Genomic DNA, 288,358 nt, shown 5'->3' with positions numbered 1-288,358 from the left:
GATTATCACTGAACAAGTGAGACATTTAAGGATGACATAACTCTTGAAATACTAGATTAGTTGAAAGGATTTATTCCATTAATTCTTAGATAGTTAACATTTCATAAAGAAAAAACGATAATTAGCACCAAAATTGTCTTCAATCCCACGAGAAGTTTTTGGCCTTAATACATCCTAACGCTGTGCTGCACAAAGGTTAGTGTTATTTATTGCCATGCTTTCTATGTTTAATAGGAGTCTATTCAATAAAAATTACCAAGAAGACTTCTGCTGCTTTCTTTAACATCCCAAAATCAATGACTTGAAATTGAAAAGTCCATCTTTTAAAGGCTAAAATGTCTTTTTCACAGATATACTTTTACTCAAGATACAAATTGCCTTTTTTTTTTCAAGAAAGAACAGTTGTGAATAATGATTTCATTTAAAGGGAAAAAATTGTTTAAGGACTAAGGATGGAATAATTATAGTGAGTTTAACCCATTTGTAGTAGAAATAATATATATTTAAACAAAACAGAGTTAGAATTTTTAATATGCTGTAAGCTTTGTGACCAAATATAATAAAAATTTATTTAGCAGTACAATTTTCATTTGTATGCCTAGAACCCCAGAAGTAAATATTCAAATTTAAATTATACTGTATTAAGTAATTATGCCTATGTCATCCCCCCATTTATGTTGAAATACTCAAAGATAGAAGTTCATTTGCCATTGTACTTCTAGCTCTATTATTCTACAAATTACTCATTAATTTATTAACTCTACAAATTATTTGTGAGTACCTGCCATGTGCTACTTCAGGCATATGCCACAGTAAAAAAAAAAATAATAGTTTTTACTTCCGTAAGTTTTTAATGTGGTACATAGACAAAAATTAAAATCCAGTTAAAAATAGATAAGAAATATGTAATGCTGCTCACAATAAAAGACTTTGTACAGGCTTTTTTAGAAAATGAGTATATCAAATTCTCCCATGAAAAACCAAAGTTGTGTAATTTTGTTTCTGATATTTAAAAAGGAAATGCAGTGCAAATATGATGACCAACTACATTACAAATACCAGCGTGACAGTTTTTGCTCTTCAATAATTTTATGTAATTTGCAGCTTTTTAGACTACGTTATGTAATATTTTATTTTTTTAGTTTTTGGATAACCTCAGAAGAAATGGTAATTATGTTCCTAAAAGGAGAATTTAATTTTAACTGAAAAACTTAAATTACAATAAATGATTGCAACATATTTAGATTTCTTTCTGACATAGGTCTTCCCTGTTACAGTGTGCTCATTCTTTTCTATTCAACACAAGTAAGGACAATGATCCATTGCCATCTCTAATAGGCAATAGTCATTCAATAATCACAGGCTGAATTTAAAGCATATACTGTTATCAAGAAAAAGACAGGTGATTTATTGAATATTATAGTGGGAGATACTTTATACATTATTAACTAAAATCCTTCCTTTGTTCAGATTATTACATTGCAGACCTAAAGGCTTATAAGATTTGCTCATGGTCACCCCTAAGGAGGCCTCTTCCCCTTTGCACAATGTTTCTTAGACTAATCAATATTTTCAATGCATCCCTTGCTCATTCCTCTTGTTGAATAGTATTCCACTGTAATGGAAATAACACAGTTTCTTTATCCTTTCAGTTGTGGATGAGCATTTTGATTGTTTCCAGTGCCTAGCTCTGTGCATAAATTTGATGTATTAGTTTACCAGGGCTGCCATAACAAAGTATCACAAACTGTGTGGCTTAAAACCACAGAAATTAGAGTTCAGAAGTCTAAAATCAAGATGTTGGCTGGGCCATGCTCTCTCTGCATTAATCTCATTATTTTCATTCCAACTCAAGATATCTACATTTTGTTCTTCCTTCAAACGTCATTGTTTCCCCTAATTCTTTTAATATCTGTTCATTAAAAGTCTATGACATTATTCATCACAAGTAAATATATTTTCCTGTTAAAAATTTCTCTACAGCAAAATAATAAATTATTACGAACATCAAGTAGTTAATAATTATGTTCAAAATATAATATCCAACCTCTCTATGATGAGTGGTGCCTTATGATTCTGTATAACTGATATGGCCCCATAACTTTCAATCACTTCAATTTCTTTGACATGAAGCTTAATTCTAAACCTTCTAATCCCTTTCCAATTCCTTTAAAAGAGAGCTTAAAAGAAATATTAGTACCATAGTTATCTATTCAGTTTCTTATATTTGACATTTTGACTAGTAGACAAAAACTTGTGAAAGGTTTGATTTTTCTCACTTTTTAAAACTTTCATTTGCTATTCATTACTTAAATAAAAAGATTTTTAAAAAATCAAAATCAGTAAATTATAAAAGATGTTTTTAGTGTATAAAAGAGGAATGTTTACATCTTTTCAGTTTTAGGTCAGTTTTTATATTACATAAAATTTTTGCTAAAGGCGTCTCCATCTATATCTAAAAACAAATTAATAACTTATCCTGCTTGTCAGCTTTTTTTAATAGTTACATTATGAAACACATAGCAAAAATTATTTAATTCTGGTTACTAATGCTAAATATTAAGCCATTTTTCTAAAATTATATGACAAATCATCATGCTATCATGAAATGCATAAATTTCTGAAATCAGTTTTATATATACCTTCTGAAGAGACTCAACATTTATATTTGAATTATATGTCCCTTTGTTCTTGTTTTTCTAACCCCAAAGAAATGCAGCTGTTACATTGTTCCTTTTTTATTCAGTCCTTTTCCTGAAATAAAGTTATCTAGAAGCCACAAAGATCGTTCCCCAGATTGTAACTTTTCCCCAGTCCCCAACAGCATAGAAAATGGTAATATCTGCATTTAAATTACTTATTTATTCAACTCATTCATATAAAAGTGTACTAAACCTAAAATTCAGTTCTGGAACACTGCTCTGAACCTAGAGGACATTCCATTTTATGTAGTTTCTCCCACAACTGGTCTCTAGTAACTGTCAAGCCAACAATCTATAGTGTTGCCTTGCAGCATCATTCAAATGCAGCATCTTGTAAAGTCTAATAAGAAACTAGACCGTAAAGAAGGCTTTTCTAAAATGGAAAAAAAAAATCCTATTACTATGTGATACTATCTGCCATCCTTTCAAAACATCTTAGCTAAACTGGTTCCCTCTGGCTCCAACGATTATTTCACACCATCTGTTCTTCAAAACGGGTGCTAATCATTAACATGTAGTAGCCACTTTGGAAACAATTTCAAAATATATTTTCTATAATTTCAAGCACGTTAAATCACACTTATTCAGTTGGCCAGCCTCTGTAATAAATATATATTTTCACATATAAAAAATCACTAATTACTAATTTAATTACATTAAGCAAATATCGAGAAGCTATTATATGTGCAGAATTCTGCTATAGTGTAAGAGGTACAAAAACAATTAAGATTTGGATCTTTATTAAAGAAACTTTCAAGGCATAGATTATGAGACAGAATTGTAATCAAGAAGAAAGAATGTCCTAACTGACTAGTCCAGAATATTGTTATTGCTATATTCAAGGCAGCTTTGTTGCTATTTAGGGAATCAAAGCAAACTTCATAGAGGAGAGAGTATTTCAGCTGACATGGAACTGGAAGTATGTTAATAGTTTAGTTTATAAAAAACAGATATTTAAATTTTAGATGACAGCAATGGTGTGAAAATGGGTGTAGAAAAAAATGAGTTCAGAAAATAAAAATCATCACTGTTTGTGAGTGAAGAATTTTTGGAACAATGTTGTGGAAGAGGTTGTTTGTGTGAGACTATAGAGGGATATGAAAGCTATACTAAAAAGACACTTGTATTCTGTGGAAAATGTGTAAACACCACAGGTTACTGAGATTATCCAACCCTTATTTTAAAATACAACTTTCAGTAGGTGAGAGAAGAAATGGATATAAAAGATAACTGAGGCAAGAAGACCATAGTGCTAGTGAGATAAAGTGAAAGTCTGCACCAAGATGGTGATGACATTACAAATACATATTATAGGCATTCTGTGTGTGTGTGTGTGTGTGTAAATGAAAATGGTAATTATTGCTCGAAGTATCTATATACACCCTAAATACCCCATTTAACCAAAAGTATTACAGGAATACTAAGGAAATGCTTTTTTTTTTAATCTGCAGGAAGTTTACCTTCTTTTGTGTCTAAAAGCCATGAAATAGAGTGTTTTGTGTCTTTATGACTCTCTGTATGAATGGGTCCCATATAGTCATACCCCTTGCCACTAAAAAGTCCATAGTTCCAGAATTGTAATTATATCTCCCTTACGCAACTATATCAAGAGCTGTATATTTCATAATCATATACTCATCCCTTCCTCTTCCTCTCCCATTCACTTAATCTTTTCAGTTTGTTGCAAAGTCCTATAAATGTTTCCTTAAAAATATCTCACAAATAGAATACCACTTTTTTTCATGTTACCATATTAATCTTCCAAAGAGGCAAGTGTGTGTGGAGGGGGAAGTAGGAGGCAATGTGGCATTGTGAGTGACATCCATAAAGTTTGGTGTCAGGGAAGGGAAAGAAACCTAGTTCCAAGTCCAAGTTCTGCTCCTTTCTAACTGCAACACTGATCTCGATTAACCTCTTTTACCTCGGTTTCTTCTTTATTAGCAGGAAAATAATAATATTCTGTCTCTGCAGCAGTCAATGTCCGACTGCCATTAAAAATGCTATGTAACAAATGATACTAATACTCAGTGTTATACCTCCTATGCAGATATTTCTTACTCATTTGTCCCCAAAAGAGCAACATTTCAGCTATCTTAGACTGAAAGTGCCTGCAAACTGCACAGTTGGTCCAGACCTGCTTTGTGTGTCTTTTGTATTTTTTTCCTATCATAACAATTTCAACAAACTTAGAGACTTAAAACAACACAGTTATTATCTTCAGTTCCGTAGGTTAAAAGTAATGGCAGCCTCTGTGTTTCTCTATGGGAGAGTATGATTCTCGACCATTCAGATCGTTGGCAGCTTTTTCAAAGATACAAAGAATGATTGAGGTAATTCAAACCAAATTTTGTCTTGGAAACAATTCACAGACAGGTACCAAGCAAAATGCGGAGGCTTAATGTCAAGGTTTTACAAGTTGGTATGTTTTACCCTGCTGTTAGGACATTCCACAATGGGCATTTTGCACTCCTACAAACCTTGCTTAGTGCACCCAAATAACAGGGGCTGTATCATTTTTTTCCCCATCCAGAACAGGATCATTTTATGCTGCTGGACATTATGAAAATAAGATAATTATGCAAAAAAGGTTGTAAGGGTTCCTGTCTGCCTCTGATTGCCCTCCTGGCAATAAAGAAGGTATTCTTAAGGCTTGTTATAGAATGCAAATTCCTTAAGCTTTTTGTTCTTCAGCTGTGATACTTCCCTCTGCATATGTAGCATCCATCTAGATTCATCACATCGCCACGTGGGATCGGGGAATCGAGTACAAATATTTTGATGCTCCTGCTGCTTGTGCTGTGATTAATACATTTTTATTTCTGACACAGGAATCTCTTGTTTATTGCCAGCGTCCATGGAGTTGTGGTAGGTTAACTTAGAATGCAAGGTTATTTCGCTGAGTGTTCTACTGCTTCTAGAATACCTCTGTATTGTCAAATTTATATGAGTAACATCCCCACAGCAGGTCACATAGATGACACATTGTTATATAATTTTTTTTTTCGGCCACGCCACACAGGATTGTGGGATCTTAGTTCCCTGACCACAGATTGAACCAGGGCCAACAGGCAATGAAGGCACCGAGTCCTAACCACTGGACCACCAGGGAATTCCCTGTTTTTTAATATTTTTAAAAAATTAATCAACTTTGTTTTCTAGAATAGTACAGGGAACTGAACAAAATGTTAGACTGAGGATGAAAGAACCAGAGTTCTTGTCTCTGCTTTGTCAATAATTAGCTATTAGATCTTGAGTAAAAGTAAATGTGGTTAATATTCACTGAGTATTTACTATGTGTATGTCATCCTGCTAAGTTAATGTATCATTGAATACTCATAAGTTATACCCAAATGGAAGATACGGAAACTGAGGCAGGGAGTGTTAAGTAGTTCACCCTAGTTTAGAAAGCTGGTAGAAATCAGATGAAATATTTGTATTCAGGCAGTTTGAATCCACAGCTATACTCTTGACCAATGTTTTTTGTATAATGAAAAGATTATGAATGTTGGAAACAGACACACCTGTGTTAATATCTGGGCTTACCACTATCCTACTTGTGGATCTAGGCAAATTATGTAAATTTCTAAGCCTCATTTCCTACAATGGTGGAATATTTAACCTACTTCACTTCACTGTTCACCCAGAAAAGTTTCTATATTTTTAGCATGTTTTCTTAGACTAAATTTATTAGCATATGATACCTATCAAAATTGTATCACTGTTACTCTCCTTCATTTTGACTGCTCTAAATGTATCCTCAAAGAAACTTTAAAATTAAGAAAAGAACAAATTAAATGTTAAATATCTGTGGATATTTGAGATATTTGATATCTCAATATCAAATATTTGAGAAAAGGGATCCTTTTAATTGAACAAATATGAGAAGATGCTATAAAGCCCGAGTACTTTTAAAACAGGTATCCTGGTATATTCTTTCATTATTATTTAAATACATTGACTTAAAGTAACATATAGTTACATAGTAATTGGCTATCTATTTATTTATTTTAAAAATTAAGCGATCCCTAAAAATTAAGTATTATTTGAGCTTATCCAAATACCTCATGAATAATTATAACAAAGTTTCTTATTGAGCTAAATTGCTATTTTATATATGTAACATTTATTTAATTTCTTCCATTAACATGTTTGAATCTATAGGACGTTTTACCAGAATATTATTTATGAACATTTGAAATGCCTACATTTGTTTGTTCTCCTTTTACTTATAACTATATTTAAATATACTTATCTGGATATTAAGAGGGCACATATTAGTCTCCAGCTGACAACTGTCATTATTAAAAGGAAAAAATAAAAACTGATTGTGCTCATGAATATTGTGCTTGACTCAATTTTGAATTAATTATGAATCCACTGTGAAATGTGCAGAGAACACAAGGAAACTCTATACATTAAATAAAGAGAATTTTCCTATTCCCTTCCAAGTTCATAAGAACAACATCCATTAGGCATTAATTTAAAAAAGAATATATCTGCCTTACAGTGTCTTTGAAACAATTAGTGTGACATCCAGTAGAATTACTTGTTATTCAAAGTTTTAAGATATCCGAATTTGGAAACAAACTTTTAGTTTTGAATTACGTTACTATACCAAGAATTACACTGCTACTTAGCTAAACATTTTAAAATTTATTCTTAAATGATAAAATTCTAAACTTTGTATAATAATCCTAGAATATAAGATCTTATCTTTTTATAAGTGTGAACTGTGAATAGTTTCCTTAGAAGAATTTAATTGGTTAAACAAATTTGAGCAAAGACAGGTAAACCTCAGGTTTAATTGGCATACATTCATCTAAGCCCTCCAAATTCTGTAGTCATTACACAGAGATAGTCTAAACATGAATGTACCTAACTGGTAGAAATCTCTTAATGGAAGTTTGGGCTCAAACAGATGCAAACACAAAGGTCAGTGTGGGTGAACAATTTTAATCTATGATATTGCCAAATGCAAAGTGCAAGAGAATTAAAGTCCTAGAGACGGATGTGTCGAAGGAAAAGGCAGGGTCTGAAATCATGATTTAAAAGTGTGCTCAGGGCTTCCCTGGTGGCGCAGTGGTTGAGAATCTGCCTGCCAATGCAGGGGACACGGGTTCAAGCCCTGGTCTGGGAGGATCCCACATGCCGCGGAGCGGCTGGGCCCGTGAGCCACAACTGCTGGGCCTGCGCGACTGGAGCCTGTGCTCCGCAACAAGAGAGGCCGCGATAGTGAGAGGCCCGCGCACCGTGGTGGAGAGTGGCCCCCGCTTGCCGCAACTGGAGAAAGCCCTCGCACAGAAACGAAGACCCAACACAGCCAAAAATAAATAAATAAATAAATAAAAAAGTGTGCTCAGGGTGTCCTAGAAGCTTTTCCATGATGATGCAAGAATGCAAATGGCATGCTTTTTTTTTTTTTTTTTTTTTTTTTTTTAAATATATATTTCCTACATCAGCTTAATATATTGTGAACTTTTTTTTTTAATGATTATTCTATGTTTATTTTTATTTTTATTTTTATGGCTGTGTTGGGTCTTCGTTTCTGTCCGAGGGCTTTCTCTAGTTGTGGCAAGTGGGGGCCACTCTTCATCACGGTGCGCGGGCCTCTCACTATCGCGGCCTCTCTTGTAGCGGAGCACAGGCTCCAGACGCGCAGGCTCAGTAATTGTGGCTCACGGGCCCAGCCGCTCCACGGCATGTGGGATCTTCCCAGACCAGGGCTCGAACTCGTGTCCCCTGCATTGGCAGGCAGATTCTCAACCACTGCGCCACCAGGGAAGCCCCAAATGGCATGCTTTTAAAAAGTGACAATAAAATGTCAGGAAGACTAGATAAGATTTGTTGGTGTCAAAATACACCTTTGTTAATGGGATCTAGATATTTATGGTGAGAAAGTTTCCTAAGTTAAGCTAAGAAAAGTTCTGTGATTAGGCATGTTTGAAATGCATTAAAAGATATTCAAATTATGATCCTTAAGAGGAGCAAAACTGCTCACACACACACACACACACACACACACACACACACAGTCACCTCTATGATAACGTGCATGGTATTTAAAGAAGAAGCCTTTATTTTTATACAGAAATAGTAGAAAACAGTAAAATTAAATGAATAATACACAAATAGAACCTGATAGGAATATTTAATTTTGTAGATTCTGATAATGAGATATATTTATTTTTTCTAAACTGTACCAAACTAAACTTTGACTTTGGAGAGAAGTATATATTATTCAATTGAATACTATACATTATTCAATTGAAGGCTTACAACTTAGAAGTTTCTAGGTCAAACTTCTATTTATTTATTTATTTATTTAGTTGCACCGGGTCTTAGTTGCAGCTTGCAGGATCCTTAGTTGCAGCTTGCCCGCTCCTTAGTTGTGGCATGTGGACTCTTAGTTGCTGCATGCATGTGGAATCTAGTTCCCTGACCAGGGATTGAACCTGGGCCCCCTGAATTGTAAGCGTGGAGTCTTATCCACTGCGCCACCAGGGAAGTTCAACTTCTTTTTGATTTAATGTAAGAGGTGAATCAAGGGGAATAGTACTTGAAGAACAGTAACTGTGCAGTCTCATCTTCCTGTGGACTTGGTTTACTTATATGACAAGATCCTGGGCTTCACACCAATGAAATAACAGGATGACTCTTTTTCAAGGTTTTGGAGAGGATGAGTATACTTTACATGGGGAAATAACATAATTAATTTGTGGCCAGAGAGTAAACCGTGGCAGATTAAAGATTGCCATATATATATATATATATATATATATATATATATATATATATATATATATATATATATATATTTGCTACTTTCCTCATTGAGTTTTAGAACCAAATTCTACAAATCTTGAACGTAGGGTAGCCTGAGTGACTTGTCTGAACAACAGAATGGTGTAGAGTGATATATGGGACTTCTGAACCTAAGTGATAAGAAGATTTTAGCTTTCACCCAGGCCTTTTGGAATGTTCATCATTAGAACTAGTTTTCATTCCGCTGGAGGAAGCCCAAGCCCATGCATCTGTGTGCAAAGCTCCAGAGGAAGGGACAACAATCTTCAAGCTAGTGCCTCTAGCTGAGACATCAGTCAACCACCAGCATCAAGTGCCATGTGTGAGCTTCATGGACAGTGGATACTGCAGCTGCATTTGGGCCATTTCTGCTGTTGTTCTGTGGAGGTGAGAATGGCTGCCACCTGAGTCCTTCCCAAGTTGCAGATTTGTGGGCAGAATAAATAAGTAATGTTCTTTTAATTTATTACTTTGCAAAGGAGAAGCCACAATGAGCCACAATGTGGTAGGAGGGGCGCAATCACAATAAAATCAAATCCCATAACTGCTGGGTGGGTGACTCACAAACTGGAGAACAATTATACCACAGAAGTGCACCAACTGGAGGGAACGTCCTGAGGCGCAAGTCAGGCTTTCCAACCTGAGGGTTTGGCAACGGGATGAGGAATTCCCAAAGAATGAGTCTTTGAAGGGTAGCAGGATTTGACTGCAGGACTTCAACAGGACTGGGGGAAACAGAGACTCCACTCTTGGAGGGCACACACAAAGTAGTGTGTGCATCAGGACCCAGGAGAAGGAGCAGTGACCCCATAGGAGACTGAACCAGACCTACCTGCTAGTGTTGGAGAGTCTCCTGTGGGGGGGGCACGGCTGTGGCTCACCAAGGGGACAAACACACTGGCAGCAGAAGTTCTGGGAAGTACTCTTTGGCGTGAGCCCTCCCAGAGTCCACCATTTGTCCCACCAAAGAGCTGGGTAGGCTCCAGTGCTGGGTTGCCTCAGGCCAAACAACTAACAGGGAGGGAACCCAGCCCCACCCATCAGCAGACAAGTGGATTAAAGTTTTACTGAGCTCTGTCCACCAGAGCAACACCCAGCTCTACACACCACCAGTCCCTCCCATCGGGAAACCTGCACAAGCCTCTTAGATAGCCTCATCCACCAGAGGACAGACAGCAGAAGCAAGAAGAACTACAAATCTGCAGCCTGTGGACCTAAAACCACATTCACAGAAAGAAAGACAAAATGAAAAGGCAGAGGACTATATACCAGATGAAGTAACAAGATAAAACCACAGAAAAACAACTAAATGAAGTGGAGATAGGCAACCTTCCAGAAAAACAATTCAGAATAATGATAGGGAAGATGATCCAGGACCTCAGAAAAAGAATGGAGGCAAAGATCAAGAAGATGCAAGAAATGTTTAACAAAGATCTAGAAGAATTAAAGAACAAACACTTAGAAGAATTAAAGAACAAACAAACAGAGATGAACAATACAATAAGTAAAATGAAAAATACACTAGAAGAAATCAATAGCAGAATAACTGAGGCAGAAGAACGGATAAGTGACCTGGAAGACAGAATGGTGGAATTCACTACTGCAGAACAGAATAAAGAAAAAAAGAATGAAAAGAAATGAGGACAGCATAAGAGAGCTCTGGAACAACATTAAACACACCAACATTCTCATTATAGGGGTCCCAGAAAGAGAAGAGTGAGAGAAAGGACCTGAGACAATATTTGAAGAGATTATAGTCGAAAACTTCCCTAACATGGGAAAGGAAACAGCCATCCAAGTCCAGGAATTGCAGAGTCCCAGGTAGGATAAACCCAAGGAGAAACATGCTGAGACACATAGTAATCAAATTGACAAAAATTAAAACAAAGAAAAATTATTAAAAACAACAGAGGAAAAATGAAAAATAACATACAAGGGAACTCCCATAAGGTTAAGAGCTGATTTCTCAGCAGAAAATCTACAAGCCAAAAGGGAGTGGCACAATATATTTAAAGTGATGAACGGGATGAACCTACAACAAAGATTACTCTACCCAGCAAGGATCTCACTCAGATTCAATGGAGAAATTAAAACCTTTACAGACAAGCAAAAGCTAACAGAATTCAGCACCACCAAACCAGCTTTACAACAAATGCTAAAGGAACTTCTCTAGGCAGGAAACACAAGAGAAGGAAATGAGCTACAATAACAAACCCAAAACAATTAAGAAAATGGTAATAGGAACATACATATCAATGACTACCTTAAATGTAAGTGGATTAAATGCTCCAACCAAAAGACATAGACTGGCTGAATGAATACAAAAACAAACCCGTATATATGCTGTCTACAAGAGACCCACTTCAGAACTAGAAACAGATATTCCATGCAACTGGAAATCAAAAGAAAGTTGGAGTAGCAATACTCATATCAGATAAAATAGACTTTAAAATAAAGAATGTTACAAGAGACAAGGAAGGACACTACATAATGATCAAGGGATCAATCCAAGAAGATATAACAATTATAAATATATATGCACTGAACATAGGAGTACCTCAATACATAGACAAATGCTAACAGCTATAAAAGAGGAAATCGACAGTAACACAATACTAATGGGAGACTTTAACACCTTACTTACACCAATGGACAGATCATTCAGACAGAAAATTAATAAGGAAACACAAGCTTTAAATGACACAATAGACCAGATAGATTTAATTGATATTTATAGGACATTCCATCAGAAAACAGCAGATAACACTTTCTTCTCAAGTGCAAAAGGAACATTATCCAGGATCACATCTTGGGTCAAAAATCAAGCCTCAGTAAATTTAAGAAAACTCAAATTGTGTCAGACATCTTTTCCAACCACAGCACTATGAGATTAGAAATAAATTACAGGAAAAAAAACGTAAAAACACAAACAAATGGAGGCGAAACAATATGTTACTAAATAAACAAGAGATCACTGAAGAAATCAAAGAGGAAATCACAAACTCCAGAGACAAATGACAACAAAAACACGATGATCCAAAACCTATGGGATGCAGCAAAAGAGGTTCTAAGAGGGAAGTACATAGCAATAGAATCCTACCTAAAGAAACAAAAACAGTCTCATAAACAATCTAACCTTACACCAAAAGGAACTAGAGAAAGAAGAACAAACAAAACCCAAAGTTAGTAGAAGGAAAGGAATCATAAAGTTCAAAGCAGAAATAAATGAAATGGAAACAAAGAAAACAATAGCAAAGATCAATAAAACTAAAAGCTGGTTCTTTGAGAAGATAACCAAAATTGATAAACCTTTAACAAGACTCATCAAGAAAAAAGTGAGAGGACTCAAATCAATAAAATTAGAAATGGAAAAGTAGATGTTACAATGGACACCGCAAAAATACAAAGCATCATAAGAGACTACTACAAGCATCTCTATGCCAATAAAATGGACAACCTGGAAGAAATGAACAAATTCTTAGAAAGGTATAACCTTCCAAGACTGAACCAGGAAGAAATAGAAAATATGAACAGACCAATCACAAGTAATGAAATTGAAACTGTGATTAAAAATCTTCCAACAAACAAATGTCCAGGGACCAGATGGCTTCACAGGTGAATTCTATCAAACATTTAAAGAAGAGATAGCACCCATCCTTCTCAAACTCTTCCAAAAAATTGCAGAGGAAGGAGCACTCCCAAACTCATTCTACCAGGCCACCGTCAACCAGAAAGAGATATTACAAAAAACGAAAATTACAGACCAATATCCCTGAATAGAGATGCAAAAATCCTCAACAAACTACTAGCAAACAGAATCCAACAACACATTAAAAGGATCATACACCATGATCAAGTGGGATTTATCCCAGGGATGCAAGGATTCTTCAATATACACAAATCAATCAATGTGATACACCATATTAGCAAATTGAAGAATAAAAACCATATGATTATCTCAATACATGCAGAAAAAACTTTGACATAATTCAACACCAATTTACGATTAAAACTCTCCAGAAAGTGGGCATAGAGGGAACCTACCTCAGCATAATAAAGGCCATATATGAAAAACCCAAAGCCAAATCATTCTCAATGGTGAAAAACTGAAAGCATTTCCTCTAAGATTAGGAACGAGACAAGGATGTCTACTCTCGCCACTATTATGCAACATAGTTTTGGAAGTCCTAGCCACGGCAATCAGAGAAGAAAAAAAACAAAAGGAATACAAACTGGAAAAGAAGAAGTAAAATTGTCACCATTTGCAGGTGACATGATACTATACATAGATAATCCTAAAGATGCCACCAGAAAACCACTAGAGCTAATCAATGAATTTGGTAATGTTGCAGAATACAAAAGTAATGCACAGAAATCTCTTGCATCCTTATACACTAACAACGAAAGATCAGCAAGAGAAATTTCAGAAACAATCCCATTCACCATTGCAACAAAAAGAATAAAATACTTAGGAGGTAAAAGACATGTACTCAGAAAACTATAAGACACTGATGAAAGAAATCAAAGATGACAGAAACAGATGGAGAGATATACCATGTTCTTGGATTGGAAGAATCAATATTGTGAAAATGACTATACTACTCAAAGCAATCTACAGATTCATTGCAATCCCTATCAAACTACCAATGGCATTTTTCACAGAACTAGAACAAAAAATTTCACAATTTGTATGGAAACACAGAAGACCCCGAATACACAAAGCAATCTTGAGGGGAAAAAATGGAGCTGGAGAAATCAGACTCCCTGACTTCAGACAACATTACAAAGCTACAGTAATCAAGACAATATGGTACTGGCACGAAAACAGAAATAAAGATCAATGGAACAGGATAGAAAGCCCAGAGATAAACCCACACACATATGGTCAACTAATCTATGACAAAGGAGGCAAGGATATACAATCGAGAAAAGACAGTTCTCTTCAATAAGTGGTGCTGGGAAAACTGGACAGCCACATGCAAAAAAAAGAAATTAGAACAATCCTTAACACCATACACAAAAATAAACTCAAAATGGATTAATGACCTAAATGTAAGGCCAGACACTATAAAACTCTTAGAGGAAAACATAGCAGAACACTCTTTTACATAAATCACAGCAAGAGCTTTTTTAACCCACCTCCTAGAATAATGGAAATAAAAAGAAAAATAAACAAATGGAACCTAATGAAACTTCAAAGCTTTTGCACAGCAAAGGAAACCATAAACAAGACGTAAAGACAACCCTCAGAATGGGAGAAAATATTTGCAAACGAATCAAAGGACAAAGGATTAATCTCCAAAATATATAAACAGCTCATGCAGCTCAAAATAAAAAAACAAACAACCCAATCAAAAAATGGGCAGAAGACCTAAATAGACATCTTTCCAAAGAAGACATACAGATGGCCAAGAGGCACATGGAAAGCTACTCAACATCACTATTAGAGAAATATAAATCAAAACTACAGTGAGGTATCACCTCACACTGGTTAGAATGGGCATCATCAGAAAATCTACAAACAACAAATACTGGAGAGGGTGTGGAGAAAAGGGAATCCTCTTGCACTGTGGGTTGGAATGTAAATTGATACAGCCACTATGGAGAACAGTATGGAGGTTCCTTAGAAAACTAAGAATAGAACTACCATATGACCCAGCAATCACACTCCTGGACATATATCTGGAGAAAACCATAATTCAAAAAGACACATGCATCCCAATGTTCATTGCAGCACTATTTACAATAGCCAGGTCATGGAAGCAACCTAAATGCCCATCGACAGACGAATGGATAAAGAAGATGTGGCACATATATACAATGGAATATCACTCAGCCATAAAAAGGGACGAAACTGGGTCATTTGTAGAGACGTGGATGGACCTAGAGACTGTCATACAGAGTGAAGTAAGTCAGAAGGAGAAAAACAAATATCATATATTAACGCATATATGTGGAATCTAGAAAAATGTTGCAGATGAACCAGTTTGCAAAGCAGAAATAGAGACACAGATGTAGAGAACAAACGTATGGACACCAAGGGGGGAAAGTGAGGGGTGGGCGGTGGTGGTGGGATGAATTGGGAGATTGGGATTGACATATATACGCTAATATGTATAAAATTGATAACTAATAAGAACCTGCTGTATAAAAATAAAATAAAATTCAAAACGAAAAAGTTAATACTTTGCCAAACACAGTACATAAAAGTAACTTCTCACGTTGCATCTGCACTGAAATATGCATGTATCCTTCTATTCTGAGGCCTCATATCCCAAGCATTCCCCTGATTTTCTCCTAATCTTGTCTCCAAAGCTTATTCAGGTCTATTGGCACATTTGCAGATAGGTTTACATTCCTACTGAGAGTTCAGGAAATTTTCAGAGCCCCTCAGGCCCGTTATTTAGAGTCTCAGCTCAGTCACTGCTGTTTTGAGGCATGTGGATCTCCTGGCAATCTTCCTGGAGGCTGCCTTTAGGAGCTAGTCGATAATTCCTCTATTCTGAGATTCCCAAACATAAACGGAGGTTGGTTTTTTTTGTTGTTGTTTTTTGTTTTCCATTCTCCTAGATTCAAGGGCTACAAACTTCATACCCACATTTCAGTTCAGGTTAAGCCTTCTCCAATTCTCATTGGCTGGATGAGATTTAACCCTCTTTTAGGAAGGGGTTTCTTTCCAAACATCATTCTGCACTACCCCTTTTTCTATGTTCTGAATTTCTTTGTACAGTTTCCAAAATTCTCAGCCCATGGGACTGAAAAAAATTATGTGATAAAATTATATCTTATATCTTAAAATTATACCCCTCCACAGGTAGAGTTTTTTTTTTTTGTTTTTTTAATGCATGGCAAGAGTCTCTTTTAGAACTCAGCATTAGAAAGTAGATCATTTATTTTCAACTACTTCATTCTTCACTAGACAGTATATATACAAAATCTTGCTTACTGAATCAATAGTGGGAGCAGTGTCATGGGCACAGGGAAGTAAAGGTAGATCAACTTTGATTTTCACTCAAAATAGTTTTAATAGAAACAATAATAATAGTAATAATAGAGCCTGGCTGCCCTTATAGACAAGTTTATAATAGAACCGCTTTTTTTTTTTAAACCAGGAACCAGTGTCTTGCTTTAATGTTATCAGCCTAATAATCAAATCACCAGGAATACTTAGAGCCTCAAAAATGTTTTATCTATTTAATTCTCACCCTTACCCCCAAATGTCACTAGCTGTTTGTACAAGTGCAATTACAGGAAATTGCTATAACAGAAAGATTTTTGGCAATCACTGTAAAATATGATCAATAGTACATCAGGCTGATGGTGGTGTAAACTTTAATGGAAGGAATGAACGTTTGCTATAAATGCTTCTCACCAGACATATTGGCAATTATACAAAATATTTAAACCTCAGTAGGTTGTGAGAAGTAAGCCTAATATTTTGAACTCCCAGAACCTAAGTATAGTAATATTCAGAATGATATTATGTGAAAATAAACTACATAGTTTATATATTCTATAAAATCTCTCCTTTCTATATTTTATGAAGAGGCTCTTTGCCTCAGTGAATAGGAACATTAAAGCCTAAATTTTCTCCCATCAATTGGGAGGCCTTTGACAAATGGAGGCAGTACTTCTGGAGTTCTTCCAACAATAATGATTAACCAAGACAAGTAAGCAGAAGGTCACCTGGAAGGTGAGAGCTCATCTACATAGACATTTCTAATTTCCTTTGGTGTCTCCTATCTCTGCTCTGACATCCCTAATGCTTATACTTTCTGTACTCCCTTTAAGATATCTAATCTCTGGCACTGATATGACTAGACCTTTTTTTTAAATTTGACATCGCAAATAACCAATGGACTAGTATCCTAAGGTAAATTAGTTTCTAAAAAAAGCAACTCTAATATATGTGATGCATTGAAGACACAATTGTGTTTTGGTGAATTTTCTGCTTCTCCTTGACAACTGATGGTCACTATCGAAGAAAAAAAAAAAGAAAATATATGAATGACCCGTGTTCCAGTATTGGCTGATAATCAGATGTTTGAAATTTAGAACACATGTTCTTACAGAAATTATATTATCCATAGACTTTTGAAAACCTGTAGGTTATTAGTTTGCCAGGATCAATGTTCAGTGTTGCAGTTTGACCAGTGATTTCTAAGTGCCAAATAGAAGGGAGCCTTTGAATCAATGGACACTTAGCTATAACAGATTGAAGTTTCTAACTCACAAGAAATACAAGGATATTTTCATGAAACTTTTAAAAATACATATTTTCAAATTCATATTTCAAACAGCTAACATGATGTTCACTGATAGTTTTTCTCTTAAAACAAGCATTTATAAATATAATTTCCATTACTTTTAAAACCCTGATTATTTCAATAAATTGGAAAGAGATATAATATTCATTTATTCAAGAAAATTTACCGCAGGCTCCGACTTCGGAGGTCAAATCCCAGTGAGAGGACTGGGGTTGGCTGCATGAACACAGCCTGAAGGGGGCTAGTGCACCACAGCTAGCTGAGAGGGAGTCCAGGAAAAAGCCTGAAACTGCCTAAGAGGCAAGAGACCATTGTTTCAGGGTACGCGAGGAGAGGGGATTCAGAGCACCACCTAAACGACCTCCAGAGATGGGCGTGAGCCCCGCTATCAGCACAGATCCCAGAGACGGGCATAAAATGCTAAGACTGCTGCAGCCACCAAGAAGCCTGTGTGCAAGCACAGGTCACTATCCACACCTCCCCTCCCAGGAGCCTGCCCAACCCACCACTACCAGGGTCCCGTGATCCAGGGACAACTTCCCTGAGAGAACACACGGCGCACCTCAGACGGGTGCAATGTCATGCTGATCTCTGCCGCCGCAGGCTCACCCCTCATTCTGTACCCCTCTCTCCCCCCGGCCTGAGTGAGCCAGAGCCCCCGAAGCAGCTGCTCCTTTAACCCCATCCTGTCTGAGCAAAGAACAGATGTCCTCAGGCAACCTACATGAAGAGGCGGGGCCAAATCCAAAGCTGAACACTGGCAGCTGTGCAAACAAAGAAGAGAAAGGGAAATCTCTCCCAGCAGCCTCAGGAGCAGATTAAATCTGCACAATCAACTTGATGTACCCTGCATCTCCGAAATACCTGAATAGACAACGAATCATCCCAAAATTGAGGCGGTGGACGTTAGGAGCAAATGTAGACTTGGGGTTTGCTTTCGGCATCTAATTTGTTTCTGGTTTTATGTTTATCTTAATTTAGTGTTTAGAGTTTATTATTACTGGTAGATGTGTTTACTGATTTGGTTGCTCTCTTCCTTTTTTTATTTTATATATAGATATATATTTTTTTCTTTTTTCTTTTTTGTGACTGTGTATGTGTATGCTTCTTTGTGTGATATTTCTGTATAGCTTTGATTTTGCCATTTATCCTAGGACTCTGTCATTTTTTTTTTTTTTTTTTTTTTTTAGTATACTGTTTAGCACTTGTTATCATTGGTGGATTTGATTTTTGGTTTGGTTGCTCTCTTGTTTATTTCTCTCTTTTTTTTAAATTACTTTTTAATTTTTTTTATTTTTCATAATGTTTTAATTTATTTTAATAACTTTATTTTATTTTATTTTTTTTCTTTCTTTCTTTCCTTTTTCCTCCCTTTTCTTCTGAGCCATGTGGCTGTAAGGTATTGTGCTCCGGCCAGGTGTCAGGCCTGTGCCTATGAGGTGGGAGAGCTTAGTACAGCACATTGGTACACCAGAGACATCCCAGCTCCACGTAATATCAAATGTGAAAGATCTCCCAGAGATCTCCATCTCAACGCTAAGACCCAGCTCCACTCAACGACCAGCAAGCTGCAGTGATGGACACCCTATGTCAAACAACTAGCAAGACAGGAACATAACCACACCCATTAGCTGAGAGGTTGCCTAAAATCATAATAAGGTCACAGACACCCCAAAACACACCACCAGACGTTCTGCCCACCAGAAAGACAAGATCCAGCCTCATCCACCAGAAAACAGGCACCAGTCCACTCCACCAGGAAGGCTACACAACCCACCGAACAAACCTTAGCCACTAGGGGCAGACACCAAAAACAACAGAACTACAAACCTGCAACCTGCAAAAAGGAGACCCCAAACACAGTAAGTTAAGCAAGATAAGAAGACAGAGAAACACACAGCAGATGAAGGAGCAAGGCAAAAACTCAACAAACCAAACAAATTAAGAGGAAATAGGCAGTCTACCTGAAAAAGAATTCAGATTAATGATACTAAAGATGATCCAAAATCTTGGAAACAGAATGGAGAAAATACAAGAAAAGTTTAAGAAGGACCTAGAAGAACTAAAGAGGAAACAAACAATGATGAACAGCACAATAAATGAAATTAAAAATTCTCCACAAGGAATCAATAGCAGGATAACTGAGGCAGAAGAACAGATAAGTGACCTGGAAGATAAAATAGTGGAAATAACTACCACAGAGCAGAATAAAGAAAAAAGAACGAAAAGAATTGAGGACAGTCTCAGAGACCTCTGGGACAACATTAAATGCACCAACGTTCAAATTATAGGGGTCCCAGAAGAAGAAGAGAAAAAGAAAGGGACTGAGAAAATATTTGAAGAGATTATAGTTGAAAACTTCCCTAATATGAGAAAGCAAATAGTGAATCAAGCTTAGGAAGCACAGTCTCATACAGGATAAAACCAAGGAGAAATATGCCAAGACACATATTAATCAAACTATCAAAAATTAAATACAAAGAAAAAATATTGAAAGCAGCAAGGGAAAAGCAAAAAATAACATACAAGGGAATCCCCATAAGGTTAGCAGCTGATCTTTCAACAGAAACTCTGCAAGCCAGAAGGGTGTGGCAGGACATATTTAAAGTGATGAAAGGGAAAAACCTACAACCAAGATTACTCTACCCAGCAAGGATCTCATTCAGATTCTACAGAGAAATCAAAGCCTTTACAGACAAACGAAAGCTAAGAAAATTCAGCACCACCAAACCAGCTTTACAACAAATGCTAAAGGAATTTCTCTAGGCAAGAAACACAAGAGAAGGTAAACACCTACAATAACAAACCCAAAACAATTAACAAAATGGTAATAGGAACATACATATCGATAACTACTTTAAATGTTAATGGATTAAATGCTCCAACCAAAAGACATAGACTGGCTCAATGGATACAAAAACAAGACCCGTATATATGCTGTCTACAAGAGACCTACTTCAGACCTGGGAAACATACAGACTGTAAGTGAGGGGATGGAAAAAGATATTCCATGCAAATGGAACTGAAAAGAAAGCTGGAGTAGCAATTCTCATATCACACAAAATAGACTTTAAAATAAAGACTATTACAAGAGACAAAGAAGGACACTACATAATGATCAAGGGATCAATCCAAGAAGAAGATATAACAGTTGTAAATATTTAGGCACCCAACATAGGAGCACCTCAATACATAAGGCAAATGCTAACAGCTATCAAAGGGGAAATTGACAGTAACTCAATCATAGTTGGGGACTTTAACACCCCACTTTCACCAATGGACAGATCATCCAAAATGAAAATAAATAAGGAAACACAAGCTTTAAATGATACATTAAACAAGATGGACTTAATTGATATCTATAGGACATTCCATCCAAAAACAACAGAATACACTTTCTTATCAAGTGCTCATGGAACATTCCCCAGGATAGATCATATCGTGGGTCACAAATCAAGTGTTGGTAAATTTAAGAAAATTGAAATCGTATCAAGTATCCTTTCTGACCACAACACTATGAGACTACGTATCAATTAAAGGAAAACATCTGTAAAAACTACAAACACATGGACGCTAAACAATACACTACTAAATAACAAGGAGCTCACTGAAGAAATCAAAGAGGAAATCAAAAAATATGTAGAAACAAATGACAATGAAAACACAACAACCCAAAACCTATGGGATGCAGCAAAAGCAGTTCTAAGAGGGAAGTATATAGCAACACAATCCTACCTCAAGAAACATCTCAAATAAACAACCTAACCTTACACATAAAGCAATTAGAGAAAGAAGAACAAAAAAACCCCAAGGTTAGCATAAGGAAAGAAATCTTAAAGATCAGATCAGAAATAAATGAAAAAGGAATGAAGGAAACGATAGCAAAGATCAATAAAACTAAAAGCTAGTTCTTTCAGAAGATAAACAAAATTGATAAACCATTAGCTAGACTCATCAGGAAAAAAAGGGAGAAGACTCAAATCAGTAGAATTAGAAATGAAAAAAGAGAAGTAACAATACGCTGCAGAAATACAAAGCATCCTAAGGGACTAATACCAGCAACGCTATGCCAATAAAATGGACAACTTGGAAAAAATGGAAAAACTCTTAGAAAGGTATAACCTTCCAAGACTGAACCAGGAAGAAATAGAAAATATAAACAGACCAATCACAAGCACTGAAATTGAAACTGTGATTAAAATCTTCCAACAAACAAAAGTCAAGGACCAGATGGCTTCACAGGCAAATTCTATCAAACATTTAGAGAAGAGCTAACACCTATCCTTCTCAAACTCTTCCAAAATATAGCAGAGGGAGGAATACTCCCAAACTCATTCTATGAGACCACTATCACCTTGATACCAAAACCAGACAAAGATGTCACAAAGAAAGAAAACTACAGGCCATGTCCTTGAACTTTATATAGATGGAATCATACAGTGGTTCTCTTTGGGTTGAGATTCACCCATGTAGTTGCTTCAGTAGTTCCAATAGCTTGCATCGATAGTTGATTATTTTTTCATTTCTGTGTATTGTTCTTAATGGACACTTGGGTTTCAAGTCTAGGGCTATTTTGAATAAAGCTGCTGTGAACATTCTCAGATTTGCCTTTTGATAGACATAAGCACTCACTTCTCTTGAACATATATCCATGAGTGGAATTTCTGTGTCACAGAGTATTATTACCTTTAGCAGACATTTTTTCTGAACTGATCATATCAATTTACATTCCCACTGGCAATGTAAGAGAATTTAAATACAGATTCTGGATTGTTTTATAGGTTTCAGTAAAGTTTATTCAAAATGTAAAAAAAAGAAAAGAAAAGAAAAGAAAACTACAGACCGATATCACTGATGAACACAGATGCAAGAATCCTCAAGAAAATCCTAGCAAACAGAATCCAACAGCACATTAAAAGGATCATACACCATGATCAAGTGGGATTTATCCCAGGGATGCAAGGATTCTTCAATATACACAAATCAATCAATGTGATATACCATATAAACAAATTGAAGGAGAAAAATCACATGATCGTTTCAATAGATGCAGAAAAAGCTTTCGACAAAATTCAACACCCATTCATGATAAAAACTCTCCAGAAAGTAGGCATGGAGGGAACTTACCTCAACATAATAAAGGCCATATATGACAAACCCACAGCCAACATCGTTCTCAATGGTGAAAAACTGAAAGCATTTCCTCTAAGATCAGGAAAAGACAAAGTTGTCCACTCTCACCACTATTATTCAACATAGTTTTGGAAGTAGTAGCCACAGCAATCAGAGAAGAAAAAGAAATAAAAGGAATCCAAATCAGAAAAGAAATAAAGCTGTCACTATTTGCAGATGACATGATACTATACACAGAGACCCTAAAGATGCTACCAGAAAACTACTAGAGCTAATCAATGAATTTGATAAAGTAGCAGGATACAAAATTAATGCACAGAAATCTCTTGCATTCCTATACACTAATGATGAAAAACCTGAAAGAAAAATGAAGGAAACACTCCCATTTACCATTGCAACAAATAGAATAAAATAACTAGGAATAAACCTATCTAAAGGGACAAAAGACCTGTATGCAGAAAACTATAAGGCACTGATGAAAGAAATTAAAGATGATACAAATAGATGGAGAGATACACCATGTTCCTGGATTGGAAGAATCAACATTGTGAAAATGACTAGACTATCCAAAGCAATCTACAGATTCAATTAAATCCTTATGAAACTACCAGTAGCATTTTTCACAGAACTAGAACAAAGAATTTCACATTTTGTATGGAAACACAAAGGACCCGAATGGCCAAAGCAATCTTGAGAAAGTAAAACGGAGCTGGAGTAATCAAGCCCCCGGACTTCAGACTATACTACAAAGCTACAGCAATCAAGACAGTATAGTACTGGCACAAAAACAGAAATATAGATCAACGGAACAGGATAGAAAGCCCAGAGATAAACCCACGCACATATGGTCACCTTATCTTTGATAAAGGAGGCAAGAATATACAGTGGAGAAAAGACAGCCTCTTCAATAAGTGGTGCTGGGAAAATTGGACAGGTACATGTAAAAGTATGAAATTAGAACACTTCCTGACACCATACACAAAAATAAACTCAAAATGGATTAAAGACCTAAGTGTAAGGCCAGACACTATCAAACTCTTAGAGGAAACATAGGCAGAACACTCTATGACATAAATCACAGCAAGATCCTTTTTGACCCAGCTCCTAGAGAAATGGAAATAAAAACAAAAATAAACAAATGGGACCTAATGAAACTTAAAAGCTTTTGCACAGCAAAGGAAACCATACACAAGACAAAAAGGCAACCCTCAGCATGGGAGAAAATATTTGCAGATGAGGCAACTGACAAAGGATTAATCTCCAAATTTTTCAAGCAGCTCATGCAGCTCAATATCAAAAAAACAAACAACCCAATCCAAAAATGGGCAGAAGACCTAAATAGACATTTTTCCAAAGAAGATATACAGATTGCCAACAGACACATGAAAGAATGCACAACATCATTAATCATTAGAGAAATGCAAATCAAAACTACAATGAGATATCATCTCACACCAGTCAGAATGGCCATGATTAAAAAATCTAGAAACAATAAATGCTGGAGAGTGTGTGGAGAAAAGGGAACCCTCTTGCACTGTTGGTGGGAATTTAAATTGATACAGCCACTATGGAGAACAGTATGGAGGTTCCTTAAAAAACTAAAAATAGAACTACCATATGACCCAGCAATCCCACTACTGGGCATATACCCTGAGAAAACCATAATTCAAAAAGAGTCACGTACCACAATGTTCATTGCAGCTCTATTTACAATAGCCAGGACATGGAAGCAACCTAAGTGTCCATCGACAGATAAATGGATAAAGAAGATGTGGCACAAATATACAATGGAATATTACTCTGCCATAAAAAGAAACAAAATTGAGTTATTTGTAGTGAGGTGGATGGACCTAGAATCTGTCATCCATAGTGAAGTAAGTCAGAAAGAGAAAAACAAATACTGTATGCTAACACGTATATATGGAATTTTAAAAAAAGTGGCTCTGAAGAACCTGAGGGCAGGACAGGAATAAAGATGCAGACGTAGAGAATGTACTTGAGGACACGGTGAGGGGGAAGGGTAAGCTGGGACGAAGAGAGTGGTATGGACATATATATACTACCAAATGTAAAATAGATAGCTAGTGGGAAGCAGCCGCATAGCACAGGGAGATCAGCTAGGTGCTTTGTGACCACCCAGAGGGGTGGGATAGGGAGGGTGGGAGGGAGACGCAAGAGGGAGGAGATATGCGAATATATGTATATGTATAGCTGATTCACTTTGTTATACAGCAGAAACTAACACACCATTGTAAAGCAATTATACTCCAATAAAGATGTTAAAAAAATAAATAATATACATAAGTATTAAAAAAAAAAAAAGAATATTTACTGATAACCTGCCATGTGTCGGGACTGGGACTTATTCTAGAAACCAGAAATGCAACTATGAATGGTGCAGGAAAGGCATCTGCCCTCGTGCACTTACATTTTATTTGGTAACCAACAATAAAGACAGGTGATTTCAGAAAATGTTTCCCTGGGAAGTGATATTTAAGTTAGACATTTAATCCTGAGAAGGTACCATCCACGTGAATATACTGAAAATAATGTTCTGGAAAGAATGAATATCTTGCTTGTGTAAAGGTACTCATTTGTGAATGAAGTTCGTATATCCAGTGATAGAAAAGAAAGTATTATTGGAACACCACAAAAAAGAGTATATAAGGTACAAGATGACATTAGTAGGAAGAGTCTAAATCATTTAGGGTTTTGAGGGTCATTGTAAGCAGTTTGCGGTTTCATCTAAATACAGTCATTCGAGAGGTTTTATAAGATTCCCTTTATAACAAAGCAAGACATTTAAATAGGAATTAGTTGCAATAAATGTAAGGACTATGAAAAAAGGAAAATAAAAGGCAACTACCTCTAAATGCACAGCATTTTATATATATATATATATATATATATATATATATATATATATATATATATATATATGTGTGTGTATATATATATATATATGTTAAATGATTTTGAGAAAAAAATTCCATTCAAAATGCAACAATAACATCAGACTTCTTATGAAATAGAAAAACGAGAGACATCATTTGCAAGAATATAGAATATCTGCTATTTACGGCCTCATTCACCATGAATAGCTTTATACTGAAACAGAATGAAAAAAAAGAAAAAATGTCAAGCCTTGTAGTAATTATTAAAAACAGGAATTATTAAAAACAGGAATATGATCCTGAGTTAGAATAAAAAAAAATTCAATAATTTTTTCACATAATTGGATATATTACAGTGGACTGCTTATTGGTGTCTCATTCTTGGGGTAGTGAGGGCTATTTTGTTTCTTTTGTTTTACAGTTGATGAATGAAATGAACCTATTTGTGTCATTCAAGAAAAAATTCCCACGTCTGTTCACAGGTGGACACTTTTGTGATTGAAATCATGGCTCGTTTAAATTGTTGAATATTTTCACATGAGAAAAAAATTATGATTGTAATAATTCATACCAGTAAAACAGATTTAAGGAAACTCATTCTATTGGTGTCGTCCTTCTATGCTTAAACAACCTTCCAGAAATCAAATTGATGGCCTGATCCACTTTTGCAAAATGTGGATGATTAAAGAAAATCATCTAATTTCAACCTTTATGACCTAACATTTTTCAGTTCATTTTTCTCAATTATTATGGAGTGTGAATGAAAAACTGCTAGAGGAAACTATTAAAATGCAGTACAAAAGAATATTAAAAATTACAAGATTTCAGTTTCTGTTCTGAGACAGAGAGCTAGAAAGATGTCATTCTCACCCTTACAAAAAAAGAAGCTGGAAAGACTTCAAGTTATAGATTTGTTGTGAACCCATAGGAACACTGATACCGAAGGGCAAATGTCCATGGCAAATTCTGGATCTGGATCTGAGACTTCAGTGAGACACAAAAATTGAGCATTTGCTTCCCTGTGTAAAAGCACCAAAGGCCCTGTAAAGCCTGGAGGGATGCTGCAGAAAATGTGACTAGAAGTTTTGACAAATTGCTGGAGGGAGAGTGTGGGCAAGCATGAGAGTGTGACACTCCTAGGGAACACAGCATAGAGAAGTTCCCGTCCCCTTGTTGTATTTGCCTCCAGGAACCTCGTCAGGCTCTCAGTGGGCTGATCCTGAAGAATCAGGAGAAGTCCCGCCACCCCACTCTGCCCTACCCCAAATGGTATCAATGCAAACTGGTGCATGAGAAGAACAGCCACTGCTAAAACCACCCAGACACGTTGACCCTATATCCTTAGGCCACTTTTTTAAAGGCAGCAAATTTAAACAAAAATAATTATAAATATATGTTCTCCTAATGGAATTAAACTTTAATAATTGAAAGATATCTAGACAATCTGTAAATATTTGGAAATTAAGAGAAATCCCCTTCAAACAACTATGGGACAAAGAGAAAGTGTCAGGGTAAATTAAAAACAAAAACAAACTTTTGAACTAAATTAAAATAAGGATACAATGTATCAAAATTTGTAAATACAGCTAAAGCAATGTTTAAAGGGAATTATTTTTCACCAGTGCACATAATAGAAAAGAAGAAAGACCTAAAATGAATAACCTAAGCTCCCACTTTAGGAGAGTAATGGAGAAAAATGCATATTAAACCTAAGGGCAGCTGAAGGATTAAAATAATAAAAATTAGAGGAGAAAACAATGAAATTGAAAACAGGAAAATAGTAGAGAGAATGAGGGAAAGAGAAAGCTAGTTCTTTAAATATATAAATGAAACTGATTAAAAACATGAACCACAACACATATCTTACACCACACAGAAAAATTATCTCAAAATCAATCCTAGACTTAAATGCAAAATATAAAATTATAACATTTCTGGAAGAAAATATAGAATATCTATGTGGCCTTAAGTTGGAAATATTAACATGCAAGAAATTATGGAAGTGCACAAAAATAGAAGGATAGGGATGGGTCAAAGGGACAAAGGAATCCCTAATGGCTAAATGTGGAAGTATTTTAGCAAAAAAATAAATAACATAATGCCAGATTATAATCCAAAGTATAAAATAAACATACTTAAATCTCTACTGATATAAATAAATGAGCAAAGAATGAATAAATATGGAAGGAGACAAATCCTACAGAAGTATCCCAAATAACATTATACATACTCCCATTTCAGGAGGTAGAAGTTAGCTCTCCACATCCACTGTGTGAAATGGATTTATTTGTAGAGCACAGAAAGGGAAGATTCATACCTTTCCAGTGGAGAAGTCTGGGTCCCACTATTCTAACCACGTGACCAAGTTGAAGTCACCAACCTTGCAGCCTCTCATGAGATGTGGTGAAAAGGGCAAATCACTTCTGTGGTATTCCTTCCAAAGACCCTTAACACTAATCTGATCATGAGTTAGAAACTTTAGAAAAACTCAAATTGAGTAAAATTGAGGGACGTTCTACAAAATATTTGCCAAGTACTCCTCAAAACTGTCAAAGTAAATCAAAAACAGGGAAAGATTCAGAAACTGTCATAAACCTCATGAGGCTAAGTGGACATGATCACTACATGCAATGTTGTATTCTGGATTAGAACCTGGAATTTGGAAGAGTACATTCATGGAAAAAATGATGAATCTAAATAAAGTCCGGAGGCTATGTAATAGTAATGTAACAGCGTTGGTTTCTTAGATTTGACAAAGGTATCATGGTAACGTAAGATGACAACATTAGGGGAAACAAATTCTGTGTGGGGTATACTGAAATTCTCTGTACCATCCTGCACTTTTCTGTAAGTCTAAAATTATTTTTTAAAAAAGTTTATTAGAAAAACAACTATGGCTCTATATTTCCACACTTTAAGTATTAAAACATCTGGAATTGTTCTTATTTTCTATTGATATTGGTATGATAAAACTGAACAAAGTTAAATGACAAATGGCAAGGTTAATATCTAAATTTCATATTGTACAATGCAACATTAGACATAAGAACTAAGATTGATCTAGTCCTGTAGAAGAGAGGTGCTGGGTTTCCTGTTACAAATCAGAGAAGTTACAATTATATATGCTGATTTATTATTTATCGCTTTCTTAAATTTTGAACTTAAAAACTTTATTGGTCAAAATCAAACATATTTGCATTACAGCACATAATATTTGTATGTGTGATACTGTGATTTATAAGAAGAAATATATATTTGGTCTTTATACCCTTTCCCCCAACAGAGCTCCTAAAACCTTGGAACTTAAGTGAAGAGAGTGATAAAGGTATCTTGCGTTATGTTAATGAAGTGAATTTGGGATCCACCTAAGGATGGAGCTGGTTGCTAGAAGAATGAACCTTGTGATTAGAGAGTTGGAACTTTCAGTCCCACCCACCCTGACATCCAGGAAGTGGGGAGGGGCTGGAGGTTGAATCAGTAACCAATGGTCAATGGTTTAATTAATCATGCCTATGTAATGAAGCCTCCATAAAAGCCAAGAAGGACAGGGTTTGGAGAGCTTCCAGATTGATGAACACGTGGAGATTTGGGGAGAGTGGTGATTTGGAGAGGGCAAAGAAGCTCTGTGTCCTTTCCCCATACCTCCTTCTGTGCATCTCTTCCACCTGGCTGTTGAGTTATATCCTTATATAACACACCAGTGACTTAATAAGTAAAATATTTCTCTGAGTTCTATAAGCTGCTCTACCAAATTAAATCAACCCAAGGAGAAGGGTGTTGGAATCTCCAATATATAGCTAGTGGGTAAGAAGCTTACATCATAACCTGGGCTTGCAACTGGCATCTGAAGTGTGTGTGTGTGTGTGTGTGTGTGTGTGTGTGTTGGGGGTTTGGGAGGAGTCTTGTAAGACTGAGCCCTTAAACTGGAATCTGATGCTATCTATGGGTAGCTAGTGCCGGAATTGAGTTGAACTGAGCTGGCCACATAATCAGAGAAGTTAGCAGCCACCTCAAGTGGCCAAAAGAGGGGGCAGCTGAACAGACCTGGCACTGGGGCTCCCCAAACTGGTAAATGTCTTTTAGTATAATGTGTATCAAAGAAACACTGGAGTTGCCCCCATGAAAACAAAGGTGAGAGAGAAGATCACTCCATCTGAGAAGGGCAGAGGGGATTGAATCGAGCACAGTGCAAAAATTGAAGAAATTTTATTCCCCTAATTTTTTTTTCTTACTATAAATCAAGAAATGAGATCATTAGTGAGAATGAGATATGTAGTTAGGAGTTTAGGATCTTGGGAGAGTAAAGCTAAGTAGAAGTATCTTTTGTGCTATTTAGAAGAGAAAACGATTTTTTTTTAACCTAATAATATGGTAATAGAGAAACAGATAATTCTCAGTCCTGGAAATAAGTGAGAGGTATAAAATGTGAGCATAACTTCTTATAGGTCTGCTTACTTTGCACCTTAGGAATCTCAGTTTTGCTTTATTTTATTTTTTTTAACATCTTTATTGGAGTATAATTGCTTTACAATGTCATGTTAGTTTCTGCTATATAACAAAGTGAATCAGCTATATGTATACATATATCCCCATATCCCCTCCCTCTTGCATTTCCCTCCCACCCTCCCTTATCCCACCCCTCTAGGTGGTCACAAAGCACCAAGCTGATCTCCCCGTGCGATGCAGCTGCTTCCCACTAGCTATTTTACATTTGGTAGTGTATATATGTAAGTGCTACTCTCTCACTTCGTCCCAGCTTACCCTTCCCCCTTCCCGTGTCCTCAAGTCCATTCTCTACGTCTGCGTCTTTATTCCTGTCCTGCCCCTAGGTTCATCAGAACCTTTTTTTTTTTTTTTTTTTAGATTCTATATATATGTGTTAGCATACGGTATTTGTTTTTCTCTTTCTGACTTACTTCACTCTGTATGACAGACTCTAGGTCCATCCACCTCACTACAAATAACTCAATTTCATTTCTTTTTATTGTTTTACATTTTTATTTGTTTTCTGTCCTTCTAAGTTCCCACAGTAACCACCAAACTTTTTTCTTTTAAGTCTCTCATCCATAGTAATGGGTAAGAGACTATGGAAACCAAACACCAAAGTCAAAGCAGAAATTGCCACTCCATAATCATTTACTTTTCAAAGGCTTAGCCAAGCAGTCCTGCACCACAATCAGCAATAAAAATGTTCAAGATTGATGGTCTTAATTGTGAAAGCAGTACAAAGGTCCTTGGAGCAATGAAAAATGCCATAGTGTTTTTCAAGTAAAACAAAAGGGTACTTTCAAATCAAATTCCATGCAACTCATTTAAGAAGTTTCCTCCAAGAAAAGTACCAGAAACAAAAATCACAGGATACCTTTCTAATTTCTCATATACCTAATAAATATAATTTAAAATATTTTTATGAGATAGTCTTGATATTTTACTGCATGAAGTGTGTTTATGGGACAGTACCAAAATGTCTAATAATGAACTATCGTAGTGGTATTTGACTTTGAATAGCTCAAATAGTGGCCATTTAAATCAATGCTTTCTGAAGTGTTGTGCACACACCTATAGGAAGATACAAAACCATGATTGAGGTACAGAAAGGAGATATTATAAGCTTTATACCTGTATACATATATATGTTTTATATTTATACAGGTAAATATATATAATCTACAAAGAAAAAATAGGTTTTTGTAATGTATGATATATAGATTCCATCTCATACTATCATTTGGTCCTAATGTATCAGTGTCCTGATGGAAATACCATGGTGCAGAGAGGATGAGCATGGCCTTTGAGGGGATTTTTCAATGTAAGTGTTTTGAGATATATTTTAATTAATTATATCTTATTAAATAGAATATTATCTAATTTAAGTTGAGTTAACCATGAAAAAGGGATGAGTTTTATGAGGGAAAAATAAGTATTACTAGAAAACCTTGGACTGGAACAAGTATTAAAAGTATAAATGAGAAAGTATATGTCAGAGTTGACATGCTTCTACTTTGACTATGTACCTGTACCTTTAAAATATTTGTGTGCAGAATATTAAATATTTTATATAAAATCACAGATGTTGTATAATTTTAACCTTCATGTTCCTCTATACATTTCCAAGAGAGGTATATTTTTATACAGACAGAATGCAATTATCATATTTAACTAAAAATAATTTATTGATATCATGTAATCTCCCACTGATGATCAAACTCCACTGATTTTCTCAAAATTACATTTTTATACGTAGTTATTCAAGTCTGTATCTAAAACAATTCCACACGTGACTTTTTAAGTCAGTTTTATATAGAGCTTAGTATTTGTAAGTTTCCTGAACTATGGTTTAATATTTTTTTATCATTTTTAATGAAAAATTCTTGGCAAGTATTCTTCAAATGTGGCACCTTCCCCATTCTCTCTTCCCTCTCCATCTTGAAACCCGATTACAAATGTATGCAACATTTCCTCTATGTCTTTTTTTTTTCTTTCTCTTTTGTATTTATCCTTTTGTCTTGCTGTGCTTCAACCTACATTTTCTGATCAGTCTTTCAGTTCTCTAATCCTTTGTTTTGTTGTTCCTAAACTACTGTTAAACCCATCTATTTAATTCTTAATTTTACTTCCAAAAGTTCTGTTGTATTCATTTTTATACTTCATTTTTATACTGTTTATATTTTGAAACTCTCTTTATACATATTAATCGTATTTGTTTTAAAGTCCCTAATAAATGCAATATATTAGTCTCTTTGTTTTGCATCTATCTTCTATGCTTTCTAAGCTTATTTTCTGAGACCCTGTGACAAAAGACATTCTAGAAAAACACCTATATTTTATCACTGCGAAAGCATCATTCTGAGTGAAAAAAGGAACTGATTTTTTTCTATTCTATTCACATTGTTTGAAAGATTCATATGGACAATTCTAGGAATGTTTGATGCCTATTTAATGATGCATGTATATCCCATTCTTTCACCTAACAGTTTAGTTTCTATTATGTTACTTCAATTCTAAAGTATTTTACCCATATTTTATAATTAAATTTATTCAATGATCAACATCAGACATTTTACTACAGATACTCCATCATCATATTGTTGCTTAGAACTTTTCCACAAGTTTTTTTGTTTGTTTTTTTGATTGTTTTTTCCCCCAAGATGAGAACAAGGATACAATATTACCTGAGTTTCTACATGGTGGGAAAACACTTTTAAAATAGATTTTCCCAATGTTTACTTTCCATATTTTAAGCAATTATTCTTTTTGTATGTTTAGGGATGTTTTTACAATTATAACCATTTCTATTTTTAATCTCTCCTTTCATTGTTGTCTGGTGACTTCCTTATTTTTAGTTGAAGCTTTGTTCTACAGTCCTATGACAGCTACTGTCTCATTATTATTTATTTTTGAAAGGAAGCTCTCTTTCTAAGAGTAGACAAATATTAATGGAGAATATTAGGAAATGTTAGGAAAGTGAATATTGGAATATAAGACTGATTGAACCATGTCTACTGTCTGTCCTTTGCACCATCACTTTGCCCTGTGGATATGGCTCTCAAAGGACTAGCAAGAGAAATATGCGGATAGTAGTGAAACTGCACATGGTCCAAGTATTACATCTGCAATTTGGGGTTTAATTTTATTTAGCTGACCGAGAGTAGCAGTTGCAAAGTTGATTGCTTACTCAACTTACCTTCTCTATCCAGTTAAACTGAGTTCTCCCCAAAGCAGACCCTGGGGCAAGTATATGGGTGCAATTAGTTAATTAGGCAGATTATCTCTGGAATCATCTATAGAGGAGTGAGCATGTGAGAGAGGAAGAGAAAGAGGCCATTATAGACCACGTGGTCAACAGAAGCTCCTGCAGGCAACTCTGAGGGACAGTGTAGAAAATACCTCAGAGTTATCTCAACAGAGGGGCAAGTCAGCTAAGACGTCACACCAAATCCCTTCTTTCACTGGTTGCTCTTAGGAAGCATTAACTTTGTAGTATTGATAATTCCAGCTTATACCAAGCATGCTGGGCGAAGACCCTTGGACACTCACATTTGGCAGCCATTGGGTCTGGAAATAGTAAAAACTGAGGGGAAATGGTGTGGTATTAACAGCATATGCTACAGGGTAATATCTACCATCTTGTAAAAATTGTTTTTCTGTTGATTATCTTGGACCCTTTCCCCCCTATCTTTCACAAGCATAAACAGAGCTCTAAACCATCACTATAATGTTGCAGATCTGGAACCTGTGGTTTTAGTCAAGGTAGGCATTAGTTTGGTCCATAACAATGTGCACCTATTCTAGAAGGCCATTCAGCAATGGCTGAGAATTTAATAGGCTTTCTAGGAAATTGAAGCTATTTTGCTTTTTGTTATATCAAAGACGAAATGTTCTTCCCATCTAAAAATGTATTTGGTGTTAATCAAATGTATTGAAATACAGAAACCTATTTTATCATCATTAATAAGAAGCCTCTTACTTTAGCATTGGAAAGAAAGTATATGCTTCCTTTTGAGGTTTGTTTTCAATGCCTTAGAAATGGAATACATTGAAACACTTGAAAAATGAAATTGCTGATGAAAAATATTTCTGAAAAGTATTTGGGTATTCTATTCTCCACAATCTGATAATTAAACTGATAATTCAGATCAGAGAGTATACTGAAGCTAATATAAGGTTTTCTGAATGCATCTACCTAGCTATAATTTTCATAATGAGACATATGATAGTGGTTAGTGTTTAGTCATGATTTAACAGGAAATTTTATGGTTCGTGACTTATATATCTCCTTTTTAGAGAAACCCAAAGGAAAAGGATTTGCTCCAAGAACCCTTAAAACAGTTGCATACCAAGCAAAAGTAAATGACAGGTGTGCATATGTGGCCTTGAACATTTGAAATCTTAAAAGATTTATTCTTCTGAGCCTGAAAAAGTATTGCTTATGGGATTCTGGTAATTTATATCTAGCATAGTTCATAAAGGATAGCATGATATCTAAACTTCTCACATTCTTTTTATTTGAAAACAATTATATTTCTTAACAGTTTTTCCTTATCTTCTCAGTCTCATAAAACATACATATTGGCTGGTACAATCTTTCAGCAAATTACAGGAAAAAAAAAAGTGTTCTTATAATAATGGCTAAATTTCACTGAATACTTTATATTTTCCAAGTTCTAAATCTTGCAGGTATATTAATTTATTCAATTCCTAAAAAAACCTTTGGAATTAAGGACTAATATATCATCCCTAATTCTTAGATGAAAAAACTGAAGTACAGAGACATTTCACAACTAATAAGAGTCGGTTATGACTCCAACTGTGGCCCCAGGGTACAAGCTCTTAGCCATTATAGTGCCCTGTCCCCAAAGACATTAAAATATCAAAAAATACAGTTTTATATTTAAGTACCTAAGAGTAGTAGGCTGATTTTGAGAACAAATAGTAGACTTTTCCATCTTCACGTCTTTTTTTCTTTGAATAATAAGCTTGAAAATAGTTTTCAAAGACAAGGAGGAGACTTTCTGAATTAATCATCTTATTTCACAAAGTCTATCAAATTTAGCATTTGATAGTAATTGTTTTTGAAGAAAAGAAAACATCAAACCTGAGAACAAGGAGAGTAATAAGTAACTATCAATTTGATGAACATTTGCCAACCCTTAGTATATTTTGAATATTCTGAGTATATCTTGAGTATAGGCATTCAAGTGAGATTGATTATGGCACCAACCTAACTTTACAAAGTTAAAATAATATATGCAAAAATCTAGAAAAAGATATGATTTATCATTATAATATAAAATAGTTAATGTTGAGTTATGATACAGACAAGATTTATCCAGTAGACTTTTCTATGGCAAAGGAAATATCCTATGTACCTGGGCTGTCCAATATGGTAGCCATCAGCCATAAATTGCTTTGAGCAACTGAACTATGACTAGTGCAACTAAAGTCCTGGATTTCATGATTTCATAGAATACACTTAATAGTAAAGATATGCTTAATAAATATTTAATTAACTGAGATTTGTATTCAGCAACAATATATTATCAAAATGTAAAAATATAGTTACAAGTGTTCAAAATCATAGCAGCAAATGGCTAGAAATCACAAGGTTATCTAATATAACTTAGAACACTAAAGTTCAATTTATATTTCTTGTGAACAATATGTTCATAATATATTATGATAATGTGAGGACAACATCAAACAGTAATGTGTGCTATAATCCTATTTGTTTAAAAAAAATGAAAGGAAGGAAGGAAAGAAAAGAGAGAGTTGACTTCTCTGGATATTTTATGCAGCTGGCAGATTAATTTTCTATTGCTGTGTAACAAATTACAACAAACTTAGACTCTTAAAACAACACCCATTTACTGTCTTACAGATCTCGATTTCTTGTTGGCTGTCACTGGGCACTGCTCTCAGCTCCTGGAGGCCGTCACATAACATGATAATATATTTCTCCAAAGCCAGCAGAAAACTTTCTCTCTAAATTCCTCTCAGTCGCGGTCAAAGACAATGTGTCAGTGGCTGATGAGCCAGGCATCCCTAAAGCTAAGAGAGTATAATGACTCAGTATAATGACTTGAGTGGACTGAAACATTTAAACTTTGCTTAATTGAGTCAAAGCTGGCCACTGTGACCAATGAAAACAAAAGTAAGTAAAACATTAGGCAATGGTGCATGTCTGCCCTCTCCCTCTGCACCCACCCCTAATCCTTTCTTCCCTCTCCATCACTACCTGATCTACTTTTTAACAAAAATGGTCATTAGTTGTGGGATTGAGGTCTTCCTGCCCCAAAGCATGACTGAAGGTCATATGTACACATCAAAGTATGCTGGGGATTTTCAAAAGGGGTAGGAACACAAACTGTTATGGTTGTGTTGAGTATGGGTGCCCAAATCTCTATCCTAGCCATGGAAGAAATCCATGGAAGAAATATTATTTTTTTAATTGAGTCTATTTTTCCAAAATACTTAATGCTCCTCAAACATATGCTGTCAATGACAAGAAAATATTCAATTTCTCTAATCGATTTCATTATGCTCTGTCTAATTTCATAAGGATAGATCCAGAGTCTGTAATATAATTTTTAACTTTATTTCATATTTTAAATTTTTGGGTCATCAATTTAAATTTCTTAGGGGCAGTTGTACAAAATCAGGATATTAAATTTACTATGTAATTTGTAGTATCAAATCTTTATATTTTGCCCAGTGAAGAAAAATTAGTCATATATGTTGTAAAAGCATGCACAAAAGCATGTAAAAGCAGAATTACCCTGAATAAAATAGCACAGTAAGAGATTTATGTTTCAATTTCAAAGTGGTATAGAAAGAATAAGAACATAAATTTAGACTAAAGTTTCTCTACTGTTATTCATGAGTATTTGACCAAAACAAATCAAATCAAATAAAAAAGAAATAAAATTACCAGAAAAATTATCTTTATTTACACACAACTATATGTAATATTATGTATTGCATCTTCTATTCTCTGGAATGTTTCCCATTCAAACCGCAGAGCTTTAAATTGGTAATGATTAAAACTTTTCTCTTTGCAAGATTTGTAAACACAATTTTATAATCATTCTAACGATGGCTTAAAAGAATTATTTGCTTTCTAGAAGTGACAATAGCATAATGTTTTCACAGCACATAGTACTTTCTATAATGATCCTGTAGGAATGTAGAAAACAATTTTACTTTGCTGTTATGTATAATCAAAGTTGGTGCAATTTACTTCTACACCATTCTGCTATAATTATCTTTCTGGGTAATATCAACTCTTAAATTTAAAGAGTTTGTTTTTTTTTTTTTTTTAGTGAAAGAGGATGAGATAAATAAAAAAATAAAATTATTCCATAGCAGCATGTCATCAAACATCCAGAAAAATTATAAATCATTTGAATTACCTACGGGTTTTTAACTATTCAATCCTTGACTCAGGTTAAGCTCTTAATAGATGTTTTTTAAAGATTTGAAATAGTTTGATCAAATTTGAAGACATTTGATGAAGTTTTAAATTATTTTATACAGATATTTATGTAGAATTTATAAAGTCATCACATTTGGCCTTTGTTTACTTTTTTAATTTTTATTATGAGATGACTTCAGATTTGTAAGAAAACTGCAAACATAGTACAAAGAATTTCCATTCACTCTTCATTTAGATTTTACAAATGTTACCGTTTAATCACATTTACTTTATCATTATCCATGTACATATGTATGTATGTATTGATATGTATGTATATAAATATGTATGTATATATCTGTCTATAGCTTTATATACACATATTTATATTTATACAACATATTATACACATATATGTATTTTTTCTGAAACTCTGGAGAATCACCAATGTAATGTCCCTTTTCTTCTGATTTCTTTAGGATATATTTCCCTAAAACAAAGGAATTCTCTCATGTAACCACAGTACAATTATCAATATGAGGAAATTAATACTGATCTATACAATTATCTCATCTACACAGTATGCTATAATTTCATGGGTATATCTGGTTCATTTTGTTAATTTGGGGCAGGGATATAACAAAAGTGATGTTATGTTCTTCTCAGCACATCAAAAGGTACAGATGCCTATTTGTCTATTACATGAGATGCTAATTTGGATCACTCAGTCAAAGTGGTGCCTGCCAGTTTTCTCCACTGGCCAATTTACTCCACTGCAAACTTATGGTTTCCCACTCTGTTACTATATACACAAGTTTGAGACCTTGTAAATATCCTGATTCTTGTCTTTTTTTTTATCCTCTAGTTTTAATATCCATTGATGACTTTTGCCTGAAACTATGAGTCCTATGGAGGATTGCTAAATGGTGATTTCTACTTCCATTAACATTCTATTAATTATGGGCTAGAATTCTACTGTAAGGTAGAACTTTCCCTTACCCAATTTACTTATGTATTTATACACTTATGTATATTAAAATTATTTTATACATATAACTTATGTAGAATTTATAAAGCATCACATTTTTAATTTATCACTTTTCAAATTTTTATTATGAGATGATTTCAGGTGTATAGGAAACCAGAAACAGAGTATAAAAATTTCCATATATTCTTTATACTCCACATATTCATTTATGTATACCTGTGGTATTCACAATTTCCAATTTTAATCAACGTGCTTAATCAATTACTCTCATCATTCGCTCAGTTTGTTGCACAGTTGGTCAACAAGAGTACCTTCACGTTGACTCCTTTGACATTCCCTCAATATTCTTGGAATATTATTATTTTCCCAACATGATGCCCAAGGCCAGTTTCCCTCCCCAAGCTTTGGGATCAGATATTTCTCTAAGGAACTCTGTTGATTATTGCAGAGTAGTATTTGGAAGCTAAGGTGTGGGTGCTATGCGTGCTCGTTTCTACTGGGAACAACTGTTTCCGGCCCACTTAGCTTAGAGAGAAAAGGGAGTGTATCTTTATCTATAGAGATGGATAGACATATGTGTGTGTATATATATATATATATATATATATATATACATTAAAAAAGGCAGAAATGTATAACACACTCACTAATACACATCTCTGTTTCTACAACAATCTAAGTATGTATATTAAACCCTATGGGTTCTATTATTCCAGTCCAACACCACAGGATTTATTCTATCCTCTCCCCTTTCAATATTGGTAATTCCCTTTTCTGCCATTGAGAAACCTGGCTTTTATTATCAACAATATATTTATTGATTTGCTCAAGTTTAGAATATAAAGAGTTGCAAACTCTTTATATCATATCACTATGAAAAAAAAAGCTCTTTAACCATAATATAATACTGTTTATAGTTCTTTTTGTCTTTAATTCAGATTATATTTTCAACATAGTGTGTTCAAAATTACTTGGGTTAGTTCTCCACGTATTTTATCAACACTGTTGTATTTCTCATTTGTAATTCAGTTATTATTTTTCTTATTTTTATTGCTCTTGTGATCCTCCACATCCTTACTGATTTTTATTTACTTACTTATTGAGTATATGAAACAGCATGGTTCCAAAAATAAAAAATATATACGAAAAGGTGTATTCAATGTTATGCCTCGCCTACCAGCCTTTTTATCTTGTTCCTAACGCCTATCCTGTAGCTAAACAAACTTATTAGCTTCTGGTTCATTCTTCCTTTTGTTTTTAGGTGCCCAAATAGGCAGCCATATGAGTAATTTTTATTTCTGTTTTTTAAAACAAAATCTAGCATACCAGAGATGCCATGGAATCTCTCTCATTTCTATTCATAGACATTTTCCTAGTTTTCATAGGTACATAGTACTCCACTGTATGGATGCACCATAGTTTATGCAGCAATTCCCCTAGGTCTGTACATTTATGTTGTATTCAACATTCTGGAACTAAAAACCATACTGCGGTAAATAATATGTTAATTTTATATTGTTGAAGGTTTATCTTCAAAGTAAATTTCTAGATGTGCCCTTGCTGTGTTAAAAGGAAAATGTATGTGTAGTTTTATTAGCTATTTCCACAGTTCTCTTAATAGTAGTTTTAAAATAAATACACAATCCTCTTAGCAGCTGGGTAATCCTCTTATCAATCCTCTTTCTAGAGCACAAAGGCATATTCCATGCTCGCTCTTCATAGAGGCCTGAAATACCTCACCACTTTTTTAAAAAACCTATATATTTTTTCAAATTTTGTGTCACAGCTTCAGTTCCAAGGTGTTCCAAAATGGCAGAAGCTATATGTTATTCATTATTTTTAATACCCCAAATACCTAGCAGCGTGGCTTCAAAATATAGACATTTCTAAATAAATTGATCCAACTTGGAAGGACATTATTCAAATCAGTACATTTTCCTTCAGGCTTCTTGGCCCTCAGGAGAAAAATATATGTCTACCTCTAACTATATCTGAGTTATAATGGAATTAGAAAATATTGTTAAATGAATGAAAACAAGAACACTATCTAAACTTGCAGATGTATGCTGTCCAATTTGAAATCTTACTACAAAGCTACACTAATCAAGACAGTGATACTGCCATGTGGACAAACAGAATAGAGAGGTCAGAAATATAAACTCACACTGATGTCCATTTTTTTACACGTAAGGTGCCAAAGCAATTCATATGGGGGAAGACAGTCTTTTAGAATACACTTGGACAACTGGATATCTCTATGTGTACTTAATTAATTAATTTTTAGAGCTAGATACCACATACCATACCAAAATATAATTTAAAATAGATTATAGACCTAACTGTAATATATTAAAATTCTGGATAAAAACATAGGATAAAATATTTCTAACCTTGATGTAGGCAAAGATTTCCAGATATGACATCAAGAGTAGAATACATATTAGATAAATTAATAAGTTGCACTTTATGAAAATTATATAAGGTGGCCCTTCAAAAGATACCAACTAAATATCTATCTATCTATTTATTTATTTATTTATTTATTTATTTATTTATTTGGCTGCACTGGGTCATTGAAAAGAAAAAGAATAGATGAGAGAAAATATTTGCAAATTATATTAGGTGAAGGTCTTGTTTTCAGAATATGTATAGAACACAAACCGTGTAAAAGTCAAAGAAGACATATAAAAATGCAATAAAGAGTTGAAAAGATATTTTGAAAAACGAAAGATATGAACAGCTACTGAGCAGAAGAAAAGATGCTCAATATTGTCCTGTCATTAGAAATATGCAAATCAGAGCCACAATGAGATTCCCCTGCAGACCTATTATAATGGCTATAGCCAAAAAGTGATACAATACTAAATATGGATGAGAATGTGGAGAAACTGGAACCTTCTTATATTGTTGGTATGAATGTAAAATGGTCCTGCTACCATGGAAACAGTCTGGAAGTTTCTTGAAATAGCAAACATAAATTTAACAATGTATAATTCAAGAATTCTATTCCTTGGTATCTACCCAAGATAAATGAAAACATGATATATCCATACAAAGATTTGCACATTAATGTTTATAGTAGCATTTTCAATAACGTTCAAAAGTGAAAGCGATTTGCACATCCATGAATCCATTAACTAACTGGTTAGAGATAAAATGAGGTACATGTATATGTGTATACTCTACCCAAGTAACTGTAGAGACACAAAGACTCATTTGGGGAACAAGTATTCTTTAAAGGAGGGAGAGAGTGGCCTGAAGGGCAGAGAATCAGGAGAGCTTCTAGTCTGAGACCCCCTAACAACAGGGCTCTGTACACCTGATGCCACACCCCACACAACAGTGTGAGGGGATGATATGATGAACTCCATCCAATGAGGGTGAGCCTGGGCCACAGGCATTTGCGTGTTAAGTGACTGGAGAAAACCCAAAGGCCTCCATCACCCCAGACCTCCCTGAGGAGGCCTCCCTGTGCCGTGAAGCACAGGACTGGCCTGGAATCCACTACGTTGTCACCTTCCTACTGCCAACCTAAGGGGGCCAATGCCTTTTGGCCCCATTATATGATACTCTCTCCCAGGACCTAATCCACTAGTTTGGTTAAAAATTGAGAACATGGTAAAGAGTATGAACTATAGTAACAAAGTGAACCAATAACAAAGAAAGATTCTTAAGAAAGTGAGTGGGTATAAAAGTCATATTACATAAGGAGTGATTAACCTAAACTAAGAAAAAAGCCACCACAAGAAGAAAGAATAAGGGGAGAAAATTGAAACAGTGACAGTACTAGTTTAAACTCCACTTCAAAACTTTGTAAATATTACTTATAAATATGTCAGTTAAAATAGCAAGAAAGAGTGACTAATAATCTAAGCAATTAAAATATTTCCTTCTTTATTTTTGTCACCATACTACTTTCACTTCTTTTAACAACTGTCAACATAGTGCTTAATAAATTGGTATAAATATTTGTAACAGGTGGAAATTAATCAGGCATCATAAAAATTTTTTTAAAATAGAAGCAAGCAACCTAGTTTTACACAAGAAACATAGGAAGATGTAAATAGCATGGTGCCTTTATTTGTAGTAAATGGAGGGCCTTATAAGAAAAAGAGAGGTGTATTTATTTCAATAAAATAATTTGAACAATAATACATTGGTAGTATTAAAAGAAAATCATCTAATTAAAAACTGAAAATGAAAAATTTTTTAATTTACAGAATATTTGGGAATTAATCAACACTCAATGAGAACTTCTAGAACAGAAAGAAATAATCTTAATTGAAGTTAATGGCATTGTTTATAGCTGATATAATGAACTTTTAATATGTTAAACATATCTGGATAACCCTATTTCTATCAAAGCTTAGCTTCTAAAACAGGGGACAGATTATAGTCAGACATTAATGATTTTCCAATCACGATTTCCAATGAATTTCTCTCTCTTCTTTAAAAAAAAAAAAATCCTGTCACAGAATGCAAGTTCACGTGCCCGACGCACAGTGAGGTCCAACAAACCAGAACATCAAACTTAGGAGTAGAGAAAGTTTTATTGCAGGGTCATGCAAGGAGAACAGGTGGCTCATGCCCCCAGAAAACCCCACTCCCCAAAAGGTTTCAGAAAAGCATTTTTAAAGGCCAGAAGAGGGAAGGGGGTCTCAGGGTATGTGATCATCTCGTGCACAATTCTCTGGTTGATGGTGAGGTAACAGGGCAGTTAACATTATCAATCCACAAGCGCCAGAAGGTCTGGGGGGCTACTGCTCATGACATCAAGTAGTTAATTTCTTCCACTTGGTGGTGTTTTTAGCAACAGAAAAGCTCAGGAAATATGCATGAGATACTATTAACTTGGTACTTCAGAGAAGAGCTACAGCAGAGGATATGGGGAAGGGATCTGTCTCAGGAAGGCCCCATAGGGTCCTATTCAGATTACGTGACTATCACCAACTACTGAGATTTCTGAAATTTAAACCAAATTTATTTCTACAGGCAATTACCTATTGTTACTACATGAACTATTTTGATCACTAGAATATCCCCATTGAAATAGTACATTTATAAAATACTTCATGAAAAATTAGCAAATAGATTGAGGGCATTTGCATTATTTCATCCATACCACATAATATGAGACTAAATAGTTTGGGATTATCTAGACTTTGATGTATTTTTCTTAGTTGGCATACTTCTGTAAAATAATATTTAGGATATTTTTGGGTAAAAAATTTAAATATCAGATTAGCAATGCCCAATTTTCTTTTTCTACCTCAAAAAACAAGAGATAGTCTTTTTTTTGAATTGGAAATGCTTTCTTTTTATTAAAATTATTTAATACACTTTAGAATAGTTTCAGATTTACAGAAAAATTTAGATAGTACAGGGAGTTCCCATATGCCCTCTACCCAGTTTCCTCTATTATTAACATTTACATTAATATGGCATTATTTGTCACTATTAGAGATAGTCTTATTTACTATCCTGTACACAAAGTGCTAGATCTTTCTTTTCATTTCCATTATGAAATTTTATCTTAACTATAGTGAATAGCAATATCTTGGGCTAAATTTTATCTTAACTTTAGTGAATAGCAATATCTTGGGCTAAAGCTTGAACCTGTATGTACTTGTTTTAAAAATAAGAAAACAAATGGCAAACTCCCGTAGACAATTCTTCTTTAAAACAAATTCCTGCTGATACAGCACACAAATAACCATTAGATATCAGTGGACCATATTGACACATGGATCTGTTGTGTAAAGCAACAGAAAGCTCTGTACAAGGCAATTTATATAATGGGTTCATGCTATATGATGCCAAGCAAGCCACAGGAACAATTACATTAGGAACTTTTGGTATGATTTTTCAGGCTGGAAAAAATGCATTAAAACGTTTTCTTTAGTCATTTCTGAAAATATATGTCTAATGTATGTGGCAATTCTTATTGAAATGGGTCATAAATATACAGTGAGACTTAAAAGGAATTAATAATTACTTAGCCATCTGTTAATGAATTAGTTTGTGTGAGCTGAAAGAAGAGTAGAAAAGTACAAATGGTTCTTTTCATGACATAAAATTCAGGATATCTTGAAATTCCAGGGATTTTACTGTGAAACAATAGAGGAAACATGAATTTTCCTACCACTGAAAAATAAATATAACTTAAAATGTTCAACGTGGCAATGAGATGTTGTCAGATCTGAATTCTAGTGGTGTACGTTTATACATTGCTATCCATGGACAGTAGTAAACGCAAGTGAGTTAGGTGATTTCTTCAATGGACAATCTGCTGGTAATACAGTTTCTTGTAAAATAATTGAAGAAAAAATAAAAATAAAGCAAAAAATGATCCTACTAAATTATTAACTGAAAAGAGATTTACTTTCTTAAAAAACAAAAAAGACACTAATTTCTTTAAACAAGCTTACAATTAATATGACTTGTTCTAAAGGAAAAATTATTTTACATGACTTTTATTTGTCCTAATTGTTAGGTATATGTGCTTGCGTAATTTATAAAAGGCAGTTGGCCAAATATAACAAGGAGAAGTCCCAGGTCTTTTTGAATTTTTCTCTATCAAAATATTAGGAAAAAACATTTAAGCCTTTGTGTTTCTGTTTTCTTAATAGTAAAATGGACATTAAAGTAAATGATTGATAACCTTCTTTCTCATGTTATTATTGAAATTTCTAAGATTATATTAACCTGATTATTCACAATAATATTAATCCATCGAAAAATATTGGAGATTTTTGTATTTATCTCCTACGGAAATATTTTTTAATTCATTCATTGATTTATTGACTCATTCATTCATCAAATGTAAGTTTAGCACATATTTTTATACTAAATATTGTGTTAACCAATATGGATAGAGAAATTAAAAACAACTTCTCTTCAAGGAGCTAATAAAACAGAAAAATATATGTGGACACTGTGTTTAAGTGCTGACATAGAAATAAGCATGTAGTGGGATGGAAATAGTCCAGAGAAGTAGCTAAAGCTACTTTTTTTTTTTTTTGAAGTTATGGAAGTCTTCTTGAAGGAATGGGTAGAAAAAAGAGTTGGCTTTTTTTTTTCTTAGAAATAATACCTGTTCCTTCATTATATAATATAAAATCTAGAAGTCAATGCTTAACCAAAAACTTCTGTGAACTAGACTTTGAGTATAGTTAACAGTCTTTTAACAGAGTAAAAATAAAATGATTATTCTCCAAATAAAAACAAAATTGCATTTCTTAACATTCTTTTAAATAATAATTTCATTAATCTCAGATTCATTAATAAATCAATGTTAATATTTTATCCCATGTTATATACAGTTTGCAATCTGAAAATAAAAGATTTTTACTAGATGACCTTTATTCATTAAAGCACACTTCAATAAGCTTCAAATATTAATATATTAGAAGGAACATTATTTAACTTTATTTTTATGCCATTTTATATGTTAACTATCTTGTCCTGCTCATATAAAATGATTAAATACATTACTTCCTGATATGCTAATGATTGATACACAAAATGTTAAGAGTATTTCCTTCATTTAACAGAATTGAGCTAAGAAAATTGAACTATGTATGAGATCCAAGTTCCGGCCTAATTATTAGGGTGATAAGATTGTTCTCATTTTTCCTCACATTTTGCCAGGACAATATATTATCATATAAAGTGGTAGAAACTGGCACTTACCCATGTCTTTAAAATTTTGCAATTTGTCAATTTTAGAGTTGAATGTATGTGATGTTGTGTGTATAGTGTTTATAATTCCTTGGGAATTACAACTACGCTGTTTCAACTATGCTGAGTTTAGGTTTTAATTTAACAACATGGTTTCTGTGGCCAATGAATAATATATATAAAACAGAAAGTGTGAGTAGCCAATCTTTCCCCATCATAAATCCTCAAATTCTGCAGTGAATAATATTCCCCAAACTCAAATGTTTTGGTTTCATAAATATATAATTTAGATGGAAATAAACTTTCTAGTTAGAATTTTTATAACTGTATTAAAGTAGAAAATTGAAATTTTCAGTATTTACTTACAAAATTATTTCTTTTTCTTGTTTTAAAAATTGAGCATGGAAGACTTTAAACCAAATCATGGACTATTTCTATTTATAAGGAAAATAAGAAATCTCAAATTACATTTTTATATACACAGTTGAACAAAATTTGTCAATTATATATAGATAATTGATGACTCAATCCATGATTATTAATATTCAAATGGATGAGAAAAATCTCAGTAGTTTTCACTTATAGCAAATATAATATTCAATAGAATGATAGACATGAATTTTTCATCTTCTTCTCGTGGCAACACTTCTCCAGAATGCTGACCTTTTTGAAGTATTCTGTATCATTGAAATATACATGTAGAATATGAAAAGAAACTCTGTTACCAGGTTAACCAATTTAAGTCTTGTTTCTTGGATTAAATAAAAATGTTCATGGAAAGTTTTCCAAATTTGTTTAAAAAAGTGATCCATTACAATATAGTTCATACAAATTTTCTAAAGTATTAGGTTGCAATTATGTCTTAGAGAATTATTGTATTTAGGTTGTTTTTTAGTTTGTCTCATGTAATGTATGAGAGGACGAAGTGCTAGCTACCTTTCCACACAAGTACAACAAAAAGGGCAAAACATCTGCAGATATTGGTCTTCCCTTTTTGTCTTTACTATACTTAACTTTCTTTAATCAAAATTTATTTATAAAATGAAAGTTGGTAACAGTACCAACCAGATATATTTCATGTAACAAGGATCAGAGATAGGATACTGCATTGCACACTTTTAAAATTTGTTCAACTGAATATAATAATAGTAGAAAATGGGTTTTGATTGACTCATTTCAATGCTCAATATTAAAGATTTAACTATTTAAATTGTCATTGAAAAATAATATCTAGATAATCATCTCCATATTTGTATTAGAGGTTTTTTCATTCTTCACTTCCAGTAAAATTTATGGAACATGTGCCTCCTTCTCAGATACACGGTATTTTTATGTTGTAGAGAATCACATTTTAAAAAATGGTTAGAGATTCCTAGATCTCCTCTACTGCAAAAGCATATGGGTGTTGGATGAGACTTCTAGGAAGGTTGAATGATAGCACACATACTCTCTCCAAAAACAAGGATAAAACTAGATAAAATTGTCAAAAGTCAACATTTCTGGGAACTGATTAGAATTACACCTCACACTGCAAAGTCTTTATTCAAAAAGACTGCTGAACCCCCATAAGAATGGAAGTCTATGCCATTTTGGCCTGAAAATGCTCCCATGTCAACTCCATCTCATAACTCTATTGCAGTAATTCTTCCAGGGCAGGGCAGGCTGCTTTAATGTGGAAGTAAAGCACAACCTATAGAAAGTCACATTCAGATACTCTATCAAAAACAAAAAGGGAGAATCCAGAAAGGGAGCAAACTGCTGGAAAAGGCCAGCATGCAGCTACCCTGAGGTGGTGATACTGCTTGAGACAAGCAAAAATCTGGAAGAAAAGCCAGACATTTAGCAAAGACACCTGGAAATGAAATAGTCAAAACAGATCTTACTGAAATTTCACATATCCCTCATGGTCTGGGAGGCAGCTTGGTTTTGCAAACTTGTGAGCAGGCTCAGGAGAAAGCAGAGAGAATCTTAGCTATCTACTCATCCCTAAGGAACATGAGGTCCTGATTCGGCACAGTAGAAGTTACAAAGGACTTGTTAACTGCCCGAATTTTGAAAGTGGCCCCCATACAACAATAATATCCAACAGCAAATAATGAATGCTGATTGGGTCAGAGTGTTTCAGCCTAACCTCTGCACCCATTTTCACTGGAGATCACCTCTAAAGAAATACTAACTCAAAAAAGGTGGAGGAAGATTGGGCCTTCATTATAATAGTAAAGCTAATTTTTCCAATTTGTTTCAATCCACAAGTCCAAAAGAAAATTAGAAACACATACATATCCTAAAATTATTAGTAACATGAATTCAGAGAGTATTCAAAGACTTTTATCTATATATCTATATCTTTATCTATATTTTTTTCTGGACTAAAAAGGAAAGTTTGAACCACAGTCAATTAGCTTGATGACAGCCTTCGATCAAACACCATTCACAGTCGGTTAATTCTTCACCTGGTGACAATTAAAGAAGGTAATTAGGAGACTGATAATATCCTTAGCACAGGGCTCCTTTGACACAAACACTAACCCCTCCATATTGGTCCTGAGGGAAAAGTGCTTGCCAGATTAGTAGTTGGCTAAAGGTATGAAACTTTTTCTCATAATAAATGATGAAATCTACTAAAAAAAGTTAGGTTAACCTACATTCATTAATATAATAGGTGATATAAATAGGACCAAAAAATCAAACAAGTAGTTGTTGGGGAAACTTAGGAAATTCCCTGAAGGTAGTACCATGCTTTGACTGTATTTAACTTTCACCCACTCTCTGCACCCTACAGCATAATAAGTAAAATATAATCTTATATAAATGTTCATTATACAGTATTATGATTTGCTGCACATTCTTTTGTCTGCCTTTCTTTTTTTGTCTGCCAATAAGTTCTCCTATTTTCTTCAAAGAACAGCAGGAGTTCTGTCAAATTTTCATAGGGTGAGACACTGTGAGATGTAGGAATAAAAATAAAGAATTAATCAGAGTGCTTGTAAGATTATTTAAAATGTATCTTATAATTTATTTCAACTTTCTGAATTCACAATTGATCATATTTTTTCATAAAATTTCACTAGGAAACTGTGTGAAGAAATTTATCTGTATTTATTTTAAGACATCTCCTAGCCTTAGAAATAATTAAATAGCAAAATATATCCTAGGTAACTATTTATTCACATTCTTTTAGAATAAGGCTTTTCTCCCATCCTTCCTAATGCAAAAATTCCCTTTGCTCAATGCCATGAAAGCATTAGGGAAAAAATCATGCCTGGTTTGTATCAGTACACATAACTGGGTAAAACAAAAATACTTTCATTCAGTTTAGGGTCTCCTACCCTCTACCAATATGTTTGCATATAAATCTTTAATATCTGAGAAAATTGATTTCTTTCATTCGTAAATTAAGCAAAATAATACCTGCAAATCACTCTCATAAATGTACTGCATTAATCTTCTGAGACAATGAATAAATGAATAATGATACCACTTCATAGATTTCAGGGAGTTTTAGAAATATAGGCTATTTTAATTCTGTGGAAATTAAGGCTAAATTAACTGTTTCCTATCAAAATAAGTAAAATACCTAATGCTGTTTTAAAGCTTACTCTCTGAGAAGACTGCAAAATGTTTCATATAATTTCTCATATTTAGTCCTTTCAACCATCCAATTACATATACACTAAAGTGACCCACATTTGCACATAGAAATACTAAGGATAAAAGAGGCTATTTCCTGCTAAAGATGACACAAATAAAAATTGGAAAAAGTAGGATTCAGGAAGTTTGACTCCACAGAGCATAGTCTTCAGATTTTTAGTAATTACCACCCTGACATATCATTTTAGGGCTAACAAAAATATCAAGACAGAAGAAAACAATTCTCTTCAACAAGAGATTTATTTGAACGCTGTGTCCTGGTTATCGGCAAGGTAGTTAGTGTAAAATTTTATTTGGTCTGAAAGGTGAATAATTTGTGTCTGCTTTATCCATAAATATATATTTTCTATCAATCTCCATGCAAAAATCTCTACAGAAATGTTCATAGCAGGATTTTGACAAAACTCAAACACTAAAGACAACCTAAAGGTCCTACAATTGACGAATGGTTTAACAAACTGTGGTATATCCCTGCATGGAATGCTACTCAGCTATAAAAGGGAGAAACTTATTAATATGTACAACTTCGATAGGTCTCAAAGGAATTGTGCTGAGTAAGCAAATAAACTCTCCGATAGTTACATACTGTATGATTCTGTTTATACAGCATCCTAGAAATAACAATATTATAAAGCTGGAGAGCAGATTAGTGGTTTCCAGGGATGAAGGAAGGATGTGGCTGTGGCTATGGCTATAGAGTGGTACAGCACAAGGGACCATTCTGATGGTGTAATTCTGTACCTTGTGATGAATATGCATAGAACTAAAGGCACACAAACACACACACACACAAGTGCATGTAAAATAAGTGAAATCTGAATAAAATTGATGGATCATATCAAAGTCAATTTTCTAGTTGTGATATTGTACTATAGTTATCATAGCCGTTACCATTGCAGGAAACTCAAAAAAGAGTACATAGGATCCAGAATCTCTCTGCATTATTTCTTACAAGTGCATCTAAATCTACAATTATCTCAAAATGAAAAGTTAAAAAAAAACAAAATGAATTCAGACTTACATAAACCAATTTGTATGAAGAGTTAAATCATTTTAGAAAAGTTTTCTGCAAAAATCATCAGCACTTTATATATTAATATTTATATTTAGAAATAATTTATCAGAAATGTATCAGAAATGTATCACAGCCTATAAGATCAGTACTGTTAATTAGCAGCAATAGTAACAGTGGCAGCAGCAGAAACATTCTCAAAATTAAAAATTGTCAAAAATTATTCATGATCTTGCATTTGCCAAGAATGACTGATGTTCCTTTCAATTATTTTTATTGAAAATGAAGTTGTTATGAATATGAAAGTATATGAAAGAATATGAGGGTTTCCCTGGTGGCGCAGTGGTTGAGAATCTGCCTGCCAATGCAGGGGACACGGCTTCGAGCCCTGGTCTGGGAAGATCCCACATGCCGCGGAGCAACTAAGCCCGTGTGCCACAACTACTGAGCCTGCGCGTCTGGAGCCTGTGCTCCGCAACAAGAGAGGCCGCGATAGTGAGAGGCCCGCGCACTGTGATGAAGAGTGGCCCCCGCTTGCCGCAACTAGAGAAAGCCCTCGCACAGAAACGAAGACCCAACACAGCCATAAATAAATACATAAATTTAAAAAAAAAAAAAAAAAAAAAAAGAATATGAAAGAAATATGTAAAAAATTCAATTGTATTTCTGAAAGAAAGCAATGAGCAACTGGACACTGAAATTAAAAACATTACTAATAATGAAAGCATCAAAATACAAATTAATTAAGAATATATTTAACAAAATATCTGTAGGTGCTGTAAAAAAAACCTGCTAAGACAAATCATAAGAGTCATTATTATTATTATATTAATGCTCTACAAATGGATCTATAGATTCAATATGTTCTGAATCAATAATGAAGACAGTGTGGTTTTGACTCAAAGGATATATACATATACACATATATAACTAAATGGAATAAAAAGTTCAGAAACAGACTCACACATACAGGGCCATTTGATTTTCAACAAAGGTGCTAAGGCCGTTCAATGGGGAATGAATAGTTGTTTAAATAAATGATGCTGAAAGAACAGAATATCTTTTCTTAAAAAAAGACTCCATCATGCACTATAAAATTACCTTGAAATCAATCATAGATGTAAATTTCAGAGGTAAGAGAATAAGTCTTATTAAAAACTATAGCATAAAAACCTCTGACCCCAGGTTAGACAAATATTTCTCCATATACCCAGTGGAAAAAAACATAAATAAAAATTCTAAGTTTGACTTCATAAAAATGTAAAACTTTTGCTAACTTCCAGCTATAAGATAAATAATTTCTGGGGATTTAATGTATAACATGATGACTATAATTAACAATACTGTATTATTTACTTAAAAGTTTTAAGACAGTAGAAAAAGAAGTTCAGCCATTTTGGATTAAGAAAAAAACTTTTGCTAACAGTAAGAAACTGTTAAAATACTAAAAGGTAAGACATAGGCTAGGAGAAAATATTTTCAAAATATATATCTGTCAAAGGTCTTGTATCTATAATGTATGAAGAACTCTCATATGAATTATAAGAAGGCAAATAACTCAATTAAAAATGGGCAGAAGACTGAACAGAAGGGTCATAAAAATAATACAAATCACCCATAAACACATCAAAAACTGCTCATCACCATTTGTCATCAGAAAAATGCAAATTAAAACCTCAATGATATCGATATGGCTAAAATTTAAAAAGCTGGGCAATATCAAGTTTAGCAAGGATGTGGAACAACTAGATTCCCAAACACCCGGTGGAGCACGAAATGTTTCAATCACTTTGGAAATTTTCTTAAAAAGTTAAATAAGTACTTTCTATATTATCATGCCCATCCCATTGCATTTTAAGAAGAGAAATAAAAACATATGTCCACCCAAGACTTACACAAATGTTCATAGAAATTTTATTCATAATAAAACAAACTAGAAAAATCCCTATTGCCCATCATTAATCTACTCAAAGGATAAACAAATTGTAGTATATGCATATAATGGTGAATTACTCAGTAGTAAAAAGAAAAGAACTAAGAATACACAAAATAACTTGGGTGAATCTCATAAGGATTGTGGTACGTAAAAGAAACTGGGAGCTTCCCTGGTGGCGCAGTGGTTGAGAATCTGCCTGCCAGTGCAGGGGACACGGGTTCGAGCCCTGGTCTGGGAAGATCCCACATGCCGCGGAGCAACTGGGCCCGTGAGCCATAATTACTGAGCCTGCGCGTCTGGAGCCTGTGCTCCGCAACAAGAGAAGCCGCGATAATGAGAGGCCCGCGCACCGCGATGAAGAGCGGCCCCCGCTTGCCGTAACTAGAGAAAGTCCTCGCACAGAAACGAAGACCCAACACAGCCAAAAATAAATAAATAAATAAATAAAATGCAAACCTTTAAAAAAAAAGAAAAAAAAGAAACTGGACACAGAAGAATACATCCTATTCAGTTTCATTTTTATAAAATTCCACAAAAAACAAGACTACAGCTATAGGAAAAACTGATCAGTAGTTGCCAAGGTCAGGGTTTGGGGGAGGACCTAGAATCCAAAAATATATGAGGGGACACTTGGCATAAAAGAATTGTTCTATATTATGTTTGTGGTGGTGGTTACCTTCCTGTATATATGTTTCAAATTTATCATATTGTACATTTAAAATTGATGAACACACACACATACACACACACACACACACACACACACACACACACACCCCACATGGTGAGTTTAAAGATAAAATCATTAACTTATCCCAGCCTCTCTAAATGGCAATGATACAAAATTAACATTTGGCTTCCAGGCAGAAATGCATTCTAGGGTGCTCTTAAAAAACACATGGTCTCAAATGCCTTAAGAACTGTGTAGTGTAGGAAAAAAAAGCCTCTAAATATCTTACAGACATGCATCTTAGATCTGTCTATAAAACCATGCCTCAGTTTTTTAACGTTGTTTTCCCTCAGTATTTTTACAGAAATCTCAAGGCAGAGAAGGGCTTATCTCAATGATGTATGTGGGTTTGGCTTTTATCTACAGAAGTGGATATTTCTAATGGAAAAGAAAGGATGCTGACTTTTATCAGTTATTAAATAAATTACCTGCTTGACTCATTAGCACCTCAGCCTGAAACAAGTAACAGAACCATATAATGGGACTCTTTTGGCTTGGAATCAAAAGAATTATTGCTAGAGCTCTCTCTGTCCAAAAGACAAATCTCCTCTGTCCATTTGTTAGGTGTAGCAAGGGATGTATATTAGGAAAGGAATACAAAATAAACACATTAAACTTTTCTGTGTCTGTAAACTAGTAGCTTTTAGAAAAATACTTCTCAAGAGTTTGCTGTGTGAATTCGATAGCAAAAGTAGTGGCTAACCTCTTAGATGCTGTAATCCAAATGACTAGATTCAAATCCTAACTCTGCCACTACCTAGAAGTATATCCTCAGGGTAACTAATTCATCCTGGATAGACCTCTGCCTCTTCATCTATAAAGTGGAGGTAAAAATAGACCTACATCACGGGGTTGCGATACATTTAGGAAATCCTCTCAAAAATTATTAGCACATTACCTGAGAAACAGTAGTCCTTTATAAATATTAGGTGTTATTAATACCTAATATAAATATTAGGTGATATGAATACCATGGAAGACATATCATATAGTAGGCACCCAACAATCTATTTTATTTTATTCAAATAATTTTGAAAATGTGAAGAAAATTATAGAAATAAAATAATAAAATGATATCGGCCAAAATATACATTAAATGAAGGTCCTATATGATATATTACCACCTGTTTTTCATAGCCACATTACTATATTATGATAGTACCAACATTTTCCAGATAGATAGACAGATAGATAAAACAGTTATTGCTAAGGACTTAACATTGAAGAAAAATCAAGTAAAGTAAATAAGAATATTTCAAAGAACTATATAGAAATTGACTTTTTATAGTTTTTCAACTTATATGTAAATATATCTGTAATATAACATTATGTTAAATATTTTGAAACATTTTCTAAAACATTTAATATAAAATGTTAAAATATTAAAGTTAAGAAGATACTAAACCTCTTCACAAAAATTCATCCTATATACTTTGCTTAAACTTCAAACAATCTTTTCTGTAGTTTAGATAGAAAAAAACAATTTGACAGCAACACATGCTGTATATTTTAGAATTTTTACCTAAATTCTTGGGCCCCAGAAGTACTGTGAGATGTGCCAGAGGTAATGATCTGGGCAAATTGAAAACTGTGATACTGATTAGGCAAATAAAGAAAGATATCACTGCTCTGCATGAATCATTACCAAACCATTTGATAATGTTTTCAGGCATTATCCACTGACAGACTTTTATCAATGGGTAATTAGAGCAATACACATAAAGGAATAAACAGAGCTTCTAATTGGACCAACACAATAATCATTTCTTTTCAGAAGAAACCAGATATAAAAATATTTTATGAAATTGGAAATATGTACTTAAATATTTTTAATAATAATGATACATTTTTGGAAATGTTACAAGGACTTAGAAAAGTCTATAAATTCAGGATTTGAAATAAGAACCAACACCATCTGCTCATCCTTTCAGGTATGCCCTTGGTTCTATTTTATTCTTCACAGATGTTCTATGTAACCTGGTTATCATCACTGCATCTACTCTCCAAAGGAAATAAGAGCCAGAGCCTCTTCTCCTAGCCTATTAGTCAATGAGCTAAAAAATAACAGGAGAAATAGGGACCAAAGTATAGCGAGATGGGATTCTTATTTAAATATTTATATTTGATATATTGAACAGATTGATGCTACAAAACAATATGTCTAGACCATCTTTCAGATACCATCTAATATCAACTAAATCTGATTTTTCAAAGTTTACTCTATCAAAACTGTCAAGTTAGTCAGTATGCGTTTGTCATCACAGTTAATTAGGTTTGTGAAAATATCTGACATTATATTTACAACCCGTTTATTTTTCTGCTTCTGATGCGGACAACATAGAGACAAGAATTACTGACAGAACTTTTTAAAAATTCATGACCTGATATTACAAGAGATAAAACAGAAAAATCACAATAGAGAAATAGAGGAAAAATAATAAGTAAGAAAGAAAAATAAAGATGAGAAAGGGGAGACTAAGGTCAATAATAAAACAGAGGTGATAATTAGAAATATTAAAATATTAAAAATATATTAAGAAGCCATTATATAAAACTTTAAGATAATAGTTTCAAAAAGATAGATGACATTGATAAATTTCTCAAAAGACACAAAATGCTACAACTCGTTCAATTAAATAGATAACTTGAAGAGCCCTATACTTATTAAAGATATTAACTTAATAGATAAAAGCCTCCTCACAAAGAAAACTCCAATCTCAAAGATCTTCTTGGTGAATATCTAAGAATTGTGAAGAGATAATACCCATTCTATTCAAATTCTTTGAGTAAATAGAAAAAAATTAAATAGAAAAGTAGAGAAGATGCCGAACTAATTTTATGAGGCCACTAATATCCTGATATAAAATGATATATGTAAAAAAGAGTTTCATTGTCTTTAATGAAAGAGAGAAAACTTCAAGTGTCTATATGCTAGGATATGATATATAAAGAATGATATATCAACATAGTAGAAAACTTTGCATTTATACAAGTAAAATAAGAACCTTTCTATATACTGTATGTCCGCACACTTGTGTGCCGTTTAAACAGCTCCAGGTTTGTTAATGCAAGAAGCAAAGTACAGAACTGTGACTGTAGTATGAAAATATTTGTGTAATAAAATGAAAAAAAAAATCTAAGAATAGGTACCCAATTTTGCTTGTTTTTGATTGCCTTTTTAAAACGAAACACTGGAAGAAATGATGAAAAACTAATAAAATTAGTTTATTCAGTGAAGAAGGGACAAGATGATGTTGGGTTACTCAGAATAAACTTAACTGAGCAAGTGACATTCAAGCTAGGATCTACAGAATTTGTAGAAAATTGTCAATTGGAAAGAAACAAGAATTCTCTCAGGATGAGCCTAAAACATTTGCAAGAGAGTGTGGAGCAGGGAGCTTGGCACACATAAAAGCCCACTACGGCAGGTAGAGATCAGAAGTCAAAAAATGGCCAGGAAATCAGATCTGCTAAACTCTGGCAAACCTGAAATCAGCCTTGGAATATTCATAATTACTTTGCAGAGTGGCATAATTCCTTTCCTGTGTATGAAACTGGCATTATAATTAATCTTATGATCTTATGGCAGATATCTTGATGATTTTTATTAGGCTTTTTGAAGTCTTAAGAAGAGCAAGTGAGCAGTATTCTTATAGGCACTGAAAAGTCCTGAAACTAGGTAGGAATCACTGGCTTCCACGGATACAACAAAATACCTTACCGATTTTTTGCAAACAGGAAAACAAATCTTTGTTTTCACAGAATGCTCAGACTGGCAGGTACCTGAGAGTCCACCTGGCCCTGCAATCTCATCTCATGAGTAAAGATACTAAAACAGGTAAGATTTGCTCAAAGTTTCAGCTTCAGAACTAGAACAAGAACATACAATTCATGATACTAGTCTATTGCTCTTTGTTCTAGAACATTTCAAATTTCAAGAAGTAGTTGGAAATTTAGTAAAACACATGGTCAAAAAATATATAGTCACCATGTAGATCCACATACAAAGTATAAAAAAAATATGTTTTGCCCCCTAAAAATTAACTATCTTAAATTAAATGGAAATCAAATCTGTTTGTGTTTGGATAGAGCTTTATTCTCTAGCAAATGCAAATTGCCTCACCAATGAACACATGGTCAGACACCCACATTCCTTTCCCAGGCATTGAATAATAAGGAGTCATCATTTTTCTAATATAAATAGGTGTCATAAGAATTTCAGAAGTGAAACATTGAGATCTATCTTTCACTAGTAAAAAGAATGTGAAATATGAAAATATTTAGAACAACTTTTAGAAAATACTGGATTTTTAATTAGTGGGGAAATGGTTTGATATTTGAGATTTAACCTGACTTACTTTTTATCACTATTAGAGAAAAAAATAAGAAGAGGACAAAAACCAACTGTGTCTGGATTTGGTTTATAAAGATTTTGTTTTAAAGAGAGTCTTTTTAAAATTCTAAAATCCTTTACAGAGTATTTTCAAAGTTCTTAAAAATATCTCCAGTTTAAAAGTTTTACGAATATGTTTGAACATAATAATGTAGATCTCACTAATTAGTTGAGATGAAAAAAAGTTTTATCAGTAATTATAATGTTGTAGGACAGTTAGTTCACTCTTAAGGGAAGTAATTCAAATATGTGCACAGTATTCCTAATGATACCTGATGATCTGAAAGGTAAAAGCTTTATCTTCAAAATCTTTTCAAACTGATCTTCCAAATTTCCTTCTATGTTTAATAATAAGTAAATGGGGGTAAGAGCACTTACATGATTCCTCTCCATTCCCTTTTTTTCCCCAGTTTTATTGAGCTATAATTGACATATAACAACAACAACAAAAAAATGGGAGTGATGTGGCATGATGGAAGTGTTAGCTAACTTTATTGTGGCAATCATTTTATCATATATAAGTATCAAATCAGCATGCAGTACAGCTCTCCATTCACTTCTCATAAAAATAAGATACTTTTCTGAAATTTAAAATAGTCATTTATATTAATTAAAAACCCTATCTTAACTGTATTAATTATAAAATGAAGCCATTATATTATAATCTCACAAATGGAAGGTGATCCTTTCAATACAATGTAGCTATAAAATTTACCAAAAACACTTTTTTTCATATATCGCCAAATTTATACACGTCATCACGAATTCAGCTTAATTTCAAAGAAAGCATGAAGATATATTGCAAAATCTAAATTACATGCTTTTTTTTCCAAAAACTGAAATATACTACTTAAGATTGATTGTAGTTACTGGAATAACTCTAACCTTAAGTTGTATTTTAATGACTTGAGAAGATGATTTTTATAATTACCACATCAAAGCACAAGCCTAAACCACAGAGAAGTTATTTATTGGAACTTGCAGAACATCACTTGAAGTCAGAACACATTGTCTCCAATGTCATTCAATGTAAACATCTAAATTCGCAAGAGCACCCAACTCTACAATGTACAGGGAACACAGAATCCTCCTTCTTAGTCATCAAGAATCAATTATCGGGCTTCCCTGGTGGCGCAGTGGTTGAGAGTCTGCCTGCCAATGCAGGGGACGCGGGTTCGGGCCCTGGTCTGGGAGGATCCCACATGCCACGGAGCGACTGGGCCCATGAGCCACAATTACTGAGCCTGCGCATCTGGAGCCTGTGCTCCGCAACAGGAGAGGCCGCGATGGTGAGAGGCCCGCGCACGGCGATGAAGAGTGGTCCCCACTTGCCACAACTAGAGAAAGCCCTCGCACAGAAACGAAGACCCAGCACAGTCATAAATAAATAAACAAATAAATAAAAAAGAACGTGAATTTCTTTAAAAAAAAAAAAAGAATCAATTATCATCAGATTTTTTTGTAAAGTGAATGTAATCACAGCTTTTATAAAGACTGTCAATATCAAGCTGGGTTTTATTGGAGTTTTGTTGTTGTTGTTGCTGTTGGTTTGCTGTAGATTGTGTGTGTATGTATTTTAGTGTAACTGAGTTTGTCCTCTCAGAGATTTTGATTCAGAAGATCTCTAAAGAGACGTGGGAAGAGCTGTGTGTTTTTTACAAGTTAATCAAATAATTAACATTGTCAGCCAAGATTAGAAAATTTTCTATAAAATAAAAAGGAAATCAAATGTTCACGGTTAATCGACTTTTATTTGTAAACTTCTTGTGTAAATGAATACATCTAATTTGATGAATAAGCACTTTTTCTTTACAAAAGAAACTTTCTCTTCCTGCCTTGTATACTTGTTCAGTATACCTCCTCTAGCTTGGACAATACAAATTATTCTTTAGTTAATTCAATGCCTGAGTGAAGAAATATTTTGATATGCATGAATAAATTGGTGAGATCTTTTTGTAGGGATTTATCTGCTTTTACGGGAAAACTTTTGAAGCCCTGGAATATAAGTTATACAGGAAACTGTGATTTGTATTTTAAATTGATTACTATAACGTATTTTCATTACAAGAATAAAACCTAGAGAAAACACAGAGTAACTGCCAAAATTAATGGGAGAAGATAATGTGATACACTTATATCATGTTTTGCCATTAAGGACTTGGGCAGACAACCCAACAAAAATACAATTTCTGCTACTTTTATATGCAATCTGACCTTGAAATAGCTAATAGTTGCCTTTAAATTATAAACTTATCATTTAAAAATGACCTAATATGTTTATAATCTTAAAATAGACTAATAAAAATATCCGCCTTATGGATTTATTGTAGAGAATATGAAATAATGTATTTGGAGTGGTTATCACAGTGCCAGGAAAATAGTAAGTCCTCACTAAGTAGTTATTAAGAACCAGGAAATAGTCATTGAATCAAGTGTAATTAAAGATAAATAAAATATAGCTTGTTTTATAACAAAAAAGCTCAAGGACAGAAATTAAAATTTCATTCAAATTGCCATTAATGCCCAGTTATGACTGTTTTTCTATAAGTTATACTGAAGATAAAATATAAACTACAATACCCAAACAGTTCTTCAATTCATCCCTCTTTCATTATTCTAGAAAAAGAAAAAAGAAAATGTCGATATCAGCAAGGCAAAACTAACAAAATTGTTGGTGAGAAAATAAATGTAAGAAAATGGTAACCAAAGCTAATTAGAATATCAGTTGACCAAAAGAAAAAAAGCAACAGCTCAAAAATTTGAGAGATATAAAAGAAAAATATTATTAATTTCCAGTATATAAGTATTAGGGGGGACAAGACAGGGATATAGGGGAAGCAGGGTAGTTATGGTAGCAACAAGGACACTATTAATAAAAGATTTGGCTTTCATGATGGCAAAATGTATATGACATATGCTCCTAGAATGCGGTAATTTGGATTGGAATTTCAACATCTTTTTTTTATATGTCAATTATATTTTATATTATATGTATTTGCATGGCACTCAGGGTATATTCATAAAAATAAAACACATCGTGAACATATTAGTATTATAATTACCCACATAAGGGGATGGACCATGATGCAGCTTCCATGCTCCTATTATACTGTTATCTCTCTTGTGTGCTTTATTTCTCTTTTTGCTGAAGAAAAGATGAAATACTGCTTTTGGCAGGAAATATTTACTCTATCTGCCAAAATTACTCTTGGTAGACTGAAACTCAAGTAGTAAATATATTTTTATGGATAATTAGTTGATTGAATGTCTGTGTGAATTAGAGGCTTTTTAATATTCATGACTAATTTATAATCTATGAATATTTTATTACCTTCTGTTTTGTTTGAAATAATGATGCTACAATAACACAAAACCCAAATACTTAACATTAATAAACTCTAAATAATAAATCAATGACAATTCTGTGATTAAGTATCACCCAAAGCTTCCTCGACATAACAATATAATAAGCAAAATACAACTACTGTGGCTCAGGTATAGAGATATGTAATCCATTATTTTCCTTATAAATTAGAAAATCTAGATGTAGAACCACCTTCATTGTTTTCAACACTTTTTATAGAATCAATTACAGGAAATCGTCTCCTTTTTTTTTTCTTTTTGGTAGCAGAACTCTCATCTGCAGAATGGATTTCAGCACCCATCTGAGAAAGATACACACATTTTTGAGACAGACTTTCATTTATTGGATTTATATATTATCCTGCTTAGATTTGTATTTAAGCACTTATATTGTAATTGTCTACTTTTTTCTTTCACTGATTTGTAAGTTTTAAAGGACAGACATAGTATATTATATTTTGTTTTTGCTTATGTCTTATTTTCCTGGCTCTAACACAATAGAAGTTTTATATGAATAAACAAATAAATTATTTGCTCTGAAATTACAAATGTTCTCCCAAAGAGTCATAGGGGAAAAAAATGTTTAATTCGAAATATCTAAGCATAGGATGATGAACTAGTATCATAATTACCCAATTTATTCTAAAGTCTGCAAAATAATGTTTCCTACTGTGGGCCTCATCTTTCAGATCCTTGCACCTCATATCTGATTATAGTCATAGCTTCTCTGCCTACAACAACTGCAACTTTTTCCACTACTGCCCGAATCTGAAACCACCACAGCAGAAATCCAAGCAGGTGCATGCAGTTGTCCCTCATGGAGACCAAATCTCTAGTCATTCCAGCTAAACAATCAGAAACACATTTTTGAAAGATTTGAGGAGTTGTAAAGGACAGCTCCACTAGAACACTGTCTGTGTATGTAACCTTTCTGACTCACATCTGTATCTATGGAAGGGATATTTCTGTAACAGAAAGCCAGCATTATAAAACCTAAAACAGACCAACCATTTAAATGAATATATTTTAAGTGGTTTTATCAATTTTTGGACCTCACTGAAGCTACAAAAGTTACATATTTCTCAAAAACCTCTTCTTGTATTTCTCCATTTTGGCTTTCTCTATTGACTAAACTCACTTCATTACCACAGAGCAACTGACCTCTAGACAGTCAATCAAAAAGAGAAAACAAGCATGGTGAGCAAATAGTACCATCTTATATTTTGCAAAAAAAAAAAAAAAAAAAAAAAAAGAGTAAACTGTTTTTCGAGATCTGTAAATAATTCTTCAGCTTTTGAAATCATTGTTACTATAAATGTATTGATCAAGAATTGAGAGATGGGGCTTCCCTGGTGGCGCAGTGGTTGAGAATCTGCCTGCCAATGCAGGGGACATGGGTTTGAGCCCTGGTCTGGGAAGATCCCACATGCCACGGAGCAACTGGGCCCATGAGCCACAACTACTGAGCCTGCGCGTCTGGAGCCTGTGCTCCGCAACGAGAGGCAGCGATAGTGAGAGGCCTGCGCACCGCGATGAAGAGTGGCCCCCGCTTGCCGCAACTAGAGAAAGCCCTCGCACAGAAACGAAGACCCAACACAGCCAAAAATAAATATAAAAATAAATTAAAAAAAAAAAAAAGAATTGAGAGATGCCCAGTTACTCAAGTCAAACTCAATACCCATTGTACATGTTTTATGTTTTGGAAAATTTTATATACAAATACAGTAAGTCAGAATAACACAGGACCTCTTATGGTGAGTCTTTATTAATATAGAATTCTGCCTGAATACTATAAAACCTTAGTTATTCAAATTTCTAAAATGTCTTAACAACTAAATTATAGTAAGAATGTTATAATTTAAGAAATGGAAGTATAAAATACTTCAGTTTGATCCCCTGCTATTCCATATATTAGTATGTAAACAAACGCTAGCTATAGTTATCAAAAGAGAATGGCACTGATAAAAACAGACACATAGACCAATGGAACAGAATAAACACCCCAGTAATAAACCCACACATATACAATAAACTAATCTTTGACAAGGGCACCAAGAATACAAACCCGGAAAGCACAGTTTCTTTAATAAATGGTGCTGGTAAAAGTGGATGTCCACATGCAAAAGACTGAAGTTGGACCCTTATCTTACACCATACACAAAAATTAACTCAAAATGGATTAAAGATTTAAATGTAAGACGTGAAATCATAAAATTCCTGGAAGAAAACAAAGAGGAAAAGCTTCTTGCCATTGGTCTTGACAATATGGTTTTGAGGATATGACATCAAAAACACAGGTAACAAAAGCAAACATAAACAAGTGGGACTATGTTAAACTAAAAACATAGGGTTTAACCTTCAAAATTTATAAGGAACTCATACAACTCTTAAGCAAGGAGGCCATTAGACGGTGGCTCTAACGAGGTGGAGGCCTATGTAAGCAAACCAAAACCTAAGCCTGAAATGCCTCAAGGTTGAGAAATCAAAACGCTAAGGACAACCAATCACAAACAGGCGTTCAACTGTAGCCAATCAGCAAAGTCCTTACTTTGCTTCCACACTTCCTCGATGGAAGCCTCTCCTCAGCGCCTGTCGGCGGAGCGCGCCTAACCACTGCCAGTTTGCTCCTGCCTCATTGGCATGGATTTTTGTTCAAATAAACTCTTAAAAACTTGAATATGCCTCAGTTTATCTTGTAACAGTTCTGGTGTCAGAAGAACAAACCAAAGCGACCCCAGCAGCCCCCAGGAGCCCCGAGCAACCAGGCGGAGGTACCTGCCGAGCTCCCTGGAGCCCTGCCCTCTCGCTGCCTCGGGCGGTGTGGGGACGTCCCCTCGGGTCCCGGTCCTCGTTCGGCAGCTTTGCGTCACGAGCTTTCAGACTCTGAGCACTTTTTTTAACCAAACTGGGTCCCGAAACCAACCGGAGTTGGCCTACGTCCGACTTAGAAACCGGACGGGGTCCAGGGTCGGATCCGGTCCAACTTAGAAAGCAGTCCGGGTTCCAGTTCTGACGGAGTCCGGGTCAGACTGGTTCCGACTTAAGCACCGGCCGGGTCCAGCCTCGGACTGGGTCTGACTGAAAGTGGGCTGGGCCCGTGTGAGGCCTCAGCTGAATAAAATTTTATTTTAAGGCTGCCCAGCTGGTAACCTGACCAAGGATGATGTTGAGTTACGGTGGCCACAGCGGAGAACTTTTAACCGAGAAAAGCTCGTCCATTTAGGAGGAGCCCTCGAGGAAAAGGGCCTCAGCTGGTCGCGCTCTACAAACGGTAGAGGGAAAATTACTTTCCTCGCCTACAGTTTCCGGTGACCAAGTGAGACCCTCTGGGATGCCCCGCTCGCTCTGGAGCCTGCAGACAGCAACCCGGGAAAACTGGCGAAGCCGACAAAGGTAAGAATTCTTACCAAAGTCCGCTCTCCCAGCTGTGCATCTGTGTGCCTGCTTGAGACAATGGGAATCTAAAATGGTGCAGCCCCTCTGGATAATATTATGGAGGTTCCTCAAAAGATTGAAAAAAAGAACTAGTATATGATCCAGCAGTCCCACTTCTGGGTATATATTCCAAAGGAAATAAATTCAGTATTTCAAAGAGCTATCTGCACTCCCATAGTCATTGCAGCGTTATTCACGATAGCCAAGATATGGAAACAACCTGAGTGTCTGTCAATAGACGAATGGATAAAATGAAAATGTGAAATATTATATATATATATATATGTGTGTATGTATATATATATTGTTGTCTTCCCTCGTGTGGGTGGAGTGTCGGGGTTCCCAAGAAGGCAAACAAGGTGCATTTGGAGCCCACAGGGCGCACTACGTGACTTGGGGTGTGTAGGGCGAGTCCACGCCGGTCTTGGTGGAGGGGTAGGGGGAGGACATGCTGGGATGCACTGTGCATCGGGGTGGAGTCAACAAAAGGCAGAACGAGGCCCAAGTCATCGCAGCCACAACCAGTCTTTCCCTAAGGAAGCCCCATCTTGTAGAATCTCGCGAGATCCACGGGGGCCGGTAGGCAAGTCCTGGGAGGAGAAACGCCTAGATGCCCCAGCTGCCGCGGGACCCTGGACCTGCCCTCGCCCTTAAGGAGGCTGGCTCACACCACGCATCATGAACCCCAATTCTTGTTACGCACCCCACCCAACTCAGAGTCACACTGCAGTGTCACCTCACCACAAGGCCCTGCCAGGTTCGGGGGTTGGGGAGGGGGTGACATGCTCTGGCCCAAAGACTGTGCAGGAAGGGACCAACTGAGACCAAAGTGGGGGAGTGAACTTTGCACGCATGGGCCACAAACCTGTAGCCTTCCAGGAGTCCAAAGGCCCTGGGGGGGACTTGAGCTTCTGGCACTGAATGATGGGGCCCAAATCTGAGGTCTGCTGAGGTCCAAGGCCACAGCAACCCAAACATGCTCATTCCATGAAATGTATTTTTTGTACGAGTGAAATATTATTCAGCCACACAAAGGAAGGTGATCCTGCTATTTGTGACAATATGGATGAACCACGAACCTAGAGAACAGTATGCTAAGTGAGATAAGTTAGGTGCAGAAAGACAAATACTATATGATCTCACTTCAATGTAGAATCTAACTCACAGAGCCAGAGAGTAGACCAGTGGTTGCTGGGGGCTTGGGGAAAATAGTGAAATGGTTGGTCAAAGTGTACTAACTTTCAGTTATAAGATGAATAAATTCTGGAGCACTAATGAACAGCATGGTGATTATAATTAAGAATAATGTGTTGTATACTTGAATTTTCTGAGAGTATATCATAAGTGTTCTCACCACACACACAAATGTAACTATGTGAGGTGATGGATGTGTTAATTAACTTGATTGTGATAATCATTTAGCAATATATATGCAAATTAAATAATTACATTGAACAACCTAAATATATACAAATTTTAATCATGCTTCAATAAAATTGGAAAAAATAAATACATGGAATATTTGAGTTTGAGTCCCTGCTTTTCTATATATTGGTTTGTAAACAAATAAAAGTTGGTACCTTTGAACTTCAATTTCCTTTTTCAGCCATATATTTATGAATATTAAATATATATTTTGTATCAAGTGTTTAACAGTTGATGCAGATAGAAAGATGAATAGGGGTGATACGTTTCCCATGAGCCTGTAGCCTTAATCAAAACAAAACCCAATGGCAACTATCACTTTATTTTTTTCAAAATATATGACAAAGGTTAACTTTATGGATTGCTAATTACTTCCATTCTAGTTAGAATTACTTAGGTTTTATAAATTTTATTTCATCAAATATGTCATGCTGTTTCTAAAGAGAGTTACACATAGCCAAGGATATAGCTATTTCCCCATTACTTCACTGACAATCAGTGAACACAAGACTTGTTAAAATATTATCATCATCTCTTAAAATTTTCATTACTTGGTCTTCTAATACTTTGCATAACTGGAAGAAAAGCACATGTACTTGGAATTAAAATTTTTAGGCAGAGTAGAAAAATGCTAAAAGATTATTTATAGATGTTTAAATCTTTAGAGAATCTTTACAATCAATATTAGAATTACCTACTCTAGAATTTATGTTTATTGTATAAGTAAAAACTGAAGCTGATACTAATTTTTCATTCACTTCTCTTAACATGGGTAATTCATGGATTTTAAGAACAATTTATTAAAGTTATTTTATAGGCATTTTCCCCCTAGTAATGAGGACTTATATATTCCAAACCAACATTTAACATATATTTTATAAGTGTCTTAAAAGAGACATGTATAAAATTTATAGAGATTCAGAAGAGAAATTGTCTATCTGCACTTGAAAACCAGGGAAAATTTTTATAGCATTAACAACATTTATGAGCTGAGACTTGGAGGGACACGTACTTACCTGATTATCACGGGATTTTAACTATTTGTATTTGCTTCCGGTCGGTTTCTCCTGCCTGTGGTATTGAGGAACCTTATAGCAAGTAGTGGGCATGAGATGACTCTATTGATTTGGATCCAGATTTTCCGTTGTCATTAAGTCAGGCTCAGTGGTATCTCTTAATCTTTGTCCCGCGTGGTCCCAAGCAATTCAAATCAACTTGTTGCCTTTTTTAAAATCAGGCCTTAATCAAAAATTGAAAATTACTTCTCATTTTCTGCCAGCTGGTTCTCAGAGCACAAAATCTTTATAAAAAAGCTAAATCTAATGCTTCATTTTTCTATTTTTATTTGTTATAACATTAATCCATGCAAATACTGGTATTTTGATATGTAAAACTCACCTAAAATTCTGCTTTGTGCAATATTGGAGGTAAAGAATCCTCTTGTTTGGGCAAAAATAAAAGAGCCTCTTCTATATCAAATACTACCTAAGATGTTTGCCTCAGTTTCTCAAAAATCTTTCTCTCTACGTTTGTTTCTTTTTCACCACCAAATACCTCTCAATGAAGCTGCAGTTGAATTTTAAAAGTTTCCAATGGATTTCTTGCTAACTTTAATGTTTATTAAAAGCCTCAGATCAAACCAACCTCAAATGAACTCCAGTAGTATAATTATTTTTGGTACCAGAAGTTATGCTCCACCATAAATTTTATCCCCATCCTCCTATGACACCTATGACCTCTTTGATTTTTACTTGCTAATACAAAGTGAAAATTAGAATCAAAATCTTTTATGTCAAGAGCATGGTTGCTGTAGAGCTTGATAGGGCAATGTCTTATTGATAATATTAGTCAGTATATTTTAGGTAATAGATTCACAGTACTCTTAAAATGTTCTATACTTGTAAACTACAACAGAAAAAAAGTATTTCTGTGGACACATTTACATTGTGTGCATACGTGGCTATTTATGTTGTTATGTACTTGACAGATAACCTAGCCAGGATACTGCTTCCAGAATTATCTTGTTTGTTTCAGGATTACATCAGGAACAATAGATATCTAATAATTATGTTCTGCATCCTTAACGTTTATAATTGGTTTCCTCTGGCAGTTGATTACAGATAGGGAGAAAAAAGAAGGCTACCCCTGTAAATTGTTTTCTTCCTTTGGTTCTGTCAATTGCCGTCAAAAGACATTTTCCTGTATAATAATGATTAGTTAAATATCCTAACACAGATTTCCATGATTGTTTTAGCCAGCATTGAATGTTTTGCTTAGTTCTAATTATTTTAACAAGATTGATTCAGCTAATGTATCCTTGGTTATTTTTTTTTAATTGTTAGGTATTTATTTGAAAATAAAATGCACTGTAGGAAATTGATTTCAGCTTCAAGAGAAGAAAAGTACCTCATATTCAGACTGAGAAAAAGAAAATTAAAAGACCCATCTTGAAGGCAAAGCTCAAGTCTTTAAATTCTCATTCATAATCCATGATTTTTATAACCCTACACCTCTTTAGTGATTTGAGTAGCAGTCTGTGAATTTTGCCTGAAATCAGTTCAAATGCTTTTCACATTTGAGACATATTTTACAACTGTAGGACTCAGTTAAACATATTTAACCACTAATCTATATTACAATGTACACTGACCATTAAATCCTAGATAAAATCTGGGGTTGATTTTACTTTAATCAGAGCCCCTATAAAGCGAGGGATTAAATAAAATAGATTAAACATAACTAGTTATTAATAAGGAATAAGAACAACTAAGAATAAATTATTAAGGTGAGAGAGAGAGACAGACAGAGAGAGAGAAAGAGTTCTTTTACATTCCAAAGAAAGAGTCCAAATTTCAATAAAGGTGAGTAAAGTGTAATGCAGCAAGAATTCTTCACAGACCTTTCAGCATTCAAAGTATAGCATGCATGCTGCATGGTGCAATTTTACAAGCCTGCAAAATAGTAACATTAATGGCCCAAAATCTTTAAAAATCATAAGTCTGCAAAATGATTCACTTGCCATGCACCTTGAATATTAATAATATTCAAGTAGTTGCATTTATTAACCTTTTACGTTAATGGTCAGAAATGAGAACCATTGCATGACAGAAGGGAAAAATGTTTCTGATGGCTATTGGGTTTCATTTGACGTTAATAAAAACCATCAAGTACATATTATGTTAGATTAGCCGAGATCTGGATTCCATATGACAGGTCATTATTATTAAAGGCAAATGGAGGGTATTTTCAAATACACCCTGGAGTGAGGTAGACTAAAATACAATGGTGCACTCTTGAATGTCAAGGACATTTTGTGCAGTGTGTAATGGAAAACTACAAGTAATGTGCAGTTTGGGAACTATTTCATGTTCCTCTGAAGACCTCAAAGCATCACACTGAATATTTTATTGGAATCTGTCACCCTCTGCCATGGGTTCAAGTGCATAACAAATATTTATGGGCAGTCATCGTGTTGATGACAGAGAGAATGTGTCAAAGCGAACCTCATCATTATAGTTAGCATATGAGGAAGTGTATAATGTCTTACTCTTCCTATCTCTCCTTCTTTTTCTTTTACTTAAAAATAATCAGTCAAGTTTTGTATAATCTATAAGTCATCCCCTGTTAGAAAATCAGAGTCATAAATGCCTGAGTGATTTTTCAACAATGTAGTAAGTGATAAGCTGACTAATTATGCCTTCCTAAATGTCAGCTATACTCATTAGGAAGTGTGGAGACCACTGAGAGTAGGAAAATTTTGTTTTAAGAATATTAAACTTTTAAAGTATGCAAATATTGGTAACCTCAGAAATAAGTGCTTTGTCACAATAAGGAAAATCTAAAGTTAGACTAGAAAAAAATATTATTGTTCAGTGTGAGAATTTTTGTATGTAATAAAAGCAAAGAACTTGCAATTAGAAGACCTGAATTAGGCTACGTTCTCTACCTATTATTTAGTAGATCAACCCTAAGTAAATGGCTTAACCCCCCTGAACCTCTGTTTTCTCAGTCTTACTCCAACCCATGTCACAAGGTGTGTCCAGAACTACATATAAATAAAACATTTTGTAAACTATGAAAAAGTTCAGGGAATGAAATGAACTGTTATTAATAATTGCAATTTAAATAGTAACAGCACTGATCATTATTTGCCTGAGGTTGGGGGTGAGGGTTCGGGGGAAGGCGAGTGCAGGAAGAATTACAAAGGGGAATAAAGAAACTTCTGGGGATCATGTACACGTTCATTATCTTGATGTGGTAATGGTTTCATGGCTTTATGCATATGCCAAAGCTCATAGTACATTTTAAATATTTGTAGTTTATCATATGTTGATTATAATAAAACTTTTTAAAAAATACAAGGACTACTACCATTACAAGAAAAAAATGAGTGGGTTTCATAAATATCATATTGGATGAAAGAAGATGGGCACAAAAGAATGTACCATATACTTGATTCATGTAAAGTTCAAAAACAGGCAAAAATTACACAATATTAGAAGTCAGGGTAATGAGTACTATTAAGAAAGAGGGAAGAAGCAATAATTGAGCAGGAACAAAAAGAAAGGTAATAGGTATTGAACATATTCTATGTCCTTACCTGGCTTGTAGTTACATGAATTATGTTTATGATAACTTCTTGAGATGTACACGATAATTTGTACATATTCATTTACATGCATTATACTTCAATTAAAAAGCTCATTTAGGAAAGAGATGATTTGTGAGCAAGAAGTGTCACCTGAGTTGGAACTGCTTGACCACTAGTTGCATACTTTACCAACTAGGAGAACTGAATTATTTACCTGGATAAGGAAAGGTCTGTATCCCCAAAGGAATATATCTAAGAATTTCAGTTCTGCAGCTCTACTAAGCTGTTAACTAACAAAAGACTTCTTGCTCTCACAAGAGCAAATCTTAGACTAAAACAAGATATTATCTAGTAAGCATGTAAGTCTGAGTTCTCCACAGAAAAAGAACCAACACAATACGTATACACAGATTTATTATTAGGGATTGGCTCACACGATTACGGAGGCTGAGAAGTCCCAAGATCTGCAGTTGGCAAGCTGTACATTCAGGAATGTCAGTGCTCTAGTTCCAGTCTGAGCCCAAAGGCCTGTGAACCAGGAGAGGCAATGGTGTAAATTCCAGTCTGAGTCCCAGTCCAAAGTCAGGAGAAGACGGATTTCCCAGCCTGAATTTAAAAATAATCAGTCAAGTTTTACATAATCAACAAGTCATCCCCTGTTAAGATATTCGAATCATTTAAAATCAAATTAGATTTATCAATCTATCTATCTATCTGTCTTTTTACCCAGTCAGGCAGAAGAAGCATTCTCTCTTACTCAGCCGTTTGCTCTATGCAGGCTGTGCGCATTTGATGAGGCTCACCCACACTGGAGAGGGCAACCTGCTTTACACAGTCCACCAATTCCAATGTTAATCTCATCCAGAAAGACCCTCACAGACACACCCAGAAATAATGTTTAACCAAATATCTGAGCACCCAAATATCTGGGCACCAACTATCTGGGCTAAGGACCAGTCAAGTTGACACAAAAAAGTTAACCATCACAATAAGAAAGGGCAAAAGGTCAGAAGAATTTGAGGTACAGCAATGAGAATGGCATAAAGAGAGTTCAGGGGCAAACAAAATGCATCGAATGACCCAAACTGAATCAGATCTACAGGGGTATGATTTAGTGTCTCCAGCTGTGAATTCCAGAGGCCTTGGATCTTTCTTAATTTCTTCTTCGAAATCATACCAGTTTCATCACCAGGCCTGCCCATACTACTTAAATATTGCTGAATTCCTTCTGGTTTTATTTCTGCTACCAACAGTCTAATTCAGTTTGCCATCAGACATTAATTGGACCCAGTGCCTGTGCCTCTGATATAGTTTTCCTGTGTGACTCTTGCTCCTGCAATCCATTTTCTATCAGCCAGATTGATTTTTTGTAACATATATATTGGATCAGTCAGTTAAAGTAATTAATGCCAGTTTTCCATTGTACTTAGAATAACATTCCATAGTCCTCAAATGACCCATAGGGAGGGCCCTGCATGAATTGGTTGGTTCCCACCTTCCTCTCAGACCCTGTATTATACTCAATAACTTGCTCTCTCCATTTCAATATTAGCCTTCTCTTTTTGGGAGGAATTCTGCAAATTAATCTTACTTTTCAGAGCAGTCCACAAACTGTACTCTTTCCATGGAATGCTCTTGCTTTATTCATCCCTAAGCTGACTCCTTCATATCGTTAAAAGCTCAGCTTTAATGTTACCTTTTCAGAGAGAATGTCTATGTCAACCTTTTCTAAAGGGAACATAGCTCACAGTTTTGATTGATCACTATGAGTTAGACACTATTTATAAAGAGTATTAATCATCCCAAATTATCACTTGCTTCCATTGCCAGTTTTTTCTGTATCTGTTTGTAGCCAATTTGGGCAGATAGAAATAGATGGGAAAAAATTAAGGGACACCTGTACTGTCTCTCCTCTCTCTGTACTAAGCTAGCACTAACTGTAGTAGCAAGAGTAATATTTATTTATTATTAATATGAATATTTTGATATAATAACATACTCATGAATAAAATGTTGAATTCCCATTTTCTTTATTGTGTAAGATTTGAAATTTTATAAATATTTTATAGGTCATCAATGTGTATTTATTAATGTCACTTTTATTCCATAATTGAAGAGCATGAATTAACTTTGATATAAAAGCCATTCTAGTAATTTCTCTGATGAAATAAAATCCAAATGGGGGAAATAACTGAAAATGAGTCCAAGTATCTATTTGAATGCATAATTATTATCTATGTGTCTAATGGAGCTATTCATTGAAAGTGCCTCCCTGAAGCTGCTGCTTCAAAAATGTGTAGGAAACAGTACGAGGTAGATATATATTGAGATAAAACTCCTAGTATTAAAAAACTCATCTGTATACCCTGCAAACTCAGGGATTTTCTTAATTCTCTGCACAAAGCCATGCACACCTTTGGGGCTGCCTGGTAAAAACTGTGAATCAGAAACATAAGCAGGTTGATTTATTTAAAAGATATATAAAGACAAAAATAATGTATATGGGAATAATTGTTTTTATGGATCAGCAATTCAATATGAAAGAGAAAAATGACTCAAGAAGAAACAAGTTAGGGTGGAAAAATAAATAGAAATATGCATAGATATAGATATAATTACATGTATAGTGAGACTCATTCTGATACTGATTTATATGTCTACATTGTGGGACATACTTGAGTGATAAAGATCAATTGAATCTTATCTTTTAATTGTGACCAAGGTAATATATAGAAAAGGACAAAGAGTATATTCCAGTTTATAATAACAAAATATAAATGATTACCCCTGAAAGAGGGGAAGAAAGTGAAGGCTAGACTATGTGAATGAATACGAGTACTCTTAAAAAGTAAGTGAAACTTCTTCTGAAGTCTAAGAAGATACGTTGCTTCGTTTCTCCATATCAGAAAAGGACATTTCAATGGTTTAGTTATAAAAACATTCAGTCAATTAGAGGATAACAGCCTTTTATAATATTTATCTCAGTGTGGTAGAGAAATAATTTGAATTTTTGATTTCACAATGCCCATGTATTTTTATATAATGCTGTTACAAGTAATCTATTTTGTAACATTCCATATAAATAATGAGCTGTAACTTTAAATTCATTGTTTCCCATTCTTGAGTTACAAGTTCTTTTAATTTGTTGATGAAAATTGATGGATCAAAATGGAATTTTGACAGTAAAGCCTCAGGTCATAAAATGCTTCATTAACATATGACATAGATTAGCACTTTCAATTTTTGCATTATTCTAAAATGTAACTGAGTTTATAACAACATTATTCTTTGCTGCAATGGAAGTAACACAGTACGTTGATTAGCATGATTGTGGATTGATTAGATTTCATTCTACATTGATGAGTCAAAAGAGACAAGCAAAGGACACTGTGCTGACTGAATTTATGAAATGGCAAGTGAAAGACTCTCTGTTAACCAAGCAGTATTGTAAGTTATTTCCTATTCCCTGAAATCCATTCTAAACTCTATATTATACATACCATAGGACAGTGAACCCCTAGTAAAATAAAACAATAAAACTTGAATATCTCAACTAGAGTAATTTGGGGAGGATTACCACAGAGAAAAATAAAAGTAATTCTCCAAGGGGGAAAAAGAAACGTGTCAGCTTCACCATGAGATATCAGAAACTTTGCCAGGAGTGATATAGAAATCAAAACAGCAAGACTGTATTTGATATTTTGATGATCACCAACAAATCTGTATGAACATAGGGCTACTCTAGTTCACATATGTGCATTCACCAGCAAATTCTTGTACTAAGGTGTTCCAGGCACTCCGTTGGGCTCTGAGGATACAAAAAAGAGCAAGATTTTCTTTCTAGAACATTTTTTTCATAGTCTTGTATGACTTACTTTCTCAGCAACCATTGACAATTTCAGCACATCTTTTTTCTATGCCCTTGTTCTCCTTTGGTTTCAAGGTCATAGCCCTTTGACTTTCTCTCTGACTTTTTTGTTACTACCTCAGTAAATATTTTCTTTTCCACTAATTTTAGAGTTTCCAAAGGTTCTGCCTCAGAATAGCTCCCAACAGTCATATACAGAGAGATGAATCCTGATCTATGTCTCAGGATCTTATTTACTTTTGATATCTTTACCCAGATGCAAGACTTAATGACATTCCAAAAAACTATATTGTTTCCCCACAAAACTTGTCCTTTTTAGTTCTGTAACTGGTACCAATAACTTCCCTTTCACTCAGTTTCAAATCTTTGGAATTAACTTTGAGTCCTTCCCCTCCCTTTATTACTTATAACTAATTATTATGCAGGGTAAATACCATCTAATTTCCATTCTCAGGGACTCTATTCTAATCAGGTCTTAAGTACCTGATTTGTGGGTACCTTATGGATGTATTCAACTCTCTTCATTTATATTACACTTCTGTTTTATAATAAAATGCTGGTGCTGTGCGTGTCCAAGTTTATAGTTCAGTGGATGATATAATATCCCATACATGATTGGCAGTTTAAATGACAGAGTTATTTTTTTTCCATGATCAAATGTTCAGTGTCTGCTAGGGTCTAGTAGCAGACCAAGAATTGCTTTAAAACAGTATTAATCAACAAAGAAGGGGATAGACTTATCCAAAAACCTTGGAATATATTTTGTGACTCTCCTATTGGAACTGCTTGTCAGACTTTATTCTGCATTTCTATCTGCCTCCCACACTATTGAAACTGGTAATTCATAACTTCCAAGTGACAGGGAAGCTCACATCAGTCGAGACCTCTGTAGCGCCTATTCGTATGTTGGTTGCCACTTAAAACTGGCAACTTCACCGATTATCCCGCAAGTGGTTTCTAGAAGCAAGTTCAAATGTGACATATATCGCCTCCCAAATCCAAAGAGATCCACTCAGAGTTGTGCCTTTCATCATGGTAGGTAGATGCAGCAACTTAGCTCTAATTTTAGAGGGGTATGCTAATATTCACCACACCAGTAGACGTTCTAGGTATTTCACTGGGTTTACCTTCTACCTCTGGGCAACATATGTATTGATAAGACCTCTAATGTGCTTGCTACTCTTCGCCTACCAGGTCGAAATAGCACAATGTTATCAAACGTTATGGGCAAATGTGGTATTCTATGACCCATCAAAATGATAGAAGCTCCTATAAATTATATTATCACAGTGAGCAGATTTGACCTAGCACTGGAGTTAAATATTAAAATTATACTCTTGTTCCTGTCATGATAATGCCAACAGTTTTTGATCTTACTGTTTGGGATGGATAATAAAATACAAGGGCAAAGGCTATAGACCAGCTGTAAGGAATTGTGTTGATTTGAACCAGCAAAGGTACCACATCTAGAACCAAAATTGTGATTGGTAATACCACTTGACAAGGTTTACAATAATCTACTGTCATTTTCCATAACCCATCTGAGTTTCCACAGACAAAAAGAGAAAAATTAAATGCAGATGTGGTAGAAATCACTAGTTTTGAATTTTTTAAAGTTTTTTCTCATTTTACTAGCCTTTACAATTAATCCAGTGGTTTGGATTTGCTTTTCATTTTCATTTTCAGGAAATGCTAACTCCCAGGACTTCAACTTGGTCCTTCTTACATTAATAGAGCTCATTTTGGAACCAATACAATGATTCTGGCAGCTACAAAATATATCTATTCCCACCACATATTTGCTACCAAGACAAACAATTACAGAATAGGTCTATAGTCCTGCTACACCTGCTGTTAGATGCACTGGGGTCAGGACACATCCAGACCCCTGACCACCTCCTCAATCACCTGCCTCCATTCATTGTCCCTCCCTCTGAGAGATGAGCTTACAGGTAAAAGTAATTTCAGTATCAATATACAGTTACCCCTAGAAAGTCTGTGTATTTCTGTTTTCTAGGAAAATAATCACCCTTTTGAAAACTTTGGAGGAAATTCATGTTCTATGTCTTTCCCCCAAGGATCCTGGCATTGCAGTCAGTGTAGAGTATGGTGGTCTCCACAGTGCCTCCATCTAAGAACTGAGTAAGAGGCAGTACAGCCCCGTTACAATGACTTTAGTTATGCACTTGCCCAGCAATCTTAGATGTTTTTTCCTTGTAAGCATGCCATGGAAACACTTAGGAAACTATTCAATCATTTATTTTCTAAGTGGCCCACAGATGAATTAGCCAAACTAGCACCCTGTGCATCCAAAGGCTCTGATTGCTGTTTCAATCTTGTGGTTTATTGTGGCGGCCTTGTCTCTGATACTTAAGTACTACCAACTTCTTCCACTGCCATGGGATGGCTTCACTTCCGTGGAGATCAGGGAATCTACTTCCATCATAGCATCCTTCACAACAATCTTTAGCATATAGCATTCAGCCCTAAAAGTACACTTCATGTTGGACACAGCTGAGGATTCATTTTCATTATAATCAGAATCTAGGCTTGCTCTCTCAATCATACTTTTCTTATCACTTCAGAAGACAGGGTCTCATGAAAAACTCTCTTTTTCCTAAACACCTTTCCTTAATAATTCATTTTCCCTGTGTCCGTTCCAGATGTCTCTAAGGAGAAACGTGACTGTTGCCTTAAAAAGATAAAACCACCACCACCTGATGCCACACTGCTTTGCCTTCCAAGCCCTCTTCACTCTATATCATAACCAGTGATATTCTGAAGAATTTTGTTGGTATTGCATGGGATGGATCACATATGTCTTATTTACCAAAGCAAAGTTAATTATTTGCACATTGCACATATGAACATGCCAATTCCAGAATTCCATTTTGAGATTCTGCTTCCTAGTGCCCCAGTACCTAAATATGTATCAGTCCCTATCCCAGAAGGAGGCAGCAAGCTCAAAACAGGATACTCTGAGGATGCTTTATGTACCAAGAGGCTAACTATAAAGTTTTGGACGTGCTGCATTGGAACTACAACTGATAGTGCAAGAACTCAGACTAGAGGAGTAGAGATGTCATCATTCTTTGGTCCAATCAAGATAGAGTCATTGAGGCAGACCACACTGAGAGGTAGAGCAAAGCATAGACAGCACAACCAGCCCAAAGTAACCTTATAGAGAGAGAACCAGGCCTGAAATATTCTCACTCAGCCTCTTTTCATCTGATCTCATGCTGGGAATCCTCGTTGGATGAATGCAACAGGATTCCAGAAAGCAAATAGCTCTTTGACATAATCCATGCAGTTCAGCCTCCTATCACAGAAAACAGGAAAAGAAGAGAGGATTCCCATTAACAAAAAAGTTATTAAGCCCTCTACCCTGTTTGCCCCAAGGCTGTTGAAGAGGAAAAGAAAGGGAGACTTTTGAGTATTTCCCCTCCCCAGGAGGTTCTTAAAATGTTACCTACTCCTGTGTCAGATATTAAGGCTGCAGGTTAGCTGCATCAGATCTGGTTTCTGGAATGAGTCATTTAAATTCCCTCAATTTTATGCAAATGTAGAGCAATAAGGCTACTATTCTACTCAGACTAAGTATAAAAGAATCTTTGACTTAATGCTAATGCCTCTCATGATACTATAGGTATTCAAACCTGGTGAAGAAGGAGCCTGGATGTCAGTAAGGACTGAATATTTCTGGGAGAGAGAAAATTGATCACTTTCTTACCCACATTTCTTCAAGATTTCGTGTTATGAAAATCTCTCAGGATAAACCTGGTTTAGCCCAGCTGAAACTTAGAAGTAGGAAAAGTCAGTGAAGTCTCTGAAATAAAAGTACAGTAAGTCCCCTACATACAAACGAGTTCCATTCCAAGAGTGCATTCATCAAGTCCAATTTGTTCAAAAGTCCAAGTTAGCCTAGGTACCCAACTAACACAATTGGCTATATATTGATAGTACTGTACTGTAATAGGTTTATAATACTTTTCACACAAATAATACATAAAAACTAAACACAAAAAATAAAGAAGACATTTTTAATCTTACAGTATAGTACCTTGAAAAGTAGGGTAGTACAGGACAACAGCTGGCATACAGGGGCTGGCATTGAGTGAACAGGCAAGAAGAGTTACTGACTGAAGGAGGGAGAGGAGGTGGGAGATTGTAGAGCTGAAGGATCATCAACAATAGGAGACGAAAGGCAAGGTGCAATGTCACTCACATCTTAGTTGATTTGACACGACACGTTCGCATCTTTGAAAGTTCACAACTTGAAGGTTCGTATGTCGGGGACTTACTGTACGTTGGAGGAGTTTAGGCTTGGCCCAACACAAGGATCCAAAGTTTTGTGGAAAGTATTGATTAGCATATAATTATTTTGATCAGTAACCCATTTAAGAGCATATATATATTGAAAATAAAAGTCTTAATTCTCCCTGTTGAAAATAAGAAAAAAGACTTTTCCTTTTTTCTTTTCTTAGAGCATTTACTTTAGAAAACTTTTAAGTTCTGTGTCTTTGAAATATATATAAATATTTTAAAAGCTAAATAAACCTTGCCAGAAAGAGAAAAACAAATATCGTATATTAACGCATATATGTGGAATCTAGAAAGATGGTACAGGTGAACTGGTTTGCAAGGCAGAAATAGATACACAGATACAGAGAACAAATGTATGGACACCAAGGGGGGAAAGCGGTGGCGGGGGGTTGGTGGTGGTGGGATGAATTGGGAGATTGGGATTGACATATATACACTAATATGTATAAAATAGATAACTAATAAGAACCTGCTGTGTAAATAAATAAATAAATAAAATTCAAAAACAAAACAAACAAACAAAATAATAAATAAACTTTGCCAGCTCTAAGACCTAGGAATACCTTTCTCAAGGACTTGGGAGTCATCTCTTTGAAAGGTATTTATTGAGGAAGATAATGCAGTCTCTGTCTTCCTATTTCTATGGGAGGAGGGCAGGAACCCAACTTCAAAGAGCCACTTGCTCCAAAACTACCTCCTGTCATAAAAACATGGGATGTTAAATTTTCCTTTGGATAAAGCCAGTTAGCTAACACATATGGTCACTCCAGTTATCATGTAAATGTAGGATAAACTATACATGAAGAATGGTTCTGTTAAATCCTCTTACTTTGGGCTAATTAGTGTTTTTCTTGAGAACATGTATGTAATGAGTTGCATCTGCTTGGCCCTATAAAAAGGGTGGTGATCTCAGGGGGGCCATGGGGTGTGGCAGCTTGATGGGGGATCTTAGTTCCCTGACCGGGAATGGAACCTGGGCCATGGAAGCGAGCATGCCAAATCCTAACCACTAGACTACAAGGGCCAGTGAGCTTGATGCAGGACCTCAATCCTTGTCTTCTTTGAAGAAAGAATTCAGCAAAGAGACAGAAAGTAGTGAAGCAGGTAAATTGTTTTTAGAAGAAAAATAAGTGCAGAAAGACACAGGCAGGCTCAGAGAGAGAGTTGCACACTTTTGGGGTGGCTTAAATTGTTTATATAGGGACAATTTTCTGGGTTCCCTCTGCCCAATCATCTTGCTTCATCTTACTGCCCATATTTGGTCTGACTCACAGACCTCCCCAATGCATCTTTTAGCCAAGATGGATTCCAGCATGAAGGTCTCTGGGAGGTTGGCAGGACATATTATGGGCTGGAGTCCCCTCCCTTTTTTGACCCCTGAGGAGCCTTTTTGTGCATGTTTAGTTGGGAAGGTCTCCTTGACCTCAAGAGTGAAAAATGTGGTCATCTTGATAGGGTTAGAGTAGGATAATCAAATAGTTAGCTCAGAAATCCCACTGGGGGATTATAGATAGAGAGGGAACTTTAGGGGACATTGGGAGACCACAGTAAGTTAATGATCATTCAAGAAAGTAATGGAAAAATCCTGAAACGATGTGGGCTTGCTTGACTCATAAAGCAAAGCAAGTCACTTAGCGTCAAAGCCGGATCGGCTTGCTTAACAACAAAACCATGCAACAGAAGCATGAGACATGCCCCCAAACAATAAAACAATAGTGGAAAATAAGGCCTACAACCTTCCCAGTGATGTCAACAAGGTAATGACCCCTAGGACACGCTGTCTGCACACAAAAAAAACAATTTATGGAAAGGTGATGTTTCAAAGTGAAAGGCCTTCATTGTACTGAGACCTGAAATAATTTTTCCATAGTGCCATTATGGTCCCGGATGCACCATATAGGGTCAAAAACTCCCCCACCCGACATGTAGGAGAAGTTAATGATGGAAGACTCAAAGAATGAAAAAGAAGGTGGTCTTCTCCCCCTCCCCTCTCTTCCTTTGATTATAAAAATGTAACCCACTAAGCACTTGGGGCAGCGCAACACTCACCTGCCCACTTGTAAGCCTCACAAGCATCCTATTCTAATAAACCATTTCTTATCTATCACTGCCTCTCACTGAATTCTTTCTGCACTGAGACATAAAGGACCGGAGCTCCTCGGAGCCCCCGAAACGCCACCTAGTGGTTTCAGTCTTATCTTTTTACTCAAGCAGAGTTCAGCTCCTCTTTGCTCCTGCCTTTATCTTTAACTTGAAGTGCCAGCAGAAGACAAGATCCAGCTGCTCAGCCTGGGGCTCATCTACCTCCTACCTCAGTGAGATTTCTTTCAGTCTTTGCAATCTCATAGCGGATTGCCTGTGATGCATATCACATTCTGATTTAATGCTTATTCAATAATAAAACTGATTTCTTCCTCTTCTACCTTTATGGAAAGGTGTTATAGGTTGGGAGATTTTGTTTTTAATTATGTTTCCGCCACACTTGTTACCAAATAAATCGGGTCTCACTGCCCACCACTTACAAAATCCATACTCAACATATGTCAGTAGAAAGAAAAGTTACCTTTAGTCAGAATGCTGGAAATCTGGGGAGATGATGGACTCAGACCCCCAAAAACCACCTCCAAAGATTCTGCTCAGTCATGAAAGTTTTAAAGGGAAACAGAGGAGTAATCTCAGTTAATCATTGAGATAGGGGGTCAGAGTCGTCACTATCCCCCCACTGTATGCAGGCTTGTGTGCAGGCTTGTGTGCGGGCTTGTCCACTCCTTGTGATCTTCCTCTATATGTTATCTTGGTCACACAATTTGGTCACACAATTTGTTTGGGAGATTACTAAAGGGAAGCTAGGGAAGAGATCTGGTCATCTGTTAATTCCTTATTCTTCATTTCTATTTCTTTGATCTATGAAACGAGCTGACAAGTTGGACAAGGTATTGTGTGATTAAAAGGTTTGAAAGGTGTGATTGGGGCATGGGGGTGCCTTCTTTAAAAGTTTGTTATAATATAGCTTTGCTAAAATGACAAGAAAAGGGGCTTCCTGCTGAGGGTGGTTTCCTGTAAAGAGCTGCTTGCAACTCCTCACTTATCAGAACAGCATTCCATTTCTATGGGATTAGAAAGATCTATCTTCTGTAACTTCTTCATGATGACATGGGTGCCGTATTCTCAGAGTTGAAGATGTAGACGTGAGTCTGTAGCATCTCTTTGCTGACAGTTGTGGTTGCCCATTTACATACACGGGCAGAGCAAGCTACAATCATTTTGATACCCACAAAGATATAGATTATTATGAGCAATAATGTTAATCCCATTCTCTTGAGACCAGTTTTTGGGATTGTGCTAGCCATAGATTCAGTACTGCTCAAGTTGGAGAAACTTATGTCATGGCTACAGTCTGGTCATCATGCAGTCAGCTTTTTTTCCTCTGTTGGCAGTTATAGTATCTGTAAAACAACTCAGGAATGTGCATCAGACACTGAGCCTGTGACTTTATTGTCCTAATCGTTAACTGCTCGGTTCCACACTGTGGTTGTTCTTTGGAGACTAAGTGCTGACAATAATGGTGTAAACTTTGAAATCTAAAGAGGGAAGCACCTTTAGCCAAACTTAACAATTTATTTTTGTGAAGAACTGCTGTGCCTGTAAGCAATCTAAACATAAGATGCTCATCACATCTCTTTCTCTAGGTACAGGTACAGAATTTAACAGTGACAGCATGGTGGTGGTAAATAAACAGACTATGGAATGCTCTGGAAGTAATTATCTCTGGCTTTGGGGCATTAAAAAAAAAAAAAAACGAATTCTGTCAGGCTGGACAAGCCAATTCTTGGGCAATTATAGACTGGGAGGTTTCAAGACAAAGACACTTGACTGTTTCTTAACAATAGGTGGTTGCTCCAGTGAGTAATTGATAATTGAGAAAATGAAAGAAATATGGATTTATTTTGTGCCCAGAGTTATAAAGTGATACATGCTGGCTAAACCTAAAAACTGAGTTTTTTTCATCTTTGGGCCTTTGCTTCTGTTTGTTCTCAACCCGGAATCAGCTTATATCTCCAGCCTTTCATTTATACATTGACATTCTCTTATATATGTCAGTTTAAAATAACTGCAACCCTATGAAGCTTTCTCTGGTTGCACACTTGGATATGATCTTTCTACAAGACCTAATCATACGGTATAAAAATTATCTACATGCTGTTTTTCATAGTCAAATAAAGTTAGTCTTATTTAACTTGTTGTAGCATGGGAGAAGGTACTCTTAGAGGAGCCTTGATAGTGTCATGAAAAGGGTTTGGGTTTGTGCTGGCTGATTCTGAGCAGGGAGTAGGGAAGCAATAGCCAGTTCCGGATTGGACAATGTAAGAAGGGGGAGTAATTTATGACGGTTTATCTTAGTGCTTATTCAGAAGGCAAAGGGATTAAAGTGGAGCTAGAGTTGTTAGTCAGAAGAGGGGCATATTTAATCATTTCTGTGGCATCTGGAGAGCCTTGTCTATACTCTGTTCTGAGCCTTGCTTGTGTTCTGTTGGGAATATCGGCCTGGTATTCAACGAGGCTTATTTTCACTTTCTTTGGTTGTCAAAAGCACCTATTTCACCTCCGTAATTATAAACCTCATTTTTGAAATATGGTAGTAAAGGTCTTAGAAAGGAAATGATGAATTCAAGATCCCACAAGTATAATTAGCAATGTTAGTACAGACTCTGGAGCTCTGGATCCTAACCGTGTGTCCCTTCAGTATGAAATTCTACATTCCTATGTTTCTGTGGGTTTGTTTTACACTTACCTGCTAAGCCAATTGATCTCTGTTTTGACATGGTGCAATTTTCCAGATATTTTCAAAACTCAAGGCTCTGTAAATAAATGTTTTTAATGTATGAAAATCATCCTAACTGTTTGGGTAAAAATCTTACCTTTCTTTGTCATAATTATTCAGGTATTCTACAAGCATAGCATAGGAAGGATTCACTACAGCTGAGATATAATATAGTCATTTCAACTCTCTAATACCTACCGTAGAAAAAAAGATACACGTTCTATTTTTCTACTAGGTATCTCCAACATCTTGATCAGTATAATGGTTCTGGGAGGTTGACAACTTGATTAATCTGAGCAGTCTATGACCATAAACACCCTCAAACTCTTTTTACTCTAAAGGATTTTCTGTCTCCTTTGTAGATAAGATCAATCAAAATCAGGATAAATTAAGTAACTTTATAGTGGAAGAGCCATATCTTGGTACTGAGAAAAGCTCTGTCTTTTCTGGCTCATCTTAGCTTTTCTCAGAGAATGAAAGCTAATAAAATACCCTTTAAAATACCTAAGAATTAGATCTACATTCTGTTATTTTATATAGTTTTCAAAAAATATCTGGAATATGGGCTTCCCTGCTGGTGCAGTGGTTAAGAATCCGCCTGACAAGGCAGGGGACATGGGCTCAAGCCCTGGTCTGGGAAGATCCCACATGCCGCGGAGCAACTAAGCCCGTGCGCCACAACTACTGAGCCTGCGCTCTAGAGCCCGCGAGCTACAACTACTGAGCCCACGTGCCACAACTACCGAAGCCTGCACACCTAGAGCCTAGGCTCCACAACAAGAGAAGCCACTGCAATGAGAAGCCCGCACACCGCAACGAAGAGTAGCCCCCGCTGGCTGCAGCTAAAGATAGACCACGCACAGCAACAAAAACCCAATGCAGACAAAAATAAATAAACAAATTTATTTTTAAAAAATCTGGAATAATTCCTGGTCCGTTTCTTATTAATACTTATATGTCAGAGCCTAGCACAATAAATATTATATACATAATGTAAAAAACAATGATTAACTTAATTTTTCCCTTCAAAGCATTTGTTTTATCTTTTTGGTTCTTCTCTATCTCTTAACCACTACATCCAATAAATGATATACTGCTGATGGTCTATCCCAAATATGTTCTAGAAACCATCATTTTCCTAAACACGTCTCCTTCAGGCATATTCTTCTTACTGATTTAGTCTCTCAGCTTTCTCTTTGCCATGACTCCACATCAATCCACCCTTCTTGTTCCTTCTAAAGAAATGCATTCTCTACATTAAAAAAGCATCCGTATCATTCTACTCCCTTCAGTTTAAAGTCTAGAATTACTTAGGCTCCATAACAGAAAGTGTTATGACCTCAGAGACGTCATCCCCACCTCATATTCAGCCTCTTTTCTTTTTGCACTTCACATTCTAAAGGTACAAAACTGCTCCAGAGTTTCCTGACCACACTATACAATTTCACACCTCTCTATTTATGCCTCTACCTGGAGACCTTTTATTTATTTTTTTTTTCCATTTTTTATCAGCCAACTTCTCATCTTTGTTCAGTCTGGTATTATTCCTTCAGATGCACAGTCCATAAATGCATCTGGAGGTGGCTCTTTTCCTACTGCTATAAATGCATGCATAATATTGCCCTGGTATGTTTTGTTGACATATCTGTTTCTATGCTACATGCCACATAGCATGTCTGATTTATTTAGTTATTTATGTGATCTCTAGGTAGAAGCACGGTACCTAAAAGAAAAGAGGCACTCAGATATTTATTAACTTTACTGAAGTCAGCATTCTCATAGCATACTTTGCATGGATCTTATTGTGTACTTATCCTTTTCACTGTTATTAATATATTTAAATGTATATGGTTCATAATAGAATTTAGTCCTTTCAGGGACAATTTTCCCAGCACAAAACACACATAGCATGTACTTAATGAATATATGTTACATGAACTAATGAGGAAAAGATTCACAATGCTAGAATTATTGAAACTGTGTAATTATATACATGAAGGCTAAATGAACTATTTTAGAAATATGGAGTGAGGAAAGAGACAGTACTTGGAACTAGTGAAGTAATTTACATGGAGAGAATCAGAATAGAGGCACATTCTTGTTTGTTTTTTATATAGTTTTGTTTATAGTTTTTCTATTTCATTCCTTGCTTGTTTTTTTCTTTTGTTTTGTAATAAAATAATGAATCCAGCTGTTTGAACTCAAAAAGGAATTTAGTTCCTGTGGATCTCAGTTTATTCACCAGTTGAATTAAAGAACAAAAATAGATTTTGTCTGAAGTCTCTTGATGGTCAAACCTTTTCTATGTCTTACCTCCATCTCACCTTACCAGTATTAACCTTGTTAACTCCCAAGAGGTTCATTTTTTTATGGGATAAAGAAGAAGAAATAAATAAAACTGTACCAAAAAAGTTTGAAAAAAATAGAGAAAAAAGAGACAAGTATTTGTGTAGGTCTATTTACAATTATTGCATTTAATGATTAGAATCTGCACATTTAACTTGACAATAAAATCCTCAGTAATAGAGTTCAAGCACTTCTTTCACTTAAACTGCCAACTGGGATATCTCTTTTGAACTAATGATTATAAATTATTCTGGTGAACGTTTTTCCTGCGCAAAATAAACTACCCCAGATTTGCATCCAACTGAAAGACACATATTTTGCCCCCAAATCTTGACATGGGTGCTGCAGTAAATATGGTCATTAGCTTTAGCTGCCTTGGCATTATCACATAGTCAAAAATATGGAAAAGAATTTTTTAAATGGCATAATCTTTCAAACATCTTCAGTTTGTTTTACCTAGTTCTTTCAGAGTTCTGCACATAAAGGTAGATCTTATTCACCCACACATCTGTAGTATTACTTAAGGGTATAGAACAAAGTTTTGCCAGACCAAGTGTATTAACGATGCCAAGGACTGTCACTCAACCATCAGCTGTGTGACCTGGTTACAGTGTCCTCTCAGGTTCTGTTTTACTTGGCATGAGAAAGAAAGCAGATGCTTTTCATATTATTTATTTAATTGCCAACACCCATGGCCCCTCAATATAGAAGAGAAAATGGAAATAAAGCATCTCACCAGCATTTTAGGATGGCCAAATGGGAGGGGAATAGGAATTTGTCTCAAAAGCTCACAGCTCCTCCTGAGATGTCTGATTATATTTTCCCTCCAGCCAGGGTAGAGACAGCATTTCAGACAGGTGGTCTCAGAACTGGTAGCTACAAGCTTAACTGAAGACCATGGACTCTGTCATTCCAAGCAGAACTGTACTTCAGTCCTTTTTTTTGGTTATATACTCAACTAGGTTAACTTTTTCATGCCAACCCAATTATCACTTATATTTTTTCAGATTTGAAGTCAACACCAATATTGATTTAACACAAGGAACTGTACTAAATTTGTTAATAATCTTGGTGACTATATAATATGGACTGATAATAGGTAAAGGAAATCAGGCTCTAAAGAGCCGCATCCTCACCGCACCCCAGAATTTTCTGTTTGCACTAAGAAGGACATAGTATATTATCAACAAAACTATGTAGATACCATGGAGACCCCTGAGCCCTTCTCATTAGAAAGAGACTTTAGCCCCCAACCCATACAATATTGGAAATAAAAGGGTACATTTTGGAGAATGAGTGATGGAAATCCCAGCGTTGGATCCAGAAAAATAAAAATGAAAATGAAAATGTACAATATTTAACACAAATGAATTTGGTTTTGACTTTAAAAAAAATTATCTTAGCTGTGGTGTCACTTTTTTTAAATTTAAACACCAGGTCTATGAATATTATATGCTGTGACTGAAGCTCACACAGATTGGAAGGACTGGTATAAGGTAAATGGATACAGTGGTAGAGAGACCTTGATATTTTTTATTCACATACCTTCTTTCAAGTTGAATGATGGCTCTGTTTAGATTGTGGAATGTACAGTGTTCACAAATTGTTAGTTTTCCTGGTCCAATAGATAAAATATGTTCTGTAGTCACTGGTGATTTTCTTGAAAGACAGTGAGGAGTGTATGGGAAAGTCACACATTTTTTAAAAGAAATTCATGAATCTCATCCTTACATAGCTAGTTTTCATTGCTTAATTACTTTACCACAGAATTCTTCCTCTACCCTGGCTCAAAAATATGTGAAAAGATTTTGAGTCATTTGGCAAGAAAAGATTGAAGTATTAGGGTAAAAACATATGCTCTGCCCCTTAAAGAGTAATTCAAGGGGCGTTGAACAATAAATATGCTTACATATCTTGTTTAAAAAGAACTGGATTTTTTTTCTTGCTTATAAACATATTGCTTCCATTGATAGCTATTAATTTAGGGCATTCTATTTATTCTTGAAATATTCAAATATAGCTAATAGACTTTGATTTTTTTTTTAATAAATTTATTTATTTATTTATTTATTTTTGGCTGCGTTGAGTCTTTGTTGCTGCGCGTGGGCTTTCTCTGGTTGTGGCGAGCGGGGCTGCTCTTTGTTGCGGTGCGTGGGCTACTCTTTGTTGCGGTGCGTGGGCTTCTCATTGCGGTGGCTTCTCATAGGGCTTCAGTAGTTGTGGCATGCAGGCTCAGTAGTTGTGGCTCGCGGACTCTAGAGTGCTGGCTCAGTAGTTGTGGCACGTGAGCTTAGTTGCTCTGCAGCATGTGGGATCTTCTGGGACCAGGGCTCAAACCCGTGTCCCCTGCATTAGCAGGCGGATTCTTAACCACTGCGCCACCAGGGAAGTCCCTAGGCTTTGATTTTTGATGCCAAAATTCTTCCACGTATAAATATTAACATACTCTTAAGGTGAAAACTGAAAATTACTCACAGTAAAGATATAAAATAATATCTATATATTAATATTATATAATATATAGAATTCATATTAAATTTTATCATATTAATGCTCATAATTATCACATGCACACTTAATAAATGTCTATAATATTACGAACATTTTGTGGATCAATAAAATACAAGTGAACTTGGTGACATCTACATGGAAATACTTTCTACGAAAATAATTAGAAGCACTGATTTTAATCTGCTCTTTGTAGAAGAGCTTTCTCTTTTCTTTCTTCTTTTTTAATCTACATAGTATTAAAATCTGCTTAGTTACCAGTCAGAAACTATATCAATATATTATTAAGACCATATATAGAATCATATCAATTATATTTTGAAAACCATCAATTTTTGTTAAATTCAGAGACAGCATTGTGTGGCATGGTAGTAGAACAGACAGTTACAAACTTGGGAGAGTAACACTTCCTAAACTTTTACTTCAAATACTCCTCACTACCTTATTTACTTTCACATTTTACTGATTACTTCCATCTTTCTGAAAAATCTATTAAATTCGTATTATTATTTGAGAAGTGACCTTTGTAATAAAATTCTTATAATGAGAAATGTATTTTTATTGTGATTAGTGAGCTTTATCCATTACACTTCAAGTATTATATATCCAAAATACAGGTTATAAAATTAGACTATTAGGTATTGAATGTTACTAAGGTGATAACAATAGGCTTATGAAGGGATAGACAATAGTTTATCTACTTTTTTATAAGTTCAGATACGGAGAATTTCTTGATCCACTCTTTAATAAGTATTATAAATTAAACAATCACTGAAAAGGAAAAGAAAAATGCAATTCAAAATGCGACATATGGTTTACCTAATAAAAAATATAAAAGTAGAGTTTAAGATACTCATCATTATTTGCTTAATATATCTCAAAAGACCCCTCTAAATGGTTATTAAAGTGTATAGTAATAGGTGAGCCAAAGCAGTATATTGCAGATTTTTTTATTGTAAATGTTCTTAGACAGCAACTGATAATATTGTTCTTGCATTTTTTCCATTCTATGAAAAGAACTTTAATCTGAATATTCTGCATACTGCAATCAGTATCTTTAAATAATTTAGGATTTCAAGAATATATAAAATAAAAGAAACCAGCCCCAAGATAATCCAGACTGAGAAGTACCGTTCAAACACTATCTTGTATATTTTTCAAATGGCTATCTTCATGTAACCCAACACTTGTGTTCTGATTATCTAATTTTTCTTAACAAATTAGCCTAATATTTAGTGTCTTAAAGCATTTTATTACATCTCATGGTTTTTGTTTGGTCTTGTTTTTGTTTTTATTTTGTTTTGTTTGATCAGAAATTTGGACAGGTATCACTTGGCCATTCTCTCACTCCATGTGACATCCACTGAAGTCACTTACTGGTATTCAGGGCTGATGGACTATAGAAGGTCCAAATTGGACCTATAGAAGGTCCAAATTGGCTCTCTCCACATCTTGAGTGCCTTGGTAGGGCCAGCTGGAAGGCTAAACTCACCTTGGATTATTGTTTGGAGTGGCTACACATGACCTCTTCATCAAGATGGTCTCAGGGTAGCTGGGCTTCTTAAACAGCAGCTTTTTAACTTTGAGTTACTGTTCTAAGTGACAAAGAAGTTTGCCACATTCTTAAGACCTAGTCCATGAAATTGACAGTGTCACATCTTTAGTGTTTTATTTTATTTGTAAATCAATGATGGAACCAGCCAAATTCATGAAGAGAAAAATTAAACTCTTATCTCTCAATGGGAGAAGTAGCAAAAATATTGTGGCCATTTTAATATACTAGAGTCTTCTCACTGGTTATATATTATTTATATCCCTCCCATACACAAAAGGAACTCAGTCACCTCCAAGGACCCCCAGAGCCTCATTTCATTACATCATTGGTTTGAAGTTCAGGATCTTGTCCTCTAAATCAGTTCTAGGTACAGATGAACTTCCTCAGTTTCAATCCTTAAAGTACCCTTCAACTTGGTCAATTTATTGTAATAAATCAAAAAGTAAATTTTAATTTTGAAGCTTTTTAACTTGTTATACCGAGAAAGTATAGCATATATACTTTCTCTTAAGTCACAAATTCAATACAGCATTGACACAAATTCTAGGATGGTGTTATCTGTAACATTTCTGGGTGTGTGCTAGATCCCTTCTATGTGTTTTCTTAGGTTCACTTCCTTGAATACAGTTTCTCTTGAATTGAGACCTACAAACTACAGAAATGTATCATCTCCCCCCTCAGCCCTGATACATATAATACACAATGATGAGTCATGCATAGAGTAACTATAATAGAGATTTCCATTTAAAGAAAGAAAAAAACACGTAGAATCGTTAATGGTTCATAGTAATTTTGCAATCTACTGGCACATGTTGCCAGTTTCTTGAATAGGATCAAGTTCTGCAGCCTGGAAAATACTCTTTGTGGGTCTTTACTTCACTCTTCTGGCTCTTGATTCTACCCTCTGACTTGGGTTTAAAGCTGAGTAGCTTTCTCAGCCGGCATCCTATTTATAGAAATTTGAAGATACAAAAGCCCCTTTCTAAACTTTTTATAATACATTATACTGTCTCTGTCGTTTTCATGCAAAGTGGTAAAATTTACTTAAACACTTCGTGGCATTTCTGTGAACTGAAATAATTCATTAGACAAAAGTCACACGAATATTTCATCTCAGTCTAGACAATTCTATTTCTTTGTGCTGAGAGTCAGTTTACAATGCGAACAACACACTTAAGATTCTTAGAGGCCCATTTAGGCCTGCCCTTAAATCTGTTTGAAATCTCAGTAAAGTTTCTTTAGTTCTCAGTGTTAAGATCTTAACCTTCAGTATAAGTTTTAGGAAGTATTCTGGATTTCACCTCCACCTTAAAGACATTTTTTTTACTTGAGGAGCTTTTTGAAGGAGAAACTGGTCATAAGAAATGGTTTTAATTAGATTGCAATAATCACTGGCTCCTTTATATTTTTTCTAAAATCTGCTTGAAACTGAATCTTTACTTTTGGGGCACATCTTACTCTGACCATACCTCTGATAACTATTTAGCATTTTCAACATGGAAGTCTCAGCCCACTCCAACAGGCCATTAGCTATATTTTCTTTTACGTGTGATTACAGACAACTGTGTTACCAAGCATCCTGCCCATTTCTCTAGCCTCCAATAACAATTTCCTCCCTGTCAACTCTCCTCAACTTTTCAACTCTCCTCAAGAATTTCCTGAGACCTTGCAGCTTTTACAACAGGGGTCTTCTAGGCTCTTCTAGCTTCTGCTTGCCATGTAGTCCCAAAGCCGGGGATTTATAGTTTAGTTTTAGTTAAAACAGCATTATATTTCCAGGTAAAATATGTTATATTAGTTATCTATTAGTGAATCAGAAATTATTCTAAAATAAAGACTTAAAACAATAGTCATTTTATTATATCTCAAAAATGTGCTTGTTAAAAATTCAAATTGGGCAAGTTTTTGGCTCTAGCAGCATTGACTGACATCACTCTGCTGTTAATCTGGCAGATAGATGGGTTTGGAGACATCTGTAGGGCTTTGCTCCTACATTTGGTACCTTAGTTGGGATGCCTGGAGACTCAGCCATCTTTAATCAGTGAAATCTTAAACAATGTTGATACTAGCATTTGAATTTTGGATATCACTCCATCATAGAACTGGCATAACATATTTTAGCTGTATCTTGTTTGTATCCCTCTTAGACTGTAAACTTTGTGAAACTGGGCCTATATATATTTAGTTAAAAAACATGTCCCCAGAAACTGGTGGACTGTTAGGTCCAAATAATTATGAGTGAATGAATAAGTGAATAAATGACTTTGACTTAAACTGAAATGAATTATAATAATTATTTTTTTATAATTGTTTGCAATATTTACATCACTAATTTATTTTTTAAAGATGTACCTGGATTTTGGAGGAAATATCCATATTTTAAAGATTCACAAATGAAAAATGCAGGTTTTTTTCTAAGAATAAGAATGAGAAAAGAGAATTTGTAAGAAGCACTCAGTGTAGAGGATGCAAACTTTACCTCTATCCATTGTAGGTTTGCAGCTGGGAGCTTTTAACAAAAAGACAGATTAACAAGAGGAAAACAAATAAATTTTTAATACATGGAGTACGCATCACATGAAAGAAACCTAAAAAGAAGATTAACTCAAAGTGATGGCTTAGAACTCTGGCTTTTACAGCATCTTCTACAAAAAATAATATGTCTATAGAATAATGGCAGAACAAAGGAAAGTAGTTTTAGTCTTCTAAGCATGGCAAAGTGTGGGAAGGTAAATATATGGGAGGAAACTAAGAGTAAGGTTTTTAATGTAAATGGGATAAGTGCCTGTCTCCAGTAAAAGGAGAATTTATATCTTGCCTTTAGGCAGAAGAAGAAGAAAATAGAGCTTTTCCTGCCTTTGTTGCTTCTTAGTTACCTTCAGCTGAAAACAATTGTTATGTCAAAGTGGAATATTTTGGGGTGGCATACTCTAATGTGCTTCATTCATTTTAAAACTACATTTGACCCTTGAACAACACAGGTTTGAACTGCACAGATCCAGTTACACATGAATACTTTTCAATAAATATAGTACTTGTATCTTCATTTTACAGATCCTTAAAGTAACTAAGTATGGGAGAAAGTTTTTGTTCAATTAGAGATCACAGTGTGTGGAGTAATAGAACTGGGGTTTGAGTCTTGATGCTATGTAAACTGTTTCAGTGTCCTGCCCTTGGGTGAGTCATTTGTCAGTTCCTTTGGGTTTGAAGCAGAGAGAGCAGTTTGAGGATTTTCATTTGAAAGAGGGGATCAACATTGCTAACCCCCCCCCCATTGTTCAAGGGTCTACTGTAGTCTTAATAGCTCTTACACAAGTAACATCTTTTTAAAACAGGTCTTATCCAAGGAAACAAATGAATCTCTGCCTTGTCTGCTCCAGGCTCATCACCATTTGGAAGGAAGCTGGGATTCTTGTTCTGAAGTTTTGCTTTCAAAGCAAGCCCTGGTATTTTTACTTAGATTATATGTTATATATTTGTATGGCTTTTGGCAGAAGCTAACAGAGATTATGGAAGGGAATGCTAAATAAAAATAGAAAACAAAATATAAAACTGGTACTACACTGCTTGTTTGAACTCTAGGGTACATAACCTACAAGCAATGGCAGGTTTATGCCATTAAGTGGGTATAATATGCATCTTGTGGTTAGAAGTTCTGCATTTGTATATGGCTGGAAGCACAGTTAGGCAAATAATTCAAGTCTCAGTCCTTTTCTTGATAACACATGAATTGAGTTGGAATATGCATAAAAGTTCTCCCCCAGTCATAGACCCTACTGTGCCCTTCTCTCTTACAACGACAGAAGGAAGTCTAAAGCTAAAAGGGAGTGCAGTTGGATTTTATAAATGATAATTAGCATCATCTGTACAGTGCAAGTTATGTATTTTGGAGTTCAAAGGCTACTATGATCTAATAATATGGAGGGCAAAATTAAGCCCTGTTTAAAAAGGAGTTCGGTATGCAAATTGGAGTGCTGCCAGGAGCTTGAACAGATGTTTGAAAATTTAGCTGAGTGTGTTTATTCATTCTAAATATGTTTACATAATGTATTGTATGTTATTTTCTCAAGCACATTTGCGTGGAAATGTATGTATGGTCCTGATTCTGCCATCTTTAATCATGCAAAACTACCACTGGCTTCTGTTGGAATTATGCACATGTCAGTTGTGGCAAAATCAGGCCCATGGAGAAAGTCTTGCAATCAGTGGAGCAAACGCACTTATTACCACCACATGTTCAGTTACACAGCAGCGCCTGCAGGCAAAGATTAGCAAGGACTTCATAGGCCTGGAAAGGAGATTTACAGATAGTGCTCTGAATTACTCAAAGAAATGTATTAATTAATACACACTTGAGTTGTTTCAGGTAATTAATGCCATGCTATTTTTTTTCTAAATCTATTTCTAATGTTAAATTTTTCTCTCACTTTCCTTTTACGTACACCCCACACACATCCTTCTCATACATCTCTGTTAATGACTTGAGTAGTAGAAGAAACACTGATTAACTGTCAAAATACTTAGATGGTTATCTCCCACATATTCTGTATAGAGTGATTATAGCAAATAAATGAAGGAACTGCTTTATTTAGTTATTTCTTCCTCATATTCCAACAGACTCTTAGTTTGGTCGATTGAAAGTTTCTACATCTCCATATACATTATTTTGAAGGCTGGGTAATTTATATTGTTCAATAATGATTTTAAGTACTTGTAATAGATTTTTTAAAATTTTTTGTCAGATTCATTTGCTCAATAAAAAATATTTAGTATCTTCTATGTACTAGACTTTTTTTTTAGGTTTCACGGATACACTGGTGAATGAAGCAGAAAAAAAAAATGTTTGCCTTCAAGAAACTTATGATCTTGTTAAAAAGAGTAAACAAACAGGCATTAAGCAAATTAAGATCAAGCAGTTATTAAAATAAATTCTATGAGGAAATAGTACAGATGACCTTTAAAAGAATCACCAGGAAGACTTAATTTGGATTGGAGCATCAATGTACTCTTCTTTGAGTTAGTGAACTTTAGGCTGAGACCTGAAGGACAAATATAGATTTAGGCCTATGGAGAATAGGTCCAATCTTCCAGGCAGACGGAATGATACATGTAAATGTTTTGAGGTGAAAAGATGCTTGGAGAATTTGGGGGACTAAGGAAGCAAATGTGAATTTTGAGTTCACAGGAATGCTTAGAAAGCTGTCTGTGGATTATGAGACAGGAGCCTGATAATGCACATTTTTATGATCCTGTTTTAGAGTCTGAATTTTGCCTGAAGGCAATGGAAACTGACTAAGAAGCTTTTAAGTAGAAAACTGGCACAATTATATTTTCATTTTGAAAGGATATTTGTGGCTACTGTGTTAAAATCAATTTGTGTTTTACAGGAGTAGAAGTAGGAAAACAAGTTTGGTAGATATTGCTATAATGATGATAACTTAAGCCAGTATAGTGAAAAAGGCCATGAAAAGGAGGGAACTGATTTCAGAAAAATATTGAAATAAAAGCAAGCAGAACACAGAGATGTAATGAATGGGCAGGGTAAAGAATTCAGAAGGGTTTACACTATCAGCCAATATACTGGTTTAAACAACTTGGTAAATAAGTAAAGGCCTTATTTAGTGAGAAGAGGCAAACAAGAATGAAGACCTCAAGTTTGACCATGGTTTGAGAAGTCTGTGCTGACATATCCTTGAAAAAGTATCAAAGAGAAACTGGATATGCAGGTCTGGAGAGTAGTAAGGGTGTTTAGTTGGAGTTGTGAGTTTTAGAGTCTTTGGCACATGACTGGCTACGGATTGGCTATAGTAGTGATTGAAAATTAACTGGAAGGAAAGGACAGAGAAGAATCATGAACTGTTTTGGACTGAATGGTTGTGTCCCCCTAGAATTCATATATTGAAGCCTTAACTCCAAATGTGATAGTGTTTGGAAATGGTGGCTTTGGAGGTAATCAGGTTTAGATGAGATCATGAGGGTGGGGTTCTCACGATGGGATTAGTGTCCTTGAAACAATAAACCAGAGAGGTTTATCTCTCTCTCTTCTCCATGTGAAGATATAACAAGAAGATGGACATCCCCAGGAAGAGGGTCTTCATCAGGAGCCTAATTGGCCAGAACCTTGATTTTGAACTTCCCAGCCTCCAGAACTGTGAGAAATAAATATCTGTTGCTTAAGACACTCAGTTCACAGTATTTTGTTATAGCCACCTCAGCTGACTAAGACATGCACTCAGCACAGATTCCTGGGAACTCCAACTCAAAGTGATGTTTTTCTTTTCATAGAACACTTCTAAGACCAATGGAAATCCCATTAGCCTTATATCAAAATTTTATAAAATGCTCCTACTTTTTATTATTATAATGTACTGTTGTTAAATTTGTCTTTCACTTAAATTATCACATTACTCTTTAGTATAGTGAAGTTCATTTCTTTTCCAAAATACCAATATTCAGTAGTTCTCTTCAGTCTATCTGACAATTATTTTATCATAATGAAGCTTTGGGTGGATATCTGGGACACCATTTTAGCTCTTGCCCTGATTTGTCCTTTTCAGTAAGCATTTAGTGTTGATGTATCTTTTTAGTCACTTTTCTCTCTTTTGTATTTCAGTTGTCTGTATAGATTTTTTTTCCTTTGCCTTCATTTGAAACCTAAATTCTCAGATTCATTTTTCTTTGAAATTCTTATAACATGCTTTTGGGTACATCTTTTTAGTAACAATCCACATGAGGACATTTCATAAGTAACTTTTTATTAAGACTTATGCTATGCAGCCGCAATACAGAGGAAAAAAATGCATTCAAATAAGATAGAAAAAGGAAAAGTTAATCATTTTTAAAGTGTTTGTATGTAGAGGAGTGGATAATATATATGTCTTATCTGGAATTTAAAGCTTTGAAACATAGGACATATATTTTATATTTTTAGGATATTAAAGAAAACATTGAGACTTAATAAAAGAAAAAGATTATTTAGAATAATTAACACACAGAGCTGGAACAATGTCTACCTCTGTCACCATTATCCTTAGGAAATTACATACTCATGCCAGCACAAAAAGAAAAAACATATTTCTAGTTAGTTGGATTTTTTATTGAAGTATAGTTGGTTTACAATATTGCATTAGTTTCAAATGTATGGCAAAGTATTCAGTTATAAATATATATATTTTCATATTCTTCCATTATAGGTTATTACAAGATATTGAATATAGTTCCCTGTGCTATACAATAAATCCTTGTTGCTTACCTATTTTATGTATAACAATTTGTGTCTGTTAATCCCTTACTCCTAATTTATCCTTCCTCCCCCACCTTCCCCTTCAGTAACCATAAATTTGCTTTCTACGTCTGAGAGTCTGTTTCTGTTTTATACATAGATTCATTTGTATTACTTTTTAGACTCCACACATAAGTGATATCATATGATATTTGTCTTTCTTTGACTTCATTTAGTATGATACTCTCTAGTTGTATCCATGTTGCTGCAAATGGCATTATTTTGTTCTTTTTTATGGCTGAGTAGTATTCCATTGTATGTATGTGCCACATCTTCTTTATCCATTCATCTGTCGATGGATATTTAGGTTGTTTACATGTCTTGGCTATTGTGAATAGTGCTACAGTGAACATTGGGGAGCATGTATCTTTTTGAATTAGAGTTTTCTCTGGATATATACCTAGGAGTGGGATTGCAGGATCATGTGGTAACTCTATTTTTAGTTTTTTAAGGAACCTCCATACTGTTCTTCCCACCAACGGTGTAGGAGGATTCCCTTTTCTCCTCACCCTTTCCAGCATTATTTATTATTTTTGGATTTTTTGATGATAACCATTTTGACTGGTATGAGGTGATATCTCATTGTAGTTTTGATTCACATTTCTCTAATAGTTAGTGATGCTGAGCATCTTTTCATGTGACTGTTGGCCATCTGTATGATTTCTCTGGAGAAATGTCTACTTAGATCTTCTGCCCATTTATTTATTGGGTTATGTATTTTTTTGATATTGAGTTGTATGAGTTGTTTGCATATTTTGGAAATTAAGCCCTTTAAGGTGCATCATCTGCAAATATTTTCTCCCATCTTTTTATTTTGTTGATGATTTCCTTTGCTGTGCAAAAGCGTTTAAGTTTGATTAAGTCCCATTTGTTTATTTTTGCTTTCATTTCTTTTGCCTTGGGAGACTGGTCTAAGAAAATATAACTACAATTTATGTCCAAGAATGTTTTGCCTATGTCCTCTTCTAGGAGTGTTACGGTACCATGTCTTATATTCCATACTATGTACAATAAATCATTTAAATGTTTTAGAAAGGAATACTCTGAGATGATCTTTTAGAAAGTTACATTTACCACAATAAAGAAGTTTCCTTATACACCTAGGTCAATTTAGAAGTAAGTGTTGAATTTTATCAAATTGCTTTTCCTGCATCATTTGAAATAATCATACAATTTTTCTCACTCTTTGCCCTGAGGTTGTATACTTATGTCCTGACTTCAACCCTGAAAAAAATAAAAAAGAAAGTCTTCATTTCTCTCTATTAAAAAAGTCACCTGTTAGATAAGCATAGAACCAAGCCATACACACTGACCTAGCAATTCTAAGACCTTCACCCACATCTCAGTTCCCTTCTCTTAACAATAAGAACTATATTCCCCAGTTTTCTCCCAAATTTTACTTCAGCTATATTTATTTATATTTTACTCAAAGACTATTGTGCCTGTGTGTGTTCATGTGTGCGTGTGTGTGTGTACATATGTAAACATACTGCCATGCTGTATACTGGCCTCCTGTCTTCTTTCTTCTATAACCCCTATCTCCTTTTATAATGTTTATGGAGAGTAACCATTATGAATTACTTTGATATCTGTGGTAAGAGTGGGAGGCACACAGATTAAACTATTTGGTCCTATACTTTTATTCCAAATTGATCTGAATTTTTATAAAGAAATGAGGTATTCAAATATTACTGATCTCTAACTTAAAGTATGTAGATGCTAATTTGATTAACTCAAACGCAACTGATTTGAGACCTTAATTACACCTGCACAATCCCTTCAACTCTGTCATATGCTATTGGCTAAAAGCAAGTGACAGGTTCTGTCTACACTTAAATAAGGGGATTACATAAGGTATAGTCACCAGGAATCAGGGACCATGGGGCCATCTTAGAATCTTGACTCCCACATGGGTAAGAATGCTGGGGAGTTGGTGGGGTTACTGCCTGGACCTGCTCATTCCCTGCTTCTCCCCAAGCTTGGCAGTTCTCCCAGGTTAGAATGAGCCATGAAAAATGTGTACCTTTGCCACCAGAAGAGACTACTTGATTTGGAATGGAGCATAGAAAACCCCTTGCCCATAGGCATTGGCAATAAGAGGAGAAATCCCAGTGGGAAAAAAAAAGAAGAAAGCCAGTTGGTCTGTGAACCAATAAGGTTGTAGCTTTGGTTGAGCAAGCAATCATCCAACAGGCTGGAGAGAAATTTAATAGGTAGTGCCAAGCCATGAGGCTGTGATAAGCTCATTGCATACACCTGTTTGAAAGTTGCATGCACAAGGCTGGAGGACACATTGGTCCACTTTATCTACACATCCCAGGTTGATTGTGAGACTATGAACACATGCAGGGAAACAGCAGAAAGTAGAACTGCACAGAACTGAAGACCACCTGATCCTTGAATATGCTCCCCAGTCCCACTCACATAAGCAGGTTTGGAAGGATTACTGTCTTGGATGTTTCAGCACAAACTCTGACCACAAAGATATGCAGGCACAGGGGAGACTCCAGCAAAACATGAATAAATAATAACAAGTATTTTAAAATATTGAGTAATTGCACAAGTGCTTATACCCTGATGGGGGGACACGTTTCACTATGTTAGTCCAGGTAAGTTACTAAATAAGCAAGCAACCCACCAACCAACTAAAAAGAAATGGCAACAACAGTTAAGAAGGAAAAAGAAATCCAGAACCGTGCTCATATAGTACTGTAATATTCAGTTTTCTATCCAAAATTACAAAGTAAACTCTTCAAAGAATTTTTAAAATTTATCAACAATGCTATAGAGTTAAACTTAGTGGTGATCTTTTAAGAGATTTATAGGGTGGTGGTATGATAGTAGGGAAAGACTAACTGAAATGAAATCGTATCATGAATTTTTCTATTAAATGCAATATATATATATATATAGAATAATTTATGTATTAACAGAAAAAGTAAACATTTACATAGAGATTTTAATAAATAAATAGTAATAAATAGAAAATAAATTGTATCATTTTTAACTTATAGAGTAAAAATTATGAAACATGGGACCTTCCATCAATTTAGCCAAAAGCAGGAAGATGAAAAAATGTCATGGTACAATAATGTAAAGAATGGGTCCATATATAAAAGAATGAAATTAGAACACTCTCTAACACCATACACAAAAATAAACTCAAAATGGATTAAAGACCTAAATGTAAGACTGGTCACTATAAAACTCTTAGAGGTAAGTGTCCATCAACAGATGAATGATAAAGAAGATGTGGCACATATACACAATGGAATATTACTCAGCCATAAAAAGAAAGGAAATTGAGTTATTTGTAGTGAGGTGGATGGACCTAGAGTCTGTCACACAGAGTGAAGTAAGTCAGAAAGAGAAAAACAAATACCGTATGCTAACACATATATATGGAATCTAAAAAAAAAAAAAAAAAAATGGTACTGATGAACCTAGGGGCAGGACAGGAGGAGTAAAGATGCAGACGTAAAGAATGGACTTGAGGACACAGGGAGGGGGAAGGGTAAGCTGGGATGAAGTGAGAGAGTAGCATTGACATATATACACTACCAAATGTAAAATAGATAGCTAGTGGGAAACAGTTGCATCACATGGGGAGATCAGCTCGGTGCTTTGTGACCACCTAGAGGGGTGGGATAAGGAGGATGGGAGGGAGACGCAAGAGGGAGGGGATATGGGGATGTATGTATACATATAGCTGATTCATTTTGTTATACAGCAGAAACTAACACAACATTATAAAGCAATTATACTCCAATAAAGATGTTAAGAAAAAAAAATGCTTAGAGGAAAACATAGGAAGAACACTTTTTTTTTTTTTAAACATCTTTATTGAAGTATATGGAAGAACACTTTTTGACTTAAATCACAGCAAGATCTTTTTTGACCCATCTCCTAGAGTAATGGAAATAAAAACAAAAATAAACAAATGGGACTTAATTCAACTTAAAAGGTTTTGCACAGCAAAGGAAACTATAAACAAAACAAAAAGACAACCCTCAGAATGGGAGAAAATATTTGCAAATGAAGCAACTGACAAAGAATTAATCTCCAAAATATATAAACAGCTCATGTAGCTCAATATCAAACAACCCAATCAAAAATGGGCAGAAGACTTAAATAGACATTTCTCCAAAGAAGACATACAGATGGCCAAGAGGCACATGAAAAGGTGCTCAACATCACTAATTATTAGAGAAATGCAGATCAAAACTACAATGAGGTATCACTTCACACCAGTTAGAATGGGCATCATCAGAAAATCTACAAACAACAAATGCTTTAGAGGGTGTGGAGAAAAGGGAACCCTCTTGCACTGTTCGTGGGAATGTAAATTGATACAGCCACTATGGAGAACAGTATGGAGGTTCCTTAAAAAAACTAAAAATAGAATTACCATATGACCCAGCAATCCCACTACTGGGCATATACCCTGAGAAAACCATAATTCAAAAAGACACATGCACCCCAATGTTCACTGTAGCACTGTTTACAGTAGCTATGTCATGGAAGCAACCTAAATGCCCATCGACAGAAAAATGGATAAAGAAGATGTGGTACATATATACAATGGAATATTACTCAGCCATAAAAAGGAACGAAATTGGGTCATTTGTAGAGACTTGGAAGGACCTAGAGACTGTCATACAGAGTGAAATAAGTCAGAAAGAGAAAAACAAACACCATATGATATCATTTATATGTGAAATCTAGAAAAATGCTGCAGATGAACTGGTTTGCAAGGCAGAAATAGAGACACAGATGTAAAGAACAAACGTATGGACCCCAAGGGGGGGAAGCTGGTGGGGGGGTGGGTGTGGTGGTGGTGGGATGAATTGGGAGATTGGGATTGACATACATACACTAATACATATAAAATCGATAACTAATAAGAACCTGCTGTATGAAAATAGATAAAATTTTTTTAAAAAAGAATGGGTCCATATAAATCAATAATTAAAACAAGAATTGATTAAGTTCCAATACAGAATTTTTATACTTAGTTTAAAAATGAAAAGCATGTGTTTTTTTGAGACAAAAAGTATAAATACAAGGACAGGATACCATATATATATCTCTGTACATACATACAGGTATACTTACACCAGGTAAGTAATAAAATAGCATGCTAATTAGCAAGATTAGCATGATTAAAATGTATGACTATAAGCATTAAATAAACTGAGTAATACATAAGATTAATAAAGGCAAATTTCTACTGTTGACTGTTGTCTCCCAAAGGACCACCAATAAAAAAATGTTGATGAAGGTAAAGTTAAGCTTGTCAGACATACTATAATATGGAAGAAAACCTCCTTGACATGGTCCTCAGAGTGTTTCCAAGTGACAAAATTATGGAAAGGTTGTTATAGGATTTAAGGGCCTATGTTGGGTGGTTTTAAGGCAGACCTTGCAAGCGAGGGAGTTTGCTGGGATTGAATAGTTTTTATAACATCATCTTTGGACTCAGAGGAATCTTGAAAGTAAGACTTCTTGGAGTAAGAAAGTAGTTTTTTTTATCCCTAGACCTCACGCAGTTTAACATAAGGACATAAAACTATGTTTGGTCACAATATTGTTTAATAAAGGAATAGGAGATGCTGACTTCATGACTCACTACCAAAAAGCTAATAGGGATTATTAATTTTTTTATCCAACCGATAAGGATTACACGTTTCATTGAAAACTCAAAAATATCCATTTTAATTTAGTTCAGAAGGAAAATGCCCATACATTTTTAAAAAATACAAAGCACATTATTGGACTATGATATAAAGATAAATAAAAGTAAAAATATTTATTTACAAAACATTGAAAACTATAACAAGCGAACCTAGTTATTTTATAACTATTAGTTATAAAATAAATAAGTCACAGGGATATAATGTATAGCACAGGGAATATAGTCAGTATTTTATAATAGCTTTGTACAAGGTCTATAAAAATATTGAATCACTATGTTGTATACCTGAAACTAATATAATATTGTAAGTCAAATATACGTCAATAAATAAATAAATATAGTCTCCCTAAATAAATAGCTCTTTGAGTAAGAGAGAAAATTTTTTGAAAATATATGTGAAAAAGCAGTAAGAACACTGTAAATGGAAATCTGTGAGCTCTGACAATTTTCCTCCCAAAACATGCATATTTTTAAATTAATATGTTAGAAAAAATTTAGAATATTTTCCTCTTCTATTTTAGTTCTTCTAGAAGAGAGTGGGAAGCTGAATTTCAGAACTTTGGATTAATATTATTTAAATAATAGTAAAGATTTGAGATAACTACACAGTGTTTTTAAAGGCATAGATTATCTACGTATCTATCTATCTATCTATCTATCCATCAGTGTACATACCTTTTACTGATCTTCATCTCTCTGGCAATGTCAGCATTTTTGCCATTATAATGTAAATAAGTTCAAAACAATGAAATGTAAAGAGATTTTATAAAGCATTTTAAAAAGCCCATTGACTTAATGAGACTTGATATACTATTATACTCACAGGATAAGAAATAGCAATTGTTTACTAAACCTTTCAAAATAAGAAAGAGCATATGGTTAAATCACAATTAATATTAACACATCTATTAAATGCTTATGAACATTGAATCGAGAATGGTGTTTAGTATTATTTTTATTTCAAATAATTAAATAAAGCAATTGTGTCTAATAACAGCAGTATATTATGTTGAATTTTAACTAAGGAGCAAGTATATTACTAAATTATTTTATGGGTCTATAATTTTATCCCCAAAAAGGTATATTAGGAGACAAAAGACAAGTTAGCTATCCTTGTTAAGAAGAAAAATTATTTTCTTGTTAAGTTGTATAGACAAAATATTAATTTTCAAAGCATGGGTTAGACAGTTAAGTGGTAATAATTGAGAATAACTATATCTACTATTAATGTAGAAGTAGAATGAGAAACATAGATACACCCATTGAATATTGACCCCTTGAATTAACACACGCATGTCCACTCTGTATCTACTATATGCCCTTTATATGCACACTATAGAGTAGATTCGATTAGACTAAAATGGGCAAAATCTAACAATTATCCCCAGGTTTCTTACATACTAAAGATCAAAGCTAAGTACTGCAAAGCAGAGCATTGAGAAGTTGAAAATTACAACAAAACATAAAGTCAAAAGATAGTGCTGAGTCAAATAGACTCAATCCAATTTATTCTTGGTCTTTTTGTAAAGTGAAGTGTTTATAAAAAAATGACTTAATTTAGTCTGTTATCCTTGGCAGCTACTAAACTCCCTGTTGCTCAAGTAAGAGATATTCACTTTAATTTCACTTTCCTCAGCAATTTCATGTGACAACAACATTCTCCTTTTGCTGTCAATAATTTTTGAAAAATCTGTAATGCTGGAGAAGAATGGATACCATTTTAGACATTTTTAGGATTTAGTTTAACAAGGAGCATAGAAAAGCATAGAAAAAGAAAAGAACAAAAATGTGTTGAATTTTAGGGGGTATGGAACAGGATACAGAAAAAAAGTTGAAAAGCTAATACATAAAAGATTACAATGTGAAATGAGATTAAACAAGAAGGGAGATGAATGCACATTATTCTTTCACACTTTCTAACTGTAATGTAACACAATAAAATATGATGTACGTTTCCAAGATTAAACTTGTTTCTCCAAATCGTCAAAATTCTGAAATCTGGTATCTTCTCTGCACATCCCTTTCTCCTCATTTCCTTTTTGTCATTTTTAAAAAGTGGAGTTTTTAAAAAATAACATCAGTTGTTACATTTTGTGAATTTTTAAGTGTGCTCTGGCTGAAGATGACATTGTTGGACTAGATCAACTCTGGCTTATCCCTGATAAAATATTTGGCATACTAACTCAAACTACATGTATGAAAATTTTGCTCTGGGCCCTTTTAGAATTCATCTTTGATATCTACCCTGTGGGCTTTACAGAACAAAATTTTAACAGCACAGAAGCATTGTTACTTTTCTTTCCAAAGTAGTGAAGTTAAATGGCATGCAACAAGTTACAGGTTCCCTAGCTTTGGATTTTATTAACCTTAAATAGGAATCTTGAGAGACATAAGGTTTTCAACTTTTTATTGTTGATAATCAAAGATATTTAACATTATCAACTTCATTTGTTAAAGGAAATGTATTTTTGAAAATTCAAATTTTTAACTGACAAGGATGAAATAGAATTTCAAACTTTGAAGTTAATTCATTTTTATATCCACACTAAAAACTAGGAAAGATAAACTTATAAACTTAAGATTAAGAATAGTTCTTTATATTGAAGAGCACCTAGCTCTATATTGGAGTTAGAAATGCCCGATAAAATATTGGACTCCAGTTAAACATGAATTTGTATTTGATATTTGGAATATATTTATACTAAAAATAATGTTATCTGGGCATTCTCCTTTATTTTTATTTGCTAAACCTGGCAAATGGAGTGTAACTTAGTCATGTACCTACTGACCTTTATTTGTAGTTAAGCATTTGAAAATGATCATCATAGAGCACAAAGCAGAACTGGACATACCAGTAATCAAGGAACTTGTAAAATGACGGACACTTTTTCCTAAAATAGTACCTCATTTCTCCAAATGTCTCTCTTTATACAAATTTCAAAGTTGTTTTTCATATGATTATAGGAATAATTCTTTTGAAGGCAGTAAGTTAAGAGATGATTAGAAATAAGATTTTAGTAATATGACCAGATACAAAATAATTATATAACTATATTTTCAAATTTATCTTAAGAATAAATGTAGACAATTATGAAAGAAGTTGTGAAAACTAATAATAAAGGATGACTTGCCATGCTAGAATTAAAACAATTTGATACTGACTTATAGAGCAGAGAATCAGGGTATGAAAAGATGCTCCACGTCATATATCATCAAGGAAATGTAAATCAAAACAACAACAAAATACCACTACACACCTATTAGAATGGCCCAAACTGACAACACCAAGTACATACAAGGATGAGGAACAACAGGAACTCTCATTCATTGCTGGTGGGAGTGCAAAATGGTGCACTGCATTGGAAGGCAGTTTGATGTTTTCTTACAAAACTAAACATACTCTTACCATACGATCCTACAATCATGCTCCTTGGTACTTAGCTGAAGGAGTTGAAAAATTACATTCACACAAAACCCTGCACACAAATGCTTATAGCAGCTTTATTCATAACTGTCAAAACTTGGAAGCAACCCAGGTGTCCTTCAGTAGGTGAATGGGTAAATACACTGTGGTTCATCCAGAGTGAAATATTAGTCAGTGCTAAAAGAAATCAGCTATCAAGCCATGAAATGATATGGAAGAATTTTAAAAGCATATTACTAAGTGAAAGAAGCCAATCTGTTACTGCTACGTACTGTATGATTCCAACTCTATAACATTCTAGAAAGGAAAGTCTATGGAAAAAGCAAAAAATCAGTGGTTTTTAGGGGTTAAGAGGGAAGGAGAGATGAAATAGGCAGAGTATAGAGAATTTCGTTGAGGGTGGTGAAGCTAACCTGTATGATACTATGGTGTCATATGCATTTATCCAACTCCATAGAAGGTACATAGATCAGAGTGAGAGGAGAAAGGCAAGGTCTTGGAATATGAGCTCAGGGAGGTAACATTGGAGGGGAGAGGGAGCACATCATGATAGACCTTAAAGTTTACCAGAAAGACTGTCATTTTCTCTGTGCAAAAAGAGCAAAGCAGTGACCTGAGCCTACGTATGGTTTAACAGGATCACTGCAGGTGGGGAGAAGAAACTATGCTTTGATAAGACAACAAGGGAAGTTGCAGGCAGCCTAGTGAAGAGGTTATTTACAATAATCCAGCGAATGATGATGACCCATGTCATAGCAATGAGGGAAGTAAGAGGTGATCAGAATTTGAATACATTTTGAAGGAAGAAATAATTTCCACCATATTAAATTTGGAAAGAGAGGGAGGCGGGGAGGAATGTCTTGTCAGGAGCTCAGTTCTACTGTATTAGTTTTGAAATCAATTCTATTTTTATATAAATATGTTTGAATTTCTATGATCACCCCTGTGTTTCACAAACTTGAAAACATACAAAAATGAAATCTGGAGTTTGACGTGGAGTTTAGATGTCTAATTTGTATGCTATAAGTGCAACAGTTGAGGACATTGGAGATATTTAAATGGTTGCTTTAGAAGACAGGGAAGAGTGGTGATAGCACCTTCCAGATTTTGATGACCTGATATTTGGAAAAATCCCATAATTATTTAAAACTGTCTCATAAGACAGACTTAAGAACTATGAGAAGAACGTATAAGGTTAGCAGATTTTGGCTCAAAATAATGAAAAAAAAGAAGGATAACAGTTCCCTGACAATGGAAGAGCTGGCTAGTAAGCTCTCTGATATTAGCAGCAGTTCATGCTGAATGTGAATGATTATCTCCCTGGAATATTCTTGGATAGGAAGAGATGTGAGATCTTTAACAGCCTTTTTACCCTAAGTGAGTATGAGGTAGAAGACACATTTTATTGCCTTCAAGGTTGTTCCCAAATCATTTATGGAACACAGTCAGATCCTTGGCTGTCAATGAATATGGAAAATATATCAAATTATTTTCAGCAATATGTAGCTATAATGGGATCTACTACATGTTAGTATGAGTTCTAGTTTTATTAAATGACTCAGGTTCAATAAACCACATTAATCTATTTTGCTTGATCTTAATGAGTTAACAGAGACTGTTTTTCAGAAATCTGTATAGAAGTATGATAATTTTCACCCAAATACAATTATTGTTGCAGTTCTTTTCCCAGTTGCTGTCGTTAAAAAGGTTATGCCTTCTAGAGTCAGAACTGTCTGAAGAAATCTGTTTTGTTAGTTTTCTCTAGTCAGCATTATTTAGCAATTTTGGTCAAAGATAAATATTATCTAAGGGCATCGTACACTTTGTTCTCCATTTTAAAATGTGCAAATATGAGAAGCTAGTTTCTATTTTTTTGCAATTATTAACTTTTTCTTGAATGAAAAGATGATTACAGCTAAATTCCGTAACACTTGTCAGTTAGGAATTTAAGAATGCCTGAAGCAATCTGAAACTACTTGAGCTGCTTTGGGCTATTTTAGAAAATAATTTGATACATTTTTTGGTGCATTCCAGAGGGGTATGACCCTTTTCCTTAATGGCTGCCACTTGAACTCTTATATGAGCACATTGGTAAAGAGTTTGGTATCAAGTATGGATGAATATATGAGAAATGGGTTATTAATAATCATTGTCATTCTGATTTTCCCTTATTTTCTTTTAATTAAAAGAAATTGTAAAATAGACATAGATTTAAAAAGCTATCGCTTCCTTTATTTTCAGGACTCACTTCATTATATTACTTCCTGAGCATCTTGCTCTGCACTTAGTTTTCCTTCTTTAAAATCAGGACTATAGTTGGCTGATAAGGAGAGACTTCAGGCATTTTTATCAGCTCACACTTTGGCAGGACAGACTGCTGTGACAGGTAAAAAAGATACCCCCTAAATCCTGATTTTCCTTGCACAATTGGTTCATCATTTTGACAGATAAATCAACCCAAAAGGCAAGAAAACTATTTTTGGATGGTGCTTTTTTTTTTTTTTTTTGACAGCACGTACCATCATTGTTGTCAAAGCTGGTCGGAAACAGACACAAACCTATTGTATACTTTTGTTTTATTAGGCAGAGTCAGAATAATTGCTGTTACATGGCAGCGTATTCACCTAGTCTATTCCATTACCAAATTTCTCACAACACACAGGAAGCATTCACATGAATAATAATTCTCCAATTATGAGTCAAAATCTTAACTTTTTCTACAAATACGGAATTCTAAATAAAAAACAGTGACTAAGCATAGATGCTTTTGAAATAGGTGAACAAGGAAATATACCTCTCTTTGCCTCAGCTTTCTCATCTGTAAAATAGGGGTAGTAATAATACCCTCCTTACCCTCTGTCAGTCACAGAGAAGGAACACACAACATACCACGTGTGAAAGTGCTGAATAAATGAACACGTCTTTATGAATGTAAGTTCATTTGCCATTATCATTTATTACTCTATCTTACATCTCTCTCTTCATAAATCCTAGATACAATTCCTCTAAAGACAAGAATCTTTCTCCCTGGGTCAGTCATTGGTCCCACCTTTATTGTGCCAAATACAGTTAATAAAGGGGGTTAAAAAATTAGAGAAATCCAAGAGGACAAGATATTATGCCAAAAACAGCTAATATATGATAAAGAAAGGAGGCTGAATGAGAGAACAAACTCAAGTGGCATTAAAAGGAGAAGTGGTGTGTGTGTGTGTGTGTGTGTGTTTGTAGCATAGTGTGCACCAAGAATAAGAATTTGAAGAGGCTGTCAGCATATGTGTGAGAGAAGAAGTTTGGAGCAACAGAAGAACGAGGACTAGAGGTGACACAAGGGAGGTGAATCGTGCAAGACTGGGTCCCATCCTTATGTAAAATCTCAGTATTTTGTTCATCATGATTTTCCTTGGCATTAACTTTGATTTTTCAATAGTGCATTGAAATAAATACAATTTATGTTTGTTACTGAGATTCTCAGTGCCTACTTAAACTTTATACCTAAGGTTCATACCTCACTTGCCTTACCTCCGTCTCTGCCCTGACTTAGCAACAAAGATGGAGAAAGGACTTTTAGAGGTTTGTTTCTCTTTTAAGATCTGTACAGAAATTCAGTACCTGCTCAGCGTTTTCTCCATAGACTTAGATCAAATAAAAAAATTCTGTTTTGAATAATTTTTGGTCAGACTGCCATTTCTTTGAATGTACCTCCGTTTAAAGGTAGAGTCATAGCCAGCTTGTTTTTTGTTGTTGCTGTTTTGTGTTTTATTCTGTTTGTAAGGAGTTGCATATTTACGGCAAAGGAGGCAAGAACATACAATGGAGAAAAGACAGCCTCTTCAATAAGTGGTGCTGGAAAAACTGGACAGCCTGTGTAAAAGAATGAAATTAGAACATTCCCTAACACCATACACAAAAATAAACTCCAAATTGATTAAAGACTTATATGTAAGACCAGACACTATAAAACTCTTAGAGGAAAACATAGGAAAAACACTCTTTGACATAAACCGCAGCAAGATCTTTTTTTAACCCACCTCCTAGAGAAATGAAATAAAGACAAAAATAAACAAATGGGACTTAATTAAACGTAAAAGCTTTTGCACAGCAAAGGAAACAATAAACAAGATGAAAAGACAACCTTCAGAATGGGAGAAAATATTTGCAAATGAAGCACCTGACAAAGGATTAATCTCCAAAATTTACAAACAGCTCATAGAGCTCAATATCAAAAAAACAAACAATCCAGTTAAAAATTGGGTGGAAGACCTAAATAGACATTTCACCAAGGAAGACATACAGATGGCCAAGAGGCACATGAAGATGCTCAACATCACTAATTATTAGAGACATGCAAATCAAAATTTCAATGAGGTATCACCTCACACCAGTCAGTATGGCCATTATCAAAAAACCTAAAAACAATAAATGCCGGAGAGGGTGTGGTGAAAAGGGAACCCTCCTGTACTGTTGGTGGGAATGTAAATTGATACAACCACTATGGAGAACAGTATGGAGGTTCCTTAAAAAACTAAAAATAGAACTACCATACGACCCAGCAATCCCACTACTGGACATAGACCCTGAGAAAACCATAATTCAAAAAGAGACATGTACCACAATGTTCATTGCAGCTCTATTTACAATAGCCAGGACATGGAAGCAACCTAAATGTCCATCGACAGATGAATGGATAAAGAAGATGTGGCACATATATACAATGGAATATTACTCAGCCATAAAAAGAAACGAAATTGAGTTATTTATAGACTCTAGGATGGACCTAGAGTGTCATACAGAGTGAAGTTAAGTCAGAAAGAGAAAAACAAATACCATATGCTAATGCATATATGTGAAATCCAAAAAAAAAAAAAAAAAAAGGTACTGATGAACCTAGTTGCAGGGCAGGAATAAAGAGGTAGACATAGAAAATGGACTTGAGGACATGGGGTGGGAGGGCGAAGCTGGGGCAAAGTGAGAGTAGCATCAACATATATACACTACTGAATGTAAAATAGTTGGCTGGTGGGAAGCAGAAGCATAGCACAGGGAGATTCGCTCGGTGCTTTGCGATGACCTAGAGGGGTGGGATAAGGAGGATGGGAGGGAGGCTCAAGAGGGAGGGGATAAGGGGACATGTGTATGCATATGGCTGACTCACTTTGTTGTGCAACAGAAACTAACAGAGTATTGTAAAGCAATTATACTCCATTAAAGATCCATTAAAAAAAAAATTTACTAAAAACTCCAACTTAGAAATCAGAGGAAAACCAAATGTAGGCTTTATTTTCAATTTGCATAACATCTTTCAGTTAAAAAAAAAACTAATTGTGTCTTCCTTCGAAAGAAAATAAAAAAGAAGGAAGGAACGAAAGAAGGAAGGAAGGGAGGGAGAGAGGAAGGAAGGAGGCAGAGGAGGGAAGACAGAGAAGGAGGAAAGGAGGGAGAAAATTTCTCTCCACATGCTCATCAAGAGTAGATGTAGAAATTGAAAAGTAGTTGACTCACGTAGTCCTGAATTGAAAGATTTTTGTGTTCACACTTCATGCGATGAGAAAGGGAAATGAAAATGGATGGCAGAATTTGAGCAATTCTGGATCCAAGCTCCACCTCATTTTTGACACAGAGGTTGTAGGTTGAAATAGAAGCAGCTTATAAGTTCAACCCAATTTCTTATTGAGTCAGGTATGTTTCTTTGTGAGATGTTTGATAACATTCAAAGGGAAAGCTGAAATCTACCCACGAAATGATGCTTCTCCAGTTCTTTGCATTTACTCTTTACCTTTCCCCTCGAAAAGAAGGTGAGACTCTTACCCCTATTTTATAGAGCGAGAATTTCAGGTTTGAAAAAGGATTAACTTGTTGGTGGTCCTGGAACTAGAAACTATCAAACCAAACTTTCCGTCTAAACCTTTCTGACCCCAAAGACAGTGCACTTTGCATTGCTCAGCACTGTGCACTGCTACATTTTCATTCCTACACCAAAGGGCCCTTTTGCTTGTTAGCTGACATTAGATTCTGCAGTAGGTGAGTTGGGTGAATCATTTCTTCCTCCTTGAAATCTTCATTTCCCATGATTGACTTGACATCATTCTCTCCTCTGAACCTTTTTTTTCTCCTTTTTTCTACTCCTTTGCCTTCCACCCCCAACCCCTTGGCCTTTGTTTATTGTTGATTTTTTACTGCAACCCGGGATTCTCTTGTAAGCTCTTTCCTTTTCCTCTCTACATACACTATTACTTGGCCAAGGACTTATTCCATCTTATAGAGCATATTGAAGTACAATTACTACTTCTATGCAGAGTCCTGATTGCCTAACCATGGTCTACTTACTAAGTTCTGTGTAACCACCAGTATGCTAAAGTTCTTGAATTTGCTTTTCCAGGCATCTGAAATGCAAATCTCAAACTGAGTTATTCTTCACTCCAACTCTTGTTGTAGCTATATTCCCTATATCAATGATGGCTGTCAGTGCACACGACCAAATGTAGGAATCGGGCATTACTAATTCTGAATCTTTCATCCTAGAAATTTCTTTGGTGATTTTATTCTTTTGTAGCCTTAAAATAAGTGCCTTTTTTGAAAGGCACAGGTACCTTCTCCTACTTCCTGTGAGGACTAAAGGGAGTATTTCCCAAATGTAATATCAATATTTGACCTATATCATCACAGCCAAATGAAGGATACTTTTTTTTTTTCTTTAAGAGGTTTTTGTAAATAAAAGTGAAGCCCAGACTATGAAATAACAGAAGGATCTTTGTGACATCTGGAATACTCAGTAACTCAAGAGAACAGCAGGGACTTCCCTGGTGGCACAGTGGTTAAGAATCTGCCTGACAATGCAGGGGACATGGGTTCGAGCCCTGGTCTGGGAAGATTCCCACATGCCGTGGAGCAACTAAGCCCGTGTGCCACAACTACTGAGCCTGCAATCTAGAGTCTGTGAGCCACAACTACTGAGCCCACGTGCCACAACTACTGAAGCCCACGTGCCTAGAGCCCATGCTCCTCAACAAGAGAAGACACCGCAATGAGAAGCCCGCACACTGCAACGAAGAAAAATCCCCGCTCACGGCAGCCAGAGAAAGCCCACGTGCAGCAACAAAGACCTAACGCAGCCAAAAATATATAAAAATAAAATAAATAAATTATTATATAAAAAAAGAGAGAACAGCTGTCTCACCTCTGATTTCCTCAGGCTGCTGTTTGTTGCTTGGATAGGTATACATCCTTGTTTCTGACTGTGCTCTCTGTGTGGTCTCATGTCTAACACCCAGCATGCATGCAGGAAAGGGCAATGTGACGCTACCATTCCAATGGCAAGCTGATATTTGGAACTAAGGTCTTTGACTTTGGTAACTCCAATTAATTTCTTCATTAAGGGCAGTTATCGATTTTATAGAGCCTGAAAACTGCTATTCAAAAATGTCCCCAAGGCACTTATCCTGAAAATGTGAAGAAAGTCATTCCCCCACCCTCCCTATACATACAATTGCTAGAAAACAAAGAGTGAGTAGTCAAATCAACAGATTTGTCTTCAGGTAGCAGAAATCATCTGGGATTTGCAAGCTGTGTTTTCAATATTGGTTGGTATATTGAGTAGGCATGGGATGTATCTGGGAGTAATATTAGCAAGGAATATATTGTTAATCGTGGGGTGGAATATTTTTATGACTTATTCCAAAATATCTCTCAAGTCTGAGAGTCAGGATTCGTTCCCTAGTCATAAAGGCTTACTCCTCAGGACAGAGCAGAAGACAACATGCCTTTCCAGCAGATGTCTTACTTCTGCAACAAATATGTAGTAAGCTAATGAAATAGACCTTTTGAAGGGACCTTGATGCCGCTGACAGAAGAGACTCTGTTCTGGGAACGTACGTGTCTCCTTTTCCTGTTAGAGTTTAGTGGTCTGGGAAGAGGTGGCTAATATAACCTGCCCACCAATTCATCAGACACTTCTCCATATCACCTATGAGTAAAGCTTAGATTCAAGTGGATTCTCAACTTGATTCCTGGCTGCAGCTCTGGATACAAATAATAGAATGCTTGTCAGTATCTTTCATTAGACCATATGTGCCTTGAAGGCAAGGATTATGCTTAATTAATCTTGGTGTTTTTAGAACCTGTTACAATGCATGAAAAATATTTGGCGTTCAATAAATGTTGCTAATCGAATGGCTTTACTTAAGCTGACATGAACGTATTTTCAAACAAAATTCTGAATTTTGTTTTGGTTATAAATCAATAGTCATAATCCAAATAAATAAGGATTAAAAAAAATAAACTAAGAGGTTAATCCCAACTAAAATACTTAAATACAGCTCTTCCTCTGCTTACAATGGGGTATGTTCCCATAACCCCAGTGTAAACTGAAAATATTGTAAGTTGAAAATGCATGTAATACGCCTAGACTCGCCTACCTTACACGTGCTCAGATCATTTTCATTAGCCTCCAGTTGGACAAAATTACCTAACACAAATCCTGGTTTATAGTGAAGTGTTGCATATCTCATATAATTGATTGACTACTGTACTGAAGGTGAAAAACAGAATGGCTGTAAGCATATTGGTTGTTTACCCTTGGGATCCTGTGGCTGCCTAGAATCTGCAGCTCACTGCCACTGCTCAGCGTCACAAGAGAGGATCATACCACATGTTGCTAGCCTGGGAAAAAAATCAAGTTTCAAAATTCGAAATAGGGTTTCTACTGAATATGTATTGCTTTTGCACCATTGTCCAGTCAAAAAAAATCATTGTAAATCAAGCCATTGTAAGTCAACGACCTTCTATACTGAAAAAAGTTAAATACTGTATTAGTTTGCTAGGGCTGCCAAAACAAAATAGCATAGACTGGTTAGTTTAAACAACAGAAATTTATTTTCTCACAGATCTCAAGGCTGGAAGTGCCGGATCAAGGTGTTGGCAGATTTGATTTCCCCAGGACTTCTGTCTTTGGCTGCAAATGGCCACCTTGTTGTGTCTTCACATGGTCTTTCTTCTGTCTCATACCTCCCTGGTGTCTCTTCCTTTCCTGATAAGGACACCAGTCCTATTGGATTAAGGTCCCACCCTTATGACCTCATTCAGCCTTTACTACCTCTTTAAAGTTCCTGTCTCTAAATCCAGTGGCATTGAGGATTACGGATTCTGCATATAAATTTTGAGAGAACACAATTCAGTCAATTAAAAAAAAAAAAGAATGATACATTGCTCTTAGTTTGTTTCAGATATATTTTTATTCAAGTGTATTCATATTCAGGTATATTCATATTCAGATAATTCAGAAATGAAATATTTTCTACCTCTGTATTTTACAGTATGCTTTATAAACTTTCCAACTAAAGGCGCTGTATCTGCTGAAAGCTTATTGATTGTTTCATAACAAATATTGGTTAAAGAAACAGATTTAAGTCACAATGAATATATGATGTCCTACACTGAATGTAATTTCACAATGTCTCTATTCAGTAGAGGAGCTGGAAACAAAAAGATGTGACATTTTGAATCAAATGTATTTGTTCATTAAAGATGCTCTATATCACTTTCCATAACATACTCTCTTAACCAAAAAGTAATATCTTTGCCTTTGCTCTGAATGTTCCACATTTAAGAGGTGTATGCTTAGGTATCTCTAAATAAGACTCATGCTATTATTTTATGATGTCAATGATATGTGATGTGTTAAATTATATAACATTCAAAGCAAGTTTTTCTTGACATTTTATGAGTAATGACACAGAAAAAGAAGAATAAAACATCTTATTGTTTTGTTTTCTCAGATTTCAGAAACATTAATGGATGCTTCTGAATCAATATAAAACTTGGAAACACAGACATTCAGATGTTGCCAAAGCTAAATGGATTTAGTGTGCTTAACTTTCCAAAACATTTATTGCATCCCAGATCGTATACAAACAAGAAAATTGTGGCTTTTTAAAAAACATACAAGCAAAAAATGTACCCATGGAAGAAGACCCCATAAAAGCTTTAATTTGTGGTAATCTTCAGCATATGTTCAGTAGCAGTGTCTGATTTTAAATGTCATCCAAACACAGCCTTATCTAAGTGTTGACTTGCCAAGTTTTGTATTATGTTTCTTAGTTCATTGGAAGAATTACGATTTTCTTAAAACTAAGTAAAAGTGTCTCTGGTTGAGCCAGTTTGCAAAAGCTACTGAGAACTGACTTTCTCAGCAGCTATATAATTCTCTAGATGTGAATTAGGTTGCTTTGGAAATAATAACTCTTGTGTAGATACATAAAATAAATAGAGCTTACCATAAATCTACCATAAATAGGTTAAACATAAATAACTCTGTAATAAATAAAATCTCAAATCAGTGGAGCAGCTAGTAGGCATACTTTATAGAATCGTTTGCACAAGATGGAAGGAAAGTTGATGTATTTGTTACTGTCCTAGTTAATGTTACTTATATTATTTTCTATCCTTGCAACAGCCCTTTGATGTAGAATGTAATATCCTTATTTTAATGATAAGACATTAGGGTAAATATGTTTCTTAAATGGCAGCTACATAGCTTGTGAAAAAATGAATTGAGATTCAAATTTAGGTCTCTCAGACAGCAAAGGCAGTGCATCTTATATGATATTCATTTTAATATTTTGTTCATGATTTGCACTGGACAGATTGATTCCATAGCAATATGGCATGGCACATGGTATACCTTGGGCCCCATGTTTATTTCAAAGGATCTGACTAAGTCTCTGGGCAAGCACCAACTTCCTAACCAACAGCCCAGCTGCCTGTCCCCAGTTACATAGAAATCAGACTCCCCAGGAGAAAGAAAACAAATGTGTGCAAAACAAACAAAATGTAATAGCAAAGAAACAAATGCTGATTTCTATTGCCTTTGCTTGACTAAATAGTTTAGCCAAAGCGAAATGCTGCTCTCAGTTCAGGGCCCATATTGGGAATAATTAAAGAGTTTATGATCAATACAAACACTACTTCCATTCCTCTGACTTTTTTCCTCTCAAATGTATATGTCTCTTCCTTGCTCTGCCACTCCTTGGTAGCTGAAAAGTATATTTATCAGTATGAGCAGCTGTTTTTTGCTTAAATTAACTGAACCTTCTTGGTTTCTTCTTTCAAGTTTAGAAGACATGATCTTTCTATTAAGTTTGAGCCTTTAATTCAAGGACATTGTATGCTCTTATCTTACTGGCTAAAGAGTATTATGAAATCAGTCACTGAATTATTAGTTTTCATGTATAACAACTATAGAGAACTATCTGTTTTAGAAACATGATTCATAATTATCCTGTTTTATTTTATATTTCACAAAGATGAAGTTGATTCCTGCCATGGTTGAATGGTAAATGTATAATAACCTTCCTGAGAAATCAGGATCCTATTCAGCAAGTGGTCCAGATTTCACATGTTATAGATTTAAGAAATATGCTCAAATTGGCTTTTGCATTTCATTCTGTAAGGAATACTGATTCTTATTTAACTTAAAGTTGATAATTACTGTCTGAACAGGCAAAAAAAATTGCATTTTATTGTTTGTTAGGAGAATTGAGTAGAATGATACTGAAGTTTGGACATGAATGTGGCTATGAGTTTGGAGAAGGTAATATTACTAGGCAAGTAATTCATAAAAGCAGAGCACAATGCAACCTTTGAGGAGACTGGCTGTTGTGAACCAAAACTGAATAGCTCCAATGCTCCCAAGTTGCTGATTTGGAAACATTAGGGGTTTAGATCACAAAAATGGCATTTTGAAACAAATTTGCCTTTATACTCTCTGGTCATAGCCTTGGGCTATGAATCATTTTCCAAGCAACATTACAAAATAAGGGAAATGTTCATCACATGATGGAAAACAAAATATAAAATGAGTGGAATGATAGGAAGATGTGCATGAAAAAAAGCATCAACACATTGCTTATAGCATGTTTTATGGTTACTCTTTTCTATCAGTGTATTATATAAACATATAGATTGGGATATGCCCCCAAATGTTAATAACTCTATGATATTTTAAGGAGAATAATGTAACAAAACTGATGGCTGAGAAATGATGTAGCAAAAGGAAGAAGAAAAGAAATCACAACTGGGGTAAGGTCCTGATGGGGAGGTTTCCCCATGAATTCCCCAAACTGTACGTTTACCATCTCTGAGTTACACCCTCTACTTTTTTCTATCCCTATTAATTGTCCTGGCTGTTCTCCTCTAAATCAGTGCCAAACTTATGTTATCAAATATAGGGGAAAAAAGGCAACATGAAACTGCAGCTAAAGTGGAAAAATGCAAAACTCATAGAGAATAAAATGAAAAACTAGAATAATTTTGGTAGGTTGTCCATATTTACCTACTGACTGTTTGATAGATTAACTCAGAATATAATGGTCTTATTTCTAGTTCTTTTGCCAACTAACTCTTGGACAAATTGTGTAACATCCATCAACTTCAATTTTTTCATATGTTACACTTATGGTCCCTGAATTTCCATCTAGTGAAATATTTTATAAAGTTTTCAAATAACTCTGTGGATTGACATTGATATGAAGTGTGATCCATATTATGGAAAGCAGTACAAATTCTAATCAAAACTAGTAAGGAATCTCTAAAATGATAAACTAGGTGATAAACAGAGATCCCTCTCTTGTTTCCCTTATTTAAATGTTGCTGAGAGGAAAATAGAGGTGAAATCTAAATTATACTCTCAAGATAGTAAATTTTAATCAGAAATGATTTAAGACCTTACAGAGACTAGAGAGGTGGCCTAAGAATAAATAAAAGAGAAGAACAAATAATGCTAGAAAAAATAACCCTGATGCCATACATTTCCCTTATATAACATTTTGCTCACCAGTTACACAGACTGATGGATGGGTTGAGATAAGAATCTCATAAATGATTCTATTGTAAAACTAGACAAATAAAAATGAATACTGCTGACTAAAATTTTTCTGAAAATGAAGAAAAATTTTATTTTTTGTATGCATTAGCTGTGCTTTGATTTCTTGAATGTGACAAATATTTACGGCATATCCAGTCTGGACATATTTTGAACATCATATATATGATAAAATGTTCTATTTTGAAATACTGAGACATTTATAAGGATGTCAGCACCAACTACATGGTCATTAGTTGTTCTCCATGAAATAGTATTCAAATCCTTGAAGAAAATATGTCTGAAAAAATACTTGTTACAGGAAAATAAGCTTGAATATAATAAAAACACAGAAGGTGCTTCATCATAAGCTCAGTTAGCGGTGTAGCTTAAGATTGTCAAAGGCAAGAACAACTGTCACATACTATCCCATTGTCCAGCCCACATACTGCCAAACTGCACTCATTTCTGTATCCAATTCCTGCTCTGAAGTAGGGACTAGAAATCATCATTGTCCTTAGGATACCTTCATATAGGTGGACTCCCAGCTCTTCCATTAAAGTGTCCTTCAATATTGTCTTGACCTCTATGGTAGGGAATGTTTAGGCCCCATCTGCTATCAGATTCTTTAATTTTGAGTAAGCTTTGGTATTATTTTTGACATACCCCAATCTGGGCTGAAAAATCAGATTATTCTCAGTCTCTAACATACCACAATATCTGTGAAGTTGGTGAAATTTGCTACACCTTTTTCAAGGTTAGATTGCATATTTATTTTTCTCCATTGTCATGTATTCCTTATATTTTATTGTTATACCTTTATTCTTATGGCTACACTAATCATGTACTATCTTTACCTCTAATATACTTAGAGTAACATATACAAACAAAAGACACACACATACACATTTTTTTGCTTCCCAAATTAAATTTCTCATGTGTTTATCTTACTTTTCCAAAAGGGCTTCTGATCTCTGAAACTTAACTTGTGAGTTCATCCTCAGAAACATATAGTGAAACACCTTATCTGTACCACTTGCAGAAAAATAATAATAGTCAAGATTCATTGAATGTCAACTTGTGTGAGGATGTCCAGTTGTTGTATGAAGTGAGCGAGGCTTTGGTTAAGTAAGTGGCTGGAGGTCAGATGCCAGCAAAGGCAGAGCGTGGTTTTTTTTAAATTTTATTTATTTATTTATTTATTTATAGCTGTGGTGGGTCTTCGTTTCTGTGTGAGGGCTTTCTCTAGTTGCGGCAAGTGGGGGCCACTCTTCATCGCAGTGCGCGGGCCTCTCACTATCGCGGCCTCTCTTGTTGCGGAGCACAGGCTCCAGACGCGCAGGCTCAGTAATTGTGGCTCACGGGCCTAGTCGCTTCGCGGCATGTGGGATCTTCCCAGACCAGGGCTCGAACCCGTGTTCCCTGCATTGGCAGGCAGATTCTCAACCACTGCGCCACCAGGGAAACCCCCAGAGCGTGGTTTTGAACATGGTCTGTTAGACTTCAAGCCAGTACCTTTCCCTGATTTGCAAGTATAAATCTATCATTTTGTATTATTCTGTGTATAGGTGTTTACTTCAGTTGAGAGAATCAGAAATCTACAATTTATATCAAATTTAACTTTTCAATATTTTGTCTTGTCATTTTTCCTCAATCATTGTGAATGTGTGCTTCAGAATATATGGTTTGTTCAATGTGCTGCATGTATGAACTTGATCAACAGCGGACAACCTGTTGGCTATGTGCGTGGTTATCACCCATGTGTTGCACAGATGAGTGCTGCACTTACCTGCAATGTCCAAGTGTTAGTGAAACTGTCACCAAGGTTTACCTCCAGTCAGATACAGAAGGCTTTGCCCTTCATTTTCCTTAGCATAACATTTCATAACACTGTGTTGGGAAAAGACGGACATTTAGAAGAGGACCTTGGCTTCCGAGAACTCAAATCTAGGAAAGAAAAGACAAAAATATAGGTAGGTTAGGGGATAAAACAAAACAAAAGAACAACAACAAAAATACAGTAGAATAGTATTGTACATGCCCTGGGGAAAAAGGAATCCCAGTGCCACCCTCTTATTCATCACATCTTTGCCTTGAACATCTATCTCAGAAGCATTTGACACTTCTGCTCTGTTCCCCCATAAATCTCCTGATGTATCCTACTCCTGGATATGGAAACTACCGCAGAAGTTCTCAGGAGGTGTTCCTGATTTGCTCGAGGCAATATTTCCAACTATCTACTTCGAACTATCATTTGAGTCCCAAGGTCATCGAAGTTATTATGTTCCACCTATGAACCACCATCCTAAAATAAATACATAAATAAAATTTTAGACTAAACTAAATTGATTAAGCTAACAGTCTGTCTTTGTCAGTCATCTTTGGTTTGGTAAACCATCTGGAAGTGTTTACCTAGCCCTGATCTACCTACAAAGGGCTCTGATTCATGGGCACCAGGCGCCTTCATGTACATCAGATTACATCATCCCGCTCTGATGAGGGCCTCAGCTTCCCCCACTTACTCTTATGAATGTTTTTGTCATAACAGTGCCTAATTTCATTATTATGCCTTAAAACACAGTCACCTTTTTAAAACCTATTTGTATAGCAAAATATTACACAGGGGGTGACCCTCAAAGCTCTCCTACTGGTCTGACATAGTAGATATTCCTCCCACAGGACCCTTTGTGTAAGCCAACTGTGTTATTTACCAAAACATATCAAAATGTTAATTGATCTGAATTTCTTTCCTTTGCAAAGTAGGCTGTTTGAGAACAATGATTAGTTTCATCCATCCTTTTAATTTTAACACCAAGCCCAATGCCTTTCACATACCAAGTACCCTAAAAAGCTTGTACTAACTATACCTGGAATGAATTTAGACCAAATCATCCATCCTACTGGTATTTCAGAGGGTCCTCTCAATTTTAATTTTTGGCTGTGATTTCTATACATTATTTCCAAAATCAGTGACAACTCTGTGCTTTAGTGAGAAAAATTCTACTGTAAAACCCCCAAGTTTTACAGTAAACAGCTGTGCAAAAGGCAGATCTCTGAGCTCAGTGAATGAGCTGCTCCTGGGGCTTTGCTTGCAAAGCTGCCTACCTTTGGTACACCCACCTCCTGTGTTTCCACTCCACTTCTGATTGAGATGTGCCAGCATGAGCTATCTCCTCTTATTGATTCCCAGCAGTTAACAATCACACCACATAGCTTGATCTTGTTTTTCAGTTTTCTGTCCAGCTTGTAGACTTCAGGACAGCACATGCTGAAATTGACTATCAGTGACATAAACATAGCTTGATTCACAAGCAACACCCGTATACATGCTATGCTCTGCCTTCTGAAATTGTGTTTCTTTCTCACCTCGTTTTTAATATCATTGTTCAACTCACTCATTATGGGGAAAAATATGAGCGATTGTAGTGAGTTTATAATGTTTCCTAAAAGATATTGCTTATCTCATATGGTAATGTTTTTTGAGGGAGAAGGGGGAGTTTTCAATGAAGATAATCATTATATTTTTAAGTGTTTTGAATAAAATGACATTGGAAAAGATGTCTCCCTCATAAAGAGTCTGATATCTATTGACAATATAACCTGAGGCTGAGAAAAAAATAAATAATTAATGGGATTTAAAAACAAGCAAGCAAACAAACAAACAAAACAGCCAGAGTTACTCTTTAATGTAGCAAATACTAGCTAACTTTTTCTAATTAGTTGTGCTACTTTGTTAAGTTTGTAGCAGAGATACAGTGCAATCATAGTTGCATTTCATTTTGCAATTTAGGGATAGTGTAAAAGATTCTCATAGGGTACAGAGAAGCCTCCTGGACCCCTGCTAGACTCACTCCCCTATACCCTGCTATTTCCCAGTCCCTGCTAGAGTCCCCTTCCTGAATTATGCATGGTCATACTTCCTAGGACTCTCATAGCTTTCCATTTCCCCCAGTGTCACTCACCTTTCAGACTGGAATTCCTACTATCCTAAAGGACTGAAGTAAATCCAACCTCTATGCCATCTGAAGCATCAACGTTAGTCACCATGAGCATACTTAAAAGTGTGAAACTGTTGTTGAAGTCAGCAATCTTTCTCAGGTGTAAATCCAGAAAATGCTCGTTTTGAACGCTAATATTTCATATAATGAGCAGATTGAAGATACGGCACTCATCAAGGCAAACTAGTGCAACTAATAAGATCAAACAAGTATGGCTTGTGTAATGTAATAAAAATGCAAATTCATTTGTCTCTCATTGTACTTATTTAGGGGAGGAAACATTTATCCTGCCTCAGATGAAATATCGGCAAGCTCTGTGAACTTACAGCCCAATCCAAGATAAACAGGTAAGATGTATTTCCCCCTTTAGTATCTCTGGGTTTTGGTTGGTCAGTTGAAGACAGCATGATTGGAGTTAACTCTCTGTTAATCTCTTCTGCCATTTGTAAACTGCTGTTTCAGACCATACCTGGGTAAAGGCAGGGCGAAGCATGGTGAAAATCCAAATGTTCTTTTCTTCATGTCTGTGGACTGTCAGCTCTAGGAAAGATATTTTAAAATTTAAATCATTAGTTTGTAATTCTCTTTTGAAGTATGTATAATATTTGCTAAAAAAAAATTAAATAGATTATTTCAAAGCATTAATTGTGCCAAACATTTTATTTAAGGAAAAAAAAACCCTATTTTTTCCTTTTACATTTAACAAATCTTTCCCTTATTTTACTGTCCTCCACTCAACCATTTTTTTCCATTTTCTTTCTCTTCATTGAATTCTGTTCCTGGCCTCTGCTGCCTTTGGTGCTCTGGCCTTTGTTCTCTCAACTAAAGAGCACTCATTTTCTCTGAGACTTTTTACCCATGTGTAAAACTTACTGGCAGTGGCCTGTGAGGAGGCTGAGAGATGACTTGTCTGATTGAAGCAACAGACAAGACAAGCAAGTCATAGTCGAGTGGAACTACATCAGGGAGTGTTTCAGAAAAAATGAAAAGAGCTCAGATTTAACAGACAGGCACTGAGAAGCCATTTTATGCATTCTAAAGCAGGAAAAAGTTTAAACTTAGATATTAAACAGAACTCATTTCTGAACACTTATTTCTTTCATACTTATGAAAATTTACTGTCAGTAATGATGTTCAAGTTCTGGTAAAACAAAGATGTTGCAGCATTTAAAAAATACTGAAAAGAAATCAAAGAACTTTTATTAATAATTTGGTATGAGGCCTAATGAAAATTTTAAAAGATACTGTGATATGAAGTAATTTATAGAAGGTAAATGCAATTCCCTGATGTTGACTGTAAAACATGAATTATAAAATCTGATTTTTTCTTTTCTGTTTTACTGACATTTCAAAGATACAGAAGATATATTTATGAGTTATGAGTAATTATGAATCTATTCCTGCAATTAAATAAGCTTCTCCTGTCTCTTCTTTTTCTGTGATGATAAAGTACACAAATTTACATAGCCATTTATTTCACCCAGAAAAACTGACACACACATAGACACATACATCTTTACCTAATTCAGTTTGAAGCAGCTCATGTTGCACTTGTTTTCTTTCCAAAACCTTACCAATGATATGATTAATGCTTTTTCCTGTAATCTTTAGGAAAATTTGAAACAATTTAGTCCTCACAGTTGAGATTATCCCTCATTCTTTCTGTGTCCTGTTAAAAAGAAATACAGTTCTATATTTCAGTAAGAATTCTGAGATCCCGAATAAAATCACATTATTTCAATTTGAGCTTGAATTTTTGTTGTTGTTTATAATACTGGCTACTTGTTTATTTAATTGGTTTTCATTCTTAAAACGTATTGTGATGTAAGTGTTCTAGTAAAAGATAAAGAAAAATTGTAGCTCATTTCTGGAATATTTTTCTCATGTAGGTGAGAATTATTTGAGATCTGTTGCAAAAGTGGAGTGGTTAGCCTTATATATGTAGGACAGGCATTCATTTTTACAAGAGGGCATATGGGTACAGTTATGGGTCCAGGCAGAATGAGACATCTAATGATGGCGAGATGAACCATTTCCTTTGGTTGCTTCTCCTTCCTTAGTGACACAAGTCAAGGGCATCATCTGTGAGTATGAAAGGAAGAGGCTGTGATGGAGATGTAAAGAGACAAATCCTTTTTGAAAAAGGAAGAGTGTTTTTACTAGAGAAAATTAGAAGATTCATTCACCCATAATGAGAAGTTGTGGTGATAAATTTAACTCAGATAAGTCAGAATGGTCAACACTTCATCCTGAAATGCCCAAACACAGACATTGAGTAAGTAGAGGTAGCTTTCAAGAGAAATGTAACAGAGAGAGAGAGACAGACAGACAGACAAGGGAGTTGAAGGTGTGTGCAAAGGAATGATTGATTTTAGAAGTCTTGGAATCCTATATGAAAAAGGAGGATTGAGAATATATGAGAGAATAGATGGGCAGGACCTCAATGGATTGAATGTCCTTGTAGGGGCAAGGAATTTTTAGAAATTTATTTGAATTAACTTTAGCATTCCATTTTAATTTTTATTGACTTTTAGCTATGACTGCATTCACTTTCTTATTTCTATTTCATTTTTTCAGTGATTGCTCTAGGAATTGTATTACACATTATTAACTTATCAGAGTCCTCTTAAAGTTTCTATTATACTATTTCATATAAAATAAAAGAAACTTGAAACAGAGTATTCACTTCTCTCCCAGTATTTGTGTGTGTGTGTGTGTATTAACTGCTGTCATACAGAGTTATAATATTTGCTTTAAACAATTATATGTGTTAAATAAATTAAGACAATAATGTGTATTAAAAATATTTTCCCACATTTTCCCTTTCTGGTGCTCTTTATTCCTTGCTACAAATCTGAGTTTTCTTCTGGTGTCAACACTGCTCATACTGAAGAAATTCTTTTAATGTTTCCTGAAGTACAGGTCTATTGGTAAAAATGTTTCTCAATTTTTATCTCTAAAATGGCATTTTGCCTTATTTTTGAAGAATATTTCTTCTGGATAGTGTTTACTTGATTTCTTTTCAGAACTTTACAAATGTTGTTTCACTGTTTTCTGGTCTTTATTTCTGATGAGAGGGCAGGGATAGTTTATATCATGATGCTCCTGCATGTGATATATCATTTTTTCACTTGCTGATTTCAGGACTTTTTTCTTCATATTTGGCTTTTAGTAGTTTAACTATTATATGTCTGAGAGTAGTTTTCTTTCTATTTATCTTTCTTGAGGTTGGGTTAGAAAGTTTATGGTTTTCATCAAATTTGAGAAAATTTTCAGTCATTAATTCTTGAAAAAATGTTTTGCCCCATTTTCTCTTTTCTGGACCTCCGTTAATACTGTCTGAACGTTCACTGAGGCTCTCCTCACTTTTCTTTTCAAGCTTTTATTTTTCTATCTTTTCTGCAAATTAAATGATGTCCATTATTCTAACTTCATGTTCACTGATCCTACCTTTTGCCATACTTAGCCTGATCTTAAGTCCCTTCAGTGAATTTTATAGTTCAGATGTTGTAAATTTTAGCTCTAAAATGTTCATTTGTTCTTTTTTTTTTTTTTCTATTACTCTGCTGAGATTCCTCATCTGTTCCACAATCATAATTTTTTTTTTAAACTGTTTAGACATTTTTTTAAAAGTTACTGTAAGGTTTTATCTGCTAATTCCAATATCTGGATCATCCTCTGGTTGGCTTCCATTGAAAGTCACTTATCTCACTTCCAGAAACTATAGTGTGTGAAAAATGCTAGAAATATATAACAACCACTCTAAAAATCCTCTGAAAGCAGTGTCCTAGGACATTTGCTGGTAAAGATCATAATTCACACTAATGTTGAAGAGGTGATGAGTTGAAGGGTTTGGGTCATCAGAGAAGAGTAGGATTCTTGAAGGTATGTAAGGAAAGCTTTGATTAGTCCTGATGATACTGGGGAGACAGTTGGATAATCAGGACTAATTATCCTCTCTTTCTTTCAACTGCATTTTTACCCAATATTCCAATATTCCAGAATATGTACTGTTATAATTCCCAATGACTAACTGACTGCATGACATGGAAATTATGATCATACTGTCTGACTAAATAGCTAAAGCATTTTAATCCTTAAGCAACAAAGACCTTACTCTGATGTAATTGCCTTTAGTAGGAAAGAAAAGAAGACTTTGTGGGAGAAGCATTATTTTCAAATAAAACCAAAGTAATTTGCTTTGAGAAAGTTATTTACTGATGTACAAATTGAACAGCTTCAAAAGTACAATTCAGAACATATTTTGATGGAAAAGATTAAATGATTTTTTTGACGTTTTAAATTAGTTTACCTAATTTGTCTGTTGTCATTTTCCTTGGATACTTTGCAATCTTGTCTTTAAAATAGAGAGGGAAATAGGTTTCTATACATTTTTTCTTTCAAGGTCAGCTATTGTAAAAATTGTATGTAAATTTCTATGTGAGAGAGAGATAGCACATTTGATTTAAACTCATGAGTAACATTTTATTATATTTCAAATACTAAATATATTAAATAAAACATACAGTCATAGTTTTATAATCTAGAAGTTAATTTTATGAGGTGGTATATATGCTTAAGTTTGGAGAATATCATTCAAGTTTGATGCATATACATCCAACTTTATATAATATACAAATATGTGTATAGTTGTCAACTTTTAACAAGCCCATGTACTGGTTGATGTAATATGCAAGAACAAAAATAATCTTTCTTACAAATGTATGAAAAGGAAGAAAGTCCCTTACATTAGAGAGTAGAAAACATAAATGAAATTTTAAGCCATAATTGCTTACTTGATGAAAGAAAAATTATTTTTAAAAAATTAACATTATTTCAATTTACCAATGGGCTTTATATCTGTTTCTAATTAGAAATGTGTATGCCTGCAAATAGTATTATCAATGTATGTATTTTTATAACTAAACATTTATGATTTCCCTTATCTGAAAAATGTTGGTCCTATATTTCTCAGTACTTCCCTTGTAAACTGTAGCAAAGAAACAAAATTAAACACTTCGAAACTTTAGATTTTATTTATTTATTTAAAGAAACTACATTAAGTCACTCTGTTTAAATGACTGGAGAAATGGAAGTAGATGCTGTAAAAGTGGGCAAAGTTAATTGTTAACCTTTTAAATGAAACAAAATGAATGGTATTATTAATATCTTTAATGCCCATCGGAACCAAGAGAGGTATTGAAAGTATTTAACAGCTAGCCTGCAATGGCACCAGCCAATAAGAATCAATCTACCATCCAATTAACATGGACACATGAACCAATCAGAGAAGACTGGTAAACAGGCTATGCTGGTGTATGAGGTGGAATATCAGTCCAATAGTTACAATAAAATAGCTACTCTTTAGAAAATAAGTGCAAAAAGACCAGAGAGCGTGCCCAAGAAAGTAACCCCCTTTGAGTAATTATTTTTAAGTGTAGAAAGATAGAAGAAAATATTTAATGGGAATAATCATTCCTAATAGTTCATATTAAAGTTTAAGGTTTTGCTTATTGGATTCTCAGGATTTCCAGGTGCCTTCATTTATACACATATATAATGAATTTTGACTTTTTAAAAATTGCCTTCAGACTTCTCTGGTGGCACAGTGGTTCGGAATCCGCCAGCCAATGCAGGGGTCAAGGGTTCAAGCCCTGGTCGGGGAAGATTCCACATGCAGTGGAACAACTAAGCCCGTGTGCCACAGCTGCTGATCCTGTGCTCTAGAGCCCGCGAGCCACAACTACTGAGCCCACGTGCCACAGCTACTGAAGCCTGCGCACCTAGAGACCCTGCTCCACAGCAAGAGAAGCCACCGCAATGAGAAGCCCATGCACCGCAATGAGGAGTAGCCCCCGCTCGCCACAACTGGAGAAAGCCCACATGCAACAATGAAGACCTAACGCAGCCAAAATAAATAAATAAATTTATTAAAAAAGAATAATATTGCCTTCAACTCTCACCCACCTCAACCTTCTGCCAACCCCAAAGCTAGACCTTCTTATATGACATCGTGCAGAGTACACTTGCTCCCTGATTCTGGAGTGCCACCTTACTCATTTGTTCCCAGTTGGTTTTTCATGTCTTAACCATGTTAAACTTCTGCTTGCATATCACAGTTCAATATTCAAGATCAGAATCTCTTGCTTTATCTCTTTTATATCCTGAAGCATATATCTGTGAAAGAGCAGAGTACATGAGTTGATAGTTTTCATATTCAATGCAAGAATGATTGCGCCTTTCACTCTGAGGAGTTATTTGTAGAAACTGCATATTTCCCCAGTCCTGCATGGGTCATAGAGTAAAGGAACTAGCTTCTGCAGCAAAATAAAGTATTTACCAACACTATTTCTGACATTCTGGTTTAGTGTATGGCTTCTTATAAAACTGATGATTTTGGATTTGATTGAGAATATGTATTTTTTCAGTCTCCTTTTAAAGTGACTACCTTTCTGGAAAAATTCCACTCATTATTCACAATTACTCAAATGTAACTTCCAATCTGAAGCTGTTATTTATCTCCTTAGTGATGCTGAGGTGCTTTTTATTTTGCGTTTGCATGGTACTTTGTAGCTATCTGTTACTTCAATTATCCAATTGTCATAATTGTTCACATGTCTGTCTCTTCCACTGTTCTGTGCTATCCTGGATGGAAGATTATATTGCCTATTTATCCTTGCACACCCCTGTCTGCTGCTGTATGAATTAGGAAAATCAAGACCACTATTCTTCTCTTTAAGACTCACATAAAAGTACATTCTGAGAGGAAAAAGCAAAGACAGATTGTTATTTATATATTTGTGGAAGAAATTTTTAGGGATACATGGAAACCTAAATACTGAATCATTGTGACATGTATAATTGAAGTTTCATGACTATTTCTTATTTCATTGGTATGAAAATTTACAAAGATATTCTTGGGTATCCAAAGAGTGAGCTATTCAGCATTGGAAAAAGACATTCTGGCTAAAGCAAAACAAAAACACCTAGTATGGAAGCCTGAAGAATGTAGAATAATTGGTTGTCTGGATGTCGGTGTAGTTTTATGTGCATGAAACAGCCTGGTCTTTGTTATAATGATACAAGAAACATCAAGCTGCAGTAAGACAATCTCGTGACATGGTTTAGTTACCTGAGGTCATTTATTATTTGGTCCCCAATATTGTTATTGTTTGCTCAGGGGAACTAAAAATTAATTACTCCAAATTCAAATTTAAGGAATAAAGAATAGAAGGCTGAATAGAAATAAAAATGTTTCCAACTACTAATAATGTAGTAGGTATTCATCACATGGGTCATGTTTAACTGGTAGTGTTTTTAAACTATATCATAGAGAGATATTGTCATGTAAGCATTTTATAGCAATCAGATATTTTCTGAATGCTCTTAGTAAGAAAAAAGGAAGGCAGAGAAGTGACAATTTTAACTCATCGTTTTACCATGATGCTTGAGGCTTATTAGTGGTCTGTCAAGATAGTTATGATGTACAATTACTATTTAACATTAAAGAGTGTATTATCAGAAAAATAATAGATACAAAAATGTATTTTTAATAGAGAGATAATAGTACTTAGTATCATGAAAGATATGACAGATAATAAGTAACTAGCATATTTTTGTTTTATTTTAACAGTTGATGTAATGCTGTTTCTTCTTTATGGTAGTGAAATTCACTGTGTTAGTAATCAAGGCCATTATTAAGATTACAACAATGTTATGTAATGACCTTCATTAGTGGATAATATATATCAGATTATACATATACACGCATATATACCTATATAGGTATTACTTTAAAAACATTTACATTTTACTGTCTCTCTTTAGCACTGAATGGCTTCAAAGATTGAAAAGTGTTTCTGGTTTTTTAAGTACTTAACCAGAAAGTAACTTCAGCATTGATGAGAAATAAATGTGCTGTAATCTTCCACAAGAACCTGACTGCATGATGTGAATTCAGTGGATCCATCAAAAGTCTGAGATGTCTAATGGTTGGAAGCACAAGCATAATTAACTGCTAGAAAATCTTGCTAAATTAGGGTAACATGAAATATTTTTCAAAACAGAGAAAACCATATTATATGAAAAATATATTTTGACTTATAAGATATAAATGCATCTTTGGAATAATCCTCATTTTCTTGTTATGCAAAAGAAAATATCTAAAATTATACAGAATAAGAATTAAGCTATCAAGCCATGAGGAGACTTGGAGGAACCCTAAACACATATCACCAAGTGAAAACTTGATCTGAAAAGGCTACATACTGTATGATTCCAACTATATGACATTCTGGAAAAGACAAAACTATAGAGACAGTAAAAGATCAGTAGCTGCTAAGTGTTAAGGGGTAGGGAGGAATGAATAGGTAGAACACAGGATTTTTAGGGCAGTGAAACTACTCTGTATGATATTATAATAGTGGATGCATGTCGTTATACATTTGTCTGAATCTATAGCAGGTACAGCACCAACAGTGAACCTTAATGTAAACTGTGGACTTTGGGTATTAATGATGTGTCAGTATAGGTTCATGGGTTGTAATAAATACACCACTCTGGTGTGGGATGTTGATGATGGAGGAGTCTGGGTGCAGGTGGGCAGGCAGTAGATGGAAACTCTGTACTTCCACTCAATTTTGTTGTGAACATTTTCTTATCAACTAATGACTTAGTGATCAAACTGTGCGGTACTTCGTGCATTCTGGACTTTAAAAGTTTTTTATTACACATTGTGTAAAATCTACCACTGTATGAGTGGAAATTAAGACTTTATGTGCTTTTTATACATTGTAGTATTTCTTCAGATAAACCTCTCCTATAAATTAAAAAAAAGAAGAGGGCAGGGAAAGGCTTCCAGAATGGCAGAATAAGAAGCTTTATCATCCTTCTCTGAGCTCTGCCTCGGTGCTTTATTTTGGGCATGCATGACCAAGAACTTGGGGTCTCATTTTCCTCCAGCTTTCAGTCTGAGACTGGTTTACTTTGCAAAGGACAGGCTACCTACTTTTCTCATCCACCCAGCCCCATGACACAGAACTCTATGGCAGTCAAACATGGTCAGAAAGATTGTATTTCCATTTTTCTTTCAACCTCACAAAATAGACTTTAAAACAAAACTTTTGTTAGAGGCAACAGAGGACATTTCATAATGATAAATGTGTCCATTCATCAAGAAGTAGCAGCAATTATAAACATACATGCACCTAAAAACGGAACCCCAATATGCAGGAATCAAAAAATTCCTGCATATTGAATTTACTTCCTTGAAAGAAGTGAAGGAAGATATACACATTCAACAATCATCATTAGAGACATCAAAGCACCCACTTTTAATAATAAATAAGACAATGTGGTAGAAGATTAACAAGTAAATAAAAGTCTTGACAACATTATAAACAAATAAGACCAAAAAGACATCTATAGGATTCACCATCCAAAACAGCAAAATACTCATTCTTCAGAAGTGCTAACTGAACATTCTCCAATACATACCATATACTAGAACTTAAAAAAAAAAGTATAAATGTATATAAAGGGATTGAATTTCACAAAATATGTTCTCTGGCCAAAATGGAAATAAATTAGCAATAAATAACAGATGAATATTTGGGAAATTCACATATATGTGGAAATTAAACACACTTCTAAATAACCAGCGTGTCAAAGAAGAAATCATAAGGAAAATTAAACAATATTTTGAAGCAAATGGAAATAAAAACACAACATACCAAAAATTATAGCATAAAGGGTATTGGCCTTAAGAGGGATTTATAGCTCTGAACATTACATTAAAAAAGAAGAAAAACTTCAAATCAGTGAATTAACCTTCCAATCTAAGAAAATAGAAAAAACAAAAATCAAACTAAACTCAAAGGAAGCAGAAGGAAGAAAATAAATGAAATAAAGCATAGAAAAGCAATAGAGGAAATGAATTAAACCAAAAGTTCAATCTTTATAAAAATCAACAAATTGAAAATTCCTGGGTAGATTGACCAAGAAAGAAAGAGAGGAGACTCAAATTACTAAAATCAGGAATAAAAGAGGGGAATCACTATGGAACTTACAAAGATACAAAAGGATTATAAGGTAATGGTATGAACAATTTATGCCAGCAAAGCAAAACCAAAGCAGAGAACAGAAAATCAACACATAGAAACAGAGCAAATATTTGGACATTAGAGTTAGGCATACAGATTCTGTTCTTTGTTGCCTATTTCTTATGACTGGTTAGGGAAACTACATGTAAAAATATAATTTTTACTCTTTGATAAATTACACCTCTAATTTTCTACAATGACCAATATCACCACTCTTCTCCCTCTGCAGTTTCATTATTGCCAAACTCACATATACTAGCTGTTGCTAGATGGACTTAAAGTAGGGTAAATATATAATTCGTCCCTGAAGCCACGGCATTTTGGAGTGTGTTACAATAAAAGGGTAACAATGAGAATCCCAACCACACCTATCAGCAATGAGTTTTACGGTAACTTAACTGTATAATCATTGATTGGCAAGGATGATGGAAATGTTTAGGCAGATTTTCTGATGATAAGAATTAATATTCTTGAGTACATTCTGCAGTAGACTTTGAACCAACTTAACCTCTATCTTTCCAACTAGAAGTCAATTACTGGAACAAGCCCGTGCACCAAATTGAGTAAGAAAGCATTACGTTAATCCTATATGAAGCTAACAGGAATTTATATACACACTTGATCATACAAAACCTTAAAATAGCACTTGGTCATCTCTTCTACTTGAAACAGAGTCATGAATTTAGAATCTATCAAACTCATAGACCTTTATGCTGCAAAATTGGTGAAAGCAACAAAGTATTTCTTAGCTTTAGCTTCAAATAAAACTACCTTCTATCTGCTAAATGCCAGGAATCTTTGAAATTCCTAGAAAGGCCAGAAGCTCTTTTAAGACTGCATAGAATAATATTGTTTCTTAAGAGATCATTTTTCACAGTCCTGAATCCCCCAGCTAGATGATGTTTTTTTCAGCTAAAAGCAAGTTTTTTCTTTTCTAATAACATTTTCCAGACCTTAGAATTAGCTCCCTTTAACTAAATTTCCTTTAACTGATTGTACTAAACAAGGCACAATGAGGACAAAACTGGACCATACACAGTCATATATGGCTTGTATTTAACGTAAGACATGTGTAAGATAAATACAGCACACCTTTTCTTTTCTCATACAAAACCGATGCATTTTTCATCCCAGAAGTTCTACAATGTGTTTTAATACCTGGTTGCATCTTTCCAAACACACTTTTGAACTAAGCTACTGCTGCAGAGCTTAAAAAAACAAAAATAAAACAAAACTCTCCTTGAAAATGACAGGTGCCAGGGAATGGGGGGCGGGAATTAGGGGGGAATTAGAGGAAGGTGGTCAAAAAGTACCAATTTTCAGCTGTAAGATAAATAAGTACTTACGGATGTAATGTACAACATTATGATTACAGTTAACACTGCTATATGGTATATATGAATGTTAAGAGAGTAAACCCTAAGAGTTATCATCACAAAAAATTGATTTTCCTTTTTTTTTATTGTATCTATCTTTGTATTTCTCGTATTTTTCTTTTTATTGTATATGAGATGATGGATGCTAGCTAAACTTTTTGTGGTAATCATTTCACAATATATATAAGTCGACCCATTATGTTGTACACCTTAAACTTATACAGTGATATATGTCAATAATAAAACTAGAAAAAAAGAAAAAAGACAGGTACCTATTTATAACCAATTTTTATTTTCCCTTCCCTTTTTGTGTTAGATAGGATATCAATTGTGAAGACTTTTTTGTGAAAATGTGCAAAATTATTGGTGTTTGTAAAGAGATAGACATCTCTTTCCTGTTTGATGTTGTAGTTAGCTGGTGATAACAACGTTTATTGTTGGACTTCATGTAGCACAAGAGTAAACCATCAAAATAAGTCTGCACTAAGTATCTTTTATGAGAGGAATAAATTTAAATATCCTAGTTTCAGAGAAGAGCAGGGTCATGTTAACTACTTTGTGACTGACAAACATACATTGCTGAAATAAGTGAAGTGTGATTAAATATCACTCCGTGCTTAATATTTCATTCATTTATTGCATGCTTACTAGATTCTAGGGACAAAATTTTAGGCACTGGCTATATGAAACCAGCCACAATAAATAACATTTTAATTAGGGAAACAATAAATGTGTATATAAGACTACAGATGTAGACATAGATATAGATAAAGACATAGTGATAGATATAAGTTTAGGATTAGACATAGAATATAGATACAGATGTAGATAGATATAAAATAGACACAGGACTGTAGATAATATTGAGTATGAAGAGCATTAAGTCAGTCTAAGAAGTTGGAGAAACATGGAAGCTAGTTCTATTATGTTGATAATTTTCCTTTTCATAGAAATTTCATAGAAATTTTTTGTTCACTATAAAGCTAGGGTTGCCAAGTTGAATTACCAAAGAGAATTTCTAAGAAAAATTACAGAATCTCAAAGAATAAATGAATCATCTATATAAATATTTGTCATTGTTTTTTCACATGGTTCAAAGAAGGTGTCCCTGCTTACTAAAAGTGGTTGTGTCTTCTTTTGCCTTTCAATTACTTAGGCTTTCTTATACTTTATATTTGTTTATGTGTTACTCCTCTCCCTGCTTCCAAGCCATAGGAACTTTTTCAATTTTACATTTCCTTTGTTTTCAATCCTACCTTATAGCTACTTCAGTACTGGGCAAAAGTTTTATACTCAAGAAATATCTGATGAATATGTAATCAAAATAATTTTAATTCAATCTAAAAATTTCATTACTTGAAATGTAGGGAAAAAGAATTCTAATAAACTTGGAAAATAGCACATATAAAATTGAAGTTTTCAGCAGTTATGGAAAATATTATTCTATGGAAATATTAAGGGTGGTGTAAATTTAGAATTAATTTGGAGCCATCATTTATGTAAGCCCCCAAGTTTCTGAAAATATGCTGACAAATAATGCAATGTCAGAGCCATGCTATAAAATAAGTGGAGAAGCTTGCCCTTTGCTTGTTTATTAACTTTGGATACAGATCCTGGATAGCTCAGTCCAAAGAGCATTGTATGCTTTCTTAGTCAATCTTTAAGATGTGCTGGCACTACAGTGGTGAACCAGAGAAGAAAGCAATATGAGGAATCAAAAAATATTAGGGACAATAGTGTCATTGAAGAGAAAAGCAACTGAATCTTATGTCATTAATTGCATTACTGTTCAGGATTTAAAACATAGCGCCAATTCTTTACCATATCATCCATCAAACACTGGCAGTGGAGAGGTGTAATGTATGAAAACTAAAAATCTGTTTGTTACCGGAAATCTACAGACATGAACAGCATCCATCAAAAGCAGAGAGATGCAGGATAAACTGGGGTTGGCCTGAATAAATATCTGCACAGATTATTAATATTTGTTGTTAAATATGTTAGCAATACTATTTATTTGCTTAATATTTAATTTTTTATGTAGTTGAGAATAGCAAATATAAACAGATAGGAATGTTAATTGAAAATTTGTATTTTAAATATTTTTTTTAGAAAATAAGTTGTTTATAAAACAAGTGTTGGCTAAAAAAAAAAAGAAAGAAAAAGTGTGCCATTAAATAGATATTAATATTTCAGGAAATCATAGAAAGAATAAGTGCCTCTGCTTTTTCTTTTCAAAAAACTGCTCTTGAATTTACTAAACTTAAATTTATATTTCATTGTTGCTTTTATTTTGAGAACTATGACCATAATATTGCTTCGACATCTTGCTCAAGACATTCAACTTTCTCCCGTAAGTGGGGGCAATGAAGGAGCAAAGTGATCTGTGCTGTAAAGCACAGAGGTGTGATCCATGCTGTTTAAGAAACAGTTATTGAACTGTTGAATTGATCATTAATTGAAATTGCTCCTAAGACTGAAAGACATGAAATAATCTGTGCCTTGGGTAATGTTAGAGAAACACTCTAACAAGGAATGCAGTGCCCAAAAGTTCTCTATAAGGAAATGGAAAAGGTGTACGCCGGAATACACTACAGGAGGAAGGCATTGAGGTGCTCAGTGTGTACGAGAGCATGGAATCAGCTGCCTGATCCTATTGCCACGGTTAGTTCTCTATTTTTCAGTATAAGAGAATTTTTCAGGAATTTATTTAACAGTAGAAATGCTAGTATCCTTAACGTGAAATTAAAATATAATTATAAATATACATATATATTTTAAAACCCACAGACTTGACATTATAATATACTGTTCTTTATTGCACTTCAGAAATATGCCTCTCAAAAGACATTTTGTCTTTTCTCATCTTTTATCATCTCCATGTTAACCCTCAATTCTGTCCTTTAATATGGCTTACTACTATATTTCTCTTTAGCTTATGAACAATAATGGGATGCCAGGGAAAACAAAAGACAGTAAGTTTAATATCTTTCAGTGGCGCTTATAATACTACCTGCAGCAATTGATATTCACTTGAAAAATATTTTGATCTATCTCTGGTACCCCGGTGCACTCACTGTACTCATATTCTGTTCCAAAGTGTAACAACTCTCCACCCACCAAAGTAGACAGTCTATAACTTCTTCAGTAGCAATTTGGGGACCTCAGATATATGAAACATCAAGCCATCTATTAACTCATTTATTCATTAAACATTTTCTCTGTTAGGTGTTGGGAAGACTAAGAGGTTAGTAAAAGAAAGAAAACACACATCATTGACCATAAATATTGATGTACTAACTGTTACAAACATAATGTGAATCATAGGCATTAAAATCAGTTTCACCTGCTCGAGTAATCTAGAATTCTATGACGTGAAAAAGTTAATAAATAAGCCATTTATTTTTCTCAAACTACCACATGCACATTGAGAAGTAGCATTTGCTATTATTCATTCTTTTATTGTTTTTATTTTTTTGCACACAGAATATTGAAGGAGATATCAGAGCCTGACCAACAGTTCACTGTTTTGTTCTTTCAAAGGGATAAGACAAAGTAAATAGAGCATTTCTTATAGTTAAGATAATTATAGATCTAACTGCTTTGATGTATAGCTGGTCAGAGAAATAGGGATCCCGCCAGAATTGGGAGAATGTTACAGAGTTTTATTTGCCAGTGATAGTTCAACACATCCTGCTGCACTGAGAAGAGAGGTGTATTTGGGAATAAAGGAATTTCAAATATTAGACAAACTCCTTTAGTTGGGAAACAGCAAACTCATTTTTGTATATATCAATAATATTCATAAACTTTTCCAGAAAAGTTAATAGGACAAATCGATACATTTATTTTACATTTGACAAAAATTTTTTTAAATATATTATTTTACCTGCAAAAGAAATATGCTTCCTTTGTTATGGTTCATTTGGCATAGTAAGCCACTGAATGTAATATAATGTGAAAGTCTTTTTACTCTAAGAACTAAACCTCAGGGCATTAGCTGCAAGAGAGACATTTTCATCTGAGTCTCTGACTCTCTCATATGAATGCTCTTCACAGCACTTAGGAAGCTGATCTATATATCTAGTTCTTTTTATTTATTACATTTTATATTGAAATATTAAAAATTTGCATGAAAATATGAATCTTTAAAGCAGCTGCAATTTGTCTGCTAGTTCACTGCTGTTTTATTGGGGCATGTCTAATATATTTCAGGGAAATATTAATCAATAAAATGGAAAGAGAGTTTTAATGATTTGTCCAAAATATTATGCTTGTATCATACCAAATTTCTAGAAGACAGTTAAAACTTCTAATTAATGCCTGTAAATAATTTAACTAATGATTTGTATAAACTTTTATTTTCCTTCTCATGAATGGTAATTATATTATTAATGTGGATTATATTATATTGTGATTTACACTAATCTAAAATTTATTTTCTGGACTTCTTTTTAAAAAATAATTGGAAATCAAGATTAGAAATATTAATTTAAAAATTAAACTTTTTTCTGGTATATCTTTTTCCATTTACTCTTTTAATTTTTAAAAGAAGACTTTTGGTTAAAGATTGAAAGCAGCTAATAATGTTCTTTTAATAACAGCTTTATTGAGCTATGTTCCAAGCACTGCAGAAGTAACCTATTTAAAGTGACAATTCAAAGTTTTTGTGTGTGTGTGTGCTTTTTGTTTTTGTTTTTCTTTGTAAATTCACAGCGTTGTGCAACCATCATCAAAATATAAATTCAGAATTTTTTCTATACCCCTTAGAGTAAGTCCTCCCTTCCCTATAATCCCAGCCCCAGTCCAAGATGACCACTAAGCTCTATAGATCTGCCTATTCAGAACATTTTATATAAATGTAACCATATGATAAGTGGTCTTATGTGACTTGCTTCTCTCATGTAGCATAATGTTTTCAAGGTTCCTCCATGTTGTGTTTCATTCTTTTTTACTGTAGATGAATATTCCGTTGAATGGAAATGTCACATTTTATTTATTCCTCAGTTTACTATTATGAGAGATGGTACTATTATCATGCCTATACAAGTTTTTGACGGACATATGTCTTCTTTTGGATATATTCCTCAATGTGGAATTGCTGGGTCATGTGGTAACCCTATGTTTAACCCTATCAGTAATCCTATCAATTTTTGAGAAACTGATTAACTATTTCCCAAAGCAGTTGCACCATTTTACATTTCCACCAGCAGTGTAAAAGCGTCCCAGTTTCTCCACATACATTTGCTATCCTCTGTCTTTTCTACTGACACCATCCTGGAGGGTGTGAAGTAATATCTCACTGTGGTTTTGATTTGTACGTCTCTAATGACTAACAATGTTGAGTATCCTTTAATGTGTTTGCTGGCTATTCGCATATCTTATTTGGAGAAATGTCTATTCAAATTCTTTGCCAATTTCTTTAACTGGGTGTCATTATTATTGAACTGTTAAAGTTTTTTTTTTTTAATGTCTTCTGGAAACAAGTCCCTTTTCAAATATGTTATTTGCAAATATTTTCACCATTCTGTGGATTGTCTTCTCACTTTTTTTTTTTTAATTAATTTATTTATTTATTTTTATTTTTGGCTGTGTTGGGTCTTCGTTTCTGCGCGAGGGCTTTCTCTAGTTGTGGCAAGTGGGGGCCACTCCATCGCGGTGCGCGGGCCTCTCACCATCGCGACCTCTCCCGTTGCGGAGCACAGGCTCCAGACGCGCAGGCTCAGTAATTGTGGCTCACGGGCCCAGCCGCTCTGCGGCACGGCATGTGGGATCTTCCCAGACCAGGGCTCGAACCCGTGTCCCCTGCATTGGCAGGCAGATTCTCAACCACTGCGCCACCAGGGAAGCCCCCTCTTTTCACTTTCTTGATGGTGTCCTTTGAAACACAAAAGTTTTGAGTTTTGAAAACTTTTCCTTTTGTTGTTTGTGCTTTTGGTATTGTATCTAAGAAACAATTGCTTACCCTAAATCACAGATATTTATTGTTATATTTTCTTCTTTAGTTTTATCATTTTAGCTCTTACATTGAGACCTTTTATCTATTTTGAAAGAATTTTTATATAGGGTGTTAGATAGGGCTCTCTCTTTGTTCTTTTACACGTGAATATCCAGTTGTCTCAGCACCATTTCTTCAAAAGACTGTTTTCCCCCCATGTTGAACTGTTCAGCAAGCTTGCCAAAAATCAGTTGGCTGGCCATAAATATAAGGGTTTATTTCTGAACTCTCAATTTTATTCCATTGTCTATGCATTTATCTTTATGCCAGTATCACACAGTCTTGATTAATGTACGTCTGTAGTAAACTTGGAAATAGACATGAGTTGTCCATCTATGTTCTTCTTTCCAGGAATGTTTTAACTATTCTGGGTCTTTGCATTTTTGGATGAATTTTAGGATCAGCTTGTATTTCTGCAAAAAACAAACAAACAAACAAAAAAACAACAAAAAAGTCCAGCTAGGATTTTGATAGGTATTGTGTTGAATCTATAGATCAGCATGGAGAATATTGCCATTTTAACAATGTTAAATCTTTTCACCTTAATTATGGCTGTCATTCCACTTACTAAGTTTTCTTTACTATCTTTTGGCAAGTTATAGTTTTCAGTAGACAAGCAATTCTTTTGTTAAATTTATAACTGAGTATTTTATTCTTTTTGATACTATTATAAGTGGAAAAATTTAATTCCATTTTTGGAATATTTATTATTAATACATAGAAGTGAACTATGAAGGGAAGCTTGAGGAGTGCTTTCATATGTGTCCCACATTTGTCTCTGATTGCTCTTGAGTGGTTGGAACCTAGCACATACAGCCCTGCAAACCCCCAGAGTTGTCCATGCTCATAGGAGGGTAATTCTTTGCTGTCATTTTCTCTGTTTCTATTAAACTTAAGGTGCTAGTAGCCTTAGCGTGTATCATGGGGCTACTAACCTCCTAATTGCTCTCCACAGTGGTCTCTGTTTTGTCAACAACACTATTAAGCAAAAAGTTCTTCATGCTCTGTGCAAATAGTCCCCTCAGGCAGAGCTGCAGAGGTCTTAGTCCTCCAGTCCTGCCTTTCCCCCTGCCCTTGCCCAGAGGTAGAGGAGGGGTTAATCCTGAGATAATTGCAACCTGTCCTCTGGATGTACAGGTTCCATCCTTTCAGTGGGGCTAGGAGGTTAAAGGGAGACCTGGTCTTGGCCACACCTGCCTAGAGTGTCTACCACACAGAGCTCAGGGGGATGAAAAACACTAGCAGCCTGCCTTTCTCTGAGTAAAAACATAGCCCCAGAGCAGATGCTGTGGGGCAAAGGACCGCTGCCCCTGCCCGCATCTTCCAGGTTTTCATGTGCCCAGAGGGCAGTGTTCTGGGGAGAGCTATAGCAGCATCAGTGCGGTGTGAGGGTGGTGAAGCAGCATCTGTGACTCAAATGCCACAGATTCTCACTGTTCTTAGCATGGACTTTGGAGATTTTCTTCAATGAATGCTTCCTTATTTGCTGTATGCCATTAGGACAATTTCCAGAGATTTTAAATGATTGATTTTTAAATTGTTATTCCAGGGAGAGTTCCAGTAAGATGTACCAGGCTTCCTACTCCATCATTCCCTAGGTACCAACCTTTTCCCTACTCCCTGTCTGCCTCTTTTAGATAAATGCTAATACATTGACAAAACTGTCAGGGCTCGTCTGCTTATCGCACACCCACATTCCAGTTGGGTTGATTTTCACACAGAGGCCACAGAAAGCACTCTGCTCCTGAGGCCAAAACCTTTATTAGTTTATAATCTTTCTATAAATTTATTGGGAAAAGTTGAAATACAAATTTGCTCATTTTGAATTCATCATACTGAATGAAGTATGTCAGACAGAGAAAGAGAACTATCATATGGTATCGCTTATATGCGGAATCTAAAAAAATGATACAAATGAACTTATTTACAAAACAGAAACTGACTCACAGACTTAGAGAATGAACTTATGGTTACAAGGGGAAGGGGAGGGATAATTAGGGAGTTTGGGATTGACATGTACACACTGCCATATTTAAAATGGATAACCAGCAAGGACCTACTGTATAGCACAAGGAACTTTGCTCAATATTTTGTAACAACCTAAATGGGAAAAGAATGGATACATGTATATGTATAACTGAATCATTCTGCTGTACACCTGAAACTAACACAACATTGTTAATCAACTATACTCCAATATAAAATAAAAATTTTAAAAATAAATGAATAAGAAAATAAAAATAAGTTTAAAAAATGAAGTTCTGCTCTTGAAGTAGCTTAAATTTCTTCAAAATGATAACAAAAAATATTTCAAAAATGTATTATATAATAGAAAATACTGCTGTGTACCATTGTTATTGTACAACATAATATCATTCTGCACTGGATCAAACACACAAATGTAAAAGATTTTAATATTTCTCTAACTCTTCCTTAGATCATGCTTCCTTTTTAAGAAGGAAAAGAAATGCTTTACTTGTTCTTAATTAACTATAAGCAGTTCAAAAGCCAGACCTTAAGATTTTATAATCAATATCTTTCATAATATGTGAATCAAAGGAAAGTAAAAAGATTTGTTGAGAGGTTAGTTTGACGAAATCTGCATTCTGTCTATGAAAGCAGTCACTGTTGGTATTCTGCGCAGTAAGGCCTTATACTGTGTGTGTCCATGTGTGTCTGTACTACGTGTATTGATGTACTAATATGTAGAATAGATATCTTGTTATAACAAGTTGTATGCCTGCATTTATATTGGATATTTACACATATAGTTTAGATGTAGCTATATATCTAAATAGAGATTAAATCATCATATTTGTTATGTTAGTAAGTAGAAAAAGGATTTAGAGTTATTTTTATTCTTTGTTTTAATGAGACATCACACCTGGAAAAGGATAATAATGTCAGTTTAATCTCAGGTCAAAACTTTTATTTATTTACTTGTTTCAGCCTAAATCTATTTTAGTACTAAATAGTATCACTTCTCAGTCATTACAAGTCACATGAGGGTGATAGAAATATCTAGTGCATGCTACAACAGAGAAAGTAAAAGAAAGAGAGATTAAAGATATTAAAGAGTCAGAAGGGTTTTCCCCTTAAAATAAACAAAAAAACTCCCGTCCTGTATGTTGTCATAATATGTCCACGTTCAGTGCTACATGATGAAGGTAAATAGAAACAATGGATTATAATAAATCAAATTAGACAAATTCTCAAGTTGTATGCATGGCTACCCAAAAATGGACTCTATTTTTTGTGTGTTTTCTGAATAATTTTTTTTCATTATCTAGTTATTTTTTTCTTTGTTCCCAGTGTTAGATATTTATCAGCATTTCAAAGCGAAAATTGTAATGAAACAGTAATTAAAACCATCTGTTACTAGCAGAGGAAAAAAACAGATGGAAGGTTGGGACAAAGTAGCCCTGAAAAACACTATTATATAGAAAAATTCACTATGACAAGGAGGGGTAAGATGAAATTATTAAGATAAAGAAGGGTTATTCAATAAACAGGTTTGAGATGTTTGGTTAAAATTAGGGAAATGATAGATTTAGTATAAACCCTTCAGCATATTATAAAATAAAGAGCAGATGAATTAATTAATGTAAAAATATGACATCCATTACCACAAAATGATAAAATGGCCAAACATAAAGCTGAATATAAGTACTCAGAAAAAAGAAAAAATCTAAAATTGAGATAAATACAAGAAAATTTTAAAAAATAGAACAAATAAATCTGGGTCTATAAAAATAAAAGTCCTATTTTTCCTCTAATTTTTCCATGAGAGTAGCAATGACAAAACAGAGGAAAAATCTCAAATATATTCATTTTTCAATAAGCTTATAAGTAACAAGAAAAAAAGAAGACTAGTGAATATATAGGGAGAAAATTACTTAGTTTACTAAGGAAAAATTAGAAATTATACTAAGCATTTAAAATAATTTTGACTCAAAAATATTTCAAGATATTAAAATATAATCAAGGTGAAGTTCCATTTATTTGTTCTATTAACTAAGCAGTTATGTATAGTACAAAAATTATTATACCCAGTATTGATGTCTCTTTTACAATTTTATAAAATTATAGAATGTTTTAGAATATAAATATAGGAACATGCATGGAGTTTTAAAAAATAGTCTTTTCTTTCTGTAGAGTAGTTAATAACATGAAAATTGTTCAAAAGAGGGAAATTATTATGAATATTATTATTGTAGTATTAACTTTAATAATAAAATAATCAGTCATAAAGTAGGCATGTAGCCATTCAAATAAAAATTACAAATACCTATTAATTACATAATGGTAATGGTAATGATGTTAAAATATATAGGTATACTGTAATTAAAAGATACAAAAACCTAGGAAAGAAAAAAATGAAAGTGTGGTCTGGAAAATATTTTAAAATTCCTATTTAATTTAGTGGGTTTGGAAATTCTTGACACATTTTAGCAAATCAAATCCAGTAATATGTTAAAAGTATAATACATGATGACCAAATATGGCTTATTTCCAGAATGCAAGATTGATTTAACAGTCTTAAATTTAATTCAATATAATCTACCATATTGAGACTGAAAATATCTCAGAGATGCTTACACATCTATTTGAATACCTACAATTAAAATGATTGACTAGCAATTGTTTATGAAGATATGGGTCAAATGGAAAACTAATACACTGCTCATAGGAATGTAAAATGGTAAAACCATTTTGGAAAATAGTTTCCCACTTTCTTAAAATGTTAAACATATACCTACCATGTGGTCTAGCCATTACCCTCTAGCTATTTACCCAAAGAGATAAAAAGCACATGTCTGTACCTGCAGACAATGGAATGTTATTCAGTGCTGCAAATAAATGAGCAGTCATACCATGAAAGGAGATGGAGAAAACTTAAATGCATATTACTAACTGAAAGCAGCCAATTTGAAAAGGCTACATATTGTATGATTCCAATTATATGGCATTCTAAAAGAGACAAAACTATGGAGACAGTAAAAAGATCAGCACTTTCAAGGGGTTAGGGGAGAGGTTGGAATGAATTGGAGGAGCACAGAGGATATTTAGGGCAGTGAAACTACAGTGTATGAAATAATAATGTTGGATATATTTCATTGTATATTTGTCAAAATCCATAGACTGCACAACACCATGAGTGAACCCTAAGGTAAGCTGTGGACTTTGGGTGATTATGATGTACCAATGCATCAGTTGTAACTAATATACCACTCTGATGGGGGATGTTGATAATAGGAGAAGCTGTACATGTGTATGGGGAGGGTTTGTATGGGAAATCTATGTACCTTCCTCTCAATTTTGCTATGAACCAAAAACTGCTCTAAAAAAATAAACACACATCTCTACAAAGAGCTGTAGACAAATATTCATAGCAACTTTATTTGTAGTAACCCAAACTGGAAACAACACAAATATCTGTCAATAGGTGAATAGTTCTACGAATCCATAAAATGTAATACTACACAGCAATATGAATTATTGATAGATGCAACCAAATGTATGTATCTCAAAAATTATTCTGAGTGAATGAAGCTAATTGTTCCCCACCACCCCCAAAATAAATCTAATACGATTTTAGTCATATAAAATTCTAAGAAATACAAAAATAACCTGAAGTGAAATAAAGTAAATATTTGCTTGTTTGTGCCTGGGAATTGAGAGCTACTGAGAGGGATTACATTTAGGGCAAAAGGAAACTTGCAAGTGACTGATGATACATCCATTACCTTGATTGTGGTATCGTTCACCCTTGTCTGTGCATGTGTGTGTGTGTGTATACATTGTACATTTTAAATATATACAGTTTATTGCATGTCAATTATACCTTGGTTAAAAATAAAACAGAAGGTGTGGGACTGGGGATGAAATAGGTGAGGTACATTAATAGGTACAAACTTTTAGTTACAAAATAAATGAGTCATGGGGATGAAATGTACAGCATGAGAAATATAGTCAATCATATTTTCACATTTTGTATGGTGACAAATGGTAACTAGCCTCAGCATGGTGAACATTTTTTAATGTATAGAAATATTGAATCACTATGTTGTGCACCTGGAACTAACATAGTGTTGTAGGTCAATTATACTTCAATTAAAAAATATTTTAAATTTTTAACAATAAATAAAACAAAACAAAGCAAAAAGCAGTGAGGGACATAAGGACGTTTCCTTAATGTTCTCCAAGATCCTGAGCTTCCTCTCTGCCTAGAGACAGGTTATGGAGTTTACAATATTCCTCTTTTTCTGGTTCCCAAAATGGAAGTATCACTAGCCTTTGGTTTCACGATCTCAAAGTAAACTTGCTGTGCTCTGCGGAGTGTAAGGCTCTAGAGTTCTCTTGATTTTGCATAAGCCAGGTGACACAGAAGAAGGTTAGTAAATGATGAGAAAGCTTGGGAAAGTCTCACCACTGGCAAACCGAACATTAGTTCTCAAACAGGGGAAAACAAAAAAGTGTGGGAATGAGCCTTGGACTCCTTCCTCTTGCAATCCTATTCCTGCATATGAGGAAACTGCAAGTTGGACACTCATTATTTTAACTAATGTCACAGAAATTCTTAGAAAGGCAGCCGGGACTTGCAAGGAGAATTGGAAGTGGTTCCTTGTTAGTTAGGATGTGTTGCACACATCCTGCCCTGTGCACACTTGCGAGTGTCCTGAGAGAATGACTGCTACTAATTGTGCTGACACTGAAAATGCCATACCATGCCCTTCTACAGACAGGGCTGTAGGTTCTTGCCATCAGTGAAAAGGAATTGATGATGTTGAGTTGCATCAGAAAATAGAAGGGGTTGCAAGTCAGAAAGTGCCCGGAAAAAAGAAGTGAAAAACAAATGAAGGAATAGTTGGAGTTTTCGATACTGTGTCCAGAGGATAAATGAATGCTTCTTTGATGTGTTTGACCAAATGCCCTGAATGACAGTGATCAAGTTGAACCATCTCAAGTTCTGAAATCCTCTGACCCTTCTCTTTAATTTTCTGGCTCTTGAACTGATTCATCAGACTTTGGAAATTATAGATGGCTCTGCCAAGTGGAAATCTATAGACTGTGGTACAGCCCTAGATGTTACTAGAAAAATCACTGCCTTCTGAAGGACAAGCATTTGATGAAAAAGTTTGACATGGCTATCAGAGTCCCAGACTTCCTTTCTCTTTTACTTAATAATAGTTCCTGGGGAAGCATCAAGATCTTGGGAAAGCTATACTTATATTCCAGGGATCCTGCAGTAAAGGGGGCATATACCCACCCTATTCTCCCCCCAAAGCATAGTAAGACTGTGGGTGTAACCCAACTATTTGGCATTCAATATAATTTTATTTAAAATAATTTATTCAGAATCAGTGTTCTGAAAGCATGTGTATTTTTCCATATTTGAAAAAATTGAGCCAAGAAGAAATATTTCATTACATAACTAACAGCAAAAGTCTATTAAAAGTGTCACTTTCTTTGATCTTGTATTTATTATCACTGCACTGATAATTGTGAACTATATGAGATTTTAAAGGTGTAACATGGGAATTCTCACAAATTAGCTTTTGCTGTTATTAGTGGCTCAAGAGCTTTCCAATTGTATTTCTCATACACTCAAAGTGAAATCATTGCTTATTTCAATAACATGATTTAGTAATATCTCATGATTGTTTTATCAATTTTTAAAAAATTGTTCCTGTAAAATTGAATATTGGTCAGACCTTTATGGTTAATTATAAGCTTTAATTTCTTGACAACTTAAAGAATTAAAATAATATCATGCTTTCCTTAAATTCTTTGAAATTGAATTTATCATCTATAAACACATTTGTAGAATGTGTGAATCTCTGACATAAGGATATGTGTAAATAATGTTATGCATACAGTTATATGGTAAAATAACAATAAAAATTAAACATATTTCACACTTAAAGATTGGTTCCAACACATGAATTTTAACATTGATCTACTACAAATTAATAAAGTCCACAGTAGATTTAGATAAAATCTAAATTGTTTTAACTGGACAAAATAATCTAAACTTCATGTAATAAGAAAACATTATTATATGAAATATTTGAAAAATGAATAGAAACATCTGATCATTTTTCCACTTTAGAATATGAATTTCCTGTTTAAATAACTGAATATATTTCTTATTTTGAGAGATTAAGTTTTCATTTTCTTTGTGGATTATGTAGAGAAATTATAAAAGGATACAAGAGGATTTTTCCGTCTTACTGCTATCATAGACCCAACTAGTCAAACATTTAATAGACAGATATAAATAACAACAAAAAGAGACAAAATGTTTTTTTTAATTACCAGAAACAAATAGGCTCTAGGAAGACAATGCAGAACAGTCAAAACCTCAACCACTCAATCACTATGCACCCATGTCCTAGCTGTCCAGGACAACTGCCCATAAGATTCACAGCAAATGGAGCAGCTGGACAGTGTATCTATCATTCCTCTATTATGTAGGTATCCCTCTCTGTTAAGCCAACAAATTGACGACGCTGCATTAAAAAAATCAATCAATAAATAAAAACTAAGAGAACAAGTTTTGGTAAGTCACCAAATTTTTTTTCTGCCTCTTGACATCAGGCTTTCGCTTAAGTACAGGTAAAGTGTCAGCATTTAGCTTCCTACATGTAAATTTAATAACTGTATGTTTGAGTAGAAAAGAGATAATTTGTTATTTAGTATTTAATAAATTCCCATCCTACTATATAGAACACAAATATATATAGGAAAAAAACCTCTGATGTCAGAAGTTTATATAAATGATAATGTAAATAAATCTATTATGAGGCAGAGAGAGAAGAAGAAAGCTGTATAGAAAAGAAGTAGAAATTGTGATAATAAATGAGGAATATGTATACAATGTGTTTATGTATTTATACATATATGAATATGTATAAATATATCTTAAATATATATAATCAATAATGAAAAATTAAAGCTCTGAGAATATATTTCATTCTGTCCACTGATTAGAATAACACCTCTTCTTGTGATTTAAAATATAATTCAAATACACCCTCATGACTATAAATTTATTTTATTTTAAACATTTTTAAAATAAATCACAAAATTATTTTATGAGACAGTATGCCATCCTAAGCCACCATTTAGTGACTTAGCCCTGTGATTTGTATATTTAATATCACAAAATATTGGATGAAAACCTAGCATGGTCTTGAGTGAGTTACCCAGAAATTTAATTTCTATATTCTATTTGAATAGTGTTGCTTGCTGCTTTCGTCTGTAGCAATTCCCTAGAAGAGTTTTTTTTTTTGGAATAAATAAGAATTTTTTTAAAGGATGCTGAAAATTATTTCCAAAGAGGAAAAACAAATATTAAAGGAGTTTAGTTACTCCCATTGAATTTTTAGGCATGAAAAATCCAAGGGGTATTTTGGGAAGACAGCCAATATCTGTAATAAAGAAAATGGGAATAATTAAATAGAAGAAAGACCTATTAAACGATGAATTTTATGAATGACCTACATAAATACACCGTAGCATTCTAAGAGCACAGTTAAATTCTTGGGTTTTATACTATTTCTGATGATCGTCTTCTCTCTTGATAAACAAAAGTTGATAATATAATGTTTAGCTTTTGACAGTGGGATTCCACATAGCTGGATTTCATGTATTATAATAACATGAAAATTTAGCAGAAGCTCATCAATATAACTGCGACTCTGTGATAGAATACATCTTCTTCTTAATTACACTTACCACGAGCTGCGCTTTAAGTCAGCAAAGCAATTGCCGCAAATCTATTTCTAAGGCTGCATTGTTTTGAGCCTCTGTTCCTGTGTTCACGTTGATAACTGTGCCGCCTGAGAACAGGAAGTCCTCCTCCTCTGCTGCTGCTTGGAATTGCTCTAATTTGTTCTGGTAATGGGTGCCAGATGTCAGAGTATAAAAGAAAGCTGGACCAGGCAAAAAGATTGCCGTTCTGACCTTCTATTGAATCCCAGAGCTCTTACCCTCTTTTGTCTTCTGTGAAAATCAAATATTCACAAACATACTGAACGAAGTGGGACAGGCAGCTTCCCTCCTGTGGAAGCTGTCACAGCAGAAGAGAGATGACTGCTTGGCACTACCCTGGAAGGGCAACATCTGCCAAAGTTCTCCAAGCTGTCTTGTGGGGTAGAGGGGGAGGCAGAAGGAAATAGAAAGGAGAGGAAAAAAATGAACCCGTATCATCCACATCCACAGAGGCATCTCCTGTGTAATGACTGCTACTTTTTCAAAATTGCATTCTCCCCAACTGGGTCTTTGGCATCTCCTTTTAGTAAAGATGAAGAATAGGTCTGAGGTTTTGTTTTCCTTTGCCTTTTATTTTTCAGTAACTACAGGGCTAAAATGTCTCTGCTTGTATAATGCATATCTAATTTATTGCATTTGTCACTCCATTTGTCTTGGTCAAAGAGGTTTAAATCTGAAGAAGTCTCTGTAGAGTAAATCAAAGTGAATATAGTCAGATATCTGCTGCCGTTGATAAGAGTATAAACTGGCGATAAAGTCGATCAACTAGTACAGGATTTACATGTCTGAGCATTTAAATCACATTTTTTTAAACTGATTTTCTACAGGTTCACAGGGTTCCATGCGACTCATTTTCTATTTTTAATGAAGTTTATATTCCCCAAATTTTCAAATGGTTGTATTTTTGCTGTAAATGGAGGATTTTTGTTTCCAAGGACTGTTCCTACAGAAGGTGTCTTTGTTTTCTTTTGTAAAAGTGTAGTTGGAGGATAGAAATACCATCCTTTATTGAGGGAAAAGCATTTTGTTTTCTCAGGGAAAGTAGGGAACGATAGAAAAAAAGCAATTAACTATTCTGTTTAACAACTTTGTCATCCAAGCAGCACATAATAAGATTTGAAAATTCAGATAAATATCTAAAATTATTTTAGAATTCTAGTTATTCACTATTCGCCTAACAGAGCTGGGGATGCTAAAGTTTAAAATCAGTAAGAAACGTGACACTTATTCAAGGGTCACTGTACCAATAAAACAACTCTGCTGGCACAGCATACGTCCTTATAATTAAGCTGGTCACAGTTTCTGTTTATCTCCTCCTTAATTTCTTTCCCCCAAAATGTCAGAAGATTCAAGTATATCTTAGTTTTTCTTGAGATTTTTAGTAATTTTATAATGTGTTTTTAATTTTTTCTACAGTAACTTGCTCTATTTAAGATTTTTTGAGAAAAACAGATATTTAAGAATTAAGCTCTAAATAAAGACACCAAAAGCCTCTGGAAAACGCAGTTATACTTTTTGGTATCCCTCATTTCTGATCATTGATAATGTGTTTATAGATGTTAACTTACTTAGTCAGTGTACCCCACAGTATCCAGAAGCATATTCTTTAGTTTGTCCAGAACTATCCCTGTAAAAAACTAAGCCATGTACAGGAGAGCATGATGGGGTGACAGGGCTCTCTCAGGACAGGGGCAGAAGCAAAAGCAGTTCTCAATGGCCAGGGTTCTTCCTTATGCCAGTGTGTAACTTGTTTGACCTCTTTGATACTCATTTTCTCATCTTTAAAAGAGGATTAATATTTCCTATCGTGTAAACATTCAATGTGATATATTTGAGAAAGCACCTGGAGCACATCAGATGCTCTAAAAATTTTTATTGGAAAATATATTGTTGTATTTCAATGAATTAGATTAGCAATCTCAGACCATTAACTGGATTTGTACTATTAATTTTGTAGATTTTATAAAGGTTTTACTGGCTGTAAGTGTTATATATATATAATTACTTATGAAAAATTACACAGTGTTACACCATTTCTTGATTTCTCTTAAGGCATGTTTGATGGACCACACCTAAATGTCCATACCCAGAGCCCACATTGCCTCTTTGGAATGCAATCATGCAACTATGAGAGTCCTTCCAATTTGACAGCAGACAGAGCTTTCTAGACCCAAATATGTTAATCATTCTAGCAATAAGGGAAGATCAGCTGAAATAAAGTAACCCTATGCTGTTTCTTATAGGCTCTGGTTTGGACTAGTCTATTCTTCCTGACTCATCTGCACAAACACCACAGCATTAAGGGACTGACTGTTCCCCATTCCCTGGTCTTCGGGCTTTGGCAGTACTAGGTGTTGATTGAGCACCTGGTGTTCATCACCCTGTATTTTAAATTTATCCATTAACTTGACTCTGAGGAGATAATTACTCTAATCATCCTCTCCCGTCAGAGGCCTTGCTGTTCCAGGTTTCACTAACTGCAACAAAAATGACCCACTTCCAGTAGCCCTAACGTTTGCTTTTATAAAGAGAATATCCATATATTAGTTATGATTTTACTATTTCCCTCCTTTTTCTTTCCCATGAACAATCAGTTCTGCTGGGAACAAGAGAACCAGAGGAAAAGAACTGACTCACTACAATAAATTTATTAGAACTTAATAACTATATTTGGAGACATGACGTAGATCTTTAGGGCTGTTTACACATAATGTCATGCATAGGTTTATACAAATACTCAGGAGAGTAATTTCACTTGATAGTATCCTGGGTAATTTTTTAAATGACATAGGTCATTATGGTAAGGAAGCATTTGGGAGATGGCAGAAGATCTTTCATTTAGAAAGAGTACATTTATTTATTGCCTGCCTTACTCTCCAGGTGCTATTTAACTCAAATAGAAATCCTAAAATGGAAATTCTGACTAGAAAATATCAACCATTATTCCTCTTCCCTCTCTCCTTATAGTCCTTTACCTCTCAGTTAATTGAAAAACAGAGAGTGAATATGGAACATGAGCAGTAAAAATAGCTGATACATGGAATTATGCCTGCATAACACTGACAAACACACAGGAGTTTCTTCTGCTTCAACCTGCTCTGGTGAAGTACAGAAAAATCAACCATTAACATTGATTCCTGAGTTCTAAAAAAAAGATGAGGATACTTTTAAAAGTATAATCACTCAAAACTGAAACATGTACCATATTATGTGTCTAAGAACTGTCTAATTCAGGATTCTTTTCTTATTAATTATGTACATACAAGAAGGCATAGGTACAGATAAATAATGTGATGGAAATTAGCTGTTCATACACAAAATCCTGGGTAGTGGAATGAACAGTGAGCTTTGGATTCTGGGTTCAGCTATAAAAACCACTAAGCATATACTCTTGAACACATTGTTTAAAGTCTCTGGTCAAAATTTCTTCATATGAAAAATGAGAATGTTAATAACCATGCTACCTTTCTCACAGAATTTGTTAGTATCAATGTACACAATTAATGCCAAAACTTTTAAAAATTTTAAAATAATGTGTTTAGTTTCTATGACAATAGTAGTTTTACACAGGGGGATACTTTATTTGTGGATAAGATTGAGATAATGCATCTAATTGTCAACTAATTTACAATTAAAAATGTGATAGGGAAAACTTCTGTCAGATAATCAGTAAATAATGAAAATGTTTTTCTCTATTTTTAGTAGGAAAAATATTCCCCAGCTAATCTACACTAAACAATTACCATGTTTTATTTTACCTAATTAAAAAAAAAAACAAAAATTGTTTCTCATTGCCCTTGAATGTTTTACTGCCATCTTTTCTTTTCTTTCCTGAAGGCAGAAGTATTTTTATGATTTGAGGACTTTCTCTAAACAAACACACCTGCGGAAATCTCTCCCATTGCAGAACAATGATGAAGGAAATTTCCACCAATGTATAAAGGCTTTCACTCCCATCTCAGAAGGCTTTGTTGTAATGTACTTTTATTGTTATGAAAAGTTAGAATCATCTATTAATATTTACTAATATAGTTTTATAATCAACATGGATAAGGCATTAATATACAATCAGAACATAATTCAATACTGCATTTTGGCAACCATTTTTACTCTAAACAAATGCGTGGTTTTGTTGGAAGATGTGAATCATAGGCCTATCGTTATGATTACAAGGTAGGCACATGACATTGGACAGGCTAATAATAACACCTCTCCCTACCCATCACCACTGAAATAAATCCTACCCATCACCACTGAAATAAATCCATCACCACTCAATAAAGAGTTGCATTCCTTTTCTAGAATTTTCTGGCTTGACTTTCCTGTTTAAAAAAGTCATTTTTAACTTTCTTGCAATGAACTTGTAAGGTTAGCATGGGAGTTGTTTGTGATAATATTCGCTAACCCTCTCATACACTCATTTACACAAAAATACACATAAACCTACCCACACAAAAGAAAACGGGCCAATGTCCACGGAAACAGACATTAGAAAGGGAGTTCTAACTTTGATTCCCCAAATAAGGCTAACTTCACCTATTTAGACACTATGTCTAAATGCATAGACAAAATCTGCAAGTCTTTATATAAATATTTATAGTAGTTATTTATGAGTGCTGGGATTTGGGGTTATTAGCACTGTATTCTTCATACTTTCCTGTATAAGGTAAATGTTTACAGTAAATATAAAATATATATTCTTTTCTCAAATCTAGAAATAAAATTATTACTTGATAAACATAATTATAATTAATGCTGTGCTCTTGGGCATCTTGAGTTTGCATTCATCCATAGCTATTTTTTTCCATGAACTTTTGAGTAGGGATTCTCCAGCATCTCATAATAACAATATATCTAAAACTCCAGAATGTTATCTAGCACTTAGCAGGTTCTCAATAAATATCAATTGAATCTAACTCCAAATCAAACTATATTTTCAGATAAAAGAAGTTGCTTTTTCTCCCAATTTTAGGTTCATAGCTTGAAATTGCATAATCAAAATTGATATGTCCAAAATACATGGAGTCCATTTATCTCTCGCGTGTCACTTCACGCAAAATATCCCTCCCCGTTGTCTCTGTAGCAGTGACTAACATCTGGAACAGGCTTTCTCTATCTTTCTGCATCATCAGAGCTGCCGTTTCAAATTCCATCTAAAACCATAGCTTTTTCTTTCTACTTCTGTTATTGCATTCCATAATTGCTTTATTTAACTCTGTCAAATGTATGAGGATACAGTTTTCTATGAAAACGGCTTGCACACAAATACAATGCAGTAGCATACTATTTTGAAATTAATTTCCTAGAAATGATTGCCCCGCAGGTTAGAAATAGTCTTGTGTTTATTGGTATTCAGCAAACCAGCTATATACAACAAAGCAAAGTATTTTTAAAAATGGACAGATTTTTAAAATGCTGGAAGGGTGAGAACAAAAGATACTTTCCTTAATTCTTAAATGCTCTTATATAGTATTATGTCAATGTGTCTGTGCTCTGGCCACATACACCAAAAATTTATTTGGTACTTAAAGAGAGATAATCTAATTCTGGACTGAGAACTCTCAGTTTTGAGAGAAAAACACAGAGAATAATAGAATCTCCTTTTACTCCTTTTATTATTTCTACCACACTATATGAATTTCACCCAAGATAAAGAAAAATTTTTCAAATCATTAAGTTAGTAATGTGGAAGTAAACAAAGCTGATCCAAATGAGAAAAAAATAAAGGCTATTCATTCTGAGCTTGCTATAGCGAGAAAGTCAGCCACCATCACTTGCCTTTGGTAGAGAATCAAAGGCAGGCAGGGAAGTGAATAAACTTTATAGTAAAATCGAGGGAAGCCTCCAGGTATGCTCTGATTGGAAGATGTGGGGAACTGTAGGTGGGCTAATTAGAGGCATTCTCTGTAATTGGCTGAGGGAGCATATCTGGCTTTCTCTGGTTGGTCCTGAGTTGGAAGCAGAGGTAAACATCAGGCAAGCTATCTGTCACTGACCAAGTTCTAACATTCTGGGTAGATCACTGCCAATGATGTTCGGCTTCCTGACCGATTGCTGCAGAGATTGTGGGTTGACGTTTTATCACATATATGGTCTGGCCATTATCTATTAGTATATTTGATCTTTCAGTAAAAAATAATATAATTTAGAACATATCAACTTTTAAAACAAAATACCAAACAATGAATATTAATGTTTAAAGAAAGCTTTTCTTGAGGAAGATGTATCTGAGTTCATATTCGAAGGAAAAGTAAGGACTAGCAAAATTGAGGGAACTGGGTCAGGGGATGGAAAAGAACTTTTGAAATGAAGTGAATAGTGCTTGCACAGACTGTGAAATAAGGAACAGCATAGAACGTGGATAAACAGAAAAGCCTCAGACTTGTATTCACAGCAATTCAAATTTGTTCACAATGAGTTGGCTGAGGTGTGCTGAGACTAGGTCTCACATGGCCTCTTGGTAAGAGGAAGGGTCATGTATGGTCAGGCTGAGAGTGTTTTCCTAAGAATACCCAGGTGCCATTGAACGGATCGGACAAATTAGAGCTTTTCTTTTAACAAAAGAATCATTTCTACTCTTTGAAGAGTGGATAGAGGGAAACATCAGTAGAAAGCACTTAAACTCTTGCAGAACCCTTAAAAAAATATAAAGGACTAAACTATTAGCAGTGGAAAAGTAGAGGGAATAGATGGATTAAAACAGTGCTTCTCAAACACCAGTGTGAATATGAATGCACAGCAGATGTTAAGTACAGATTTAACATCTGTACTGATTGGATGGATCTGCCCCTGGATTATGCATTTCTAACAAGATTCCAAGTGAATGCCAATGCTGTTGGTCCAACTAATAAACATTGACATTTGAACAGCAAAGGATAAGAGAAATACTTCTCCTCTCTATGATGTTCAACTATTTAAACAAAATTTTTGCAACAATATTTTGTATCCTGCAACAGAATTTACTGATAAAATAATCTTTCAAAACATGTGCAAAAATTTAAAGGGGTCAATAAGGTGTCCTAATAGTAACTACAAAAAGGAGAAATAAAAGAAAAGCTAATTATAATAAAATAATATGGCTTTCAATATGAAAGTATTCAACTATGACCATACTAGAAAACATATAATCACTTTGCACCAGTACTTAAACTCAGTGTAAATATCAGTACAAATATAGATGAAAATAAGCATGCTGTTTTTGCAATAATAAAACCTGCAGCGTTGTCATTGTGACACATCTCTGCAAAATGTTTAAAATTTTTTGAAAATATTCTAAATAGAATAAATTATCATCTTGCAGTTTACACAGGATTTGTATTTCTGAAAAGTATATATTTGCATGGTTAAAATCATGCAAAAAATTTGTCTTTGTATACAAAATGGAGTAAAGTTCAAGACTCAAAAAATTATCATCATATATGGCCTGTGGGACATTATACATTTTGTGCAGGGCAGTAGAAAATTCTTCATTCTGTGCATTGCAGACATGGAATATCCATAGGCCTACCCAAATATTCAGTTATTCCCTATTCCATCCATAGCCTTATTTGCAGGTACTTTGTTCCAGGTTTTTTTGCTAACACAAACAATGCTGCAAGGGAAATCGTGAACACATATTTGCTTGTTGCAAAAATTGCTCTCTGAATGTGACAGATACTGTCAAATCATTCCCATGAAATGGTACCAATTTACATTTCCAGTATCAAACACTTTATATTTAGAGGACAGCTTTTATAGTGTTGTTTTTTTTTTATGTTTCCTGCTTTTGTAGCAACCATGACAATCAGGAAGTTGACTCTTGAGAAAAGACTGGGGACAATGGAGACACTAAGCCATGCAAATACACAGAAAAAGGACATTCCAAATGCAAAGGCTCTGAGGTAGAAACATGCTTGGTGTTTGAGTAGCAGCAAGGAGGCAAGGAATGGGGCCAGACTGACCAGTGAGGTGAGAGGGAGCACGGTGGGAGCAGAGGCTGTGAATGAGGCAAGCACCAGATCTCTACCGTCTTTGCAGAGTTTGAAAAGGAATTTGGAGTTTATTCTCCACTGGTAATAGGAACCCAGTGGAGACTTGAGGTTCCACTTTGAATAATCATCATGCGTCTAAGAATCTAGTACCACTCAATATTTTTTTCTAAAGCCATCAAGAGTCTCTTCAGAATTTTCTTCTGATTATGAAGTTATATATCTTTCTTTTCAAATTCATATTGTTTCTTTGTATTTGCAAAATTTCTTAATTTATTATTAAAAAGAAATACATCTTGACAAAATTTTTGTCAACTCGAGGTAACCTACCATTCACCCAGAAAATGTAAGGACTCTCGATAACTTAGTTATATATTTTCAGATTTTTTTTCTTTTTTTCCTTTTAAGAATGTGTGCAATAATGCACTAGGAGCTGACATAAAACTACGCAAACTATTACGAACATTTTTCTTTTATTTTTTAAAAGACAGAATATTTGATACATGCAACAGATTCGTATTTTTTTTGAATTTCTGAAACCAATAATAAAATGAAAATTCATTAGTTTACCACACAAATTAAGAAAGTATATTACTGATATTCACTTCTAATTCTCTTGCTTACCACAATTATTTTCATTCCATGTTTTCCTAATAGTTTTACAACAAATATTTTATCCATGATAAATATACTTTTTATTATAACATATTGAACTTACTGCATCTTGCTTTTTCAACTTACTATTAAATATCTAAGATTCAGCAACATTAATATGTGAAAGGTAGCTTTTGTTCCCTGCTACAAAATATTCCATTGTTTCTCTCCCCACTTCTTATTTACCATTTCTTTTCCATTTTTCATTGCTTTTATAACTAACATACCACATCAGTAATATATTAATTATGTTTATTTTTAAAAGTTTCTGTGCCTTCTTACCAGAATATGTTACCACTAATGCAAGCATTTTTGTTTTGTTTAATGATGTATTTGAGATGTCTAGAATTTTGCTTGATACAGAGTTTGAGCTCAGTAAGTATATTTTGAATGAATTAACAAATATATTAATCTTCTATTCAGAAGAGTTGCATTTATTTCGATGTATGTATATTAATATACGTATATACTGCAGGAATATTACTTACAGAGTTTCTATTAAGATCTGATGATTTTTGGCATGTCTGTGTCTTGTTACATATGCAGGGGTTTTCTGGAGTATATACATTGGTTTATAGTATAAAGAAAAATGATCAGATTCAAGCTGTATATTGAAGGTAAAGGAAACAGACTCACTGACACAATGAATTAGGTGTTTAAGAAACTGAGAGGAAACATGGATGACTTGAACCTTTTGGCCTAAACAATTGGAGAAAGAAGTTGCCATTAATTGAGATAGGGAAGACTGTGGGAAGAACAGTTGGGTGTGATGAAAGGCTCAGTTACTGAAGTGTGATATTTGACATGCCTTTTTGACGTCCACCTAGAAAGGTCAATTAGCTGGTTGTATATAATATTTTGATATCAAGGGAGAAGTTCAGTCTAGACATAAAAATGCTGGAATCTTCAGCATATGCAGTACTTAGAGCAATAAAACTGAGATCAACAACACCCAAGGGGAAGAGGTTTTGAATATTTGAAGAGAAAGGAGAGTGAGAGAGTATATACCTAGAAATAAGGTGTGATTAGTGGGTATCAGGAATAGCCTCCTTGGGATTATAATCATGAAAATGTAATGAGATCAATCAGCATCTTTGAAGATGTTTTCTCCCAATTTGTTCGGACATTTATAGAAACTTGGCATAGAATTAGACTTAAACCAAGTGGGAGTTTGGCAGGTGAGTTTGGATAGAAGGCATTTTGCTGATGCTGAACAGCTTTATTAATAGGTTATAGAAGGGATAGAGGAAATGGGGGTTGACAAACAAAGGGATAAGATCGTGAATGTACAGAGATAGAATGGCACTAAGAGTACAAGAGAAGAAATATAAAACCTGAGTCCTCTTAGGGTTACACAAACAGAAATTAAAGAGGAAGCTGGGGTTCAAATTGTCTCAAATCACAAGGTGGTTTTTAAGGCTCTGAGTAGAGAGTTGGGGAGTCACTCATAAATAATGTTAGTCATTCAACTCACCAAAACCACACTGACTTAGATAAATATGATTATAAATATTGCTTAAATATGTTTAAAATTCTTTCATCTGGCCATCAGGTCCAAAAAATAGGCCCCGTAATTTTGTAGGTCTTTTCCAGTTTGATTTGAAATGTTCTAAACAAGACAAACTCTTCAGAAGTTTAAAGTATTTAAAATTTATGTAATAAAATAAATTACCACTTACTGGTTTATGTCACTTCACCTGGCATTATTCTGTTTTGGAAGTGCAAATAATCTTACTGACATGGGCATAGGTTATCATTCTATACAGAATATTAAAAACAAAAACATAACACTTAAAAAAAAAACCCAGATAACTGGTGTCAGGGTTTGGGTCACATTATGTAGTTTTACTTTAAAATCTAACTTGAAAAAAGTACTCTGGAGAACTAGGTCAGGTCTGATGATAAATTTATCTTTAGTTTTTCTTGATATTGCTGTTAACTTTAGCAGAATTGAAATCCATTAATATTTTGCCAGTTAAGAATCATCTGCCTGTAGAAATCTGAGGAGACTGGAATGTATTTTTGTCTGTCATGGTTATGTTTTAATATCCCTTGAAGAATGGATCATCATGTTTCTCCGTGTCTCCTTCCCATATTAATTTGCCTCTGAGCAGAGAAACTAGTAGTGCTGGAGAAAAGTTGAAGTATATGAACTATACCTTTTTTTTCCCCCTTTTTTTTTTCATGAAGTATAGTTGATTTATCAATACATTTCAGTGTACAACAAAGTGATTCAGATATATATATATATATATATATATATATATTTCTTTTTCAGATTATTTTCCATTATAGGTTATTACAAGATATTGAATGTAGTATGAACTATAACTTGAAGAAAGTGTTACTTGGATTTTTTAAATGTATCTCTGTGAGTGTGGATCAACTCCATGACAAGCATATTTTTAATTTAGATATGAGCCTGATGATTTAGAAAAGAATAAAGTTTTGGAAAATTACATGCAAATTTAAATTTCCATCTACTTACCATTTCTTATGTAGTTGCATAAGTTTGATCCATATTTTTATGCAACCAACAGCAATAATTTTACTTAAATAGCAGTGAGAAGCATCCCATTGCATTTATTAAAAACAAAAACAGAATAATTGCAATTTACAAAAATAGTTTACAAATCACCCAGTCATGTCAAACATATTAACATGCCATAATAACTTGTGTTGGGAAAGGAAAAACATTTTTTCTCTACCCTTCTGGGTTCTTCTGTCTGATCTAAGAATTAAATTGATGTGAGACAGATTAACAGGAGAAAAAAAACAGTTTAAATACATATGTACAGCGCTCCATAGGAATATGAGCTCCCGGACAGGTTCGGCAATTGAGGCTTATGTACCAATGGAAAGAAGGAGAAGGGGTAGGAGTTTGGGACTTAAAAGGGAAGGGAGGCAATTCACATGGAGATGGGAAAACAAATGTTTGGTAAACAAATGTTTGCTGAACCATGCAGAGACAATGGGACACCGAGTGTACACTGGTCTCCAAGCCCTTCTGAGTTCCCCCCACCCCATCCAGCCCACATTCTTTGCAGATATCTCTAGTGATAATGCCCTTCCTAAACTGGCCCTTTATCTAAATTCTTTTAGGTAGTTAAAGGGAAGGTAAAAAGAAAGACTTCCTGTGTCTGCTCTTTCTTAAAAATAATACATATAAAGTAATTCTCATGCCAAAGAGACACATTTTGGGGTGACAAATTTTGCTCCCCTACACTTGACTAGTCTCATTTTAAAGTTTTATTTTTCTAAAATTTTTATCATGCAATTTTTTTTTCACTAAATTAGTAAGAACATAAATCTCTAGTATGAGATTTTTTATTTCATTTATTTAAACAGCCTTCAGTTTGAGTAAACTTTTAGTATTTTTTTAATTTGTGAGGTATTGGAAATATAATTACATCAAGGTAAACATTTGCTAAATTTAGATATCAGGAAAGTGGTATAAAAAAAAAGATTGGAAACAGAGAGCAGCTTTCTCCCTTCTTTGACAAAATATACACAATGTTGCCATAGTTACTGAAACATAACAAATATTTTCCATACTTATATGCAATAAGTATTTTGCTACATATTCTCTTGTAATGAATTTCTGATACAAATGCAATTTCAATGCATCTCACATGTGGAGGGGAGCAGAATTTTTCACCCCGAAATAAGCATGCTTGGCATAACGATTGTCTTAAGCTGGTTGTTTTTAAAAGACAGCAGACACAGGAGAAGCTCTGAAAACTGAGTAGAAGTTACCCTTTTGTAAGAGGTATTTACACGTGCAAGGGAAATCTCCATCTGTACAGGTGTCTCCCTTACCATAACCAGAGAGGGGTGACCAAATCTCTAGAAACTCTTATCAATGGAGATGATAGTGACTTAAATCTTCATAACAACCATATCCTATTTACTGTGCTTTCCTGTTAACCTCCCATAAGCGGCTCCCAGACCTCCAATAACTTTCTTTTGTCTTTAGAGGAAGATGATGTTTAAGGTGATGGTGTGGACCCTCTCAGAGAGTTACTCAGTTTTCCTATCTCTCACATATATAGAAGGTATACATGTTATAAAACTTTTGTTTGTTTTTCTGTTAATCTGTCTTTTTTTTTACAGGGGTGTCCCAGCCAAAAACCTACAAGCTTAGAGGGTGTAGAGGAAGAAAAACTTCTCTACCCTTCTGGGTTCTTTGGCTGGTCTAATAATTAAATTGACATAAGACAGATAAATAAGAGAAAAACAAATTTAATTATGAATGCATGGGAATCCCAAAGATTTGAGACCCAAAGGGCAAGTTGTGCAGGTGAATCTTGTATTCTGAGCTAAGGATTGGGATAGGGGCCTGGGGCTTCAAAGGGGTGGAGGATAATTTACAAGGCAAATAAGAAGAGCAAATGTTTGATTATTAGATGTTTGCCCTGCCAGATAGATAGGTCATTCAGATAAAAAGTTATCTCTAGTAATAGCTCTCTCTCTGAGCCAGGCATCCCTTCTAAATTATTTTAGGAAGTTAAGGGGGAAATAGAAATCTCTTTCTGAGTCTTTTGGGCCGTGATTGTCTTCAGCTTAAAATAATCCACATGCCAAAGTGGCACATTCTGGGGAGGCTTGTTCTGAACCCCTTCAAAGGAAAATTTTTTTTCCTCCTTCATACCCTCAGCATGCAAATTTATCATTTAATATCATACATAGATTATTTTTTAAGTCATAGAATAATTAGATAGCATACTAAAAAATAAGCAATGGCATGAAAGCATTTAAGTTGAGTATAGGAAGTTAAGTAACCCCACAATTAAGAAATTAAGAAGTTTTTTTTATTTATGTTTTATTGGAGTATACTTGATTTACAATGTTATGTTAATTTCTGCTGTACAGCAAAGAGATTCAGTTATATATATAGTTATATTCGTTTTAATATTCTTTCCCACTATGGTTTGTCATAGGATCTTGAATATAGTTCTCTGTGCTATACAGTAAGACCTTGTTGTTTAAGAAGTTGTTTTAAATTCTAACAACAACAACAAAAAGTTGTTGATAGGTTAATTCTGTGTGTCAACTTGACTGTGCCATGGAGTGTCTAGATTAAATATTATTTCTAGGTATGTTTAGTGGGGGTGTTTTTGGATAAGCTTAGCATTTGAATCTGTGGATTCAGTAAAGTAGATGGCCCTCCCCAATAAGGGTGGGCATCATCCAATTCATTGAGAGTCTGAATGGAACAAAAGGCAGAGAAAGGAGGAATTCACCCTTTTTTCTTTCTACCTGCCTTTGGAGCTGGGACATCGGTCTTCTCCTGCCCTTGGACTAGAATTTATACCACTGGCTCCCCTGGTTCACAGGCCTTTGGACTCAGACTGCTGGTCTTGGGGGGCCGAACCCTTAACCTGTGGATTCTGGTGCTATTTCTAGGTAGATAGTGTCAGAATTGAGTTGAATTGTAGAACACCCAGCTGGTGTCCAAAGAATTACTTGGTGGTGTGGGGAGAACCCTCTAACACGTGTTGGAATTGGGTCCGGAACCCTAACAGGGGACAAATCTTGTCAATTTACTCAGGGATTTAATTTATTCCAGCCTACTATGCAGTCTTTGTATATATAACCGTACTTCTGAGTCACATTACTCCAAAGTGAGAGCCCTTTCAGAGTATCAACCGAGAATCTGGGATAATTATCAGTGTCCATCTTCCCCAGAAGGTTCTGGATTCAAATTTTATTTTTTTCAGCACTAATGAAGTTAACTATAATTCTCTGATGATTTTCAGTGGCTTTTCTGCTTGGCTTTTTAGCTTCCCTCCCTACACAACTTAAGAATCTCAGATGCCTCAAAGATGTCAAATCTCAAGATAAATTTTCTGAACCTCTCCCCTCTCCATGTTCTTGCCTTTTCAAGACTTACTTGTCTTGGAATCCATCAACTCTAGGGTTTGTCACCATAGGTTGTGAGATTGCTGAAAGCTCTGTTAGTTTCTCTGCCCCCTTGGAAATCACCGCCTGACTGGCTTTTCGGACTCTCTCCTTTTATGCCAAGTATTAGGGAATGCCTTGAAAAAAAGAGGTGTACAAAATGCTGGTGAGCTCACCTCAGTCAGCTTACCTTTTCTCCAGAATCATGATCCCTCAAGTCCTAGATGCCTTCCATCACGTTTGCTTCTATTTGATATGTTTATTTGGCTTCTACAGTGTTATCAGAAGAGCTACTCCCATCACAGCCCATGTTGCATTAGACTAAAGTAATCATTGCCTGCATTTTTAATAAGAGAGGTATTAGTAATATTCCTATCCTTCAATTGCATTTTGAAGCAAAATTAAATAGAAATAAAATAATCAAAATAATAGTAACTAAATATAATCTGTAGACATAACATCTGCATGTAAACACATTATCAATATCTAATATCTCCAAACTACTAAGATTAATGGAATTAAAGAACAAATACACAGCCTGGTTTATATCATCCCCAGCAAAGTTTACAAACAAATGGTATGCAGTGAGTTGACATAATGCCAGTTTAGTTACCACCAACACAAAAATTTCTACATGTGCATCAGTAAATATAAGTTATGAAAAGTTAGTAAAACCACTTTCATTAGGTTTTCTGCAAATTTTGTCTGTTTTAGATGATCGTAAATACCAAACACCTATCAATCAGAAAGCCTCTTAGTAACGCCTTATTAAAATGAAGAAAGCCAAATATGTGTATGTGAGGGGGGCTGCAATTTTAACTTTCATTCAATGTCAATTTAATTTCAGTATCCTTCCCACAACAGTTTATGGTTTGTACAAATTACAGCAATGATGTGCTTGCTAGGGTAATGGTGATGATATGTCATTAATTCCCCATTGCATATCATATTTTCTGAACACATGGAGTAGGGAAGGTCACATTGAATTCATCCATTTTACACTACTGAAAATAAGCCATCACCACGAAGCTACCATAATATAGGAAGAATACAGAGCAAAACTGAGTGTACTGTCATTTTGAGTATATTTATGTCTTCTGTAACTCATCACAATTCATTTGCACTTAGATGATAACTTCATAAAATGAAGTTTTATTAAATTTTGATAATTAAAAAAGTAGGAAAAAGAACAAGGAACATTAATAAAGTTTTCTCAGTGTGTTAGAATATCTCTATACTTTTGTAAGAAAAAGACAAAGTGACCACTTGTCCCTTGGGCTTTCAATCCCAACAATAACAGGTTTCCTTGCTATTACTGTAGGACTGCTAAGATTCTCTGCTGGTCAGAGTTTAAATAGCACACACATTAGGAATCCCTAATATATTGCAACTCAGAAATTTAGTAGGTCTTTGTTAGCTTAAACATAGGTCTAGTCTAAGCTCAATAAAGAGAGTTTGTAATGGAATATTTACATTAAAATATCCCAAGGACATGAGTGAATGTATTGTAGTTCTCACGAGGGGTCATTAGTGTGTCCCTGATTCCCCTAGTGATTAAGCAGCAAAATCCTTCCTTAGATTTCCCGCTCAGGATTGAGGTGTGTGACCTTGGGATTACACTATTTCTCTCATCAGAAATTTCAGTCTTGGTCTCCAAGGTAATCCTTCCTAACTCAACTTCAGACTTCAAGATTTCCAAAAATGGCAATGAATAAATGGCAACAGGAGACCTATTTCAGGTATGAGTGATGTTGCTTAAAGCTGTACCTCTCAGTGACTCTGCTGTGATGAAGTTCATGTCATTGCGGCCCCTAATGTTCCTTTTGATGTTGTAGGTTTTCGCTTGTCATTATTTATTCTGAAGTCTTAATATGAGAAAGCAGATAGTTAATTCAGCACTCCTCTGCCATTAATCCATGTAGTACCACCATGGATGACTGTTTTTGAGGACGTAAGGTCTTTGCTGGATCATGGGTGCTGTGGACATGAACAATCCTTGGGCTCCTATTTTGTGATGACCAAGTTTTAGTTTTGTGCTCAGGTTGTGCTGTCTCAGCTTCAGCATTTCTTTTGACACTTAACCAAGGGAAATCTACCATTTACAGATAGAGACTTTTGTGCTGATGTCTCTTTGAGCACCAAGGAGAGCTCCATGATGATGCAGGGGTGAAGGAAAGTGTCAGCTGAACCACATAAGCCAACCAGGACTGGGCAGAAAAAAAGAAATGATTGAATGGCGTAGGGTGTTGTCAGAAAATAGAGTGACACAGGTAGAAATACAATGTATCTCAGAAGACCCTAGGTGGTAGACCCTAGGTCCTAGTTTTGAGTTGTTGGTCAGGTATGGAGGATCAAGCTCTGGAGGGTATGGCTAAAACAAATCAGTGCTGGCTTTAGGTTTTTTAGATGTTACCAAAGAAGCTTTTAGTAAAGGGCTAAATAGTCATCGTGAGATAATACCTTTCTGGGTACTAAACCCATGTCCCATGAATTACAAGTTTTCCACTTTGACTGCTGGGACACAATATATTCCTGGCCCTTGTGAGTCCTGTGCTCCTTGTGGATGACTATTTCTCTGGCATCAGGTAGTTTCCACTCACATATACTCTTATTGGTCCTTAGCTAGAGATGTATGAGACCCTCCAGTCATAAAATTGGGACAAACCTATCCAAGAGCAAGACATATCATTCTTTGGATAGGAAACACAAAATATTATCCGGAAAGTAATTTATCTTTAAAACCTGCTTTTCAATGTATACTTATTTCCAATTCTTTCATGTTCATTTTAGGTTAATTCATTCTCATTTGCTTTCTGAAATATATGAATACATACATTTAAGTTTTGAATAATATTATTTCCTTCTTCGTATTGCACACAATATATGCATTTAAATTTTCAGTATATTTCATGTATCTAAATTAAATTGGTAAATAAAGCAACAAGAGATAGTCCAGAACTATACATTTCTAAACCTCTTAACTTTTTATAACATGGAATATCAATAAATGGTGTCCAGTATTTTATGTTATGTGTTGTTTATATGAATCTTAATTCCATATTCACACTCTAATATGTCTGTATCAATTTGCATATGAATGAACCCCTTTGGGAGACTTATGTCTTTGTTTTAGTTGCATAAATTTAGAGTTTACTTTTCTATATTATTTTTAGTATCCTGTTTTTTATTTCTTGATTATACTCCTCAATTGTTTATCTTCCATTAAACATTCCATCTTATTTTTGAAAATCGTCTATTAAAATATTGTACAGGCATGCATGTTTAAAGTTCAACCTAAGGGCAAAGAGAATAGTGCTAATTGTTCAAATATTTAACTCCTAGTCTTTTTTAAAAAAAAGTAACCATCTTATCCCTAGCATGATACACAAATGTAATTCTTTTTATAAAATCTTCATGTTCAAAGCCACTTAAATTTAGAATGTAAATCTCTTTGTAAACAGAGCATTTAAAAGATAAATTAGCTTTTATGGTAAACTTTTTTGTTTATTTAAGAAGCTGGATTAAATGGACTAATGATACAATTTCTTATCTAATTAAGAAATAATGCATAGACTTCCTCATGAGCGAGATGTTACATCTCATCCTTCAGCCTGGAGCAATGGCTCTTAACCAGCAGTGATTCTGTCCTGCAGAGGACATTTGCAGTGTTTGGAGACATTCTGGTTTTCACAACTGGGGAAGAGAGGGTGCGAAGGCGCCTGGGGTAGTGGCCCGAGGCACTGGTAGGCATTTGACAATAATGCCCAGGACAGCCCTCACAACAGAAAATAATCCAGTTCCAAGTGACAATGGTGCCAAGTTTGAGAACCCTGGCTTACAGCAAATAACTCTAAGTTTCCAGTCAGTTAGATGTATGATACTAAGTGACTAAGATAACTACTGTTTGCATGGAATTTACAGTTTAATAAATGCTTTTAATATCCATTAATTTATGAATTTATTTTAGGCTTCTGAAGTAAATACTGATCTTTTTTTAAAGTATTTTACTTGAAGTATAGTTGATTTACAGTGTTATATTAGTTTCAGGTGTGCAAAATAGAGATTTGATATTTTTACAGATTATACTCCATTTAATGTTATTATAAAATAAGTTGGCTCTATTCCTTGTGTTGTACATTACATCCTTGCATCTTATTTATTTTATACCTAGTGGTTTATACCTCTCAAGACCATTCCCCTCTCTTGCCCCATTTCCTAGCCCTCTCCCCACTGGTAACCACTAGTTTGTTCTCTGTATCTATGAGTCTGTTTCTGTTTTGTTACATTCATTCGTTTTAATTTTTAGATTTCCCATATAAGTGAAAACATACAGTATTTGTCTTTCTTTGTCTCACTTATATGCACCCCAATATTCATAGAAGCATTATTTCCAATAGCCAAAATATGGAAGTAACCTAAGTGTCTATCAACAGATGAATGGATAAAGAAGATGTGATATATAGATACATATAGATATAGATATACAATGGGATACTACTCAGCTATAAAAAAAAATGAAAATTTTTCCATTTGCAAAAATATGGATGGACCCAGAGGGTATTATGTTTAGTGAATATCATATTGGTCTTTGACACTAAAGAAATATTATGAAAATGTATGGTAGTAAATACTTAGTTTGAAAAGAAAGAAATCCTTGAATAACACAAACTATAAAAATCAACTGAAGAAAAAAAATGAATAATTGGTATAGTGCTATTTCTATTACAGAAGTTTAATTCTTAGTTTACTTCCAGGAACAAAAATTCTAGTACCATATAATTTCACAGGCAAATTCTAATAGTCAATACCGAAATAAGTTATTTCTTCAAAACTTTTTTGCTGAATTTTGAAAAGGAGGGAAGACTTCTCTACTATTTCATCTGATCATTACTATACTATTGTTACAATTCAGTTGAACTTTTTGGACATTTTTTCAACATTAAGAAAAAATCTCTTTGAACTTCTTTCTTTTTCTTTTTTAAATAGAGAGCAGTCTAAATCTTTTAAATACATTTGTGTCCTATTTAATCATTAGAAAGCATCTAGATATAGGATTTTAGTGAGTCAAATAAGTTAACTACCAAGCTTAAACTCACAACTTGGTCAAACCTAAAACAACGTAATGAAATTAAACAAATGATGAAAACATATTTAAATAAATATGTTTTTTGTGATCAATATTTTCACCATGCTTATTCTCATGTATTTGTGTTATAGCCCTTCAGCAGCTGGCTTGATTTACAATTATATTAGAGTTCTTGTGTGAAAAACATGGTAAGAAATTCTCTAACTTTCCAATTTTTATTATAATTGACAACAATAGTGTTAAAGATAAATATTGAAATCCAAAACTGTAAATCTCTGGTTTAAGATCAAATAGCTAGCTGCTGAAAATCCTGTACTAAAAAGTTATTTTATTATACAGCCTGAAACAACAATGATGGCAATATTAATAAAAATACAAACAAGATGAACAATCCAGCCTTCCTGGTTAGTGAAAATTTCATCTCCTTGGCAGCATTTGGAAAAATCTAAGTAATCTTCAGACAATTGTATTGGTTTCTGGTAATAGGCAAAGTCATCTTTTTAACCGCCCGTTTGTAGAAAGTGATTTGATGTCACCCAATACAACTATTTTAATATGTGTTCAATTTTAATCATTCTCTGAAAGAACTCTTTTTAGAATTCTGCCTTTCACATACATCCATCATGGTTGGAGTTGGAATGAAAAAAATAAAGATACACAGCAAATTCAGGAAGTAAATTTAAGAAAGTACTGTGAATGTACCTATTGACATGTGGATCTAACTAGAATCAAATAAAGCAGAGGCCAGCTTGGTTTTTGAGAAAGTTGTAATGCCAAAATATCCACCACCACCACTCTCAAACCAGCATAACTTATGACTGCTTAAGACTTAAAGGGTCCCTTTGGTCTCCAGGTGTCTAGAGTCAGGAAATGGGCTGAGAAAGCTGCTTAGCCCTGGTAAGGATATATTCTCCAATCTAATTCAGACATGGTCAGGGAGAATAAAGGATAAAAAGAAACTGCCAGAATGTGATGTCAAAATTTACAGAGCAAAATTAATTGGCTATTTCTTCCTAGGGCGCAGAGTTAAGACCTAACCCTGGAGTGTTTCCCATGCTGGGGTAAGGGCTCTTGCCATGCTTTCCTGGGAGAGTTCAAAACTGCTACCTACCGGTCACTGCTCTGTGTGTTTTGTATTCTTTCCAAATTCAAGAGCATATTGTGGGCTCTGTACCTATTCTATCATTGCACATTGTTTGAGTTTTGAGAAAACTTGTCTTTCTAATATGTAGGTCTCTAGACCAAGAGGAATCACATTTGGACATGATAAAAAAAAATAGATATCACTCAGAATTTTTGGAAGGTGGGCTGGAACATAATAACTGGATGGGACTTTTGCATTGTTCCCCAGAGGACTGAATGAGTGTGTCTGCATGTGGTAAGGAGAGGAACCCAATATTTGGACAAATAGATGCCCCGTGGTAGTCCCTCTTATACTGCTGGCTCTCCTTCTAGGAACCTATTATGATTTCACTGCCCCGCTCCATCGAAGGCCCATAAAACATGAGCAGAAGTGACATTTGTCAGGTCCAGGTGGAAATTTAAAGAACCATCAGTCTTTCATTATCAGACCCTGACAACATGCATCAATTCAATATAGTGTCTGCCCTGATAACTTGAGTTCTGGAGCGAATATACACAAAGTGGAGTCCCAGCTACCTTCTATAAAATGTAGGTTTCAGAGAAAGAATCATTTATTTTTTTAAGCCACTAAGATTTTACAGTTTTTTTAAACCACAGCCTGAGTTAGTCTATCCTGACAGATACAACCATTTACAGAAAATTATCCACTTAACACAGGAAAACAGTGCATATTTTTATCCAACATAACCATGTTAATTAATTTAGGCATTAGTCATAGTCTAATAATGATTTTTTATCCAAAACATACCTCTTTAATTATAATTACATGTAGAATAAACTGTTAACATAGGACCCATTTTTGTAGTCCATGTTAAGGAAGATATAGTCATAGTGAGGGGAAATTTTTGTTATAAAAAGAGGCAAACCATAGTGCACCGTGGACTCAAATACAAACAAGCATTCCTGATCCTCTGCATGCCAGTGCAACTTTGAAAAAAATGTTGAAGTAATACATTTTGCATACTTCTTTCCCCCGGTGACAAAGTTGTTTTTACTCACAGAAACTACCTAGATAGTGCATTTCCCATTTAAGTGTGCTTCCCAGTGAGAAGCAATCAGTGAAGCAATTGTTATCTTGTTGCAAAAATACCTCCCAAGAGAGTACAGAAGAAAAAAATACAGCTTGCATCAGCTATCAATTTATCGGTGAAGAAAACAACTACTATTCATTGGTTTAGGTTAGAAATACTTTTGCTACAGATTTCCTTAACATGAGAACGTTCTTCTTGGGATTTCTAAAAGATGTATTGAAATGGAAAAAAGAAAGTGTTCGAACATAAATCAGTCTCTACAAGTAAGTTGCTTCCTCGGAACTGAATTTATTATTTATAATATATAGTGAAAGCAAAAACTTACTAAGACACATCAAAACAGTTATGAGCAATGAAGTTAAATTTAGTTTATCAGAGACTACCAGCCTTTTAATTAAAATGATTTTATATGTTTCTCCAGTAACATCCTATGCCAAATGATATTTGAATTGACCAGATATTTAACATTAAAAACTCTTCAGATACCCTTGGATTTAGTATATTTTTATAATGGTTATGTGGGAATGAAGTTGAGATCCAGTAACATTACATAAATTCACTCATATATACGTAATTATATCTCAAATTTCAGTGTTTGTATAAACTAACCATCAGTTGTATTTGAACATGAATGAAAAATGTGCTACAGTTATTTATTTTCTTCTCCATACCTTTGAAGTAATGTTCTGGAGAATGATTTTATATTTGATTTTGGATATTCACATTCCTTGTAATGTTAATATGGAAATACAGGAAAACAAGCCCATAATGTTAGCCTGAGAGTGCATTATGTTGGATTGTCCTATAATGTTTCCCACTGGGAATGCACACAAGGTCCGATGCCAGCCTTATAAAGAGCAGTGTCATAGCTTGTTACACAGAACTGCCTTTATCATGTCTTATAAGCTTTCATACTTTTCATTGTTTATTGGATATCCTAAATGCCACTAGAGCAATTTCATTCCAACTAAGTCAAGTGCTTCTTATTTACTTGCACAGTTCAGGTGCAAACATCTAAACTAATGATTTAAGACATTCATTCTCATATGCAGAAACTTTGGTTTGTATACCTTTCTGAAGTTCACTGTAATCATTTTAATATGAAGTGTAAGTTAAGTTGATAAAAGTACCATTGACTGTAGAGAAATGCTTTTGACAATTCTCACTATCAAACAAAATGACAATAAATAAATTGCAGCACAGGCAAAAACTTGGAAATAACGGAGCTGCATCAGAAGTGAAAGAAGCATATGATGGCCTATTTAGGAAAGTCTAAGTGTTTGTCTTTCTAAGATTCAAGGAAAATTTCAAGATTTTTAGATTCTTTATCATTTCAAAATTTTAATTCCATAGTAAAATTTTCCTTTAAGTAAAGACATATTCATAGCGTATGCATCTTTTATCTTAGTCTTAAAGCAGGCTTATGAGGAAACAGCCTTTACTGCCTATTTCTCTCATGCTTCAGCAGAAAAGGAGTGTCAATCCAGTTGACACAATAGAGTTTTGGATGGAAAGTGATGATCAGTAGCAGCAGAATAAAGACAATAATGGTGGGGGCGTCCCGCTCTCCTGGAGGAGCTTTCAGATGAAGATACATGTAAAATAGAAAATGATGGGAACGCTTCCTGGTTACCCTATTTTAGTCCATGCTATCCATATAATTAGTCAGATGGTGATCAAGTAGGTGACTTGATTTTACAAATATCTACCAAAAATAATATTTGGCATTTGATATTGAGTTTGTGAGTCTCTATACATTTGTAATAGGGGGAAAAAAAAGTCTTTCTGCAAACCACTTCAGTATGGTAATTGTGATAGCCATGAACATTTCCATATGATCCTCTGCTGTGAGGAGCATGGTTGAGTGGCAGCCCCCGCTAATACCCCTCTAGACTCTGGATCCACCACCATGTTAGCGCCACATTCGTGATTCCCTGAGGCTGCTCCCAGCCAATGATTGACCATGACAGAGCTACTAGTACAGGCCTATTTCTATGAAACTCTATTTCAAAGGATGTTTTGAGTCAAAGACTGCCCATGAGCTCAACCAAAAATTTATCAGAATAGTGCTGTAGTCTTAAATCTCTCCTATTCCATCCTCCTTCCTTTCCACTTCCTTTTCACAGGCATCAGGCTTGCATTGTGGTCTGACTGTTTTCCTTAGTTACTTCTGATTCTTCATGTTCATCATTCCCAGGCACTTCCCCCAATAAACTATTGCACATCTAATCCCATCTTGCCATCTGCCCCTTGGAAGGTGGAAACCAATACATTATGCATATCATCAGCAAACATATGATAGGTGACTCTTTTCTTGACTTCTCATTAGCTATTGTTGATTCCAAACAATGCTAGCATAGATCAAAATGGTTGCTTTATTCACCATAAAATGCTTCAGTATACACAGTGTGACCTAAATGTATGTTAGACCTAAATGTAATGTATGTTAGATAATCCTCTGGTATCTTGGATAAAAGCATCCATTATTATCCCAATAAGGATGAATCTGTGGGGCTAATCATCCTAACAGAGAAAATCCACCATCACTAAGAAAACAAAGTATTGAGAGATTAACATACATATCTGTAAGAATTTCTTTGGGGCTTTACAAGAAAACATTTAATTCATTTTTTTTTTTCTATATTAGTCTTGCCAAATTGTATTGTGTGAATAATGCAAGAACTTTACAAATATAACTTAAGGTAAAATAAACATACATTTCCTCCATATGTCTTCATTCAATCATAAAAACAAATATAAGATAGATCATATAAATTGTTAAATGAATAAAATCAGTTTATAGGAAGCATGCTTTGGGCAGAGAAAAACATTATATATATTAATATTTGCTATTGCCATATTGAAAAGTCTTATGTTAGCATATGGTCCCTTCTTTTTACATTTTAATGCAAAATATACTTATAATATTTTTTGTTTGTTTGTTTGTCATGATATCTTTCATTTCTGTCTCAATCTGACACTCTCACTCTTTGATAGTGTCATGATAGAATGCAGATAAAAAAATATAGAACATGTATAGCTGATTCACTTTGTTATAAAGCAGAAACTAACACACCATTGTAAAGCAATTATACTCCAATAAAGATGTTTTAAAAAGTGCCTATTTATTATCATTTTGTTATTATTCCACAATTCACATATATTACTAGTATCTGTATACAGATTTATCTTCTATCTGATAATTTAGTAAAGAGGATCATTTGAAAGCAAACCACCTGTGTCGTCCACTCACTCTTGTCAACTCAAGCACATTTCTCACTCCTTAATCACCCTCTACAAAGTCCCCAAATGTAGTAGTCAAGATTACAGGGCCTGGTATTGTACTTCATGAGCTTGAATTCTTATTCTATCATTTACTCTCCGTACAATTTGAAGAAGTTACTTGACCTCTCTGGCCTATAGTCTATTCAACCCTGACATGGGAAAACCATCTACCTACTGAGGCTGTTATGAGGATTAATTAAAATAATTGTATGGGAGGAACGTGCAAGAGTAGTTGAGGTAAAATAAATATTAGTCTATATCTTCCATATCTATAGGCTTAAATTATGTAGTATATAAATATAAGGAGGTTTCAAGTGTTAGGCTTCCAGTAACTTAACCCAAGAATTAATGGTTGGGCAAAGTCTCCTGCAAATAACAATTATAAATTCTAAAATTGGAATATATATAGAATATAAAGCTATAATATATGTGTGTGTCCAATTTTGTTATTGTTTGTACATAAGCTACTTAAAGCATGTGAATGTGTATGTGTTAAAGGTTTAAAATTCATTAAGACATTTGGTACAATGCAGAGCTCTTTAATAGATGCCATGATTCCTGTAGGGAAAGGCAGTAGTGGGAATTTTGATTTGTTTGTTTTTGTCTATTTCTAGCCCAGTACATCGTACATAGTAACACTCAGTAAACATTCTGTGAAAGAATGAATGCTGTATATTCGCTTGCATTCCTAAATGTAGACAGTGTGAGAGACTGGAAACTGTGTCATTTCTGGCATCAGACGACAGAAGCTTGAGATCTGGCTGCAAAACATTCTAACTGCATGGCATTCTCTGAACTTTAGTTTCCTCACGCCTTATATGAGGATGAAAATAATAGCAACCAGCATATATCATGATGCCTGACAACTCCATATCACCCGAAAGAGTCACAGCATCCTTTATCCTACTGCTGCTGGAAGGGATGCCCTGGAGAATTACCATTTGTTGCGTACAACACCATCTACTTCCTTTGCCATAGAAACTGGACAGAGGTTGTGAATCCAAAAAGTAAGGGAGTATAGGATCATTGCTGATATACATAGACTACTTTGTCCCCTTAGAAGTTTTTTTTTAAATTTAATTTAATTTATTTATTTTTATACAGCAGGCTCTTATTAGTTATCTATTTTATACATATTAGTGTATATACGTCAATCCCAATCTCCCAATTTATCCCACCACCACCCCCCGCCACTTTCCCCCCTTGGTGTCCATACGTTTGTTCTCTACAGCTGTGTCTCTATTTCTGCCTTGCAAACCAGTTCATCTGCACCATTTTTCTAGATTCCACATATATGCGTTAATATATGATATTTGTTTTTCTCTTTCTGACTTACTTCACTCTGTATGACAGTCTCTAGGTCCATCCACGTCTCTACAAATGACCCAGTTTCATTCCTTTTTATGGCTGAGTAATATTCCATTATATATATGTACCACATCTTCTTTATCCTTTTGTCTGTCAATGAACATTTAGGTGCTTTCATGACCTGGCTATTGTCCCCTTAGAAGTTTCAACAGCAAGAGAATAGGCATTTACTAGTAGAAGTTGAAAATCTGTCACTAAGAATTTGTGTTGACAATCAGCCATAAATAAGATAAATTATAAATAAACAGAAACTCTGAGTGAAAGAAAGCCATACACAGAGAGAGGAGATTAATAATGTAATCTGATATTAATTGGAAAAGGAACACAGAGAAAGTAGCCAAGTCATTTCTGGAGAACTAAAGTGAAAACTGTGAACTCCCACCACTGCCATCACCAGATCTATTATAACCCTGCCATGGCTCGTCTCCTTTTGTTTCCGTGAAAGTCTATTTGAATATAACTACAATGAATCTCTTTTCCTTACAACCAGAGTTGCCTGATCAATTATTACCTGCTTCATAAGTTTGCTATAATCCAGAAAACAGATCTGATTTTTACAACAGCTCTTAACATGTCATACCCTTTTTTCCATCATGACCCCTGACATTGTAATCTCAACACATAAACTAGATTGGTTCTTTAAAATGTAAATCAGATGACATTGTCTTTCATTTAAAACTGTCCAATTCTTCCCAACTCACTCCTTGTAAAAGCCAAATAACGTAAAGTTGTCAGCAAGACCTTATAAAATCTGCCCCCATGTGCACAAGTCTCACACACACACACACACACATACACACATCATCATCATCTTCTGCTTTCTACCTCTCTGCACTCCAGCCATGAAGGATGCCGTGATGTTCCTTGAGCATTTTTGCCTAATAGTTTTGTGTGACCTAAGCTGTTCTTCAGCTTGATAACTTCAGGGCTCACTCCCTCATCTTAGTCATGTATTTACCCACTATCTCCTCAGTTGGACCTTTTCTGAATCTTCTGTATAAAATTTTGTGCTTCCTACCCCGTGACAATACTAACTACCCCCCTTACCTCCTCTATTTTTCTACTTAACACTTTTGTTTATCTAATATACTATATATTTTACTAACTTACCTTGTCTATTCACTATGCCCTAAACTAGGACATGAACTTCATCTAGATAGAGACTTTTTTTCTGGAACATTCCTGAGTGTACCTCCAACACTAAGACGGGCCTGAGAAACAGTAGATGCTCAAAAATTTCTTGGGAAGGACAAAAAAGGAATCAATTAAGAAAGAAAGGACATAGTTTAAGTGCTTATATGCTTAGTTTTATTGCTTTACAAGTGGTGGCTACTATAATACTACTAAATTAGATTGCCCATCATGTTTTTAAGAGAAGTGTTTCTTTTAAAAATTGTATGTTTTCTTCAGTAAAGAGGGAGTGTGTTATAGTGAGTATAATATAGGCTTTGGCATAAAAAATCCTCTGACTCTTCAGGACCTTGCTTTGCTATTTGTCTCACATTTACTCAAATGTAAAGCGGGCCAACAACTACTTGGCAGAAATGCAGTGAGTATTAAATAGTTTCTATCATAGCACAGCCGTTCCATATGTACCATAAAATGAAATAACTGAAGCTTTCCATTTCTTCTGCAAAACAACACTCTGAACCTGCCGTAATACTCTCTGATTATGAGCACACTTTTTCTCCCAACCATGCAGATATATTCTTCCAAAAAGCCAGCTATGTTAGTTTGCAAAACTATTTATATGAGGTTTTCTAATTATTGAAAACATAGATTTACAAAATATAACAAATGAAATATGTCTGAAAAGTAGAAGCCATTATTTTTCTATTAAATCTAAGATATATGTTCTAGAAATGCTTATTAAAAGTAAGATGTTTTAAAAGCTATTGAAGGGTATGAATAAAAGCATTTTTTAAAATAGATAGAAAAAAATCATTGAAACCAAATAGGAAACATTTATATCCACACAAAAGCCTGTACACGGATGTTTATGACAGCTTTATTCATAATTGCTAACACTTGGAAGCAATCAAGATATCCTTCAGTAGGTGAAAGGATAAACTGTAGAATATTATTCAGGGATTAAACAAGTGAGTTATCAAGCCATGAAGAAAACACAGAGGAAACTTAAATCCCTATTGTAAGGAAAAGAAGCCAATCTGAAAAGGCTACATACTGTATGATACCAAATATATGACATTTTGTAAAACTTTAGGTAAAACTATAGTGACAATAAAAAAGATCAGTAGTTGCCAGGAGTTAACGGGGAGGGTAGAATGAATAGGCAGAATACAGAGGATTTTTAGGGCCATGAAATTACTCTGTATCTGTAACGGTGGATACATGTCCAAACATTTGTCCAGATTCATAGAATGTACAGCACCAATAGTAAATCTTAATGTAAACTATGGACTTTGGGTGATAATTATGTATCCCTGTAGGTTCATCAGTTATAACAAATGTTCCACTTTGATGGGGGATGTTGACAGTAGAAGAGGCTCTGCATGTGTGGGGCAGGGGGAATATGGGAACTATGTGTACTTTCTACCATAATTCACTGATAACCTAAAACATCCCTTAAAAATAGCTTATTAAACTGTATGCCTTCACATGTTTCTTTAAATTCCTTCTTTATTCTTAAACAAACTGGAAAACATAGACATGTGTTGAATGTGTTTTATAGAAAAATATGCAGAGACTCATTCCGAGGATAATATCTCAAAGAAAATGCCTTGGCACCCTAGGGCAAAATATATGTATAAAATTAACCTGAGTGTATATATTTTAGGTAAATATAAAATATTTAAGCTATCTTTAAAAAAGCTAACATTTTATTCAACCATATTAATTCATTGACCCACCGACAGGCAAGATAATGTAGAACAAGATGATTGCTGCTGTGTAGATTTTTGTATATTTATGTGTGCTTATTTATCTATTGATCAAATGCATGTAATTTAATTTTTAAGTAAACTATGCTATAAATATGAACTAAAAATCACTACACCACATGAATATAAATCAGAAGTTGGTAAACTTTTCCTGTAAATGGCCAGGGTAAATATTTTATTTTATTTATTTTTATATTTTTGAAATTTATTTATTTTTGGCTGCATTGGGTCTTCATTGCTGCACACGGGCTTTCTCTAGTTGCGCCGAGCGGGGTCTACTCTTCTTTGCAGTGCGCAGGCTTCTCATTGTGGTGGCCTCTCTTGTTGCGGAGCACTGGCTCTAGGTGCACAGGCTTCGGTAGTTGTGGCATGTAGGCTCAGTAGCTGTGGCCCACGAGCTTAGTTGCTCCAGCATGTGGGATCTTCCCAGACCAGGGATCGAACCCGTGTCCCCTGCATTGGCAGGCAGATTCCCAACCACTGCGCCACCAGGGAAGTCCCAGGGTAAATAGCTTAGATTTTATAGGTCAAGAGTCTCTGTTGCAACTACTCAACTCTGCCCTTAGAGCATGAAAACAGCCACAGACAATTTAGACAATATGTAAATAAATGAGAATGATTGTGTTTCAATAAAACTTTTTTTGTTTATAAAAACAGAAAGCTGGGTGTATTTGGCAATTGGCTTCTTAGTTTGCAGATCCTGATGTGGAGAAAGATTGTCCTTTAATTAATATTAAAACACTACTAGTTTCCAGTGACTAATTTTCATTAATTTAAATATATGCCACTTAAACAGGATTTTTCTTTATATAGATATATGCAAAATCTTTCATAAAATGCAGAAATGTCTTAGAGGTACCATTATATTTCAGGGAACTTAAACAATAGTCAGGACATGTTGTACAGTACAGTTCAGTCTGCAAACAGCTGTTATGTTCTAAAATTCTCTCATGATCAGCTCTTGATTAAATAACAGGTATTTCACATCTCATCACAAAGTCAGTGGAGGTTAACATTCCTCTCTTCCAGAGTGATTTTATTGGATTTTCTTTTTTTTTTAATTTCATTTTGTTAAGCATCTTGTTTTATGCTTAAAAATGATGTGTGGTTTACATTTTCAAGAGATGGTTGGTTACAGTCTTATTTGTCTTTATGTAACTATAACCTTGAACACAATGTCTTGCAAAAGGAAAAATGATAGATGACTGATAGGTAGACAGATGGATAGATAGGTAGCTGAAGAGCCAGGGGTCAAGAGGGATAATTCTACCTTTCTGGGGTTGTACTTCTGAATTCCATTATTATAAATTGTTTATGTATTACCAGTTACTAAAATACATTTTTTTATAGAATGGGACTTTTGTTATTTATGTATTATTCAATGTCAATTTCCTGTATCATGGGGTTTGTGTAGTTTAACCAAACAAAATTATTCCTTAGATGCAGAGCTCCAGAGTAAGTTCTGCCCACAGAAAATAAAAAAATAACAAAACAAAACAGCAAATAAAAGAAGAAAATATAGATATATGAACAGATACATTTTAATTAGAGCAAATCAATGGCTACTGCAACTAGACTTCAAAAGGTAAATCTTCTAAAACCCTACAAAATGTTGCCATATTCATTAGAATGTTTCTTTACTAGGAGCCAAGTTTTCTGAGTTTAACAAAAAAGAATTCTGCCATTGTTTGAAATATATGGATTAACTAGTGTTTTATTGTCATTTTTATTATTATTCATTTTATTTTATCTTCTATTTATCATTGTGATATATGCTCACAATTTAAAAAAAAGAAAAGAAAAGAAAATACATTAAATTGGACCATTAGAAAAGAATACCATCTAAAAGTCATTCACAGCAAAAATTATTTTTATTTTCAGCTTTTTAAAAAGCTATTTTACATACATGTCTATGGTGAATACTGTTGATTGCCAGCTAGATTCAACAATCTAACCTTGATTTGGTGACATTAATCTATTTACCAGGTAGTTCTTACTCCCAGGTGCAGGAATGGCTTAATGGTTCTAAGCTTTTCTCTTTGGCATAATTTGTTCAGATATGGACAAATGATTATATTAGCCAATAAGGTAAAAGTGGAGTGTTTGGGACACTCTTGGGGAAAAAATTACTTACTCTTAAGCACCAGAGGAGAGCAAACAGACCTAGAAAACTGATTGCAGTGTGAAACCACTGGATCCAACTAACCCTAAGCCTACTTCATTTTTCTATGTATGTTCCACATTTCTCCAAGGTTTAATCCATTTTTTAAACTTTAACTTGTATTGTTGTTTCTATGGCAGCCAAAAGAATCCTAATGGGTAGTGTGACATACAGTTAATACATTTTTCAATTATTTCTATCTTAATACATTATGAGTCTTTCCAAAACCATTCATGAATATAATTTTATTATAATACTAATATATTATTATAATAAATAATAAATAATAGTATGCTCCAGGACTGTGATGATCAGGTTGTAGACCTTAAATTCTACCATCCAGACCACAGCTGATTAGAGCCTTTATATCTAATTAAAGTCACCTTGATCATCTATGCTGTGACTGGAGGTAGACCTAAACTTTCTGAATGAAGTTTTATCTCAAGGGATGGGTCAGAACTTTAATAACATTTGGCTTTTGTCCTCTGCCTGCTGTTAGATCTGAACTTCATTAGCTGGTCCAGGCTGCAGCTAGTCAATGGATTTACATTCCTTAATTATCTTCTTTTAAAAAAGAAACTGATGGCTCATCAGAGCATCGATGAATTGTAACATTTTAATTTAAATCTCTATTTAGATTGACTCAATTCAATCCTGGCTTGAACGCTTCTAAAACTTCATGCTCTTTTCATCAGCCTGCTGGCAGATGACATTTGTAGAATTCCCCCAGATTGCATGTGAAAGCTGACGATTGTTTACTAGAATGTTTCTGTGTAGTTATGAAACCGCGTCTGTGTCACAGGAATTGTCCACCCTCCCTTACGTTTGTTCTATGGTGTGGAGACCTCCAATAACCCGTAGTGTAATGGCTTTGGCTCTCCTGTGGATAGTGCTGTACTTAATTCTGAGACTCTCCATTCTTATACAGTCATGTTCTGTGCACTACTTCTTTTCCCTCCCACTCCTGAAAAAGGCTTTTCTCCTGATATGAAGAAAATGCACCAGAAGTAATCCCTAAGCTTATTTGATGACTAAGCTTATTTGAGCTTATTTGAATCCCATCAATCCAGCCAAGTCTACATTCTTGGTTTTGGCATACCTGTGGAGACTTGCTGGATTCCAGCCTATCTGTCCCCCAGGGAGGACAAGCATTTTTTCGTAATTTATAGTACTTTGTGCTATATTAAAATCAAATCTAGTTGGTCACTTTACATAGGTGTTTTATGACAGATCTTCCCTTAATGAAATCAAGAATTGCTGTTAATGGTATTCTACGTAAAATATATAGTTTCAAACTGTACCTTCTTTAGAAAGTTGAATACTGTCTCAGTGGATTTTCTGCAGTCCTGATTGTCCTTTTAGTGTAGAAAATGGTGATCCACACTTGTTCTCTTTGGCCTTAAGATAAGCCCTCAGGACATCTTGTGGAAGCAGGCTATCAGGTTGAAAAAGTGTAATTGCAGTTCAGAGTGGATCTGGATACTGTATCAAGGCAGAAAACAATACCCCATAAAATGTTATGTTCTTACCCAAACACTAGAACATGGATGAATCTAGAGGACATTATGCAAGTGAAATGAGGCATTCACAGAAGGATATATTGCATGAGTCCACCTGTATGAGGTGTCTTAATTTGTCAAACTCAGAAGCAGAGGGTAGAATGGCAGCTGATGGGGCCTGGGGGCAGGTGGGAATGGGGAGCCGTTGTTCAATGGGTATGAAGTTTCCGTTATACAAGATGAGAAAGTTCTAGAGATCTGCTGTACAATGTTGTGCTGCTAGTTTACAAGACTGTACTACGCACTTTACAATTTGTCAAGAGGGTAACTCTCATGTTAAGTGTTCTCACCACAGTTAAAATTAAAAAAATAGCTCGTGGGGAAAAACTTATTTAACTTATTCTTGTTTGGTTTTGCCGCATGGTACAGAGGTATCTAACATCTATTTATTTAGCAAATGGTAACAAATGAAATTTGGTTTTTATGAATTGAAAAATGGAGTAAGCATGAATCAGATGTCACGTAATCTATTTAGTTCTCACTAACGTTGGTTGTAATCTTTTTCCTACTTTCCTTCCACTGTTATGATAAAAAATACAATGAACATGTATATACTCCTGATATTGCAGGTCTCAAGTATATTTCTGAAATTTGAAGCTGTCTCCTCACAATAATTGCATATGTAAACCATAAAAATATTAAATTTTATATACATCAATCATAGTGTTAGACACTGTTCACATTTTTTTAACCTCTCTCTGATTTGGTTAAAAGATGATTTTTAACTAAAAACAGCTTGAGTAAACAGTATGGAGTATAATATTATGTATTTCATAATAAATAATAACTATAAAAAATTCTAATTATAAATTTAATACAATAACTATATTTAGGTAATGCATAAACCAAGGAAAAGAAGAGGATTATAATTTAGACATTGCCCTCTCTTTCTGTATTTTACTTTATTCCTGAATAGAAAGACTGAATCAAGGAGCAGCCAGAAGGCATAGACTCACAGTTAAAAAGCTTTTCTCTTTGTAGTAACTTCTGTGCCCGTTTTAAATTGATCATTTGTTTCATCAGCTAATCCCCAAGTAGAGGGCATGTCCTTTCCACTTGCAGAATTCTCTTACATAAGTTGAATTCCCTCCTTATCACCTCACACCAATAAGTACTTTATTTTCTTTTTGGTTGTTGTTAGGAAAAAGGGCGAAAAAAATCAGCTCATGCTTCTTGCTGGAGCTGTCTGCATTTTAATCCCAGACTATGAACGGACATCAGAGTGCCCTTATGATATTTTGCACAAAGGCTCAGTGTTCATGGCTCTACTCAGAGAACCCAAAATAGCATTCAGTAAGCAGTGACATACTGAGGGTCTTGGTACTAAAAGCACAAGCGTCTGTAACTCAGAGCAATGTGGCACATATAAGGTTTGATGAGAAGCCTGTGAAACAAAATCGGGACAAACTCTCCTACTATTCCTCATGTGTTTCATGTGAATTTTGGATTTGTTTCTGCAGAGCTTATTGAACTTGAAGATACACAGGTAAGAATGTGATAATCAGGCATGTATTGATTATATAAATTAACTTAATGAAAATAGGGCCAAAAAGTACTTGAAAAACTCTGCTAATTTGCACTTCATAAGGAAAAATTTCTAAAAATTTTAAAACTTGACATGTGCATTGAACATTCTCTAAAACAAAAATCAATTTGCCATTTCTACAATTCAGATTGAGGAAAATAAAAGTTGCTTATATCTAGAAAATTTAAAACAAGTTTCTTGGGAGGAATGTAGCATTACTGCATCTTTTTCTTTCTCCAGGATTTTGTTTCTTAAGTTTTTTTGTATTTACCTCTCTACTATCAGATGCTATGAGCAATAAAGTTATCAACCTTAAAGATATGAGAAAAATATTTATTTATAGAGTAAATATTTTTAAAATAATAAATTATTTATTTCTTAGTAAATGACATTCAGTATGGAGCTTTTCACGTATCTGAATAAAACTATATGTTTCTCTGAGGGACAATCTATTATTAAAGTTGACATATAATTATTTTATTTTCTTCCTCTTTGCTGGGTTTTTTTTGGCTATCAAACTTTCTATTGACTTTCAAAATTTCTTAGAGTGAAAAAGCTTAAGTAATTAAGAATGTTACAAAAATACTACTAAAAAAAGTAAACTATTGAGCATATTATGAATGCAAACACATATTAATTTGTAATCTATTATATCTATTACATGTACACATATTAATTTGTAATCTATTATATCTATTACATGAAATAAGAAGGCTAATTCATCAAATATGAAATACACAAAACTATAAATTAAGCAATGCAAACTGTGAAAGGCATTTATTATTGTTTCAATTCTAATTCATTACAAATAATTTTAATTGGGTTACTAATTTTAATAAAATATTTCAAGGCAAATTTGCCAAAGGGATTTAGTAAATCAGTAACTAGCATATGAAATAACACCTGAAGAGGTTAACAACAAAGATACATAAATAGAATGGCAAATTTTTCTTTAGATTATATAAATTTATAGTGTAGCTCTATAAGTTTATTTTTTAATTAATATACCTGGAGAGAAAACATTATTTATTTAAAATATTTGCAACTTTATATAATTATAATATATAATATATAAAAGTTTATATATTAATATATATTTATATTTTGGATGTATTTGCAATATGAAGTAATGTAATAAAATAATATACATTTATATAATGTTGTTTATTTCAAATTCTAAATACTTTAAATGTCTAAATATCACTAGCATGCAAATATATATACTTATAATTTTTAATTTGAAAATATTTAAATTTCAATATAATCTGAACATTTCTGTTTACCAAATTTTGTAACCAGTAAAAATATTTCCAAAAAGGAATAAACGTTACAAAATTAGAAGTCTAGAATTATTTAATCTTTTAAAATAGCCAGTTTGTGAAATCTAGAAATCATTTGACCTCTTATTCTTTATATGTGTTTTCTACTTTACCAAACAGTGTTTAACAATGACTGAAATGAATCAGATTATTCTGTAAATTATATCTTCCTTCTACGTTTTCAATTTTTTTTTTTTTTTTGGCTGCACTGCATGGCATGTGGGATCTTAGTTCCCCCACCAGGGATCGAACCCATATCCCCTGCAGTGGAAGCACAGAGTCTTAACCACCGGACCTCCAGGGAAAGACTATGGTTTCAATTTTAGTATTTTCTTTACTTGTGCCATTTTATGCTTAAATACACACACGCTTTCACACAATTTGTAGAAGTCTTAAAGCATATATTACCTAAGTATGTTTTTTTTTTCTGAGATACGAATATGTATTTTTTTTCTCATTTTATGTCCCTATTCAAAAAAATTTTTTTAAAGGAAAGCCCTTTAATTAATTAATTTTTTTTTTTTTTTTAATTTTTAGCTGTGTTGGATCTTCGTTTCTGTGCAGGGGCTTCCTCTAGTTGTGGCAAGTGGGGGCCACTCTTCATCGCGGTGCGCGGGCCTCTCACTATCGCGGCCTCTCTTGTTGGGAGCACAGGCTCCAGACGCGCAGGTTCAGTAATTGTGGCTCACGGGCCTAGTTGCTCCGTGGCATGTGGGATCTTCCCAGACCAGGGCTCGAACCCGTGTCCCCTGCATTGGCAGGCAGATTCTCAACCACTGCGCCACCAGGGAAGCCCCCTAAGTATATTTTTTGTTTTATTTTGTTTCCCCCTTTGAAATATTTCTAAGGTACTTATCTCCAGGAAATTTTAAAAAATAATTCAATTAAATTATCATAAGTTGAAGATGTTTTAAAATGATGTGCACAAATTCCTCCCATGCATTCTTAAGAAACCTGACCCATCTTTCAGAAATATGTCATAATGTAGTACATATAATTTGATAAATAATAATCAGTAACTAAATATAAATTGGTAGTAAATTTTTTGCGAGTCATGCTCTTAACATGTACCCTTTAAATATTATGTTATATTTAAAGTGTTATAGTATAGTATTTAACATGTTATTGAGTACTAATGCAATAAGAATAAATGTATTACACAGTTTAAAAGAACATATTGATCTTTTCATATACCTTTATTTAGATTGGGATTTATTGCTACTGACCTAATATTTGAGAACAATGCTGATGAATATGGGAAAATTGAACTTTTATATTTTGTTGTCATGATGACTTTCTTTGATAACCATGATCTTCGAATACCTGTATCTTTGCTTTGGCATAACAGATGAAGGATGAAGCATAAACAAATAGGGAACTTAATAAAGCATATGAATCCTTTCTTTCTTGCCGTGCTGGTGACAGCTCACAAATTTGAGAAATGAATGAGTTACTTTTTCCATAGTGACCAGAAACATGTTTGACCCTTTTTTTAAAGACCTATACCACTAGAGAGTTTTGTTGCCACCACTCAATTAAAAGGATTCAGCTAAAATGCTCTAAAACCCACCTTTTCACAACTTACAGCAAATCAATTTCTTTTTGAAATGTTGCATGCCCTCTTGAATATTCTGATGTGATTCAGTAAGACAATTCTTGTCTCACATTAAAAACGCCTCTAGAATTAGTAAAGTAGAAATGTTTTTGTCAGAAATTTGTCGCATTAATTAGTACTCAATAAAAGACATTCAGAATCATCAAAAAATGTCTTAAAGCAAAACATAATTTTTCAGGGACTCTGCTTTGGCATATGTAGTCAAGTTTGAAATGTTGTTATAGAACAGTGACTTATCAACATACAATATCAGTACATTTACATTTTATCTGTTCCTTCCTTCTAAGAACTTACATGATAAATGAATTTTGTAAATTAGCAGGATAATATATTAAAGTGGGAGTAATTTTGGCACATTAGTTATGGCTAAAAATAACCTAGGTAATTTTCTCTAAGTGCAAAATTTAGAAATGTCGTTCCTGTGGAAATGAGAAAATTATATATAAATCATGGGAACGGAAAATGCCACCATTTTTCTGCCTTTAAATTGGATTAAAGCTAAATTGTTTTTGAGAGTTTGCCATCTTTTATTTTTAAAAATCTCAAGTGGAGTATCTATGACCGCCTTTTATAAAAAAATTTATTTTATTGAAGTATAGTTGATTTACAATGTTGCATTAATTTCTACTGTACAGCAAAGTGATTCACTCTTTTTCATATTATTTTCCTTTGTGGTTTATCACAAGATATTGAATATAGTTCTCTGTGCTATACAGTAGGACCTTGTTGTTTAGCCATTCTCTATATAATAGTTTGCATCTGCTAATCCCAAATTCCCAATCCATCCCTCCCCCACCAAACCTCCCCCTTGGCAACAAGTCTGCTCTCTCTATCTTTGAGTCTGTTTCTGTTTTGTAGATAAGTTCATTTGTGTCATATTTTAGATGCCACATATAAGTGATATCATATGGTATTTGTATGACCTCCTTTGATAAAGAGATAATACCACCAAATTCAGACACAGATATAAAATATAACTAGAACACTAAAAAAGATAAAAAGAAAAAGATAGGGATGAATCTTCTGTTTGAAATTTTAATGGTATTTTTTGTCATTAAGCAAATACTTCTTGACAGTTCTTGGAGTTGCTCTTGAATTAGTAAAGCAAAATATAACTCTTTCCCCAAAGTGTTAGATGAAAAATAAAAGGGCCACACTGTAATTTTTTAATTGGATGTAAATCCCCTTCTTCTAATTTGGACTTTTGTCTTGGGGCTTTTCAAAACATCGGTTTCTCTTTGGTTATTTCTGTCCTTAACCAATGTCTACTGACTATGCCAATTCTATAGGCATATCAGAATTTGACTCCAAATTTATTGGTTAATAATAAATAAGCATATGTGTTTCTATACATGCATACACATATATACATATACACACATATGTGTGTCTATATATTTATCTATGGTCAAATTTTAAATTTACATATATACTCATTTAATAATTTTAAGCCCACACAAATTATTTGTTAAAATACTGTGCCATGTTAGAGTGTAGATTTAATAAAGTCACTTATATGAAATTTAAACTGGTTTTTTAAATTAAAGTATAGTTTCTGTGCAATATTACATAAGTTACAGGTGTACAATATAGCGATTCACAACTTTTAAAGGTTATACTCCATTTATAGTTATTATGAAATATTGGCTATATTCTCCATGTTGTACAATATATCCTTAGAGCTTATTTTATGCTTAACAGTTTGTACCTTTTAATCTCCTGCCCCTGTATTTTCCCTCCCCCCCTTCCCTCTCCCCAGTAGTAACTACTAGTTTGTTCTCTATATCTGTGAGTCTGCTTCTTTTTTGTTAATTTCACTAGTTGTGTATATTTTTTAGGTTTCACATATAAGTGATATCATACAGTAATTGTCTTTCTCTGCCTGACTTATTTCACTTAGCATAATGCCCTCCAAGTCCATCCATGTTGCTGCAAATTTAAATTGTTTTAAAGGTATGAAACAGTGCTGTCATTGTGTGTGTATACACGTGTGCATATATGTATATTGCATATATACATAGGAATTTTTTAAACCAATGTTTAAAACACACAGTTCTTAACTCATAAGAATAATTTTCATGAGGTATGTGACATTGTATTATAATGATACCACTAAGCTTTTGTTTTGTAGGGAAAAAAGGACAAGCAATACATGTTTAAGGCTATATGTATATAAGTTAAATATTACAAATCTTAGTAAGATATTAATTAGCCTCTTTCTACATATTACAAAACAAAATAATTATAAGGGTTGCCATATTTTTTTTAAAATTAGGTAAGGAGTTATTTCATGTGAGAACATCATCCCTTCCCACAGAATATATGAATTCTCCCTACCCGTTGACAAGTTGGAGTGTCTCATATTCCACATAACTTAAAGTTTTAGGAAAAACAGAGACATTTATTCCCTCAATAATTCAGTCATTCAGCTTCTACATTAAGATTATACTGAATGAGGGACTTCCCTGGCAGTCCAGTAGTTAAGACTGTGCCTTCCAATGCAGGGGGTGTGGGTTCAATCCCTGGTTGGGGAGCTAAGATCCCACATGTCTTGCAGCCAAAAAACCAAAACAGAAGCAATATTGTGACAAATTCAATAAAGACTTTAACAATGGTCCACATAAAAAAAATCTTAAAAAAAATAAAGTTATACTGAATGCTTCTACATTAAGCACTAAAAGAAAGCATCTTTATCCTCCCTGGTATCAATTACAAAGGAATAAAAAATTTAAGTAAGATATCCTATCTTACTTTTTAACTCAATTTTGTGTCTCAAATGAGCTATATTCATGATGATTTTCCTTCCTTAAGTCTATGTATTTTTAACCCATCCCATCTCTTGGAGGTACATTTACTGTTTTACATATTTTAAAACATCTATTACTTATCTCGAAGGAGTGTTTGTTTTAAAATATTTTGTACTAAAATAGTGATATATTCTCACTTCCTTTAAAAACATGTCCTTTGAAATGTACGTTCCATATTAGGACCCAAAATTTCTTATAATTTTAATCCAACTTTTTGTGAGTAAATATTGTAATAGTAAGCTCTTTATAAACTTTTCTTTTTCAGTTTTGAAGTTGATTTTAATAAGTATTAACTTAACACATGGAATATTCTGAGAGATTATTTGAAGTTCCTGAATTTATTTTTTAACTCTAAAGTCATAGCGAAGCATAGAGAAACAGTGGTAATTACATTATTATTATTTACTTATGTATTATCATTCTTAATAATAAACAGAATTTATTGAGTGGTTACTTTGGTGCTTGGTTTATTTTTTTCTTTGCAGCATCTTTGCTTATTATTGCTCATTTAATTGTCCTACAAATGGGCTCTCAAACACTGTAATTTCTATCTTAAAAAATTCTTCATTAACTCTAAGCCCCCTAGGGCAGAGACATATCTCTGCTTTCCCTATATTTGCAGCTACTCTGAGAGACACATCTACTCTTGGGACTCAATTCTTGACCTTTAGTCACTCTTCAATCCACTCTTTTCTAATTCTTGAGAATCACTTGTAAAACTTCTCTTGAGCTATTCATCAGGATGCACCAGTTTTTGTTTTTAATTAATGAATGGTATAAGAAATAAAATCTGGACACTTAGGGTGCATATTAGTGCTGGTGATAGGTAAATTTTTGCTGATATTGTTATGATCTCTTTTAGTGGCACTTTAGGAAAGATATCTATTTTTCATGCTCATTTGTTAATACTGATTTTTCTAATTAAATACAACTCACTATCAAACTCTACTTTCCTGATAGCATATAGTTTTTCTACTACAAAACTATGCACTGTCATTGTCATAATTCTGTCCAACCTCTTTAAACATTTGACTGAGTGTAGATGTCAAAAATTACTCAACTAGCTTCAACAATTAGGTTTCCAAATTTTTTACACAATAAACAAATGCATTGCACCAGAATTTTCTAAATGTCAGTTTATTCCTGTAGGATAGAGTTTCAGGCCTGAGTTTAGTAGATTAAATGGTCTGAAATCTTTAACACTCCTGAAAGATATTTTCTAATTTCAAAATATCATTCCAATTTATTTTGCTGGTATGAGAAGCAATTAATAACAAGAAATTGTGGATTAGGAATTTAGAGGTTGTAAGAGATTAGTGCATATCTCTGAAAGACTTAAGAGGTAGAATTGACCATAGATGAAGCCTGAATATATATGAGAGGTAAAGTGAAGAAAACATTAAAGGAGAATTTTTATTCAACTGAGAGTTTCTGAGTGGAACCTGGTTTCATTCAGTGAAAGAAACAACATAGTGATGATGTGGAATGGGGGATAAAAGATAATTATTTCTGTGTGAGACATGGACATTGAAATGCCTCTTGGAAAATAGGTTTGTAGATCAGGAAAGTGATATATACGGACTATTGAGATTGCTTTGTGATGCTTCAGGATATAAATATTAATTGAAGCTGTAAAACCAGGAGATAAACATGAATCAAATGAACAAAAAATTCCTTAAGGAGGGAACTCCATAATTTAAGAAATAGGACAGTAAAATGAAATAGAGATTCCTCAGACAAAAGAGAACCACAAACATGTATGGAGTTTTGCAAACCAAAAAAGGGAGATTTTTGAAAAGGATGTGTGGTTATTGTGCAGGCAACAATGTGCCATGCCACTGTGAAGTTAATTTAAAAAAAATAACTAAAAGTATTTATTAAATTTATAGAAAGAAATAAAGGGGATCCCTTTTGACCTCAATGGATTGGTTGCATTGTACAGTAGTATTGGAGGAAAAAGCCAGACTGCATTTTTCTGTAGACTGAATGAGAGACCGTGAAGACAGTAGATGGACATTTATCCTGTAATAGTATTTCCCCTCCATTTTCTTTGAGATTTACTTGTGGATGCTGTGCCTTTTGAATTAAACCTCTAATTTCCTGATCTTTTCTATCCAAGTTTCTAGATCTATGCATTGTTATTCTACTTCCTAAGAGATTTTCTCAAATTTATCTTTTAACCACCCTCCACCTTTTAAAAAACTAGTCATTAAATTGGACTTCACTAGATTTTTTTTGGCAGTGACTCAGGTGATTGATTTAGATATCCCCAACTATCATTACAGCTTTGTACTTGAGGATATATGTTTCTTTATTAAACAAAGTTGATAGGCAAGTAGATAGATTTCAGTTTACAAGTTCATGGAATCAACTTTTCTAAATCTATATTTAGATGTGACAATGGCACTATAAGGTGATGGTTTTAGCCTTCTGATTCTATCTCTAAAGTGTCTTATGTCTTGTCACTATTTATAGTACGTTTCTACTTCAAAACCTGACTTTTCACATAATAGAAACTGCATACATTAGCTTTGGGTGTATAAACGTGAAATCATTTGTATACAGTCTGCAGCAAATATTTCCTATTTTTTGTTGCCCTGTCTTGAAAGGAGTTCTTTCCTCTATGATTTAAACAACATTAATGTTGACAGTTACTCCTTTGATTTTTTATTCCTGTGGTAATGGGGACTTACTAGTGATTCTCTTATGCACCCTAAGGATGGATTAACTAGAGGGTTACAAAGAAGTCTGTGATGTTACAAAGAGGGTTACAAAGAAATCTATTATGCCATGTTTATGGCATAATAATAACTACTTTTATTGCACATTTAATATGTTCCAGATGCAGTTCCAGTTTTTTTTTTTGAAATGCAGATTGCCAGGCCCCACCCCAGACACAGTGAATCCGAAACTCTGGGGGTGGGGGCCAGAAGTCTGCATTTTACAATCTTTTGATTGTAATATGAAATATTTTTTGAAATGAAATGAAATGAAAGTTTTTTTTTCTTTAAATTTATTTATTTATTTATTTATGGCTATGTTGGGTCTTCGTTTCTGTGCGAGGGCTTTCTCCAGTTGCGGCGAGCGGGATCCACTCTTCATCGCGGTGCGCGGGCCTCTCACTATCGTGGCCTCTCTTGTTGCGGAGCACAGGCTCCAGACGCGCAGGCTCAGTAATTGTGGCTCACGGGCCTAGTTGCTCCGCGGCATGTGGGATCTTCCCAGACCAGGGCGCGAACCCGTGTCCCCTGCATTGGCAGGCAGACTCTCAACCACTGCGCCACCAGGGAAGCCCTCCAGTTCTTTTTAAATGACTTATCTCAACATACATAGAAGTCAGGTGTGTTATCTCATTTTGCAATTGGAGAAACTCAATCTGAGAGTGTTTAAGCACCCTGATTAGTACCATGCAACTCTTGTATCTATATATGTACAAATCTTCACATTTTATACAGATTTTCCTTAATAGTTAGCATTAATTTAATATTAAATGAAGACTTAAATAAGTAATATAATTAAGAAAAAGAACCAGATGGATATTATATGGTTTATTTGATTTAATTCTTTACTTCATGTCATACCTTTATCTACTATTATGTATTCTGAACCTTTATTATTTATAATAACCATCCATTCTAGATATAATTTGGCAACCAGAAAGTTACTACTACATTATCAGGGCTTTATCAGGGTAAAAGTCAGTCTGAGAACTAGAGCAGATTATTCTCTTGAAGAGAAGGGAAGCAGGATAAAGTGGGGGCTGTGGATTTGGAACATCCGACATGGCCATGTGGTGCTCCTCTACCTTGCAGAACAGTCTCCAAATGGGTGTTTATGTAACATAGGACATACACAAGACCATCAACTGAGCTTTGGGAAAATATAAGAAATTCTATTTGTATTGATGTTATATCTCATTCTCTTGCATTTCAATTTTCAGTATGATTTATAAAATATCTATATAGTGATAAAAGTTGTAGAAGTAAATGATTAGTATATAAATATACAACAAATATTGGAGTCCACCTTCAGCATTTTTTTCTGATAGGAGTATAAAATATGAAAGTTCAGAAACCACTGCTCTAAAAATAAACCTTGGCCAATATCTGCACACATATTTCATTTCCAAAATAGCATCCATATTCCAGAATCCTGCAACCACATTGGTTAAATGTACCCACTCAGAAAGAAACAAGCTCTCTGGATTTAACGCCAACCCCACCAATTATTACATGGCTAAGCAAAGCTAGTTAACCTACCTATGTTCATTGTCTGCATTTATAGAATAGCAACTTTAAAAGAAAATATACCATAGAATTGTTGTAAGACAAATTAATTAAAAAATGGCATACTCTTTGTATAGTTATAATCATGGAGTAAGCCCTCAATACTTGTTAGACAAGATGATGATGATGATGATGATGGTGATGATAATGATAATGATAATGATGATGGTAGTGTCCTCAGACTATTTGCCTTAGAATCACCTATAGTGCTTGTTAAAAATACCTAACTGGTGAATCAGAAGCTATGGAGTGGAAAATCTACAATTTATCCAGAGTAGAATAAGATGTGTAAATCATTTCCCACAAATAGAGGGATGGAACTAACCAAGTTACTGTTTACTTTATACATTTAAGGATCAAGGGATTCTCTTCATACATAGTAAAAATTTTAAAGTAGAAAAAATGTAATCAGCTCCAACATAAAATAATAACAGTATTGTCACGTGTTCAGAGTTTAAACTAATAATTATTACTACTATTGTCAAAAATGTGTTTTTGCTGAAATGCTTTTAATATTTCACCCAGTTCCTCTGAATCTGATACTATATGATTCTGTGATACTATTTTATGAATTTTAAAATTTTGCATTGATTCTATACACACACATACACACACAGACATACACACACAAGCAAAATACAAGGTATATGACTTTAAACTTTTTTTTCATTCACTATGATTTGGGTCTTTAAAAAATCATTTTTATATTATGCCTTTTTCAATAACAGAATCATATTTTCCACACCATTTAGCAGTGGTGCTTACTAAGTATTGCTTTTGATGGTAGAATAAATTTATAGATATTGTAGTTGTAAAGAAGATGTACTGAAAACAATTGATAATTGGAGAAAGGAACACTTTTTGGATATATTTGACTAGGCTTTATTGAGCTACTAATACAACATCAGCAAAAATTGTCAAATAGAGTACAACTGTGTCTTTATTTACAATACTATAATAAGAAGTGGCTAAAAAGATTTTCAACAAGTGAAAACCAAAATAATATCTTTATAATGGAAATTGAGGACAAAATAAATAACTGTAACAAATTCTTCAGAGAGTAGAATATATTGTTCATAAGAAGAAAAATATTTTTTTCCTTTGTCTTGTCTTTATAGTAATATATATGTTCAATTCGACAGATATTATTTATGTGATGAAAATAATTAACTGATAATGTTTTATAATCATGCAAAACAATGTTTTAGGTGAAAAATGCCTAAAACAATAACTTTGCATGATTCTAAGATTGTGGAATTTTTGGCTCAAAATATATGTTAACTGATGGTTTTGTAAAACTGCTATGATTTATTTCATGGTTCATGAAATCTTCAAAAGTGTACCTTATTCATCAATTTTTGTTTAAAATTTTTACTTTTCTAAATTTGTCTTTTAGTTTTTCTTAGCATTGAAAATCATTCTTTGTTAGTTATATACTATCTGAAAGCTGTGAATTCATTAAGATTAGATAATAAAGGAAACCTGGAATATATGTTATATTTTCTAATCAATATTTCAGTGGTTTATCTGCATGAATTACACTTTAGTTTTCACCCTGTATAAATTCCATACACACACACACACACACACACACACACACAGCTGGAGCCTGGAAATAAACACAATGTTCTATTTGTTTAGACACAATTTGTGTGTGTGTGTGCATAATGCAACTTTGATTAGTTCATCATAAAAATGAAAAATCAATTAAAGCCAATGAATTGTAAAGAGAGTGTCTACTTGGGACCAATTAACAAGTCCACTCTCAAACAACCTAAGATAGTGATCCAAATCACGAGATTTCCTCAATTTATATAGATAAGATATTCCAATACCCAACCAGGGCTGTCTAGAGAAGAAATAGTAGAATAATTTTGCATATGATATTACCTGGAAAATATCATATGCTATATATCCTATATGTTATATATATTTTAATGTATATTCTATATAAAATATTTATACTACCTACACTACAACATATTGTCATGTATAATATTTTATATAATACATATTTACATTACATATTGCTTTCTATATATATTGTATATATAGACATATATATACAAAGTTGTTTGCATATATTAGCGATGCAAGAATGCCTCAATATTACTGAATCTATTTATTCTGTGAATTATCAAATCAGACTAAAAGAAAGAAACCATGTGGTAATCTCAATTCATAATCTCAATTTTAAAAAGATGCATATTCATAACAAAATTTCTTTGAAAAGTAGAAATGGAAAGTAACTTATTTAGCCTACTAAGATATATATAACAAACTCGACAATATATAGCCACTTAATGTTTAAGCACTAACAGCTTTCCCATGTGAAGACGGGGAAAAAAGTGAGAATTTTGGAATTTTGTGTCTGTGTGTACGCATGCATGTTACATACTTTTAAATTATTTGTTATTTGGCCTTGTTGAAATAGATGAGCCTTTGTCTGCTGCCCATTGCATCCTGTGTGGCCCTAATTTTTTAAATTTTCCTCTCCTGCACTCAACTTAAGCATGTGGTTACAGGCTCTGGGATTGAAATTGGAAGTGGAAATCTATAGGACTGAACATACAAGTGTCCATTCATAATAATTCTACTCATTCTTCCTGAACCGAATAAGCTGAATTGAATCCATCAGTAAGGTAATCATTAGGAGGTTATGATTCAGGAGTTGGGTTAGTGCTCAGAGGAAGTGTGGTTAGAAAGGAAGAAATAGAATTATTATTACTCATACTGAATAAAAGAACAATTAAAACTAATAGGAGAGTTCAAAAACTATGCTAGATTCAAAAGAAGAAAAATATCATCAGTCAAAAAAGTTTAAATGTTAAATTGGTGTAATCTAAATGGCAAAAGAAACTCTAAAGTATTAAGGAATGACTATCATATAAATGGTCAAAGTCGTAATGGAAAAATATAAAAGAAAAACCATATTGAAATATTTTTAAAAACCTGAATAAATGATGAGATGCTTAAAAATGGAGAAAATATTCAACATGGTAAAGATAGAGACAAACTTTTCCTTAATGAATCTATAAAATCAAGGAAATTTCAACCACATATTCAGATTTTTTCATATAACTTTAGAAGCTAATTTTAAAATGTATACAAAATGCTAAAGAACCATTTGAAGAAAAAAATACTAGTACTAGTAGATCTAGATAGATATAATATAGTAATACATATAAATATAATATTTAAAACAGTGTCATTAGTCTACACAGAAAAGAGAGCATTTAACTTAGTCCATAACAAATGTGACATTATAAATTTATTAGGAAATTATGAGTTATCCAAAATAATCTTCTGAGAATTACCATTTATATGATCAAAGGTAAAGTTGATTCCTTAACTCAAATAAAACAGAAATAAAAATTTCCATGTGAATTAATGAAAAGTACTAAGTGTGAAACACAAAATAGGAAATTTTTTCAGAAACAGAGAGTAGAAAATGTTTACAATGTTTGAGTAGGAAAGGATTTCTTTAAAATAGCATAGAAATGAAAACCTGATAATTTAGACTCTTTTAAAAATTCTAAAATTTTCTGCATGAGAAAAGGCACCATAAAGAAAGTGAAAAACCTCCCTAAACTGGAAGAAATTTTAAATGTATGTGCCTAACCAGCAATTTAAAAATTTTTTTTAGCTTCTGTAAATAATGCCTAAAAACCAGTTAGAAAAAGACAAGCAATTAAAAATTAGCAAAAATAAATGAGGTCGGGACTTCCCTGCTGGCGCAGTGGTTAAGAATCCACCTGCCAAAGCAGGGGACACAGGCTCAAGGCCTGGTCTGGGAAGATCCCACATGCTGCGGAGCAACTAAGCCCTTGCGCCACAACTACTGAGCCTGCGCTCTAGAGCCCGCGAGCCACAACTACTGAACCCTCGTGCCACAACTACTGAAGCCCGTGTGCCTAGAGCCCGTGCTCCAGAACAAGAGAAGCCACCGCAGTGAGAAGCACACACACCACAACAAAGAGTAACCCCAGCTCGCCGCAACTAGAGAAAGCCCACGTGCAGCAACGAAGACCCAACACAGCTGAAAATAAATTTTAAAAATAAATAAATAAATAAATAAATAAATAAATAAATAAATGAGGTCATTCACAGAGGGAAAAAAAGGACTTAATGATTATTATGAAAAAAATGTTTAGTTTCACTAATTAGGGATATAGAAATTAAATTTTAAAATCATAACATTTAACTTCCTAATTCACGTGTTAACAAAATTGCATGATATTTATAATTACATATCAATAATGATATTGGCAAACTAGAACACTTAGACATTACTAGCTGAAATAGAGCTACACATAATTGGGAAATGCATTTGAAAATACCTGGTGAATAAAAATTTAAAATGACCTTATAATTCATAAGTTTAACTTCTTGGTGTTTTTTTCTGGAGAAATTCATGAACATGGATGCAAGGTAACAGGTACAAAGCATTTTATTAAACACTGATGGTAAATGAAGAGAAAACAACTCACAGCTCCCTCAGTATGCAATGGATATATAATTGAGATTTCTTCATATATCAATATAATCCAAATCAGTTGAAATTAATGGACTAGGTCTACATATATCAATATAGATAGGTCTAAGTCATTGATTAAATATTCAATAGCAAAACTCTACATAATATATTATTCATGCATATTTTTGAACGCTGAATATATTTTATTTGTAAACATCTATAGAGTAAGTTTTTTTTAATCTATAGAAATAAATCTCTTCATATTCAAGATAATAGTTATCATTTTGATGGAAAGGGAGGAAGATACATGTGGTTTGAAGATTCAGGTATATCTATGATTTTTTAACTATTTAAAATAACAAAATATAATAAAAGGTTAATATTTGAAAAGTTTTATAACACTCAGTGTGCTTAAGTAAAAATACTTATCAAAGTAGACTAATAAGTAATCACTGCATTTTGGATGGAATTCCAATTGTTTTTAATATGTTTCTGTGTATAAAATGTTTAATTACATATAAGCACTTTAATTACATATAAACATTATATATAACATAAACAATAAATTATATACACATTGTTTTCAACAATAAAACAAAATATATACATTGTTTCAGTGTGTGTGTGTGTGTATAACAGATTGTTCATATTGATTGAGTGTTGGGACTTGATATAAAATATATATTTGAGAATAGTTCATGTATTTGTGCACTTGCTTTTTGAAAATTTTAGACCTGCCACTACTATTTTATGTATGTGTGAATGTAGACTTACCTTTAGATGTATATTTCTTTTGGTATATACTACTCTCAATTACCTTTCATCTTTGTAATCATACATAAAGTAAAATCAACAGTAAAGCATTTCTTTATTTACAGTAAAAATTTAACATCTACTTTTCTTTATTCCAACTATTAAGTGCTGTTGTTTTAAATGTTAAATAACACTACAGACTAAAAACAGCTAACATAAAAATATTTTATGCTTGCCACCTCAAGTCATGGGAATGCTACCAGATTGAATGTCTATCTATCTATATTCAAGCATAACTTCAAACAAAAAAATTAATACCTTAACTAATTACCTGAGAAAGAAAAGAAATATGTTATGCCCCTCAGAGGGGGGGAAAAAAGGATTAAAATCGGTTATTTTCCAGGAAATTCATTATCCCAGCTAACCTTAATTTTAAAAGTTGTTCATTATAACTCTGATGAAATGAAGATTTCTTTCAAGTTTTTATTTTTAGTGTCGTATCCAAAACTGATTTTAGTATTTCATAGATTGTTGACATGCATGTAAAATATCCTTGTATTAAATGCTTGAGAAATGTACCCAAAATTGAATGTACCCAACAAATGGGGAAATCACAAAGAAAAATAAAATTCAAGATAAAAGATTTTAACCATTTGCTTTAAAAATACTGCAGAAATGGCAGAAGAAATAATTCAGTACCTAATATTGTGGAGAAAATATCCCAGAAAAATCAGGACTGGATTGAACTAGAGAAACCAAGACTTGACATATACACAAGAAAAAGTTAACTGAATTATACAGGCTACGGAGATTTGTAGCCTATTAACCTATGCTTCATATCTTAACTTGAGAATACTTAACTTGGGCAGCTGTTTGAAATAATGTTTTTGAAGTTAATATGCAAATGTACTTGTCCTTGGGCACATCATATTTCTCCCCAACTCTGACCCTATTCGACTTCTTGTATTCTTTCAGGTTAGGCATTTTTATCTCTTCTATTACTCTGACAAGTCTTTATTCCAGCTATTATCTATAGCTGGGCTTTGTGATCCCCTTTCTCTCATTAGTTTATATAAGCTCACTTTGATCTTTCTTCTTTTTTTAAGTGGAAGTTAATAATTAGTATCTCCTTGAATTACAAGGAAGATTAACAGGAAAATACATGGAGGACCTACCATGGTGTCAAGAATAAATTTGGTGATTTTATCAGGGTGCTAAGCTATGAACCAAGTTCTCAGCAATCTCATACCACAAACACTTAAGAGTCAGTGGGGATGCAGTCCCTCAGTGACTCAAGCTTGATTGAGACTCCACCATTTCATAACTACAGCATCTGGTTGTCTAAAAAAAGAAAGGTAAAGACAAAAGAATTATTCACAGTTCTTTTACTGCTTCTGTTCTGAAAAAATAGGCATATAACTTTTACTTATATTTCATTAACAAAATTAATCTCATAACCCTGCCCAGTTGTAGTAGGGTTATTGGTAAACCATGATATGTCTACCATAGTGGTCGAAAGATTTTAGTTGCTTTTTTACTCTCTTATTTCATATCCCAGTCACGGTCATTTCAGCTTACTAATTATCCAGAAGTTAGAGATAGTCAATGAAATCCTACAGAATTAAAGCTAGGCTTTTCTTAGAGCAGTGGGGTGGAAGGGAAGATACCATGATAACAATTACAGGTTTTGCTGAGTCTGGAATCACCAAGTGCCCACTTGGAATCTTCGCCTGTAATTTTTGCAGGTATCTCAACCTCAGTATTTCCAAACCTACCTTTGACATCCCCTACACAGGAAATCTCTCTTGAAATCCCATTAGCCATCAAGTTTTGTCAATTCCATTTCCATATTATTCATTGCTGCTCTTACTCATATTATCCCTTTCTGGGCACCGTAATTCATATGAGTGCTGGGATGCAGTAGAACCTTCAAGTGGGCAATAAACTGTCACAATAGATGGGAGAAACAGAACAACCATTTCAAAGTCCTGGAATTGCAGATGCTTCTTTAGCCCTGATTAGAAAATTCAAATTATTTCATTGAAAACTAACATCATATTAACTAATGTTTAAAATAAAAATAAGTACAAATGAAATATGAAGGTAGACATTGAGATGGGAAATGTAGGTGATACAGAGTCCGCAAGATATTTCAGCTAGAACGGTTTGAGAACTTAACATTTTTCTATTGCTTCTGCATTTAAGTAAGTAGAGAAGGTTTTAAATAGATTCACACAAATATAGAGTACCTCTTTTTGAAATGAATGTTGAGGCAGGGTCTACAACATAGAAAAAGTAAACTTCAAGGTGCAGTCCATAACCTTCCCCCAACCACCTATGTTACTACTCTATAAAGAATTATAAAGATGCTTATGGAATAAGGGGGACTGTTAAGAGGCATTCATTTTCTTTTTCTTTCACAAATAATTAGTCAAATTAAAATAGAAAAAGGAAAATAATCTCTAACTACTTCCTCTGTGATAATATTACCACTCACAGCCCCAAGAGCCTCATTTTACTATTAGTTTCACACTGAGGTTTTGTAAAATTTGCTTTCTTCAAACATTGAGATCCCAATATAAGAAGTTAGACATGCTTCTTTAAATTGATAAAGAGAAACATTTTATCTTATTTTTTAAGTAGTATTTTAGAAACCATGATTTTCAGAATTTTTTTTTTTTTGAGCTTTGGAACTTCCTGATCATTGCAAAATGTGTCTTTTGATATATTATTTTGGCCAAGCCTACTCAATGGTTTTCTGAAGACAAAGACATTATATCAATTGCCATCTGCTTTTCTCTATGAGAAGCTGGCTTAGTTGAGCCTAGTTTCAGCCTTCCACAAGCCTTTCAGAATACATTACATTTTTATAAGTTTTCACAGATGGAATAATTATCTGTATGTAACCAAGAAGAGGTCATAGAAAAGACAGTTTCTAATTAGATTCAGTTACAAACTGTGTAAGTGCATAGATTATAATATTTTTCATCCCTTAAGTCATAATTAGTCTTCTTTGAAAACATAATTGTTTTGAGTCACACTGGGATCATTTTCAGCCTATATATGTCCATGCAATATCACATATTTCTTCAAGCATGACAATGTTTATTTGTCATAGTCACTTAGCATGCCTGGAAAAAATATAATGACATTCAAATCCTTTGAAAATACATGCAGAACACATACATTAGGGACAATGTATCCTACACTATGTTTGCAATAGTCATAATATAAAATTTTTATATGTGCATGAAGTTTGCAGAAATCACAGTAGCTGACTACTTCAAAGTTTAGAAATAAAGAAATCATTAGATCTTTACTACCCAGGTATAGGTAACTATTCTTATAGAGCTAGTTTAAAATACTTACATAACACATATAGCACAGGGAACTCTGCTCAATATTATGTCACAACCTAAATGGGAAAATAATTTGAAAAATATATATATATATGTATAACTGAATTACTTTGCAGTACACCTGAAATTATCACAACATTGTTAATCAACTATACTCCAATATAAAATAAAAAGTTTAAAAAAAGAATAAAATTTTAATGTCATGGAAAAAATTTTTTAAAATAAAATAAATAAATAAAATACATAGCACATACTATGTGTCAGATAATATTCTGGGTACATCAACTCATATAATCAAGACAACAACCTGAAGGGATAGGCCCTATTATCATCCTCATTTTTCATGTGACAAAACTGAGGCACCCAGAGGTTAAGCCAATTGCCCAAAGTCACACAGCTATTGGTTGGTAGGGCTGGTCTAGTAATAGTCATCCTTGCCCCACAGGTGGCGCTCTTCACTCCGTCAAGCAGCCTTTAGAACATTTCATTTCAACGTATTTGGGAGAATAACCTCAGTCAGGAAATAGTAAACTCTTGATCTTCATTACGGTGCTACATAACCTTAATCTATGTAAAATAGTTATATAATTCATTATAAAACTCTGTGTATATATGTATTAATGAAATAAATATTAAAACTAAAAAATAGAAATACATATTAATTTTACTCCATTTATAATTCCTCAATTCACAGATGATTTCTATCTGCATTTGACGGATTAGTCTTCCAGGCTTTCTTCTCTGAATTTGTCTACACTTATTGTCAAATTAATGGAATCATTTTCTGTGTATTTAATTTCTTTATTTCACCTAACAAAGTGTTGCAGCATATTTCTGTTTCATTAAATGACTTTACAGCACAACATTTACAGCAACATAATGGCTGAATAACATTATGTTAACATGAATTTTGAAATTTGTTTTTATTCAATTGTTTCTTTGTCAACTCTGAGAGCAATTTTGTTTATCTTCTCCAAATGATATATAGGGTATTCAGTGATTTTCCAGTGTTTTAAAATTATACAATGATAGAAAAATATAGACAAATACATATGGGTTTACCTCCAGAAATAATATATTAGAATACCTTTTGAGGTGTTAGAATTAAAGCACTGTTTTATATGTCCATGTTATATATTTTCACAAGAACATTAAGAGAAAAAGATTTCAAAAAAAGAAAGTATTTTCACAGCAGTCACACAAGAAAATAAGTGTGAGAAATAGCCTATGGACATGCAATGGCTAAATTAAAATTAGATTACAAAAATAGTAAAGACATAATTAAGTTCTATACATATTAATTGCATTGGCAACATGTAGTGAGGAATATAGTCCAAAAGGAGTTTAGGCAAATCTTCAGCACAGAAGCATACCAAGATTTAGCCTTGAAATTATAAGACTAAATCATATTTTGGTAGCTTGTGGAAGGGCAATAAAAGGTAGGATACGAGACTTTTAAAAATGAGATTTTGCCGGTGTGTATTTCATCAACTGGAATCTGTCTCTTCTCATTCTAGAATATTTTGCATGGTCAGTCTTGTCAACACATAGCACTCCAAATATGGGGCTCATTAATCCACAGCCCTCCCCACTACTCCAGAACAGAGTTCACAACAGCCAGACCAGGAATGGAACGACTCCATATTTTAGGACACTCCACACATAGTGAATGGGGAAGGCTGTAAGTTCAAAGAGGGCTTAGGAGATTCTCATACAGGTGTTCTGACACTATATTGCTTCATGTGTGGCATACACATTTAATTCCACAATAAATACTCAAAATGTAAGTCTAATGAGAGTTTATAAATGGGACAAAGAAAAGGTCTTTAACATTCTAGATCTATTAGTAAAGAACTAGCACATGGTTAATTATAATTTTTGGTTCAAAAATTGTCTTTCTTCCTTCTCACTTATATCTGCAAGCTATATCCACTCATTTCTTGTTATATTCTTATTAGCAGTTCTGAGAAAGCCATTTAAAAGCCTTTATTTATAATGTCACTCTAAGAGACTGCCAAGTTTCCCTTGATTTTTGAGATCACAAATAGGATTAAGTTTCTATATTTATCCCATCCACATTTCCCCAGCTCCAACTTTTATCTCCCCACACACAGCCACCAAATCCATCATTCTGACTTACTCTTTCCCTTTTTTTTTTTTTTTGTGACCCCAAGAATCTTTAGAGTAAGAGGGAAAATGATGGTCCAAAAGGAGATAATAGAAAACATTTTATTATGTCTAGTTTCAAGACTGGTCCAAATGTTAAAATGCAATTTATAGATCTTTATTTAACTTCAATAACGTGAACTCTCAGCGACAGATGTCATGCACAGTGTTAGATATTTATGCATTTTCTTTCTTCCATTCAGTAAAGCACAATGTATATTGTACACTCCATGCCCTTAAAATTAGATTTCCAGTCCTACCTCTATTTGGTATTATGCAGGTCACTTAAAATTTCTGAATAGACATTTCTTCATATGTGAATGTAAAGTATTACATGAAATATACTTTTCTATACTAAAATCATGTGATTCTACTTGGATATAATATGTTGATGCTTACAGTAATTTTATTCAAATATTAATATAATTATTTTATTATGTAATATTGTGTTAGTATCAATGCCATTTTATTTTTATACATCATGTATTTTGAAATATACTATACTCTACATTTTATTTAATATTTACAAATATGCCTAGATACTGGCAATGATAAGATATCCAAACACACTAACATGAGACACAGTGTTAGCACATTTTTTTCATATTGAAATATTATGCAGATTCGTATCCATGTATTCACCTGACTGGAAAATATAACCAAGATTGCAGATGTAGGTCAGAAATGTCACTGGCTATTTCTCTACGGCCCATTTCAGACATACTAACTGATAACAGTTTTCCTTATTAGCCTGAACTCAGCCCTGAATATTTCTCAGACTGGCATTGCTGACAGTTGTCAACACTCTTCAATCAGAAGTGGACTATTATTTGAAACGTTTTTCCCTTCCCCTGAAATGTATGACCATTGTAGAATATTTGGAGTATACAAGAGTGTAAACGAAGTCACAATAGTTCATCATTCGGGCATGCTTACTGCCACTGTTTCATTCCTCTATTTTTATATTGAGGTTCAAATGAAAGGGTATTCATATCTGTTTTGTTATGATATAGGAATATGAAATAGTGATAGTTTAACTTTTAAATATTTCAATCATACACTTAAACTGAAAAAAAATAGCATATGGTAGAAAAATCACCCAGGTTTAATGAATATTATGATTTGACACCTTTAGATTGCATTAGAGGGAGGAAAATGTGACAGACGCTTCTAAACTTCAAACTTTAAACCAGTTTCTCTTTCTCCTATCATGTTAATTACCATAATAAATTTTGTGTGTTGTTTTTCTTTTCCTAGGCTTATTTTACAAAATCAATTTATGAGAATAGTCTCATATGGCATCATCTTACAGCTTTGAAACATTTTTATCTGGTATCATATGGTGCCCTAATTTGAACTTTTTTTTTATACATTTTTTCTAGTTAATCCAATTGATATTTGCCTCTAAGTGGACAAATTTTTCTAGGTGTAAAGCAATAAAAAAGAAGCTCTTAGTTTATAGATTAAGCTAACTTCTAAATATACTAAATTTGGACAAATTATCTCCACAATGATTGTCCAAACTTTCAACTTCATTAACATTGTGTAGGAGTTCTATTTTCTGTATATTTTCATCAATGGCTGGTACTAAAATATTTAATAATTTTGGTCCATCATAGTGATTTAAAAAATGCAAAATAAATCATTTTTATTTTTGTTGTTGTTGAATATATATGTTTTTTTTTTAAAGATTTATTTATTGATTGATTGATTGATTGCTATGTTGGATCTTCGTTTCTGTGCTAGGGCTTTCTGTAGTTGCGGCAAGCGGGGGCCACTCTTCATCGCGGTGCGCGGGCCTCTCACGATTGTGGCCTCTCTTGTTGCGGAGCACAGGCTCCAGACGCGCAGGCTCAGTAGTTGTGGCTCACGGGCCTAGTTGGTCCGCGGCATGTGGGATCTTCCCAGACCAGGGCGCGAACCCGTGTCCCCTGCATTAGCAGGCAGATTCTCAACCACTGCGCCACCAGGGAAGCCCCAATATATGTGTTTTAAACACAAGTGAAGAATAAAAAAATAGCTGTGCAAATACTTATTAGCCAATTTCAAGGATATTAATTACCAGTATGACCACAAAGAAACTTTTATAACTACAAAATTAGCAATATTTTCTCTTTATCATCTAATAACCAACTTATATTAAATATTACAGATTCATAAAAATGCTAAGATAAAAATAGGCTTATACAAATCAAGATCTAGATAATGTCTCCATTTTACACTTGTTCTTGTGTCTTAAACATCTTTTAATCTACTATAATATCTTCTTTAAAACCCCTCACTTTTTTTCTCAAACTACTGACATGAAGAAACTATATCAGTTTTTTGATAGACAAATGCTATTTAAAATTCACTGTGTATATGATCTCACACATAGTGTGATAAATGCAGACTCAGTGTCAGTATATCTGGAGTAGCTCAAGATTCAGCATTTTTAATAAGATGCTGCTGTTCCACAGATCACAAGGTGGGTAGAAAATCCATAGAAAGGTTAACAATTTGGATTTGTTTGGTTATTTTGGTTTCATTTTTTGGACATATTTTTACTTCTGTAAGACCATCATCACAATCAAGATAATGAAGAATAACCATCACCCCCAAATTTTCTCTTGTGACCCTTGGTAATACCTTCTTCCTATTCCTCTTCATCTCTATTCTCTCTCAAGAACTTATCTGTTTTCTGTCACTGTAATAGTTTTGAATTTTCTAGAATTATATATAAATGGAAACATGCAATCTGAATTATTTTTTGTCAAGCTTCTTTCACTCAGCATAACTATTGGAGATGTTACTTTGTGCATCAATAGTTCATTTCTTTTTACTACTGAGCATTATTACACCACATGGACATACCACACTTTGTTAATACATTAACTTGTTGGTGGGTATTTGATTTGTATCCAGTTTTGGCTATTATAAATAAAGTTGCTTTAAACATTCTTGTAAACGTCTTTGTATGGACAAATAATTTTATTTCTCTGGGGCAAATATCTGAGAACAGAATGACTGGATTATATGGTCAGCGTATGTTTAAGTTTTTAACAAACTGCACATCTGTTTTCTACAATGGTTGTGCTGGGTTCCATTCCCACCAGCAGTGCATGAAAAGAAACTATATTCCATTTGGTGTAGCAATCTATAGTCTTAATTATTTTATGTTGATTGATGGTACTTTTAACATTTTTTATACGTCAGTGATTTTTTTTGTCCTATTGGCGTTTCAGTAGAGGAGACCAGTGTTACCTACTCCACGATTATAACTGTCTACTTCTCCTTAGCGCTGTTGATATTTGTTTCATGTATTCTAAAGCTCTGGTATTAACTTCAGTCACATAGGACTGTTAGGCCTTTTTGATTAATTTACTTTTTTATCTTTATAAATGCACTTGTTATGTCAGGTAATACTTCTTGTCTTGAGGTCTTGTTTCTGAGATATTAATACAGCATTTCAGCTAACTTACGATTATTATTTTATGGTATATCTTTTCTCATCCTTGTCCTTACAACCTATCTGTGTATCTATAATTAAATTATTTCTTTAGTACATAGTTGGGTTAAGTTTTTAAATCCAAAACTGAAAAACAGTGCATATTATTTGTTGTGTTTTACTAATCTCTTTTTAATGCAATGATTCATTTGGTTAAATTTGCTATACACTCTTGAGTTCACTTCTTTCCCCTTATTCTCCTGTTTATTATTGTACTAATAAAAGGTAATTTTTAGAATCTTATTTTCCCTTTCTTAGTCACTTAATATGGCCCTTTGTTTGTTTTCAGTGATTGCTCTAGTGATTTTGATGTGCATCCTTCACTTCTCACAGCAGTCTACTTGAATACTTGCTATATCACTTTATCTATAATGTAAGAAGTTGACCACCAGATAGTTTAATTTCCCACATCCGATTATTTGTGCCATTATATTCTACATGTTATATATCCCATAATATTGTTATTAATTTATAAATAGTAAATTATTTTCAAAATATTAATAAAAACAAAAATAGCCTTTTATATTTATCTATATATTTAATATTGCCTTCTAACTTCATTACTTTATGTTGGTTCATATGTCCTTCATTCTGAAAAGTTTCTACTTAATATTTTTATAGTGCAATTGTACTATTGATTAATTCTTCTAATTTGCTTTATATTACTCTTGTTTTGAAGGATATGTAATTACATGTTAAAAGTTTTTGTCTCAGAACTTTATGTATGTCATTCTATTGCCATCAGTCTTACATTATTTCTGAGGAACATTTAATGGATATTCTTATTATTTCCCTTTTTCCTCTGGTGAGTTTTTAATATTTTCTCTTTATATTTTATTTTTAGTAATTTTACAATAACATGATTTTTGCTTGTTTTGTTTTATTCTTGCTTAGTGTTTGTTGAGTGTCTTTTTGGGTGGAATATTGTTCTGCACATTTGAAAAACCATTGGCCACTATTATTTTCTCTTCTTTCTTTTTGGGACTTCAGTTATATATATATGTTATACTATTTGAGATTGTCCCATAATTATTGAAATTCTCTCTATTTTTAAAAATTATTTTTTCTACTGTTGATGTTATCTTTCTACTTTAATTTGAATCATTTCCATAAAACAGTCTTTAAACCAATGACATTTTCTTCTGTAATGTTCAATCTTTTGATAAAACCATTTTGGATTTCAGATACTATATCATTCAATTCTAGGAGTTTCATTTTTTGAGTTTTTCTTTTTCTGCTGTGTTTCATCATATGGTCACTGAAATATTTGATTTAGACAATTGTCATCAATAACTGGTAAAACTTTAAAAGAAAGGGTGACTAGGAAATTCATAATAAATGATTCAAATGACAGTACATGAATCTACTAATGAATCTTAGGAACAAGAACAACAACTTCAGGACAGGAAACAAAATGTGACAAAACTAAGTATTTTGTGCCTCCAGATATCATGGAATATGAAATATACAGCATCAGCTATTAGTATTGTTGACAAATATTTAAAATTGCATCTAATCAAGACTCTACTAATTTAAAGGGAATAAAGAACTATATTAAACCACACTATGGGCATGCAGTCAGAAAAATCCATAATGTGGGAAACTATAGGATCAATGACCTTGTTTGTTCAAGACATAAATGGAAAGAAAAATTAAATTTAGAGTCATGAATCTTGTGGATTAACTGAGACTTAACGAATGTCTCAACAAACTGCGTTGTGGACATAGCTGAATCTTGACTCAAAGATGTTTAAAGAATTTTAATTTGAGCATTGGTTGGATATTTGATTATATTGAAGACTTACTCTTAATTTTTAGTATTCAATTTTGATCTTTAAAAAGGTCATATAGCATTTGTGCCCAAGTGTGTTTGTGTGCATGTGTGTGTGTGTAATGAATGGTTAAAATGATAACGACATTTGAAATTTGTTTTAATATCAGGAAGTGGATATGTATATAGATTAAACAAGACTGACCATGTTTTGATAATTTTGAACCTAAGTAATGGTATATAGGTGTTCATTATACTATTCTCTCTCTGTTTAGATGTATGAAGATACCGTAATGTAAAGTTAACATAGATGTTATTTACCCAACATTTTAAGCCTAATTCATATCACTGTTAGTGATAGTTTTACAAATGTATACAAAATATCTTCTCATGAAGAAAACTGTACTTGTTTCAAATGTTTTCATTATTCACTAGCTATCAAAATATATATTTTAGCTATTTCTAAGCAACAGACATAAGAATTTCAAATATTTAACATAAGGGTGAAATTCATCTTTAATTTTCACCTCAGCTGAATTACTTCATGACTTTCATTAAGTAAACTTATAACAAAGAATACATCTGCTTGGAGGAATTACAGAGGGACCGCAGGATCCCCGTTTATGACAATGTGTTCTTTCTTAATTAGATGTTTTTAACAACTCTTCCTAACAAGAGCCAAAGACCTAAAAAAACCTGTCAGGGACAATCAAAAATATGTGGAGAAAATTCAAAACAAGGTCATATGAAAAACTCCTAACAGAAAGAGATTCTATGACTTTTCTGCTGATTATGGCATTGTAGATTGGACAAAATTATTTTTCTTCATTAATCCCAAACAAACAAATCCAATTTGGTTATACGGAGGTGCTATATAGATGTGGAAATTGCAAAGTTATTCAGTTTCATATAAGAGTGAGAATTACCAATCATTTCATGGAGAGCTGGTATGATCAGTATCAGGTAAATGGAAAATTTTAAATGGAAAAGTCAGTAGCTTGAGTTTTTTGTCTTAATATTTAAATACTAAAAGATACCTTTCATCTACATTTTACGTATTATAAGCATTCAGCCATTTTACCCAAGCACTGTAATTTTTCATTTATTATTTTAAAATGGCTTTATTTCTTTGTTAAGATGAAAAACATTCTTCATATCTTTTGCAATATAAAAATATCTTAACAGGATTTCTATTCACATGATGTTTTATAACATCAGTATAAATCAGTTTAAATGTTTAAATCCCCCAGGTTTTAAGCTGAATTTTCATTTTGTCTATTTAATTAGCTATGTAAAATACCATAACGTGGGAAACTGGATGACAAAGCGTATCTATTGAAAAAGAGGAAAAATGTCACATTTTTCCCTGGCTTGATGGTTGATTTAATTGGATAGTTTGAATTTTACTGAGATAGAAAGGAAGAAGTAAGCAGGTTAAATTTTTAAAAATATCTCAGTGTCAGTTATCAATCAAGGAGATTGCTAGAGCAACTTTTCAACCTTCAGGCAAATTTATGACTACCGTGACTGAGCAGAAATTTGTAATTGTACCATTCAAATTATTGCTGAGTTACAAAACATAATTAAGTAGCTTAACTGGAAGATGAGTGTATATTTCTGTTCCATTTTTACAGATGCAAAAGTTGTATCCTGTCTTTAACAATTATGTGAGAAAATGTTATTTTTTAAATGTCGAGAATTTTGTTTTGTTTTTTGTTCTCTAGGAATATGAAAGATACCTAAGAGTTAAAAATATTACAAAGGAACATAAGATTTTTGTTTGCAACATACTGTTCCTCTGAAGAGTACCAGTTGGAATCAAGATCAGAATGAATTGCTGCTTATTGCTGCCTTTTACGTTGGGAATTCCTCTCCTATTGCCTTGCCTTATAGCAACAGAAAACTCTAAAACAGAGGAAGTTAAGCACCCAGCGGGATCTCATTTGAGAGTGAGGCGGGGCTGGATGTGGAACCAGTTTTTTGTACCAGAAGAAATGAATAAGACTAGACATCACATTGGCCAGGTACTGATTTTCTGAAAGTGCTACAGGAAATAACCTTGTAAATCTGATCGAAAGAGTGAAGGAGGCTTTGGTATTTGATGAATTCTCCATTTTTCTTAGTGGAACCATTAGAAAGCTTCAAACACCAGCATAATTGATTGTTATATTTGCAAGCACCTAAAATAGTCACAAAAACTTGAAGAAGAGGGAAAGCTCTGGTTTTTAAATTTCACTTTAACCTCATACAAAGTTGCAGCATTTATCAACATCTGGAAATGTGATGGTGTTATTTTTGGTAATGGATCAAAGCCACCACACGGAGAACAGTAATGTTTACCAACGGTATTTAGCCTGATTTTCCATTATGCTAAGTAGGTGTTGATTTACCCCTCATTAATTTTTAATGAAGCAGATTAATACCAAATCCTTTTACAGTTATGTAGCTTCAAGAGCCTACACACTTCATTTGATTAGTGAAGTTGAAGTAAAACAAATAATTATTTCATTTTCTTATAAGAATACATTTTAAGAAAATTTCCTTAATGAGACAAAACATTTCCTATTTATGTTTTTGGGTTTTATTATTATTTGATTTTCTTCAAACAGAGGTAGTTATAATATCATGTCCTTCTCTGTAAGGCTCTTTCTCTGGATGAATGAAGTGAAATAAGTTTAACCACTAATTAACTGACACTAAAATTTAATTGGGCCCAAAGGGTGAAGCACTCAAAATTTATTAACTCTCTTTTTCTAGCCCTTTTAGGAGAGCTGCAGTGTTAGTGTGTTGTCTGGATTCCATGAGTTCATCTGTCCCATCAGCCAAATATATGAGTACATTCAACCAAAGGCTTAGATTAGGGTTTTAGGCAAACAGATTTCAATCGTGTGTGTGTGTGTGTATGCATGCGCGCGTGCCTGCCTGCTATAAGTAATATTTCTCATCCCTTTTTATTTTCTAAGATGACTCCAGGTAAAGCACAGGCAGAACGGTGTGAGGTCCGTTGTTAAGTGTCTGCTAGTTACCTGAGTCTCTAGCCATATTTACAGTGGACTCCACAGACCCCCATAGGCTCTCCCACCACTGAATAAGGAGAATGCTACTATTGGCAGGCAAATGTTAGTGGTAAGGCTCTACAGGGAAGTGCATCAGTGCAGTCAGAACAGGGACCAGTCACTGAATAACTCACATTTTCTGCTCCCTACACATATCTCCCATTTCCTCCTTTCATATAGCGGTTTGTTTTGTTTCTTTTTCATTCTGTAAAAATATTTATGAAAATATTCTAACAGATATTTTTTCCTCTAAACAACCTCATTAAGCTTAAACCACATACAGGTAACTGGTTTAAAAGAGAGTAATAATGAATACTTACATGCTTGTAATAACAGAGCTGGTAAAAATAAAATGTAGTTGATGTGTCCAAAATAACTTTCTTTTTGATCTGTTTGTTAAAAGAGATTAAATTTGGAAAACACAATTAGGTAAAAATTTAGTCATATTGATTTGCCAAATTGATAGTAACTTTGTAATTGAAAAAAATTTTTGAATGGAAGTACAGAAAATTTTATAACACTAGAATCCACGAAATTGAAATGTGTTGAACTTATGCATTTTGTGACAACAAGAGGAAGATGTTCAACTTTTTTTAAATTAAATATGGGTCCTTAAAAAGATCAAGCTTACTGATCTATGAAAATTAACATGAATATACTTGAAATACATTTATTCATGACTGAATTTGACTAGTCTTCATTCTAACATTCAAATTTTCAAACTACATTGGAATAATATTTGGAAACCAGGGGCTATGCATTGCTTTCATTTGGTATACTTATTGAAGAATACATTTGTTTTCCACAATTTCTTATCACTGGGGCATGGGGATTTCACTTTTACGAGTAATGAAGGACTGTCAAATTTTAAAAGCTGTAACTCTTTTATTATCTTTTTATTATCTCCAATTTGGTTCTTTCATTGTAGAGCAGTGATGTTCAACACATTATTAAAATTATTAAAATTCGTTGTATTAGATATCTTTAGATATTCTCGACAATCATATAGAAAAATTATTAATTAGTCCAGAATAATATATTGTACTTTGAGCTATCAGAAAAATTATGGAATTAAGGTTGTATTTTTTGGCTAACTTTGTAAATTTTCAGAGAAGCTCTTACTTTGAAGAAGGGAATATTCATAAATGGTGAATCAAGAAAACCATGGATTCACAATGATTAAGAGATTATTCTCTAATGCTTCCTTTCTTTATGTAAAAATAAGTTAGATATGAAAAATCATACAATGTTACCTATATCATAACATCTTTTTTATATATAAAATTCAAAATTCCATTCACACTATGAATAATGAACAAATTTACTTTGCTCTTAAATAAATAAAATAGTGAGGACAAAAGAAGTACATTTGAGAACTGAGTGACCTATGTTGGAAAGGAAGAGTTAGAGCTAATTTGACTAAAACTCAAGGACTAAAAGACCATCTTACGTACTGGTTTGCAGGGGAGGATCTGAGATCAAACAGGCCTTTTGGTGTAAATCATAATTCTGCCCCAAAACCATGTGACTCTGTGAAAGTTTTTAAAATTTTCAGTCTCACTTTCCTTCTCTATTGAAAGAATTTATTATATCAATAATGTGTATTTTACAATGAATGCCTGAGGATTAACTGAGAAAACTAATATAAAGCAATTTGTAGATTTTATGGATGATTGAGATTATTATCATCTTCTCAACATGCTCCCTAATTTTCTTACTAATATTTCCATGTTTTCTATGTGTTTTTAGCCTAGAGATAGAACATCACTGTTTAAATTTATTTTAGATCATTATCTCTCTGTCTCTAGGCCCCAATCTAATATAAATATTTGAGAGTATGGTTTTAGTGACTAAAAGTGTAATCATATAGAGTAAACATGAACCAACTTTTCTGTGCATCATGTATAAAAGGGGCTTTGTTTTTCAATCATTATAGTTTCTAATTAGAATCATCTGTTTAGAGTAATGAAATTTGTATAGCACTTTACGTTGAAAATTCAAAGACTTCTCTGCCTGGTGATAGATTTTAATCTTAAACTTAACATTTTACCTCACTTAATATAATATGGGAATTATATGGAATTCTTAATTTAGGGAATAATTAACAGACATGAAGATGCAATGATTAAAATTTGTCTTAACATGTTTGGAAAGTAAATTATCTCTCTTTGCACTTGCAGCTAAGATCTGATTTAGACAATGGGAACAACTCTTTCCAGTACAAGCTTTTGGGAGCTGGAGCTGGAAGTATTTTTGTCATTGATGAAAGAACAGGTGACATATATGCTGTACAGAAGCTTGATAGAGAGGAACGGTCCCTCTACACTCTAAGAGCCCAGGTAATAGACATCACTACTGGAAGGGCTATGGAACCTGAGTCTGAGTTTGTCATCAGAGTGTCGGATATCAATGACAATGAACCAAAATTCCTAGATGAACCTTATGAGGCCATTGTACCAGAGATGTCTCCAGAAGGTATTGCATATTAATTTACGTCAAAGATGTACCTATTAACAATGAAAACAGATTTAAAATTTCGAGCATATGTTTTGGAAGTGAATTATTTACCGTTCTACATGGGTACTTCCTTCTGCAAATGTGTTAAGTAAAATATTTGAAAAATTAGACTAATGATTAAAATCTTGTAAATAATCATACTATATATTAAGTAATTTGTCTTGTTAAAGTATAATTTCAGTCTTCAATAGAAAGAAAAGTTTATTTGAGTATACATAAAATTCTTTAGCTTGTTCACTTATTGGTTTCTTCAATAAAAGAATTTACTTTCCAAAACAAACTATTCTTTTGTATCTCAAAAAATACATAAGATCATTCTGAAAGAGTCACACATAAAAATAGGAGAAACAATTTATAAGACTAGAATCCTAGATGCATCCAAACAACAGAACATGAAAACTAAAAACAAAACAAGATGGTTGAAGACCTCTGTTTAGCCATATCCATTTTTAAGTTCTTTTCAAACCCAATGTCACTTTAATAAATATTTTAAATATAATACTTGTAGAAAAGAATGCTTTCCATGAGATGTAATAATTGACTGCCTTGCAAATCAGACATGTCTTTCCAATAGGGGGAAAATTATGGTATGGTTATACAAAATTTGTCCACTCATTCTTTGTCAGAAAAGTTTAATAATACAACAGATAGTAAAATTTAATTAACAAAATTTACTTAAGTATGATAAACTTCAATGTGATTTAATAATTGTCATTTTTAAATTATGCTAATGTGCTTTAAAACTGCCTTACCTAAACATTTGATTCATTAGCCAGGAAGTCTAAAAATGTATATTCCATTATATATTTTCCTGATTCTTCATTTTTTTTTAACATTCCAGGTAACAATTTAAAGACCTATTTCTACATGTATTCAGAACATAGGTTTTTAACAACAGCCTAAACAAATTTAGCTGTGTAGCATGTATCAAGACCAACTGTCCTTAGATATAATTGACACATTAATATTGTCCTATTTGATAGTTAGGCAGTGATATATTTCTTCTTTTTTAAAATAAATTTATTTATTTATTTATTTTTGGCTGCACTGAGTCTTCTTTGCTGTGCACAGGCTTTCTCTAGCTGTGACAAGCGGGGACCATTCTTCACTGGGGTGTGCAGGTTTCTCATTGCGGTGGCTTTTCTTGTTGTGGAGCATGGGCTCTAGGCGCACGGGCTTCCGTAGTTGTGGCACACAGCCTCAGTAGTTGTGGCTCGCGGGCTCTAGAGCACAGGCTCAGTAGTTGTGGCACACGGGCTTAGTTGCTCCGTGGCATGTGGGATCTTCCAGGACCAGGGCTTGAACCCGTGTCCCCTGCACTGGCAGGTGATTCTTAACCACTGCGCCACAGGGAAGCCCGGCAGTGATATTTCTTTTTCCCCTTTCCATTCTTCTCCTCCTCCTCCTCCTTTCTCTCCTCCTCTTCCTCCTTCTTCTCCAACTAGCATATGTTATGGTCCTCACATGTTCTAGGAACTTTTTGTAAGACTGGGGATTCAGTTGTAAAGGAAATATATGAAGTAATGGCTAGTATGGAACTTATATTTTAGTTATAGCACACGAACAGTAAATAACTATTTTAAATAAGCCAGGTAATATTTGACATTGTATGTTATTAAAAAGTGTTAAGTATGGGTAAAGTATGATGATGATTAATTGACTGGAGGAAGCGGGGACATTTAGGAAGTGACATTTGAAGGAAATGATACAAAGAGGCCAGCCATGCCATGTTCTGGGAAAAAAAATTTCCATTGCAGGGTGAGGAGAATTGCATATATCAATATTGGAGTTATTGGCATATTGCTGGCATGGAGGACATGACAAAGGATGAGATCCCCTTGGTAGAGAATTTAGGCAGAGAAAAGGCAAACATACAGGGTGACCGAACTGTTAGAACTTAGTTGACTGCTGAATTAGAATCAATGAGATTGGTCAGTCATGTAAGAAAAGAAAGACACGAGGAGAGACGTTGCACAAGAAGAGATCCTGCAACTGTGTGGAAGCTGCTTTGAGATTGAATAAAATCAATGTGATTTTTTTTTCTCAAGCATTTGGTACAAGTTTACATGCTGCATCACCTATATAAAATAAGTTTTTGCAATATGATATGTCTGATAAAGTGGGCATAGTCAAATATCGTCTTAAATTTATTTTTATAAAGTCCTTTGCAAAAACTAACTTTAAGATTCTAGAAAGCTATCTAGAAAGACACAACTGATTTAAATTTTGCATGTTTGAAGAAAATCTCTCAAGGGTAATATAGGCAAACAATATCAACTATCAATGTAATGGATAGAATGCAGAATTGATATATTACAACATATTATGTTGTAAGTTTATTATCGGGACAAGTAAACTAAGAAATTACTTTTATTAAAATCTGATTCTGAGATAATAATTTTTTAGAATTAAACTTTTGTTCACTTAACAGGGTAGATACCAACTGATTTAAGAGATCTTCAGACTGCAAGAGTCCAGTCATTGGCTCTTTGCATTTCCAAATAGTTTGTCCATCTGTGATCAAGCTATGCTGACTCAACTCAGAGACTCACAATGACCTTTGGATCCTTCAGTCACCAAGAGAAGGCTTTTCCCACTCTCTGGTCTACATTCCTTGCTAATTCAATTTCATGAATCCAGTCAATTTAAATTTTTAAGAGTTGCCATCAGTTACTCAATTCTAATTACAGGATGGTGTCTTAAGGTGGAATAATAGGAGTTAAGGGTGAGAGGATTCAGTATACACATATTCGTTCTGGGTTATTGGCCCTTCCCTTTACACGTAATCATTGTGATCATTTTGCATTGTCACTGGTGTTCTAAAGTAGGGCAATCAGATTTCCAGTTCTACCTATGACAGCCCTACTAAACCCTATTTTTTTTTTTTCTGGCATCTTGTCCTAGAAGTATTTGTCCCTGATATTTAATTTTTTTTAAATTTTATTAGTACCTGCATTACAACAAGCCAGCTATAATTTGGTAGACATCTACTTTTTTTACTTGCAGCTTCTTTCATGGTGTGTGAGAAAAAGTGTGTGAGACATGTGGGCAGTGAATAAAGTTGTTTTAAGACATGGTTAAATCTGAAAGAGGGCTAGTTATAACCCAGTACACTATATGATAAAACACAGTTAAGCTAAGAAACCTATTAAATAATGTAAATACATATGAAGAATATCCTTCTGATGATATATTTCAGTTTAAAATAGTCTGCATAAGATATCTTTCATTAATGTACATATAGACCATTTATCCTTTAGAAATACATTTATTTCTGATCTAATTTAGAGAGAATTTAATTTTTATCCATTAATGTAATAAACCCAACTTTGTCAGTTTTAGTGAGAGCACAGTAAAATGAATAAAGAGACTAAACCGGTTAGATTATATATGTGACATGTACCATGCTTCATACATTGATCGAGTCAGTAATGCACATTAAAGATGATACTCAACAACTAAGTGTCTGTTGCCTATATTTAACTGGTAACACAAGGAAGGGGGGACTATGAAACAATTATTGATTATTTCCATGAAAGACACATTATTGGCCTCATAGTGATTTTGTCAACTTTGTATGCACTATAGTATAGCATACCTAACTGCGAGTGAATGAACAATTCCTCTTACACAAGTCCTCATGGAAAACATAAATATACAAAATATTATCAAATATTTTTGTATTTCTTAATTGCTTTGATGTTTATTTATTATTACTATTTATTTACGTTTGACTATATTTTGAAGATTTCTACAGTATTTAAATTACTGATTAGGAAAGTATATCTCTCTATTGACTTTTTTAGAAAAACCATTTAGAAAATATTTAGAGGGTTTAAAGTTGCTTAATCTGTATTTAATGAATTGTCAATAAAACTGAAACAGGAAAAAAGGAAAGACTGAAACAACTGAAGAAAATAAAATCAGATAATCAGAGTGATGTAAGAATTGAACATTACTAAAGTCCTTCTGAATTTTATAGACGACATTTACAAATTATGAGTAAGAATAAAGCAAGACTTTATGCAATGAATTTTTTGGAAATTCTGCTGCATATTTGTATCATCTTAATTTATTTTACATTTCTTTTTTCCGTGGTTAGTTTACAGTAAGATTCACAGACACATGATTTCACACACACACACGCATGCACACACACACTCACTCACTCACAAACATAAAAAGTGAATCACTGTTTAGTCATCAATGGTTCATCATCAAGCAGTGTTTGAAACATTGAAACATTGTAGAATTATGCCAGTTCCATACGATTGCTACTTTTAATTTAAAAGTGCAGTGAGTCTTATAAGGGAGAACAATAATTATTTTCCTAGAAATTGAGCTCCCTAACAAATTCACATGAGAGAGTTATTCTGAATATTTATAATATCATATTTTTATCCACTAAATTTTCTGAGCTTGACTTTTTTGGATTTACCCCACACGCAAAGAAATTATTTTTTGTGACATTAATATATTACATTAAGTTTTCCATTTAGTAGAGAAAAAGGTCATGACATATTAGGACATTGAAGAGGTATGTTTGGGTTAGAAGTAAATGAACCATCGATTAAAATGTGCTTTAAAATAAACTGAACTGGGAAAAATAACCTAACTCCATAGCTCGTCTCTAGAAATGAAGTATGGGGTGGTCTATGAGTCAGTGCATTTTCTTGGTCTTCCTGATTCTCATTTGTACAGTACTAAGTTAAGAAATCTAAAGTCTTAATACTAAGAATTTCTCTTGGTCAACAACTAACAGTACAATGATTTTGACTATTGTTCCTGAAGCCAAATACAGGTGGTCTAGTTCTGCAAACTAGAGACAGGAAACCCTTATAGAAATGAATGGAATGGAGACATCATGAGGAAATGTAGGGGAAGGAAATGGATGAGTGCATAGAAGCGTAGTTAAAAGAACAAGACTTGCCTATTACAAACTGATAGAAATGGTCTCTAAGAAGCCTTTTGTTGGAATAATTCTTTACGATTCCTACAGGGATGTATCTATTCATTTATTTATTATTTGTATTATTGTGATATAATTGACATATAATATTGTGTAAGTTTAAGGTGTACAATGTGCTGATTTCATACATCTATATATTGCAATGTGGTTACCACTATAGCCTTAGCTATCATTTCCATCATGTCACATGATTATCATTTCCATGGTGAAAACATTTCAGATCTAGTCTCTTAGCAACTTTGAAGTATATAATACAGTATTGCTGACTATAATCACTATAAGGTACATAAACTCCCCAAAACTTATTCATATTCTAACTGTAAAGTTGTACCCTTTGACAAACAGCCCAATTCCCCTACAACCCAGACCCTGGTAACCAGCAATCCACTGTCTCTGTAAGTTCTGCTTTTTTTTTTTTTTTTTCGATTCCTCATATAATTCATTGCATACTCTGCCTTTGACTTAGCATAATGCCCTCAAGGTCCATCCATGTTGTCTCAAATGGCAGGAATGTATTTAAACACATGAAACGAATGAGTGTCTACATGTTGAGTGGAGAACAGTATAAAACAAGTGTTAAATAACTAACATAACAATTCTAAAACAAAACAGCAAATACTATCAATACATGCAATTGAGGACCACAGTAAAAGTTTCAACATTTTTATTAATGAAGCATAGAATGGCTTCATATTAGAATGTGTCAGTTTATAAAATTAGGTTGTAATGAAAAACTTCATAATGCTAATTTCACATAAAATCACAAGCCTATTTGATTTAGTGCCATTTGTGTTGCCATTCTTATTGACATAGAACATAGTGTTTCAAAAGATGTGGATTTCCAACAAAACCCATAATGCTAGATTACATGTTTACATAAAAATAATTTAAAAGCTCATTAAAGAAATATTTTTAATTTTACCATTAATTTTAAACATACAAATACTTATCTCCCATGAGTTTTATTGATTGTTACTGAATTTTAATGAGAATACTTACCTTATCAATCTGGTAGATTTTGTTCTGCACTTAAAAAAAATTCTTTAAAGAAAGTAGGCATTTTACAGAAGGGGATGAAGCCAGCCAAATAATTATGCTCATCTTCAGCTTGACACTATGTCGAGATCATTTCAATAATCTTTATGAATATTTTACTAATATTCTGTAATTTTTTGAGGTACAGGTCACAACATAGTTTTTTGAAGGAAACTGTTTCTAATTTCCCTTTGATTCCTCTGCTAATAACACCTCTTTAAATGATCCTTAATTATGTATTGTAATGGGCTGTTTAATAGTTATATTTCATTAGATCATGGATTCACATATTTAAAACTCTATACGGTATCTGGAAATTAGGGTTGTTTTGTATAAGGTTATATTTTCTTGTCTATACAGAAAGAAACCTGTTTTATAATTCAGAACAGAGAGGACTAGTCTTTTATTGCATATCATCATCTTGCTTGCTAAAGAAAGAATACCTTACAGAACTGGAATCCATTTTTCAAAAAGACCATTGGCTTAATTTCTTGTAACTATGTATTTTCTCTTCAGGAACATTTGTCATCCAGGTGACAGCAAGTGATGCTGATGATCCTTCAAGTGGCAATAACGCTCGTCTCCTGTACAGCTTACGACAAGGCCAACCGTATTTCTCCATTGAACCTACAACAGGTATTCCTGGAAGAAACGAAGTGCAATTCAACATGATTCTAAGGCAAACGTCAGAGCAAAAGTTCTCTGCCTGCAAACATGTTGTAAAGTAGACCTGATGTTTCAATAAATAAATGGGTTGTAATGTTTTTTAATTAAATTTTAAAAATTTAATTATTTTTAATCTTTTAGCTGGTTTTTCTAAGGTTGGGAGATTGGATTTTTCACACCCATACCACAAATGATTTGTGTATGGGATATAAAACATACTTAAGGATTATTACAAATTAATTACAGAACTACAGACAACCCAATCTAAATATATGGGGAAAAGACATTTACAAGCAATTGACAAAAAATTGACAAACAAAAAGCCTGCAAGCATATTAAAATTGCTCAACCTCATTAGTCATCATGGAAATGCAAATTAAAATCACAGAGTTCTACCTGTACACCCAGCCAGAATGAGATTAAGCTGAGTTTATGGCTGGGTGTAGGAACTTAAAAAAAAATAGTTCTGTATTTTATGTCTTTTTGATTCACATGAATACAACATTTGCTTTTTCTGTCCTTCTCCAATTTCTGTTAATCAATTGAATACTTTATAAAATAAATTTTAAAATTGCTCTTATTTATTTACATCTATTAAACAGTTAAGAATTATGTGACATTGATTCATTTAACAAATATTGATTGCTTTGGTCACTACAAAGATTAAACCCATATAAATGAGCTTACAGTCTCTAAAGATGAGAAAAAAAAATACCTGACTAACCAACCAAGAATGTGGCAAGTTCCAAAAGCAATAAAATTCTGTGATTGTTAATGAGACAAATATTATTTCCATCTTGATGACATGAAAAGCTTTAAAAAATTAAAGCATGTGTTGGGTCTTTAAGCATTTGTTATTGATTCATTCATTTAGCAAGTATTAAATAGGTCAGCCTTTATCAATCAAGTTTCTTTTGAGAATCAGATTCTGAAAAGTATGATTTGAGTGACTATATTCTTAATTCTCCCCAGGATAATACCTAGTTTCTATTATTCTGAATGTACAGGTTTAAGTTATTTTAATACATGCAGTGGATGCCTTAAGACATTAGGTTTTAATTCCCTTACACAATTTTGGTTGAGAAGGGTTGAATATGCAACAGGCATTATACAGTATACTAGGTTTACAGCAGGACACCATTGCAACATTAAAAAAATAATAATAAAAGGAAAGCAACAGGGACTCTTTTCTCTTGGAACTTACAAATAAATATTAAACATTTGCATATTAATAAATACATTAAGTTTGTGAATATTATGAAGTGAAATAAACAAGGTTCAATAGAAGAAAGTAAGAACTCCTTCATAGTGTGTGGCCAAGGCAGAATACACTGAAACCAGAAGGCTGAGCTGAGCACGTGACCAAGGTGAGGAGAGCATGGAAGGCGTTCTAGGTTATGGGAAGAATGTATAGGAAATTCCTGAGAAAGGAGAGCGTTTAAGCTCTGAGACTAACTAGACACCAGTGTGAAAGAGCACAGAGGAGGAGAATAGAAAATGGGCTATCGGTGTAGTAGATGTGTGCTGGGTGACACTGGATCTTCACGACCATTTTGAGCACTGTCTTTTCCTCCAGCGCTCACTGACTTCTTAAAAATATTGAGCAAATTAGCTAAAGCAATTAATTGCATTAATGGAGGAGCAGTAGAGCCGGCAGCAAGACAGTTGGAAGCCAAAGCACAGAAGTGGTGTTTTCGAGGGTGTAAGAGGATCTAGGAATATACATCCTTTATCCATTCTGAAGGTAAGAAGACGTGTTGAAAATAAAGTCAGCAAAGTTAATTGAAGCCTCCATACATGGGAAGTGAAGGCCTCTGTGTTCGTCTCTCTCGCTGACTAATCTCTACACCTTTGGATATATAATTCCAAAACTCTAATACTATTCTCCTTTGCTAATAGGAAACACAATTCTCTGTTGAGTCACACACAGGGAGATATTAGGAGCGTCTGTTTCATATATTCCATGGTTTCCATACTGATTCATATAATAGAGTATAATTGTGAAACACTTCAGTCCACAATTAAAATCTCATCATAATGTGGTCCAATTTGTCCTTTTTTAAATTTTTTTACAGGTATCACAATTTTTTAATTAATACTTTTTCCCCAGACATATTTGAAGATTAGCCATTCTCCTTCTTATATTTGTATTATGTGTTCCCCAGATCTTTAGGATTACAGCTCTTCTATTTACCACCTAAAATTTTTCCTAGGTTTTTTTCAGTGATGATTAACTTCTTACTAAATAATTTTATAGAAAGTGGACACTTATTACAACATTTCCATGGTCCAATATGGATATGAATATCTCTGTTGGTGGATTATGAATAACTGTGAGTCAAAAATCAGCTCTTCTTCATATATTATGACTCAAAATAGATTTAACATCACAGGTGCACAATATTTTTGCATACATTTGGTATTATAGTTTTACATGTATCCATAATAAACTAACTTCTTCTAAGTTTAGGGGAAAAGTTAATTGTAGAGCCCTAATATTATGTTAGGGAAGAAAGCAGAAAATAAGTTGAGGTAAAAATAAGACATTCTTCTTCTCTCCCTGTGGTTTATCTTAACATAGTATTTTATTAAGATTCCACTACTATTAGTATTGTGATGACCACTCTAAACTTTAGGCAGAGGTGGTGATTGACTTATTATTGTTGTATTTTTTTCTCCAGGGCAGCATCTAGCACATTGTAGTGGTTCAAAATGTGTCAAAAGAATGATTTTATGTTTGAATTCTTAAGAAATTAACTAGGAAGATGCCATGGTTAATAATGAAATAATAATTATAGTTTATTATGTCTTTAAAGGAGTCATAAGAATATCTTCTAAAATGGATAGAGAACTGCAAGATGAGTATTGGGTGATTATTCAAGCCAAAGACATGATTGGTCTGCCTGGAGCACTGTCTGCAACAACAAGTGTATTAATCAAACTTTCTGATGTTAATGACAATAAGCCTATATTTAAAGACAGTAAGTAAAAAGGATTCTAATAAATAATTTTTGAAAGTATGGGAAATAGCACAAACTAAGTCTTGATTTAGCAAAGTGTTTAAAGCATCTGCTTTCAGATTTAGGGTAGTGTCACTCTTTCCTCCAGATTAACTTGTTGGCAATTTTTAATTTGTACAATCAAATAAACGGTTCTTTTAATTTTCCCACAACGAAAGAGACACGGTAGCACAGTTAAACTGTTACTTCCTGAAAACAGCAAAATATTACCAACTTTAAAGTAACATTTCTCCCACTTAAAAAAAGGAAAATCTCACAAAGCAGTCTGTGGAATGACTTGCTCTATGCTCCTAAGGAAATCAAGAATCCCTTTAAAGAAAAATTATACTGAACATGCTCCTTTTTTTAATTCTAAAAAGATTTATTCTTTAGGATATTAACACATGTGATTATTTTGTACATTTTAGCATAAATTACAAATCATATATGAATGACTAGTTCTTTGTAAGTTTTATGCAAGTTACTTCTGAAAAGTAGAGAGAAAAAAACTTAGTTATTTATATTTATATCTATGTATTTCAAATATAACTACCATTATTTTCTTGTGACCAAAACAATGGGGTCATCTGACTTCATCTTTGTCTCTCTTTTTCTTTTTTTTAAAATTTATTTTATTGAGATATAGTCGATTTACAATGTTGTGTTAATTTCTACTGTACAGCAAAGTGATTGAGTTATACATATATATAATTATTTTTGATATTCTTTTCCTTTATGGTTTATCAGAGGATATTGAATATAGTTCCCTGTACTATTCAGTAGGACATTGTTGTTTATCCATTCTATATATAATAGTTTGCATCAGCTAGCCTCAAACTCCCAATCCATCCCTCCCCCACCCCCATCCTCCTGACAACAGACTTGTGTTCTCTATGTCTCTGAGTCTGTTTCTGTTTCATAGATAAGTTCATTTGTGTCACATTTTAAATTCCACATATAAGTGATATCATATGGTATTTGTCTTTCTCTTTCTGAGTTACTTCAGTTAGCATGATAATCTCTAGGTTCATCCATGTTGCTGCAAATGGCATTATTTCATTCTTTTTTATGGTTGCATAATATTCCATATCTTTCTTTTCCATTTCCACTAATGGAATGGAATTAATGCAATCCAGGCTCAGATTCTCAAAGTCAAACTGTTACCCTTAGAACTCAACTATTTGTTTTTGGACTCTACCGTCTTTAATTCATACTTATATTGGGTTGGCCAAAAAGTTCGTTCAGGTTTTTTTGTAACATCTTACGGAAAAACCCAAACGAACCTTTTGGCCAACTCAATATTTATTGGTTATTTTAGGTATCAGAGAATGCTTGAGTGAAATTGAAAAACTCTTTTTATTAAATTTAATTTGGCACGGTGGAAGGATACAATAAAAATAAACCTATGAATATTAAGAAGGTATGCATATGAATAGAAATTTGGAAATTATATGTACTGGTGAAAGGACTTCCCTAAGATATATTTAAGAGAAAATAATAGGTACTCAAAAAGATATGAGGGAAATGTTCAGATTGCAAAAAAATAAAGGGAGAGAGAGAGCAAGAGAGAGAGGTATTTAGAATAAGTAATTGGTGAAAAGGGTGGGTATGGTTTTTCCGACAGCCCATAATAAAGGGAGGGTGCTATATTTGGGAGTTTTTTATGTTAATTATCTGTGCAAAATATCCTGAATTTTGTTTTTAAAGGTTTATACCGCTTGACTGTCTCTGAATCTGCATCTGTTGGGATGTCGATTGGAAAAATCATGGCATATGATAATGACATAGGAGAGAATGCAGAAATGGATTACAGCATAGAAGATGATTCAGAAACGTTCGATGTCATTACTAATAATGAGACCCAAGAAGGAATAATTATATTAAAAAAGGTAGATGCATTAATATTATTTGTTTTGCATAATAATGCAAAATCAAATCAGAAATACATATATATTTTGTGTAACCAGTTAGTTTTTGCTTTGTTAAGTAAGTAAAATAAGACCCTGTGATTTAGTTTAGGGAGCAAAAGAAAAGATATATGTGCTTTTATAAAAAATTCTGAGATATTTCATTTTTTAGAATATTAACATATATGATTATTACCTACATTTTAGTATTAATTACAAATAATAATATACAAATAGCTAATTATCAGTTTTATGCAAGATACTTCTGAAAAAATAAAGAAAAAAGCTCAGTTATTTATATTTTATATCCATATATTTCAAATATAATTGATGAGAGAGTTAATTATTACCGAGATCTTTTGAATTATATTGTAGAGTAGTTTTTTAAAAAGATTTTAATATACAGGAGAAACTTTTTGAAATTATCTTAAATAACAGGAAACTAATTCTCAACTCCATAAGATATTTATACTCAGAAAAGTACACTTTTAATCCTAAATAAAAAATATAATTATTAACCCAAAACATTTTATAATAGACGTAAATAACAAAATACACATAGGGATTTGCTACGCAACTACTTAATGATAATATCAGAGGGATCCAAGAACATAAATAGTAAAACCTAACTGGAAAGCAACTGAGACTTAAATTAACAACAAAAACTTTTTTTTTCCTAAGTAATTCCTCGGGTCACTGATACCAGTTTTCTGTGTACACTGCATTTCTTTGTAGAAAGTAGACTTTGAGCACCAGAACCACTATCGTATTAGAGCAAAAGTTAAAAACCGCCGAGTTGATGAGCAGCTCAGGAAATACCATACTGAAGCTTCCACCACTTTCATCAAGATCCAGGTGGAAGATGTTGATGAACCTCCTGTTTTCCTCCTCCCGTATTACATATTTGAAATCTTTGAAGGAAGCCCGTACGGATCATTTGTAGGCACAGTCTCTGCCACAGATCCAGATCAGAAGAAATCTCCTATCAGGTATGTCTGGAAGGCCAGCTTTGCATTAGTAAATGAGGGAACACAGATTAGCTTGAAAATAAAATTTCATATAAATGTTAACAGGGATATATCTAGATCTGTATTTCTCTCTAAGGTACTTATAAAATTTGCAACAGTTGAAACAAGTTGAAACAGGAAGCCTCACTATTGGTTAAGATGCAGTGAAATGAGCACTTGAAAACATGTGCAAGAAAGAGGCAATCACCAACTAAAATTAGATGCAGTCAACTCTCTATTAATTGGGGTAAGAAGGTGAGGGAAAAGAAACCCCTGGTTATACCAAATCAGAACAGAAACAAAGCTGATCACAATGTGGTTCATCTAAACACTGTTTAATTAAAATGATATTCAAAAATTAACTAAGCTTTTATAGGGTACCGCTAAAAGAGTAAAAATGAACTAAGTCCAATCAATTAGAAATAAATTTCTGTGTTGCAATTAAACAATATTTACCATCTATTAAATTAGTCTGTTATATTCAGGAAGTATATTTTCTTTCTGTTTTTTTTGTATTCGCATCATAGTTATGGTTAAAAATAAAAGCTTACATGTTTCCTTCCACCACCTTCCCTTCATCCATTTTCTGTACTTTACAGTCCAGGGGCTTACACAAACTTCCATATATTTATTAAGGTGCTGAGTACTGCTTTGCTCTTTGGAAGGGCTACTGACACAAAGAAGAGCTTCTTTAAATTAATGAGACAGACGATGCTCCCACTTTTCCACTGTAATTCCTAACCATAAAATGCTGCCTTCTAATATGTAAATATAGTTCCTATTTATTAGCAGTAAATTTAATAATGAATATAAGTATATATGTAGTATATATATGTGTGTGTATATACAAGTCAGTAAATTAATTGTTTAGATTTTAAAGAGTATATTAACCTGTTTGTTTTTCTGACAATACTAAAGAATACATAATTTTAAAAAATGCTTTCATGATTAAAGCTTTCATTATATTATGCTTTATAATAATAAAATTGTAGAAACAATTTAAATATCTAATCTCAGTGGTGTAAATAAGGCAATGAATGATGAATGCTTTCTAATGATGCTTACGAACATAAAGACATGGCATGATTCTTTAAAAATAATACAAAATCATTAGAGTCATATGTTTACTACAAGTAAAATATTATGTAAAATAAATGAGAAAACTAAGTGAGCACACCCAAATATTAAGAGGTTGTGTTTTTTTAAAAATTTTATTTTATTTATTTTTTTATACAGCAGGTCCCTATTAGTCATCAATTTTATACACATCAGTGTATACATGTCAATCCCAATCACCCAGTTCAGCACACCACCAACCCCAACCCCCGTGGCTTTCCCCCCTTGGTGTCCATACGTTTGTTCTCTATGTCTGTGTCTCAATTTCTGCCCTGCAAACCGGTTCATCTGTACCGTTTTTCTAGGTTCCACATACATGCATTAATATACGATATTTGTTTTTCTCTTTCTGACTTACTTCACTCTGTATGACAGTCTCTACATCCATCCACGTCTCTACAAATGACCCAGTTTCGTTCCTTTTTATGGTCGAGTAATATTCCATTGTATATATGTACCACATCTTCTTTATCCATTCGTCTGTCGAAGGGCATTTAGGTTGCTTCCATGACCTGGCTATTGGAAATAGTGCTGCAATGAACATTAGGGTGCATGTGTCTTTTTGAATTATGGTTTTCTCAGGGTATATGCCCAGTAGTGGGATTGCTGGGTCATATGGTAATTCTATTTTTAGTTTTTTAAGGAACCTCCTTACTGTTCTCCATAGTGGCTGTATCAATTTACATTCCCACCAACAGTGCAAGAGGGTTCCCTTTTCTCCACACCCTCTCCAGCATTTGTTGTTTGTAGGTTTTCTGATGATGCCCATTCTAACTGGTGTGAGGTGATACCTCATTGTAGTTTTGATTTGCATTTCTCTAATAATTAGTGATGTTGAGCAGATTTTCATGTGCTTCTTGGCCATCTGTATGTCTTCTTTGGAGAAATGTCTATTTAGGTCTTCTGCCCATTTTTGGATTGGGTTGTTTGTTTTTTTAATATTGAGCTGAATGAGCTGTTTATATATTTTAGAGATTAATCCTTTGTCTGTTGATTCATTTGCAAATATTTTCTCCCATTCTGAGGGTTGTCTTTTCCTCTTGTTTATGGTTTCCTTTGCTGTGCAAAAGCTTTGAAGTTTCATTAGGTCCCATTTGTTTATTTTTGTTTTTATTTCCATTACTCTAGGAGGTGGATCAAAAAAGACCTTGCTGTGATTTATGTCAAAGAGTGTTCTGCCTATGTTTTCCTCTAAGAGTTTTATAGTGCCTGGTCTTACATTTAGATCTCTAATCCATTTTGAGTTTATTTTTGTGTATGGTGTTAGGGAGTGTCCTAATTTCATTCTTTTACATGTAGCTGTCCAGTTTTCCCAGCAACACTTATTGAAGAGACTGTCTTTTCTCCAGTGTATTTCCTTCCCTCCTTTGTCATAGATTAGTTGACCATAGGTGCGTGGGTATGTCTCTGGGCTTTCTATCTTGTTCCACTGATCTATGTTTCTGTTTTTGTGCCAGTACCATATTGTCTTGATTACTGTAGCTTTGTAGTATAGTCTGAAGTTAGGGAGTCTGATTCCTCCAGTTCCATTTTCTTCCCTCAAGACTGCTTTGGCTATTCGGGGTCTTTTGTGTCTCCATACAAATTTTAAGATTTTTTGTTCTAGTTCCATAAAAATGCCATTGGTAATTTGATAGGGATAACATTGAATCTGTAGATTGCTTTGGGTAGTATAGTCATTTTCACAATATTGATTCTTCCAATCCAAGAACATGATATATCTCTCCATCTGTTGGTATCATCTTTAATTTCTTTCATCAGTGTCTTATAGTTTTCTGTATACAGGTCTTTTGTCTCCCTAGGTAGGTTTATTCCTAGGTATTTTATTCTTTTTGTTGCAATGGTAAATGGGAGTGTTTCCTTATTTTCTCTTTCAGATTTTTCATCATTAGTGTGTAGGAATGCAAGAGATTTCTGTACATTAATTTTGTATCCTGCAACTTTACCAAATTCATTGATTAGCTCTAGTAGTTTTCTGGTGGCATCTTTAGGATTCTCTATGTATAGTATCATGTCATCTGCAAACAGTGACAGTTTTACTTCTTCTTTTCCAATTTGTATTCTTTTTATTTCTTTTTCTTCTTCCAAAAAAGGACTAGGACTTCCAAAACTATGTTGAATAATAGTGGTGAGAGTGGACATCCTTGTCTTGTTCCTGATCTTAGAGGAAATGGTTTCAGTTTTTCACCATTGAGAATGATGTCTGCTGTGGGTTTGTCATATATGGCCTTTATTATGTTGAGGTAGGTTCCCTCTATGCCCACTTTCTGGAGAGTTTTTATCAGAAATGGGTGTTGAATTTTGTCAAAAGCTTTTTCTGCATCTATTGAGATGATCATATGGTTTTTATTCTTCAATTTGTTACTATGGTTTATCACATTGATTGATTTGCATATATTGAACAATCCTTGCATCCCTGGGATAAATCCCACTTGATCATGGTGTATGATCCTTTTAATGTGTTGTTGGATTCTGTTTGCTAGTATTTTGTTGAGGATTTTTGCATCTATATTCATCAGTGATATTGGTCTGTAATTTTCATTTTTTGTAGTATCTTTGTCTGGTTTTGGTATCAGGGTGATGGTGGCCTCATAGAATGAGTTTGGGAGTGTTCTTTCCTCCGCAATTGTTTGGAAGAGTTTGAGAGGGATGGGTGTTAGCTCATCTCTAAATGTTTGATAGAATTCACCTGTGAAGCCATCTGGTCCTGGACTTTTGTTTGTTGGAAGATTTTTAATCACAGTTTCAATTTCATTACTTGTGATTGATCTGTTCATATTTTCTGTTTCTTCCTGGTTCACTCTTGGAAGGTTATACCTTTCTAAGAATTTGTCCATTTCTTCCAGGTTGTCCATTTTATTGGCATAGAGTTGCTTGTAGTAGTCTCTTAAGATGCTTTGTATTTCTGTGGTGCCTGTTGTAACTTCTCCTTTTTCATGTCTAAGTTTATTGATTTGAGTCCTCTCCCTCTTTTTCTTGATGAGTCTGGCTAATGGTTTATCAATTTTGTTTATCTTCTCAAAGAACCAGCTTTTAGTTTTATTGATCTTTGCTATTGTTTTCTTTGTTTCTATTTCATTTATTTCTGCTCTGATCTTTATGATTTCTGTCCTTCTGCTAACTTTGGGTTTTGTTTGTTCTTCTTTCTCTAGTTCCTTTAGGTGTAAGGTTAGATTGTTTACTTGAGACTTTTCTCATTTCTTGAGGTAGGCTTGTAAAGCTATAAACTTCCCTCTTAGAACTGCTTTTGCTGCAACCCATAGATTTTGGATCGTTGTGTTTTCATTGTCATTTGTCTCTAGGTATTTTTTGATTTCCTCTTTGATTTCTTCAGTGATCTCTTGGTTATTTAGTAACGTATTGTTTAGCCTCCATGTGTTTGTGTTTTTCACGTTTTTTTCTCTGTAATTCATTTCTAATCTCATAGCGTTGTGGTCAGAAAAGATGCTTGATATGATTTCAGTTTTCTTAAATTTACTGTGGCTTGATTTGTGACCCAAGATGTGATCTATCCTGGAGAATGTTCCGTGTGCACTTGAGAAGAAAGTGTAATCTGCTGTTCTTGGATGGAATGTCCTATAATTATCAATTAAATCTATCTCGTCTATTGTGTCATTTAAAGCTTCTGTTTCCTTATTTATTTTCATTTTGGATGATCTGTCCATTGGTGTAAGTGAGGTGTTAAAGTCCCCCACTAGTATTGTGTTACTGTCGATTTCCTCTTTTATAGCTGTTAGCAGCTGCCTTATGTATTGAGTTGCTCCTATGTTGGGTTCATAAATATTTACAATTGTTATATCTTCTTCTTGGATTGATCCCTTGATCATTATGTAGTGTCCTTCCTTGTCTCTTGTAACATTCTTTATTTTAAAGTCTATTTTATCTGATATGAGCATTGCTACTCCAGCTTTCTTTTGTTTTTTGGGTTTTTTTCTATGTAACCAATTTTATTTATTTATTTATTTATTTATTTATTTATTTATTTATTTATTTTAACATCTTTATTGGAGTAAAATTTCTTTACAGTAGGGTGTCAGCCTCTGCTGTATAATAAAGTGAATCAGTCACACATATACATATGTCCCCATATCTCTTCTCTCTTGCATCTCCCTCCCTCCCACACTCCCTATCCCACTGCTCTAGATGGTCACAAAGCACCGAGCTGATCTCCCTGTGCTATGCAGCTGCCTCCCACTAGCTATCTATTTTACGTCTGGTAGTGTATACATGTCCATGCCACTCTCTCACTTTGTCCCAGCTTACTCTTCCCCCACCCCATATCCTCAAGTCCATTGTCTAGTAGGTCTGCATCTTTATTCCCGTCTTGACCCTAGGTTCTTCTAGCCACTTTTTTTTCTCTTTACTTTGTTTTTTTTAGATTCCATATATATGTGTTAGCATACGGTATTTGTTCTTCTTTTTCTGACTTACTTCACTCTGTATGACAGTCTCTAGGTCCATCCACCTCACTAGAAATAACTCAGTTTTGTTCCTTTTTATGGCTGAGTAATATTCCATTGTATATATGTGCCACATCTTCTTTATCCATTCATCTGTTGATGGAAACTTAGGTTGCTTCCATGTCCTGGCTATTGTAAATAGAGCTGCAATGGACATTTCGGTACATGACTCTTTTTGAATTATGGTTTTCTCAGGGTATATGCCCAGTAGTGGGATTTCTGGGTCATATGGTAGGTCTATTTTTAGTTTTCTAAGCAACCTCCATATTGTTCTCCATAGTGGCTCTATCAATTTACATTCCCACCAGCAGTGCAAGAGTGTTCCCTTTTCTCCACACCCTCTCCAGCATTTATCGTTTGTAGATATTTTGATGATGGCCATTCCGACCGGTATGAGAGGATATCTCATTGTAGGTTTGATTTGCATTTCTCTAATGATTAATGATGTTGAGCATCCTTTCACGTGTTTGTTGGCAATCTGTATGTCTTCTTTGGAGAAATGTCTATTTAGGTCTTCTGCCCGTTTTTGGATTGGGTTTTTTGTTTTTTTGATAATGAGCTGTATGAGTTGCCTGTGTGTTTTGGAGATTAATCCTTTGTCAGCTGCTTCATTTGCAAATATTTTCTCCCATTCTGAGGGTTGTCTTTTTGTCTTGTTTATGGTTTCTTTTGCTCTGCAAAAGCTTTTAAATTTCTTTAGGTCCCATTTGTTTATTTTTGTTTTTATTTCCATTTCTCTAGGAGATGGGTCAAAAAGGATCTTACTGTGATTTATGTCATAGAGTGTTCTTCCTATGTTTTCCTCTAAGAGTTTGATGGTGTCTGCCTTACATTTAGGTGTTTAATCCATTTTGAGTTTATTTTTGTGTATAGTGTTAGGGAGTGTTCTAATTTCATTCTTTTACATGTAACTGTCCAGTTTTCCCAGCACCACTTATTGAAGAGGCGGTCTTTTCTCCACTGTATATTCTTGCCTCCTTTATCAAAGATAAGGTGACCATATTTGCATGCATTTATCTGTGGGCTTTCTATCCTGTTCCATTGATCTATATCTCTGTTTTTGTGCCAGTTCCATACTGTCTTGATTACTCTAGCTTCATAGTATAGTCTGAAGCCAGGGAGGCCGATTCCTCCAGCTCTGTTTTTCTTCCTCAAGATTGCTTTGGCTATTCGGGGTCTTTTGTGTTTCCATACAAATTGTGAAATTTTTTGTTCTAGTTCTGTGAAAAATGCCAGTGGTAGTTTGATAGGGATTGCATTGAATCTGTAGATTGCTTTGGGTAGTAGAGTCATTTTCACAATGTTGATTCTTCCAATCCAAGAACATGGTATATCTCTCCATCTATTTGTATCATCTTTAATTTCTTTCATCAGTGTCTTATAATTTTCTGCATACAGGTCTTTTGTCTCCTTAGGTAGGTAGGTTTATTCCTAGATATTTTATTCTTTTTGTTGCAGTGGTAAATGGGAGTGTTTTCTTAATTTCACTTTCAGATTTTTCATCATTAGTGTATAGGAATGCAAGTGATTTCTGTGCATTAATTTTGTAGCCTGCTACTTTACCAAATTCATTGATTAGCTCTAGTATTTTACTGGAGCTCTAGTAGTATCTTTAGGATTGTCTATTTATTGTATCATGTCATCTGCAAACAGTGACAGCTTTACTTCTTCTTTTCCACTTTGGATTCCTTTTATTTCTTTTTCTTCTCTGATTGCTGTGGCTAAAACTTCCAAAACTATGCTGAGTAATAGTGGTGAGAGTGGGCAGCCTTGTCTTGTTCCTGATCTTAGTGGAAATGGTTTCAGTTTTTCACTATTGAGGACGTTGTTGGCTGTGGGTTTGTCATGTATGGCCTTTATTATGTTGAGGAAAGTTCCCTCTATGCCTACTTTCTGGAGGGTTTTTGTCACACATCGGTGCTGAATTTTGTCAAAAGCTTTTTCTGCATCTATTCAGATGTTCATATCGTTTTTCTCCTTCAGTTTGTTAATATGGTGAATCATGTTGATTGATTTGAGTATATTGAAGAATCCTTGCATTCCTGGGATAAACCCCACTTGATCATAGTGTATGATCCTTTTAATGTGCTGTTGGATTCTGTTTGCTAGTATTTTGTTGACGATTTTTGCATCTATGTTCATCAGTGATATTGGCCTGTAGTTTTCTTTCTTTGTGACATCTTTGGTTTTGTTATCAGAGTGATGGTGGCCTCATAGAATGAGTTTGGGAGTGTTCCTCCCTCTGCTATATTTTGGAAGAGTTTGAGAAGGATAGGCGTTAGCTCTTCTCTAAATGTTTGATAGAATTCGCCTGTGAAGCCATCTGGTCCTGGGCTTTTGTTTGTTGGAAGATTTTTAATCACAGTTTCAATTTCATTACTTGTGATTGGTCTGTTCATATTTTCTATTTCTTCCTGGTTCAGTCTTGGAAGGTTGTGCATTTCTAAGAATTTGTCCATTTCTTCCAGGTTGTCCATTTTATTGGCATATAGTTGCTTGTAGTAATCTCTCATGATCCTTTGTACTTTTGCAGTGTCAGTTGTTTCTTCTCCCTTTTCATTTCTAATTCTATTGATTTGAGTCTTCTCCCTTTTTTTCTTGATGAGTCTGGCTAATGGTTTATCAATTTTTTTTATCTTCTCAAAGTACCAGCTTTTAGTTTTATTGATCTTTGCTATTGTTTCCTTCATTTCTTTTTCATTTGTTTCTGATCTGATCTTTATGATTTCTTTCCTTCTGCTAACTTTGGGGTTTTTTTGTTCTTCTTTCTCTAATTGCTTTAGGTGTAAGGTTAGGTTGTTTATTTGAGATGTTTCTTGTTTCTTAAGGTAGAATTGTACTGCTATAAACTTCCGTCTTAGAACTGCTTTTGCTGCATTCCATAGGTTTTGTGTCGTTGTGTTTTCATTGTTATTTGTTTCTAGGTATTTTTTGATTTCCTCTTTGATTTCTTCAGTGATCTCTTGCTTATTAAGTAGTGTGTTGTTTAGCCTCCATGTGTTTGTATTTCTCACAGATTTTTTCCTGTAATTGATGTCTAGTCTCATAGCGTTGTGGTTGGAAAAGATACTTGATACGATTTCAATTTTCTTAAATTTAACAAGCCTTGATTTGTGACCCAAGATATGATCTATCCTGGAGAATCTTCCATGAGCACTTGAGAAGAATGTGTATTCTGTTGTTTTTGGATGGAATGTCCTATAATTATCCATTAAGTCCATGTTGTTTAATGTATCATTTAAAGCTTGTGTTTCCTTATTTATTTTCATTTTGGATGATCTGTCCATTGCTGAAAGTGGGGTGTTAAAGTCCCCTACTATGATTGTGTTACTGATGATTTCCCCTTTTATGGATGTTAGTATTTGCCTTATGTATTGAGGTGCTCCTATGTTGGGTGCATAAATATTTACAGTTGTTATACCTTCTTCTTGTGTTGATCTCTTGATCATTATGTAGTGTCCTTCTTTGTCTCTTGTAGTAATCTTTGTTTTAAAGTCTATTTTATCTGATATGAGAATTGCTACTCCAGCTTTCTTTTGATTTCCATTTGCATGGAATATCTTTTTCCATCTCCTCACTTTCAGTCTGTATGTGTGCCTAGGTCTGAAGTGGGTCTCTTGTAGACAGTATATGTACAGCTCTTGTTTTTGTATCCATTCAGCCAGTCTGTGTCCTTTGTTTGGAGCATTTAATCCATTTACATTTAAAGTAATTATGGATGTGTATGTTCCTATTACCATTTTCTTAATTGTTTTGGGTTTGTTATTGTAGATCTTTTCCTTCTCTTGTGTTTCCTGACTAGAGAAGTTCCTTTAAGCATTGTTGTAAAGCTGGTTTGGTGGTGCTGAATTCTCTTAGCTTTTGCTTGTCTGTAAAGCTTTTGATTTCTCCATCGAATCTGAATGAGATCCTTGCTGGGTAGAGTAATCTTGGTTGTACGTTCTTCCCTTTCATCACTTTAAGTATATCATGCCACTCCCTTCTGGCTTGTAGAGTTTCTGCTGAGAAATCAGCTGTTAACTTTATGGGAGTTCCCTTATATGTTATTTGTCGTTTTTCCCTTGCTGCTTTCAATAATTTTTCTTTGTCTTTAATTTTTTCCAATTTGATTACTATGTGTCTTGGTGTGTTTCTCTTTGGGTTTATCCTGTGTGGGACTCTCTGCGCTTCCTGGACTTGGGTGGCGATTTCCTTTCCCATGTTAGGGAAGTTTTTGACTATAATCTCTTCAAATATTTTCTCTGGTCCTTTCTCTCTCTCTTCTCCTTCTGGGACCCCTATAATGCGAATGTTGTTGCATTTAATGTTGTCCCAGAGGTCTCTTAGACTGTCTTCATTTCTTTTCATTATTTTTTTCTTTATTCTGTTCTGCAGCAGTGAATTCCACCTTTCTGTCTTCCAGGTCACTTATCCATTTTTCTGCCTCAGTTATTCTGCTCTTGATTCCTTCTAGTGTAGTTTTCATTTCAGTTATTGTATTGTTCATCTCTGTTTGTTTGTTCTTTAATTCTTCTAGGTCTTTGTTAAACATTTCTTGCATTTTCTCGATCTTTGCCTCCATTCTTTTTCCGAGGTCGTGGATCATCTTCACTATCATTATTCTGAATTCTTTTTCTGGAAGTTTGCCTATCTCCACTTCATTTAGTTGTTTTTCTGGGCTTTTATCTTGTTCTTTCATCTGGTACATAGCCCTCTGCCTTTTCATCTTGTCTATCTTTCTCTGAATGTGGTTTTTTTCCACAGGCTGCAGGATTGTAGTTCTTCTTGCTTCTGCTGTCTGCCCTCTGGTGGATGAGGCTATCTAAGAGGCTTGTGCAAGTTTCCTGATGGGGGGGACTGGTGGTGCGTAGAGCTGACTGTTGCTCTCCAGAGGTTGTGTTTTATAGTATCACTACTGGTGGTTACTTATTTTTTTCTACCAAAAATATTTTAGCTAATAATTTCATCTTTATACTGAAATTAATTACTTTTATTTTTTTAAATGTCAACTGTGTCAACTTTATTTATTTATTTAAATTTAAAAAAATTTTTTCTGCCACACCACTTGGCTTGTGGGATCTTAGTTCCCAATTAGGGGTTGAACCCAGGCCCTCCACAGTGAGAGTATGGAGTCCTAACCACTGGACCACCAGGGAATACCCACAAAATTAATTACTCTTAAAAACAGTTTGTGAGAGCCTACAAAAAGAATATCTTTCAAAGTCTTTTATGGACGTTCATTTAGAGTGTCTTTTAAATAATATTATGTTTAAATAATAGGTTCACAGATTTCTTTCCATGTGGTATAGTTTGATGTAGCAAATGTTCAAAATATATCATGGAAACAAAATCAAATGTATATTAAAAAACCACAAGAACACATTTCAGGAGGTTTCCCCCTTTTTTTGGAAGCAAAAGATCCAGAAAATACTAAATAATTTCAATTTGAGTTTTAATTTGATAATATCTCTTCCTTAATATTCACCCCATGGCAAGATATATAGAAAAGAAAGGGAATGATAATGCAGTATATTTTCCCCTCAGGGATGTTCCATTGCTTGGGAAAAAGAGATTAACACATAGTAAGCAGGGTAAAGTATACCTACTTCCAATAACTTATATTACTCAGCTTTTCCTCATGAATATCACCTGGTGTTTCTGTGAAGCATAGACATTCCCAGGCTCATTTCCAGCAATCTTGGGTGGGATAAATCAACTGGTTTAACAAAATATTCTTGTCATTGTCAAGAGCAGAAAAACTTGAGAAGTAAGTTTGCCTTGGTATAAATTGCTATAATAAGCTATATGGTAACTGCTTAAGAAAACTGGGGGCAGGTATGAAGGAAGAATGCAGTATCTAGACCTGAAAGTGAGATGATACAGTTGCTTTAAGGAGCCTAATGTGCTGGGAATTAGAGCTTAGAAATGGTCTGTAATAAAAACTCCATCATACAATTATGAGAAACTTCACGAGAAATTTTCCTTATGATTTTCATTTTATCCCCATTCTCTGTATTACCATATTGTTTAGATTCCAGATATAGGGCATATACTCTTTTGCCACTACTGTGGATGATTCATTCTTTGGACATTATTAAATTTTCCTTTCTAACTAAACCTGTAGTCAAATTTTATAATATTTTATAAATATGATAAAGAATATAGTCTTTTCTGTTAGAAAAAGAAGAGCAAGTTAAATTCAAGCAAGCAAAAAAAAAAAAAAAAGAAAAAAAGAAGAAAGTAAAAAACATTAGAGCAGGAGCAGTGAAATTGAAAATAGAGAAATACAGTGAAATGAAAAGCTGATTCTTCCAAAACACTGGTACAAGTGATCAATCTAACCAGACAACCAAGAGGGAAAGAACAGAATAGACAAAAATTACCATTATCAGAAATGAAAGAGGGCACATAACTATTGAACCCATAGATATTAAACAATATTATAAGGAAATACTATGAACAACTCTACGCCTATGAATTCAGACCAATTCCTTGAAAGAAACTACCAATATTCACATAAAAGGACAAATAATCTGAGTAATCAGGTTTGTGAGAAACAGCCCAGCTCAGGAGCCAGAAGCAGGTTTGTATTTAGTTCAAGAATGACAGAGATATCTTTCACCAGTGGAAGAGGCTGTCTTTAAACATCTTTCACCTGTGCATTAAAAAAGTACTTTAAAATTCTTGAAAGATCTGGTGGAGTTGCACCTACTTGGGAATCTCTAGGCTTTGTATATGGGCTTGGCTATTAAGTATATCCGTTTTTCTTCTGGGAAGTGGGAATAGTAGAGGCGTACGAAGATTAAGAACCCGATATAAAGGCATCCTTGTATGTACGGAAGAATCATTTGTTTCTATCATTCTGTCAAGAGCTCTTAACAGTGAGAAAACATTACATAGCCACATTCTATTCACTCAGCATTTTAAGAGGAATGAAGAGTCTTTAAAAAAGGAACTGTGAAGCAAACCACAGATTAAAACTATATTTTAAGCTTTTTAGTTCAAGCTCTTTCTAATATGTATGACACACTTCTTTCCTCTCTTAAATGGTGTGTATTCACTATTATTTAAAATGTTACTGATGACTCAGGGTCATAATTTTTTAAAACTTTTATAAGGAAATAATCTCAAACTTTTGGTTGGTTTTATTTGGAATGGTGTATTATAGAAACAGGATATTCTGTACCCTTACTATAAAATATTAAACTACTGTTTCGTTTTGTCAACAAATCTAAGTAGGAAATGTGACCACTTGTGGATATGTAAGCAAATTGCTTATAAAGGTTTAAAAATGAGTAGAGCTAAAACTGAATTCTTTTAAAGCTTAATTCTTTGTAGTTTCTGTTTTAATTTCCCCCTCAACACCAACGTACAAATTAGTGTGATATTTTTAGAGAACTGTCAATTCAAGATTAAAATATTCTCATCTTTTGCCACATAATTATGGCAAACCTCATTGATGTCTTATCAAAATCTTTAGGAATATATATGCAATGAGAAGGCATCACTGAACCCTAGTTATTACTCTTCTTTAATTTTTATTATTAATCATTTGCAAGCAGATAAGACATGCTGAGTACTTCAAAGTCTTCTTTCATTGTGGAGTTTGAGATTATTTTCTGGGCTTTTGCCTGAGAGAATTTTATTATCTGGCTTCTTTCCATTCATGATCTAATAATAGCACATTACACCTACTATCCTTACTTCCTCACTTTTAGGAGATATGTGTATATACTTATATATGTATACACACACATATATACCTATATAAATATATGTAATAAATATATACTTTATTTTTATTAGATATTATCTAATTATTTCCTTTAAACAAACAAAAACAAACATTTTCATATGTCAGCAATCAAGTAATTATAATATGATGCACAGATTAAGAAAGTAACTATGTGGTGTAGCAAGGAGGCTCAGCAGCCTAAACTGAGAATTTGTTTTACATTGCTTCAAAGGAAAAAAAAGGTTCACAAGTTTTAATTTTTACCCCCATTTATTTGTACTTCTCTTCATTTTGCAAAAGACATTTTGCCATTTCTTTTTAACCAAGTCATTCACTTATGAAAATTCTCTTCTCGGAATGAGAATGAGTGACATGTGTCTAGATTTCACACGTGTCAATTGAAATCTAGAACAGTTTTAGGGTTTTGGTGTGTTTTTTTTTTTTTTTTTTTTTTTTTTCTGTCTCCATTGAGCTGAATCTTAAATGTAGAATTTACCTTTCTGAAAATTGTTCAGCATTGTATTAGCTGTGTAGAGTGTGGATCTGATAATATCTTATTTCTTAAAAAGAGTGTTATACACTCTTTAAAGAGTATTATATGGGGAAAATAATAAAATTAAGGAATTATTTGTGTGTGTGCAGGTATTCTATTACCAGAAGCAAAGTGTTCAGTATTGATGACAATGGTACAGTCTTCACAACTAACCCTCTTGATCGAGAGATTAGTGCTTGGTATAACCTAAGTGTTACAGCCACAGAAAAATGTAAGTACTCATTTGGGAACCATATATTGGTTCCCCATATTTTTTAAACCATTCAGTAATCTCTAAACATAGAGACAAAAGCTAAAGTGTTGCTGAAATTAGAATTAAATGGTATTTTATATGTCAGTTCATACATGTGTATTTAATTTATCATTTTAAATTCAAAATGTCTGTGCATTCCTACTATAGCTTATTTATATACTTACCACTAAATATCTTCATTTTTATTATGGCAATAAATAATGTTTAATGCAAGAAATAAATCATGGAAAATTCAGAAAAACACAAGAAATAAACAAAAAAACCCTTGAAATTCTAAGAACTTTTAATTATATAATTATATGTTCTTACCATATTTTTCATGAATGCATTTTTAAATCAATTTTTAAAAACTGAATATAAATTTTGTAAGTTTTTTCAAACTGGGCATATAAAATGTTGCCCAGCAAAATGTGTTCAAATTAAACTCATTGTGTCAGCAGTGCTGATAGTCACATCTTTAATAATCAGTAGTGACCAGTTTTTTTTTCACAGATAGGCAGATGATTCCATTTTCAGGTTGCAAAACATATATAAAATCATCCCAGTTTACCACTTAGAGTGTGTCTTCAGAATTCTCAGTCAGAATTAGGTCAACCATATCCATTCAGGCTCAAAAGAATAGATAGAACACAATGGAAAGGATTATCAAAATCTTCCCTATTACTTAGTCAATGGTTTAAATATAATACAGTAAAGGATTCAATTTGTGAGTTTTCAATGTTTTAGATTGCATCCTTTCAAAACTGACTTTGCATAGAATTTTATTAATCATGTTTACTTTCTTGGCTTGTTCTTTGAAAGTCTTTGAACATATATCTCACTCCTCACCTTATTGAACAGTAGGCTGATGAGACGGTGGAGTAGAAAGCATCTCTTGCATATTTTTTGTCATACATTGAATAGCTCTTTGGAAACTGCAGAAGGACTGGGTCTGGGTTTTGAATTTTCTGTTTAACTAAACGATAAATGATGGGGAGCAAATGTTGCAGGGGAGTAAATGCCTGCTGCACAGAAGAAACGCCAAGGCCTTTGGTGTCAGAAAACACAAAGATGTTTGTCTAAAAGCAAGAAACTTTTATTCATTGGATATTTCTGAGAACAAATTATTTATATCATTACTTACAAGACTGCTGAGAAAAGAATTCAAATCAGTTCAAAGGAAGACTGGACATCTTTGAAAAATGTGTTTCTACGTAAAGTAGCCTTCAACTATTAAAAGAGCATGTTTTAATGAATTTATGTAAATAATCAGCCACTGGAATCTTATTTTATATATAAGGGGAATTTTTTGTAAGACTATGTCATTAACTTCTGTTAAATTAGAAGTACTACAATTTAAGTTATTAAAAAGCAGAGTCTTTAAAATGTGTTATTTGTATTGTTAGACACAAATATTGTATTAAAACAAAATTATAAATAAAAGAAGATTAAAAATATGGCTAAGGAAAAAATGCCTGTGAAAGGCAAAATGAATATAAACTGAATATATTTATATTACATGGAATTTATTACTGAGAAGTTAATCACTGTTCTAGAAATAAGTGATTAGAAATGTTATCGAGTATAGCAATTACACAATTCATGCTGATATGCTTCTGGTGCTGTAAAATCAGTTTCCTCAAAATAAAAAAATTCTTTTAGATAAAGAGAGATTTGATATTCCCATTGTTATTTTTATCATTAAGTTGAAAATTTACAGGATGGGGAATAAAATTCCAAAATAAAATATAATCAGATAAATATTCTCAAAAACCCACAAAGTTAATTATCATTTAACTCATCTTTGAAGATATATTTTTGAAAATGTTTGTTTCATTTTAAGGGAAACTGCTTAGAAAAAACTTATGTAACACTGAGTAACCAATTTTCATGTATTTTTTCCTCTGTCTCTTGATTCATTTTTAATCCACATTATTAAACTCATTTTAGAACAATTTTGGAGAAAATAATTGTAAGTGCCAATTTCTCATTACCATAATATTGATATCAAAACTAATTGTTTGACCATTTAAGTCACTTAAGACATAGTAATATAAACAAACCACCTAAACAGTGGAAAGCAAGGCTTCACATAAAATTGTTACAAAAAGTACTTGCTGCATGTGTTAACTACCTGGAAGCTTGTGACATAACAATTATGCTGATTACAGGAAAGAGATGTTCCATTTTCACATATGTTTTCCCAGCAAATGAAGTTCACTGTGCTTAGTCTTTTTCCTGGAAAGCAGCCCACATTAAGCACCAAGTTATTTATCAGCATGCCAACAAAGTGAATAAAATGACTAACTACTTTAAAATGAAGCTGTGAAGATATGTGTATGCTTTTTATAGTCATGCCAAAGGTTTAATTTGAACTTAATTTTAAATAGATTTTTCAGAAAAACAGATAAAAATTTTAAATGAATTTTTTACTAATTTTCCTTAAATTTATTTGTAACTGATATACTTTTTCCATTTTACTTACTTAAGCAGAATATTGTTCTATAGTGATATATATTTAAACCATAAAAAATGTTAGACTTAAGTTTTGAATAATTTCATCTTGAAATATCTAGAAATATCTTTTCATATTTAATGTTTCTTAATCAATTTTATCCTGAATGTAACACACTAGAGAAGAGTCTCAAAATGATAATTCTTAATGGTTTATGTATTTTCTAAAGGCCATGGGTTTCTTTTGTATGCCATAAAACTTGCAAATTTTAATTTTAATTAATTGAAAGCTGCAATTTCTATCATAATTGCCACTGTTATTTATTAGTTAAAAACAATTACAACCAAAAATTTTATCCCAACCTGGAAAACCTCTTCACGAGGTGAAATAGAGAGAAACAGTTTTATAATTAAAAATCATTAAACCAGAATTTGATGTGCATCACAGTAAATTGATAAGAAATTGCCAAATCAGAAAGAAATCTCAGCCTTTTACATAGCCGAGCAGATATAACCCACTGCAGACGTGTTCTCAAGATAAACCATTACTGGCCTTAAAGTAGGAGAACTTCACATCACCCTGTGCCACACAGTTTATCCTAAAATCACTAGGTAGTTGGAGTGACCATCTGTGTTTGTTTGCTAACTGAAACCTAAACTTTTATACGTTTATGACAAGAGGTAGTTTTACATCTTAGGGTCAAGGCCTTTGCTGAAGTTAGGCTCCTACCCTCCCACAGAAACTGGGATAAAAAAGTGCTATCTTCGTTGGTGGTTTTATTTCAAGGAACTGGCTCCCAGGACTGGAGAAAGACAGGCCTGGGTTGTAAAGTTGGCAAGAGGTTTATCTCAATTTTAAAAGGTTTACATACATTTAAAAGAGATAGAAAAATAGTTTACAGGCTTTTCTAAAGTAAATGCTCTAAGAAGAGGAAGGAAGGAAAGACTTTTCCCTAGTTTTCAACAGGGAGAGTTAAGCCTCTTTTTTTAAAAAATTTGTATTTGCCCTTACAAATTACAATTGCAAATATAATGCTTTGTGATTTTAGAAAAAAGAGCATGTAAGATTATAAATAAAAACACTGAGACAAACAAAAGAAACTCCCTCTCCCCACTCTTCAATGTATGTACCTTCCCACGGCTTTTTAAAATAAACAAGAAAGATTTAAAATAATGATATACAAATATACAATACCTTATGCTGCAAATTGTTTTTTAGCACTTCGCAAAACATCATGTATATCACTTCTGGTTAGTAGATAAATAAAATAATAGTATTTAATGTTTATTGCTTATTTATATGTTAAGTGATCTTCTAAATGTTTCATATGTATTAATTCATTTAATCTTTATAACAGCTCTGTAAGCTAGTTACTAGTATCATTTCCATTTTACAGAAAACCAACTGAGACAAACAGTGGTAAGCATTTTTCTCAAATTGAGAACCAAGATTAAAATACATTTTTAAAACTCATGATATTACTACATGTGTTACATTGATGCATTCATTTTTAATAAGCATGCACAATTTCATAGTTTCGTGGTAATTTATTTCCCCAATCCCTTTTGGGTTATTTCCAGTTGTTTGGTTGGGATGCAAACAATTCTGGAATAAATAAGTTGGATCACATACTCTTATATATTGGTGCCTTGGACTGTAGCATAGGTTTCCCAAACTAATAACTGGGTCAAAGATAGGTGTAGTTTAACCTTTACCATCCATTGCCAGATTAGGTTCTAGAAGAGGCTAACATCCCACTATTTTTCACCCTTCCACCATCACTGGCTCTGTGTTTCATATTTAACACATGGACTAAATCATCATTCTCCTCATTTCTGGTGAGCGAGCGCCTTTGTGAAAGTTATGATAGAGCAACACATCTCAACTGCAGGCATTTTTGCCTCCTAGTACATTTGACCATGTCTGAAGACAATTTAGATCATCACAACTAGAGTGGAGGGTGCTACTGGCATTCAGTTAGTAGAGGCCAGGGATAATACAAATATGTTCAATAGTTCCTGGATTTAAAAACAAAAGTGTTCATGTACTTGACTATCTCCTTTACTTTTACTACTTTTCCTTATGAGCTCCTACAATCCATGGCAGATACAAGGCACTGGATTAATATTGGTTGAGCTGAGTGTGTTGAGTACATTTTTTCTAGGCTGTATTGTTGATAAATAGATGAATTATATAGCTATCCTGTCCTCAGCTTTTATTCAAGTAAAATAAAAATGTACCACGTAGCCTCTAATGCAATTTTCATGACCATTTTTCCCCTAAAGACAGCATTAGCATTCTTTATTTTCATTCTGTTTATTCAATTTGCAGACAGTATAGAACAGATTTCTGCAGTCCCTGTGTATGTGCAAGTTCTCAATATCAATGATCATGCTCCTGAGTTCTCCGAATACTATGAGACTTACGTTTGTGAAAATGCAGTCTCTGGTCAGGTAAGAATCCATAATAAATTGCCGACGTCGAAACATTGCCTTGTATTATATAGAATAACTTTTGCTATGTATTCCTCCCACTTTAAAATGATAAAAACAAGCGTTATTTAGCTATATTAATTCCATGCTTTAATGCTGTAAATTCTGTATAATTTAAATTTCTTTATTTTATTTTATTTTATTTTAAACATTTTATTTTTATTTTTATATATTTATTTATTTATGGCTGTGTTGGGTCTTCGCTTCTGTGTGAGGGCTTTCTCTAGTTGTGGCAAGCGGGGGCCACTCTTCATGGCGGTGCGCGGGCCTCTCACTATTGCGGCCTCTCTTGTTGCGGACGGAGCACAGGCTCCAGACGCGCAGGCTCAGTAATTGTGGCTCACGGGCCCAGCTGCTCCGCGGCATGTGGGATCGTCCCAGACCAGGGCTCGAACCCGTGTCCCCTGCATTGGCAGGCAGATTCTCAACCACTGCGCCACCAGGGAAGCCCTCTTTCTTTTAAAAAAATATGTAAACTTCACATTTTCTACTTCCAAATTCCTCAAATGTTTGAAAAATCTGCTAACACTCAGGATTCAAGAGTAAATCCTTTGTACTTTGTCAGTTCAATAAAGAAAAATTATTTTTTGTGAGTCCATAGAATAAATAATTTTAATTAATTTTTATTTTTCCATTCATCATGAAGATAAAGATAAAATGATATATAAAATATATCAGACATCAACACAAATGAAACTCAATTTCAAATTGAGTTACTAAGTATGTAAAGACTTATGAGAGCATACTCATTTTGAAATAAATTATCATTACTTCACAATTTTTTTCACACATTTTCTCACGTGGAGCTTACCTTTTTTCATTTGTAAAATGTAGAGTTTAAATTAGATTCTTCTTTGAGTGTCTCAGTTCCGGTACACAATAACTTTACATTTTTTTAAGTATCCTATTAAATGTCATAAAACATTTTAAAAACTTATAAACTAGTTTTCAAAATACCAAATAAGTATATATACTATAAAAGCAATTATTCTAAGTAGGCTTGAATTTATCAATAAAGCTAGTTGGAGACAATTTGGATTTTACAAAAGTGAAAATTATAATTTTTTACCAATAAACAGTAGTAGTCAACATTATGCTTTATTTTCAATTTCCTAATATGGTAAAAATTTAGGCATATCTTAAGAAATAAATATACCTTAATTGTTATGAATTATTCAGCTGTAAAATATTGGAAATCATCAATGGGTCTTAAAATGTCTTGTGAAATTTATTCAGCTAAGTTTATGCTAGAATACATTTTATTCTGGAAAGAATTCTCAAATCTTGCCTATAAGTATTTCCTAAATATTTTTGAAAATGATAAAAAATGATTAGAAATATACAAATGAATTTAAACTTAAAATATCTATTTTAAATGGATTTGTACCCAGGGTTTTTGATAAAGTGAAAGGTGAACATAAAACTCTCAGAGACTCTCCACAATGCAGCACACTGTCCTCTAGATCCAAAAGCAAACTGATTTAGAAACTTGTGAACATACAATATAGGATAGAAAGATTCAAAAACAGAATGCAAGTGAACTGGGACCCATCGCTTCTATAAACACTGGGCTTAGACATCTCTTTAAACTTGGTGTTACAAATAGATCTATGCCTAAAAATTTGCTATATCTAAGTTTCTCAAGCATTTCAAACATACCTGGTTACCTGGACACATCAACAAATAGGCAACTTTTAAAAAAATCACTTAAATAGTTAATGTAAATCTAATAAATGATACTTTAAATGTAGTAAATCAGTTTCCTTAAAAGTCACATAATTTGGGGAATAATCAATTTATCTTACAATTTTCTAAACTATACATATTTACATATATCAGGTAAATTATATTTTTACAATTATTATAAGTAGTACTATATTTTATAGTTATATATGTCAAATTTAAAGTATAAAACTAGTGTGGTATGTTGTTTTACATACTTTATGTAAATATGAATGTATTCAGAGTACCCCATTGATGGGACAATGTAGACTCAAACTTAAAAAAAATAGGCTTAATTTACTTCATACACTATACATTTCTTTCTGTAAATGTTCTGGGTGGTAAGTCCACTTACCCAACAAAATTGCATGTTCAGTGGCCTTGACCAGGCTGAGTCGGGCAGAAGATTTGGAAATGCAACATGATTTACACAATAAAAGACTTAGCCCAGAGCTCTAGCCCATGGTGATAAGTGCTTCTAGAATAATGCTACCTATGTCCAATGACTACACTGGACCTTTTATCTTAACTCCTCAATTGTTGTTTATAATAACAATCATAATTTAAAATGTTTATAATAACCTTTTGCAACTTTTGCGTCATGTGGCAAGATGGAGATATACATTCCTAGTAGGAGCTAGCTCCCTTCACTATTGCATTAGAATTCATTCATGTCTTTACTGACTCAGTGGACCTTTCATTCTTTTCACAGACCCTAACTCTTAAGCAAGAACTCAGAAGTCAGTACATTTATAATATAGCGGAATAATCACCTTTTTTGAGAAATGAGTGTTTGTTTTTTCTACTCACTGCTCACTGACAGTGAAAGCATGATCATAAGAGTCTTTGGACATTAGGTACAGAGGAAATAATAGCAGAGGGCAGAGCAGATGAAATTTCCTACAGCACAGTTTTCTGACTTCAATGTTAAAAAAAACTTCAATGGTTTTTCCAAAACCAGCACATAAAAGTGCAAAACTCCCTGGACTCATATTTAACACTGTCTTTGATTTGGTCACAATTTTATCTACCTTGATTTGAAAAAAAAAAAAAATCTTGTTCATACTCTGAACTGCTTGTTTTTTAAAACATAGATAACAGTTTCTACTTTGTAGTTTTGTTCATACCAACTCTCCTTTCTGAAATGGCTTTATCTAATTCTGTTTAAGTTTTAACTATATTGCAAAATTGAACTCAAATTTACCATAAGTAATCTAACCAATTTTAAACAAATAAATAATGTTTACAATGTCCCACACATGATTCTAGCAAACACTATACCATTAACCCATTTAATTCTCAAGAAATATATGAGGAAAATATATTACATGCCTCATTTTCCAGGTGAAGAAACTGAGGCCCAGAGAAGTTACTTCCTAAGAAAAAACAGAGATATTTTATACCAAGTGCTGGCATCAGAATCCATGCATTTTACCATCATATTTTGCTCCCTATCTATACCTAGTTTGAATAGATCTTATACATTTGTCAAACAAGTTGTCTCTAGTTTTGCATGTTTTCTAGATTATATTTGTGATAAATGAGCAAGTTTATTTTGATATTCTTGATAATAATAATTAGTTGAATAAATGAACAGAGCATGAAGACTATGTTTCTCGAAACAATGATAGGGTATTTTTCTCTACAATTCTTTGTAGATATACATTTGAATTTATTAGCCGATATGTGATATTTAAAACCTTGAGAGTGATAAGATCCCTTGAAGAGAGAGAGTAGACAGAGAAAAGACTAAATCTAAAGACTGAGACCCAGATACTCCGTAGTAAGTATTGGGAGTTGCAAGGAGCAAACCAGGAGAGTGTGGGACCCTAGAAACCAAATAAAGAAAGTGCTCCAAGGAGGAGGGAGTTATTACCTTTTTAATTTACTGCTTACAGGTCAGGTAAAAGCAGAAAAGAAAAGGTCCATTCGAATTCAACAATTTGGGACTTACTAGAATATTTGTAGGTAAGAAAGTATATGATGTCACCCAGGAAGAAAATATAAAGTGAGAATATGAAACATAGGGCATATGAGAATGCCCTATAAAGTGAGAATATGAAACATAGGGCATATGAGAATATGAAACACAGGGCAGAGCCTTTGGGAACAGCAATATTTAAGGATTTGGTAAAGGAAGAGAAGCCTGCAAAAGATACTAAGTAGGTGTGACCAGTGAGGTAAAAAGGAAACAAAAAGATTTTTGACGTGGACATGCATAGAGGTGATAGTTTTTGAAGGAAGAAGTGTCAATAGCCTCCATTCCCACTATTTCAGGGGAAAAAACAGCTCTCACAGTTCACCATTTGATCATTTACTTTAAAAAAAAATGTATTTTATAAACAATTCACAGCTATATAAAGAGACAGTGCAAAACAACTTTATTAAAATGTGGCAAACCAAAATTGCACCGGACGCTTGTTAAGGATGCCAAGGAAGATGTTATTCAAGATTATTACAAAAGGTCAAGACTATTGCAATAGGGGAGAGAGAACTTAAATCCATTGAAACCAAAAGCAGGAGAGTTTTTAAGCACTGGTGTGAGCTAGTGAAAACGTCCTGGAGGGCACATCAGCGGAGAGGTTGGTCAATGAGATTAGACCATCTACGTTTGCTGATTGACTCTTGTAGAAGTTAGGCTCCCGATCTCCCATAGTGACTGGGAGATAGGGGCCCTGTCTTTCTTGATGATTACATTTCAGAGGAATGGTTTCCAGGTCCTTGAGAAAGACCATCCGGCATTATAAAATGGGAAAAGGCTAGGAGAAGATTTATCTCTATTCCAAAGGGACAGAGAAAGAATCTGTGATTAGAAATTTTCTAGTGTAATTGTTCTAAGAAAATGTACATCAGGAGTCTCTAGTCAGGAAGAAATTTGTCTGAAACTGAGTCAAGCTGAGGGGAATGTTATGGCCCTCCTGATCAAATGTTAATAAAATGCAAACATGGCAAATACATATTTGTCAATATATAATACTTTGAGAAGTTTTAAAAAATCTTTTACAGCTCATATTTTTGTTGGAGAATGGCTATCTTCTTTGTTCCATGATTGCAGAGCATTTAATCTTTAGATTTATAAAAAGCAAATAGCATAATCAATCTACTTAAAAAGAAATATTCTACTGCATCCTTTTCCTTCCAGTTACATTTGGATACATTCTGTCTTCACCAATTTTCAGGATAAACCAAATAGATTTTGCTGCCAACATTTTAAAATAGATGAAAAAACATTGTCACATTTATTTTTAGCAAAACAGAACAGCCCAGATTCTCATTAAAAAATATTCTGTAAGGAAGTCCTTCCTATTGAATGACTAAAAGGATGATTACTATATTTTCTTTTTATCCTTAGAATCATATTGTTCGCTCATTGATTCTTGATTTTGAGAATATTCATGTGTTCTATCTTCATCTGAGGACTCACAGTCTAAAGCTTTGCTTACATGATCAATTTCACCATCTTCTTGAGTCTATAGTGCTGGTTTCTGCTTTTGGTATTCATCTTCTAATTCACCTAAGAACTGTGAAATATCTTCCTCTGTCCATTTTATTTTCTTTGTCATTATGGATGTAAAATTTTAAATTTGAATTTTCTACTGTTTTTGATGAAAAACAATATCAGACTAAAAAGGTAGTGTATCATTGCTTTTATATCTTTTTTGAAAGATGATGCAATACTTTGAGCAATACATTTAAAAAGAAGAGAATGATGCAATGGGAAAATTTATTTTATTGCTGCATCAACCTTCTAGACCATTCATCATACAAGTTTTATATAAGTTTTAAAAAGCACATTGAGAAAACTTTATGAGTAATGATGAAATTTGTAGGATGATGAAATAGGCATAAAAAGAATTATATCACTAAGTTCTTATAATGTATCCTAGATTTATAAAAGTATCCAGTGTGACCATTCAGTAATTGAAGATAGGGTTAATTTATTTATTTAAAGATAAATTGATACTTCTTTATTATTTGGACACTTCTAAGAATTAAAAAAAAATGAAATACCAATGTTTAGAAGTAAGTATAACTGCTCAAAAAGTAACTCAAATACTAATTTTTGGTGCAATGAACTCTAAAACTATACTGAGAGTTAAACTCTGCTGTGGAAGAAAAATGTCCATTGGATGCAGTGGCATAGAGTTCTCTTGTGACTTGCTAAGAGTTTAAATGTAAACCAACATTGAAAATCTATGAAATTCTATATTTTTGTAACTTTACAGATGTGTATATTATGCTTCAAAAAGTTTAGGTAACTTTTTCAACATCATATAGCTTATAAGTGATTAAGCAGGAATTATCATTTGTATCTATCTCCAAGTATGATGCTAATTTTAACTATGCCCTGCTAATCATAAAGACTAGCTATCCTTAGATTACTTGCTCAATCCAAAGAAAAATAGGAAAAAGGTTTTTCTCTTTCTGTACTCATAAGTAATTACATTTACAATTTTAAGGACAAAAATTAAAATAAGGTCAATACAACTGATCCTCACCTCCTTCCCAGAATGTGTACTGCTCAAATTCAGAATAAGTCATATTGATCAGCCCTATATTACAATCAGTTTCCTTTAAGGAGGAAGGCCAGAAATCATCAAATAGTTCTTAGAGGGCTCATAGATGTCACTATCAAACCTAGGAGTTTTCCCCAGGTCTATATGTACCTGAAAGAATGGTACATAGCATGGCTACCTATAATGTTCTTCCACTCAAATTCAAATGGATTCCAATAATTCCCAGTGGCACTGCTGCATACACTATGATTTATGAATTGAAATCAATTCAATGGACGGACAATTTGAGTTCTGCCAACATATGCAACGTTACCGTACATACTTTCTTTCTAGCACATGGCAATGACCTTATTTTAATAACATGGAAAAAGAAAAAAATAATATGGGCATTAGGGCTATCATGGCTCCTGGATTGTCACGGTTTCTCCCATGTTTCCTCAGATGTTACATGTGGAATCAGACTAACTTAGACTCAGATTTCTGGTCTGAAATTTACTGGGTAGGCTTCCTTCAAGTACAATTAAAACAAAGCACCAAATATTAATACATACCTCCCAGAGTACCAATACAAACTTTCAGAAGTGCTGTTAATTTCTTACTCATTCCTAAAAGTTTGATAGTAATGTGTGAACGTTAAAACTTAATGGATTAAGCTCTCAAAAAATATTTGCTTTAAAAGATAATAAAGCATATCTTTTGTAACTGAATGGTTTTTATGTAGAAACCATAATTATTTTAAGTTTTATATCTATATAAATAAGTTTCATAAAAATATTACAAAGGGTAGTAAAAGTTACTTGTTTATCATAATCTTGACAACAAAACCAAATGGTGCTGATAAGTGAAATATTGTTAAGAGCATTCTGTTTAAAATTTTTCAGAGGAAATTTTTTTTTAATTAAAAATAAAGAATAAATGATCAATAAAATAAGGAAGTGGCTACACCATCAAAACACAAAATGAGAACTATACATGTCACATAGTGTAAATTCTGGCTTAAGCCAAGAGAAGATGAAGAAACAGCATATACTTCCCCAGATGGCAAACAGGTAATTTGGGTGGTGAAAGCAGAGAGGAAAGAATCTCACCTTTCGATTGCAGATGAGAAAGGGAATGTAATGAGAAAGAGGAACCTTTTGCGATACACCTCTCAGCCTGAGGTTTCCCAAAGTTAATTGCTAAAAGAAGAATGAAGAATAAAATATAGAGAATATGTAATTTAGAAAATATTGGAGTAAGAAACATAAAACTTCTTAATAGTAAAATCTGAGGGGAGACTTTGTGCCAAGGACAATAGACTTGGTGTGAATTTGTTTATACTAAGAATCCCAAAGTGAAGTTCACTCTTTTTTCTCCCACACATTCTCCTTCCCCACACCACACACACAAAGAGAAGTCCTCTTTGATGTTCAAAAAACCTAGAGCCATGCTAGTTTAAAAAATAAATATATGTGCGCTTGCATGGGTACACAAAAATACACTCAAGTAAAAACAAAAGAAAAGAATGTAAGCAATCTACATCACAGATTTATAAATGGGCAATGTTAAGAAAAATAGATCTTCAGAATTTGTATCCATTTCTGTGTACTTTAGACACAACCTATTAGTCTTTGATTGCTTTCATCGTTTTTGGTACAGCAATATGTTCTAGGCTCTGCCACTTACCAATTTATTGCTTCCTAGCTGCACATTCATCCTTCACTACCTGCTTAAAAAGAACTGGCACTGTGAAACTATGATAATGGATTGGCCCATTAGAGCATCTTTTATTGAGAGTGCAAGGTTGAGTCTTGTCAATAAAGGGCACTGAATGCACATTGCAGGAGGAAAAGGGCTCCTCTTCCTGGTTCTATGTGTGTAGCATTTTTGCTTTTCCCTTTCTCATGCTGCACGGTTGACCAGCTAACTGGATGTGTGGAAATATATGTATTGCTTTGCCTAGCCACAAGCACAGTTCCCAAAGTCCTAAATGTACATTCCTTGGTGACCGTAGGACTCCAGCCCAGGCCAGAGGAGGTCTTACATCCCTGCCAGTATCGTCACTGTGTGCTCCAGGCCTTGCACCTGCAGTGGTCTCCCAATTCCCTCTGCATTTCCAACCACCAGCCCACTTGTACCCTGGAGGATTATCCATGTTTGCCTGGAGAATGTGGACTGGTTCTAGCCCAGTGAATTCCTTTGCCCTGCGTGCAAGATGCTGCAACCACACCTCCTCCAAGGACAACTGAAGCTTGTCTCCCTTCCACATTTGTCTGTCCTTAGATGATTTCACTGAGCCCCAGAGTACCGTTTGGAGTTCTCATTACATCTTTATAGTTACTCCCCTATTATAGCTTAATAACTCTATATTAAACTTCCTTCATTTTAATTACTGCCTCCCTCAATTGGAACCAGACTGATACATAGGCTCATTTTATATTTCCTGTTCAAGATCTCAAATCCGTTATTTTTCCAAGATTCTGTGATATTTTTAGTGGAGAATTATAGAAAATGTAGATGCAATATCAGTAAATAAAATTGGGATATTTGTCCATGTAAACCAAGGAAAATCCTGCTCTCTCTTTCTCTTACCCTACTATCTTAGCTCTCTTCTTCTCTCTCTCTCTTATTTTTAATAATATTGAAGACCACTGTAAGGAAAACTCCATCTCATTTTGTTATTTCTTTGCAAGTTTCTTTATTTTCTTCAGTTATGTACAATTAATATATTTTAGAGAAAGATAGGTATGATAATTTTCAGAGGTCCTCTTTAATTAGAAGATTTATAAATATTTAGAGGTAAAATTTTTTTTTTCAAATTGCAAAAGATAATCCCACTTATATTTCAGCACTAGTTGGGATAGTTCTGCCATAAATGTGTGTACATATGTACGTATACAGCTATGGCAAATAATGTGGGCTTTTTGACCAAAATACTTCATCTAAATGTCTAATAGAGACTTGAATCCTAGGACTAGTTACAAGACTCTCTATTCTTAAATGTAATAGAATTAATATGAAAACTATTATAAGGTGATGATACCCAAAAGATAAAAAATCAATTTTACATATCACACACTCTCAGAAACTTAAAAGACAAAGGATGAAGAAGCAAATTCTATTTAAAAAATAAAATGATTGAAAACAGTGTCAAATTTAGTAAATGTTTTCCATTACAAGTAAATATATTCACAAATCCTACACATTTTTGGTATATCAATAAATTTTAATTAAAAATAAAGGCAAAAGATAGAGGGAAAATAATTATTTGCAAAAACTGAAAAAAAAATGCTTCTGTTATTAACATATAAGAGGGCATGCTGATTGATAAGAAATCATCTTATTAAAAGCTGGTTCCTTGATACTGATGTAGTAACTGTCTTTTGGAAATACTATGAATAAATTTGTCAATAAATAAATATCCAGTTACTTTGTATCCATTACAGATGACATGGTAATGATTTGTCAATGTGAATGTTTTCCCTAGAATATAGTGGTCCTATTGAAGTTTATCCAAATCATTTTCTATAATATGTATTACTATAAATTAATCTATTTTTCATTTTTATCAAAACCACATTCTACTGTATAGTCTTTTATAATAGAATCTACTACTAATATTCATAGGAAGTGAACATTTTTAATAAATTGATTTATAGAAAACATGTTTGTAAATTACTTATGACTATAGAAATACCAAGTGAGTATATAAAAATGAGTATAAAATATAATTTAAGCATATAGATAATTTTACTTAACTTAGGAAAAACAAACAAAATAAAAGATGTTTTGGAATACCAATTACCTAATAAATCAGCTTAAAACCAATAAAAGAAAAGCAGTCTTTCTAATTAGCTCCTAGATTATTAGAACAACCAGACTAATGAGTCTTGAAGTAGCACAATTTGGAACAATTAGATTCCAGAACAATCAGTGTCATCCTATAAAAGCAACATTTTCCCTTACCTTTATTTTGACATCAAGATTATCAAATTTTTAAAACTTGGGTTCAAAAACAATTAGGGAAAAATGCTTTGAATTGTGAAACTTGTTTTTTAAAGCTTATAATGTGACTATGTGTATAAGAATTCATGAGATTTTCCATGAGCTTTGCTGGTTCGTTTTTTACAGTGCAGATCTATGAATAAGTAGGAAGGGCAAAAGTATCGCATTTTAAAATTATTAAAAATTTTCCAAACAAATTTCAGCAAATATATCTATATCTTAAAACCATGTTCTATTATATATACAATATTTTCTTGATTATTTCAAATTGGGATTTGATTGTTTTACAAACATTGGTAATTTGTTAATGATGAATTTATTTTGAGATACTGAAGATTGCTTAACTGTGCTAGAACATCAGAAAACTAAACAACAAGCCATTTTCTTTCCAGCTAATTATCATTCTTGGCATCAAAGTGACCACAGAGTCAAAAAAACAAAAAAAAAGTATTTATTAACTCAGGCTTCTCTAGTTTGTTTTTTTTTTTCTTTTGAGTGGCATTGTCTACTACACTTTTAATTTAGTCTTAAGCAATACATGTACACAGCTTTCCAATGATAACTGTGTGTATTTGTGTAAATTTGATGGATTTGCTTCTCTTAGCATTTGAGAAAAAATGGAAAGGATAGCAAAATAATTTTTCTTCCCTTTATTCTCTACCTGTTGTCCTTTGTTTTTTATTTGTTCTATCTTCTTTTGTTTCATGTTTTTGAGAGACAAAGTGGTCCTTTAGAGAGGATTGCAATGAACGTTTGTTTTCTAGTGTTAATTTGGGGCATGGTATGGGCTGATTGGTATTTTTTATTGTCTAAAAATCAGTTATGTAATTCAGATATGTTTCCCCTCCTGTGGGAATGAAACATCAAAAACGACAGTTAAGCAGCAATAATAGAAAGATTGCCTGGCGTAATAGCAAGAGAACTTGACTAAACTCATCCACACTAACTGAATTAAACGATAATGTAACCATGCTGAATACCGGTCTCCTCATATGAAAAAGAATGATACAAGTTTTGCTCTACAAAAGGGTTTAGTAAAGATAAAATACTTTAAAAATACTATTAAATGAGAAAATTGGTAAAATTGAACTTTATTCAAAGTAATTTTGTAAATACTAACAGCAACAAACAGTTAAGAGTAGTGTCATACATTACAAGTTCTTAACATGGGGCCCATACCCTTCTAAAGAGATTCTGATGAGCTATGAGTCGTCTGTGTGCACTGGATAGTGCATAGAAACAACACTGTCACTGTGTTTGCAGATGAGGGTGGAAGCAGGTTAATGTCTCACATTCAATGCTTAAAAGAAACCATTACTGGGCTTCCCTGGTGGCGCAGTGGTTGAGAGTCTGCCTGCCAATGCAGGGGACACGGGTTCGAGCCCTGGTCTGGGAAGATCCCACATGCCGTGGAGCAGCTGGGCCTGTGAGCCACAACTACTGAGCCTGCGCGTCTGGAGCCTGTGCTCCGCAACAAGAGAGGCCGCGATAGTGAGAGGCCCGCGCCCCGCAATGAAGAGTGGCCCCCGCTTGCCGCAACTAGAGGAAGCCCTCGCACAGAAACGAAGACCCAACACAGCCAAAATAAATAAATAAATTAATTAATTAATTTAAAAAAAGAACTATAAAAAAAAAAGAAACCATTACTTATAAAATAAAAATTGAAAGTTACAAAAACCAATATAAACATATTATTGATGTTGTTTTTTTTTTTTCTTTTTAATAAATTTATTTGTTTCTTTTTGGCTGCGTTGGGTCTTCGTTGCTGTGTGCAGGCTTTCTCTAGCTGCGGCAAGCGAGGGCTACTCTTCCTTGAGCGGGCTTCTCATTGTGGTGGCTTCTCTTGCTGCGGAGCATGGGCTCTAGGCGTGCAGGCTTCAGTAGTTGTGGCACATGGGCTCAGTAGTTGTGGCTCGCAGGCTCTAGAGCGCAGGCTCAGTAGTTGTGGTGCACTGGCTTAGTTGCTCCACGGCATGTGGGATCTTCCCGGACCAGGGCTCAAACCCGTGTCCCCTGCAGGCGGATTCTTAACCACTGCGCCACCAGGGAAGCCCTGGTTTTTTCTTTATTGGAGTTTTTTTGGTCAGATTCTTGATTTATTTTGATTGGTTTGAAACAGATTAAGTTTTTTAAAATCTCTGGAACAATAATTCAATAAATTGCATTTGTCATTTTTCTTTCTGTAAGTTGATATTTGTTTATTTGTTTACCAAATTATTTTATTTCAAAACTATTGTTTGAAAGACAATGAAATGATACCTTTGAGTATGCAAATCAAGAAAAAGAAAGGATAATTAGATAAACAGGAGTAAAAATTAAATCCCTATTTTATAATATGATATTTGTGTGTTCTAATAATTTGATAATCTGGATGATATGAGCAGTATTGGGGAGAAGATACACAAATACATTTAAATTCTCAAGTCTTTTCAGCAAATTTTGCTGTTGCAAATGGGTATTCATAGGGAGGAAATGGAAAACTCCACCTTAACCTCACACCTTATACAAAGATTATTTCAAAAGGTATCATATATTTAAATGTCAACCTAAAGCAACAAAACTTTTAGAGGCAGAGGAGAAAAAATTCTCTTTTATGGCTAGGCAAAGAGTTCTTAAATATGTCACCAAAAGCCCAATCCATAAGAGAAAACATATTCAGTATTTTTAGGAGAATAACAAAACAATATTTTAAAACCTATTAAAAAATAAAAAAAATAAAAAATAAAACCTATTAATATTTTCCTTAGATATAGTGATATAATATACACATAATGTAAAAATATGTGTAAACTTTTCATTTGATGCTAAGAAGTCCTTTGACAAAAACTTAAATTTTGGATTACAAATAAAATGAGTCAAAATGCACACATAAATAGTAAGAATGAAATAACGTACTCAAATCAATAGTCAAAATCTCACTTAATACTGAAACACACATGGTAGCATAATTTAAAACAGTAATGAGAAAGGAATTCCTGCTTTCCACACTATCAATGCATAGTGTTCTGAAGCTTAGGTCCACACAATAATATATAAAATACATACAAAACAGAGTTACTGAAAAGAAGAAAATTTATTTGAGAAGATAAGATTATCGAGTAAAATACTGACAGATAAATATGATAGAATTTTAAATTTTCTTAAATCCACATTTAAAAATATTTTAAAAAGAGGAGAGGTTGCTATCCAACAGGCATAAGGTTTCCGTTAAGCTGGGTGAATAAGCTCTAGAAATCTGCGTGAGACATTGTCTCTATAGTTAATGATACTTAAAAATGTGTTAAGAGGGTCGATCTCATGTTAAGTGCTCTTATCACAATTAAAGATTTTAGTATGTCAAAGAGAAACTCATGAAATTAATTTTAATGTTTATTTGACACAATATATACAGAATATTGTGATTTTCACATGTAATGAATTAAAAATCAAAAGGGAAATATTTTATATGTTTTCTCATGCTATGAAAATCACTCCCATCCCATTTCCCACAGGCTCAAACAGCTGGACAAAATGACAAGTGAAAAGGTCTCCTATATCTATCTGCTTTGGGTAGATAATAATATTCATGATAGAAAATCAAAATACCAGAATAGCTGCACTGTATTCTGGAGGAAATCAGACGTTTCCTTAATGACCTATGTGGGTAAACAGAAGTTTTATTTCTGTTCTTAATGTGTAAATGGCCAGGATGGGGAGGAGAGGAAGGAGAAAATTTTTCATTGGTTTGCAAAATATGAATATAATAAATGAGCTGACATTAGGGCAATTTGTCTTTTCTGTTTGGCGTAAATAGTTATTTTTCAAATTAATGATTCCCATTATTTTGACTTATACCAAATCTCTTTTCCAGAAGTAAAGTGTAATAGCAGTGATTTTTAGATTCTTTCATACCAATACACTGTCTAATGTAAAGACATTTACATTGTCCCCATGTAAAAGTATTCTTTTGCCTAAATTTCTGTGATCCCACAGTGTGCTCCCTGGTTTCTCCTCATCTTCCTTCCTCTCTCGTGTCCTGTACTTTTCATTTTTTTCAGACTCACTCTTCCTGCTATCCTCCACAAATATGTCGTAAATACAGTTCATATTCAAGTGACTTCTAGATCTTTATGCCAGTTCTTTCTCTTGTATTTTAAGCTCTATGTCCAACTAATTAGAGAAAATGCCTACTCAAGTGTCCTATGGTTACACCAGATTTGTTCCCAAGCCCGCCTTTTTTTTACAGTGTCCCCAGCAAAATTACTACAATTCACCAAGTCGTGCAAGAAAGACAAATGGATATTATCGTTAATTCTTTCTAGGCTTTTATTCTTTATATCCAATCAGTCATTAAGTTCAGTTGATTCCATCTCCTAAATTTCTACAAGTTAATGTCAAAACATTGCAATATCTATGCCTTTTAAATACATCTAATAAAATTTTGTGAAAACTTATTTTTTTAAAACAGAGTAGCTCTGCCTCTGTCTAGGACCAAAATATTAGAATATCATGAGCATCTCAACATTTTTCCCCTAAAAACATTCTAAACAAAGAGAAAAAACAGACTACAGCATCAATTTTCTTGTGGCTCTATTATTTTATTAATTAGCACTTTGACCTTTTGAACAGGTGTTCAACAACCTTTTTGAATTCTATAGGTTTATTTTGTCAAACAGATCTGATTTGGAATCTGATTTGGAAGTACTATAAGAAGTGACAGTCTTGTTCATATTTGTTGACAACAATTTCTTGACAGGAGAAAGAATTTGCATTTATAGCTTGATATAAGGAACAAATACCTAGAGTAACTAGATAAGCAAGCAATTTCAATAAGATTTTTAAAAATCCTTCCACATATTCATTTACTGCAACTCCTACTTTTTGTTTAATATAGCTTGCATTGAGAGAAATTATTTATTAAGCACATTTCAAGGAATTAATAATTTACATCAATTGATGCTCAGTACCTGTGTATTGATTTGTAGTTTATAATTCAATTTATAGTTCATAATAATTCAAAAATGTGTTCCTCAACTAACCTTGGAAGTAGGTTTCACTGATATCTGCCATTAGAGGTAAGGAAACAGACTCAATTGAGTTGTTTGCTCCAAATCACAGTATATAACACTTGCTTATTGACTAGCTTTCAAAAAATTGCATGTTTAACAAAGGCCATACCTATAGTTTGTGGAGAAATGAGTATTGGACTGATTTTTAAAATCAGGCTGTTTAATCTGGGAATGACATTTTAGTAAGCTGGTCCATGGGTGCTTCTTTAAAAAAAAAAAGCGATAATGAAAGGTAATTAATAGAAGGAAAATGATTATATATCTTCCTTGATTATCTTTAAATATCTTACAATTTTATTTGTCAATTATATCCAAATAAAGTTGAAAAAAGGCTCTGGGGGGCACATATATTACTCATATTTCACACCAGCTGTTGCATCAGCTTACATTCAAATTCTGACCCAGCAATTTTCCCTACCTAAGATATATAACTGACTTGAAGCTTAATATAAGAAAATATAAAGTTGAGACAATGATAAGGTTTATTCCACAAGATTGTTGCAAAGATCAGCTATGGTAATATATAGAACAAACCCCGACCAATAGGTAAGTTCTCAGTGAAAGGTGGTTATTGTTAGGTTCTCTATGCTTACAAAGTATATTCCCATTGTAGACTTCAAAGTAGTATAGACAGGAAATCACATGTATTGTGTCAGAGGGAAATTGGACAAAATTCTGCCCAGAGAGCAAAGAGAAATGAAAAAGCTACAGTTTCAGAATTTGTCATAACACAGCTGTTCTTTGTATGAGCTTTGCATTTTGATTTCTTTGCTTCTCTCATAAATGTATAAGGCCAGAGATAGGCTCCAGGTAAGTAGATATAAGTATATAGTTTAGAAATCTAACCAATGCAACAAATAGGGATTTTTCTTAGAATTTTATTTTAAAATTAAAATGAAAAACTTTCCATTGTTATATTAAAATGAAAAATCAATATCCTCACTCAAGACTTGAGGGTATATTAATGTTGACCCCTTTTTAGAGATTTGCGTTTTCAAGAAAAATATACGTGTTCAAGGTTGGTTCAATAGAATTAATGATACCCGCTATGTGACTGATTCTATTATGTCTGTGGGTTCCTATTTTTGTAAAGTGGTGGAACCCAATAAAACATATGGAAACCCAGTTTACAAAGCAATTTATAAGTGGAGGTATGTTCATTGAAAAGGGCCAGAGAAACCTGTACATATTACATTTACCTATACATATGTATAGGGTAGTTTGGTTTTAAAAGTATTTAAAAATATATACAAAGTCAAAATCTCTCTAGTGTTCTTGAGCCTTCATACAGGAAAGGAAAACATTTTCAACATTTAGTCAGAGGCATGTGTCTAAAACAGAAAGTCAGGTAGTAAGATAAATTATTTCTTGTCTAAAAATCAAGGCTGCATATGCCAACAAGATAAATGTGATTTTTTTTACAATTTGCTATCAATCTTAATTGAGCAAATATATATATAACGAGATTACTCACAGTATTCAGGACACCATCCTATGCAAATCCCAACAAGACAATGTTTTCCCGAAGAAAACACATAAAAATGTGTACTGCTTATATGACAAGCACTTTGACAAGCTAAGACATTGAATCCTAAAAATGAATCCTAAAAGTTAACTATTAGTATCTCCATTTTTAAAAAAAAAATGTTATTGGAGTATAGTTGATTTACAATGTTGTGTTAGTTTCAGGTGTACAGCAAAGTGAATCGTCTGGCGGTCCAGTGCTTAAGAATCCGTGCTTCCAGTGCAGGGGGCACGGGTTCGATCCCTGGTTAGGGAACTAAGATCCCACATGCAAGCCGTGTGATGCGGCCAAAAAAATTAAAAAGTTAGAAAAAAAAAAAAGTATCTCCAGTTTTTAAGCTTAGAAAATTAAGTGGTAAAGACAGAATTCAGAGTATCAGACTTCCAAGCCCTTGCCCTTCGTCCTGGCTATACAGAATCTTATAATAACCCAAAATAAAATCATTATCCTCATACGATGCACATTTATTATTGTAGGCATGGATTGAATAAAAATGTTTTCTTTTATTAGATTATTTAATTAACACTACATGATTATGATTTAATTAGGAATGTGTTATGAGGGAAAAGATAAATCAATGTAGAGAAATAATGTACAAATTGCATTAGTTTCACAAGGTTCTTCATGCATGTGGGGAGATAACCTTTGAAGTGTAACATTATAAATTATGGGTCTGTCATCTTGTAACTAAGGATATTTTTGTTTGACACATTGCTAAAAACACTTTAATTCTAGAAAATTCAAAACAATAACTTCTATAGTCAATTTACTTTAATTTCCAGAATTAATCACAATTTCATTATTTGATCTTGACAGCACATCTCTTTTTTGACAATAATTAACTACTTGACTGACACTTTCATGTCTTGAAAGCAAAGAACTAATTGTGATTTGTTCATAGTTGCATTATTTCACTTTTTTATGATCTGAGATAGAGGGATTTATTTGACGTGGAACACTTTTCCTATAATCTTTGTGGGTCAAGGAAATCATGTACATTGCCCCTAAGCTTTAAATGCATTACTTCCTCAAATCAATTTAAAAACTCTTTACTTTACTTTAGCAAATACTCTAGTAAGACAATAAGCTTACCACAGTTATGCTGTCAATATAAGCAGGAAATATATAACTTCAGCAAATCATAATGGTTGGTATTCAGATAAGAAAGGGAGAAGGAAAAAAGGAAGGAAGGGAGAAATCCAGGCAGGAAGGATGGGAGGATGTTTTCTAACGAACTTAGCTTATGGAAATCTTCTCATCTGTTAACAAGAGTTTATTTATTATGTAATATTAAAATGTTCTTTTGAAAGGAGCAAGTAAACATATTTTTAACCTGAAAAAATATTTTCATATTCTCCACCAGTTTGAGATATCCTCTGCAATATCCATAAAGATTTTGGTAAAGCAATTTTAATAAAAGCTAATAATAATTTAAAATAATAATAAGAATATAATAATGATAATGATCATTTTTTTGAATAATAATATAAAGAAACTTATCCCTATTTTTTTCTAGGTGATTCAGACCATCAGTGCAGTGGATAGAGATGAATCCATAGAAGATCACCACTTTTACTTTAATGTATCTGTGGTAGAAAATAACTCAAGTTTTACAATCATAGATAATCAAGGTAATGCCATTCACTCATAATAACTTTCTATCCATTCTTCTTCGAGAATCTTGTTTAATTTTAAGGAAATTTGTAGCATTACTTTTTATACTATACCTGCAATATGATAATGTTGAGAAATAAAGCAAGGAGTGGCAATGGAAATGGGAAACAAAATTCAAAGTAGTGTCCTGGAAATATCAGCCCCATTTCCCACTGGATTTCTTTAAATTAGAAGCACTTTTTCAAGTCATCATTGGCTATAGGCCCCTGTAAAGTCTGAATGACCTTGCAAATATAATTGCAGTTCTGACACCATGTTTCCTTTCACGTCTTCACATAACTCAAACTTCAACCTATGTCTGGGGAAGAAAATGATATATAATCATGTTAGCTTGATTGATTGAAAGATATTTGGAGTCATTAATTAGGAGCTATAAGTATTTGGAATTGGTTTAAGACTATTCTTTTTCCTTCAAAACGAAATGATTATATCAGCCTGAGAACAAAATGTTCTAAAGGATTTTGTACGGATGGACAGAATTCCTTTTCCTTCCACATAGAAGGGGAATAACTTTTTACAAAGCCACTCTGTTCTTTTTTCCTTCACTTCAGTAAAATATTTTTTTTGTCATTACATGGATTTCTATTCTAATTTTGCTTCATATCTCAAAGATATGAAACACCGTAGGATTCATTACTCAAGCATCTATAACCAAACACCTGCAGCTGTCCTTCCTTACAACTAAGTTTAAGCTCCATATAAGGGGAGATCTGTTATGGGAGAATAAATGCAGACACATTTTCTCTTTTGCCTTTGTCAAATTCCCCAGTGAAAGAAACTCAAATAGATTTAGGATTTTTAAAAAATGCAAATATCAATATAAAAAATAAGCTGTAGGTTAGATTTGTTTATGTAAATATAAAATAAGTTAGTGGGACAAAATAAATGTACTGAAACATAAAGAGAATAATTGAATTGGTTTAATGTTTGCGGTTACAAGTAATTTAATGAAATACATACCAAAAATATATAAACTCTCTCATCTCTTCAACCTGCCTAGTGAATAAAATCACAGGAGTTTTATAGACTTCAAGAGCATGATGGAGAATTAGTTTTTAAAAGGTGATTTGGGAAAAGTCATAAGTAGGCATACATTTCAAAAGACTTCCATTTATTTGCATTTGCCTATTTCAAAGGCTTCCATTTATATGTTTCCATTTATTTGTTTGTGTCTTCTAAAATTTGTTTGATTGCCACAGAAAGTATTTCAGGGAATGCCAATACCAAAAATAAAGTCAAGTCGGGGGGGAAACACTAGTACTGAGACACAATAAGCTGCACTGGAAAAGACTATTTAGAATATTTTGGGATTGAGGGAAAAGCAATTTCAAATGTGTTGAAGTATATATTGTTTATTTTTGTTAATGTTTTGAATGTTCTGTCTAGGTGAATTAATCAGTACTACCAAGGTTTAACGATTCTCTGAAATTTAAGTAGAAAATGGGCTAATAATGTCAAAGTGAAATGAAACATTCTAATAGAATCTTTTACACCAAGTAAAATTAATTCTTTTGTCTTATTAGCAAATACATTATTTGAGATCACTTGCTGTGATAGGGAGATGACTTGAAAATCTTGTGTATTTATAGTATCTGTGAAAATAATGAGCTTCTATTAGAAAAAGCACTGTCATGAGTATATAACCCAAATGAAACTGACACTGTCATTATAAATTTAATGCTAGTACCCCCTATTTACTATTGATATCTAATTAAAATGCTGTTTTCTTTTCTGTGTTCCACATGTACATTCCGTATATTTATCAAAAAACATTTTGGAACTGATTCATATACTTTATCTAATTTTTAAATTGGGATTTAGGCAATGTCAAAATCAATAATGACTTTTTGAGTTGATCTCTTGTCTTTTTTATAAGAAATTTGCTCTTCCCTATTTGAACTTATTTGATCTCTACACTGCTGCCTCTAGTACATTTAATTGGTATGAATTTCCTTTGTATTATTGAAAAAATCATGCACATGGATTTTTGTTTTAGATAACACAGCTGTAATTTTGACGAATAGAACTGGTTTCAGCCTTCAAGAAGAGCCTGTCTTCTACGTATCCATCCTAATTGCTGACAATGGAATCCCGTCACTTACAAGCACAAACACCCTTACCATACACGTCTGTGCCTGTGGTGACACTGGTAGCACACAGACCTGCAGTAATAAGGATCTTATGCTTTCCATGGGATTCAAGACAGAAGTCATAATTGCTATTCTGATATGCATTATGATAATATGTGGTAAGTTGTGTGAACTGAGCATATCTTCATTTATTGACAGTAACCTGATAAATATAGAAAAGAGTTAATTCCATTGTAATGGTATGTGTGGGCTTGTGTGTGTGTCTGCATTTAATTGCCCTTCTTAATGTGTTGCAATTCTAAAATCAAGTGGAGTGAGTGAAAAATAGAGTGAACATGCACTTCAGGTTGAAAATCGATGATCCTTGAATTCTGACTATATGAGTACACCTGTGCACATCCTTTTAAGAGTGTTTTGAACACACACATTGCAACATATGTAGTAATATAAAAATTAGTAATAATAATGGTGAGATTCCATTGAGTGCTTATTATACTCCAGGAGGCTGTCCTAAGTGCTTTACAGAAATTATGCAGTTTGATCCTCAGGATAACCTTAAGAAGTGGCAACTATTATCACCTTCATTGTATAGATGAAGAAAGTGAAACTCCAAGAGTTATATGGCTTACAAAGGGTCATGCAGCTAGTAAATGAAGCGCTAAGATTACATAACCACAACACACCTCTATCCAACCTGATACTGCAGCTCGCTGGAGCCTAGGAGCACTGAGGAAGTAAATGTTAAGATGAAAAAATGTAAAAGAGAGGGTCTTACTTAAAGTGCTAAACACAGAAGAAATAGTAAAATAGCTCTACCTGTTTTTGTTTGTTTTTGTTGCTGCTGTTGTTTTCACAAGGAGATAAGTTATACTCATTTTATGGACGAGGCAAATGAGGCCCCAGATGTTTTAGCCAGGCTTTCAACTACAAATCATGCATCTAGCATAACTTTTTCCCTTTCTTTAACATACCAGTATATATAATCTAAACCCTTCTCTTGCTTTCCCTCATAACTTCATATCAGAGCCAACACAACTTTACTGAGTGTTGACAGCAATGGTATCAGCCATGGGCTCTGGAATTCCAAACTCACTGCTCAAAGGGACATACAAAATGTTTCAGGATTTGCTTTGCCTTCACTCTTCTCGTCTTTCTCAAAGCTTTCCTCTTTTACCATTCAAAGTTACCCTTCATTTCTACCTAGCTTCAGTTTTTCAAAATTATTTTTAATGATCTTTGATCATAAAACTGAATTTAGAGCTACGTAGCTAGATATCAGAAGCAAGAAGTAGTAAAAACAGTATAATGTTTGCAGGATGCAAGTACTAAATTATTCACTGGTACAGAAGTAAACCTAGTCCCGAAACCCTGCGAGTAAAAACCAAGGGCAGCCTCACAGTCAAGGGCACAAGTAATACTGAGAAGGTGGGAAATCAGGGTAAACCAGCAGTCAGCAGTTTCCTGTGAAAGTTTCATGAATATGCTCTTCAATTTTCATAGATTGAAAAATTATTTATTAGATCCCTTTCTATTTCAACCATATATCTCTGCTGTATTAAAGTACAGTGCCTGGATTCAAACACGATGGCCTTATTTCAAGAACACTATTTCAATTTCTTTAAATGTGAGATTTATATAAAATATTGCCTAATGTATTTCTCTTTGTGATAATATTAATCACATTACTTCCTGTTTGTTTCAATTCTTATAGATGAAATGCTGAACAGCTACATAAGATCCAAGATTGTGTAAGGATTGGTTATCCATGAAACACACACAAACACACACATATACACATGCACTTTTCTTGAAAATTTAAAAATCTAAAAAAGCATTCTGAAATTGTTCTATTTCTACACAATGCTAAAATTATCTTATATAATTGATCGATGTGGACATACCAGTGTTATGATTCAAAAACCTGATAGGTTTGGAATTTCTGAAATTAATATGGTATAACAAAGCACAGATTCTGAACCAACTTTCTGGTTTTGAATGCCAGCTTTTTGTTTCCTAGCTGTGTGACTCTGGGTATGTGATTTAATCTCTCTGCACTTCAGTTTCCTTATCTTTAATAGAGAATCATAGTAAAATATGGGTATCATAACAAATCAATGAATAAATGTAAAGCTTTCAGAAAAATGACTGGTACATACTTTGTAGTCAATAAATATTAACTTAGAAAATAATTATGCCACAGAATTTGTCTCAATGGAGAAAATCAAATCAGTTCTGTGTGCTTAACTTCCACTAACATGGATCATTGGTTACTGAGATTGGCAGATGCATATAGATTGGAAAATGTTCCTTCATTCTGCTTTGTTCTATTTTCAATATATAAGAAAAATATAAAAGTTTTAATCTTAAATTGATCATCATAAACAATTCACTATATTTTTATGATGTTTTTCTACTTTAAACCATCAGCCAGAAAGATTGTTATACTTCCTTGTCATTCTCCAAGTCCCTTCAGTAAATTTTCAATAGCAAATATATCTTTTTGTCTTATAATCAGAAAATTGAAGCTTATGTCTTGAGCTTGTAACAGAAGCAAGAATTATATAGTTTATTATAAATAACAATATTTCACAATATCTTATATATTATGGCATATAATATTTATTAAATAGTACATTATATATTTATGTATAATATATAATATAAAATATTGTAACATACAATATTTAATAATGTGTTTAGTATAAATATATGATAACATACTAATGTATGCTAGTTATTATATATTATATATTTATAGTATAATAGTGATATTATGGGTAATATAAAGCATATGTATTTATAATATATAATATTGTATTGTATTTGTGTTAATTAATGTTCTTGTGTGCTCTCTTTGACAGGGTTTATTTTTTTGAACCTAGGTCTGAAACAACGAAGGAAACAGACTCTATTTCCTGAGAAAGGTGAAGACTTCAGAGAGAATATATTCAGATATGATGATGAAGGTGGCGGAGAGGAAGATACAGAGGCATTTGACATAGTGGAGCTGCAGGGCGGCACGGTCATGCGGGAACGCAAGACTCGGAGAACCACCAGGGTAGAGATTCGGAGCCTGTACAGGCAGTCTTTGCAGGTTGGCCCAGATAGTGCCGTATTCAGGAAATTCATTCTAGAAAAGCTCGAAGAGGCTAACACTGACCCCTGTGCCCCTCCTTTTGACTCCCTCCAGACCTATGCTTTTGAGGGGACGGGGTCCTTAGCTGGATCCCTGAGCTCCTTAGGGTCAGCAGTCTTTGATCAGGATGAAAACTATGATTACCTTAATGAATTGGGACCTCGCTTTAAAAGATTAGCATGCATGTTTGGTTCTGCTATGCAGTCAAATAATTAGGGCTTTTTTATTAATACATTTTTAAAAATGCTAATGTGTATTTGGGCAAACTGGTAGTCTCTTGGTAAAGAGCTGTATACTCTGGTTCTCTGGAAAAAGGAAAAGACCCAACTTATAATGTTTTCTGATATTCTTGGGGTAAGTATGCCATGGTTATTTCAAGCTACCCATACATGGTCACCGACTGCAGGTATGGGAAGTGAAGCTTGCAATCAGCTCTCGGGTGCCAATGCAGGCCAGCTCTAGCGTGCCCCTGAAATACTCCTCTGACATGTTTTCAATACCACCCAATACAAATTCTCAAAATTTTTGAAAATTTAATGTGAAAAGGGCCCTGCACTAGATTGTCTTAATATTATTTCATTTATCCGTTTTTTAAATCTTACGAAGTAAGAGTGAAGAGTTTATGTGTGTTCAGCTCCTGATGCTCTACAGAGATAAACACCTAGGAGAACCTCGGTGGTTATATCCATCTTTTAAAAACGATTTCTTTTCTATGAATAAGCAAGCTTCCGACTGAGAGTCTATGATTCATTCTAGTTTGATATTTTAAAAATGTCATCAAGACCACATTTTAAAACTGATTTCAAATTTAGACAGATGCTTGGTATCTGTTAATTACTCAAAGATACAGTGTAAATTCGTATTCTCTTTGATATTACAGCTTCATATAAAAAAAGGGGCATAGACTTTGTTTAGGAGATTTTCATATGTTATTTTCTTATGTATCCAAAATACATCTTTATCATGTCACAATACTGTGACAGAACACATATCAACATTTACTCAACATTAAATTTGAACTTTAAGAAAATGGTAGAAAGTGTGAACATTTTTTAATTTTAGTTTTAGTTTTTGATTTTTACTTTTATTGCTACTAAAAATAATAGAAATACACGAAAGGAGTACTGGATTCAAACTGGAGTTAATACTCATCCTAAATGTTATGATCAACTGCCCTGCTCTTACCATGCATAAAATAAAACATGATAAAATTCTCAGCATTTCCTTTTTTATTAAGAGATTAGACTATAACTGATTCTTCTGTGTCATTTTTTTTATTATGGAATATAAAATTAGGTGCAATAGTTACTTTTATTGTAACATTATGAAGGAAGTATGCTAAGCTGCTGGACATAAAGCTTTAAGGTAACATTAGATAGTAAGATAATAAAACACTTTAATTTTAATCAACCTTATAAGAATGATTCTTATTATTCTATCCAAATCAAAGTAGAATTCAAAATTCACAGGTTGAACAGAAAGAAAGTAGTGAATACTGTGTCCTCAAAATAGCTTTATGTGTTCATTTTTTATTAATAGCATGTGAAACTGAGCTGAAGCAAATTGACCATATATGTTCTAATCAAGCATTTCAGGTAATTTGGAGCTAAAGTTGGAGTAGTTGAATGGCTACAATATTTTTTTCTCTGTACTTTAAGACAATACCATCCATACCATGTAATAGGAGAGAATTTTTTCATCAGTATCAATCAGGTACCATTATGTCAGCAACAGAGATATCACCATTTTACAGAGGCCTGAGAAAATCAGACTTGAAATACAACAACTTAGGAAGATATTAAATGTAGTAGAGAGGACATAAGCTGTAGTAAATCCTTGTATATTCATATCATTATTTACTTAGGGAAAAGTAAGAACAGTAAACAAAAGAAAATTCAAAAAGTGTAAAAACTTGCAAGTAAAAAAATGTGTGGGTTGAGAGAACATTTATATTCCTATCATATTGACATAAAAATTGAAAGAGTATAGTTAGGGAAATTTTCATGAATTATTCCATGAATGGCTGTACCCTGTATTTAGAAAATAGTGCTATATAATCTTGGTTGAAGAACTGGAATGTATGATAAACAGCAGATGAAGCAATCCATGGAAAATAGATTAGAAAAAAAGAAATAGGGTCTTCTGAGGCTTGCAGTTAGTTCAGTCATGAATGAAAGCCTTATAAACAACTTACCAACTTGGATGAACACCTTATAAAAATGCAGTATCTGCATCACTAAGTTTAGTGTTTGAGTCCAGTGACACTAAGCAGATGTGTTAAAATAAATTCTGGTTTAGTTAATGATAGGATTGTCAATCATAAGGTACATAGGAAAGGATATTCAGGGCTGGATACCTATTTGCTAGTCTAGAAAGTGTCCTTTTAAACTATATCAAGAAAATACTATCTGATTCTAGTAGATAAGTTGCAATTTTCTAGAAATTATACTTGGTAATATTTCAATAACTATTTTAACCTTTTTTTCTAGTTGCACAGCTGTTGCAAGAACACAGCTGTATCCTAAGCTAAAGACATGACATTAAGGTCTCACTTTCCTAAATTTTAATAAAGGTAAATCAATGCGAGGATATTTATGAAATAGCACAGCTTCGCATTAATACCTGCACTACTTAAATAGCACCCTTCATTAACTTACAGGTTTATGTGTAAGTCTTAAATTACTAGTGGTTGAAACAGGAAAATATTGAAATCCTTTATAGGGATCAGAAAATGTTAGCAATAATAGTTGTTCACTAAGCACATAGCTTGAGCCTATCAGATCTGAGTTTGAATTAGTTCACTTTTATTTAAATAACTGTGTGAACTTTATCGAACTAATCTTTCCGTATCTGAGGTTGTGATTGGTAAAACGAGGTCCAGTCTACCTATTTCACACGATTGTTGTGAAGAATAAGTAAAACAGGAAGCACACGTAGTACTAGACAAAACGCAAGAGTTCAATAAATAACAGCCCAACATCGTAACAGCTGACATTATTCTACTGGAATGCACGGATCCCTTTCTTTTCTAGCACTGAGTGATCCCAAGGGCTTCACAGCGCATTTGAAATATAAATCAGTTTTCTGACCTGACATACAAGGTCATATATTATACTGTGTCTGCTTATCTCTGTGTGCTCTGACCTCTTCTAATGCCATGCTCTAGGCCTGAAGCAATCTTCCTCCAAACATTTCTATTTTTCATTCCCTCACTTCATTCAAGTCAGTGATCAATTGCAACTTCCTCAGAAAGGCCTAAAGGACCACTCTCTGCCACTGTGTCCCTTGCTCTGCCTTTCTTTGCATCAAATCACTCAGCTACCTTGTAGCAAGTACATTATATATATGTTACTTGTTATTGCCTTTATCCTTTATTAGAATGTAAACCCTAATTGGGCAAGGGGTTGTCTGACTTTTTCATTTGTTCTTGTCTAAAATTGTTTCTAGCGCATGGTATGTGACCGATAAATATTTCTTAAATGAATGTAATAATGAATCCCAATCTATTTTACTTGGTCCTGTATAGAAGCCATATTGACATTGTTGAATATTAATGTGAAATTAATGTATTTTTCAAACCAGGTTAGCACTGGGTAGTTCTGGGTTACAATAAGATTTTTCAAAATCTTTCTAGAAATTATATGAATTTGGTATTTTAACTTGTTTGTACTTATTGATATCATTTCCTGTTGTGGGGAAAGGTAATAATGTTATACTGTTTAGTCAAAACACGTCCTTTGATGATTGCTGAAGAAGTCCTCATATGAATAAGTTCCCATGAAGTGTGATGAATAGGAAAACATTTGCGATGCATGAGAATTCTATGCTTCACATTTTAGAATACAATTTGGTAACAAATGCATTGTTAAGCTCACAGGGCTACACAAAACCTACAAGGTAGCTTCATGTTCTTTTATATGATATAAATAGGCATTAGATATCAAGTACATTAAAAGCTGGAAATAAATGTAGAAGAGGATTATGTGGCTTTTACGTATCCAATTACGTCTATCTTATATATCTATGTACCCCTCCAACCATCCTTCCATCCACATATCCATCTATCAACTATCTCCTTTCTACTATCTATCCCCTCTTCCAGGAAACTGTAATTTCACGATTACATTAGAGACTAGCATCTCAATCACAAATTAGATCCTTGAGACATGTTAGTATTTCTTGCTGTCTTTTTTTCCTAGAGAGCTCTAAGGATGGGAAGCTGCCTGATATGAAATGGCAGGGAAACAGAGAGGGCTAAAACTGGGCAAAATGCAGTTCCTAGCCTTTGGCAAGGCAAAACTGCATGAATTTCCCGTAGGTTAAGTGGTTCCAGGTGTAGAAATTTTGCACAGAATGTAGAAGCTGAAAGGGAGCTTAAATCAGTCATCCAAAGACTGTGTCACACAGGCTAAGGAAAAACAGGGACCTCTGGTCCGTAAAATGTCTCCAAATACCCAATGCATGAGCTCCAGAATAGAGTGCCAGCAGTCAGATGCCTGCCATCACACAGGACTTTGGCTGTGAAATTATGATAGAGCCAGCCTTGATTATATGCCCTTTATCTCTCATCTTTCCATCCCCACCCAGAAACCAGAGGTCCAGATGCAGCAGAGTAAGTGGAACAGGGAGAGAGACAACCACCTTGGCCAAAGTGGGCATAAGAAAGATCAAGGAAAATGTTTCTTAAAAACTGAATAAAATGAAACATTTTCATGATGTTTCTTTTTTTTTAAATTTTTTAATTTATTATTTATTTATTATTTTTTATTTTTGGCTGTGTTGAGTCTTCGTTTCTGTGTGAGGGCTTTCTCCAGTTGCGGCGAGTGGGGGCCACTCTTCATCGCGGTGCGCGGGCCTCTCACTATTGCGGCCTCTCTTGTTGCGGAGCACAGGCTCCAGACGCGCAGGCTCAGTAATTGTGGCGCACGGGCCCAGTTGCTCCGCGGCATGTGGGATCTTCCCAGACCAGGGCTCGAACCCGTGTCCCCTGCATTGGCAGGCAGATTCTCAACCACTGCGCCACCAGGGAAGCCCCTTCATGATGTTTCTTTCAAGTTACAAACTAATCGATAAAGTGGATACATTAACATATCAAATCAATTTGGCATTTCATATAGTTTGAATAATTTAAAATTCACCTTACTAGTAGAAAACATTAGCAAAATACAAAAAAAGTAAATATAATTTATAGTTTTCTTAGGACATTTGAAAGCCTGTTAAAATAGCTTACACAACTTTATTTCATGCTATTTCTTTGTGCTTATTCATTTTAATATTTAAAATGTGATACGTTCTTTTGGCTTCTGCAGTGCTAAGTGGTTTATCTCAGCTGGAAATAAGGCTGGACATGGAAACGACCATATATTCATGATTACATAGAGGTACAAATCTATAGAATATTTTGTCCTAGGAAAGGGAATAGAGATGATATATGGGATTCATCTGTACAATAGGGATATTAAGGATATATAACTCATCATACTATTGGAGGAATTAACTGAAATAATACATATAAATAATTAACTGGGCTTAATGTATAGCAAACATGACATTTTTACCTGTTGTGCTTCTTAAAATAATAATTATTATAATTATATTAAGTTTAACTTTAGGAATGCGCATAGACTCATCTCCTTACTCTTGAAATATTATGGCCAAAAAGAAAATGAAGTGAAAATGGGCAAAGATGGCTAAAAGGTACAAACTTCCACTTATAAAATAAATAAATCCTGGGGATGTAAGGTACAGTATGCTGACTATGGTTAATAATACAAAAAAAAAAAAAAAAAGGAGAGAAGAAAATGAATTAATTCAGGACAATAATTAGCTTGCTGTTACTTCCTGCCTGCCCACCTTCACCCTTCCAGGGTAATGTGCCGTTATTACCAAAGGAAAAAATTAATTGCTCAAGTTATACATTATGTATGAGGTGTTCTGATTGAAAGCCGCTCCTCTGTGACATTTATTTGGAAAAAGACCTGCAAAGTTAAGTAGTAACAACATTTGCCAGCAACTTTTTCTAGGTATATATATTTTAGAAACAAAAACTATCAAAAAAGAAAGGGTTGGTTTTGCTCACTTTTGTAACTAATGGAGAAATGAAGTTATTTCTATGCTTTATTAGAACTACATGGAAAACGTGAAGTAAACATGCTAATGGCTCCAAGAGAAAGCTTTCATACCAGTTGTAATATCTAAGGTCTGATACCCACAGTTCTAATTTTATGTTAAGAATTTAAAATTAAATTACAAAGCAGACTGTTCTCATCAACTCTGAAGGTACAAAATGAAAAGCTGCACTTTGGCTTCTATCTACATTCCCCTGTCCTTTCTCATTTTAAAAACAAAAAATTAAGGACCCATTGCCATATGTTCTCTGATGAGTACATTTTTATCATCTCCTTTTCTTCTATCCAATCTTAGGGCTCAGGCAACTTCTAGGCAATTATCCAGCTCATACTGCCACCTCAGTTTTCAGAAACTCCTTTCTTATCCCAGATGACCTCTGCATTATTCCTCTGCAGAGCTAATTAACTAATTTTAACTCTCTTTAAAACTTAAAACATACCTGCACATGACAAATTCAACTTACATAGAATTTCATCTGATCAATTGAAAATGTTTTAAGTTTTAGCGATTATATAAATAAAATTAGAAGTTGATAAATCATATGGTATATTTATTCATACTACCTTACCATTATCACACATTGTTAAAATAATTTGTCCCAATAACATAGTTTTTAAGAGCAAAAATTTCTCCCACTTTATAAAATAGTCTACAGTCATGTTACTTTATTTTTTTATATAAATGCTTGAAAATGAAATCTGTACCAAAGGATATACTAGCAAAAAGTGTGAACTGTGAAAATCCTACATATTTCTCACACTTGTGTAAATAACAAACATCAAAGATTTTATCCACTAGAATCATCTATTGAGCATCTCCAAGTTGAGTACTGCATAATGAACCCTGATTGGAATCCTAACAAATGCTATATCTGCATCCTCGCTTGAAAAATTATGGTGAGGAACAACTGGAGGTGGAGTGAGAGACTGTGACCAGGGTGACAGCTGGCGCTAAGGTGAGATTCGGTGTTGAGTTCAGCTGCCCTCTGTGCTTTGCAAAGGAGTCACTGCCTCTTACTGGTCTTCATTCAGTTACGCTACTGGCCCCAAACAGGAAAGTATTATTGATGAGATTTGTATTATTTCAAATGTTTCTGAATATGTCAAACAAAGCTGTTCCTTTACGCAGACATAGAGAATGGACTTGAGGACACGGGGAGGGGGAAGGGTAAGCTGTGACAAAGTGAGAGAGTGGCATGGACATATATACACTACCAAATGTAAAATAGATAGCTAGTGGGAAGCAGCTGCATAGCACAGGGAGATCAGTTCGGTGCTTTGTGACCACCTAGAGGGGTGGGATAGGGAGGGTGGGAGGGAGATGCAAGAGGGAGGATATATGGGGTTATATGTATATACATAGCTGGTTCACTTTGTTATACAGCAGAAACTAACACACCATTGTAAAGCAATTATACTCCAATAAAGATGTTAAAAAAGAAAATAAAGCTGTTCCTTTAAATCTCTCTCACTCTTTTTTTTTCTTTTTTTTTTTTAATGCAGTTGCATTTCCAGGTGTTATTCTAAGTGTTGTTTTAAGTGTTATTTAAATCTCTATTATAAGAGAAAGGTACTGATGTTACTTCTAGCATACTAATAAGGAAACTGGGACAAAGAAAGACTGAGCAATTTGCCTGAAGTAATATATACAATAAGTGGTGATAATGTAAACCCAGGCAAGTTAGTCCTAGATTCCAGGCTTTCACCCATCATACCATATCGGCTCCTAATTTGCATCACCTCCATAGGTTATTAATGTAGGGGCTTTATTCACTTGGTTACCAATGATTTTTTTTTGTTACTTTAGACGTTATGGTAGCATATAAATTATATATACATATAGATAGGATAAAGAGTTGATTAGTATTCTTTTTTCAAAACATACTGAGCCATTTTTATATTATTACTGAAACTGTTTCTATCAAAATTAAATGTTGAACATTTTACTTTTCCCATTATTATTACATACCTTTCCTTATTGCTACTAATCAACCATAGAAATGACACCCTCAAAACATATTTGAGAACAGAAAGAAGATTGATTATTTGATACTCCTAAATTATTGTTATATTAGATAATGGCATAAAAATCCAGTATATTAATTTACTTAATATGACTTATATTTTTCCCTCTTGATTATTTGATACTCCTAAATTATTGTTATATTAGATAATGGCATAAAAATCCAGTATATTAATTTACTTAATATGACTTATATTTTTCCCTCTCCTTAGTAATAATCCCCCCATAAAGGGAATAAAATAAATACTTGTGTATATGTTGTCATGAATAGCAAATAAATAATGAGCAAAAGAAAGAAAGAAGATTCGGCAAGAATATGAAAAAACCACTAAATTCACATTGGGAATTCAGAGCAACTACCATTCATTTACATTGCTTTTGTCATGTCCCCCTGCTTCTTTCTTTGCTGTTTTTTTTTTTCTATTTGAGCATTTTCTGTATCTGAGAATGTGTTTGATTTATTTTTCATAATTTAATCCTCAATCAGAGACAAGGATTAGCTATTTTTAAGCAATGACTTTTGAGGTTCATAGAAACAGAGAACTGAACACCAAGACTCACAGGATTGTTGAATTATTCTGATGTGGTTGGGTAGCACAAAGTAAGCTTTCGTAAATAAACACACATGATTCCCTGATGTATTTTTCAGCAATGATCTGTGCCTTAGGAACAAAAGCACGATAATAAGTCTGACATGTTCCTTTAGCTTTCCTCTACTGACATCAGAGTTCATGGTCTGAATCATATTAAAGAATGTAGTACTCCTTGAATAAAGGAGACAGCAACTGACCAAGAGACCACCTGAAATACCAAGATAATAGCCACCATCACTACTGAGCACCAGGTCATCTATTGATTTCACCAGCACACATCCTCTTCACTCAGGATAAAAACAAAATAGAAGTTTCTGTTTCGTCCACAGCAATGTGTGATTGTATATTGGGCTATATGGTCATCATATAAAATTAACACACTGGGAAGCATGTCAATCAACTGATTTTTTGCACATCTGAATTGTAATTGATTTTATTTTTGATCTTTCTACATACATACTCAAATATGGTCTTTATCTATTTATCTATCTATCTATTTATTTATTTATTTCTGGCTGTGTTGGGTCTTTGTTGCTGCGCGCGGGCTTTCTCTAGTCGTGGCAAGTGGGGTCTACTCTTTGTTGCGGTGCACGGGCTTCTCATTGGGGTGGCTTCTGTTGTTGTGGAGCATGGACTCTAGGTGTGCGGGCTTCAGTAGTTGTGGCACGTGGGCTCAGTAGTTGTGGCTAGTGGGCTTAGTTGCTCCACAGCATGTGGGATCTTCCCAGGCCAGGGCTCAAACCCGTGTTCCCTGCATTAGCAGGCGGATTCTTAACCACTGTGTTACCAGGGAAGCCCTCTGGTCTTAATTTTTAAGGTGGTCAACATAGAATGATACAAGTCAATTTAATTTGACTTTAAAAATGTCAAGTTTTTAACTTGAAATTCTTTGTTTAAAATTGTCTTCTGATCAAATTTAGGGCCCAAAACCATGCAAATCTTTAATATAATAAACCTGGAAAGGATGAAAACAAGAAAGAGAGAGAATAACTCAGGAGCCACATACCTAGAGCCCTTTGCAAAGGAAATGTATTCAAGTGACTATTCTCCATGCTCTCTTTCTACTCTCCATGTGGGAAGAATGTAACCTAAAATCCTTCCTCTTAATATTTTTAGAGTAAATATTAAAACATGGTGGGCAGTTATTAGCATTGAATCACTACTGTGTTCCTAACCAAGTAATTAAAATGCCTTGTTTCTGTTGACGAAATGAAGCTTGACTCTGATCTGGGAAAGGCAAGGTAGACAAGACACCCATATAATCTGCCCCGGCAGGGGGTGCATTCTACCCATTTTTACTTAGATAGAAGACTATGGGCCCTTCTGTATTTTGTGTCAAAGCAAACATTACCATTGACAGCTCAGAGTAAGAGAATATAACTGAATATGTATGAGGAAGTAGCACCAACCCACACAGAATTTTATAGTACATTAAAATCCTGAATTTCTTATGGTTTTCAGCCTTTAAAAAAATTTTGGTTTGCAACATTAATAAAAACTACTAGATTTATTAAAATGTATAGATAACTAGAACTGAAAGTCATAGCTGAAGCTTTTAGGAGTGAGTCATCTTAGTGTATTTAACATTCCAGATTGCAGAAGGGTTTCGGCCCTTGTAAATCATCTGCTACTTTATAATGTATTCTTTTTTCTAATTAAATTGGTTGCACAAAGCTTGTGGAACCTTGCGATTTGAACTCAAATGCCTTGTGGGGGCAGAGCTATTCATTTCCAATCTGACTCGTGTTTTGCCACACGCCTTACACTTCCAAAAGCCAAATGCTACTTTTTTGTGGTATGTATGCTAATCTCTGCGCAAGGTTTCAGCCCATATTTTCCCTTCCCTAATCACTCCCATTGATTTTCATACTGTATATAACATTAAGTTAATGTTAATTCCATTATGACCTCTAATTGCTTTTCTGAAAGGTAGGATACTTAAATGTATTAAATATGTTAACCATGGCAACTTTCCCACTGAGAGACTGGGAATCTCAACAGCATCACACCTTTATAAAGCAATTCAAGATGCCTCTCTTCTTCCAGACAGTTCCCTTATTCAAGCAGAAATTATCTGAGATGTGGCTTTTACAATTAGCTTTTGACTTAAGACATTGCCCCAGATGAGAGAGGATCAGAATAACAGTGAATTTTTAAATATCATACCTATACTGCTTTGCATTAGTAATAAAAGAGTCAAGCAATTTGGTTTGGAATACTCAAGTATTTAGTAGATATTCTTTGGGGAAATATAATGTGTAGTTAACACTGTTAATCTTTTCAAAAGTTAAACTTCATACAGTTAAACCACTGTTAAACTACTTTTAAGACACAATGTCCTTAAAGTGTCCTTCAACTACTAGAAGTAGCAAGAAAAGTTGAAAATGCAAATTTTAGAATATATTTTGTTACTTAAGCAATTATTTTCTTCAAAAGATTCATTTGAATAATACTATTAAATATCTTTAAAATGTGATAGCTACGTGACCCTATATTGTTGCATTTTTTAAGATGATTTGGTTCTAGTTTACTAAGTACCTATAGAGTTGTGCAATGAAAAATACCATTATGTATATATAACAACTCATAGTAACATATATCATAAGAGGCAGAAGTCACACCATAAGATCGTGAGAATCCATTCTGCTATGTTCTCATCCCTGGTTCTTTCTAAGGACATGTAGCATATTTATTATTTATTCAATTTTCCCTTTTAAACCTCAATCAATAAATACTTATTGAGCACCGATTATACGGCAAGCACTTTAGTAGATGCTGAGAAAATCAAAGAGAATACTACAAGGTCTCTTAATACCAAAAATATACTCTAAATGAGAGACAGGTGTGCAACAATACATTTCTCATAATCCCAAGGCTAGCAGTGCCCAGTAGGGGATAGGGCAGAGAGGTGTGGTGAGAAAACACTCCATAAGCTGGTGATATTTGAGCTGGGTTTGAAGAAGATTGATAAGGAGATGGTTGTTCACGTGATTTTTGTGGATACAATACTGTACCTCATACACATTTACCTACCACACAGTGGAATTTCTTTAGATGTTAGACAGAACCTTCGGTGACACCCTGTTTAGCTTGCAGGGACATAAGAATTACCTCAAAGCTAGGCTTGCCCCAAATATACAAGTAGTGAATGCCAGTTGTGGTGCAAATGCAGACAGCTAGGTAGAGGGCATAACCATGCATAGAGAAACTCTTAGGGGTGCCATTCATTTGCAATCAATGTTGCAATAGGATTTGACTCATGAGACAACTCTGGCCACAGATATCTCTCTCCCAAGGAAATTGTGAATATACTTTATTTTTCAAACAATTCTAGATTTATGTTTGTTATGTTGCATTTTAGATTTACATTTGTGTTGATAGTACAGACTTCCCATATACCACATACCCAGTCTCCCCAGTATCAACATTCTACATTAGTATAGTACACTTATTACAATTAATGAACCAATAATGATATATTATTATTAAATAAAGTCCACAATTTATTAAAATTTCCATAGATATTAACTAATGTCTCTTTTGTTCCAGGGTCCTTTTCAAGATACAACACACTTTGTTTTCACTGCTCCTTAGGTTCCTCTTGGCTGTGACAGTTTCTCAGGCTTTCACTGTTTCTGATGAACCTGACTGTTTTGAAGATCTCTGGTCAGGAATTTTGTTGAACATCCCTCTAATTTAATTTGACTAATGTCTTCCTAGTGTTTCGACTGGGGTTGTGTGTTTTGGGGGGAAGATCACTGAGGTGCCATGTTAATCATACCAAATCAAGGGTACATACTTTCCATATGATTTGCTGCTGCTGTTGTTGACTTTGCCTGGTTGGGGTAGTGTCTGTCACTTTTCTCCATAGTTAAGTTACTCTTATTTCTCCCTTTTCATACTATATTTTTTGGAAGGAAGTGCCTATGTACAGCCCACATCTAGGACATGGGGAATTATGCTTCCCCTCATTGAGGGCAGAGTAAGTGCATACTTTTAGAGATTCTTATGCATGGGAGAGAGGTCTCCTGATTATTTATTCACTCAGTTATTTATATCAGTATATACTCATGGATACTTACTTCATATTTTGGGTTATAATCCAATATTACTTTATTTTGTTGCTCAAATTGTTCCAGCTTTGGCCATTTGGAGTTCTTATATTTGGATTTTGTGTCATTTTGACACAACCCCCCCATGACTCTGTGTATGTGTATATGTCTGTGTGTAGCACTTTCTTACTTTCTGGCACAATAAGATGTTCTAGGTTTATTCTGTATATTTCCTGCTTCACTCTCAGAAGCAGCCATTTCTCCAGTGAGTTCTGGGAACTTCTACTGGTGAATGATGTTAGAAACCAAGATTTGGGCAATAAGAGTGTTTATTGCTACTGGGGTATTGGCTTTTCTTTTTTTTTTTCCTCCTTTTAGGCTCTCAGCTGTAAGAGCAGGGAAATATACATGTGTTTACTGTCATGTGTAGATACACATATCTTAATCATATCATAAATATTTCCATATGCAACCATCTGCATCTGTATTAAGCAAAATATGAGCTTATACTTATGTTTCCAACACTAATCCATTAGCTAATGGGTCATTCTAACCTTCTACACTTGCTTATATCTAGACTATGCTCCAACAGTGAGAAACCTGGTTTCTAATGTCTGCCATCCATTTACTTAATTATTCAATTCTAATATACATCTATAGCAGTATCAGAATTGTTAACAAGTACCCCTTTGGGATGAAACTTTGTATGTATCTATTCAGCTGTGTTTAGATGGAGTATTCTATAAATGTCAATTCGATTGAATGACAATGTTGGTCAGGTAATTATATTATTACTGATTTTCTGCCTGCTTGAACTGTCAGTTACTGAAAGAGGGTGTTGAAGTGTCAAACTAAGAATGGATTTGTTTATTTATCCTTTAGTTCTTTAAGTTTTTGCTTCATATGTTGGTGCTCTTTTGTTAGATGCATACACATTAAGGACTGTTATCTGCTATATTTTCTTGGAGAATTGACTATATCTATTCCTATCTCTATGCCTATGTCTATAATCTATATAATATCCCTCTTTATACCTGATACTTTTCTCTGTCCTGAAGTCCACTTTTTCTGAAATTTATATACAGATTCAAGTTTTTTTTTTAAATTAATATTTACATGGTACATTTTTCTCATCCCTTTACTTTTAACTTTTTTGAATCTTTACATTTAAAGTGCATTTCATGTACCCAAGACATAGTGGGTTATTTTTATATCCACTCTTACAATCTCTTTTTTTAATGATTATACCATTCATTTTTAAAGTGATTACATGTATATATCTTCAAATTCGCCTCGTGTCCTTCTGTTTGTCTCCTTACATGGAGTCCTTGGGTTGCGGTTATTTCATTTATAATCCACTCTTATTTACTGGAGCTCTGATGAGGCGGTAATAATGTGGGGGGGAGGGGAAGCATTCTATAACATTATGATTAAATCTCAGCTTATGATTAATGTCTCTCAGTGGCCCTCTGTCCCAGTGCTGTGACCTTCACAAGTATTTCTTTCTTCCCCCAACCGCTTAAGTGAGGCAGAAAGGTAGTGGGAGCTGGACTTAGATAAATGCCCTTGTCTCTAGGTGGGTATGTCTCTGGAAAGGTCTTTTTCCCTGGAGGGTAGGCCACGGCGATAACCCTCTTCTGCAGGTCTACCAAGAATATTCTGGGTGTATTTTCACAAAGATTATTTTTCTTTCCCCACTGCCAGAAACACAAGGAACCTTTCTTTATTACCTTCTCTTTCCTTCCTTCTTTCTTTTCTTCTTCCCTCCTTTCTCCCTTCTCCATTTTCTTTCCTGTTTGTTTTGGGGGACCTGGGGGCTCTTTTTCATAAAAACTGCTGGAATTCCAGAGGGGAAATCCACCAAAGACCGCAGCTTTTAGGAGTTTCTCACTCATGCTAGTCCACACTCAGTCCCCAGCAATTTGTTCAAACTACCAGTTAACGGGCCCAGGAGCTGAGACTGACTGGATTCACCTGTCTTTCCAAAGTTCAGCGCGGCAGTTTGCCTTCCAATAATAAGCTGCAATATCAGTTACCTGACGGGTTTAAGAAAAGTCAGTGAATTTCAGTTCACTTTTTGCTGTAAGAAGTGGGGGGGGGGGGAAATCTTCCAAGCTCTTTATCCGTCGTGGCTTGTGCCAGAAATCTCTCTTCAAAATTTAAGCAAGGCAGAAGGAAAGCCTGAAGCTGGAGCCCACCAGCTGCAGCAAGGCAGAGGGGAGCACAAAGGGGGCACTACCTGGAAAGAAGAAAAAAGAAAAAGACTACGCCCGCCAGTCTCTGTCCCTGGAGTTTATCTCAGCAGCCGCTGACCCTCAGACCAACGCCTTAAGGTTAGCGAATTGGCTTCCTTCATATAAAGTTTGGGTGCTTTTCAAAGGGCTGCTTCTGTGCTGGGCCCTGGGGTAAGCCTTTTAGGAGCGGTTTCTCAGTTCGCTGCTGGGTATTGTGGTCGCGAGCCTCGAGCCATGTTGGTTGTCAAAGTTGGATGTTTTGGGGGTTCATCTTTCAGGTGTCTCAGTGGGTACCCAGCCAGCTGAACAAGTCGGGGTGCTCAGTGTGGAGTTAGAACCATTCGCTTCGCGGGCAGAAGCTACGGTTTTGAATTCCCTCTTTGTTGTGGGTTGCGTTCTCCCTACTGTTTTGTTGTAATTTGAAATTGTTCGTGGCCCTTGTGAATTCCAGGCAGTGGTCAGCAAATCTTTCGTTAAAGGCTCAGATAGTAAATAATTTAGCCTTGCCGTGCATATAGTCTTTATTGCAACTTTTCAGTGTTTGATTTTATAGTATAAAGCAGCCACAGACGATACATAAATTAATGGCACGGCTATGTTCCAATAAAACATTATTTGTAAAATCAGGCAGCAGGCTCACAGGCCATAGTTTTCTAACCCTTGTTTTAAGGTATTCTTTGGAAATCCAATACACTTACAGCTATATGTTAGTACTTTAGTGCTTAAATAATGATTGTTTTTTCAATGTCCTAAGAGTTAAGCAACCTGGTGTGGAATTTGCCTGGATTATGAAGAGCAGGCTTTATGTAGATTCTGTCAGATATCAGCAAGTAATTAAAATTTCCTATTTCATTTTATTCATGTGAAAAATCAAATATAGTAATATCTCTATGAGAGAGGAGGCTAGAATTGAGGAAAACAAATTAAATGGTCATAACTTCCCAATGCCTATTACAGTTCTTTGTAGGAATTCACTAAACACACCTGCTTTATTTAC

At 34.0% G+C, this 288,358-nt stretch overlaps 1 protein-coding gene across 2 annotated transcripts; it reads left to right on the top strand.

Annotated features, from left to right (window-relative positions):
* Positions 1-64,785: 64,785 nt before the first annotated feature.
* Positions 64,786-275,928, top strand: CDH19 (cadherin 19). Of its 2 annotated transcripts, XM_036824103.1 has the most exons (13): positions 64,786-64,854; positions 123,857-123,933; positions 213,182-213,481; positions 216,694-216,988; positions 223,551-223,670; positions 226,517-226,681; positions 228,407-228,588; positions 229,342-229,595; positions 243,546-243,667; positions 248,475-248,596; positions 266,948-267,062; positions 269,102-269,353; positions 272,057-275,928. In XM_036824103.1, the coding sequence occupies exons 3-13, from the start codon at positions 213,287-213,289 to the stop codon at positions 272,545-272,547; spliced, it is 2,313 nt and encodes a 770-aa protein (XP_036679998.1). In that variant the 5' UTR covers positions 64,786-64,854; positions 123,857-123,933; positions 213,182-213,286; the 3' UTR covers positions 272,548-275,928. The 2 variants fall into 2 exon arrangements, with proteins under 2 accessions (XP_036679998.1, XP_036679997.1); XM_036824102.1 differs by lacking the exons at positions 64,786-64,854; positions 123,857-123,933 and adding an exon at positions 185,283-185,378.
* Positions 275,929-288,358: the final 12,430 nt, after the last annotated feature.

Source organism: Balaenoptera musculus, chromosome 14 (assembly GCF_009873245.2).
Source record: "Balaenoptera musculus isolate JJ_BM4_2016_0621 chromosome 14, mBalMus1.pri.v3, whole genome shotgun sequence".
NCBI classification, from domain to species: domain Eukaryota; kingdom Metazoa; phylum Chordata; class Mammalia; order Artiodactyla; family Balaenopteridae; genus Balaenoptera; species Balaenoptera musculus.
This window is presented reverse-complemented; position numbering and strand designations above follow the sequence as displayed.

Excerpts from the sequence above, each read along its gene's own strand:
- CDH19 (XM_036824103.1), top strand. The coding sequence starts at position 213,287 with ATGAATTGCTGCTTATTGCTGCCTTTTACGTTGGGAATTCCTCTCCTA. Across the intron at positions 216,989-223,550 it reads ACCAGAGATGTCTCCAGAAG|GAACATTTGTCATCCAGGTG; the intron begins GTATTGCATATT and ends TTTTCTCTTCAG. Across the intron at positions 243,668-248,474 it reads TGTTACAGCCACAGAAAAAT|ACAGTATAGAACAGATTTCT; the intron begins GTAAGTACTCAT and ends TTCAATTTGCAG.